Here is a 285576-nt window from a genome sequence, read left to right as displayed (position 1 = left end):
AAAAGGATAATTCACACAACAAAGAAAATTCTGACATTTACTCACCCTTGTGTCATTTTAAACCTGTATGACTGACTTTCTTCTGGAGACAACATAAGAAAATATATAAAATATTAATCATATTTGGATAAATATGATAAATAATATTTTGATAAAGTTTTCAATTGTTGCAGTCCATGCAATGAAAGTCAATGGGGACATTCACTGTATTGACCACATTTTTTTAAAATATTTTATTTTGTGTTTAACAAAAGAAAAAAGTCCTACAGATTGGGTGAGTAAACGATTTCTTTTTTGTGTGAACAGTCCCTTTACTGTAAGCCACTCTATCTCAGTCCCTGAAAATGTGGTGAATCCTAAAGCATGTTAGTGCACATGCAAAACTAAATTTACCATATTTACAGCGCCAGCGTTTCCTGAATGGGGTTCTGCTGGAGAGAGACGGCACTTCCCACTTCACTATGAATCCCGCACACAGCTTTTGTCTCTCAGACTGATGCATTTAGCATTCAGATCCATCATTATTCCCTGCCCGGCAGACAGTAGTAATGTAATCTCTGTTGATTTACGGGCAGAAGTGTACATCCCAACTCCCAACAGCTGGATCTGCTCTGTTCCAGCGCTGTCTGATCATGCCTATTGGATTTGCCCCTTATAATTATCATAATAATGACATCAAATGTATTTGATGCCAGGACCTCTGATTGCACTTGACAAGAGTTTCTCCAGGCTGGTGAGTTGCACATCAAAGACACATTCTTAGGGTGGAGGGTGGTGCGGTTCGAGGATTTGGCCCGACATTTATTGAGAGGCTCTTAACATATTTCAGGCCGTCTCTCCCTCACTTTCATGTCATGTCGAGGTCTCCTAAGTTCCAAGAGAGGAAAAGAGTAATAAGAATGAGAGCAAGAGCGGGAGATTTCAAATAAATGGCTGGAAATAATGATCTCTGTTCTGAGTTAGTGGTTACATCAACAGCAGTGATTCAGGGAGGAAAAATGTGTTTTATGTCTCGTTAAGTCTCTAGGCTGTCTGCAAAATGCATTAGTCCTGTGGAGCAGACACAGGCCAGGGCAGAGGGAGGAGCCCAGGGCTGTGGAGGGGGGAGTGCTAGAGGATAGAACAGCCGCAGTCTGGGCCTCCAGCCTCCTGGCTAGACTGCTGAAAGTTATTATTGAGTTCCTGAGCAGAGCCTCTCCTCCCTGCCATACTGGTGTCTGTTCACGCTGTACTCTCCTTCTCTCAGGCTCGCTGTGTGGGTATACGTGTGTGCGCGCATGCGTTTACTGGCTGCCAATTCACCATGGCCTTATACAGTAACGCAGCACACACACTAGCATTTTTAAAAGGAATCTTCCAGTCTTTTTAAGAATTAATGGTAACACTTTGCTATAAAATTCAATTGGCTGACATTTGTTATTGCATTTGGTATAATGAACTAACAATTAACTATTTTTATGGCATATCTTAATTTATAAATATAAATTGTTTAACAGATTTAACCTTATTATAAAGTATTTCTCTCAGCTTATTTGAAGGTGATCTTTATAAAAGTTACTACAATTACATGTTGATATAATACAATTACAATTACTTATCAGGGCTCAATTTAAAAAGCTGTCAATAATCAATAAAGATAAAATTTAATAATACTGATTTATTGTTATTTCTAAATGATTTAAAAAATGAAAGCTTACATTTTGTGAGTCAAATTGTGACATTACAAAAAGCTTACTTCAAATGAATTGCTTAAAATACAGAAAACTCAAACCAGTGAGTTTTTTTTAATTTTGTAATTTAATTTCTATAAAATATTTTTATATCAGTGCATATGCATCGTAAATGTTGTAGCATATGGTCTTATAAGGTATAGAACGCAGTACAAACATATGAACAGACACAGACTGACAAATGTCCCTCAGCTGTTAGTGGACAGGCCACATGGCCAGTGTGGATTGGTGCTGGGAAAGCTGGGAGATTACATGCAAACCCTAGGCCCTCTTTTGAGGCAGGGCTCAGAACAGGAGCACCGGGCCCTAATCCTTCTGACCAGATCAGACTAAACAAATTAACGCATAGAGCAGTGTGTCCTCAAAACTCCGGAACATACACACAGCAGACTCAGGAGACATTTATATAACATACTGGCCTGTATCTTCATTCTCTCTCATGTGTCAGACCTGAGCTGGTGCTGACTCACTGGGAAGATACTCTAACCATCAGCCGTTTTGGCACATGTTAAGAAACACCAGATTATCCACATTTTGGTTCAAATTAAGGTACTTCACAGGCTTTATGGGAGCGGAATGCTAGCAAAAGAACATGTTTAATGGATGTCAGCTGTGGGGGTCCTTTTAAAACGTGTCCAGAAGACTGCCTGGCTAATGTTAGCCGCAGAAGCAGGGCTAGGAGAGGGTCTGATCTTTGAACGCCCTAGAGTGGAGTCAGAGCCGATCTCAAGATGTTTTGCAGTTGCTATGGAGAAAAACATTGGCCCTTTCAGATTCAGAGGAGTGCTTTAAAATGAAAATGGTCCAGGAAAAATAAATTTACAGGATTTTTACAATTTAAATGGTCACCAAAATGGTTTGGTTACCAAAATATCTTATTTTGTGTTCTTCAGAAGAAAGTAAGTCATGTGAGTGAATGATGACAGAATTTTAATTTTTTTCCATGCATTCAAACCTTTTAGTTTCATGGAAGATTTCATGCATCAAATCTGTATCTTTTGACAAGACATTCAAAACAAAAACTGACTGAAACCAGACACCATCCAAGCTTTTATTTGTAGGATGCATTGTTTTTTCCCACCATTAAGTTTCCTGTCCTGAAAGAGTAAGCGTCCTCCTTTACTGCTTTATTGGAGGAATGAGCCCTTCTGTTTCCCTTTTAATGTCTTTATGTAATCATCTGCTTTATTAAACTGTGCTGAATGTGTTCCATGTTGATGTAGATACAACTTCATGGAAAAATGGAAAAGGGATTTTTCCAAAATGCAAGGTTTCCATGTACAGATGTGACGCCGCTTTACACAATGCTGTAATAACACCGAATTTCAACCTTGTGTGTCTTGTACTTTGGAAAATCGCTCAATTACGGAGTTCTGGGCAGTTTTACTCAGCGGTTAGCTCTTTTTCGCCCCCCAATTTTTTTATTTTTCCTTCTACCATACAAACCTCTGTTTTTCTTCTCTTGTCTCTAATACTTCCTGTCATTCTACGACATCCATTAGCACTTCCACCTCCATTCTGCCGCACTTATATTTGTTTGGACAAATGCTGGGGGAACATTGGGCTTTCAAAGTAACTGTAAAAAGCAGAACAAACTAAAATAATCCATTCCCAGCCTTGGCTGTATATCAAACCTTAATTATAGGGCCCCCTCCCCATTTCTGCTTTGCTCGCAAATGCACGGGCCCTGAGAGCGTTTCACAGAAAACTGGCATGTTTTTCATTACTGTAGGTCCACTTGCAGTGATTAGCCATAGCCTTAAATGGACACACTCCGGAAGGTCAAGTTATAGTCTCCGTCCTAAATGGTTGCACGCTATTGTGCTAGCGCTTGGAGTTGCACGGAGGATGTCTGCACCGTCTTTACAGCATCCCTGTGTTGTCGATCATCAGTGTTGAGACTGCGTCAGGGGTTAAGAATGCCGAAGGGTGGTTGGAAGCAGTAAATTTCAGATAGATTTATAGCCTCTCTTGAGCCAATTACCAGTACACTACCCCTCCCCTATCCCAGGGCAGACACAGTGAAGGTGCTGTGGTATCGTTGAGATCCTAAGCACTGACCCTAACTTCACCCTGCCGCTTCCCAGCGGGAGCTTTTACAACTTCAGCAGCCTCTCTGTACCCTGACACCTCCTGACCTCCCCTTGGCATTCACTCCCTTATCACCCTTCCAAATAAACCCAGCACTGCACCTTATTTTTTGTTATTTGCAAATTGTTACCATTAATTATTGCCATAAGTCCTCCGTACACAGTGAAGTATGAGCTTTGGAGTGTTCTTCCAGGAGCATTCTGAAGTGCCTGGGTGTGTGAGGGTTAGGTGTTGCTGGAGGGAGGGAGTGATTGAGTATTCAGTGTCTGACAGACCGAAGCAGCTCCCTGACAAAATACATAACCTGTGTGTCCTGCCCTGTTTAACTGTTATGATAACTGATAACATTTAACTGATTGATCGCCGGCTGGAGCATTACGTACAAGTGCAAAAATAATGCATTGGTAGCATTCCATGTATGTGGCGAATATTTCTTTAGTGTGTGTCCTTTTAAACATTTATCAGATTTCTTTTTTTTTGGGGGGGGGGGGGGGGGATTGCTCTCGCTATTAACATTTTTGCTTTAGTTTCTGTGATTTCATTGCATCAGGCAAGAGATTTAGCTAGCTGTTAGCAGAGACAGGAGGGGCTCTTCAGTGAGACGCACAGCTGCTAACAGACGTCCACACTCTCACTGGAGGAACTCAAGCCCCATCTGCTCAGTCAATCACTCAGGCACGAGAGCCAAAGCCGGCCAGCTATTCCACCCTCTGCACATTGAGACAGCTAGAAACGGCTGATAGAAAGGGCGGGAATATCACTCTTCCACTTAGTGTTGGTTCAGGGGCTTGTGGCTGCCTTGAAGCTCTTCTACCTGACATGTGATATTATGACCCTCTTTATTTTGAGCCCTCGTGTTGGTATGGTGAAGTGGCGATTCAGTGAGACTTTAATCGTCTTTCTGCACTTAACCGCTTGTGCATTAGCATTAGAACTAAAGCACACATATTAAAATTGAGGCACGACCAGCACGGCGAATGTTGTGGGAAATTTGTCTCAAGATGTCTTAAAACCATAATACGCAGTTGGGACCAAAAGTCTGAAACCACTAGTGAAAATTATTTTTCTGATTTAATGCAAGCATTTCATTACAAATTATATTATCAGTACAATTTGTAAAGTTGGATTTAATTAAAATCAAATTGGTTCATATTTGATCTATTTTTGATTTTTGTTCTCTCATAAGATTTAAAGAATGATCCAAAAAGCATTTTGTCCATCAGTAGAAGCACAACATCTGACCAACTGTAAAAAGATATTACGTGATCAATGTCACAATTTGCAGCATAGAACTAGTGCCCTTTTTTACGTTATGTACCATTTTTTTGTTTAATTTCTGTTTATTTCCCTACTTCAATGTAAAAAATCCCAGATTGTAAGTGTGGTCTTATACATCTGAACCCCACTGTAAACCTATACAGCTTTTCTTCCCTCAAAACAATCTATCCCATTCCCACAAAAAAACTGAAAACATTCTAACAGACACAGATTAGCTGCACTGAGAGTAATAATCTTTAGTTGTGAGTGTTCAAAGTTTCTACAGACGTTGACAGTAATGGATTTTCTTTTTCCCATCTTCCCCTCAGGCTTCCTGGTTTGCATGTTCCTGCATTATTACTGTTCTAAATGTGAAGAGAAGCAGAAAGGCATTGTGTGAATATATGTGTGCCTTGTGGGGTGTCTTTTCTCCGCCTCAGTTGTAAGCATTACTCTTCACAAGATGTTTGATCAATTTAAACACATGAATGCAATCCATTTGAGTATTTGAGTAAAATTTGAGTATAGCTGTTGTATGTATGAGTTTGGGGATACTTTTTATTTACAGTCTGAAGGTGGACTACTTAGTAGAGGACTTAAGCGTCCGATGAGACCATACCCTTATGTGCCTGCTGGAATATGGCATATTGAAGCAGATGGATTCCTCCATCACTCTCAGAGCAGGATAATGCATTACGCTCCGCCTTTACCTCAAAAGTCTGTTCCATCTTCAGCTCAGACAGCAGCAAAACTCCAGTCCAAAGGCTATTTAACACAATCCAATCAAGATTGGTTTTCCCTAAGGCTCCCTATCTGAGTTCTGGAAAGGCTTCTGGAAGAGGATGGACTAGAAGGAAAACATGAGGCCTTTTTTTTTCTTTCTCTGCACTGAAAGTGGAAAAACTGGGGACATTTTCAAATAGCGACGATCTGCCAGCTGACACCTGGTGACAGCCAAGCTTAATATGAATTGTGAGACCCTCCATAGCACTTGCACTAGCTTGAGGACAGCTGGCATTACCTTATCCTTTCTCTCTCACACATACTCTTTTATATAGACACTTTCATCCTGTATGGTCTTCCAGAAGCCTCCTCAAATCAGAGCGCCGGTCTCCAGCAAGTCTCAAAACTTTTACCCAAGTGTGCTTCACCAGTTTTGTCCTTGACTTTGGCAGAGTGCGCCAAAGCACACACAGATCTGGGGATTACATGCAGGATTTCCATGGGGGGAAAGAAAAGCTGTAATAGGAAACTTGTTGTGCCTGGTTGCTGTGCACCATCACCACTACAGTTCTTTCAGGCGGCGTAGCGCATTATTGTGAAGATGTTAGTTGCTCGAGTAAGTTCAATTGAGCAGACAATTTTTGTTTCACGGCAGATGCAATTCCACTTGTTTGGCTTCCAAGTATTATCAACAATTTGGAGCATTGCACCATCTCCCATGAACACACCGGATGGTGTATCGCAACGAATGCAAGTGGAAGTCGATATTTGCTTCATTAGTCATTCTGAAATCAGAAGCAAAGTGGTCAGATGTTATCCAATCCAGTTTATGACATCATGCACCCATGGCTCTTGGATGGAGCAATGCATTCCAAAGTGTTAAACAATATTTGTTTGGGACATCTGCATATATTGGACAAATCAGTACCAGCCCAGTCAGTACCAGCAAAGTAGTGATGCATGATATATTGGTAGACTCTTAAAAATAAAGGTTCTTAAAGGAACATTTTTATTTATTTATTTTTAGTGTGAAGAACATTTAAAAAATCTTTTTTTCCACTATAAAGAACCTCTTGTGGATTAATAACATATTATCAAGTTGTAATATCTAAATAGCATTATAAATTATTAGTTGTGTTCTTATTTGTAATTTGAAACTAAATGGTATATAATTTTAATAAATGCCATTTACTATTTATCCGTTATTCATTGGTCATTGGTTATGTCTGCGCAAACATGCACGTTTCATCTGTGTAAGTTCAGCCTCATGTTTGCCGTAAAGCACTCCTTTATAACCTGCCTTCAAAGAAATCTTGCACAATAGGCAGTTGAAAGGGCATAGGATTGAATGGCCACTTTAAGAGTAAGCCGTACTTGGCCTTCAAGTATACATTCCTGCAGCTTTGTGTTTCCTCTGTGGTCCTGCTCCTCGAACCCACCCACTCACATTCAGGAACCAGACGCTCCAGGTTCCCACAGGGCCATCAGCCAAAGCAAGCTACAGAAAGGAAATGTGGCCCTCACTCACTCACTCTTTCAGTCACTCACGCACTCCGTCATTAATGGAGCCCTTGTTAGTTCTTTTTTCATTTTCTCACATTTATATTTATGCATTTAGCAGACGCTTTTATCCAAAGTGACTTACAGTGCATTCAGACTATACATTTTTTACCTAACATGTGTTCCCTGGGAATCGAACCCACAACCTTTTGTTGTGGGTTCGCAATGCTTCTTTTATGTTTTATAAAAACTTCAAGTCTGCTAACGCAATGCTTCTTTTAAGTTTTATAAAAACTTATTTTAAGTTTTATAAAAACTTTGTTTGTGTGGTTTTGCCCAGCTGTTTGATAGTCTGCCCTGCATGTGTGTCACAAGACCACACGTTTGATGTGGTTGTGAGCGAGTGCCGTGTCACAGCTGCCCTGATTTCAGATCAGCGGACATTATATCAGCGGCTCTCTTGTGGTGTCTGGGAGGGTGCACAGTCAAAGACTATTATGTCTGGGATGCCCTGGTCTTCCTGGAACTTCAGACCTCAGGAAAGGAACAAACACAGACAGACGTTTTATGTTGGATATGCGGTGGTTGTTCAACACTTGAGTCATGTTTTGACTTTTCCCATCTGCATTTTTTGAAGGGGGAAAAAACAGTGCTTCCCTTTGCGCAAGGCAGGCAGGCCCCCAGACTTTTTTTAAATAAAAATAAATAAATAAATACTGGAGAGCCACTGGTTCTTGATTAATGCGAACAATCACAGTACAATCATGCTCTGAATCATTTTCAGAGGTTTGTCATATTGAAAGAGAAGACAAAAACCTGTCAATTATTGTGTTTCCCAATTGCTTTTACCCTATTTTCTAAAATAACCAATAATACTTTAGTAAAATATTTGAATAGTTTTTTTAGAATACCATTTATTACAGAAGAACTGATATGATTATGTGTGTTCACTTGTAAATACCATTTTATTTAGACAACAGCAGACGACATTCGCGGTTCAGTGAAGGAGTCAGTCAGTTGCAACGGTCTCACTACTCTGTGATATGCTTTAAGAAGTGGCTCTCTAGCTTTAAAAAAACTTATAGATATATTTCTTTCTATTATTTCTAATTTCTACTATTTTCTACATTAGAAGTTTACACATCCTCTGTCATTCTGTGCCTATTTATTCATTCAGAAAGTGTATTGAATCGGTAAGAGGCTCCTCTCACAGCACTACACTCAGGCTGAAGAGTTCTTGATCATGAATTGGTCTGCGCTACTCCATTCTGTACTCTCAGAAAATAAGTGTGTGCTTTGTGTGTTCCTTGCGTGTGTGTTTCTCGGCTCCAAGGCCCACGTTACCCACTGGACATAAACTAGACATGGAGGCATGTATGTATTTGCGTCTGAGGCAGATCCGCATTGAAGGAATGAGCTCCAAACAGCCCCAATCACATAACATGCACCCACGCTTTGTGATAACAGTTAGGCTTTATTATTAGAATTCTTATTATTAGTATTATAGTATTATAGATTGGCACATAGAGCGAATGCTAAATAATGTGTACTACAAGATTGCTGTTACTGTAGCAGGTATGAGACAAAATCCAGCCCGACATCTCCCCCTTGTGTCGCATTATATTCAAAGACTGTTTCTGTTAAAGCCGCAGTCCCTGAGCTTATTTATCCAGTCATAATTCTCACCCATGTGGTGTTTTTCACCTAAAAACACCACGTTTCTCATTCATTGTGAACCATTTTTGTATCAGCACCTCTACCTGACTTTATCCTCACCTAACTTTCACACTAACTCCAGCTGTCAGGATGCTCTGGTAACGGGGGTGTTTTAAATTCCTGAACTTGAGTCAGAAAGGCACAGGTTTGGGCAGGTCATTGGTACGGCAAAGGTAAACACATCCTGGACCCGACAAGCTGAAACCTGAGGGCAAAGGGGAGGATTTACTCGCTGTCATCCTTTTTTTTAGGAACACTTTTTAGTTGCATGAATACCTGTAGTGTTTGGTTTTTGTTTGTACTGATGCTAAATTTACCTCTGATTTCTCTCAGATATTTGCAGAGAGCTGTAAGTCGGTTTGACACCTACATGGTCAAAGCTGTACCTCAGTGCTGGTGTCTTGCCTTCACAGGGTGTTATTTCATCTCACAGACTGTTTTCTTTTGCCTTCTTTTTATTTTACAGGCATACAGTCCCATTCCCTCCAAAAAGTCCAAACATGACCGCTCTAGATCCCCATCAGTGGATAAAGCAAAGCAAGCTGATTGGCTACAGTCTCTGGCTGCATCTGCAAATAAGGTTGGTTTTATTGACTTACTGTTTTCTTTATGAATTACATTATCCTCATAGTGATAGAGATGTTCCTCTTTCATATTTTGTGTTTTTTTTTTAAGATTTTTTTTTAAAGACTTTTAATTTTAAGCATTATATATATATATATATATATATATATATATATATATATATATATATTATGACTTATATTTTATATATTTTTTTATTCTATTATTTTTAATTATTTAGTTATATATATTTAGAGCTATTTTAGCCCTCTGGATTGTGAATTTATTAGTGTTATTAGTGTTGATTATTATGGTTATTTTATCATGTAGTCATAGATATTGAAGTTAGGGGTGCACTAATATTAAAAATCTACACTAAATCTTTTTTTTTTTTTTTAACACTAAAAATATAATCAGTAATTTTAAAAGCACCAAGTGAATTTAGGCATCACAACATTATAATACAGTATGAAATACAATATGAAAAGTTTCTATTTATTCTGGGATTTGAGATAAAGATTAAATTATTATTATTATTAAAGATTAACTTTATATATTGCATCCCTAATGTAATCCTCTTAATTTTTTCTATTTAGGATCTTAAGTTCAAGCAAAGACCTTCAGCCTTCAGGCCCTGGTCTCCCAGAGTTCTTTTTGCTGAGCAAGAGACACCTAGCCACACATATGAGAGGTATTTCACAAGAACTACCATTTGACCGTTAATGTGATTATAGCATTAATACATTAATGATTCACCATAAGAAATTTAAGCATCATCTCCACTGTGCAATACATTTCAATTAACATCTCATTTTTCCCTGACATCCAGATCGCTTGCTAAAGGACAAGACAGCCTGGTAGTCCCAAATGTGTCTCTTGCCACATTTAAAAATAATGAGCAGCCACCACAATGTTTCTCTCAGCCCACTGAGAGCTACAACACAGGCAAGACAGAGAGCTCAAGGCCAAGAAAGAGGTGGGCCTCTGTAGAAAGACAATCACAGCCGGTGGCTGAGGCCTCCCTGCCCACTGCAGCAGGCAGACAGCATCCTCTGGAGAATGAGGACTCGGATGCAGAAATTGAGGTTGACAACTGTAGCAAAGGTAGGATGTAAAAATAAAACATAATGGCTAATGGAAAAACATTTGCAATATCTGGCAACTTTTTTTTACTGGTGTATTATTTTCTGATTCTAGTTCGTGCCCCCCGTTCCTTGATGTCCCCTCCCTTTACCTATGGCATTGGGGAGATGAACCTCAATGCTTACAGCACTGCAGAGGTGCATGATGAGAGGGTGAGACTAGGGGCGGTCCCTTGCTCTGAGCTGGAAGTCCTCAAGCAGACACTCTGCAGTGACCTTAGCTCTAAGGAGGCTAGAGAGAAATTCCTAAAGGAGATCATCCGCATGAGTGTGAAGCAAGAGGAGAAACTAGCCGCTGCACTGGAAGCCAAACGAAGCCTTCAGCAGGTACTTACTGCGAGGTCCAAAAGTCTGAAAATTCTAAATATAATTTGAAGAATTTTGTTTTTAATTTCAAACGAAACAATGACTTAAAATAAAGGACAAAATATTAGATTTAAATACTCAAATTATTCAAAATTTTATTTTTAGAATAGTTCTAAATATTTTAAATTTAGAATGTTCTGCACCAGTGTTATTGTTAAAGGGATACTCCACCCCAAAATTAAAATTTTGTCATGTAATTGAAATAAAGCTAAAATAAAATAAATTATGATTGTTCAATACAAAAAATTGATACTGAAACTGAAAATTAATAAACTAAAGCCAAATACATGTTAAAAATAAATACAATAAAAACATGTAACAACATTATGAAATCAATTTAAAATAAAAATTTACATTTAAAACACACAAAAATACAAGCTAATTCAAAATATGAATAAAATACCACAATAGAACATAAATAATACTAAAATAACACTGTTCTGCATGATCAAATAAGCACATTTGTAACAATGTCTGAGCAAATTGCTTTGTACACAAGGTGTCAGATTAATGTGTTACCATTGAATAATACTGACTGTCTTTAACAGGAGCTGGAGTTTGTCAGGGTGACTAAGAAGGGCAGGCTGAGGGAGGCCATTGAAGCAAAGCGGAACCTGAGGAAGGAGATTGAGCGCCTCCGTGTGGAGAGTGAGAAGAAGGTGCGAGACGCCAACGAGTCCTGCGGCAGGCTGAAGAGGGAGCTGGATAGAGAGAGGCAGCTCCATGTGTGCGATAAGGGCTGTGAGGCAGGACGTCTGAGGGCCAAGTATTCCTCACAGGTGAGATTTGGCACATCCTGTTGGTGTGTTTTAGCACAGCCAAGTACAGAAGGTAAAGTTACACTGTGTCCTGGCCGATTAGTGTTTTAATGGCTGTTTTCACTAGTGGTTTCACATTTTGGACCCCATTGTATATAATAAATTATAACGACAGCAAATGAGATGTGCATAAAATTTGCTCCACTTCATCATCTCTTTTTTACTCTATCAGATTGAAGATCTGCAGACAAAGCTCCAGCAAGCAGAAGTGGACCGCGAGCAGTTAAGAGAGGACCTGCTGAAGGAGCGGGACGCCCGGAACAACCTGGAGAAGGTCGTCAAAGAGCTCCAGGAACAGCTGGGCCACAAAGCAGAGACGGAGGGACACGCCATCACAAACACACAACCAACTGAGGGAGAGAAGAAAGAAATGAGAGAGGAAGATGTATCTTAAACATTTAGAGTTACGTGTTCAGTGTATGGCTGTAGTTGAAGACTTTGATTTGAGGACGAGTAGAGGATGCCTCTAAAGCCAACACATTTGTGGACAAAGTACTGGAGCACAGGAGAATGGTAATGAAAAACAAGCGTTTTACAGTGTATGTTTACCAAAATGGAAACAGTAACCATAAATCATGAACTCAAGTAACTGGAAAGAAGTTTGGTCGCTCCTCGAGAGGAGGACGCTCAGAGACGGTGGCCTCGCATGTAACTGACTCTCCTTCAGTTAGCTACTTCAAGCTAAGCTAAGGATTTTTTGTTATAAGCTATTTAAATTTTTTGCAAAGATACTTGAATAATATTTGGGAAACGAACATGTTTTCTATTCACAATACATTGACAGTAGCAGGTGAACAACCTGCTAGTGCCGCTGATACTCTGTAAACTAGAAAGTGTTACAAGCCAGAGTTCTACATAGTACACAAGTATTGTCATTACAATATTCTGCTCGCTTTTATTTGACCTTTTTTCACTGTTGTATTGAAATAATTTGCATGAGCGACAGTGCTTTGGTGCAGCAAAGCTTTATTATAAACCTACATTCAAATGAGCTTTTTATCTTAGTATTTTTAATTACCATGTACTTAAAACCCTATAGTATTGGCAACGATCAATATGGGCTGAATCCAACCCTCTTTCCTGAACTTCAATATCAAGTATTATACTTCAATAATTACCAGTTTTCGCAGTCCAAATTAACACTACAGCACAGGACATGATATAGATCACTCCATGCTTTTTTTTTTGATGGTGAAATTATTATTATTATAATTTTTTTCTTCCTCAGAATCATAATTATGCTCTAGTGACAAACATCCATTTTTAGTCACTGGTTTTAGGGCTCAGTTAAGGTTAAAAATGCTGTTAATCAAAATAACATTTCTACTTATATAGAAAATAAGGATATATATTTTTTTACTTTCTACCAAAAAAAAAAAAAGAATTGCACTTTTAAGAAAAGAGAGTTGTATTGTGTATTTGAAGCCCTCTGTTTTTTTCAGATCTCGGACACCAAGTATTGAATAAAGAAGTTTTCATACATATATGTTTTTTTAATATGTAGGTATGATAGATTGCTTTATACTTCACTCTAAATGTTTTTGCTCCAAACCAATAGACTGTATGTATGAAATAATGTAACACAAAAATGAATTTCTCCTATCATATTTTCAACTAGAGGGCATTTACTGTATAAAATCCTTATATAATATTAACAAAAAAAATCTTAGATCATTATATTTCTGAATAAATTCAGCCCCTTTGGAAATCACTTTATATAATTACCAAAGCAAAGTTTCACATTCTGAATTTGTGGTGGATAAATCAGAAATGTGACTGATAAACTGTAAAGAGTATTTGCTGAATTTCTAATGATCTTTTATCTCCATTACCCCTGTCTCGAATAAACCTGCAGTAATACATATGCTAAGTTCTCCATCGCTCTATTTATTCTGGGTACATTTTTACTTCCCCCTCTATATAACGAGATCTGTATGCTTGCCTATGTCAGTTTTAACCTTTTCATGTTTTCATGCATCACACTAGAGATGGGCATTGTGTTCAGGGTCTGGTTATAGTCTTGATTTTGATGTGGGTCATTTTCGTCACTTGTTTTAATGTTCCCCCATGTATAATAACATCATTAAACAGAACCAACCATTCTTCTTGTGTTTTCTGATATTTTTTGTGCCATACAATAATTAGGATTATATAAATCTAAGGCAAATGAAGAGCCTAGATTTGACAGCAGCATTTTATTATTTTTAATTTAATTTCTACTTAGTTTTTGCAAGACAAATATAAGAACATGTAACCCTAGTTATATATATATATATATATATATATATATATATATATATATATATATATATATATATATATATATATATATATATATATATATATATATATATATATACATATTAAGAATAATTAAACCTTCATAAGACAAGATTTTAAAAAAAGTATAAATAATTTTTTATAAGAACAATTAACACTGGTTCATAAAACAAGATTTAAAAAAATTAAAATAAGCACAAAATATATTTGTATTTTACTTATATTTTGCAATTAGAAATAATTTTTATAAGAACAGTTAACCCTTGATTATAAGACATTTAAAAAAAAAATTATATTCATAAAAAATGTAAACATAAATAATTTTACCATAGTTCATAAGATCAAAAAACATGTTTCATAATTTTTTTCAACTGGTGTCTTTATTATAATAGTTAACACTGGTTCATAAGAAAAAATATAATTATATAATGTAAATAATTTTTTACAAGAATTGTACCCCAAACCCTAACTCAGTAACCCTAGTTCACAAGATAATATAAAACATATATATCATTTTTAATTTTATATGATGCTGGCCCTGGTTCATAAGGACATGAGAAGACATGATAAAACTTTAGAATTCATATTTTCTATAATTAAAAAAAAGATAAAGAGTTTGATAGACGTACAATGATAAAATCTTTTATGTTTCCATGTTAATTGGCATTGTTTTTACTTTACTAGCATTAGAGGAAAATATTGATATATCATCCCCTATCCTTTTCCTCAAGTTGACCAATGAGACACGAAAATCCCCAGTACGAGTAATGCCTTCATCTCATCCTGGATTAGAGATTTACTGACCGCTGACACGTGTGGCTCCTCTAATTTACAGCCACAGCACGCCTGTCCACAACAGCAGTCCAATTTAACACTCACCCTGGAATATCTGAAGAAAACACACCATCAATGGACCAGAGGGAGGGTCAATCACTAAGAAGATCTATCAAAAAGAGGTGCCAATTGGAATTAAATCATCTGTCCACATGCACATTGCTACCCTTGAGAAGTGTTGGCTCATCATTTCAGTAACACCGGTCTCGCTGGATGCCGCCGGTGGAAGAGAGCTGACCTTATGAGTTACAGGACTGATACGGTGGGCGAGGGACATGACCAGAGGTCTAGGTTATGACTACACAACAGTCCTGCAGTAATGAATACATCTCCGGGAATGGCACCATCATCTCCAGTTTTGTTTTCTCTCACTGGGCGGCCCCCCAGTCCTGGAAGGAGGCCACCCTCACCTTTCAGATCGCCCTCTCCTTCTATAATGACTTCACCTAAACTATGGCAGAAAGCTGCGATATCACGTCTGGCTGAGGAGTTCTTCTGGATTGGGGGAAGTATTGTTGCATCGCCGAAATGGAGAATGGGCCACATAGGTAAAAATTTAGCCACCTAGAAGCACTGATCCCATATTTTTACACTTTTTTCACTAGAATGGTTAAATGATCTAATGGTGCTTGGTTTAATTTCAGCCACTTTCCAACTGTTCTAAAATGTTATTGTTTTATACTGTATTCAAATTTATGTTTAGAGTCATTTTACATGTTATTAACTTATAACTAAGTGTCTTGAGTACACTTAATATAATAAGACTTTGTCTTAAAGTATTGGCCATTGTGAGAAACACACCTCACGGCATATGGACACAAACAATCCGCAGAGATTAGACTGACTAGCTGCGTCACATGACCTCTCTGCCCTTGATCCGCTCCTCCAAAACAACTTCTTGAAAACACACCCTAAATTGACTGTTAAAGTAACCTTTAGTGACTCCTGGTCCATCACCATGTTATTCTGGCATATACGCAGAAGATATATAAAATAATACATCGGTGGCATAATTCAAACGCCACCAGTATTGTATTATATCTCCTTTGAAAAAAGACATGTTTTTTTCTTTCTTTTCCATAACAATACAACCAAATTATTTTGATGAGAACATCTGTAAGATGCCATCCCCATAAGAGTTTGTCATCATTATAGTACTGTACGTTACTGTTTCCATGATGCATGCCAGCAGACAGAACCTGTGCGTGCATGACGCAGCTATGTAATCTGATTGAGAAGATACTTCATACATCTGCTTAAACAATTCAACTCTGACATTCAAAAGATTTTCTTAAAGTTGCATTCAATAAAGAATTACATATTAGTAATACACATTATAAAATATGTAGGGTGAGTAGGGGGACCTTAAATCCGTTTTCCTCCCATAGAAAACCATTAACACTTTATATGGCTTAATGTATTAAGACAGTGGTATTAATATAATAGGTATTAATATAATAGCATTATACTTCATCGACCAATCATGGCGTAGGAGAAGGTGGGATCTACAGAGAACGGTCAAAGCAGTACAAATACGCGTACATACAATGTGTGAGAACTGCAGAGCATGTCAGTTATAAAACAATGCCAAACTCTGAATTTTTATGCCATTCAGAAATCCCAGCCAGGACATGTCCGGTTAAAAATAGGCAGTCACAAGTTATAACAGTAGGCTGTTTATCACATTAGCAGCCAAATACTACTAATAAAAATCCTCCTTTGCTTTTGCAGTGGAGAGATGCATTTGCAGCATGCAGGCCGGATCTCAAATGATTAAACTAAAAGGAAAGTCCAAGGCTCTGGTGCGCCTCTTCTACCTAGATGAGCACAAGTCCTGCATCCGCTGGAGGCCTTCCAGAAAACATGAAAGAGCTAAAAGTGAGTCTGATAGATAGCTGCTTGTGCTGCGGAGATACATCAGCATGCGCTTGTCATTTTAAACATGCTATTAAATTGCGTGACAAGCACAGTTTCTGTTCATGTACAATATTTCCTTTTAAAGAGGAGAAGAATCAGCCCTTAGTGGCTCCTGTGTTAGGAAGGGAAATCTTAGAATCTTACAATCATACGATGAAACAATGAGTCAAGAAACAGATGTTAAAAGTCACGGCTGTTATTACGTCTGGTTCATTTGTCATACTGTATATAAAAGGTCAAGTCGAGCACATTGCATTATGGGTCACAGTACTCCAGCTCTATTTATCTGGGTGTTCTATGAATACAGAAAATTCATATAAAGTGCACAGAATATATGCTATACATTGAAGCAGTAAGGTAGTATGCTATCTGAGACCTTGATTGGCTACTTGCAAGCAGGGAATTTCTGATTACAATGAGCAAATGAAGTATTTTTGCTTCATCTTCCTGGAAGAGAAAGATTGTACATTTTAACATTTGTACATTTTGTTTGCTAAAAGTTAGTTTTGTCAACATTCAGGAGTACATTAGCATGTAGATTCAAGCTAAACACACATGATTGATTTCATGGGGTCTTAATGAATAACTAGTGTAAACATCTGGATTGGATAGTTTTTACAGCTATATTGTCTCTGAAGACTATTCTGTTAAATAAAACTGCTTTGTTCAAGTCTGAATCACTGAAAAAAATGATCAAACACTCAGAGCACTGCACTGGTTATTCCTGTTCTTGTTTTATTCAAGTCACCATAGACTCCATCCATGAGGTCTGTGAGGGAATGAGAACTGAGGTCTTCAGGCGATTTGCCAACAATAACTTTGATCCAAACTGCTGCTTCAGTATTTACCATGGAGACCACGTGGAGTCTCTTGACTTGGTTTCCACGAATGGAGAAGAGGCACGGACCTGGATTACTGGCCTTAAATACCTTCTGGCAGGCATCAGTGATGAGGACAGTCTGGCAAAAAGGCAACGGACACGAGATCAATATCCTTTTAATTGAGTCCACTGAGAGGGAAGGGTGATGGTCTGAATCCACCCATAGTGGCCTGTTTCAGTTTGTGCAAATTGTGTGTGCATGTTTCCTTACATCTTGTTGCAAATGGTTGAGACAGACCTTTTCAGAAGCAGACAAAAATGGAGATGGGAATCTGAGCATTGGAGAGGTTTTACAGCTGCTTCACAAGCTCAACGTGAACCTTCCAAAGCAGAAAGTCAGAGAAATGTTTCAGGTACATTATATACATCTTGTCAACATGTATTGTCCTTCAGCGTGTAGAAATATAGTCCAAATTTAAAGCAGGAGATGGTTTAAAAAAAATTGCGTAGCTTCACCCCTGTTTTTCCAAATAGAGTGAATAAAATGTTTAAAAAAAAAAAAAAAAGTAAAAACGTTTTTGTCACAGTATACACTACCAGTCAATAGTTTGGAATGGGACATTTTTTCTTTTTTCTTTCAGTGTTTCTATCTCTTAGGCTCACCAAGGCTGCATTTGTTTAATCAAAAATACAGTAAAAACTGCAATATTATGAAATATTATAATTTAAAATAATTTAGAAAATTTAGAAAATTACAATTTTATATTTGAATATGTTTTAAATGATAATTTATTCCTGTGATGCAAAGCTGAATTTTCAGCAGTATTACTCCAGTCTTCAGTGTCACATGATCCTTCAGAAATCAGTCTAATATGCTCATCTGGTGCTCAAGAAACATTTCTTATTATACTTCTTATTATCAATGTTCAAAACAGTTAATATTTTATAAATACCTAATATTTTTGTGAAAACTATGATAAATTTTTTAGGAATCTTTCATTAATAGAAAGTTCAAAAGAAAGCATTTATTTGAAATAGAAATCTTTTGTAACATTATAAATGTCTTTAATGTCACTTTTGATCAATTTAATGCATCTTTGCTAAATAAAGTTTTTTTTTAAAAAACTTATTGACCCCAAACTTATGAACAGTAGTGTATATATGTCAGTTCAGTTCCTCTAAAAGTCTTATTCTACTTTGTGTTATTTCTGTATAGTTGATGTAAAAGTTTTCCTTAAATATCATCATTGCCACATTATATTGGTTTAAAACACTTTCAGAGTGCTGTTACGCTCAGTGAGTATGTAACATATGGTTCACTCTGAACAGATGGCGTTGTCTGAAACTGGTTGAGGTCTTAACTCTAGAGCCTGTAATCCCTAACGGAGACATATTTCTACTGCAGCCAATGCCATAACACTACTTCCACTTAAAAGTACAAACAAAAAACTAGATATGCACATTTCCTGAAGAAAATATGAGTGGTGCTTGCAGTGGCAAAACTCGGCACTGCTAGGGTGTTTCTACGCAGGTACTAAGGCGTTGCTTGGCATTTGCTAGGGTGTTGCTAAGTGGTTGCTAGGGAATCCTGGGTGGTAGGTCGGGTGTTGCTAGGTGGTCGCTAGGGTGTTCTGGGCAGTTACTATCGTATTGCTAGGCGGTTGGTAGTTGTCACAGATTGTTATTATGGAATATTATAGCGTACTTAGCATGTTTTTAGCCTGATTTTGCACTTAGCTATTCACTGCTAGCATGTTTAGCATGCATGATGGTAGTCATGTTTGCTAGCATGAGTCAATAGAGAAAAAAAACATGTTTCTATGACACTTCTATCTAAAGTTATCCCTTTTGATCTGTTTAAATGGAAGTCTATGGGGTGGTTGCTAGGGTGTGGCTATGAAGGAATAGGTCACTACTTAATGGTTACTTGAAAATATAATTCAAATGAGTGTGACAGAGTGTTAGAGAGAGAGAGAAAGGGTTCCTAAAGCCCTGTGTGTGTGTGTGTGTGTGAGAGAGAGAGAGAGAGAGAGAGAGAGAGAGAGAGAGAGAGAGAGAGAGAGAGAGAACAGTAGAGATTAAACTTCATGAACATTCCTTCACTGAAAGTCTATGGGATTTTTTTGCTAGCTTTTTCATCCGCTGTGCAAACATCGTAGGTCCAATCACTCCAATCGCTCTCCTCAATAAGCCGGTTGATTTGACACCTCATTCTTGGGTCTACGACAAATGGTGCATGACGAGTTATACGCAGGATCTTTGTCCAGAAGAAGAATAATAAGTATGCAAGAGAACAATAGTGATGCTTTGCCTTATAGACAAGCACCACTAATAAAATGAAGTGGTGCTGTCTAAAATATCTCTGTACCCTACTGGAAAATCCAGCTAATACCAGCTTAAGATGGTAACTGGTTTAAGATGGTTTAAGCTGGTTATTACCTGGTCAAAGCGGTTGTAGCTGGTGGACCAGCTTGGCCGAGCTGGTGGGTAATATTTCTAATTTAAGTGTATATCTGTTAATACACAAACTAAAATATATGAAATTAATTAATTTGTGTAATGTGTAATTATCCACATTTTCCACCAAAACCAATGACAATTAATGTTCATATTTTAACCATTGCACAAAAATGCACATTTTATTTCATTAAATATGTGTAAGATTATATTTTAAAGCTTTGTGCATTCACAGGAGGCTGACACTGATGAAAACCAGGGGTCATTGACATTTGATGAATTCTGTACTTTTTACAAGATGATCTCGACACGCCGAGATCTTTACTTACTAATGATCACCTACAACAACCACAAAGAGCACATGGATCTGAACGACCTCCAACGCTTCTTGGAAAATGAGCAAAAGGCTGGTGTGATTCATTTTGCATATCTTCACATAGTTATTTGTTCATTATATATATATATATATATATATATATATATATATATATATATATATATATATATATATATATATATATATATATATATATATATTATGGACTTGAAACATCATATTTGTAATTGGTATATGTTATTTTTCCTAGATGGTAAATGTGACCAAAGACTACTGCAAAATGATCATCAACCAGTTTGAACCATGTTCTGAAAACCAAACACATATGGTGCTGGGCATTGATGGTGAGAGACTCTTTCTTTGCTTCATCTTTTTATGGCTATTGTATCATCAGATGTTTATCACTTTTATCTTGCTTTCAGGTTTCACCAACTACATGCGTAGTCCTGCAGGGGACATCTTCAACCCAGAACACTATCAAGTAAATCAGGACATGACACAGCCGTTGACAAACTACTACATAGCATCGTCTCACAACACCTACCTGACTGGAGATCAGCTGCTATCTCAGTCTCGGGTTGATATGTACGCGTATGTGCTTCAGGCAGGCTGTCGCTGTGTGGAAGGTAGATACACTTCTCTCAGCTTAAAAACTTGTTGTCGGCATACTATGAATCAAAGTGAATGTCTTTTTGGATAAAGTGTTGATCAAAATAAAATACATTTTATTGAGGTTTTTACAATCATTAAAAAAAAAAAAATGTTATCCTTCAAATGACACAGTTTTTCTCTGCCTCTCTAGTTGACTGCTGGGATGGTCCTGATGGGGAACCGATTGTGCATCATGGTTACACACTCACCTCAAAAATCCTCTTTAAAGATGTTATTGAGACAATCAACAAATATGCATTTGCCAAAACTCAGTAAGTGATATTTTAAATAGTTTTCTTGGATTTTATAAATTAATAATAAATAAAAATTAATGATACTAATAATAATATTAAAAAATAAATAAATACTATTTGTTTAACATTCATTTTATTTTTTGTAAATAAAAAAAATAAAAAAATATTTTTACACATTAATATAATATAATATAATAACTAATTCTTCCACTATCAGATATCCAGTGATCCTTTCTATAGAGAACCACTGCACTGTGCCTCAGCAGAAGAAAATGGCTCAATACCTCATGGAAGTGCTACAGGACAAGCTGGACCTGTCAAATATAAATGTGAATGAGTCCAGGCGTTTGCCATCTCCAGAGGTTTTAAAGGGGAAAGTGCTTGTCAAGGTGAGGTAATATATTACCCTTGTCATGGAAAACATCGAGTAAAGTTGGAAGTAGAATTTTCTCAATTCTAAATCATGGAAAAAAACTGACAATGCGGTGCTTTCCAGGGAAAGAAGCTCCCAGCAAACATTGATGCTGATGCAGAGGAAGGAGATGTGTCTGATGAAGACAGCGGTGAAGAGGACGAGGAGGAAGAGCAGCAAATTAATGGAGATGTGAGATGCTTTTTCCTTTTTTCTACTTTAGAATAATTGGACTATTACCCCTCTTGAGTGTTTAACTAAAAGCTGCTGTGTTTTGGATTACAGACCACAGGAGCACCAGAGATGGGCGAAGAATCAAAGAAACGCTCACAGAGGTTGTTCATGGACAGCTTCAGGCGCAAGGTCTGCAAGGACTTTCCACTAGACTTATTATATTTCCAGTAATTTAGGAAAAAGAAATACTACAAAAGCAGCATTATGCCAGTGTTACAGTGTTCCATAATCTGTGTTTCAGAAGAAAAAACGGGTCAAGTTAAAAAAGAAGCCAGGCCTTAATGACTCTGATAATGAGCAGGAAATTCCAAGCAGTAATGATAAACAGGTCATCAACTATGGCAAGTGAGTACTTCAGGAGATACAGTTTGTTGTTGAATTTACTGTGAACTGTAAAAAAAAAAAAGCAGTTATATTTACAGTAAAGAAAAACTGGCATCTGAGGTTGCCAGAAAGTCACAGTAAAATAAGAAAATAAAAATACTGACAAGATGGTATTTTGGTGCCTATATATTCATGACTATATATTTTAATAGTTCAATAAATGTTAATTAAATAACTTACAATTACAATAACATAACATAACTCCCCTATGTGCATAACTGATAAATAAAATAAGAGACTAACTAAAATAAAATCAAATCAAATCACATCACATAGAGACTTCTGGAAACTTAAATGCTGTATTTTTTTATTAGAAAATAAAATAGATATATTTAACAATAACAAATAATTGTACAGTATTGTACAGCTTTTAACTTGAAATAAAATTAATTTTAACTGAGATAAAATATATAAAAAATATAAACATGTTGCCTTTATGGTAAGGCTCCATTTATAACATTAGTTAATGTAAGCTAATAATGAATAATACTTGTCAAACATTTATAATTCGTAGTTTATAATAAATGCAACATTTACAAATACATTATTAAAATACAGTTTCATATGTTAATATTAATTAATAGACCTGAGCTAACTGAGAACAGTTGCATTTTTATTAATTAACGTTAACAAAGATGAATAAATACTGTAAAAATGTATTGCTTGTTGTTAGTTAATATTAGTTAATGAACGAACTAATATTAAATAATAAACCTTTTTGTAAAGTTACCGTTTGTCTTGATGTATTAAAATAATTCAAACTAATAAAAATGACAAAAACGAACACGAAAACTTTAGCTAAAATTAAAATGAAAACAGAAAATATAAGAATAATTAAAAAAAAACTATAATAGTATCTCAATACTAAAATTAATGATGTACGTTAACATTAATTGTCCTATTAAACATAATATAATTTTTCACTTCAGTTTTATTGTAGCATTCTTACAAATGCAATTTTTAGAGTTTGTATCTAAATCTGTCCATTTTTACAGTGTGTATCTAAATCTGTCCAGTCTAATGATAGTCTGTGTTTTATGCAAATTTTCTTCAGACGGAGGAAAACAATGAGACTTTCTCGTGCCCTCTCTGATCTGGTCAAATACACAAAGTCAGTGCGAGTTCATGATATAGAAACTCAAGGTAAGACACATCTGAATGCAGTCACAACCTCAATAATATCCACATAAGTGATAAAGCACAAACTGTAAAAGTGTTCTTGATGTTTATATCTAAATATATTGCATGTTTGTTGCAGCATACGTGTGCAGCTGGCAAGTGTCCTCCTTAAACGAAAGCCTAACTAACCAGATTCTGCAGCTAAAGCCTGCTCAGTTAGTTCGCTTTAATCAACGACAGCTCTTACGAGTCTACCCTTCCAACTACCGTGTTGATTCTAGCAACTTCAATCCTCAGCCTTTTTGGAATGCAGGATGTCATTTAGGTATGAATTTGCTTTTTCTTTGATTTACTATGAATAATTTCCATTCTAATTTTCATTAAATCCTGTTGTTTTGCATTAATGATGAAACAGCGATGACTTTGGTTTGAACAGCAATGGATCCTTGCTGGCTAATGGCTTTCTCTTTTTTTCTATATATCACAGTTGTGCAGTGCATTTGTTTGAAATGTTGTTTCATCTTTCCAGTTGCTCTCAACTATCAAACAGAAGGCCGTATGTTACAGCTGAACAGGGCAAAATTTGCAGTGAATGGAAACTGTGGTTATGTACTCAAGCCAAAATGCATGTGTAAAGGTAAGTTGGTGCCTCTAGAGTACAGTCAAAAAAAAAAAAAAGACACATTTCTTTGATGCATTCTATTTATTATTTCTTTGAAAGGCAATTTTCACCATACATAATGATTGTCCTCAGGTGCCTTTAATCCTATGCTGGAAGACCCTTTGCCAGGACACAGGAAATCTCAGCTAGTGCTCAAGATAATTAGTGGCCAGCAGCTACCGAAGCCAAAAGACTCCATGTTAGGGGACAGAGGAGAGGTGAGTTCACTCATACTGAAAGGGAAAGTAAATAACCATATGTAACAAACTGTCTGAGATGGAATGTTTTGTTGTCCAGATCATAGATCCCTTTGTGGAAGTGGAGATTATTGGATTGCCTGTTGATTGCAATAAACAGCAGACAAGAGTAGTGGATGACAACGGTAAGTACAAATCTGGATTGTGCAAACAGAACTTGGTATTACTTTCACTGAAATTTACAAGGGTTAGTTAATGTGTTTTAGACACTGATGGCAATAAATCACACAGAACATGTTTTTGAGTTCTGCTGCACTGGTTTGTAATTGTTTTTCCAACGTAAACGAACAGTCTTAGACTGTTGCACCATGTCTCGCACATTTTCTTTTCACACATCTTCTTTTCCATTGCATTTAAGTCGTATTTCCTGTATATAAAATATAAAAACAGCTCGAACCATGATGTCAGTTTCTCAAACAAAAGACTCTTATGGACCAGTTCTTTTTAATGAGCAAGAAGATTCATGAGTAATGGTTCATTTCACAAATGAGATGATATCCTGTGATTTGACTGAACCACAAATCATTTTTCCATTATGTCCGATTTGAAATGAACCATCGCTTTCATATTAACATATTTCATATTACACACATATATATGTGTGTGTGTGTGTGTGTGTGTGTGTAAGCCTTTTATATATACATTATAATAGATATGTAAGCCTATATATATATAACACATTGCCCATGTTTTAATGGCACATTAACAGGTTTTAACCCCATGTGGGAGGAGACACTAGTGTATACACTGCACATGCCTCAGATTGCCTTAGTACGCTTTATGGTTTGGGACCATGATCCAATTGGACGAGACTTCATTGGACAGAGAACCATAGCATTTAAAAGCATGATGCCAGGTAAATTACATACCTTTCGGTGACATGCATTACTGGACAGAGAATAATGTATATATTTACATATTTTTTCAATCATTTATTCAGTCAGCCTTATATTATTTCCTTGTTCCACAGGCTATCGTCATGTCTATTTAGAAGGTATGGAAGAAGCATCTATCTTTGTCCATGTTGCCATTAATGACATCACAGGAAAGGTAACTTTTATTCGATTTTTTTCTCTTTTGCGTAGCCATTTATCTTTGTCATTGTTTCTAAATCTTGACTGTTAATCACCATTTTAATATAATAAAATTGTTCTGCTGATAAATTTATTACCAGGTCAAATCAAGCAATGCAGTAAAGCAGCTAATCCAGAAAAACCTTATGCAGAGCTCTGAAGATGGCACAAGGACAGCTTTTGGTCCGATCTTCCTGCGAAAAGGTGGAAAGAACCAAGCAAAAGTGGTGAAGGGCTCAGCCGACTGCTACACCAAAGAAGACTTTCTAAACAGACGTTACAGTGATGACGTGAGCTCGAAAGGCAGCAGGAGCACCTCACAGTCCACATCTTTGCTCAGAGGAGCTCAAAGTGAACCCCTGAGAAGGGCACATAAGGTCTGTTTTCAGGAGCCAGAAGGATCTCATGAGGCACGGCGCCACCTGTCCTCCATCACATGCTCTGGTGGAGCAGGAGTGGCTATGGACTACAACAACTTAGCATCTGATTCAAAAGACAGTTCAGACTTGGACATTCAGACTTCTGTGGTTCAATCACACCTTGAGGATACCAAAGAGTTGACAGTTCCAAAACGGAAAAAAACGGAGTGTGAGCCTGAAGATGTAGCAATATCAAAGATGAAGGTTCCCGCTTCTACACTGAATAATCAGTTCTTGTCGAAGCAGATCTCAGGTGTTAAATCTGTCATTGAGGCTTCAGAGCACGAACCTGAGATGTATGAACCTCAAAAGAGTCTGAAAATTCAGTCAGAAATGACACATGAGTGTGAACCCTTAAATTTCCATCCAATACCTGATGGTGTACTAGATCCTTCCAGTGGAACGTTAAACACCAGAAACATGGCGCTCAGGAATAAATTTGGACGTTCTTTAGATGGTAGACCTAACCCTCAGTGGCAGCCATTGTCAATCCCAGCAACCCCTGTGTTGAGCAGACGCATGAATGACCCAGACACACCATCTTCCAAAGATTCACCATTTAAAGGACGCAGATCACAAAGCGTCCCAAGACGCCATCCGCCCTTGCCACCAAACACACCCCATCACATTAGGAAAGACTTCCTCAACCAGTACCCTCTCCCTCAGTGCAGTTACTCTACAACAAATAACTCTGTTCCTAATAATCACAACCTCACTGAGAGTGAATCAAGCAGCCTAAGTAGTTTAGACAGCCTTGACCTGAGTACTCTGCCATCCCGTTTCCCTGACAACCAGCAGCAGACAATGGGCACACTGCAGAGGGAAATGAATGCTCTGTTTGAGCAGAAAATGCTTGAGATTCGCTGCCATTCACCACTGTTTTTCGGAGATGAGTCGTAAGGCACAGAACAATGTATTTTCTAAATTATAAATTATGTTAAATTAATGCTCTTTTCATGCTGGTTGAAATGTCTAGAGCTTGAGTAAAACAAAAATCGCTTTTAATTTGACCTTCCAAGAGATCTCAGTGATGTTAATTTATGGTGGCTTTTGAATCTTTTTTAGATTCATCAACACTGTAAAAATAAAAATGCATGTGAAACCTAAGAAGAAACTGAAATAAAATTCCACACTGCAATTATGGATGTAGACAGATGCTACAGGAAGAAAAGCAATTACAAAAATACACATTTATATTTGGTACATGTATTATCTTGTTTAAATATTACTCGTAATCTCAAAATCTTCATATTTTTTCCAAAAGGAGCTTGGAATGTTGCATTTGCTTTTTGTTTTTTTAGAAGCTCCAATTCACCATTTAAAAGTAAACATGTTTCTACTCATGTTTGTTAAAAAATGCAATCACACTTTGCTGTTAAATCGGGTTTATTAATTCATTAATATGCATGGTGCCAGAATGCATACCTCTTTTGTGATAGTAAGATATGTTTTTAACATAATTTTATGTATTTTTACTTGTACTTTTTATAGGCATTTCCCTTGCATTTCTGAATTTGTTATAAACTCTGGTGTACAGAATTTAACAAACATAAAATCAAATTTACTCTTTTTCACTTGTCCTCAATCCTTGTCATTCATTAACAAAATAGATTTTATATTTAACATTTTTGATTCATAATTCTGGTCTAAAAAAGTTTCTATATTGTTTCAATATGGAATGCATGAGAATAATCTAACACAAACTGCTTGATATATTGCTACAAGATTAAAAAAAGGTGTCTCATTGCAAAAGCTTTACTGAACAGACAGGTAGCTTGATTTAAATGTAAAATGTTTATTATTATTATTATTATTAAATTATGTATAAAAATAGGGGAGAGCAGGGTGATTTGAGCCTGTGGGGAAGTTGAGCCACCCCTTGTTTCTAGGCAACCTTAAACAAAATTTGGTGATGTGACTACAAATTTTACTCACCTTGTGATGGAGAGAGGCCCATGAAATAATTGCTAACTACATTTAAGTTCAAAAAAGTTTTTTTGCTGTTAAAAGTGGATTTTTTTATGTTCAGGGACTCATGCTTCTTGTGTCTGAACAATTACAGACAAATCTGATAAATATATATATATATATATATATATATATATAATGTGTTTGCACTTTAATAAGTTATAATATGAGGCAGTACTGTTAGCATGATGTTAGCTCTAAACTGCTGGACGATACAAGTTTGTTAAAATGGTTGGAGTGGGGTAATTTGAGCCAAAAGTCCTGGGGTGTGTTGTAATTTGATCAAATATTCGTGTGATTTTTGAGTATTATTTTACTGTAATTCTATGTTATAAATCATTAATTTTTGACTTAACATTTTTGATATTGGTCTTTGTTTTGAACTTGATTTTATTTTGAAATTTTTAAATAGACCTTGTTTATGAAAATTGGCCATTTAAGTTTTTATCAAACTGTATTTCCCTGCAACATAAGTGGGATGTTGAGTACTATTAGTCCAGTTCTGTAAGGTCAATTGCAATTTATTTATTCAATTTAAACTTTATTTTGTTATTTAAAAATGTAAATAATTCAGAAAATGCCTTCAAAGTTGTGAAATGTATCTTTAAATAAAACTTTTAAGAAGTCATCCATCCATCCATTCCATTATCCACAAACCTCTTTGTCCTTATTAGGGTCACGGGGAGCTGGAGCCTAACTCAGCGTCTTGAGCCACAGGTGGGGAAACTGGCCAATCTGTCACAAGGCTCACACATAGATTTTCCGAAGTTGTTTTCATTGAATTTCTCTTCCTTTGATTTAGCATGAGGTGAAAATGTTCTGTTTTATTTTAGTTTAATCAGTGGCACAGTTTAACTCCTTGTGGCTCAACTTACCCTCTCCCTGGGCTCAATTAACCCCTCACTGGGGGCAAGTTGAGCCAAGAGACCACCTTTTATTTATTTATTTATTTTTGGAAAGCCATATTTTGAAAGCAGTTTATTTTAGATCCAAAGTGATTATTCCAAAGGATGCACCACATCCTAAAATTTCTGTACATATTTAAGTTGGATCCATTACTGTCATGTGCTCGCGTTAAACACACCTGGCTCAACTAACCCCACTCTCCCCTATCTGAAATTTAGTACATCTTATCAAAATCTGTTAAAATATAAAATGTTAAAAATAGATATATTTATCTAACTTGGGAAATAGTAATAATACCTAGCACCAGATAATGTTCAAACCTATGAACAGTAAAGTCATTCTGCTATGTAAGACTTGCATATTACATCAATGTTGTTGAGAATTTTAGGTTTCCTGGTCTCCCTTTGTCTTGGTCATTCTCAAACGCTGGCTCAACTCCTGAGTCAAAACTGCACAGCAGGATTTCTGAATGGAGGAGAACAGATCTCTGCTTAAGTTTAACAACAATGAAAAACTGTAAATGTTCTTCAGGTTTGGTAGTTCATTCAGATGTTTGTTTGTGTGTGTGTGTGTGTGTGTGTGTTTATACTGGCATTACTTGCCTTCTGCTCCCCTGCAGTGCTGCGAGACTTTGAGGTGAGTTCAAACAAGGAGAGCAGCACTCCAATCCCAAGGCCTATAGCCAGAACCAGGAACATGCCCTTTATGCTATGGACTCTCAGAGACGAGCCTTTGGCACTATCCGGTATACAGCTGCTGGCCCACCATTTAGTGCGCAGGTACGCCAGCTCCCCAGCCTCACTCAGCTGCAGGATGGCCACACTTAGGTTCTTCAGCATGGGAGATCCTGTTCCAAAACATACTGTGGCATTAAAACCATTCACTGCAAACTGAACGAGGCAATGGTAAGTAATAAAAGTAATGGGCATGGCAAAAGGTGACGTGACTCAGAGGTAACGCTTAAGTAGCGCCTAAATAAACCTGATGGTGGTCAGGTGGTACAGGTGTAACATGGTCCAAGTCGTAGCTCTCAGAACATTCAGAGCTTACAAATTGTAATTACGTGTTCTGAAGAGTGTGTTGGCAGGGCTGCCATAGAAACACATAAATCAGCTCTGTGTAGAATGTCTCGTGTTGTCATCTCAGAATTACGGGAATTATGACATGGCGTGAAGGCAGCGTAACACCTTACATTAACCAATCAGAAAGACCTTTATCCATGCCCCTACCTTTCGGCACGCCCTAATCTTTCACCACGCCCACTGCTCCAGCCTGCAGTTATCCCTACTTGGATTGAACTGCAGCAACAGCTGAAACATCAAGATGTCTTGTGCCTCTCTTTAAACAAATAATTTATCCCAAAAAAAGTTATTTGTTAGGTAAAAGTTATAGGAATGGTTAATGGTAAAATGAAAATACACTCAGGCCATCCAAGATGTAGATGGCTTTGTTCCTTTATTAGAACAAATTTGGAGAAATTTAACATTCCATCACTTGCTCACCAATGGGTCCTCTGCAGTGAATGGGTGCCGTCAGAATGAGAGTCCAAAAAGCTGATAAAAATATCAAAATAATCCACAAGTGACCCACACGACTCCAGTCCATCAGTCAACATCTTATGATGCAAAAAGCTGTGTTTGTAAGAAACAAATCCATCAAGGTGTTCTTAACTTCAAACAGTTGCTTCCAGCTATAATATGAGTTCATAATCCATAATATTGCTTTCTCCAGTGAAAAAGTCATCTTGTCTGAATCAGGAGAGAAATACGTGTAGATCAAGCAAAAACAGCTCAAAATTGTTCTAAACAGATATGTGGATTTTGTTGTGAGGGGACAACTTTTATAACTGGAGAAAGTGTTGTTATGGATTATGGACTAGTATTTTGGCTAGCAGCGATGGTTAAGTTAAAATGCCTTAATGGTTTTGTTTTTACAAACACGCAGCTTTTCACTTCACAATGCATTAATTGTTGGACTGGAGTTGTGTGGATTACCTGTGGATTATTGTGATTATAAAAAAAAAATTATCGGCTGTTTGGACTCTCGTTTTGACGGCACCCATTCACTGCAGAGGATCCATTGGTGAGCAAGTGACTAGCGCTAAATTTCTCCAAATCTCGTCTGAAGAAATAAACTCATTTACATCTTGGATGGTCTGAGAATGAGTAAACTTTTACCTAATTTGCATTTTTTTAATTAACTATAGCTTTAATGTATACATTTTTAAACTCCTTTGGGGGAAAAAAAATCTAATTTCACTCAAATTGTAGTAAATTTCACAAATAATAACAAAGAAACAGCAAGTAACACACTGAACTTAACATGAAATTTTGTGAAAGAGTAAAGTCTAAAACAGTATTTTCTTGTAAAACATACTCTAATAATCTTTATTTACAACTTTGATAAATAATTTCTACAGGGTATATCCATTTAAAAAAACTGTTTAAACATGTTTGTCTCACCAAGAGGAGTTACAATGCTGTAACCTCTCATCCCGATGACCTCATGTGCCCGGACCAGTTCACAATGCCGTGCCACAGCTAAGTCCAAGGACACTGATTCTCCAATAAAAGCATAGTTTCCTTCCTTTGCTTTCTGGACACCCTCATCCATGGAGGACACAAAACTCTTTCTCCGCTCCATGTGCTCATAGATGCGACGGTACGATGGGTTATTCGAGTTCTGTGCAAAAAGAAAACATGTTAGGAAATCTTTTCTGTAACATCTGGCGGGAATAAATTTGAGTAATCAGAAGAATGTGCATATAATTCATGTGATTAGACCTTAAAGAAGGCGAGAGTGGAGGAGCCGGCAAGTGTTCCATATTCTATTACATCCTGATTAGCCAAGTCCTCAAAACCTTTAATCATGAGCGGAGCAGAGTCAGACCCCTGAGAGGAACTGAGGCTGGAAAAATAACAGGCCAGGAGCACGACGGCAAACAACCACCAGGTACAACTGATAACCCTTCCTGACACAGCTTTAGGGTGAGGGCCTGCACCTGCAGAGAGCAAAACAAATGAGAGGAAAAGATGTTAACCTTTCATTATCAACGGCTGAAAAGTAGTTTGCAGGAAAATAGCTGCAGGCAGCAATAAAGGGCCAAGCACACCAGTGAAATATACCTGACTATACAGTATCTGGAAAATACATTGTAGGGCTGCATATCCTGTTTTTAAAGACAGTCGGTTTAAAGGATATATGTATATTATTGTTTATATCTTTTGATATGTAGGAGGTGCAGGTGTGAAATTTTGCAGACTCTATAAGGATATGGCAGCAATTCTCCAAGTTTGTTTTCTTACACTAAAACATCTCTAAGACAGAGCTTCACTTCCTGTTTGCGTCTTTGCCAGCAAATTTGTTAATGCACTTAGTGCACTACTTTGGCCTCTTTACTGCCATCTGTGGTTGAAAAAATTTAAATGCTGCTAGCTACTTTGTTTTTGAATTTTTTTGTATTTTTTGGAATTTTTGGTGACGTCTGTTGTTGTATTTTTTTTTTTGGGACAGCAGTGTTATTATCATTGAAATTATTAGATGAAAAACACACTAAATGAAAATTAGAAATCGTGCCTTGGCAACTAACTAAAATAAGTTTAATTTGAAGCACTAAAATGAATAAGATAACTGAAAATGAATAAAAAATAAAAATAAACCGAAATAGTTATTAAAAAAAAATACATTAAAAGAAAAGGTCTGAAAAACTAAAATAAAGCTCAAATAATAACTGAAACTAAAACTGAAATAAAAATAAATTATTAATAAATAATAATTTATTATTAATATAATATCATATTAATATTAATAAAACAAAATAAAAAATGACAAAAGCAAATAAAATTTAAATGAAAACTGAAAAAATAAAAACAAATGCTAATTCATAATATTAATAGAAACTATATAATAGTATAAATACTACTAAATTAACATTGATGGACCTGATGTAAACATGAAAATCAACTTAAATATAAACCCTACTTTGTGCACCAATATGCAAAAGTTATGCAAAACAATTTTTAACACACACAAAAAGTAAGTTAACCAGATCGAAATGGCCATAAAATATATGGTGCACGGACACTGGAGAGATGATCAAATATTTTCTGCATTCAAAGGATCAGGACTTTGGGGTTTTCAGGGCATGAACCTTAAAAACTGCTATTACATTCATTTAGATGATTACCTTGCAGACTTAGGGCTCCCGCAGCATACCACAAACTGTGGAGAAGAGTGAAGCGATTTGGCTCTGTCTCAGGCTGACTCCATTCACATGGACTCAATTGATACAAAAGACAAATGCAGAATTGAGTTTCAGAACTCTGTTCAGAAACCATCCTGGAAAACAGTACAGCAGTACAGTACAGCATGAGTAAGGGCTCTTGTTCTATGTGTTCTCCTCCTTTCTCTGACCTTCCTACAATGCAGATGCAGACTGCAGTCACAAAATATGCAATCAGGATGCCGAACCAGGTCTCCCCAGAGAAGGGGGAGAGGAAGTCAAAAAACCCGGCCTCTTCAGAAACGATATCTTTGCGGAGGAGGATACTGATTCCGGTCTGCATGTAAGGTTTTGTCATTCCCACAGCCTTCTCACGGGCAGCAGTGAGAGTGAGGGGAGCCATGGCGAGATCAGCTTCCTGTGAACAAAACACATGAAAAGTTTGACTACTTAGGAAGAATTAATCGTCAAGCTGCTTTTTGATTTATATGCATCCATACAATACCAGTACTATTGTGTATTCTGTAAAGCACATCACATACCCCTCTAACAACCTCCCCAATCATTCCGTTCCAGTTTCCACCTTCATCCTGTCGGCCATACGCTCCATCCTTTACCAGGTGAACTTTGTATCTGAAACCCAGTTTCTTAGCCAGCTCAGCAAGGAGATCCATACAGTAGCCTTCCAACTGCGAGCCCTTGCTCATTGTGTAGGGGTCTTGCTGAAATTAAAAAATGTAAGTTGTTAAAATAATCTAAATAAATTATTCACATGATGAAATTATTGCTAATATAAATTAACTTATTTTAAGCCTCACCTTTATGGTAGTAACTATTAGCTCTTGCCTTGCTGAAATGGAAAAATTATAATAAAATATTATTAATATAATTATTATAAATACAAGTACATTTATATCTTTCAAAAGGTTGACGTCATAAGATTTTTTAAAAAGAAGTCTCTTATGTGCTCACAAAGCTGCATTTATTTGATAAAAATGATATGAAATGGTAATAATTAAATAACTGGTTTGTATTTGAATATATTTTATAATGTAATTTATTCATGTTGGTGAAGTTGAATTTTCAGCAGCCATTACTCCAGTCTTTCAGTGTCACATGATCCTTCAGAAATATGAAATAATATTCCAATTAGCTGATTTACTGCTCAATAAACATCTTTCAAAATATTAATATTGACAATAGTTGTGTTCCTTAATTTGTGCAAACAGTTATACATGGTGAATAGAACCCAATTAATTTCAATTCTCTTTCCTTGCTGAATACAAGTCATTTATGTTTTTAAAATTCAAACTTTTGAATGGAATATGAAGATCTCATCATAGGACCCTGTTCATAACGTCAATAAGCATTTCAGTTAAAACAAAAGTTTGAATGAAATTTGAAGGGATTGAAGTCAATAAACAAAACAGTGTCCAACTGAGTAAACACATTTGAAAACCTCAGATCTGTTCAAGAGTGCATTTGTTCAAAAGTGACCTCAAGTTGACACAGAGACATGGCCAAGATTTCAGTGGCTCCTCTATTGATCTGCCAAATCAGTTCTCTGGCTGGGAGTCTCATTTCCTGCTGAATTTGAGTCACAAATAGCTCCATCTTAAAGTAGCCAGAGTCATCAGAGAACCTTTTGTTCGGCAGCAATCTTTAGCGAAAAAGCCCCATCCTCGATCAGTCTGTGAATCTCAGGGAGATGATGAATGAATGGCACGGCTGCGTCCGGGTTTCCGGAACCCGCAACGTTTGGCTGTTTTATTATTCTTTCTCAGAAGTGAGAGACAACAATCTCATTGCAGGGCTGAACTGTGACTAATTGGAGTTACAGTTTTGTTTCCACTTGATCACGAAGGCCTGGTAAGGGCAGTCAAAGAGTATCTGAAGCTAAAGTTCGGCGAAACCCTCAGGGCTCCATCAACACCATAAAGTGATGTTGACACTCATCAGCTTCTCCTATTGAATTTATGACAGACACAGAGGGTCCTTGACATGCTGTCATTGCTTGGCATGTCTTAAACACTGTTCTGCTTGTTCAAGGCTTTGAATTGATTTATAACCATTTTTGAGTAGGTTTCAGCTGGCTGACGTCCTCTCTGTCAGAATGGGGTATGAAGTGTGCCAAGCAGGATGTGGTCACTATCTTTGATGATGTGCCCAGCTGACTGTTCAGCCATTTATCATATGACAGGCCTGTGAAATTAAATAACTTCATGCAGCGAGGACAAGACGAGTTGGCACAGATTTCATCATAGCTGCTGTTTATGAAATTACACGAGATGCTGTAAAAGTAACTAATGCCTCTACTGTATTCCTTGCAGAAACAGAACTGATTCTAGGATGGAATATAAGAAATAAAATTATGTGCTGCGTGATGCCATTACATCATAGCAATTTCCCATGAGACAAAAACACAGTTACTGCAGAACACAAGAATATTCATCTTTTACATTTTATGAACTTTAGAAATACCTGCTATGCAGATCTCTGACCCCAGCAGCAATACCATGCATAAAGAGACAATTCTCAACATATTGCTGGTTCTGACCTGCAAGCCAAACAGACAATCTGACTGTTTATATTTGAACACATTTTAAAACATTTCTATATTACAATATTTAGATATACTTACATAAAAAAAACACGTGATGAAGTCTTATTACACTTACAATATTAAATGTATACGTTATGTAGAGTCTATTTTATTAGTTAATAATACTATAGTCCTCTTTCTGCATACACATAGACTACTTAGTATAAATAAATGTAATAAGTGGTCAGAATGTATATATATATGTGTGTGTGTGTGTGTGTGTGTGCGCGCGTTATAAAATGTTAAATAATATAATAAGCATATATAAAATGTAAATAACATGTACAACCACATTTGATATGACTTCCTTATATTTTGTTGAGGTTACTGACAGTACTAATACTATTATATGACCACCAATGCATTTTCAGAGCTTCCAACATACTTCAAATCAGAAGGACATAATTGACTTCATAAGGATCTATCACTCAAACAGCATCCTCCCAGTCTCACACTTACCATTATGTCTGCTGTGAAATTCCACTGTGCTGGGGCTGAACTGACACTGATGCCGATCAAGACAGTGCTGTGCTTTGCAATAATGAATTAAAGGGTTCTCACTAAAGGCTTGGGAAAAGCCAATGGGTTTCAGGGGGTGGAGAAAGTCATCCAAACCCTTATAATGAAACGTGGGTTGATAGAATGTTCTGGAGCTGGATGAATTATAGATCTGATATAGGCCTACTTCCAGAATATGTTAGATACAGACGATATAGAAAATATCCATGATTTTTTTATTTTAACATTTGTGTCAAATTTCAGTGTCTTAGGTCAGTATGGCCTAATATTGAATACATTCACTAGTGTGACCTCTAACAGTGTATCTGGGGAAAAATGATAAAGCATAGCATAAAGTAAACAAAAATCACATACACAGTACATTAAAAGATGGTCTTCAAATTCAAATGAAAAAAGAAAAGATGAATTAATCTCATATTGTTTGAAATTATTTCATTACAAAATAAAACATCGCTATTAATAATGGGGACAAAGAAAATCACAAATCACATACAGTGCCATTAAAAAAATAGTCTTTATATTGAATAGAAAATAGAAAGCGAAATTATGTTTAAAACATTATGATGGAGAATCGATGCTGATGATAGTAGCAATAACAACAACAACAATAGTAATATTATTATTAATAATAATGATAATAATAATAATCGTATTGTTATTATTAGCTACTATGTCGAGATATCGTCAAGAAATCATGTTTTTTCCCCCACAATAAACCATACAATACACGGGGGTTTGATGTAGCTTTTGAACATGGAGTCTATGCGCGCAAACAGATCAGGGAAGTCTGTGGTGTTGTTTTTCTCCTCGCTCGCGGTCTCTACTGGCTTCAGTAAGACACGATGAGCATTTCGACCAATGACAGGCCAGTGCGCATGGTGCGCGCGCCAAGTGCAAACCCAACGCCGAGAATTCGCCTTTTTTTTCTAAAGGGGCGTATTTTTCTTGCCAATTTAATTACAAACCAACGTTGAATGCACACGATACACTCTGCAAAAATGTCAGGCGCCTATTTGAAACATTTGAGCACCATGTCAAGGTGTTAGTGTTGTGTAAACAGCCGGGATGCGTGTTTAGAAACGTTTTTGTGGGAAGTCTCATCAATGGAGGGTTGAGGAAGCCCGCCTTGCTACAGAAGAGGACGCTGTCGCTCCTGGATATGACCGGCATTCTCTTTCGTTTCGAGAGATCGATAAAACAGTAAGTTTGTTGATTTATTTTGCACTGGTTTCTATGAAGAGTAGCGTCGCGGGGGCAGGCGGCGCTGCGGTTGCTTGCTTGCACTCTCTAAATATGGCTCCAAAACTGAAAGGCGCTCATTCACTAGCTGCTTTGCTGACTGCACACGGCGCTTTATTGCACACAAGTGCTTTTCTCTGCAGATACACACACGGCATTTGCATGCAAACGACTTTCAGATAGCTATAGCGTCATGTGCAATTTTCTGTCGTTTGGTTGATAAAGTGTAAATAGGACATATTAAACCGTCAGAGTTTGTTATCAGGAAAAACGATCAAGGTTGAAACTGTCCGTCAGTCCTGCTAAAAATGGCTGACTCGTCTGTCTCGCTTCAGGATTGGTATTTAGCGCTCTGCAACCGAACTACGTCAACTGGGTCGAGAAAACATTGAAGGTCTGCCCGGTGATTGGCTCGAATAATTCACGTGATATGTGCAAAGCACCCTATTGGTTCGCCTGATTCATATTTATTTCCAATGTTTCAAATGGAGTGACATGCGTGCTGTTAATGTGTATCTGCTCGTTATAGTGGTAATAAGATGTTTATTGTTTACAATACTTTTTATGTTACAGCAAACACACTATGAATGAGCAGAGTAGCTGCTACATTTTACAGTTAATGTTCTATTATGTGCTGATGTTAATACTTATAATGGATAAAACAACCTGAGAAGCTTTGCAGGACTAAGGTTTGTATGTTTTAAGGCAAGACACTACAGGTGAATAGGGTAAACATTTTAACTAATGATATCACCAAATCTTTTGCCTTGATAAATCACAGTGCATTGAGACAGTTTTGTATTATACTTGTTATGCTTAAATATGCATGTGATGCATTGTCTAATGATATATGGAATAATTTGCATGCATTTCTTTAATAAAAATTAATTAAGCCAGAATTGTTTTTACTAGACTTCAAGGTTTTTACAGAGGGGATTTTGGATATTTTTTTAATCGCTCCATAAATCAGATACTGTCATCAGCCTATATATATATATATATTTATATATATATATATATATATATATATATATATATATATATATATATTTATATATAAATTTTTTTTTATAAAAACTATGCAAATTATATATGAACAATCTCTTATGTAAAAAACTTTAGAATATAGACAGGAATAAAATTGGAAAGGTAGGTGTATGTACATGCTACTAAAGTAAAGATTTCTGTCTCAGCGCATCAGAAAAAAAAACTAAATTTGAGAAATGCCATTAAAATTATGTAATCTAATTCAAATCTACTGATGCAAATAGATAAAGTGTAATAAAAAAATAAACACTTAAATGTGTGTTTTGGATGTTTTCTTCCCACTAATCTGAAAGAAGACATGTTATAGAAGCAAAATATAGCAATAGTCCAAAACTGACCAGTGCATGAAATGGTTTTGCCTGTAATCTCTTGCCTTAAGTTTTTTTCAGCAATATCTGCTCAATATTTGTAAGAAGTATTTAATAAACATTTATTTACATTAAGAGGACAACTCCAATGAGGAAGTTAAGAAAACGAGTTGGCCAGTCCAGGGCTGGAGGCTTTGGGAGAGGAATGGTCAGAGGAGACAATCTGGGTCAAGTTGGTCCATCCAGCCATGCCGACATGGACACTTTACTCTGTCCACCTTCTCCATGCAGACTGAGCTTCTCTACAACCAGAGACACACTTACATATGCACAGGCTCAGAAAATGGTGGAGATAGAGCTGGAAGGAAGGCTCCACCGGATCAACATCTGCAACCAGCTCTCTGTCGTAACCGAGGACGAGATGCTGGCTCAGGATCTGACAGAGTGTAACAGTAACAAAGAGAACAGTGAGCAGAGACGGGGAAACAAACAAGCCGCATCTAAAAGCAAGCGGAAAGATGGCAAACACGCAGCCAAAAAGAGATCGAGCTCTCAGTATGGCTTGCAAAACCTGGTCGCTCATATCCAAACCCCCTTGCCTAAGCCTACGTTTCGTAAGGTGGACACTTTCACGGTTTCAGAGGCTCCTCCTCTTCCTGTGGCTTATTACCGCTACATGGAGAAGTCGGGTGAGGAGCTGGACAACGAGGCAGAGTATGACATGGACGAGGAGGATATGGCTTGGCTAGAGATGGTCAATCAGAAGCGTGTGTCCGATGGACACGCCTCGGTCCCCCCTGATACATTTGAGTTACTGATTGACCGACTTGAGCGAGAGTCCATTTTGGAGTCCCGAAGCCAGATGCTGTCCCAGAGCACTATTGACGAGGATGCCTACTGTTGCGTTTGCCTCGACGACGAGTGTCTCAACAGCAACGTCATCCTGTTCTGCGACATCTGTAACCTCGCTGTGCACCAGGAATGTTATGGGGTGCCTTACATCCCTGAGGGCCAGTGGCTGTGCAGGCGCTGTCTGCAGTCCCCATCGCGCCCCGTCGATTGTGTCCTCTGCCCGAATCGGGGAGGTGCATTCAAGCAAACCAGCGACGGAAGTTGGGCCCACGTCATCTGTGCTATATGGATCCCTGAAGTGTGCTTCGCCAACACTGTGTTCCTGGAGCCCGTGGAGGGAGTGAAGAACATTCCTCCTGCACGATGGAAGCTCACTTGTTACCTGTGCAAACAGAAAGGCAGGGGGGCATCTATTCAGTGTCACAAAGCGAACTGCTACAGGGCGTTTCACGTCACTTGTGCCCAGAGAGCCGGTCTCTACATGAAAATAGACCCTGTGCGGGAGACTGGTGCCAATGGCACTACTTTTACTGTGAAGAAGACTGCTTATTGCGAGAACCACTTGCCTCCCGGCACAGGCTCTGAGGGGGATGAAGACAATGGGTTGGTTGGGGGCAGGGGTAACAGAGGTCAGAGGTCATACACATTAGGCCCTCCGCTGCAGCAAAACCAGAATGGGCGGAAAAAAGGTTCAGCCGCACAGCAGAAGAAAACACAGAAGAATCCGGCAGGGACCTCACGGAAGACAGGAGTGCCGCTCCTGCTGGTGCCGCAGATACCTTCCTTTAGGTAAATGTTTTCGTCTGGTCTTTTGTCTGTTCTGTCTGGTCTTTTGATCTTACTTCACTGTAAGCATGTAGCAGAACCTTATCTTCACCTTATCTTCGGTCAGTGTGGAAGTGACTTAATTCTAGTGAATGTTAAATGGATCAAAAGTGACAGTAAAGAATTTTACATTGTAACAATTTCTATTTCAAATAAATGCTTTTTTCTTTTCTTTTTTTCATCTTCTATACATCAAAGAATGCTGAAAAGTATTACAGTTTCCAGAAAAACCTTAAAACAGCACAACTGTTTTCTACATTGGTAATAATAAGAAATGTTTCCTGAGCTCCAAATCAGGACACTGAAAACTAGGGTAATGGCTGCTGAAAATTCAGCTTTGTCATTGACAGTTATTTTATATTTTAATAATATTTTACAGTATTACTATTTTTACTTTATTTTTGATCAAGCAAAAGAAACGTATTTCAAAAACATAAAAAAAACGAAACTTGCTAACACTAAGCTTTTGATTGGTCATAGTGTAATAGATGTTACGGTAATAGTGGCAAACAAATATATGCTTTAAGCATTACTATTGGAATACATTGAGATGCTTTTGAGGGTGAACTTGACCTTCATCCTTCTCATCCTGTTAAAAAAGTCTTTTAGGTCCACATTTAGGTCTAGCTCTATTCTAATATTGAACACTCAGTTTTTACAATCCTTATGGACAAAAATCAGCACAATTGAATATCCTTTGTTACTTTAGAAATGTAACATAACAGAAGAAATATAGGTTGTGAATGTTTCATTTAGAATTTATCAGATGGCCTTTGTCGTATTTTTTAAATAGGCTCAACAAGATTTGCACAGGGGTTTCTGTTGAAAGGAAGAATCAGTTTATGCAGAGGCTCCACAATTACTGGCTGCTAAAGCGTCACTCTCGTAATGGAGTGCCGCTCATCCGCCGGCTCCATTCTCACCTACAGGCTCAGAAGTCTGAGCAGGTTAGTGTGCTGTAACACATTACTAGGGTTGTAACAATATACCAATGCCACGGTTCGGTTCATATCACGGTTTTGGAGACAAGGCTTGATTCGTTTTGGCTCTGTTTGCTGTGGAGGTAGGGTTCATGGCATGGCACCACTAGATTCACTTTTAACTTATATTATTACCTCCTCACGGCCTCCAAAGGTCATAAGATAACCAAGAACGTTCCAGTTAGGTACTGTATTCGTAACACTTTAGTAATTTCATGACTTATTGGCAACGTAACTGCAACGTCATAGCATAGCTCCTTACTTTAACTGCCATCAAATTACACATTTTTTTAATGTGTTCTGATGACCAGAATTTGCTATTGCAATTGAACATTTAAAAATTCCCTTGAGATAGAATGTTTCTTTTCAACAAAAAAATATTGGTCGTCAGATTACGTTGCAGTTACGTAACAGTCGCGTATTTTACAGCAATTAAAATCTAAAAATTCAGATTGAATCGAGTAAAATTAAAACATTCTTTTGTACATCAGACTGTCCTAGAATTGAATAAGATACACGAAAAATAAAAAACACCAGGAATATATATATATATAATATATATATATATATTATTCTATCATATTTGGTGTGTCTATGTCTACTGTGAAATGTTGTATTTTGTTTGTAAAGATGTAGCGTGAACGAAACATACTGTTACGCAAGAACATTTTCAGATATTGTCTGGGTACGTGGGTAGTGTGTCACTGTTTTTCGGTTACACCCCTACACATTGCGCTTTTATTGACAGTAAAGAGTATAAATAAGGTGTACTTCAACTACAAATAACCAAGCCCACACAGAATCTGTGCCAGCAGAAAGCACTGCCGATTTCTACAAATTTGCAGCACTCGTAATTCACATTTTACCTGTTTGATTGTTTGTTTATTAAATATTATTGCTAGTTTGATCATGTTTTCAGCTTTAAGTAACACATTTTCCTTGTTAAAATCAAGGAATTTTCTGCATAATTCTGCACATTTTCAAACTCAGAGCAGAAAAAGTCTGCATAGGACAAAAGTATCACTTATCGAGTGTGTTATTAGACCCAAGATTGCTTGTATATGCATTGTCTCCACAGATTTTTTTCTTTATTCCTTTTTAGAGAGAGCCAGATGCAAAGTTGCAGGCTGTTAGAGAAGAGCTAAAGTATTGGCAGAAGCTTCGTCAGGACCTGGAAAAAGCTCGACTTCTTATTGAGCTCATACGAAAGAGAGAGAGACTTAAAAAGGAACAGGTGACACAGATCCTTTCATGTCTGTGAGGTTCTTTTGTTACATTCTCAAGGCCCTGTTCTCTGCTAACCATCACTTATTGCCAGAACAGGCCTGGGGTAATTACTAATTCACAGCATCGATTTAATTTGGCTCTCTTCTCTGGTAAGATGAAACTTCAGCAGGCTACACTGGAGCTGCAGCTCACCCCTGCGCTGGTGTTTCTGCACTCTACACTGGAACAGCTGCAGGAGAAAGATACTGATCACATTTTTACCACACCTGTCGATTTGAAAGAGGTGAGGAAACAACAGACAAATTTTAATTTAAATACTTTTTTTTGTTGTTGTAGTTGTTGTTTTAAATCACTTTAAATTTAGGATATTTAAGATGTCAGGTATAATTAAAAAAAATAATAACAATAAAATATTGTATAAATAATTGAAAATGTTGCAATTTTATAAATATTGATGAAAATGAAATTGAAGTCATTATTACAAGGGCTAACTGGACCATGCTAACCACCCAAACTTTGAGGTAGTTCAAACTGTCATTCATCAGGCTGGGCTAACGTGCTCATTTTTTTTTTTTTTTTTTAAGTCGTTGATATATATAAATAATGTTCCTGTTGTACACATTAGCGTGTGTCTACACTGACTGGCCTTTTTATTTTAAGAGAGTAAGGAAAATCCTTTTTGCCATTTGTCTTTTAATGTTTTCCTAGGTTCCAGACTATCTAGAGTTTGTTTCTGAGCCGATGGACTTCTCTACGATGCGTGACAAGCTGGAGGCTCATAAATACTCATCAGTGGCTGACTTGGAAAGTGATTTCAATCTCATGATATCCAACTGTCTGAGGTACAACTCCAATGACACAGTGTTCCACAAAGCTGCCATGCAACTTCGAGAGGTGGGCGGAGCTATTCTGAGACATGCCCAACTTCAGGCTCTCAGCATAGGCCTTGATCCCATCACAGGCATGCATCTGCCAGAAAAGCCCAGCACACACAATGCCACAGTCTCCTGCTGTGATGAAGGTGAGCTTCTTATCAATGCCAGAAGTCCCCCAAACAGTGCGCTGTCTTGAAATGATGTGATTAAACATTATGAAGTTTGAAAAATTAGCATTCTGTCATTATCTAATCACCAGCCCATGGTGCCCTGAATATTAATTATCAAAAATTTTCTTTCTGTCAAATGATTTACAGTTGACTTGCTGTTGGACCCGGAAAATCGTGTGCACATGTCTCCTGAGGACCAGCTGAAAACCCTGCTGGACAAACTGGATCTGGTGTCGTCTATGCGCACCAGTGGAGGTCGCACAAAACGCATGCGACTGCTGCGCAGAGAAATTAACAGCCTCCGTCACAAAATCAGCCACCAAGACCGAAACTCACGACTGCTGAATGGGAGAATTAAAGAGGAAAGGAGCGATGAGAAGATGGATTACATAACCTCCAATACAGGTAATGCAAAGTAAATCATGTCCAGAGGTTGTGTAAATAAATGTCTAAAAAAATTCTGCTATTTACAGAGTTTCATGCTATGCAATTTAAACACTTTATATATTTCAGGGAAGTAAAAATAAATATTATACAGTGAGTAAAGAAAAGAATCTCCCCCCCTTTAAAATAATCACATTTTGATGCTTTGCCGCCTGAAATGAAGACAGACACAGTTTTTGATTTATCCAGCTGTATTTACTCAGTGCAACTTTTATAACATCCAAGAGAAAGAAATAACAAACATTACTTAGTGCAATTTATAAAATTTTTGTTTTAGTTATGTCATTTAGTCTGTTGTCACATGCACTCAATGATCACTCTTTGTCATAAATTCTTGCAACTGCTTCAGACTTGCTGTAGGCCTCTTGGTCGCCTCGCTGACCAGTTTCCTCCTGGCTCTTTCATCCAGTTTGGAGCGACGTCCTGATCCAGGGAGGGTCTGTGTTGTACCAAATGCCTTCCACTTCTTAATAATAGACTTCACTGAGCTTCTAGGCATTCAGTTGCACTACAAGGACTGGAATGCTCCAGGAAAGCTCTTTTCAGGCTGAGCAAATCAAAGCCTTTTGTTCCATTGAGAAGGTGATTAGCTACACCTGATTGAGTTTACAAGTTTACAAGTGTGATCCTTTTTCCAACTCAGTGATTCAGGTTTTTTTTTTTCTGACATGTTGGTGTTACATCTTTCACTTGTTGATGTTATAAGTTTAAATGAGGAAATACAGCTGGATGAAACAAAAACTGTGTCCGTCTTCATTAGGGCCCGAGCACTGCAGTGCGAGGACCCTCTTGGAATTGCTCCGTTTATTTCATTTTGTGTTTTTAAAATATTTCTATTTAGCTTTATATTAAACTATATTAGTTTTAGTTTGAGTAATTGGAGCATTTCAGCTTCCTCTTAATTTATTTCAGTTAGTTGCCAGTTTGGTTTTTCAGTTTAAGTTTTTCATTTAATATTTTTATTTTATCTGATTTCAGCATTATTTTATTATAAAAAGTTTTTCATAGTTTTAGTTAATAACTACAATGGTTACTATTTGTTATTTTAAACGGTCTTAAATGACCTTTTTTTAAATTGAGGCATAAATGGGCTTCCATAATGGACCATGGCAGAAAACCATACGTCAAGTGATGGAAAATTGTTTTTAATTAAAATCTTATGAGTTAATCATTCATTTCTTTCCATACCTGAAGATCCCAAGAAATCAACATTGCAGAAAGTGCAAGAACCCACTTGTCCGGCCTCTTCACCTTTACCTGGAGATGCTCCACCAAACCCACCTATGTTCTGCCTTGAGACAGGGCGGACCACCACAGCACAGTCAAATAAACCTGGCAGCAGAAAACAGAGGGCAAAAGGAAAAGAAAGGGGCCTGAAAGATCAGACTTTGGAAGAAGACAAGAAGTCCCACACAAAAGAGCAGGACCCCAGCACTCAGGAGGATGCTGTGATCAGGGTTTCCTCCACAGAGAGCCCATCTGATTCACCCAAGATGGGTGTGGGTCGTCGGACATCTATCCTCTTCAAGAAAGCTAAAAATGGAACTAGACTGGCAAAGGACAAGCCTGTTTTATTGCAAAATGGAGTCAGCAAAGCTGAAAATGATGCATCGTTGGAGCAGATCAAACCAGCCAAATTATTGTCAGCTTCACCAGCCCCAAAACTGCCCTCTCCATCCCCTCACCAGCTGAGATCCAGAGGACTAAGTACATGCTCCGACAGCGAAGGAGAAAAGGCCCACTCTCCACCTGAAGAGAACGGTACTGGAATATCTTTACCAAGCCGATTACTCAAGTTTATTGACCAGTGATTTAAGAGCTGTTCACCACGATGTTCTTAATATGCTAAAGTGCTCTAATGCTCTTTATTAGGCTTCACAAATGGACTCAAGAGACACGGCGGCAACTCATCAGATTCAGAAAGCTGCACCCCCACCTTCCCAGCACACAGGTAATGGATGCTGTCAGCACTCTGAACTGAGGGATTTAAATTAGAGGTGCTCCAAATGATTGGCTACCGATCGCTATTTTTGTGCACATTTTGTATTGGAATCTTTTCTTTTTTATCCCAGTATCCCAAAATGCACATAAAAGTACTTGGAAACCCGTTATATGAAGGGGTATTTACACTGCCCTCTTGAGACTGGATCACCTGACATACTGTATATGTTAACAGCAGGTGTTCAAAGTGCCAATTACAAAGAAGAGCCTTGTATTTTAAAAACGTATGTCTTTACTGTTTGCTGCAGCTCCTCACCTCCGAAACGCAGTCGTGGTAAACCAGCTCTCAGCAAAGTTCCTGTTGGTGAGGAGATGAACGGCATTTCAAATGGAAGTGGGTACAACAATATATATTCTTTTTTACATACAATTTGTTTTGGTCAACTATCATTTTCTTGACTTTTTTTAGGCAAAGAAACTTCTCAGAATGATGAGATGGAACCTCTTACCTTGGTTTGGGCAAAATGCCGGGGATACCCCTCATACCCTGCAATGGTAAGGATCACATGGTGTTGAATATACACATGAGGCACTTGAATTTATGATTTGGTATATTCAACCTATCTTAGCCTAAAGTAATGATGCTTTTCAACAGATTGTCAATCCTAATATGCCCCGGGAAGGGATTCTTCAAAACGGCATTCCCATCCCTGTGCCTCCTACAGACGTTTTGGATCTTGGTAAACGCAGAGAGGAGGAGACCGAGGAGAAGCTCTTTCTTGTGCTGTTTTTTGATACAAAAAGAACCTGGTAAAGTGAAACATACATTTCATGAAACACATTTCAAACCTGCAAGTCTGTTTTAAGCCTATCAAAGTCATTGTTTTATTATTAATTGACAATCAGGCAGTGGCTGCCGTTGGACAAGCTCCATCACATGGGCATTGACGACACTGTAGACAGACTACGTCTGATGGAGGGCAAGAAACCGAATGTGCGCAAGTCAGTGCACATGGCGTATGACCGGGCGATGACACACCTGAGCCAAGTGAAGGAAAACTCAACCTTTAACCCCTCGAATTTTATATAGAGGACTTCTATCAAATGTATTGCTAAACAGACTGTAAGGTACCAGTGAAGATACGTTCAGAACATTCAGATGTTTATTGGTATTTATACAAGTGAAAGGCAGATTGATAAGCTCATTTTTATTTATTTAATATTTCTTCTGTCTTGTTTTCCTACGATCCATAACTCAAGGCACATCAAAAATCGAACCTGGTTTTATTAACTTTTAACCTTCTCATTCAACTAAGATTTCTAAGAATGTTTTAAATTCACTTTTTGTAATTGCACTTACTTCTATAGGTTGAAAATGTTTTGCCAGTCATTTTTATTGAACGTGAGGTGATTGTATCACTTATGTTGCCAATGCGCCAGGGTGTTCGGGCAGCACGGTTCAGGAACTTTGTGCTAGATGCCTTTTGTAACACTTTACTTGGATACATTTCTGGACTGAAGATGTGCAAAAAAAAAAAAAAGTCCTATTGCCCTTAGAGCTTTGGTTAATCATTCTAGCGTGATCATATATGCTTTTCATCTTTATCAGATTCCAACTTCTGAGCATCTGGTGTTTAACTACCTACTGTGAGATGCCATTGAATGAAAATATTAATTTCTTTGGCAGTGCTTACACCCAGCACCTGTTTTGTGTCCTTTTTAAGTTAATATGTGCTGTTTATTTTAAAGAAAGGATGTTTGTTGACAAGCTTGTAACTGTGGGTGGAGATCACTGTGTAAATATAAATGCATGTAGAAAATATGCAGAGATGTGTTTTTAAAATCTGAAATGTAAATTAATGACAACCTTTGTACATGTCGTTTTAATTTATTTGAAGTGGTTATGGAAAAGTTATTTAATAGTAATTGAGAAGGTTTGATTTAACAGCTCTGTTGAGCTTTATATTAATCAGAAAGCATTACAACTTTAATGCAATTGTTCCTTAGCGGTCTACAGTGAGAGAACATTATAGAATAAAATAATATGTAGTCTCTTAGATCATGTATGCAGAGTAAAAAAAGAAATGTTTTTTAAAGCCTGTGAAAAAAGCTAATAGTACCAAACAAAACAAAAATGTCTGAAACAGTATTTTCTCAAACGAGAAATAAAAACACTGTCGAGTTAAAGTGTTTCCCTATATGTCATCTGTGTTTACAAGTTGAACTTGAGTAATACATCTTGATCTCGCACTTACACTAAATTTAGCCTTCATGCAAGTAAATAAGATTTCAAAATACAACATGTACTTTGAGCTACCTCAGATTTATTACAGCAACAATATATTACTCCTCTTGAATACAAATGTTTTTCCAGAAAAAAAAAATCCATGTAGTTCTCTAAATATCATACAACAAGGATTTTCCTGTTATGCCCAGTGGTTTAAATCCAACATATTTTGGTGGTTTTGATATTATTAGATATGACGTCATAGTACACATGGCAGAGAAATGTCACAATTCATGATTGGCATGTCAAACAGCAAACAAACAAATATATATAACACTAAGCCACACGTTTTGTGCAGTAACCTAACCAAAACAGAAATAAAAGAACATTAATCATAGTAAAAACATAATTTTATGATCTTCTGTTTCAGATCATGTTATTTTCTTTAATTAAAATGGAGCAAGGTTTGGTCTGTTTGGTTTCAAGTCGCAAACCATATAAGACAAAAAGTCAAAGGAAACCTTTAAAAGAATATATCACAAGTACAATGAACAAATGTGCAGTGTGACAATGCACAGCTCCAGTCCAGCCAGCCATGCTAAATTAGAGACTTTGTCAGAAAGAACAGCTCATCTTCTTCATTAACCAAATTTGATCTTTTCATTTTGTACCATAAACCTTCTAATTTATGCAATTAAATGTCCATAAGCATTTTTCTATAAAGTAAAACAATCCAGTTATAGCCTCAGTAATTGTTCACTGCCACCAGTTGAGAAGGAGAAAAATCCACATTTCATTGGGCCTTTTGCTACGTAAAGCTCAAAATGTTCTGTTCTGGAATAAAAGAGTTTATAAAGTTCACAAAATGTGATTCTTCCATATAAAATTAGATCCAGTCCACGATGTGTCTGTCAAATAGTCAAAAAACAAAAACAGCAGCTTTACGTAATTTATTACCCCATGGCAGATTAGAATCATTTGGTTGAATCATCTCCATTACATTACTAAACTGAGTTAAGTTCGAATGCAGAGATGCACGTCCTGCCATTTTAAGTCGGTCTGGTCAGTGTGCATCTGAAAGCAAATCAATGCAGGTGGTCAGGTGATGGAGGGAATCTTGTAAATGACCAAGAAATCATAATCTGATTCAAGTGGACTCTTACCTGCTTTAGAGCTCTTACTGGGGTTGGGGGTGGTGGAGTATTTTGGAGGGTATCGGATAAACAGACGGTCTTCCTCCTTCTTGATCCAGCGCAGTAGTTTAGTGATGGCATTGATGGCACAGTTTTTTGTGACAAGGGGGCTGAAGCATGTATACAACTCAAATTTACTCGTGACCTGGAATGAGAAATTAAAGGAATAGTTCACCCCAAATTTGCAGAAAATTTACTCACACTCAGGCAATCGAAGATGTCGATGAGTTTGTTTCTTCGCCTAAACAGATTTAGAGAAAATTAGCATTACATCACTTGCTCAACAATGGATCCTCTGCAGTGAATGGGTGCCGTCATAATGAGAGCGCACACAGCTGATAAAAACATCACAATAATCCACAAGTAACCCACACCACTCCAGTCTATCAATTAAAATCTTGTGAAGTATAAGAATCAAATTCATTTAGTTGTTATCATTTGTAATTGGTGCTTGAGCTACATATTTCTTGTAAACAGAATTTGTTTGTAAATGGTGCTTGATCATTAAGCAACAGTTTTAAGTTAAAAACCACTTGATAGACTTGTTTCCGAGAAACAAGCAGCTTTTCACTTCACAAGAAGCTAACTGATGGACTGGCGTCGTGTGGTTGACTTGTGATGTTTTTATCAGCTGTTTTGGACTCTCATTCTGATGGCACCCATTCACTGCAGAGAGAGCCATTGGTGAACAATGCTAAATTTCTCCAAATTTGTTCTAATGAAGAAACAAACTCATCTATATTTTGGATGGTCTGAGGGTGAGTACACTTTCAGCAAATTTTCATTTTTGAGTGAAATTGCTTTGGGCAACACGTAATTAACCTGAGAAAATTATAAAGAATGCCACCTAATAATCAATCACAAAGCGACTCCATTTGGTGCAAGGTCAAGAGGATCCTCATTTGCAAATTTTGACTGCTGCTCAGAGGACTTGAAGGTAACTTGATCTTTTAAGGTCTGCGCGGAGAGCTTGTGAAAGCGCCAGGCGAGATAAAAAGCACAGCATCAACATGTTTTGCGAACTGAGAACAGATGCATGTGACAGCAGTTACTATTCACATACCCAGGCCAGCAGAGTCTCACGTTCGGCCACGTGGTAGATGAGCTTGAGGGGGCGTGAGGTACTGTGGATTCGGCCGTGCATGTCTCTGTACAGGTCCAGGAGTCTCATCTGCTCCTCCTCACTGCTGTAAGGGGCTTCCATCTCTGGGCTGCGGGAAACCCATGAGACAGAGAGGAAAACAAAGGTGGTTATGTGCGTTAGATCTCATTTCTGTATGTCATTCATCAATGTTTTCAGAAATTATATTAGTGGCCCTACACTGTACCACACATCTTATGACAAACAGAGCACTTTCAATAAAACCAATGCAGTCTGTGGGCATCAATCAATAGGATGAATTAAGAAAACATGCTTTCAATTACTGTCCTCTGTGACATTCATTTGGAAAATATGTGTGAGCATGAGCTCAGGTTTACAGTGAAAATATTAATCTTACAGATACTGTTCAAACGTTGGTAATGAAGATGCTGAGGAAAAATCTAACATCACGAAGTCAGCCATAGTGAAAGACTTTATCTCCTATTCAGCAAAAATAAAACTTTAAATACATTTTAAAAGTTGCAAATTGAAAACACAACTAAAACATCAGCAGTTGTTATTGTATTGTTTACATATAGTATTTATTAATAATTTGACTTCGCTTTTATTTTCCATTTTTTCTTGTTTATCAGTTTTACATTCTTTTCAATTAACCTTAATTTACTTTTAAAAGTTATTTTAGTACTTCAATTCTTTTCAGTTAGTTGCCAAGGCAACAATTCTAATTTTCTTTTAAGAATCTCATCTTTCATCTCTATTTCAAATAATGTAAACTGCTATTAATCATTTAAGTTTTAGTTAATTATCAAAATACTGCATCACAGTGCATACAATACATTTATTTAATAACAAAAGTGTTCACAAGCAGAGGGTTAAATATGTGCGTTAATCTCATAATCAAGGAAAAAAATAAATTATCTCTTGCATTAAAAAAGTTAATACTTTTTACATTGTAACACTATTTTATGACACCTAAGCACATATTCCCCCTAAACATACTTTCAGTGTTTTATTTTTTAATTATTTATTTGGACAAAATAGTATAGTCACTTTAATATCTGCATTTATCTGTTATCAGCCATAACATAAAAGCTTATTAGAACATCCCTTGTATTTTTAATATAATAATAACTTCAGAATTTTTGAACCTTCTATTCATAATTCTGTTGCTTTTAATACTTTTTGCAAGAATTCTGTTGCTTTTAATACTTTTAATTCATCAAAGAATCCTGAAAATATGTTATATGATTTCTTACTTTTTTCTTTTGGGATGAAATGAGAGCTGGACAGGTTTGTGAGACTCTCAAAGACTCACCTGGTGAACTGTGTTAGCTGGCGATGGTTGTCAGGCACATCAAAAGGCTTGTACATGAAATGTCTGAGGTCAGATACTCCCACCTGACTAACGCTGTACGAGTGAGCTTTCGCTATGGAGTTGAGCGCATTCTGCATTTGCATAGCCTCCTCGATCTTCCTCTTACACTCGGCCACCGAATAAAACGCCTCTTTATCGGTAGAGAGAAGAACCAGACAAACAGTGCATTCAGGAGGGTCCAGATACGAGATGTACGCATAAAAGTAACAGTCAGGGTTAAAACTGGGCAGGCAGATGGGCGTCCAGATCTCCCCAGCCTGGAAGGCGGACGAGGCCCCGATGAGGTTCAGCAGGAGGTGGAGGTCAGCAGGCTCCAGTCGCGCCTCGTCAATGACCATCTTTTCTTGCACTATGGTGAGCAGCTGGTTCTTGGCTATGAGGATGGAGAAGACCAGGTTAGGCGTGATGGCCTTCTGGAGAATCTGACTGAGGGAGTCCCTGAGAGACGAGGCCAAGGGGAGACAGTGCACGGCGGAGAGTAGGAAGCTGGGGTCTGAATCCACGAGGTTAAGGAGGCCGTCGAGAATCTTCTCCGAGCCGGCCAGCAGACGACGCAGGTCATAGTTCTTCTTGTGCTCGAAGATGCGGGTGATGCTGGCCTGTGTGAGCATGCTGATGATCTGGTTGTAGACGTAGAGCAGTTCGTTACGGAGCTGCTGCTCTGATTGACGGCTGCTGGAGACGGACACCAGCACCAGAGGACCCAGCTGCATGAACACAACTGTGTGCTCATCTATCAGGGGAGAAAAACAGAAGCAAAGAATCCTGTTTAAAGTCATTTAAGCATGATTACTACATGAATGTGTGCTAATGTGTGATGGTATATAAGGGGAGGAAAAGAGTAGTGTTTAATGTCATTTTGGGTATGTAACGAATGTGTTGTTTTTAAAGTGTATGTAATTGTACAAATGTAAACAATATACTCAACCATTCAATGATTTGGAGGCAGTAAAGACATTTAAAATGTTAAGTTTTCTATTTAAAATAAATGCTTTTTTTTCTATTCATCGAAGAATCCTAAAAAAAAAAAAATTTATCATTGTTTCCACAAAAATATTTAGCAGCACAACTGTTTTCAACATTTTGTTTCTTGAGCTGTTTTAATAATATTGTTTTGATTTTTGAATTTTCATGTGACACTGAAGACTGGAATAATGATGCTGAAAATTCAGCTTTGCCATCTCAAGAATAATTTGCAATTTAAAATAATTAAAATAGAAAAAGCTTTTTTAAACTGTTATAATATTTTACAATATTACTATTTTACTTTTGATCAAATAAATGCAGCCTTGTTGAGTGTAAGAGATTTTTCATAAACATTTAAAATCTGACAAATCAAACATTTGAACATAAAAGTTTTCCCTGTTACATAAAATATTTTATAGAATAGAAGACGGCTTATAAAAAAAAAAAAACTGGTAAATTGGGTTTTTCTGCAAAGTATTAATGAAATAATAATTAATTGTTCATCCAAATTCATTAAAAAGGAAAAAAAATTTTGAATTTAATTTAACACTTCAGATACTTGAGTTGCTATGTCACAGGATATAAGAGGGTCGGAGCTTTCACGTTTTAGAGAGAATTTGATTTCAAACACCCTTGAGTGCAAGTCTGGTCATCAATATTTTTTAGATGTTTTCCAAAAGGAGAAAAACTGAACATTTTAGATGCACATTTATGAGTAAATGAGTTATTAAAGGAAGCATTTTTTTTATTTTTATGGAGTCTTTGAGCCAATAATTCAGAAGTCACTTACCGGAGTAGACCGAACGAATGATGTTGTCTCCACTTTGAACGAAGGACACCAGGGCCATCATCACTCCCATGGTGGAGGACAGGGCCTCCTCACTTCCATATCGGGAGTAGATGGGCTTCCCAGCCTCGCTCAGCACAAACACATGCTTCCTGTGCTGTCTCCAACTATCCGCCGTCACATCCTCGTTCCTGTGCGAGGGAGGTCCCAGAGGTGTGCCGTTCTCGGATAAAGGGGACGAGACTTCTTTAATACCCAATCCCTGCTCTTCGATCTTACCCCGGGCTAACATGGTTACGACAAACTCACCCGAGTCATCCTGGCCACTGTCTGCTAATGCAGAGTCCTCCGATGCTTTCCCAGAATCGGTCTCTGAACCACCGGCACACAGAGACCGGTCTTCATCGATGTGGAGCTGTTGCATATCTGTTGAAGGCCCTTGTGGCAGGCTGCTCTCTTTTGATGTAGGGTCTGCTGACTCCAAGAGCCCCTCTGGGTCTGAAGGCATCCTGTGATCTTCATTCACACAATGGTTTTCTGATGGGACATCACTATCTGAGTACGCAACATCTGGAAAGCAGAGTAGAATCAGCATGTCAGCCACTATAACACACGTTTAACTAGTGAACTAGCGCGAAACATTACCTGTCTGATCCAGATATTGTGGAAGGATTGATGGATCACATATCTGCACCTCCTCCATATTTCCACTCTCTTGACTCCTCTGATCCATGTCAACATGCAAACAGCTGAATTTATAACGAAAAAGTGACTTAATAACACCAAATCAAATTACAAATATATCAGCAAAGCAATTTAATTAATGAAGATTCGTACTTCGTGTACAAATGTGAAGTCTTAAACCGTTTAATCTGATTATTGATGTTATCCCATATCTATAAGAGCTCATGGAGTTCGAACACTGTCACGCACCTCTTCTGCCGCAGAAACTTTAATAACGACGAATGACTATTAATCGAAATTATTTAAACAATAAGGATTGGTTCAAATTACAGCGCAATCAAGCAGATTACAGGACAGTAACTTCAGCTAGACTAGCGTTACGTTATTTATGGGAAAAGCTCATGATCTCCCGCGATGAATGATTCCTCTCGTGACCTGATTTACTAATCGTCATAATCACATTCATGTCTGATTGATTAAATTAATAACGATAAATAAAAACCAAGATCATCCTTAGCTTTCGCTCAGCGAAACTGACTCAGCCGCCGGCTGCTCCAGGAAGCCTGACGTTAAAAAAAACACTTAGTAACAAATAGTTACGGTTGATTTGTTTTGAAATGTTTGAAAATAGAAGAATATATCAAGATTTATACCACACTATAATTTTCTATATATACACACTACATTTATAAGAATGTGTGTGTGTCCACACTTTTGTTTTTTTTTTTTTGAGTGTTTGTTTTTAGTAATGTTTGTTTATGTTTTTTTTTTTTTAAGTATTTTAAACTTTAAAAAAAAAAAAAAAATCTGTATTTTTGATCAAATAAATGCAGTCTTGATTGACAGTTGGCAGTTATATATATATATATATGTATGTATATATATATATATATATATATATATATATATATATATATATAAATACACACACATACGTGTGTGTATCAATCAACCTATCTATCTATTTATATATGTTATTCTATATATTTCCATATTAACACACATACATATCTATCTTTATACACAATATATAAATGTATACAATTACATATATGTATAATATACACAATATATAAACCATATAACGAACACAATTTGTACTTAGCAATTGATATATGTGTGTGTGTGTGTTTCATATGTTATATGATTACATGTTCAGAAACTAGAGAAACAGAAACCTCAAGTTTCACTAAATACTTCTGTACAGTGTGCAAACATCAAAGCATGAATTCAAATTGTTTATTGTTCATCTTTAAATAACCAAAAACCTGCAGCTTGCTGTGCTGCATTTGTCAATATTGGAAAAATCAGAAGAAGAAAAAAAATCTAAACATTTTCAACATTCTTATACTAATAATTAGTATAATTTATTCTGCTGAAATAATGAAAACACCTGATAATAATAAACAGCTTGTTGATATTTTTAATATTAATTTTACTATGTTTATTTATTTAAACATGCACCTAACTAGGTCCATGAAGCTTAATGAAATTAAGGAAAATGGGTTAGCCAAAAAAATGAAAAAGAAAAAAGATCAGAATACAGTGGTATTTATAAAGAGTGGAGAGGAAGAAACATTGCAAGGCGATGAAATATAGAAATGCAGCTGTTCTGTGGTTTGTGCTGCAAGTTGTGCTGTCCATTTTATCAACTGCAGTCTGGAGAAGATTCTCTGTGCATTGTATTTTTCTTCAAGCTGTCGAGGTATTCTTGTTGTGAAGCAGCCAGAACTGAGGCCAGAACGTCATCATCTTCCCAATCTGTTAAACCTAAAAAGAAATCAACCACCTAATTAAGTAAGCTTGTTTAAAGACATGTAGTGCAGATCAACAAACATTTATACAGAAGCATATGACACCATACCAAAGGCAGTAGGTGACATATCCTGCATTAGAGTCCTGTAGCCCAGGGCTGGGTAGAGAGACACAAGGGAAGAGTTGGCAGAAGACTGATGACTTGGACCGAAAAGAAGGCCAGGAAGAACAAGTTAGTAAGCAAGAAATGCATATTAGTGTAAGCAAAGAAAACATACATATACATACATACCTGGGGCACATGGTGACGGGGGTTTAGGAAGAACTAGAGAAGCTCCAGCTGGGGAGGGGGGTTTGACAGAGGGTTCAGGGTGAGCAGGGCCTGGGTGCTCTGGAGAGGGGGCAGAGCTGCGCTGACGGGGAGACCGGCATCCCCAGTCCTCAAAGCCGCTGGATGTAGCAGCTGTGGCAGAACTGCAGGTGGCACTGGCTTTACGAGGCTGAATGGAAAAGCAGAGAGGGAAATGTTTTAAAGTTGTTTAAACTTAGTTGGATTAGGACGGGTGGGATGGTTTCATACCTGTCTTGCTTGCTTCTCTTGGTCCTGAAGCCACTGCAAGTAGGACTCACGAGCCACCTGCTCCTCGATGGCCTCATTGGTGGCCTCCCAATCTGTTGCTCTCTTCTTGTCCTCCAGCATTTGCTGCTCAATCCAAGACTCCTCAGACGTCTTAATGGCGTTTTTCATGAGACACTGGTCAGCGTACTAAACACAAACAAAATAAGAAATATTAAAGGAACAGTTCATCCAAAAAATAAAAATTTACTCACCCTCAGGCCATAAAAGATGTAGATAAGTTTGTTTCTTTATTGGAAATGATCTGGTGACTGGTGATTAGGCTCACCAATGGATCCTCTGCAGTGAATGGGTGCCGTCAGAATGAGAGTTCAAACAGCTGATAAAAACATCACAATAATCCACACGACTGCAGTCCATCAATTAATGCCTTGTGAGTTGTTTATTAGCTGTTGAACTCTCACTCTGACGGCACCCATTCACAGCAGAGGATCCATTGGTAAGCAAGTGATGTAATGCTAAACTTATGAAGAAAACCTGAGGGCGAGTACATTTTCAGCAAATTTTCATTATTGAGTGAAAAAAATATTATAAGGGTAAACACTTTTGCATCTTATTTACAACACCTACCCCCGGTTTGAAGGAGGGGAGGCCCAGCCCTACCCCAATACTGGCCTTGTAGGGATTCACCACAGAGTTATAATGGATGTTTTTATGGTAACTGACACGTATCGGCTCGTCGTTATTCTCTTGGATGCCGTGGAACGTATTTATTGGCTCTGGAAATTGGGAATTTTCAAATAAAATTAAAACTTATTTCCTCTTCTTTCCTAAAATTTACCACAGACAGCCTATAAGATGCCAGAAATTTAACAGATATTAACTAACCTACGCCATACTGGTAAACCTCCACCGGCCGGTTGTACATTTCTGCCATGGCCTGCATCTCAATGTGGTTCCCATGACAGTTGTTCTTCCTCTTTCTGTTAATGTATGTGGTGAAGTCCTCTGTGACATAACTGGAGAAGTAATCCGCATTTTTCGTCTGCAGTGCAAGTATAAACAAAAAATCAAAACAGCACCTCGGTCAATAATTAAAAAGGGTAAAATTCACATTTCAAAGTTAACTGTTTTTTTTTTTAAATGCAAATCATTTATATTTCAATATGAACTGACTCACCAAATAATCCATACACTGCTTCCGTACCTCATCATGCATATCTTGGTCCCCATATACTTGATCAGCTTTAAAAAAAAAAAAAAAAAAAAGATAAAACGATAAAAGCGCAAATTAAAATGTAAACTTAAAATATAAAAATAAAAGCTAATTCAAAACATTAATAAAAGCTGTATTAATATATAAATAATACTAAAATAACACTATTACATGTTTAATCCATAATTGTGTCAATTGTCAATGACTTTACCAGTCATTCATAATTACTTTACAAAATAATTTTATAGATATTGCAACTAGACATTTTTTAGATTTTTGTCAAAGGTTTTAATAATTTCCATGACTACTTTAGCACTGAAAATTTGATAGTTCTAGGGTTTCTCTAATTGTGGAAACCCTGCCACAATATGTTCCCTATGCGCTGAAAAAGCCACATGATTACATCTGCATTGCTAAACTGTAATTTCAGCGCATTCAAAGCACAGCATATTTCCTAAAGGCAAACTAACTCAGCTTTCAAGTAAATAACTCTTAAATAGACACAGAAGAGAAATATTACCGACTGCTCTGAAAAGACATGCTCCATCTTCGTTCATTTTTTTGATTTCAAAGCCTTTCTTTTCCCTTAAGGCTTTCTCAAACCATTCTTCTTGCTGTAGGCCAAAAAGTAACCAGGAAAGTATATTATAGGACAACGAGCAGTCGAGTACATATAACACCAAAATAGACAGTGTCTCCAAAAAGTATTTTGGGCATAAAGTTTAATAGTTGATTCAAAAAAACTTTCTGACTAACATCCAATTTCCACAGAATAATAAATGCCAAGCTCAGTCAGCATCCACTTTAATTTTGTTTTCATTATGCAGGGTTACTTTTATGAGCTTATGTCCATAATTTCAACTTTTTATCTCAAGGTTTTATGTCATAATTGTGAGATAAAATGATTACCTTCATATGTAAATAATTCTGTTTTACCAAAGCATGAATTTGTCTAATCAGTCAATAATTAAAAGACCAAAACTCAAAACACCCAAAAGTTATACAGATTTGGAACGAAATGAGGGGGGTATATGACGACAGAATTTTCATTCAGTCTAGTAACGTTACAGTATATCTTAGGAGAACCTCTATTTCTTTTATTTCAAGAATGAATGACATTAAAACGTTTACAATAATATTTACGGTAACAGTGAACATGTAGAGAGAATTAAAAACCTTTCCGTTATGCTTTAGAAGAGCAGCTACGCATTTAATGCTTTTTAGAGGATGACACAACTGGCAACCTGTTCTTGTGTTGCCAAGTATTCTGACAAATGCAATTATCCAATACCTGCTCGACTGTGGCGGGGTCCACAACCTGAAGTCTGGCCGCATTCTCATATTCATCCTCACTGTTGTTGCCTCCAGCTCCCTCCTCGGGTTCCGAGACTGGACTACCGCCCCCTCCTCCGCCTCCAGCTCTACCTCCTCCACCTGTCAAACCGCTGGAGCAGACCGCCTGCCGTCTCCGCTTGCTGAGTCCAGGTCCTGAGCAGCAGCTTCCGACACCACCTGTGCCGCAGGGCAGCTCGACACGACCTGCAACCACAACCGAGTTCGCGTTCCCTTCGCACTGCGCGACCGGTGCTCCAGCGGCACCGGGCTGCGGGGAGGCCTGCTGCGGGCGAGCGCTCGCCTCGATCCGCCGCTCCTCTCTGGACGTGTGCGGTGTGGCCTGGTATGTCCACGGCGGCGGAGAGGCCCTGGGTCTGGACACCGATCGTCCCGCGAGGGGATGAGGGTGCGACTCAGAGCTGCCTCTTCTGTCCGGTTCGTCCGTATGATCACCGCCACCGGCTGTAGAGGCTGGTTTCTTCTTCGGGAGGATTGTCATCGCTGACCCAGCGTGCGCTGATTTGTGTTGTTATGAGTTACACACAGAGCATAAACGGTCGTTTTCGCTTCTCTATGAACAGTTTGTTCGCTGTATGTATAGTTACACCCGTCCTAACATAATACGGGGTGTCGGTGAATTAACACAGTCGTCACAGATGGACTTTATTCCTTCGTTTTCGAGGTTTTTCTTCCGTCACACCGACAGACCGAGCGTTTGACACAAACATCAACAAACCACAATGCGATTTTTACGTCACTTCCGACGCTTTGCTTTGTGCGGACAAAGGGGCTCATATTGCTTTGTACTGCCCCCTACCGCATTAACCCTTCTATTGACTATGGTTCTTGACCCTTTCCAGTGAATACCACATAAGAACCAGTTTTTGTGACCGTGTAGATTTGCTTAATATATTTTAAACAAATTTTAAATGTATTAATTTCTTTGTCTGCTGAACACAAAATAATGTTTTTGAAAATTGTTGTTGATAACTAAACTAATTGAAGTAGCCATTGACTTTTTAACATACATTATATATATATATATATATATATATATATATATATATATATATATATATATATATATATATATTTTTTTTTTTTTTTTTTTTTTTTTTTTTTCTCATATACTATGGAAGTCAATGGCCATCAACTATTTGCCAACTCGCATTCTTCAAAATATCTTCTTTTGTGCTAAACAGAAAAAAAACTCATACAGGTTTGGAACGAGGGTGAGTAAATGATGACAGAATTTTCATTTTTGGGGTGAACTATCCCTTTAAAAAGTCAATAAGTGTGTCTCATGTTTGTCATCGCTGAATCTTGATTCTAATTGGTTCATAATCATTCTATAATTGCATGGCTATGAACTAGTTCCAGGTGTGTTGAGCACATTATTGCTTTGCCACATAATTTTAGTTATTTTGAACAACAATATAGCATACTAAAGCAAAAGAACAGAAACAATGATTCATCAGTCAATCAATTTGTGTAAAATGACCATTTGTGTCATTTAAGAGATTACATTTAATGTCTATAGAAAGTTTGAATCTAAACACATTTTCAAACACTTCACCCCTCACACATACTAAAGTCAATGAGAAACTAACATGATTTTATATGATAGGGAACAATGGGTGAAAATCCCCAGAGTAAATGGATCATTGGATGTAACTCTGTTCTAAAACACTATAAGAACAAAAACACGCACAATCCCAAACATATGATTTCTTACATATCAATTTATTTTTCAGGATTTTTTTTTTTTTATCATTTTTTTACAACATGCATTCAATCAATATGTTTTTATTCCAGTGTTCTTTTACATCTCTTAAACGAAAACAAGACACCCACAAAATTCATCAAGGTTAAGTAAGCTTAAGTAAGAACCTGAGTTTACAGTAACTGCATGGTCATCATTTCAAAATACAAGTAATTGAACAATAATGCAAGGTCTTCTTTCCCCCTTTCCTTTACTAAGATACAAGTCACTGATCTGAAAGTCAGTTGCATGTGACAATAAAAGGATCTCAAAGTCAGTCTCTTAAATGTTACTATTTTAATTTAAATTAGTCAATAAATACTGATCAATAGAGTATATCTTTGTTTAAAATCAGTATTTCTTCGGAAGCTCAAGGAAACATGATACAACTAAAAATCTCTGATCAAAACTTTGCTGTTTCATTATAGATTGTCATTGCTTTTTCTTGGTAATCTATAATTCTTAATAAATATAATTAAGAGTACACAATATCGCACACAAGACACTTAAAACATTTATTCTGAAAAAAAATTATGGCACAGTTTTAAAACCAAAGAGTTCAAAGAGAGTGCACTGCACTGGTTGAATTGTTGAAGCACATTTGATCCCAACATTGTCTCTGTAGCTCTAACAGTCTCATTCAGTCTTTTATGATATTTATTTAGGATAAGGATGGAGATGACACTGAAGCTGAATATGACTCACTGATGTGTGCCCAAGTTTAATGTCTGATTCCATTTAGACACATCAGAGACAAACATTTAGTCCTTCAAGAGATGCTGGTGCAAGACATTTCCTGTTGTATTTTTCTTCTTTTCTCTAAAGAGAATCTGTTTGGAGAGTCTTTTTCATCATGAATTCATGAATCTATCATTTCAACTCAACTGGTGATGCTGTGGTCACAAGGGAAATATTAAATGGGGACAAATACTTTCAGTCTCGAAGCGAAAGTTCCACACCACAAAGAATCCACGGATCCTCTAATTCCTGTACATATCGTACTATTCATTTATATTAGTGTCCTTCTCACCCGGACTCTTGTATTGTTGCAGATAGTAGAAAAAAAACAAATTTTGATTGTATATATATATATATACAATCAATTAATAATAATAATAAAAAAAAACATACAAAATTATTATTATTATTATTTTACCTCCTGGTCTTTATTGGGATCTATCTTGTTCAACTTTGGTCTCTCCGTTCTGCTTGTTGCTGGATTTCTGTGAGAGATGAGTGGAAATGGTGGCTGCCTGGACCACGGCTTTGAAGCTGCGCTTGCGTTTCTGAACGTTCTGCTCTGGGTGGAAGATGATGACGTAGACTTTGGGGATGTACAACATGCCTAGGGAAACCATGGCGCTCAGGCTCATGGACACGGTCAATGTGGTGGTCTGAATGAACATCTGGCTCAGGGCAGAAAAAAGATTAAAAGTAATATTTCAGCCTGGCCTCAGCCATGATCTATCACATGATGCAGATCAGCATTCAGGGCTTTAGCACTGAGATATCACTGCACATTACACACACACACACACACACACACACACACTAAATTATATATATATATATAAACTCTCTGTTGATTGTCACAGTGCAATTCCTGGAAATCAATGTAATGACTATTAATAGTGTAAGACAAAGGGCTGAATTAGCCACAAGCAAACATTTCAATTTATACAGTACAAACCTATAGAGTAAGAGCTACATATAATTTGCATACATTTTGTATTCAAGCAAGGTTGATTTGAGGTCGGGTATGTGACTACATATTTTTTTCATTGTTTAATGTGAGCCAAAAAAGAAAAAAAAAACTTATATCATGTATGTATATGACATATATATAAATATATATATATATATAATATATATATATATATATATATATATATATATATATATATATATATATACACCTATATATACTGCAGCCTGCTGTATGGTCTGGTATTTTAATCTTCCATGCTCTTCTTTTCATTTACAAGAAACGAAAAGACACGAAGGCCACCTGAGGGCCAAAAGCTTTGCGGTTGACCGGCCACTAAAAGACCTCTCTATTAGTCAGAGTATACTTTCCATTTTTAAATCCCTGTGCTTTGTAAGCAAAACCATCCCCCACAGGATGAATAGATGTGAAAAATTGAATGACTAAATGCATGAAGTGTGGCTAGCATCAGAACAGCTTTTAGGTCAACACAAAACAGCACCACAATTAAATAGCAATTACCTGAACCTGACATTAGCTACAGTTTTTTTAGGTGTCTTATTTATCTGATTATGGCTGAAGCATCCACAAGTAAATGTTAAAGCATCATTAACTGAAACAGAACCATCTAATCTAGTGAAATGTACGTCTAGACACTCTCAGGGTGAAGATCATATTTCTCTATGTCATGTTAATTTCAGGCACCAGACAACCGTCTACACTAATAGCATGAAAGTAAGGGATTTATAGTCAAACAATAGTGAAATTATTGCAGTGTAAGTGATGCATGTATCTCTGGTAATATTAAATAAAAATGAAATTAAATACTTTTGTAAGAAAATCGATAATATGATATCTCTTTTGTTCTCTTTAAATGTATCCTTAGATCCAGTGTATTTCACTGATGTTTTATTTAATAATTGTATTTTATAATACTGTTATTTATTTATTTTTTTTGCTAATTTTGTTTTTGTTTCTTAGTAATTTTAATGTGCTTTTTTTACATACAAAAATATACAGCAATGGAAAAATCCAAATAAATAAAATGTTGCAACAAAAAGTATATCTATTTTTATTGCCTAATAAAATGTAAAAACCTCTGTTCAAAAGCATAGTCTATAATCATAATCTATATTTCATTTACAATTTACCTTTTCTGTGGATTGTGACGTGCCGAAAAATATGGGCACAAAGGCCAGCCAGATGATACAGGTAGTGTACATGGTGAAGCCGATGGGTTTAGCCTCATTGAAGGTCTCAGGAACCCCTCTGCTCTTAATGGCATAGACTGTACACGTGACCATCAGCACCATACTGTAGCTCAGACAGCCAATCAGAGACAGATCTGACATATCACATTTCAGGATCCCACGCGCATACTCTGGGTTGGGGGGATGCAGCTCATCAAAGTCGACAATTGTGTGAGGTGGAACCACTCCAAACCAAATGAAAATACCCAGGAGCTGTGAGCAGAAAGAGGCATGAATGAATGTTTATACAAAACCAATGTCTGTATTGGTCCATGATATCTAACCTACCATCAAACAAAATGATATCAATTCACTAAGAATCCAATTCCAATAATTTTCTGAACATCTTTGAGGAGACCATGTCTCTTAACGTTTCCTCAAATAATATGCATTAACAACCATTAATGGAACACCAAAAAGAGAAGAGCTTTCAGTGAAATGACTGCATGTCCATGCTACTCTCAAAATATTGCTGTTTTAATTATTCAATGAACAAAATGTTCTCAGACAAAAATGTATTTTGGGGACATAAAGCACAGTAAGAACACTGTAAACAACTTGGAAAAGCAGTTACTCTGTACAAGAGTAAATTTAGCACAGATTATTGTGCAGATCATTTAAATTAACATTGACAATGTTGTGCTATTATAAACAAAATTTGTATATATTTTATATACATAAAAACTGATATATTTTAATTGTTTTTTATATATAACTAAAATGATTTCATATATATACATATATATATATATATATATATATATATATATATATATATATATATAACTTTTTTCATATATATATATATATATATAAAATCTCTCTCTCTCTCTCTCTCTCTCTCTCTCAAACATTACTATTTTTAATGTTTTTGAAAGAAGTCTCTTCTGCTCATCAAGCCTGCATTTATTTGATCAAAAAATACAGAAAAAAAACAGTAATATTGTGAAATATTATTACAACTTAAAATAATAGTTTTCTATTTGAATATACTTTAAAAAAAATAATTTATTCCTGTGATGCAAAGCTGAATTTTCAGCATCATTACTCCAGCCTTCAGTGTCACATGTAACATCCAGTCTATCACATGATCATTTAGAAATCATTCTAATATTCTGATTTATTATGAGTGTTGGAAACAGTTCTGCTGTCTAATATATTTGATGAATAAAAGGTTTAAAAGAACTGCATTTATTCAAAAAAAAAAAAATTATTCCTAATAATATATAAAACAATAATATATTTTCTTTACTATCACTTTTTATCAATTTAACACATCCTTGCTGAATAAAAGTATTGATTTTTATTTAAAAAAAAGAAAGAAAAGAAAAATTACTGACCCCCAAATTACTGACCAGTAGTGTATATTGTTATTACAAAATATTTATATTTTAAAAACATAGCTTCTTTTTTTTATTTGTTATTTTTTATTCATCAAAGTATCCTAAAAAAGTATCACATGTTCTGAAAAAAATATTAAGCAGCAGAACTGTTTCCAACTTTGATAATGAATCATCATATTAGAATGATTTCTAAAGGATCATGTGATAATGATCCTAAAAATTCAGCTTTGCATCACAGAAATGATAATTTAAAGTATAATACATTTTAAAACAATTATTTTAAATTGTAATAATATATCACAATATTACATTTTTTTTCAGTATTTTTGATCAAATAAATGCAGGCTTGATGAGCAGAAGAAACTTCTTTCAAAAACATTAAAAATAGTAATGTTTCCAAACTTTTGACCTGTACTGTGTATATATATATATATATATATATATATATATATATATATATATATATATATATATACAATTTGTATGATTATTATTATTAATTTTCATTTTCAACAAACAAAATTGCACAAAAAGGCAAAAAATTCTGCCAATCTGTTGAACACTTATTTTTTTGAATTTTTCAAAACATACATTAATTCACAGTATATGGGAATATGATAATAATACATGTTATAAGTTGTGTGTAAAACTTTTTTTTTAAATGAGGAAAAACATTAGTTCACCTTCAAAATGTATGTTGGTCTCAAGGTCTGGTAGCTCGCTTTGAATAAAAGCATCTGCTAAATGATGTACATTTATCACAGACATACACGCACCTGTACTGAGATCAGAATAAATGTGATGATCAACTGGGACGTGGGGCTTATAAATTTTGGTGGTGTGACTGATTTCTTTCCCTGCTCAAAGATCCTGTAGATCCGATTTGTTTTGGTGAGCATGGCAGAGTAACTGATGGACATGCCCAGCCCCAAAAACAACCTACGAAACGCGCACACCACGGTGCTCGGCTCAGCGATCATGAGGAAGGTGATGAGATAGATGAGGAAGATGCCCGTCAGGAGAACATAGCTGAGCTCTCGGCCCGAAGCGCGGACTATGGGGGTGTCATTGAAGCGGATGAAGGTGATGATGACTCCTGATGTAGCAAGAATGCCCAGCACTGCCAGAAATACTGGGATAATGGCCCACGGAGAGCTCCACTCCAGCTTGATGATGGGAGTAGGACGGCAGCCAGTGCGGTTAGAGGTGGGCCTCATGTCAAAGGGGCACGTGTCGCAGTTAAACTCATCCAGGAGGTACTGATAGCCATCACATAGTTCACAGTGCCAGCAGCACGGCACACCCTTCACCATCCTCTTCCTCTCCCCAGACTCACAGGGAAAACTACAAACCGAGTCTGGAACCAGTTTATCCCCTCCAGACCACTGCATGTCCTCCGCCTTACAGAAAGAGAGAGGAAAATTTCAAGAACACAAATCCAAAAATGTTCCAAACTACCAAGGGGCTTAACACGCTTACATTGAGTCGTAAGTGGTTGGTCCACTGGCCAATGATTTTATATCCCGGGTTGGTGGTATTGGAAAGCTGGTACTGGAAGATATCATATCGTCCTGGGGCATCACCGTTTTCATTAAACATCACACCTGTCCCAGCACTGCCTTCAGAGTAAACAAAGGGTTTTGATATTCAACATCACTAGTTATTACTTCAAATGCAATCATCTGAAACAACAGAATAGAAACGGCCCACTTCAAGGGCATAAAATTGTATTAATGCGTAGAAACACATGCTTCGGCATGCCATTGTTCTTTTTCACCCTTTGATTATATAGTAAAATTGTCAAACAGAACTTTAAAGGTGACTTTTCCATATCAAAGGTTGTTTACAAGTAAATATGGTGTTGTAATCGACAAAAAACACACGTCTCAGATGTAATTCTGTGAAGATAGATGTGTTACAACAAAGCAAACTCAATCTCAGGTTTCTTTCAGAGTTTACAAATCACGAGGGACAAGGTCTCCACGCGGCGTGATTTGTTCCCCTTAGGCTCTCAAAGCTGAATAGATTTCCATACAAGAGTGTGAGGACGTCCACTGTGCAGAAACTGAATAGCTGTGCTTTTCATAGAAATCTCTTAGAAGTGAGTGATGAGAAGAAAAGGGATTTTCACTTAGAGATAGCACTGAAAAAAGGAAATGCGCCTTGTGTTTGGAGAGAGGCTGCCCTAGGGAAAATCAAAGACAAGGAAAGAGACGAGGGGAGGGGGTTAAAACAAGTATGTGCGCTGCTGGATTGTGCATTAGTGGATCTCTTCAGGCTGGGATTGAGTGCTGACCTCTCTTGCCGCACTCTGACTAACCCATGGGACTTGCATCCCTCCTCCTTGGAAACAGCAGCTTCGTTTCTGGCCTTTCCCCTCTTGTAGAAACTACTCTTCACCTATTTTCACCTGTCAGTCTCACAGTAAAGGCAATATCTTCGATTTGAGAGTGTTTGGCAAAAGCTGATTTATTATGTGTAATCTTCCTGGCAGATTCAAACAAAGCATTCCTCAGAAATAAAAGCTTCTTGAGATGTTCTTTAGTCTTGCACTCTATGAATACAGACCCATTGCTAAAATTCTGACTGTTTCAAGGTCTCTTTCGCAATGTTTGAAATGGCTCACATGCTTCAGCTGTGTCCTTGAGAAGGCTTACCATTAAAACTGACAGCACGGATGTAACTCAGCAGCATTCTTCCATCCACCGGGTCCATTTTGTCACAAACGCCCATCGATCCTGGACAGAGGTCCATGTGCATGCTATGGAGAGCATGGGCCATGGCGTAAACGGCGTCGATCACAAACTGCACCTTCCCTTCCTGTTCGTATATCGAATCCTGGCTGATTCGTTCCTCTCCTGAATGACCGAAAAAAACATGACAGGAATCAAAAAGCAATGCCGAGGAAATAATCCACTTAGATGTGCTTTACACGTCTTAAAAGCATAAGAACGTATGATAATCCAAGTACTACTGCATTTATGGGAGTAATTTGTTGGAAATGATGTCCTCGCCTGTGCATTTCCTCAGCCCGCTGTCGCCTCGGATTCCAGGCCGTGTCAGTTTGCATTTGAAGTCATCCTCCCAGAACTCAGCGAACCAGATGTTCCTCCTGTTGTTTTCCAGTGATCTTGTAGTGAAGTATTGGTCAAACCCTAAGAAACAGATTAAAGGGATATGAAAAAAATTAAACATTGTGCTGTTATTTTTTCTATGGGACACATAAGTAGAATTTTTGTGTTTTCTTTGTCATTTTCAACTGTAGTTGTATAGCAAAAGCTGCATAACATTTCTTTCAAACAAACAGGACACAGGTTTGGAATGGCATGGAAGACTATGGAATTTTTGGTTGAACTATCCTTTTAAGTATGAAAATGTTACCTAATACTACATGAGCACATGGACAGAAATGTTCTGAATAACTGACCTATCGGTAAGCCCCACCCCCCTCAGTTACTGTTGCTCACTTGGACAAACAGACGGAGTTGCTCACTGTCTTACAATGACAGCTGTCAGTGAAAACCTTCTTCCGAGGTGTTTCTGATAAATTTGGGACACAGATGGGACACTCAAGTGGGACTTAAATATGCCATGGAGGGATATATAAAATACATTAAAATAAATATGTAAAAATACAGATCACAATGTAAACTGGAGAATTATGTTACGGTCATCACGATCGCAATGACAACATCCCAGATCAACACTGCAGAGTAAGATTAAATTCATTTACATTTAACCAGATTAAATATAGACCTTCATATATGTGTTTTTGACTTTCATTGCACAGTACATGATGTGAGAACAGTTCACTATTTAGGTTTGTACGTTAGCATGGACTCACTAACTTTAACACTAACGTTAGCTAGTTTTAGCCAGAGATACTTTGGTGTATTCATTAACTTTAACACTGTTGTTTTTTTGCTAACGTTGGCTAGTTTTAGCCAGAGATACAGCTGGTGGAAAATGGACGTTTTTGTCTTCATTGTGATGCTTAGGGACATTTTGCTCTGTTTTGGTTGGATTTAGGAAATGGAATAAAATAAATTACATTGCCTGTTCTCTCAGGATACCTGGAATTAGTGTTACAAGTACCCTAGGCACATCGTTTTTCCAATTTTGTAGCATAAACACCATTAAACCGATGCGAGCTTCGGATCTTCCAATGTTTCTCTTTGCGCTGAAACTTAAAGATGTCAGAGTTCCGTTCCCCATGCATTCGATGGGAGGGGCTTACCAATAGGTCAGTTGAGGCTTTCAGATGGATTTTTTTAAAATGATCAAGCCTTCATTGATTTTGTAATTGCCTGTGTTGTCATTTTATACCCTCAATGGATGCCCGCTTGGGGAGGATAGTAACTGCACCCTCAGCCACGTCTTCCAGGTTTAGAATGGGTGAGTTTTTTGCTCCCCAGCTATCAGATCCCACAAACAAAAAGTGACCTGTAAGATTGGCTCTTTTTGCTGCTTCCAGGACACGCCTACAATACAAAGAATACAAAAATATCAGACACCTCACAAAAGGCAGGTTTCATTAAAGATAAGGACAATGAGATCCATTATAGTTAGGAATCTGTTGATTGCTGCTGATTTCAAAGCTAATTAACTAACTAAATAAATAATTTTAATGCATTTGATGCATCCTTGCTGAATAAAATATTAACATTTCCACAAAAAAATTAAGAAGCAAAAACGCACTAAATGAGCACTAAATCAGCATATTAGAATGATTTCTGAAGGATCATGTGACAGCTTTGCCATCACAGAAATAAATTACATTACATTACATTATATATATTTATTATTATTATTACTATTATTATTATTATTATTATTATTATTATTATTTATTAGCAGCATTTTATATTATGTAAATTAAAATTATATTATGCAAATGCAAAATAGACTAGACAAAAAATTCACACTGTGGTACATTCATTTGCCATAATTTCTTCCAAGACTCCTGGTATTCCCATTTTAAGGTGATTGATCTGTTCTCTTATCATTTATAAACCCTTTCCAAGGCCATAGCTCCTGCCTCAGAGAGATTCAGAATTACTACTAAAAAGTTACTCACTTGATGTCATCTTCATTAGCGAATATAATAACCCCTCTGGCATTGGATGTCTCCATTAGCCGTTTGATGACCTTGTCAAACTCTCCTTCTCTTGGCTCCCTAGGAATTTTTATGGACTGTGCGATACAAAGACCTCATGAAAAAAAAGGACAGACAGTTTTGAAGGACTCTGAGGACAGGAAGTTCTTTCAATTGAATATAACATGCAGGTCAATCTGTAGCATGTCTGTCAGTATATCTAGGTGACTAATAACATGTTTACACAGAGGAAATCACACAAAACCTTTATCCACTGATCACTATTCTCTTTCTCATCAAATGCAACACCAGATGTGTTAAATCCTTGGATGTACTGTAATAAATTCTACTTCAGTTATGGAAAATCAGCGTATGGCAAATCAGGTTAAATTAAGCTACACCCAAACATGCACATGTATTCGTTTACATATATATATATTTATATATGCATTCATTAATTAAATTCTTTAGCAATTCAGTTTTCTGTACCTGCCTCCCTTGATATCTGAATGAAAGCATCTACACCACTCTCTCCATAATTCCCCTCTGAAGCCAGAGTAGAAACATAGTTCCACCCCATGGCTTTTACGATGTCCACCATTGCCTGGGCCTGGAAGGAATCGGGCGGCACGACTCGGGAGAAAAAGTCATAGCGATTGTTGTCACTAAGTTCAGGTGCTGTTGAAGCATAACTGATCTGAGGTATCTGCAAAATGAAAGATACATAAAACATCAGCGAGCAGCAGGACTCACTTTGCATCCTTTTTACAGCCAAGCTGCTGCTGCAAAAAAAATGTAAATATGAATTTCTCTGATTTGTATATGTCTGAATTCACAGTATTCATAAAACAGTAGACGAAAAGTACCCGGATGACCCAGATTACTTCCCGAAGAATTCTGAAGTGCACATCAAATGAACACTTTACTATCCCATGAGACCATGGGAGAGGATTTGTGAGTGTAAAGTGTCACAATAGATGCTGGCCATATAATGTTGGTCACATAACAATAACAACATGGATGTATTACGTCCAAATTACAGTGGGTCTTGAAAAGAATCACCCTCTTTAAAATAATCACATTTTGTTGCTTTGCGGCTTGAAATGAAGACGGACACAGTTTTTGTTTTATCCAGCTGCACTCAATGAAACGTTTAACATCCAAGTGAAAAATATAACACCAACAAGCAGAAAAAATAATAAATAAATAAAAAAAAAAAGAATCACTGAGTTGGAAAATGGATCACCACTCTCCTAAAAATGTCTTCATTCCACTCAATCAGGTGTAGCTAATCACCTTCTCAATGGCACAAAAGGCCATTTGACTTTCAACTGTGTTCAGCTGTGGTCATTTTGATCAGCTCAGCATGAAAAGAGCTTTCCTGGAGCATTTCAGTCCTTGTAGTGCAACTGAAGCAAACAATTAACAATGGATGGCAAGCAGAGTTGGGTATAACACGTTACACAAAAACGCGTTACTGTAATCTAATTACTTTTCCTGGTAACGCAGTAAAGTAATGCGTTACATTTTAAATGTATGTAATTTGATTACAGTTACTTGTGTCAACAAAATTAGGTTACTTTTAAGTTAAAAAATGCAGTGTTAAAAATTATGAACTAAAAAGTCATGTTTTGCGGGTCAGTATGCACTTTAATAAATCACCGGACAATGTTAGCTAAAATGCAGACGAGTCCTACAACATTTAGATGCAATGAAAGGTCGTATTTCAATTCGTATGAATCATATTTCAAAATGTTGCACTCAACATATTTTAGTCTGGCATTATAGTTTGGGAAAAGTTCAACAAGTGAATGTGTACAAGTTTATGTCACAGTAACACTAATAAGTAAAAATAAATGACTCATCAGAATGAGATCATCTGCTGCATTAAGCAGCGTCGGCATCACAATTGCTTATTCCTTAAGAAGCACGTCTTCTTCCAAAAACAAAAAGTAGCCGAGATGAACCTGAATCATTCTTTGTATAGTACGGAGGTGATGTGGACATTTACATGTTTGCGCATCTCAAGCCTGGTTTTGCGTGGATGATGATCTTATAGCTCGCGATGTGTGTGGGTGTGATATAGGTGAGCTCAGGTGGGAGAGACTGTACCTCGCGTTGGTTTGGATTATTTTATCAGAGAATATTTGACTATATTGATAAATGACTTACTTCATTTAATAATAGACACTTAAAGCTTTCTCTAGATATAGCCTACTGTATTTCTCATGTCATTTTCGTTCATTTTAGTGACTGGTATCCGGTAGATATTCGCGGACACTGAGAATGCAGAAAGCACACCCAATTTGTTTTCTTTATTTTCCAAAAAAAAAAAAAAAAAAACCCTGTTGTTGATATTGGGAGTGTAGGCTATAAAATAATACTCGTTTTTTTCTGTCAATATTAAATTAATGAAAGAACTAGAAGGTGATAACTTGAAAAATAAAGTAAACTTGAAAGTAAAGTAATTAGTAATCTGATTACTTTTTAATTGCAGTAATCAGTAATGTAATCAAATTACAATTTTAAAGAAATAATTAGTAATTTGTAGTGGATTACTTTTTTTAAGTAACTTACCCAACACTGGTGGCAAGGCACTGTCAAAAGATCTCTGGGATAAAGATGTGGACAGGCTCAAGTCAGAAGATGGATACAAAAATATTTAAAATGCTTTATCAATGCATAGAATCACAGTGAAGTCTATTATTAAGAAATGGAAGGTATTTGGTACAACACAGACCCTCCATGGACTGGGACGTTGCTCCAAACTGGATGAAAGAGCCAGGAGGAAACTGATCAGAGAGGCAACTAAGAGCTACAGCAACTCTGAAGCAGTTGCAAGAATTTATGACAAAGAGTGGTCATTGTGTGCATGTGACAACAATATAACAAATTCTCCATAAATGTGGCTTGTATGGAAGAAAAAGTACAACAATATCTTAAAGTATCAAGAGTAAAAACTGAGCTTTGCCAAAACACACCTTGAAGATTTTGAGGCAGATGAGACTAAATTGATTATTTGGCCTCAACACCAAATGGTATGTCTGGCAGAAATCAGATACAGCTCACCATCCAAATAACAGCATTCCTACTGTACAGTAAAGCATGGAGGTGGTAATGTCCTGTTATGGAGGTGTTTCTCTGCAGCAGAGACTGGAGCACTTGTCAGGATAGGAGGAAAAATGGATGGGGCAAAATACTGTCAAATTCTTCAGGAAAATCTGCTGCCCTCTGCCAGAAAGTTGTCAATGGGAAAGAAGAATGTCAAACATGACAATGGTTGAAGGAGAAAAAGGTGAACGTCCTTGCCTTGCCTAATCAGAGCCCAGACTTAAACCCCATTGAAAATCTGTGGAATGACTTGAAGACTGCAGTCCACAAACAGTCACCATCAAATTTAACTAAACTTGAGCAGTTCTGCAAAAAGTGGGCAAATATTGCAAAGTATAGATGTGCAAAGTTAGTAGAGACCTTTCCCAACAGACTAAAGGCTGTAATTATAACAAAAGGTGGTTCAACAAAAGACTGATGCAAGGGGGTGATATTTTTTCAGATTATGTGATTAGGTTTTTTTTTTTTTTTTTGTGCCGTTTGGTGTTTTATTTTTTACTTGTGTATGTTTTTATAAGTTATTTTTAGTGGGTGGATTTGGTTATTTTTAAAACTGTCTGTCTTCATTTCAGGATACAAAGCAACAAAATGTGATTATTTTAAAGGGGGTGATTCTTTTCTTGACCCACTGTACATTCATACTAAACACATTTATACCATTTAGAACATATTTTTTTAATGGTTGCAAAGTAAGTACTTATTCAAAACAATTGCCTAAATCGAGTATGCGATTTAGGACAAAGCTATGAATCATTCTTTCAAACGTTTCATTCAAAACGCTGATTCATCATCAAAATATGTCATTGAATCATTCATTCCACCAATTTGTTCAAAAACACTGATTCATACAGAAGCATTGCTTGGAGACTCTTTAGATTCATCAATTATTAAATCAGCTGTGTCTTTGGTTTAAACTATTTTTGATGGCAAACAATAGACAAAGTATATGACAAAGTATCTTACTGGGTCTAAGATATACACACTTTTTCACTCACAAATTGCTAGTAAATTTCACAAACAATTACAAAGAAATGGCAAGTAATACATTAAATAAAACATGAAATTTTGAAAACAGTATTTTCTTGTAAAACACACTCCAATAGTCTTTGTTTTATTCACAACTTTGATTTGAAAAATAACTTTTTACAGGCTTCTCTTGTTTATTGAACTGTTATATAAAAGAATAACTCCAAGTATACTCCTTTGTGATATAATCATGTCTGAAGATCATCATGTTCAGTGCAACAGCACATTTGTTCTTGTAATATTGTCCTAGCAAGTCTTTTGCAGCAAAACAACCCTAGTGGTAGTGTTTTCTGCAGCACATAAAAATCCTGGGGAAATACAGATGGCACGAGCTACCACTGTAAAAGCATTTGTTTGTATAAAAAAGGATGAGAAGATTAATTTACTGTTGTGCTAGTTTCTTGATGATGCACTTGATGTCATTGGACTAGGCTTTGCGCAGACTAATATCTGCTGACTGAGCCCATGTGGCTTAATGAAAGGTTCTTTAAAGAAGCCGGCCAGCGGACAGTGAGAAAAGGTGGATAAAGACCGGAGAAGGAGAGAAGAGGGAGAGGACCATTTGACAGATTATCTGGAAGGATTAGAGGGGTTTTAGTCAAATTATGTTAAGCTCAGAGGGAGAGAGACAGATCAAGAGACAAGGTTGCCATTTCTCAGCCATAAGCCATACAATATATTTAATTCTACTAGCTTAGATGCTACAACATATTTAACCACTCCTCCCCCATTATGCAACATATACATTACAGTGTGTGGCACTACTATTGATCTACCCATGACCATCCAGACACTTGTTACATCTTGCATGAGAAAGAACAATTTTTTAAGTTTGCCAATGCAAACTATCCATCCAACCATCCAAATGCAATTCTAATACATTAGTTTAATGTAAATATACAAGCAAAAAACATGGTTATAGGAGTCATGTCAACATTAACCGCAGTCACATGCGCACATTTCCTAGAAGTGTTTCAACTTGTTCTCTAAGCATCTGTTTTTTGTAAAAATATGAACATCTGCATTATTTTGTCATGATCTGACCATTAAAAGTGACTTTGACTGTTAGCCAAATACAACCTGAAAATATTCACCCAGATTAAATAATATTTCTGATTTAAAAAAGTTAATTTAAAATATATTTTAGGTTACCCGACAAATATTATTATTATTTTTTTTAAATGTAGGATACTCTATGATTTATTAAAGATTTACAATATGATTTTGATTTTACAATTTTATTTATTTTTTATAATGACTTTTTATTTAAGGAATTTCCAAATTATTTTTTAAGAGTGATGACGTTGCAAGATAAAATCAATTTAAGGAGAAAAAAAAAAACTTTTGTATGCCACTTAATCCAATTATACAAAAATCTGCTTTAGGCTGAATGGATCAGATATAGAATGGTTAATGTAAATTTATATATAGAAATACAACTTGTGTTTTCTTTAAAACAACCTTTTCTGGATTTGGGAATATCATTATTTAGAGAATGTGAGACTAAGAGACTAAGCGCCACCCATAAATGCTGGCTATCTGTCCATGTCGATCTACTCGCTAAAGGCCCACACTCATTGAGCTAAAGCCCCAGAACAGAGGCTGCCTGTAACTGATAACAGGGCAGCTGCATTTCTCTGGGCTCATGCTTGATTTCCCATCAGGAGTCTGAGCTGGTGAGAGGGCTTTAATGGAGAGCGGATCCTGCGTAATGCTGTAGTTAATATCTGCCATCCTTAGTTCCCACTTACCAGAACTCAGTAAGGAACAAAGACATAAACTAGTGGGAAGATCGACATTTATAGAAAAAGTTTCAAGATGACACTTTGATGGTTTTTACATTTTTATTCTCTGTGTGACTAAATCACTGTGGTAAGTCCATACACACAGTCCCTTTCAATTAATCGATTTAAACTCTTCATTTGCTCCCTTTCAATAACTATTTAAAATTATTCATGGAAGTATCTTTGTTTTTATTGTATTAGAATATTTGACAAAAACACTAAAAATGTTGATGTTTATTATTATGTACTGTTGTACATAAACAAAAAAATCCTTTTGTGGAAAACAGTGTTGAAAACTACCTTGATCGTTAATAAATAATTCATTTTATTTTAATTGTATTTTATATCATGCACTAAACGTTTTGAATTGAATAAGCTGTTTGGTTGAAATTATACTTTTAATAATGAAGAAAACAAACACCCTGGCAAGATATCAGGGTAAAATAGGGTAAAAGATTTTAAATTATACAGTTGATTAACCAAAGTACATAAGATTGTTTTGCATTACAAGTTTTCTGAAATGTAATGTTAAAATATGAAAATAAGGATATTGGATAAAATCATGTTCCAAATTCTTGTTTAATTTTGTTGACATATTAAAATTTATTTGTTAGAGAGAATTTTGCATATCACTCCATATATCGAAAAATACTGTTAACAGCCAGAAAATTGTTTTAAGGAATTAAATATCATATAAACCAGGCAAATAATATATGAACAAACCCCTCTGAAAACCTTCAGAATATAGAAAATAACTTTTTATTTTCACGTTTGGTGAATGTAAGTGCTGCTGGATTGGAGATTTCTGGCCCAGTATATGAGGGGGAAAAAGCTTTGAAGATATGTATTGTAATTGAAATCTACAGAAGCAAATAGATAAAGTGTATAAAGTGTAATAAAATAATGTGTATTTTTATATACATGTGTATTTTTTTTAATGTACGCAAAAAAAAAAAAAAAAAAACAATCTCATTAAAATCTCATTACTGACCAGTACATGAAAAAACAATGGTTTTGCCATAGTGTCTTCAACATATATGGAAGTCCGGGTGACCAGCAAATATTTCTCAAGGTTCATTTGTTCATTTATTTAACTAGCCCCAGTATCCCCTTTATCCAATATTATAAAAAGGCTAGAAATTTAGATATGATTGTTTTAGCTATATCAGCCAGTCCTGTTCCAGAGTGTATCACAAAAAGTAATGAATAACCACAGCAAAATATGATTAGGATGCACAAATTCCAGGTATAATGTCCTGAGAGAAACCTAATGGAGCTCTGACTAAGTCACTTTTATTTTGTGAATTGTTTATCTTCCCTGAAACTATGATGACTGAAAATGATTGCAGATAACTCCTGGGTGAGGTTATCAGCTCATGTACTAAAGCACACGCAGCTTGATGTGGTGACCACAAAGAACACTATTTATTAAAACAAATAAATAAAAAAATCAGAAAAAGTGGCAGAGGGTGGAATGAAATTGAATGTAGCTCAGGTGTAGGATTTGCTGAATGACGATCTGAAAATGAGAAAGGATTTGAAATTAAATGATATGCACACAGCACATTTCAGCTTTGTGGTTGTCAATGTTTTTTAAGGACACGGCACAATTCAAACACATTTCTCACCTCAAGGAAAATCTGATACACTCTCTCTCAGAACAAAATAAAGGAAGAATCTATATTGTTTAAGAAGCTCTTGCTGAGAGGCCAGTGAGTTGAAACACAATCCAAACCTTTTAACAGAATTAGTTATACTTCCTGTAGCACTGGCCTTATCTGCAGCGCTGCAGATTCCAGTCTTGCAGCAAAATTATGCAAGAGCTCCTCACAAAACGGAAGGGAATCCAATGACTGCCACACACATATGCAACATAAACAGAGCCTTACAAAGCACACAAAAAACATCACCAAATTACAAATCTGTCTTATAGAAAGACACTACAGGCAAAACCATTGTTTTTAAATGTACAGGTAAATTGTGAGATTCTGGGCTTTTTGACAGAATTTCTTAAATTCAAGGCATAACATGTGGAAAGAAAACATCCCAAGAGTATATTTATTTATTTAAATTTTTTACATTTTAGCCATTTGCACCTGTAGATTTCAAATACAATACACACTTTTAAAGGCTGTTTTCTTTAAATTCGTTTTTTTCTCACGCACTGTATCTGAAATCTTTCCTGCAGTAGCACTACTTTGCAAACTTTGCAGTTTTGTTTCTTTCTATATTTTATATTCTTCCAATTTTTACAGAAGGGTTTGCTCATTATAACATCCACTTGATTTATTTTATATTTTATTCTAATATGGTGAATTTTCTGGCGGTTGAAAGTATTTTCTGATTTATGGAGAGATGTTCAAAGTCCTCCCTCAAGATTTTGAAACTGGCTTTATCCAAAGTTCAGTCTTCTGTTCTGGAATGTATGCAAATGATTGCATATTTAATTAGATAGTGCCTCATTTGCATATTAAGACATTACATTTAGAAAACTTGTAATCCAAAACAATTGTCTTAGTGTCCTCTGAATAATAAACTAGCTAAATGGTTAATTTTTTTTCACTGTTCACCTGTAGGGTCATGCCTTGAAGATGAAGATGAAGATTTTTTCCTGAAACTGAGGGAATCAAGATTAAAATACAATTAATTAAAATTAAGTTAATTCAAAAGATCTCTTACCGCAAACAGACGAAGGACGTTGGCCACCATTATAGACACTGAGCTGGCCGAAGCCCCGATAACCCCTATCACACGCTCTGGTTTTGGGATGATGGGAGGTTCTCCATTGGAACAGCGAACATCTGAGTTGTCCTTCTGGATGAGGGCCTGGACAAAGGTGAGGGACTGTTCCAGTGCATACGTATCCCTGGAGCACGTGTCCAGTATCCTGGCACCGAGGGTGATGTTAGGCAGCAGGTCTGGGTCACTGTTGATCTGGTCCAGTGCATACAACATGGCCTCCATACGATGGATCCCCTTCTCCTTCTTAATTTCCCCACAAGGAACACCAGCGGGGCCCCTTGAATGCACAGGAAAAAGGCCTCCCAGAGTGACGTCACCCTCGATCTTTATGGAATGAGGCTGAGTTTCTGTGGTGGCCCAGGTTTCTGGAGTAAATCCCATCATCACTATCCACATGACATGAATCAGGGAGCCCACATGTTGTCCGGGCGCCCCGCTGATCCTGCGGTGATGACATAGTGATGTTGTGTGGTGCTGTGATGTCATAGTTGTCATAGTGGCTGGTTCTTCTACTACAGCACAATGCTTTCTTCTCTACCTGTGTCTGCTATGGAGAAATGAGACAGAAGCTGTACATGAAAATATGTATAAAGCATACCTAACGACAGCATTGCTTTGCAGATAGAATGTGAAAAATGCAGCTGAATGTTTGACCTCTTGACCCACACTCACTGCTTTTATCAAGATTAAATTTAAAAACTGCTGAGTAAAACTTTTAAATTAAATATAATTAAATACAAATACATTTAATTCAATATAATAATTATAGTATATTAATATACACTCACCGACCACTTTATTAGGCAAACCTGTTAAATTTCTTGGTAACACAAATTGCTCATCAGCCAATCACATGGCAGCAACTCGATGCATTTAGGCATCTAGATGTGGTGAAGAAGACTTGCTGAAGTTCAAACCGAGCATCAGAATGGGGAAGAAAGGGGATTTAAGTGACGTTGAACAAGGAAAGGTTGTTGGTGCCGATCTACTGGGATTTTCACGCACAACCATCTCTAGGGTTTACAGAGAATGGCCTGAAAAAGAGAAAATATCCAGTGAGCAGTTGTGTGGACAAAAATGCCTTGTCGATGTCAGAGGTCAGAGGAGAGAATGGGCAGACTGGTTAGAGATGATAGAAAGGCAACAGTACCTCAAATAACCACTCGTTACAACCAAGGTATGCAGAATACCATCTCTGAATGCACAACACGTCGAACCTTGAAGCAGATGGGCTACAGCAGCAGAAGATCACACCGGGTGCCGCTCCTGTCAGCTAGTAACAGGAAATGGAGGCTACAATTCACACAGGCTCACCAAAATTGGACAATAGAAGATTGGAAAAAAGCTGCCTGGTCTGATGAGCCTCGATTTCTGCTGCGGTCAGAAATATGCATAAAAAACATGAAAGCATGGATACATCCTTCATGTCTCAACGGTTCAGGCTGGTGGTGGTGGTGTAATGGTGTTGGGGATATTTTCTTGGCACACTTTGGGCCCCTTAGTACCAATTAAGCATTGTTTAAACGCCACAGCCAATACAGAGTATTGTTCCTGACCATGTCCCTTTATGACTACAGTGTGCCCATCTTCTGATGGCTACTTCCAGCAGGATAATGCACCATGTCACAAAGCTCATCATCTCAGACTGGTTTCTTGAACATGACAATGAGTTCACTTTACTCCACAGTCACCAGATCTCAATCCAATAGAGCAACTTTGGGATGTGGTGGAACGGTTGATTTGCATCTTGGCTGAATTGCTGAATTTATGCCATGAAGAATTAAGGCAGTTCTGAAGGCAAAAGGGAGTACAACCCGGTACTAGCAAGGTGTACCTAATAAAGTGGCCAGTGAGTGTATACTTTATAATATTGTAAAATAATTAGTAGTGAGATTTTAAAAAGTATATAAATGTTAATTAATACAGAATAGGAATGAGTTAAGTTTTGGTTAAAGATGTGATAAATTATAATGCCTATTTAAATAATATTTATATTAATACAATTTTTACAAATACACATTTTTTTCACAACGTGCCATTGTTTATTTATTTATTTAGATTTTTTTAACCCAAGGATTTAGGCTGTGATTTCCATTTTTCCTATTTCATTTATTCCACCAGAAATATTCAACAAAGAATAAAGAAAGTACCAAACAATTTGGTTACATATTCATATACTATGGCACAATGATATTGTAAGGTACTTTCAAAAAATACCATATGCATATTATTTTACATCCTTTTTTACTTACATATAAAAGCCTTATTCAAGGAAGAACAATATAGCTATAGTGTTTATATACCGAAATACAGTGCATATAATGTTATTGTATTATTCATTAGGCCTACACATTTGAAAGATCAGCTACTTTATTTTTTATAATGATTTCAACCCAAAGTCTCTGTCCTCTAGAAAATGAACTCACTTGCAAGTCTTCGCAGTTCGCACTCAACAGACCGCTGAGAATAAAGGGCACGTATAGGCATGCTTATTAAAATTTTATGTAAATTAGCTCATACATATTCGCCAACAGGTGAGCGGAAAAAGTGCTATATTTGGATTAAAAACTGAAGTTCCTGCGGGAAGACACACACACACACACACACACGTGCACCCGTTTGATTAAGTGTTGAGAGGAACAGCAGCACTAATCCCTCTTCACCATTTATCACGTTACCTGAATTGACATCTTTACAACGTCGTAACATTTTACGCACATTGACATTCAATATACTGACATAGGGATTATTAATTTATTCGCTTCTTAAAAATGTCTCACCGACTGCTGCTGATGCCATTGTGCGCCCATCTGGAACTGAAGTTTGATGGTTTTGAAGCACGACGGTAAACGTCACCAACATCCGAGTCTTCAGCTCTCATCTTAAAATGTCCACAGCTTTCACACACACAACGACAATCTAAAGATTATTTTGATTAAGATGAGATCTTAACGTAGAAAGTATTTAGAGCCTTAGTAAAATCTAAAACGCGGGAAAAGGTGGAAATGCCCAAACATTCCACAACTATGATTACAAATCACTGTCAAATCCTTTAAAAGCCCCCTCACTCTGTCTCTTTCCCTCACTCTCTAGTCTCTCCCTTTCTGTCTGTCTCTCTCTCTCTCAGTTTGTCACTCACTCACTCACCCACTCAGTCTCTCTCAGTGTGCACTAATGGGCACAGATTGGGATTAGCCTACCACATGCATGCATTTGAGAAGTCTCAGAGAGATGGACCGTATATATTTTTAATGTGAAATGCTGGATATAGTTCTCTGCATTCAGACCGTCTGCTTATAAGCAACAATCTGGTGCGAGACCCTCCTGGTCTAGTCATAAGGATTTATATGCTTTGTTTAGCAGCTACATTTTAGAATGACTTTTATGTCTTTTTATAAAGACAGATAATCTAGTTGACCTCACGGTCACGTGTTTTTAAATGGTAGTGTATAGCCTTACTCTAGTACATAATAGCACCATCACTGAAATACATACGGGCTAATGGCTTTTTACATCCCCAACATACTGACTGATTGTTCACTTTTCACTTTTTGTTCACTGTTCATCTTTTGCTTTGTGTTATGAATGAACTATTCAAATAAATGTGTCATATTTGTTACATTTTAAAGCAAACCAGCAATTAAGTGACAACATATTCCTTGACCTCAGATCATTTAAGGCGCTTATAATAGTACGCGGCAATACTATCTGTATGTTTTTATGAGATGTTTTATCTATTATAAATCACAAGTCTTGGTTTTTGAGACAATTTATATACAGGGCAGGCCCTCAAGGTTGTGTTAAAGAAAGAAAGAAAGAAAGAAAGAAAGAAAGAAAGAAAGAAAGAAAGAAAGAAAGAAAGAAAAAGAAAGGGTGAGGTAAAGAAAATGTGTTTTTATGACTTAGTTAACGAACAAAAAGAGGAAAAAAAATTACAGCAAAATAGTAACAACTAATTAATTTATTACCTTAAAAAATTAAACAAATAAACAATATATAAATGCTAGAGACAATTAGTAATTAGTAAAAAGCATACAAGAATATGCACCAAATGTTTTGAAAACAAATAAACAAATACAACTGCAATCCATGCTATTACCAGCACTGCAAAAATACATCAAATTAGCACACTCCAAATGCCTCTGTCATTATCATCATCGCTGAATTGTATATCTTCATGAACACAAAGTGGCATTGTTTCAAATATTACAGAATAACCATAAAATAACCTACAAAAGTCCCATTTTCTGTACAAACACAAATATGTGATATCAAGTCATTGTTATAAAATGGTTTGATTTATTATTATTTATTTATTTTTTCAGATAAAAAGTTCTGGTTAAATTGTAAGAGGGGTCTGGTCTTGACACAGCCACACATTTCATTTAGCCATTTTAAACGTGATCCTACCCTCTAGTGGTACAGAGTGGTAAAACATCTCGTTTGATCAAGTGAAATGCAGAACTGTGTGTCCTGATTTACACACTTCTAAGTACAATACATCTTAGGGACTTATGATAATAAATGATTTAAAATATACCTCATGCTGGGTCTCAGAAACTCTGAGCATAAACTCTTGGCAAAAGTCCACTTTTTAAGCATATGAACCATCCCTGTATATCTCTAGCCCAAAAACACAGACTTCTCCAACCCGTCCTCTGCCTTGGTGTACTCTAAATGGGATTTAAAATAGCAGCTTTTATAAGAAAGGCTATTGCGCACATATGCAAGATAGTCTGGGACTCCTGGACAGATCACATTATCAGCAAGCAGAACGGTGCCTTTCCTTAGCAGACCACAATCCTACAAACAAAGAAGATAGAAAAAGAGAAGAATAGAAAATGTTGGATATAAACTTAGTGAGCAAAACCGAGAAGAGAATACTGGCATAGCAGTAAATTCAGAACATTTTTGCATTTGGCAGACACTTTATACAAAGCAACTTGCATTCAAGGTACACATTTACATTTATATGACTTTTTGCTTTCTCTGGGAATCGAACCCATGACCTTTTCATTGCTAGTGCCATACTCTACTGTTTGGGCTACAGTTAGAGACATTGTAATCTCTAACTGAGATTGAATGAGATTACAGTGGTCAGAATCAAACACACCTCCATTAATTTTGTGTCAGGGAGGTAACGGTCCTTCCAGTGGTCCAGAAAAACAAAATCAAATGTTTCAATTCCAAAGTGCTCCTTCATGCGTGGGATCCAATCTTCAGATGCACCTTCTACAAGCTGGACCTGATGAAGTAAAACATTAGCTCAAGGCATGATAAACAAGAAATGACTCTTATCCTTTAAATATATAGGCTATGACCATAATGTTCAGATAAATAAGGATTATTGTATGTAAACAATGTAAAATATGTTTGTGGAGGAACAGGGCCCTTACTTTGTCTTCAAGACCCGCCCAGATGATTACTTGTCGAGCAATTGCAGCATAATCTGCATTGAACTCCAGTGTTATCAGTCGAGCTCCAGGAGGAAGCAGACGAGCGATGCGCACTGTGGAGTATCCACAATATGTGCCCAACTCTAGGACCTTCTCTGGGTTCAACTCACTCACCACTGAGTCCAGGATAGAGCCTGAGAGTATACACACACACACACACACAAATACATAAAAGACAGTTACTGGTTAAATCTAAAATTATAGTTGGCTTTGTAAAAATTACTTAAATTTTTGTTTTTATTTTTGATTTTTGGTTTAATTGATGATTTAAATGGAAATACATTTGTTTTTCTTCATCTTTAAACATATTTAGGACATGAAACAGTAGAGTAATGTTGACATTTGTCAGATGCTTTTATTCAGAGCAACTTAAAGAATATACCGTTCAAAGGTTAGGGGTCAGTACAATTCTTTCTGTTTTAAGGATGTCCCTTATGCTCACCAAGACTTTTATTTGATATAAAATACAGCATTTATTTGTTTAAAAATACAGTTCAACAGTTTTTTTTAAAGAAGAGTTTTCTGCTCACCAAGGCTGCATTTATATAATCAAAAATACAGTAAAATTGTGAAGAATTAAAAGAATTTAACAGTTTTCTATTTGAATATATTTAAAAATTTTAATTGAATCTATTAAAATGTAATTTATTTGTGTGGTGGCAAAGCTGAATTTTCAGCAGCAATGAATCCAGTCAGTGTCACATGATCCTTCAGATATCATTTAAATATGCTGATTTGGTGCTCAAGAAACATTTATTATTTTCAACAAAGCTGAAAACCGTTGTGCTGCTAATATTTATTTGGAAACCATGACACATTTTAGGATTTTCTGATGAATTGAAATTTTAAAAGAACAGGACTTATTTGAAATAGAAATCTTTAGTAAAAATGTACTAAATGGTCTTTTCTTTTCTATTCTATTCTATTCTTGAAAAAAAACCATAGCTACGTGTTCTGTGCTAGACTAACTGAGACTTGTCATGGCACTTGTATACTGTTGTTTTTCTCTGGTTGGTCTGATTGCTTCTATTGTTCTCATTTGTAAGTCGCTTTGAATAAAAGTGTCTGCTAAATGATTAAATGTAAATGTAATGTAAATGTAAAAGTCTTTACTGACACTTTAGGTCAATTTAATGTGCCAGTGCCAAAAAAAAAAATAAAAGTATTCATTTCTTTCAACAACAAAAAAAAAACTTACTGACCTTTAGTTAAATTACAAAAATTACATAATCTATGAAACTTGTTTTCTTATTTTGGAGCAACCATATTTTATTTTAGTTATTATTATTATTTATTTTTTTTTTTTGCAGAAAAAGATCTAAAACAAAATACATTTTGTTTTGTGTCAACACAGTTTTCTTTCAGATTTTGTCCAGAAATTCTTGAAAAAAATCATTTGATAGAGTCTGGAAATAAAGTATAAAAACAGTGTTCTGACCTTTCTCATCTCCAATGTTCATAGCCCATTCACGGTGTCTGCAGAAATGATCAATGGCCGAAATCACACTCTGAGGGTCCCCACGGGTCGCGTGCTTCTGTACTGCTTTCAGCAGACGCTGGTCACAACCAAGAATAAAGAGGTCTGGTGATGACTTTGTTTACTTTAAGTCTAACATCATTAAACTCTCTCAGTCTTAAGATCCCATTATGCATCCTAGTTGCAGATAAAGAACAGGTACACGCTGTAATTTTAGTGATAGAAAGCCGTGTTTAACCAGGACTGACTGAGTCACCTGTGGTCGAGTTGATCTGGTCAGAGTATCAAGAGCACGCTCAACGATGACATCGTGCCAGAGTAACGCCAGACTGCCATTGAACTGCACAGCAGTGGGGATGAGCCAGGAGTATAACACATATAAAAGCACTGTGGCCCCGACACCCCAGCCCAGCAACACCAGCAACATACTAGAGTCAGACACAGATTCATAAACATTAGTAAACTCATTATACATTTCAAATTTGACTTATGTTTTAAGACATTTTAAAATGTAATTTATTCCTCCTATGTCAAAACTGAATTTTTAGCAGTCATTACTCCAGTCTTTAGTGTCACATGATCCTTCAGAAATCATTCTGATATTTTAATTTAATTTTATTATCAATTGAAAACAGTTGTGCTGCTTAATACTTTTGTGGAAGCAATGAAACTTTTTTTTAAGATTCTTTGATGAATAGAAAGTTCAAAAGAACCACATTTATTTTACTGTCTTTACTGTCACTTTTGATCAATTTAATGCATCCTTGCTGAATAAAAGCATTTATTTCTTTTAAGAAAAAAAATCTTACTGACCCCAAACTTTAGTGTACATGCAATATATAATACATCAAGCAATATTAAGAATAATGCCAGCATAAGCAGTTTTTTTTTTTTTTTAGTCTGAGTCCGTCCCTGCAGGTTTTTGATGTGAGCCATGCTTCACTGAGGTCCTATAATGGACCAATCAGTAACCACCTGTAAAAAATGTAACTAAGTCAGATATTAGTGTGCATCCCTCTGAACTGTCTGCGTATATTAAGTGTTAAAATAATACAATTCTATCCCCTTCCAAGACAGCAGACACATACACTAGTGTATCCAATATGATTATGCTGTCTAATTACTCTGGTTCAGCCTAGGTCTGTCCTCCTGCAGGTCATGAGATGAATGTATATGGAAATTAATGTGCTCATTCAGTGCTGTGCTTTCATCTCTCCAGTCATTCCTCTTTTGTCATGGTCTAATGAGATGGGTGGTTACTATGCAGCAAATAAACCCTGCACTGAAAATCTCTCTCATGTGATCATTTGGTTGCATTTGCATGTTGCTGGAGCTCACTGTCCACAAAGCAGTTTGGGGTCTGTACTTGCTGTAGTTTTCACCAAATGCAGCCTTTGTGAGCATAAGATATTTCTTTCAAAGATATGAAATAATCCTACCAAACCCAAACTTTTGAATCACACCAGCATTCACTTCAATGAAAGAATGAACTGAGAATACATGATGGTTTCCAACTCCACTCATACTCGTAAATCACATGTATTAAATGTAGGAGCCTTTTCACCCCAAAAACATTCTAGACATTTTTGTTCCTATGCAGTTTGCTATTTTAAAAACTGTCATAAAAATCGGTGTGCTAACACAATTTATTCCTGATACTCTGAATGTTTAGTTATCTGCTTTTCGGTTATGAGACATCTTCCTCCATATATAAATATAGATATTTGCTGAAAAGAATATGTACTTTATTACAAATTAAGTTCTGTTAATAATTGATCTGTTAATTAAGAAGAGCAAACTAGTCATGGAGAGTAACAAATGCAACTCTAAAGTGTGATTTTAGAGTTGCATGGCAACAAGCTCAAGGTTAAGAGCTATTAAACAAAGAATGTGGCACTCTTGAGAGAGGACCATGACAAGTGCTTCTCAGTTTTTTTTTTTTTTTTTTTAATATATACACAAATGTAGCTGGGGTCTGGAGTGGAATGCAGAGCTCAGCCACTTTGCAGGACGGCCATTGTTCATGAGAAAATCCTCTCAAATGGGTGTTGGAAAGGAATGAGTGAAGCACAGAGACTGGCTTTCACAAATGCACTGTTGTAAAAATATAGCAGTGAATATATGCAATGCATGGGAAAAGTTCAGTATATATTCTGCTATTTCACACAGCAACAGCAATTATTACACCATTCATGCTAAATAAGCTGGTTAATTTTAATTACAGCTACATAATAATTTACAGTGAACAAGAAATGCAATACACTGAAACAGACTGAGAACAAATGAATATGGTGATACTCTATCAAAAGTATGTGCTGTCCTCAGCAATGATAATTGGTATCAGCTGACCAGATAACACACTGTGAACCATTTACTAAACTAGATTTACCCTAAATTGAGTTATAATTTTAGACACAAGCCCAAAAAAATATATACAAAAATAAGCAAAACACATTGACACATAATAATAAAAATGTAGTTATTATTTAAATAGCAATAGAGTCTAGAAAATGGGTTATACACAATGAAATATTATTATAAATATAACATATATTCATTTAAATATGCAATAAGAGACTATACAATGAAAGGACACCTCCCTAAACGAATACAATGAAACTAAATGATCTAAATGATGGAGAGTAACAGTTTTGTGTAACTAATTAAAAATTCACAATTAACCAAAAGGCATCAAGTAACATAAATGAGAGTAAATGACCATTTAAGAATAAAACACTTACTTTTGATGAGGGCCTCTCTCTTTACCCCTTACAAGATGGAGCTTCTGTTAAACCAAACCTACAAGGATGCAAATGCACATTCTACTGATCAGCTGTTCTCTCTCTCTCTCTCTCTCTCTCTCTCTCTCTCTCTCCTCCTCTCTCTCTCTGTCTCTCTCTCTCTCTCTCTCTCTCTCTCTCTCTCTCTCTCTCTCTCTCTCTCTCTCAGCTGACTGTGTAATAGGCTCTATGGGTAGATTTGAGCCATAAGGAATGTCTAGCCGTAGGACCTTTAGAAGGATATGAACACCCAGACAGTAAACAGAAAACCAAACTAGGTCAGGGATCAAAAACTGACTTTGTTATGCAGCTGCATGTGGCTGGCAATAGACAAGTTAGTTCACCTCAAATTGAATATTGTCATACTGGCCCTCATGTCGGCTTTCTTCTTACATCTGTGTAGCAAAGAAATTAAATATATTAAATAATCTTAAAGCATAATTTTCATAAAATTGCAATTGGGTCTTCAGAAGAATTTAAGTTGTTTTTCAGTGAAAATTACTCTGCAGCTAGTTGTTTACTTAAGCTGCGACTGGAACTTTCAGTCAGTGAATCAACTTATTCAAATCAACCGACTCATGATTCGATTCATTCAAAACGATTTGAGTAAATAAGGTATAAATTTAATTTTCAAGCGAACTGTTCCTTTAAGACAAACGGTCTCAAGACAGACACTCAAATATATTGTATATACAAAATACAAATGTAGTCAAACCACAAAGTTTAGCTATTTTTTATTAGGGGGGAAGATAATTAGTAACTAAATTGAGTTGAGATAAGCATATGTCGTGTCTTTGATTTGATGGTTTAGTTCAAAAAATGATTATTTCTTTTACTCTCCCCCAAGATGTTCCGAATCTGTATGATCTTCTTTCTTCTGTTGAATCTGTTTTTTTATTGTGTTTGTTTTGTTTTTATAAAGAAGATTTTATGTGTTGTGTTGGTAAGAAAGATGTTGTGGAGTTTGTGTTCCGAAGTATATATTTATATATAAAAACACAATAAAGTTACTAAAACTTTAACAAAAATTAACATGAAATTTAATTTTAAAATAACACTACTGCAGAGTCTCCTTTAATTAAAAAACATACTACCACCAGGAGGTCACTGTCTATTTAACTCTAAATGATTAAACTGTACTTAATGTATAAAAATACTGATTGTAACTATTATAAAAAGCATCCCCTTGAATTTACCTTACAAAAAAAAAAAAAGTATAATTTTGTCTATTTGAATAAACCACAGACACTGATGTGTTGCACACTCCTGCACTAAAAACAACTGAAGGTCACTGGCCCCAGCCAAACTTTTCAAACACTTCCGAACCAATATTGAATGCCTCTCCAATTTGTTTTGGACAGTTCCTTCCTGAGACAATTTATGTGGACAGGAAAGCACTTTGCATATAATTTTCCATTCCCAACAAAGTCATTTCTTATACCAGAATTAGAATTGATGCTAAAATCGAAAGTAGCAATGGACATTATTCACAAAAATAATCAAGCCAGTATTAGGCTGAATTCTTATGTGTGTGCAGTCATTTTTAAAGCAAGTTCAATTTATTTAAGATTTTTACAGTAAAGGTAATTTTCCTTATCCCATTGGTAAATAGTTTAGTAAGATAACCTTACTAAAATTAGTATGCTTAAAATTAGTATATGCCTATTAGTCATTCAGAAATCATAATGAACTGTAAATGGATTTGCATAATAGATGAAGCATTTTTCAAAGAGAGCTGCCTGTGCAATGATTTGAATCACATGAAGCGGCTGGAAAAGAGTCCAACACATTCCAAGTGTTCAGTGGATGTGGAAATGATGTGACCAAAGATTAAAGCAAGAAATGTGAACTGAACAGTCTACATGTTAGACTTAACTACATGTGTTTACAAAATGCATTGTAACTAAAATATTAAATCAGGTATGAATTTTTACACTTGAAAAAGAAGCCACACAATGTGGATTTTTTTTTTAAACTTTGTATCATGGCCTTTATTATGAATGTTTTTGCCCCAACCGACTATGGCTGATATGAAAAATGTATATAAAAACAAAACAATGAAAAAAGTTTATTTAAAAAAAATCAAGCGATGCATTTATGATCCTAAAAGCTGCAATGATAGCACAATTTAAAGCCAAAACAAGGTGTCATTCGTAAAGATGCCAACAAGAGTCCATGTACTAATGCAAATAAATATGTATACAAAATCTGATCAGTTCATAAATATACAATATATATTGTTTATTCAAGTTGCTACATATAGGTATTTTTCATATTTATTACAGTACAGACATTTATGTCACCAAAATACACTAAAAGAGACTAGCAATGCACAGCTGTTTGGTCATGACTTTCAGATACCAGCTGGAGGCATCTCACAAACCTGCAAGATGAGGAGTAGCAACTACACATGAATTCTTCAAGTCTAATTAACCAAATTGCCTGTTAAATAAACCATCATTATTTGAAACTTAAACCATTAAAGGTCCTATGTTCTGAAGTTTTAGCAATAAAAACCTATAGTCTTGTATTTAATACAGTGGACAGCAAACTGTACTGATTTCGAGGATAATCATCACATTCTGGTACATGGTAATAATAAAATATGGTTTTGCCAGAATTAATTATGCTGTTTTTCAGGAAGAAAAGAGTTCAAAGAAAAATAAAAAACTGTAAGGAACTGTAACAAAAGTTACCAAACTAACTGGTAAACAGAAGGATAACATACTGATTTGTTAAGACATTTATAAGGTATTTTGCTCCCAAAGAGTGGTAACATAAGTCCAGCTTATGCCACTGCTCAACATGTAAACTACAGTAGATGCTCAATTAAGATTTGTCAAATATTCAAGAATATCTATTAAAGGGGTTACCAAGACGGATGCGACCAAACATGAAAGTATAAAATATTTGCAAACAATTTTCGCACCAAAAATATTCACAGAGTCTAATGCCAATTTTCTCAAACCTGTTCAACTCTTAAACTATTTGGCATCTGAAAATTAAACAGAAAAGCAACTAAATAATAAAAAAGTGATAATCACATCAATATATTTCTGACTCTGTATGAAGTATTTAATTTTGAATGCACCTTTCTTCTCGCGCGCCTTTTTTGACTTGGTGTGAGGAGGCCTCAAGACTATTTTAGAGTTCAAGATCTCAATATTTTAGGTCAACAGTCCTTTTTAAGTCCTTTGAAATTGTGGATTTAATGACTGTGGGCTAAATTGTATAAATAGCTGTATCAGAGATTTACAGTTCATTTCGGAGTTCAGGCCTAAGCTTGTTTGTGTGTATGAGGTGTGAGAGAATATGAGCTCTATGTGTGAGATCTTATTTTCTTTTAGGGGGTCTCTATGATGTGATTTTTTTTAGTATTCTTCATAGCTACATAGACATATTTAGATATATAGATATAAACAAACAGGTATGCAACACATTCACTGCTGTTATAGTACATTAAAACGCATGAGTTCATTAAACTCTGTATATAATTAAATGACTGTTAACCTGAAACATATTAGTTAAAAATAGTAATTTAGAATACATACATCTTATAATCTATTTTATTCTCTGAAAATATATATATCTATATATCTCAGGGTGAAGTGGAGATGATTTGATTACCTTTATATTTTGTTTTGAAAATGTAAATACATTACAATAACATCCCAATAATACATACACAGAGTGTGAAGAAAAAAAAAAGCTCCTTGTAAAAACCAGTTTACAGTCAAGCGTGGCACTAAATCTATGACAGCCAACACACTGATCACTCAGTTTCAGTTCTGAGCTGTGACAGATGCCTCATTATTTGCTGAACAATATAGGGATGCACCAATATCATTTTTAAATGCAGTATAATAATTGTACTTTTAAATAATGCTATAATTATATTTATATATATATCTCCAATCAAATACTATTTTGCCCTGCTGTCATTGTTTGTGTGGCAGCATTTATGCTACAAAGGATGCATTATTTCAGTGTTTTTTGTTTTTTTCCCCGCTAATTTCGAACACAGTATTGGACCGGTGCATGCCTAGAACAAGGTGTAATTTTGCATCAGATATTGCAACATGTTGCACTGGAGGCTGTGGGGTGTGTTGGCTGCCACTCAGACAAGTGTTCCAGGTGAAGGAGGCTCAGAGCCCGACTCTTTCTGAGTGCCCCCCTCTGTGGGAAAAGGCTCTGGGTAGAGAGAGAGCTCCACGGACCTGCCATGATGAAAAACAGTCATCATCAGAAAACATGTAACTAATTCGAATGAACTAATTAAAAAAACTATTAAATCCAAACCATTGTGTTAAATATATATTTAAAGCTGCAGTCCATAAGTTTTGCCTCTTTGTCGCCATCTCTGTTTGAAAACCTGCAATTGCAGTTATTTGCGGAATTATCTTCTTTGCGTGGGTTGTGCCCCGCCACGGCTCCAGTGTGGATTAATCTAATGTGTGGATACTGCACTTTGTATTCACAGATTCTATCTTGAAAGTATGACCCAAATAAGAGTTTTCACTGGAGGATGTCATCTGAACAAGTATGTAACAATTGCCACTTTTGTTCTGATCAAATGAGGAAAAAAGAATAACAATAAATTGCGCTATCAGTGGTAATTAAATAATTTGATTCGGTTAGCTCATATCACATCAAACTGTGCCAATTATTATTATTGTTATACTTTGCTTTCAAATTGTTGATATTAATAACATCAACATTGCGTGAGTGCGTGCATGTATTTAGGGTGTATTATTCTGGATTACAATCTGCCATTTATTCCAGCTGCTGTGAGAAATGGCTATAAGCGATCCGTCTCCTGCACATCCTCACGTGCAATATAGCATACTAGCATACTAACTTCTTTATGTTTACAGACATGACGTAATGACGCAGCGCCATGTTCGAATTGCTCATGAAAACCTACCCGTGCCACTCAAATTAGAAAACTTTATTACAAGCTTACCATTGTGAATCGAGCTAAAGTAAGGCAATAGTTTTGAACACTGGCTGGTTATGTACTTGCTCAAAAATAGATTTTGGATCATTTTTAAACAAAGAAGTTATGGACTGCAGCTTTAAGGTTCTGAGTCAGTAAGATTTTTTTAGGATGCATTAAAAAAAATGTATTAAATGATTTAAAAATTGACAGTAAAAACATTTACATTGTTACAAAAAAAATCTATTTCAAATAAATGATGTTCTTTTGAACTTATTAAAGAACAAACGTATCACTATTTCCACAAAAATAGTAAGCATCACAACTATTTAACATTGATAATAATAAGAAATGTTTCCTGAGCAGCAAATCAGCTTATGAAAATCTGATGAAAATCCAGCTTTGCCATCACAGAAATAAATTACATTTTAAACTACATTAAAATAGAAAAGAATTCTTGTATATTGTAATAACATTTCACTCTATTACTGCTTTTGCTGTATTTTTGATCAAATAAATGCTGCCCTTGTGAGCACAAGATCACTCTAACACAAAAACTAACATCCAAACTTCTTGAGAACTGACAAGCAGCCGAGCAAGAAGTAATATTATAATTTGTAGGTTTATTATTATTAATATTATTATTATTAGTAGTAGTAGTACTACTACTATTTCTACTACTACTAATATAAGATCATAAATAGCAATTTCCATTACTTTTCCAGTCTCCTTTAATATTTTCAAGATTTACATAATCATGGAAAAGTTAAATAAAAATGTGAAAAAAACTCACCTGGCATGCAAGGGATGCCCATGAAATGAAGCTGACTGAGGTATTTGACGGTGCACAGAGTACAGTGGGTCAGCTGTAACGGACTGAGGCTGGTGCACCAGGTGGTGAGTATGTGAATGGCGCATGGTGAGTCCATCGTGACCTTTGGCCATTGTGGAATAACCTAAGGCGTTCCTCAGATACCAGTCCCGGAGCCCTTCCAGAGCCAGTGCCTTGTGCAGACTGCGGGTGGAGTCCTCAGGAGTGGGCAGAGAGAACTGAGGTGGTCTGCGGCCGAAAGCTGCAGCAGTGGACAGCTCTGTGTGGTGAGGGAGCAGGTTAGGAATAGAAGAAGTTGTGGATCCAGCAGAGGGATGTGATGGATCATACGCAGAGAACAACACGGCATCCTGTGAGTGCTGCTGTAAAGGGATGAAGGGTCCACAGGACTTTGTGCGTGTCACTTTGACCCGACGGGGTTCGGCCTCTTGACCCTGCAGCAGCATGGGGCTGTAAAAAGGTGGGGCGGCAGCCAGATGTAACTGCGAATGAGAAAAACCATTGTAGTGTGGAGGGGTGCCTGATGGAGGAGTGGAGAAGTCCGGCCAGATTCGTCCTGCTGACTGGTTCTGTTGAGCCTGGACGGGCCCCTTTTGCTGTTTGCCCCAAATGTAGTCCATCAAAATCTCATTGTAACCCATGCCACTGCTTTGGCCGCCCAGAGAGGAACGCATTCGACCCTGGTCTTTAAATCCCATCATCTGTCTGTCTGGGCTGCCTTGATAGATCTGACGGAGCTTCCCATCTGTGAGGGACTCTGAGCTCTTGTATGGTCCAGCTCGGGGTGGCATGCCGTTGCGGGAAGGACCGGGTTCAGGGAGACTCGAGCGGTCGAGTAGCGCCTCAGAGCTGTTGCTACGACGGGCGCGGGAGCTGTACGGGCAGCTGCGGCGCTCAGAAGAGGAGCCCTCCAAAGATGCCAACGGGACAAACTGAGGAACATCTGGACTACCACACCACTGCTTTAGTGCAATACCAAAAGACATCTCCGGCCTAGCAGGAGGAGAAGACACTAACAAGTTATTATGCTTTAAATTGATCAAAAGTGACAGTAAAGACTTATAATATTACTTTTGAATAATTTTCAATGAAGTTCTTTAAAGAATCCTATAAAAGAGTTTCATGGTTACCACAAAAATTAAGCAGCACAACTGTTTTCATCATTGATAAGAAATGTTTCTTGAGCACCAAATCAGCATATTAGAATGATTTCTGAAAGATCACAAGACACTGAAGACTGGAGTAATTACTTTTCATTGCCATCACAGGATTAATAATATGCAATATTTCACAATATTACTGTTTTTGTTGTATTTTTGATAAAATAAATGTAGCCTTGTTGAGCATAATATTTGAGATTAACGTTTCTAAAAAAATTTATAATGTTGAGCATAATATACCCCAAACTTGTGAATGTAGTGTACTATGTCTATGAATAATATAGAGTATTTATTTTTTAGCATAGCAACAAGTTAATATCAAACTATATTAGAGTATTTTGTGCAGATTGTGCTATTTTGTGCTGCTGCCCATGTAAGTGTGCAAGTAAATTTAAATGTAAGTTTGGATGCTGCCTTAAAAGGCAGATGCCTATGTAGGCAGTAGGAAGCTCCCTAGCCATAGTGTACATATAGCAGAAGAAATGGTCTATAAATAAAAGAGCCATTACCTCACATGGACGCTCATTGGTGCAGTACGGGACAACAGCGGTGTGGCTGGAACACTTCTGCCCTCCACATTGGATGCACTTCTTGGGAGTGAGTGACTCGGGCTGGATCAACATCCACAAATTCATAAGTTATCATTATAGCGTAAACCTCACGCATATCAGCTTGCGGAAACATCTTGTCCTCCCCCTCTGCTCACCTCACAGAGCTTGATGCTGAGTTGCGGCGAGTCCTCATCTCGTAGTAGATCTCCACAGGTGACAGCTTCCTACAGAGCCTACTGTCAGGACTGCCTGGGGCCAGCCGGGGGTGAGACAAGGAGCGATGCTCAGGTGCCACACTGGGAGACGAATCCTCTGTGAACCACAGATGACAGGGTTGTATATCAAAGTTACAGCCTGTCATAAACAGGCCAGTGTGGTAAAACAAATTACTGAGTAATTATTGAGAAAAAACTAGTATTGAGATGTACTTTCTTTGTTTCATAATGTTAAGACTCCTCACCATTGTCATGTGATGTTGAGTCTGACATTGAACTGCTCTCTGACTTCAGAGTTTCCTCTAAAAATTAAAAAAATGAGAATAAAAAATAAAAAGAAATTCCAGTTTTTCTATGGTCTATAATAAATATATTATTATTACCTAAAAAGATATATATATAAAAAATGTGTGTGTGTGTGTGTGTATATATATATATATATATATATATATATATATATATATATATATATATTATATATATATATATATATATATATATATATTATATATATATATATATATATATAAATATATAAATAATCAGATGAAACACTTTCTTGACAATTGTTTACACTACTGTATAAAAGTCTGGGGTCGTAAAAATTTTTTCAGTGTTTTTGAAAGAAGTCTCTTATGCTCACAAAGGTTGCATTTATTTAATAAAAAAAATACAGTAAAAGCAGTTATACTGTAAAATATTATTACAATTTGAAATAAATGTTTTCTATTTTATTGAAACACTCCAGCCTTCAGTGTCACACGATCCTTCAGAAATCAGTGTTTTCAACAATTTTTTCTCATTTATTACTCAATACATTTTTTCAAAATAAATTTATTAAAAGAGTCATGATTTGAGAAATCAACTTTTACTACAGCTTTTGAAATATAAGAGGCCATCTTACTAAATGAATATCCTGTAAGTTTCAGAACTGAAAATGTCCTTGTTTCTGAAATAAAAGCTTTTATTGACGCCCCAGTGAACGCCAGATCCTGGAATGTGCCTACCTATGACGTAATAGATAGGTGAAACACCGCCTCCACAGAAGAATATCAACGCCTAATTCTATAGCCCCGCCCACTGATTCACGCATGACATAGTAGGGAAATAACATAAGTGGATAAACTGGATCAAGCAACCAAGCAATAAACATACCGTTGAAGATTGCAAAATATTGGAAGAACACAATCGCTGCATAACCTTCCTTTAGATTCAAATATTAGGAATGCCTGGTTGAACTTTATTTTTAATGAAGTTTCAGCTCACGTGAGTAAAACACTGAGCATTTGTTCGCTTCACTTCACCGCAGATTCCTTTGATAACAAGACACAAGTGGACACTGGATTTGCAGAGAGATTAAAAAGCAATGCAGTGCTGTCTATATTGGATAAGAGAGGTGTTGTGCATCTGTATTATGTGAGTAAAAAATATTTGTACTGTGTGTCACTATTGCTTTGTTAGAGATCGCTTGATATGTCCTGATTATGTGTACGTGTCTAACCAAAGTCACAGAATGCTCAAACTATGAAGGACGCAGCTTGATAAACAGACATACAGAAAGTTAGTTTTCTGTGCAAAACTATTATCCAGTCATAGCAGTGGGCGTTTACTTCCAAGTCTTCAATGCGGTACGCCCTTGAAAACAGAGTATTTCTCAAGCCGGCCTCAAAACCAGGCTATTATTAATTCTTAATTTTGATTATTTTGAATGTAAAAATCACGCGAACATCATAAGTGGACCTCAGACACCAGTATAAAATAATAAAAAAGCCTGTTCAAGACCCCTTTAATGCTGTAGATGTCTTTTCTCTCACTTTAATCTAATGCATCCATGCTGAATAAAAGTATTGATTTCTTTTTCTTTTTTTTTAAGTTACCGACCCCAAACTTTCAAGCAGTAGTGTAAAAGGCCAGCAGTTTATTTTTTTTTTTATCTAAATTCTCTGTGCAAGCTTTTTGTTTAAAACACATAATCAAGTTATGTTTATGTCAAATTGTGTAGTTTTTAAGCATGTGTAAATTTTTTTTTTAATGAGGTGGAATGGGTCTTTTAATATGAGGTTAATTTAGTGAGTTACTATGCACTTCCTGTTGTTACATAATTACCAATGCTTACCAGAAATAGTTTTGCACTTTTGTGTGTGTATGTTACCTGTGTGGCATCCCCGATGAACAGTCCTCTTACTGTGCAATGCATTTTTATCAGAATCGATGCTCCGGCGCAGGGCACCACTGAAGAGAGCCTTCATCTGCCGTCGCTGACCTGGGTCATCCTATATGGAAGACAGATATGGCTGTTATTGTATAAAACTGTTAGGATAATCCTTCAATTAGCTTTCAGAAAATGACTCACCTCTCCTTTTGAGGTAACACCAGCTCGGCGCTGAACAAAGGGAGGTCTTTCCCCTTCTTCTAAAGGAAAATCCTGTGGAAGCTTTCCAGTGAGCTCCTGTACAGACATTTAAATCTTTTACTTTTGAATCACTGCACTGGGAAGTGTCATGCTGGTTGTAATTCGTTAGAACAGATGGTTCTAATAAGTATGCCTGTTACTTTCTTTTGAAAAACACAACTTAATAACAAACAGTTCTTCACATTAATGCAAATCCTAAAATCAACACTCACACATCGAATAAGAGCATTCACTTTCAGAGCAAAGAGAAAGAAAAAAACAATAAATCATGTAGACTTTGGGAAACAGCTGGGTGCACATTTCCTTCACTGCTGAAGTCAGCATGTGTTTTTGTTTTTTTTTGGAGAGAGAACATTATTTTATAGTGACTGCCCAAAAGTAAAATACTGCTTTAAAGATTAATTAAATTTCTCACCGCCTCCAGAAGACACACTTGTCGCAGTTCTCCGAGTCGACTGTTCAAAAGGCTCTGCAGACTCTGCTTTCGCTCCTGCAGTTCTGAGATTCGCTCCGCTTGCAGCTTGCTGTCCTGACAGCCCTGGACATCTGTGCATGCGCATGATGTGCATGAGACAGAAAGCCAAAGTTTAAATTAGATTTACACTTTCGTTTTTCCACACACTTGTTATTTTTGATCAAATAAATGCCACTTTGGTGAGCATAAGAGGCAAAAACGGTGCAAATGGTATGACTGAGCACGCGAAATTCAACATCCTTTATTGACCAACACAAAAATCAATAGTATATATTGTGCTTCCATACTCCATTATCAATATGGAAATAATCAGGCTCACCTGGAGCCCCTAAGCCCATGGCAGTGATGAGGCGACCTTTGACCTCCATTGAATGGATTTGAGGAAGTCTTGTTAAGTCTTTAGCTCCCAATTACCCTCAGCTTCTGCAGACAAAGAAGAATTTAGATCTAATTAATAAGGTATAATTTGAGCTACAAGTGAACTGAGACTGATTTAAGAGCCTCCTATCACCTTGTAGTTTGAGTCACGTGAGGCATGTCATTCAGTGTTGGGGTCCACAATACTGTAGTATCCTAATGGCCTGCAGGGGGAGCCACTGTGCGACTTCTCAATTTACTGCTGAGCCCTTAGTAGTAAGGAAAAAAAAACATATATGCTTGTTATACACACGCTGAAAACTTCCATTTGTTCCTGCTGGCAGTAACACAGTCCTTCAAAAAAAAAAAAAGGATGGAAAAAAAAAAAAAAAAAAATCGCTTCAATACTTAATTTGCTGTTGTGTCTCTAAATAATTTATTAAACAATTACCTCTCTTCTTTCTGGAAATTACGTCATGTCAGGGTAACATGACTGAAGGTGTGAAAGTGAGAGCCCATATCAGGTCATTGTGGCTACCCAGGTTACCCACAAAGTGATTCAAATCTGGGTTTGCAGACTACTGACTATAATAAAAATACGGTGTATTTTATGCCTTTTAATGTCAACAATTTCACCTATATTGTGTTGGCTAGGGTAAAATTACATTTCTAAAATGCATAAAGGGATAGTTAACCCAAAAATGAAAATTCTGTCATTAATTACTCATCTTCATGTCATTCCAAACCCATCAGACCTTTGTTCATCTTTGGGACATAAATTAAGATATTTTGGATGAAAGCAAAGATAGACAGCGATGCATCCTGCGTCAGCAGCACCACACACATGCGCTGAGGTACTCTCATTAACGGGCATCGAAGACTGATACGGAAGAGAAGAAATTGTTGAATAAAGTCGTTATTTTTGTTTCCTTTGTACACAAAAAGTAGCTTCATAAAATTATGATTTAACCACTGATGTCACATGGATTATTTTAATGATGTCTTTACTATCTTTCAGGGCCTTGAACTTGGTAGTTGTGTTGCTGTCTATGCAGGGTTAGAAAGCTCTCGGATTTAATTTGTGTTCTGAAGATGAACGAAGGTCTTATGGTTTTGGAACGACATGAGGATGAGTAATTAATTACAGAATTATCATTTTTGGGTGAACTATCCCTTTAAGATCACTAATGAAAATTATTTACTGGCATAAATTATTAACCATTAATAATATTATTAATATTAATTATTTATATTTTTTATTGAAATAATTTAACAACCATGCATACTGATATCCATTTAAAATCACCCTGGATGCATTTTACTTATGCAAAAAAATAAATAAAAAAATAATAAAATAAATACAATACATAAAATAATAATAATAAAACGGTAACTGTTGCAAAACTGTTTAATGACTCATACTTGTAGTATAAAGCCTGCTGGCAAAACTTGGAGAGAACAAGCAGGTGGTGTTTTTGTTTGTGAGGAAGTGGCATTGATCGTGTGGTATGATGGGTGGCTGGGAATGCATCCCAAAAACCAAACAAACAAAAAAAAAGACTTAAAACCACCATGTGCCCGGTAAACAGACAACATTGAACAGTAAGTGTAAGTAGGAGTGTAAATAAATGAGGCAAAATATTCAAAACAAGAAGCTCTCAGTATTCATATAGGAGCAATTGAACAGATAAGATTCTTATAAACACTACAAGCACATCTGGTGGACACATGCTAACAGATATCACACACCACAACTCTTGTAGAGACCTGGCAAAGAGCATGATGGGAGGAGAGATGGGAGGATAGATGCTCAAGATCAAAACCCAACTCGGAGGGAAGGATGAGAGAGATATAAACAAGGGATTTATGGGAATTTGGATATAAACAAGGGATTTATGGCAAAAAAGTGTGAGAGAGGGAAAAGCACGCCACAACACATACAAAACTCAATGAAAAAATCCTTACATGCGATTATCGAGCATAGTTAAATATATCTCTGAAAAATAACATTTTAATAATAATAATTCCACATTTTTCCCAGTGTTTATTCCATGTGGTGATAAATCACATTTATGCTGTTGTTTATGCATTTACAAAACTGTCAGTTTTCATATTCTTGGGCCTGTGTACGGTAATAATAATAAAGTTCAGTGTGTAATTTTAAGGACATTTTTGTTACTTTTGTACAGTGTATGGTCGCAAGTTCTTTCAAATGTAAAACCTGGCTCCTGAAGCAAAGCCAGTTGAGAAATACTGCCTCAAAGGGTTAAATCTGACAAAAATGTAAAACTTTCACAACAGGAGTTGTTAAGCTGAATGAGAGTCTCAGACACAATTCACTTTCAGACACCATTCACTTTACATTCAGGGGAAAAATGCCATCAAAATGAATGGTGAATGTGGCTGTAAACTTGTGCCCAACATTTTATTTGGTGAAGAAACAGTTATACAAAGAACTAGTTATACATTGATCAAACAACTTATGAAAACAATTTAGAATTTAAAAATCAATTTCATGTCTATAAAGTGGGCAGTTTCACCATTTGTCTTTGATAGATGACTAGGTCTGCTTAAAACGACTGATTTGAATCTGACTGTTTCTGTTTACAATCATCATACAACAAAACATGCAGTGTGTGAAATGACGTGTTAATGACAGCTGTAGCAGGTGTGACTGCATACACAGCTGTGACTCCAATCCTTTCAGGAACATCCATATCCGTCAAAATCAGCATAAAAACACAAAATCAACTTTTATTTGTTTCTGAAAAAACGATGCGATTATAAATGATCCGCTAAATGGCTGTGATCTTCATTTTACAGATGTTATTGCCATCAACTAAATAGAATACACGAGTCAAAAGAGGGCACAATTCTTTTATAATCTCTATAAAATTTTGAAAGCAATTAGGCTTAAGTTTATAACGAATTACACTCTTGAGCGGCTGGAAAAACATTTTGCTTTAGTAAGTAAGTTAGCTTCAAGGACTTACCTTGACAAAATTCACTGAGAAGATATCCACAAAAGGACAGAAAAAGCAGGCTTATTTCATTGCATGCCCGATTTCATTAACGTGTTCCGCTTGACGTGGTCTCTTATGCACGAACCCAAAAGTTCTTTGCGTTTCTTCTGTTGCGGACGTTGCAACTCAAGCAAGTAATTTCTACGAGCCCTTAAGGGAACAAGGGCGAAACCATCTACACGAGCTGACGGGGGTTAGCTATTGATAAAATGCATACAAAACATTAAACATTAACAGTTTTAAAGGAATTATAAGATCTTTCCAGACAATTCGGCTTTATATAAACCACATAAAATCGCATTCATGTCCAAATTGGCGATATAAGTCCAGGTTATCCCGCAACTTATTTCAATAGTTTCGTCTGAAGAGCGGACAGGTGAGGCTGTGGCGTCCGTAACAACCATATGGTTTCTAACTTAAAAATCGCAGCCAGGAATGATTTACTCTGATTGCAGTACTTGGACATTTATGGTCAACAACTTTTTTTTTTTTTCTTTTTTTTTTTAAAGTATACGAGGTTTATCTAACACACGCGTTAAGTTAGTTGCAAAGGTAGTTGTAGGGAGTCTCTTTAAACATTGTATATTTAAAGGGACAGTACACCCAATTTATTTTTTGTAAAAAATAATTGATAATCCTATCATTATTAACTTAAAATCGCGTGGTTCCAAACATGTATGATTTTCTTTTTTCTGCAGAACACAAAACAATTAGCTGGAAAAAAAATGCAAGGAAAAAGAAACGTGAATAATGACTGAAGATGCCAAAATCACCATGAAGGTTTAATTAAAATAGTCCATTAAATGTACTGATTGGGTTTAGAATAATTCTAAAACAGTGATGCACATAATTTTATTTATACTTTTTAGTAATTTTGCATTCTTTTAAAAGCTGAACCTTTTTGGTCCATTCATTCTCATTAAATAAAAAAAGTGATCAGTACAATTCATGATTTCTCATTTTGTCTTCCACTGCTGAAAGTATGTCATGGGTTTTGAACAACATGAGGGCGAGTAAATGACGACTGAATTTTTGAACTATTCCTTTAAGTCAATAGTCATGTGGTCAAACAAATGTAAACTGTGAGCAGTGCTTAATCAGCAAGTTACTGACCTCTGCATGCAGCATTCCTCTCAACTTTCTTCTGTGCTTAGGAAAAACAGCTGTGACAACAGTGCAGGTAATTATTTTGTTTTAAAACGGATTTATAGTATTTAAGCTTTAAAACGATCAAGCATTATGTGATTCAGTGCCAAGTTAGTGAGTTTTTAGGTGAAAAGAGTCAACCAAAGAAAATCTGGAACATAAAATGTGTTTACATTGAAATTAATGTGAAATTGCCACCTCATAAAATACCAGTAGTTATGTTTTAACATGAGATTGGGTTGGAGTTTCTGAGGGATGCTACAACACTATCATACTCAATAGCATGAGCAGGATGACACCGACAGACTATGAACAGGCAGCTTAGAAATTTATGACACACTTTTCCTGCACATGACAGCATGGTGAATTGGCATAGCAGAGGGATCTGACGCTATTTGCAACCTTGAGACCTTATTGTAGAAATTGGAGGGGCTGAGATTAGCGCTTGGGGGAGAAGTGCTTTCTCAAAGCAGACAAAGGCAATTCCAAGGACCTGTCATGACCTGTCTCTCATTTGCACTGGCCTGTTTTAGCACACCAATAGGACTCTGGCACACAAAGAAACGGAGGATTACTGCTTGGAGATTATGCTGCTTCTCGCTTTCTGTCTTGCTCTGGCCATTGCGTCACGTCTGAGTTCAAAATACCACAGAGATGCAATGAAGAGTGTTTCTGGGTCACCAACAAAATTATTTGAGCATCATCTAATGAGCCATGCTGCGAGTGTAATCATGCATTTTGTAAGTAAACAAAAAGACATAATTGAGGACACATTTGAATTGAGATGAAGTGTTGATAGTCTCCAAAGCAATTTGACTGTAATTATTAACAACTGTAGGTCAGGAAATATAAAATAAGTGTACAAGTAAGTGTATTGCACTTAATGAGCATAAACACTGCAGGTGGGGTCTTTTTATTAATTTATGACTGATCAGTGTAACCCTATAGCAGTGATCTGTGAACAAAGTTGTCAAAAGTAATCTCAAAGACCATTAGTAAAGGGCAAAACTGATAAAGAGGACCGTGCTCCATATAATAATATATAGCTCATTCTTCTGAGGCACGAACCAAGAGTGACCAGCAGTGACCCTCCCTCCTTATATCTGATTCTCAAGAACAACCAGCTGCTGTCCTGCCAAACGCTTTGATCTCTGCAGATCAGGTTATAGGGGTCAAACTGCAACCACTTTTAATTTGTTCATGAAGTGACCAGTAATGCACTAAAGAACATCAGAGCCTTACAAAACACAACAAAAAGCTAAATCTCTCCTAGAATAGTTGAATGGCGGCTTAAAGGTATGCTGTTTCTGCCTGAGTAATTGCTCAACTCCTCTGTATTGTCCACCCAAAGACGAAATTCTTTCCTCCATGTTTTCTTTACTACTGGATAAACAAAGACAAAACAGACAGTCAGCAACAAAGCTGACCACAGCTTGGCAACACTGTGGTAAATCCCTCTGTGAAAACATGTACATTTCACAGCCTAGCCAGGGTGGAGACCCTGTCCTGGGGTCAGACAGCATGGCAACTGGACAGATCACAGAAAGACACTTGTCTGGACACTAACACTCACACCCTGCACAACAGTTTGTGGTCATGACTCAAGTCTGTTAAGAGATGGTTGGTTCACCCAAAAATGAAAATTCTGTCATCATTCTCATGTCATTCCAAACCTGTATGTCTTTCTTTCTTCTGTGGAACATAACAAATAAGATATTTTGAAAAATGTCTCAGTGTTGTCTTTGTCAATACAATGAAAGTCAACGGGTTTTATCATCCCTTTAAGCAATTAGCTGTGGTCTCTATATATTATCACTTCCTATAATCATCTAAAATACTGCAAACTCAGAGACAGGGGTGAAAATATAACAAGCTAAACAGATGTTCCCTGAAATTCCCAGCACGAGTCTTTAGTGCCTGCTTGTGTGCATATGGTTACAACATCAAGCCACAATTGACTGAGTTTGAACTCTTTATTGCCAGTGCGTCCTGGATAGGAAGGAGCTAAAAATTAAGGCAAAATTTGACTGAGTTTGAACTCTTTATTGCCAGTGCAGAAATCGGATAGGAAGGAGCTTGAGTGACTCAGAGTCTAGACACTTCAAACCACACTCACCATCCTCAGCTAGCAGTGAACACAGTGGGACGTTATTGAGGGAGCTTCCATTATAGAAGTGCAGTTCGTTATGTGCCAAAATGTAAATGTCTTGTTTAAATGAATGGGCAAATTTGTTGCTTGTCATAGAAATTAAGCATTATGATATAGGCTGGATGAAAAAAAAAATCACATGATACGAATGCCACTCAAATGTTCCTTTGTCAAATGAGCGCTTTATGGCTGGATGCAGGTCAGTATTGTTCGTATTGCTCGTTTCTCACGCTGACTGTCATAGGAAGCGCGCGCATAAAGGCGCTTCCAACTGCGCTCGATCCCGATAAACACACACACAGAGAGAATTACAGTATTTAAGTATTCACGAAAACATAATCTGTTATGTCTTAAGTGAACGTTCGGGGAACTGTTGGAAAACATCTGATGTGTGACATTATATTAGATCCGTGCATTACAGTGGGTCTTAATATAATGTTAATCTAACGATAAAAGAAAAGAGTGAATCGCTTGCTGCTCTTGATTGAACTGCTTTTGTAATTTTACAAAACTAACATAAAAAGCTATATTGTGACTATAATATAGAAATTATTATTAAGAAAAGAAGTGATTTTGCTTTGGAACCTCCAGAAAACTTTAACTCGATTTTTCTCAGAACTGACTTTTAAAAATTTGTACTAAAAACCAAAATAAATGTAAATGAAACCTAAATATAAATCTTTAAAAGAAAAAAACTCTCAGTCAGGAATAAAAAAATAAATAAATAAAACATGGAAAAAATACTGAAACTTTTAAATATAAAATACAAATAAATAAATAAAATGCAATTCAAATGATGCAAAGGTGTTACTAAAAACAGATTTATTTATTTTTTATAGCTTGACAAAAATCATGACTAGCAGTTGACAACTGGAGATCAAGTTAGAGTTGATTGTTTGTGGGGAAAATAGGATGTTCAAGCACTCTTTCTTTCGTCTTTTAGTAGATTTATGGACAAAACAATTATTTAAGAATAATAAGACGATGGTGAACGACTTGGTGTTTGTTAAGTGAAGATTCAATGACTCACTTAAGACACACAAAATGAGTTCGTAATAGCATACTGCATACTAGAACAATTCATATCGTTATGAAATAAGAAAGTAACGAGAAATAGCAAGACTTTGCTATTTGGAATTTTGTTGTTGTTTTTTGTTGTTTTTGACTTGTGGCCTACTGGCGATGTAGCCTGCGTCACTGAACGAATCTTTTCAGTAACTGATTCAAATGATTCGAATCACTGAAATGAATCAAACTGAGACACGCCACGATACGTAGTAGGTTATCGCATTATTGATCAAGAGTGGCTTTTCCAAAAGAACACATGCATTTACACACGACACATTACTGTTAATCAATCCAAGCTGACAAATAACAGGTGTGACTGTTTTGCATCATTAATCCATCGCATAGCAACATGCCACGGAAAATCCCACTGAAAGACACACGCGACGCTTTCATCAGCAAGAACTACACGCTGGATGAATGAGACGCGAATAAGAGAATGTGAACGCTGGTTTTCAGTGACAGGATATTTTCATATAAACATTCAGCACAACACCAAAAAAGGTGTTTTAACAGGACAGCAGGCATATTACTCCTCATGCGTCCCTGTATTTTAGGAAGCATATTCGCTGTCTGCCATATGCAGCCCATATATAAATCTAGCGATATTCATATTTCATATATTACTCTCTTTACAGCTTGTCTGTGTGAGAAAACGCGACGTTTAAGAGACGATAACGTGAGAAAAGACCATGCACACGGACCTGCGATGCCAATTAATATTCATCTGCGGCTCTCCTCAGTCACATCTTGCAGATCACATCCTCCCCTTCACGCAAAACACATACAGGGTCCCTGCATCGCTCCGGAACGATTTATAACAACATCTCTCACAATTCAGCATTCACCCCAGGTATCCACTGTAAAGCGCTGTCACACCTCTGGAACAAGACTGGCACACAGAAGAGCAACACGCATCCACTTCCCCGATTAACTCTTTCAGTCTCGCCCATTTATATTGACCCAACTGACAAACTACACACACTGTGTCTGAACTGAGGTTTGCGTTGCTTTTCTAGTCTGTTTGCAACGAAATCAACTGGAAAAAATACAGGTCCACATTCCAGTGAACGAGTTTTCACGAGCAATTAATGAACTGTTTAGGTAATTAAATAGAGTTTTATGTTTCAAAATGTTTAAATATATTTTATTGTGTCTTAATAATGACATACTGAAAAACATTTTAATTTTAAATTCAACTTTGCACGAACTGAATGCAGAAGTGCAGTTATACTGTGTTATGGCGCCCCCTTTGGCGCATGTGTGTTTTGCATATTTAATCCATGATACCGCAGGAGAAAATTTACATGTGGATGCTGCAGCAACTGTGTGGTAAAGCGACTTCTCGCTAATCCAGCATCAGTGAGTCTTTTTTAATCTATCATTTAAATTATGCTATTGAATAAGGCAAAAAAAAAAATAGTGGAAAGAAAACATCCAAAATATATATTTATCTGTTTATTTTGTTGTACTTTATCTATTTATGCACGTTCATTACGATTATAATACCCAACAACTGTCCTCAAAAGGCAGTTTTCTCAAAATGTTTTTTTTTTCTCCTCATGCACACCTCTTCAGGATTACTTATGCCAAACATTACTCCCCATATCAACAAAATTAAAAGAATAATTTTCAACCTGGACTTATCCATTGTTTAAAATTCAGTTTGAAATGAATGTAAATTACATAATAAGATAATGCCTCATTTTGGATATTTAAGCATTTGAGAAAACTTGTTGTACAAAATGAAATGTACTTTGATAATTAACTGGCAAAGTATGGCAACATATATTGCCTTGAGCACAATGGCAGTCATCCAACAGATAATATGATTTATTAAATAAACAGAATTCAGATTATTTATATGAAAAGCTCATACAAAAATTCATAGTGTTTTGTAATGAAGGAAACAGAAATTACGAAAAGCAAAGGACGTTCATTTATATATACATATATAAAAAAAAACAACAACACACACACACACACACACACACACACAAAAAAAAAAAACCATTCTTACTATATTTTTATCTGATTTCTCTGCCACCACTTGCACTATGTACAAAATTGTCTATCCAAAATGAGAGCAGCCTCATCCCATATCATACAGCAAATATTAAATCTTTTAACAAACATGGATCTTCCATCTGATTAATGCATTCTGAAAAATCCCCCCTGAGAAGTACATAAGCATTAACACATATAAAGATATCATTGGTGTGAGGAATTAATCCACAATGGATGTGAAGCACTATTACAACTTTAGTGCAAGGCAAGATGTACAGTTAAACTGCTGAATGTTTCATTGTGTAAAACGTGCCCATTCATGATCTCCATTTATATGACCAGGATTCAATGTGCATCCTTAGTCACAGTAGGTACCAAATTGTGTCACATACTCTAGGGTCAAAAAACATCTTCATGTTCAGTGGTCACTCATTCAAGGGATAGTTCACACAAAAATGAAAACTGAGTCATTATTTACAGCCTGGTGCTGTTCATTTGTTGTCCAAAAAAAGAAAGAAGGGCATACGGCATTATAACAACACCAGTGCTGAACTAACCTGTTAATGTGGGAAGTGTTGTTAGTCCTTATTTGTGGTTTAAAGTAACCAAAAATTGACTCAGTCGTCAATGTAATGGTAGCATACTTCTACAAAATAATAATAATAATAATAATAATAATAGGTACTCTAATATTTTAATATTAGAGTATAAAGATATTCTAGAATAGTTCAAAATCAGAAATAGGAGATGTATTACTTTAAGACCAACTCCCTTGTGCTGAATAGTCTCTTTATACCTTGTAGAGCTTTGCATTTTTCACAGCATTCAGTTTCTGAAAAAACGAGGAAGTCACAGGTAGCCGCCCGCTCAGGAAACACAGGCTCTGACCCTTTTGTTGAATTTTTGTGCCCTGAGCCCTGGCAGACCGAGTACCTTTCTAGGTCCTCGAGGAGGGCAACAATCTCTTTAGTTGTGGTGAGACGAGACGGGTGGCTGTCGTAGAGTCTGTGAGTGGGAAGCAGAGGCTGTCCCTGGATGCTGATGTGGTAGTGGAAGCTGGGCTCAATATGAATAGTGGTGTCTGCCATAGTGGAGCGCTTGGAGCACTGCATCAGCTGTAACCGAGGGCCTTCCACCACAATGCAGAACCAGAGGACAGGAAGTACCATGCTACGAAGAGATCTCAGGAGAGGCATCAGTTCATGATTGATGTCGATGCCTTGGATCGTGGGGTCAGTGTCTGCCATGCTGAATATCTGAGTGATCTGCAAAAGGCAGAAATACATAGTCATTGATTTTCCAGTCTTTAAACTTCCATATCATACACCATATTCCTAAAACGGCTTCTTACCGACGGACAAGATACGTCCTCGTGTTGCTCTTCTTGACCTGCCGAATCTTGTGATCGATTCCCTTCTCTCAAACTCGCCCCAGCACAGTTTAATGGAACTGCCATAGGAAGAACCTCTGATCTCTATAAATAAATGGGTAGGGGAAATAAAGCAGGTTAATTAGACCAAGCAAACAAAGAAAAACAATTAATAGACTGATAATGTGTACCAGAACCAATGTTTAACAAAATGTATTTTTATTGGGCAGACCCAGAAACATACAGTATGTGATATTTATGAAGAAATGTATAAATATGCATGCACACTGTTTAAAACAAAAACTGATTGGTAGGTACAATCCGGAATTTATTTCTAATTCTTTCACCACCCAACCTAAGGGAAGACAGCCCCTCATATGAACTTACTGACTAACGTTTTATTTCACACTTACTAATCTTTGTTTGTTTTTATTTGTTTAAGCTTAAGACAGACAAGCATAAGGAGCTTACAGCAGACAGAAGGGCTCTGCTGCTGATACCACTGCCTTGAAGCCCATTTTCTTTGATCATGTCCACCTGTCCTATGTGCAGCTGAGGGCTCATTTCTCAAGAGACAGGGATGACAAACGAGATATGAACATATTTAGATAGGTCTGTTCAAATAACAAGAAACGGCAACAAACATTCTGGCAACCAAATAAGCTTGTGTATGACTAGGGACAATTGCTCTAGGATTCATTTTTGGAATCATCATGACTTGATTAATAATATATGGCTATTATATTAATTTTTATGGTGAGAACATACCCCAACTTTTCGTGGATTGTAGAGTGGGATGTTGTTCATCAAATAACTGTTAGCAACATCAGTATAACCATAAGCCTAAATCCACAAAAAAAAAAAAAAAAACCAGGAAAAAAAAAAATTACTGAACGCTAACAAGAAAAGGTAAAACATCCTTTAAGGACTTAAGGGCTGGAATACCTTTCCATTGTAACTGGGATGAAGGAGCCTGTCCCGATTCACCACCTGGGCAACACCGGGGGAAGCCTTTGGCACATACGCTTCAGCCTCATTATTGGAAACCTCGAAATTCCACAACTTTTTGGACCTGGGTCTACCACGTCCATATGTGTAACGGGGCCTTCTACGTGTAACCCAGCCCTGAGAAAAAAACATCTCCGCCTCATCCATGGGCAGCAAATGCTTCTGTTAAACACAAACATTGAGACAAGATTATAATTTTTTTTTGCACATCTAAATCATAAAGGATTTAACTGATGGTTTTTTTTTGCTTATGTTAATCATAAAGGTTTTGACTGTATTATTTTTTTTTTTTTAAAAGTGGAAAAATAAAAGTAACAGTACACATTTTCTTTTGTTAGATTAATTAGAAAAAACCAGCTTAGAAAAAGTCATTGACATTTTATTATTTGAAAATAATTTTAGTGAAAATTTTAATGGGTATTGTTGACAACTAAAGGTTTCAAAATAACGCACCTTACAACAACATTGCAATTCAAAAAAAAAAAACAACTAAAGATACGGTTGAAATTATATTTTGGAAGCCCACCATAGCCTCTCTTTGGCACTGTCGTAAACGGCATTTCTGTCTTTTTTTATTGCTGCCTCCAAACTTGGGTTTGTCCATGCAAAAATCACAGGTTCCACAGTCTGTACGGCGAACGCAGCCTTTACACGTCCCACATGAACGACGACGTACCTTTGGTACTCCCATCTGCAAATCAATAGAACAACAAAAAAAAATAACTATTTGAAGAGTAATTAAAGAAACTAAGTCTCTGATTAAATCTGCCTGTATTAAATATTTGCAGCTTAAGCCTGTAGAATGACAATTTCTTTAAAATGCAATATATCCCAACTAAGAAGAGAACAAATACTTTGTGGATCTCTTCAAACAATGTGAATATCTGTGATCAAGGCACTTGGATTAATGCTACTGCTGTGTAACGATGCAGTGTATTAAACTGGCTAGCTAGAACTCTACCTCATCCAGGCCACTGTCACCATCATTACCCCCAAAGAACACAGACAGATCCTCTGAGTCACTGCACTGCAGATAGGAGCTCTGCTTACAGGAGAACAACATTTAGATATAGTTGTTCTATAGCAATCCCTCGGATTACTTTGAGAGATCATTTATTAGACTGTTACCTGTGATTCCTCAAAATCGTCTGAGACTGAGGGCTGAAAAATAAAAGAAGAGGGAGACTAAATTATTAAAATGGTTTATGAGCATAATGAAGCACTGTGTGGCAAGTTTTCACCTGTGAAATATTTGAAGCAGTGCTTAGCGATCCAGCCATGTTGTAAAACTGCCACTCTGATGTCTGTGGATAAGATAAAGATGAGTAAAGATTAAAACTTTTATGATCATTAGACATTAAGAGTAACACAAAGTTACTGTTCAAAAGTTTGAGGTCAGTAAGATTTCTCTTTTTTTTTTTTTTTTTTTTTTTTTAAGTATTTTTTTATTTCAGCAAGGATCCATTAAATAAGACATTTCAATTGTATCAAAAGATTCCCATGTCAAATAAATGCTGTTCTTTTAAACTTTCTATTTACCAAAGAAAAAGTGTCATGGTTTTCACAAAAATGTTTTTAACATGATGATAATAAAAAAAATTCAAAGGAATAAATTACATTTAAAAATATATTGAAGTAGGAAGCTTATTTTAAATTACAATAATATTTCACAATATTGCTGTTTTTACTGTATTTTAGAGCATAAAAGTCTGGTTTTGATGAGCATTTAAAGACTTTAAAAACATTTTAAAAATCTTACCTACCCCAAACTTTTAAACATTTAATTACAATACTGTATATAAAGTATAAAGTATAAAGACATCAGTGGGTTGCAGTACAAAACTGTGGTTCTAACAAAACAATCAAATAGATCATAAAAACAACCTAAAAGTGCTTCGTTTGATATTTTATCATCCACTTCAGTGGCATTTATACTTTGCCAAAGGGTTCAAACACTTTCTGAGGCCACTGTATATTTGGAACATTGTAACAGTTTAGATTATATTCTATATTCTTTATATTCATATTTCCTTACATAACATAGAATATCATCTACTGGCTGAAAACATAAAAAATTACCTTTACAACCCTGTCCCTACGCTTAGGGTGCAAACACTTCCGTTTGCGACATTTAACGACTTTACGAGAGTGGATATTGAGTCGGAGGCGTAGCCGACCATTTCTGCAACTAACACATTTTCCACAGTCCACTGTATTTTGGCAAGCCCGGCATCGGCCACATGGAATCCGCTAAGAACAAAAAATACAAATAAATATGTTTTTATTTGTAAGGCAACACATAACATGCAGAAAAAAAAGGAAAACAAAATAATCGACAGCAATAACATGAAAACATACCTTTTTGTAGGGTTTTCTGCGTCTTAATATTGCTAAACCAACAGAAAAAAGTTAAAGAAATAAATAAATAAATAATCACCATGTTATCTGAAATACATTATTTAAAAGGAACAGCAATAGCCAAAAATACATTTCTGTTATTACAATTAAGCTGCTTAATTGCGGACACTGACAAAATGGAAAATAAATGACTGCTTTTTGACTTACTTGTGTTACCCTCTGGCCTGCAATTCTGGCACATAGTTTGTCCCTCTTCAAAAGTATAGGTATTATGACATTTTTCGCAGACACTGATGACAAACAAAAGGAACAGACTGAATGAAGAAATTCATTCACAAATGACTTTTTGGGATTTAGGCTATAGAGTAAAAAAAAAAAAAAAAAGGGCACTGCTTACCCAAACATTTTTTGTGGATCTCCACTGGCGCCATTGACGGGCCTATCTGGGGCCACAGACACTGAACTGCCCAAAGGAGGAGGATTTGAATTTGCAGAATCTTCAATCAAATCAACAATAGGGTGAGTAGCGGTACTTCGTAAAGCGGTATTTGTCTCAGGAGCAGTATAGGTACTGCATTTTGGCGTGATCACTGTATTGGCACCCTTTTGGATCGAATATGAGCTCAACTTCGGAGCTTTACTACAGCTGAGACTAGTTGAAGATCCTGGACTGCCGACCGCAGCACCTGCATCTGTTAATTCATTTGGAAAACTGGGTACAGAAGAGTGTGCCTGGGGAGAATCCAGTTTCCTTCTCTATGGATACCAGAATGTAGGCATTAGTGGGAAATATGTGAAGAAAGTGAACAAAAAATTGAAAAGAACATGCTGAACATTTCCTCACCTTTCTCCACGGAAGCCCTTCACCAAGAAACTGGCCCGTTTTAAAATTAAAATTTGTGAGGTCCACAGATTGGCTTACATGTTTCACAAGCTCAACCCTACTCCTTACTTTATGACCTCTTGGACTGAAAGGAAAAAAATGCAATTAATGAGAGATGCAAAATGAAAGTCCCACATAGTAATGCTTTAGCATTACATCATTTGCTCACCAATGGATCTTCTGCAGTGAATGGGTGCCGTCAGAATGAAAGTCATTAAAAACATCACAATAATCCACACGACTTCATCAGTTTATGTCTTGTGAAGTGAAAAGCTGCGTGTTCGTAATAAACAAATCCATCAACACATTTTTAACTTCAAACCGTTGCCTCTGGCTAAAATACGAGTCCTCTATTCATAATATTGCTTTTTTCCAGTGAACAAAGCCAGGAGAAAAGTCTTAATCAGGAGAGGAGGATGCACAGACCAAGCGCCGTTTACATGCAAAAACAAGTGTAAACAAATAGCTCGGTAGATTTTGATGTGAGAGGACAAAAGCAGATTGACTTTTTCACTGGAGATAGTGTTATTAAAGACTCATATTTTGGCCACAAGTGACAGTTTAAAGCTAAAATGCCTTACAAACACGCAGCTTTTAACTTGAACTTGATTACCGAGATGTTTTATCAGCTATTTGAACACTCATTCTGACGGCACCCATTCAACTGTAGAGGATCTATTAGTTAGCAAGTGCTGTAATGCTAAATTTGTCTAAATCTGTTCAGATGAAAAAAACAAACAAACTCAAGATACCTCATATAGTATGTATCACTGCGTCCTTCACTGGTGCCTGATCGACGAAAAACCTGTTTGCGTTTCCATCCTTCCCCTAACGATGGACAATCTTCCCAGCCTTCATCTGCCTCAAACTGTGTTCTCCTTCTAGGTCTCCTAGACAAAAAAAAAAACGTATCTGTTTTAGCTTAAACAATAAAGTAGTGAAGTGCGTAAAAGTTAAATGTATTCATTTTCTGTAACTCGTATATAAAAGTTTGCTGTGAGATGTCTAGTTAGTAGAATCCAGGTCATGTACATACCCAACACCTCTGCCACCTCTTTCTCCAGCGTTTTTCCTAACACTAATCACACTCAATTCACTCCCCAAAAGGCTCTCTATTTCTCCATCAGCGCTCTGGGAATCAACATCATCACAATCTTCTTCGAGCGGCTCCAACCAGTCACAAGGAGGTTTGTCGACATCTTTGGGAGGCTCACCTTCCGTCTCGGTCACAGCTCCTTCTTTGTTTTCTTCTGTGACACGGTCCTGAATGTCTGTGCTTGCTGTGGAGTCTTTGCTTTCCTGTGTGTTTGCATCTTTGACCTCGGTTGCTGGTTCTGCAGGTACCTCAGTTGCTACTTCCTCTGTTTCCATGTTAGTAAACCTCCCTGTTCTTCTTATTTCAGCTGCAAAAAGGAAATATGCAATAGTGGAGCTACACTCAGATACAATGTTTCAAGCAGCAAACAATCCTTGTTTAGCTCTTCTGTCTTTCAGCAATGAGAATAATCTACTTTTTTGTCTATCTGAAGCTCTTTCATCTTGATAAAGCTGAATTATTGGAATACTCTCTTTTCAATGTTATGTGTTCAGCTCAGACACCTGCAACTGAGTACAACAGTAAGCTTTCTGCCTATTGTTGCTTTCCCTGTAAGGACCAAACACTTTGTCTATTAAACCACGACTTTTGACGCGGAAAATGCTGTCTAGGTAGTCAGCACACAAGGTTTTGAGACGCAGCCTAACACATATTAGCGACAATACTTAGCGTAGGAGCTAAAGTGTTAGCAAGCGTGAAATGATAGTAAATAACACAATTATTGAGGTTTACCGAGACAGTTTGCGGTTTTTAACGGCCCTGTTAAAATAAAGTCATAAACACGGCCTCGCCATTTTTAACAACCTACCTGTAAACCCCTTAACAAGCCACACATTGATATATTTTAAATACTGAAACAGGAGAGGGACCGGAAGTGTTGTTGTAACCCGGAAACACGTGACTCAAGCTTTCTGAATAAATTAAAGCCCCCTGCTCACGTCACACAAAACTGGGTTACAATCTGATTTCAAATTACTTTATTAGCGTAAACATGCGAGTAAAAAGTTGAAAAATAACATGATTCTCTGAATTTCGTTTAGTAGATTTTGCTTTTCATAAATAGTATAGAATATTACAACTTATTCATTTTTCATACTTCCCACTTTATGTCTGATATATATAGGTCCCACTGTATGCATATCTTGAAAAACCGCTATAAATACCTACAGTCTATGATAAATACCTAGACGTGATAATAAAAAGGCCCTTAATAAACATTTGACAATTTAACTATAGATTTGTCCAGTATACTTCTATCCTCAAACTGTGGATCAGTCGTCATCAAAAAATAAATAAACATTTCTATTGTCTATTTTTTTTTTTCTGTCTGTGTACTGGAAGCTTCTTATACCAAGACAAAGTTCTTGTAAGCATACTATTTTGTATATTAATGCAGTTAAAATAAAAATAACTAAAATAAAGCAAGACATTCTGAGGATCACAATTGTGTTTCAATTCCATAATTAAATAATCTGAACAGTAATATGTAAAGTAAAATGAATATATGCAGATTGAAGGAGACACATGAAGAGTGCGTTTTAATAAGAATGACTTCATCCAAACAGTGACAAATATACAATATGAAAAGTATACAAATATAAACAGATCCTTTTTCAAGTGAGCACTGATTTTTGACAGGGCTATCTGTCTTTGCTGCTGCGGAGGTCAGTGGTCAGTGGGTCATGCTGTATGGTCTGGTGGAGCATGAGGGCCAGGAGTCCGGCTCTGTTGGTCATGGCCGTCCTCACATTGCGTTCTTGTTCAAACAACTCGTCCAGCTTGTACCACTGTTGGGAGGGGGAAGTATGAGCTACATTAATATAAATTAAGACTACTATGACAGTAAGTTTTGAAGAACTTGACGGACCACTCTGACGCGCTCCAGGTCCACCTCCGCCCGTCTCAACTTCTCCCAGCAGTAATGCTTATTGCACTTGCGTTTCGAGACCCTGCAATACTCTCCAGTCGGCTCGATCACATTACGTACTAGTGGACATCCACACACCTCGTCTGCTGGGATCTGAGAAAAGGAAAACAGAAAAGAGATTTACTGAACATAAATCCTGTCATGATGAGATGTCTGAAGACACGGTTAGCTTTCAAACTTATCCCGGAGGCTCACCAGCACTGCACATTTTGTATAGGCACATCCAATTCAGGTCTTGCAGCCTCCGCTAATGAGTTGATAAGGTGTGTTAGATAAGAAAGCCATACAGGTTTGGAAAAACCCTGGTTTAGGGGGTGTTTACACAACACCATTTTCAACTAAGAACAAAACTTTTTTAATGAATTTTGGCCATTCATTTACATGACAACAGTGTTTTGGGGGCCTGAAAACGTTGATTTTTCCCCCAAAACTTGCAAAAAAAAAAAAGTTTAAAAGTGCAAGCTTTTTTTGTTTTTTCCCCAAAATTTGAGTGAAAGATTTTGTTAAAAGCTTTTGTGTTCAGTCAAAAGGAATGCATGTGTGTGCAGGCGAATAGCATTTCTCCACTAACTACTGGCCTGACATTCATAATACAGCCTTTTTATTCCTTTTTGTGGATCTATGTGAACATGAATCATTTTGACAACATTGTCAGCTGTACACAAAACTTTTAAAAACTGCAAAGGTCATGTAAATGTAGCCTTGGTTTGTGCAGAAATACTGTGAGACTATCACTAAACCCTCACCTTTGGATCTCTGGAATGTTCTGGACATAAAACTTGAAGTCTTTTGCAGTATGTTTTACTCTGAGGGTTGTAAACGTCACAGAAGAGTCTTGTCGCCCTGTTAGAAGACAGACATAATTAAATATATTATTTATGGATTTGTCTTATGTCCTTGTTTGATGTATTATTTATTTAGTTTTTTTATTTGTATTGTTTTTGAGTGAGATGAATCTAATGAGATTTGTTAAGTTTTTTTTTGAATTTATTTTTAATTTGATGTATATAAGTTGTTTTTAAAATAGAATAATAAAAAAAATAAGAATAATAAAAATGAAAGAATAAAAAAAAAAAAAAAAAAAAAAACTTGAAATTCAAAAAAAAAAATTAAAAAAATGAAAGAAGAAGAAAAAAAACTTTCTTGAACCCCCCCCCCAAAAAAAAAATTGTATTATATACACCATGTAAAATTTTGGTCAAACTAAGGATATTCAGGGTAATTCTGCTGTACTGTATAATAATGCTTAAAATATAGCCCTCTTACCCTTCTATTCTGGTTGGGAAAATGGAACCAAAAGAGGTCTGACTTTCATACTGTTAAAACAACAAATCAAGCATTAGTATAATACAAATACATTTTGTTTAATAGGATGCCATATATGACACACAAAAAACATTATTTACTAAATCAGTGATTAAGTCGCTTTGTATAGAAGAGTATGCTTTATGCTTGGATTTAATTTTATTTTTATTCTTATGTGTAAGCTTGGGGTTGATGGGGTTAATGTTGGAATAACATATCTCCATATGCCTCAGTTCCTCATTGTGGGTTTCATTGACCTGCAAGACAGGACATTAGCTAGCTTACTCTAATAAGCATGACAAAATCCCCGAAACACATAAATTCCATCCAGTTATTCTATAAAATTCAATTACATCAGCATGAGAAAGTATTGCTGGAAACTCACATCCTCATCCTGCTGGACCACCTGCTGCTTGGCTTTGGCAATGATGCCCTCGAGCTCGTGGAAACGGCGCTCCATCTCGGCGAGGCGCATCCGTGCGGCCTGCTGCTCCTTGCGGATGCGCTCCAGCTGTTTTTTGCCCTGTTCCTCAGCGATGCAGGGGCTCTGCTGCCACTGCTGGATACGCTGCGGGAGGATCTCATAGATCCGACTGCAGAGATCGGCAGATCAATAAATCAATACGATCTTCTTAAAACACATTAAACTGGTATAACATTGCGTGACTCTTCCATCCTGGTTGGCTGCACTTAATGAAATAACCTACTTGGCAGCCAGCTTCATGCCACAGTCCTCAGAGCAGTATTTTGAGTTTGGACGTGCTGACTCGATACAGTTCGGCCCCAGACACTGTTGCATGTCTCCTCCGTGTCTGCCATCTCCCCTCTCGCTGTGTCTCGAACGATCACGGTGCTTCTGTTTCTGCTTGTGGCGACGGGACTCTTTCTGTGAAAGGTGAGCACAATTAAATGAAAACAACTTTTAAGAATGTTGGTAACAAAACAGTTGCTGGTCCCCAATGCCTTCCAAATAATTATTTCGTCGTACTGGTTTGGAACAACATGAGGGTGAGTAAATGATTTTTGGGGGAACTATTTAACCTTCATGTTGTGTTTTGGACATTTTCACCAGTAGAGAATTTTCTTTCTCCTGCAAATTCTACTTAATGTTATTGCAGTGGACTTACTGACTTTGCTCACAAAGGGTATAACAGATAGATAATGTTTGTACTTTTTTGGAATGTTTTTCCAACCTTGTTACACTTGTGATGTTCCAAGTCAAAAACAATCAGCCTATAAAATTGCTTATAAATGTCTCTTTACACTATATTAATTTTTTTATTTTTTTTTGGGTCAACTTTTGATCATTGAGTTTATGCACCTCAGTTTTAGAGTGAACAAAATTACCCACAGGTAATGTATGCTAGTTTCTTTTGTTGCAAGTTTAATGACGCAGGTAGTGGCGATTCTCTCCGGCCAATCAGTGATCAGCTGGGTTTACACATCACATTTTGGTAATGGTGCGGCTCACTTGGAACCTCAGCTGAGGTGGTACTGAAAAAAGTACCAGGTACTGTACCCAGTGGAAAACCCCCCCAAAAGTGAGCCGTACCGTGCCATGCAGTGGAAAAGCACCATAAGTCTGTGCAACACAGCTTTCTCTAACACCCCCTGAAAAAACTAGTCCCGTCCAAACAGGGCTCAAGATTTGGTTTGATAATATAGCATAACAAGAAGTTTACAAGACAACGTTTAAATGGTCAGTGATTTTTGACTAGAAACACCAAATTAGGTAAAGGACTGTCAGCATGGCACAAGCGTTAAGCAACTCTATGTTTCTCATTGTACCTTTTTGTCAAATTTCTTGCTTCTCCTCTTGACGTGCTTGACTTTTATAGCTTTCTTCCGTGGGACAGGACTGTAAAGTGGGCCGTCTTCATCATCACTGCCCCATGACTTAAAAAACAAACAAAAAAAATGGTCACGAGAGAAGGGTGAGGTTTGTTTATGAGTGCTAGCCTTAAAGCATATCTCACAAAATGACTCACGTCAAAGTATGTCTTATAACCTGACAAGAGCTCAAATAAATGAATGTATATACTAAGCGGTTGTGGTTAAGCTAGAGCAATTAGCCATTACCACATTTCTGTCCTTGTAATGCCCATATGGCTCCATATCGTTCTCATCATAATCATCTGAGTATCGTCTATCCCTGTGCATTATATTGTCCTTTCTCTCACGCAGAGAAAACTCCTCGTCTCGAACACGCAGCATTTTCTGCAAAAGCATTGTGAGAGAAAATTAACAACAAAACAAAAACTAAATAATAAACCACCCAAATAAACACTTACCCGTGCACGGACAACACACTGCCTTAGACGACATTTCTGACGAATCTTGTTTGGGCCGCCAAATTTCTTCATGTCTTTACAGAAGTCGCAATGCCCACAGTCCTCCGTCCTAGTGCAGGGTTCACATTCACCACACATACGGGCAGAGCGCTTCACCTGGAATGCAGTTAGTGGACAGTAATATTATTTACCTTCGTTTCTTAATATATGTAATTATATATTCCTATATTAAACCTGCAGGTATAATGACTTGATAGTTATAAGATATATTTAGTATATGACTAAGTGATTTGAACTTATTCTAGAACTAAAATTATATATATATATATATATATATATATATATATATATATATATATATATATATATATATATATATAGCTTTGAATCTTCATAATAATATATAATAATTTATAATAATTTTCAAATGTGTTTTTTTTATTACAGTAAAATTATAATTGTAATATTTATTACATTTTGGTCAGACTGCCCACCCATAATGCAATAGAGAAAATGTCGCAATAATAAGCAAACTTAGATGGTAAACTGGAGAAACACTAACTTTAGACCCTCGTCGCTTATCAGTCTTGTACTCTGGAGTGCTGGATCGTCTTTCAACTCTCTCTGGCTCAACATCTCTATCACGGTTCTTTTTCCGATACCGTATCAAAAGAGATGGATCCATTTCTAAGAGATGAAGAATATTTTAGAGTGCATTAACAGATATTCTAACACAACATATAATTTGTTCAAGTGCATGTTTAAATATCTTCAGGTGAAAGTCATTAGTCACTGACCCTGACACTGTTTGCAGTACCACTCCCTGATCGCTTTGGCCATCTTCTCTGTCACATTTATACAGTGACCATGGAACCACTCATTGCAGTTGTCACAACCACTACAGGAAACGGATTTGATACGAATTAAGCTCTCAATTTGGAAACATGCACCGTTTTGTCATATTTTTTTGTGAGAACAAGATCTGACTTACATCATGAAGCAGTTTATGTCTGGTTTTCGACAAATGCAGTAGAGAGGAGCGTTCTCTCCATCTACTACAGTGTTGTCCAAAGCTGGAGTCTGGTCTAAATCAGACATCTCGCTGTCCTGTGAAGACAGAGACAGTACCATGAAAATACACAGCGAACTACAACAAGCTACACTTAACGGAAATTTATCAACCTCAGAAGATTGTCGAGATTCAAAGACAATGTTTGTATGGCATCCCACACCCGACATTAGAAACAATAAATAATCACAAAAATTATACTAATAGTAATAATAAACAAAGATTAGACATTATGTTTACATGTTTTGGCCGCAGTTCAACACAAGTGAGTCGCAATACATATTAGCATTATACCACATTTGTAAACAAGAAAATTATTAAGATATTAACTTAATCTATGGAAATTTACTCCTGTTTACAACACAATTAGTGAAATAATTCGTTGTTTCATTGGCAACGATTGTTTTTAGAGAATCTATTTTGTTTTATTTAAACCGCTCAAGACGCAGCTAATATGCTATCAAATCATAATAGCAGACTTACCATCGCTAACGTTACTCCCCGCCTTCTAGAAGAGCCGATCAAACAGAGCAAATGAGGATTAATTGAGATAATATCTCACTGCATGAACACGACAGTGTCTTGAATGCTTCGACCATGACAAGAGTAAAATTTCTCACAAAAAACTACGAACTGGACCGATATTATAAAACTAATAATTGTTACCTCAATCAGCAGCTAACAGCGTCGTTTCGGTTCTGTTTGGCCAGAGGCTTGCGTATCATAATAAAAGTCCTCATCGGGAAAAGCTCGTTTAAAATCGAAGCTTATTCTATGGTACAGTATAAAGGCCTAACAATCAGTTTCTGTTACTGTTTAATAATAAACACATCAATAATAACAATAAAACAACAAAAACAATAATAATATTAATATAAATGCACATTTATTATTATTATTATTATTATTATTATTATTATTATTATTATTTTAAATAATTGTTGTTGTTTTGTAATATATGTTATTGCGTTTATTTATTGGTAGGGGGTGTGGTGCATGTGCGTCCTATCAACACTATGACATGCTAAACGAATGGATAATGATAAGCAACGTCCCCTACAGCACAAGTAAGAGAAAATCAATCTGGCATCTGACGGACGATGGGATGAATGTGGCGCTGAAGGTTAGTGGATTTTAATAAACTTGAACGATCAAAGATATCAATACCTAAGATTTTATATGGTATAACTTGGAAAATTTAGGAGGCAACATAGTTGTGTGTGTGTTTAAATTTTTTTTTTTTTTTTAAATAAATAAATTGTTTTAGGTTGACAAAGAATCTATTATAAATGTCGCACTACTCCTGCTGATATATGTTTGTGTATAAATCTGTCGACACAATACTGCAGTTAATTTTGTTTACGTGATGACGAGGTGGTCAGGTGTGTTTTGTGTGTTTTTATGATAATGATTTGATATTAGGGTTTTAGGAGTTTGATTAGATTGTTTGTTATGTTGGTTTTGTTTGTTTTTTTGTGATGAGAATATTCAACATCAATCAATCAATCAATTCTGTTTATTTCGGTCCTTACAGTCAACTTTTCACAATAAATAAATAAATGAAAATAATTTCCGATAAAGCTGTAGATAGAAGCAGGGCCGCTGCTGGCCAAATGGGTGCCCTAAGCAGGATTGTATTGTTGTGCCCCCTTTCCTCAAATATCATGAAGAAAAAAAGAAGAAGAAAAAAAACTACTATAGGGGTCAAAATAGAACTTTAATAAAAAATAATTAAAAAGTAAATAAATAAATTGTATTATTTACAAATTACAATTGTAGCTCTCGACATTTACCTATGACTTTATTATGACTGATTTATTTTTTAGTCTCAAGCATTCAGAAATCATGCAAAAGAAAATTAACTGGTTTTACTATGATAAAACCGTGTTTTTTTTATGTTTTTTTATGATGTCCACATGTTTTTTTGTTAAAGAAATTATAGAGGCTGTGTCATCTATAGCAAAAAAGGTTGCCAAAAATGAAAGATTAAGTGAATATTGGAATTAAATGTTTGGCCAACAGCCTAAACAAGGATTTGATCCTCCTGTAAGTGTAACAGCAGCAATTACCCTTTGGCTCCCTTTGCAGACATTATTTTGTATTAACCTACATTATGTATTTTAACAGTGTTATTAACCAATTATTATTGCCTCATTGTTTTTTATATAATGCATGTTAAGTCATTTTAAAGGCTATTGATGGCTTAGGTCTGTTTTTATAACCAAATAATAATAATTATTATTATTATTATAGGCTATTGATACTTCTTTGTAAATTATTACTTGAAGTAACAGAACCATGTTTAATTTGCGGTTACCATGGCTACAAGAACCATGATTTTTGGAGTTATTCTTGTTAAAACCATGGATAATTATTGTAAGGGAACCTGGAAAGTCAGAGAGAATATTAGATGCGTAGGTGGTGATGAAATTATTTCCGACATTAAAATTTGTTATTAATGTCAACAGCCAAAAAAGTTTCACAGGAATGGGGCTGAAAGTGATACACAGGCCTCGTTTTTACCTAAATGATTTACAATTTATTTTAATACATATTAAAAATGTATAAGGTGTGCATTGTAGTTGACACCTAAATGAACACATTACAGTTGTTTTTATGACTGTAAGTCTTTCTCCTCAAATGCTATTCAGCTTTAAATTTGCGTTTGAGCCCATTCGGTTGTGAAAAAGTAGCATAATTTACATATAATTTACATTTTATTTTAATAAATATCAAAAATGTAAAAGGTGTGCATTATAAATGACACCTAGATGAACAGTTTATAGTTGTTTTATGACTGTAAGTCATTCTCCTCAAATGCTATTGACGTTAGAAAAGTGTATCCCAATATCGCCTGTAACTGGGTGCGGCGGTACATATAGGGAGCGGCGGTACTGGGCAGAAGCCTTGTTTAAGCCTACACTTTATACATATTTAACTGATGTACGTCAATGTTAGGATTTGATAATACTACATTAACAAAAGTTACAAAATACATTTCCCAAAATATACATTGGCCTACTTAATTACAAACATACATAATTACAGAAATACACATTCCAACTATTACTTAAATGTTAAATAATAGCTACTTACACAATTTATTGATAATGAGTCATATAATTATTTAACACCATGTTTTTATACATTTTCTTAAATTAACAAAGTGAATTACATAATTATCACAATTATTCCATAGATTTACCCCTTTGACAGATATACACCTATTTTAGCATTAGTTCTTCTTGCCCTTATTTTTTAAAACATATATACATTAATCTTAGTTTATACTGACTTTCTCTAATTTTGAACAGCCTCTGAATACAATTTGGAAGTAAATTATTATAAACTTTGTACATTACCTGTGCTGTATATAAATCAACTAAAATAGCAAATTTTAAAGCATGTCATTGAATAAACAATTTGTTTGTTGGTTCGTAATAATCAACCTGTTTAACAATTCTTATAGCTTTTTTTGTAACATATATGGTGAATTTGTATTAGTTTTAATGACCCCACACCCCACACAATAAGTAATGTATGGAACTATGAGCGCACAATACAATATATATAATGTGTTTTCATTCAAAGTATGTTTTGTTTCATTTAATATTACAATGAATTTGGACATTTTTGTTTTTACATAATTTATATGTGGTTTCCAACATAATTTATGATCAATTATAACAACCAAAAATGTATTTTCATACACTCTTTCTATTTCCTCATTGTTCATCCTTATTTTAACTTTATTTTTACTTCGTCAATTACTTAATATTATAAACTTTGTTTTACTTAAATTCAATGAAAGTCTATTGTCATCAAACTATTTTTGAAACCCATCAATTCGATTTCAACTGTATTCAGAAGCTGTTCCAAATTTTTCCCCAAACAATATAAATTTGTATCATCAGCAAACAAAACCATTTTTAATATTTTGGACACTTAACAAATATCAAACAATACAAACAATTTGGGGCCTAATACCTAACCTTGTGGAACACCACAAGTAACTTTCCTTAAATCTGATTTAACACTATTTATTTGTACAACATAGAACATTTTTTAAAATATCTATTGCATATTAATCAATTTGAGGTATATCTCAATTAAAATCCTGCCAACTTGAACTGTTATTTATTTTTTCAAAACAAAGTTTTGAGATCTTCTTGAAAAGAAGCTTTCCTGGCATCTCTCAGACTCAAGGTAAGCAAACATTGGACTAATAGGTTGCTGAAATTTATTGCCCTCTTTACATCTAAGATGCCTCTTATCCCTGTCACGCAATATGTTTGCCAAATGGATTGAGATTAATAATAGATTAATGACTCTGGCACTTTTTTGCTCCATCAGTACTTTTTGTGCTAGGCTTTGTATTTTTTGCATTTATATAATATTATTATATGCTTTGTGCATATCAAATGTATAACTCTAAAATGAATATATCTATCCATAAAAGTAGTCATATTTGTCACAAAACAAGAAAAGTAAATAATATATCATAATATATCAACAACAAGTGATCAATTAGCTTTCTCCCTCCACAGTATTTTACCATTAGTATTTAAAATATCCCACAGACTATTTCACATCTCTTTTCTTTGCTTCCTGTATTTTAATATTTAATGACATAGTTAAGAGTTCAAATGCTCCGGCATTTTTTCACTCTACATCTTTACACTTATTCTTATTGTAAAAAGATGGAATGTGACCATCAGGATGAACATGGTGGCCGGCTACCGGCTGGATCAAAATCCAACTTTCATGACGATGAGCTGCAAAACAATTCAGTTCTTAGTACATCAGCTTTTCAACACACTGGTAAGACTTTTCTGTTCTCTTTTAATACTTTGGTATAGAGGAAAAAAGCAACTAATAGTGTGGTTTATTTATTTAACAGAATCATCTGATGTAAAAGACCTGGAATCTTCTGGAACATGTCTTAAGGATAGTGAACTATCACCGACTGATGAACTTTCTGGGAAGGAAAACTCGTGTCTTATTTCTCCTCTGAGTAAATCAAAACCGCTAGCATTTGGTGAATATCCAACACACTACTGTTCATTTTTTAAGCTAAGATCCATATAATTTTATTATTGTTTCCTTTTTTTATAGATGTGCATATCAAAGAAGTACAAGCAGATGTGAAAAAGTCATTTCAAAATATCAAAAACCCTCCTGGCAGTGACATTAACAATGCTTATCCTGTCCGCATTCAACTACCCACAAACCATCTTAAAACATCACATATCACTAATTATAAAGCAACACATCGTCATCGGAAAATCAGCCAGTCCTCTACCTCCACCTCCACACTGAGTCATTTGAGCCTGAAAGCTCCTGTTGAAGGTAAGCAACACTTCAAATTACATTTGACTCAATGAAATGAGGGATTCAGTTTTTATGACAGCTTATGCATTATAGATGCTGAAATCCTCACTAGCACGACTGACAACAGCTTTCTCTCTTCCTGTCATCTTTTATCATATTGATGAGGATGCACAACAAACATTTTTGGTGTGGTGCTGATTAGTAGTATAAAGGCTATTAAATTTATACAAAACTGGATAGCAGTTTTATGATGGACTACACTGTCAGCAAAGCTGTTTTATTTGTGGTTACCACATCAATATTTTGTCAGTGATTCAGCCATAAATGGAATATGCTGGGTTCAATACAAGTGAAGCTCAGTCGACAGCTGTTGTTGATTACCACAAAACAAGTTAATTTTAACTCACCCTTCCTTTTCTTTAAAAAAAAGAGATTATGCCACAAATGTCAATTGGTCTCATCTTATCTAATGCTGAATATGCATTTAATCTTACATAAATTCTGTGCTTTTTTCTTGCACTTCTAGACCTGTGTGCATCCTTTCTGTTGGCGTGTTTGTTCTGCAAGTTTTGGGATTGTGTGCTGGCCGTTGGTGATGGATGTCAGTACAGCGTGGCCTCTATCTGTTCATCCTTCTGCTCTAACGCATGCTGTTGTGACCCTTCCTCTCTGGAGGAATATATAGATTTTTGCTCATGTTGCAGCTGCACTGAATACATGGAGGCTTGCGGCTGTACTTGTGGAGAAAACACCTTTGACTGCTCCATTTGTGATCTCTGTCTACAGACAACTGAGTGTCTGGAACTAGGCATGGAGCTTTCTCAGCTTCTGTTTCACTAGCTGCTCATGACATCTCACACTCATTTATAAACTGGTCATAACAATCACATAAAGCTGGAATGGAATGTAGCAAATGTAATGCGCTGATTTCATAAGCATGTAAATCTGCTGGTTGATCGTGGCTGTGATACTGCAAGGCTGCTTTTGATACTGCATTAGAGGGAGAAAAAATACATATGCCATTTACATGTCACATGAGCCAGAATATATTGAAATATTAAGTTTTTGTTTAGCTCATTGCAGTTCGAGAGGCAATATTTGGTAAAAATTAAGTTATCAAAGGTAGAACTTTTATTTACTTTGAAAATCAACATACATTTTTTACATTCGTTAGTTTTTTTTTTTTCATTGTTATGAAGATAAATTGCTTTTATTGGCTGATTTTGTGTGATGCAATGATTCATGATATGATTTGGCAAGATAATGTTAGATTGCATTATACTAGATGTATCTTATATTCTGTTCTTGAATTAAAAATATAAAACAGATTTTGATTGCATTTAAAGCTCCTTTGTGTGAAATGGATGAGAGTCAATGTATACGTATATTTATGTGAATGTATACATTCAGTACTATATTCGTTTACCTAGATGTATCTTATATTCTGTTCTTGAATTAAAAATATAAAACAGATCACTTGCACATCACATCTAGCACTTTTGAATTTTGAAATGATACTGGAGGTTGATATTCATGTGGTATAATGAGATTTATTCTCATCAGTTTATTTTAGCCAATTAAAGACCACCAACACACAGGAATTCTAATTAAAATACATTTTCTCTCAATTATAAATTAAGTGCTTTGGAAAACCTTGTTTACAAAAAAAGAACAACAACTTCCCTTTAATTGAATACAGATGTAATGAAAGTAAAGGCAATGACACACACCAGCAGCAGAACAATAACTGGCAATTTAGGTTTAATAAGTGGAAATATGTCCTAAGACACACTAATGCTTATTTCTAAGGACAGTACTGTCAGCACTCGAAACAATAAAAAAATATTATTGCTGTGTGACTTAAATCACTTCAAACGTCCATGCCTGATATAGAAAAAAGGGATATTGCATAATCACATTCACATTCAAGTTTTTAAATACATTTTACAAGTATGCATTTAGCTTTAAATCATAGTTTTATATATTATACATTCATTTGAATTGCTGCAGAATTAATAGAGAACTTTTAAACCTTTGATTTGTATAAATTTTTCTATATTTACAAACCAAACAAATAATTTTTGTTCCTTTATGCTAAAGAGATTAAACTTCATTTGGCTTTCACAGGCAGTAGTCTAAATGTCATTTTTCTGAGCACAATACAGACGTGCAAGTTTACTGTCAGAACATTTATCTTCGTTGGTAAGCGTGTATTTAGCTGCATCTAACAAAATGCTGATTTAGATCATCTGGTTAAAAAAGCAATTTAAGCAGAGGTAGCTTGTAAAATTTTATACCTGAAAAGCTATTTGTGCATGACATTTATGTGGCTTGTTTCCTTCTACACAACATAAAAATCTGTAACACTTTATGCAAAATTCATTAACAAGGTATCATGAACTAACAATGAACAACAATTTCAACAACATATATGTTAATCTATAAATATACTACTGTACATTGTTACCATGCATTATCCATAATTACTTTTTATTTATAATTTTTAAGAATGCATTACAATATATTATTTTAAAATGTATTAGTATATGTAGAAATTAACTTCTAGTAAAACTAGAACTAATTTGATGTTTTTTCATGATACCTGATGCATTCAGTAATGCTAATGAATTTATACAAATTTTACCTTGTAGTAAATTGTTACTAAAAATCATGTATGAGCACCTGAACCATCACATATTTGTTTAGCAATGTAACATTGAAGAAGGTCAAATTATCTAAACATAAAAGGAAGTGTTAACAAATAAAATGCAGAAATTTCCAACCAGTTAGTAGTAAATACACAAGTACTTGGCTGAAAGTAAAACAAGCAAAGAATGTTAAAAAATAGAATTTTCTGATATAAGCAGTAAATACTGCTTGAACATTTTCAACATAATATGAAAAATTAGTTCATGCTATTAATCAACTCCAAAACATCCCTTTAGTGCAACTACTCACACCACATTTCAAAATCATATCTATATATATATATATATGTATATATATGTGCACGTGCATGCTCTGAATGTCTAAAACACATCTAAAACATTAATAAACGTCACATGATCTACCCTTACAGCAACACAGCTATGCATAGATAGGATAAAATGTCTTAAATTCTAGCTACAAAAAGGCCTTATGTTTTGGGTGTGTTTCAAATTTGGGATAAACCTTTGAGTTCACTGACTGCCTACAAAACTGTTAATTAAATGGTAGTTAATTTTTTCAATTAACTATTTTATGGAGATATGACAGCACAACACATGGAGTGTTTCTAAAAGGGATAGTCCACCAAAAAAAAAAAAAAAGGACATTTCTGCAGAACACAAAAAAAATATATATTTTGAAGACAATTGGTAACCAATCAGTTCTGGTAACCACTGATTTCAAAACTGAGACATTTCTCAAAATATCTTCTTTCAAGTTCCAAAGAAGAAAGTAAGTCATACAGGCTTGACATGAGCAGGAGTAAATTACAGAATTTTCATTTTTGGGTGATCCATCTCTCTTTAAAAACATCCCATGGCATCCCACACAAATAAAATACATATAGTAGTCAGTTCGGTCACAAGTCATCCTCCATAGTCACACTACTCCTGCGGCTGCTGGTCTTGGAGGCTCCAGGGGATATCGGGGAGAAGAGCGGATCTGAAGACCTGAAGGTGGGCATCGTGCAGCCGTCATCCATCAGAATGTCACTAAAACCCACCTCAGGGTAAAGATCTGAGGCCGTAGGGTCATCCAGATCCGCAAAACTAAATGTATCCAGATCGAGAGGGCCGCTTACTGCTGCAGCAGCCGGAGAGCTGGAGGAAGGTATTGCGAGGAAGGGAGAAGAGGACGTCTGTGTCATGACTCCATCTATTCTAAGGTGGCTCTGAGGTTGGCCTTCCCCAGAGCCAGGCTGCATGGACTGGTTTCCTTGTAAGAGCTGTTGCTGAAGGAAGGAAGCGTCTGCACTCAGGCCTGGAGACATAGTGGTGGAGAAGCCTTGATGATGAGCTCGCATCTCTAATTCCTGTGTGCAACAAACAGCAGGGGGTGTTGGAGTCCATCTTTTTTCAGGATATCACAGTGTTCAGTTTTCTAGACAACTGTTTTTATGTTCACATTTAAGTTGATGGCATGTCCATGCCATCCTGCAGGCATAAATATTGTATAATGGAAAATTAAGTACAAATAAACATTGATAATTTAATGGAGGAAGTGATGTGTTAAATGGGACTGATAAAGGATCATGTGTTTTTGGGTACGGACAGAGAAGTAAACATCCTTGTTTGGACTTTGTGTTGTAATACAGAATGACAGTCGATCACATACCTGTATGCGGAGCAGCAGAGCCTGGTTGGATTGCTCCAGTTTCTTCTGCCTCATCTCAATCTCTTTGGCCCTCTGTTGCTCTTTCTGAAGTTTTCTAATATAATCAACAGAAGCCTTCAAAATGGTTCCCTTGTTCCAACGCATCTCCCTGTAAATATTATGCAAAAACAGTAATATTGTGAAATATTACAATTTAAAATGATGAAATATTATTATATTATTTTGTGGAAACCATGATTAATTTTTTTCAGGATTCTTGGATGAATAGAATTTTTAAAAGAATACCATTTATTTGTATTTCATAAATCTTTTGTAACATTAAAAATGTCTTTACTCTTACTTTTGACTAATTTAATGCATCCTTGCGGAATAATGAATGTTTTCATTTTTTTTTCAGTAAAAAATGACTGACCCGGTTTTGAACTTTTGTAAATTTTAAAACAAAATAGCAGTGGTTCAAGTGCTGCTGACATGCCATTCAATTAAAAAAAAGAGAGAGAGAATTAAATCAATAAGAGTCTGACCACAGACTTCAAAACTTATTTCAAGCATAAGGCATAAAATCAGCCAAGAGTGTCCAAAATAAAAGTATTGTATATTTTTGTGACATTAGGTGTGGAAGAAAACTTACGGATCACTGGATTTGGGAATCATAGCCCCTAATTCCTTTATTCGGTCGTTGATGTTGAATCTCCTCCGCCTTTCAACTGCAAAAAGCAAAGCATTTATTGAGGCTAAGCCGTGTAATGACAAAATACACAAGCAATATACAAATGGAGCCTGTGTCTTTTGAACTCACTGAGATTGTGATTATCTTTCTTTTGCCTCTCCTTCATGAAGGCTCTGGTATCTACGTCTGAAAATAAACAGCTACTGTAACTACCACACAATACTGTAGATACATAAACACAACAAACAACTGAAACAAATGAAATACAGAAGATGGGTTGAGTAAATCATTACCAGTTAATTCCCTTTTAATATTAGTCAGATCTGCTGGACAAGAATTGCTGACGGTGATGGTGGGGGTCACCATGCCAGAACTGTTGTAGACATCCAGAAGGTTGCCTGGTAGCTAAGACAATAACATAGAAACTGAATCAAAAATCTTCAAAACATCAAACTGCACCAGGAAAGATCATAGTAATACAGAGATCACATCAGCCTAAAATATATTGTTTAAAATCAAATATCACTTTACCATCAAGTATACTATTGTTCAAGCACCTGGCTATAAAAGAACTTCACGAACACTGACATGTGCTATAATCAACTGATCTTGTCATTTTAGTACACAGACTACATGTGTTAGAATTTAATATGTGACTATTACATGCAATTAAATTACTGAATTGTTCATAACATTCATTCAGAGAAAAAAAAAAAACTTGCAGACAAGTTATTCTAATAACATTATTATTAATTAATATAACTATGTAATTTCATTCTAATATAAATATTCCTTATTTGTGACCCTGGACCACAAAACCAGTCTCAAGTGTCAATTTTTCAAAATTGAGATTTATACATCATCTGAAAGCTGAATAAATAAACTTTCCATTGATGTATGATTTGTTAGGATAATATTTGGTCGAGATCAAAATCAAAATACTGAGAAAATCGCCTTTAAAGTTGTCCAAATGAAGTTCTAGCAATGCATATCACAAATCAAAAATTAAGTTTTGATATATTTACAATAGGAAATTTACAAAATATCTACATGGAACATGATCTTAATACTTAATATCCTAATAATTTTTGGCATAAAAAAAAAAATCTATAATTTTGACCCATACAATGTATTTTTGGCTATTGCTACAAATATACCCCAGTGACTTAAGACTGGTTTTGTGGTCCAAGGTCACATTTACACAATTCTGTTCACTTTATGTGCCCTCCCTGATGATTCCTGCCTGGCAGGTGTTAGTAAAGTGTTAGAAGTGAATATTTATGTTGATTGCTGAGGTGCATCCCCATTTATCGCCTCCCTCGTAAGTGCAGTGGTTAGGAATTTACATTCAGGAAATGATCTCTCTGTAGCTTTCAAAATGGTTTGTGGTGGTTTACCACAAATATAGCTGGGATTCAAAGAGGCTTTTATTTGGAACACTGCTGTAATGTTATGGATGTATTCATCAATAATGAAGATGATCGCTCAGCTTACCGTGTTTGGGAGTTGCAGGCCAGAATCTATCAGGGACATGATGTCATCATTGAAGCTGGATTCAAGGCTGATGATGTCGTCGATTACATCATCCATCTGATCATTAAATGTTGAGTGTTAAGATCATTAAATATTGAGTGTTGCATATCTAATCACATAATTAAACAAATTGGGTTATAAACATGTATTTAGGGAACCAATGAACTGGATTGTTTTATGGGCGATCTAAAGCAGAAGTGCTGTATGCTGGGAAAGAGGGCTCCAAATATAATTAAGCAATCAGTGTGGTATTTTGCAATACAATGTGACACAAAGCTAGTGAGAGGGCAAGCTGAACAGGGAAAGGTAAGAGTGTTCACCTACTAAAATAAGCTTCCATTTTTAACATTAGTTGACAATGAAAAATACTTATGAACCATTTAGTAATCTTAGTTAATGTTAATTTACTAACACATTATTAAAATCAAAAGTTGTACCTGTTGAAATTTAATGGACCTGAGCTAACTTGGACTAACAATGAACAGTTGTATTTTAATTAACTAAAGTTGATAAAGATTAATAAATACTGCAACAAATATATTGCTCATTTATAGTTAATTTATTAACAAACGTTAAATAATGAGACTTTATTGTAAAGTGTTACTGCTGTTAGGAAGAATATAAATGTATATTTGTGCAGAAATAATTAGAAAAAGAGGGAAAAGTAGAAAGACTGCTTTAGTATTAATCAGTAACCATAAAACATAAATTAGTGTTTCTCAGCTGGTGGGCAGATGTTTTTATAGGTTTGCAGACAGTGGTAAAAATGCAAACTGAACAATAAAATGTAACTATATACCATATAATAGCGCATTTTAAGATAGTAAAATAGGCAACTTTTAATTCATTTTAAAGTAATTTTGTTTATTGTTGTATGATAAATCAATTCTGTCAGTTGATATTCAATATAAAAATGTAAAAAAAAAATGCTACTTTCAATTTATGTTTACACAAACAGGCATGTTTACACAAACGATGCTAACTATAACAATAACTAAAAAGTTTTAATAATTATTGGAATTCAAAGTCCACAAAACAACTATAAAAATAACACCACAGAGGAATATAGTTTTTAGAACAGTTTTTTCCAGTTGGTGAACAATTAAACCATTGACAATCAGCCAATCAAAATCCATTTCCCGTTAAAGAGCTGATGCATTAAAATTGGCAGATGACATAACTGCAGTGGAATGTTATTGGACGCCAATACAGTTATCTTGATAGTCATCATTCTTGGTGTGAACTGGCCTTTAAGAAGCTCCTACATTTGAATGAGATGCTCAGCACACTATTTTATTTTAAGATGTGTATTACCTCTTCTTTGTTGGAGCCCAGGTTAAGATGTGCCATCGGGCTGTTGGGAGCACTGCTTGCAGAGAGGCCCCTCTCCGGAGCAGAGTTTGACTGCAGAACGGGGGATACACCGAGAGTTTGAGTGGCAACTCTATTTCCTAGTGTGGTGGACAAGTACTGCTTCACTTGCTGCCTCTGAGCCTGCTGGATGTGGTATTTAGTTGGGTTTTCAAGATGAGTTTGCACCTACAGCAAAGTGAAAACAATGGATCAATGGCCATGCAAAAACAGTGACATTTCATGCTCTACGCATTACATTTTTGTCCACGTAGTAGTGGACAAGTGAAATTCTGTCACTTTCAGTTAAAAAGGGAACTCACACTTGTTAAGTCTACATTGGATGAATGTGAGGAAACTAAAATTAAACTTTTGTGAAGCTGTCATCTACAACGAAGGCTCACACTGCAACTCTCTGACTCTGTAGTGTTTAAAAATATTTGTATTATTATTTAGTATTTAAATTATATATATATATATATATATATACTCTGTAGTGTTTAAAAATATATATATATATATATATTTTAAAAATATTTGTATTATTATTTAGTATTTAAATTATATATATATATATATATATATACACACACACATAGATAATGTATTTTTTATTTTCAACAACAGGCTGGCATATCTTTATTACATAATAAAATGGTATGTTACAAAAATGTAAGTTTAATGAATTTTTAGGTCATTAAGATATATCATAAAACTATTAAGCATTTTTCTAAAATAGCATCTGCAAAAGTCCAAATTTTTTATATTAATGACTTTCTTCTGCAATTTATTATTTCCTTATAACTCTATTTAGCAATTATATTTTATTTCAGTTTTGGTTTTAGTTATTTTAATACTTCAGCTTAAAATTATTTTACTTCCCTTAGTTGCCAAGGCAACATTTCTAATTTTATAATTATACAGTTTCCAATATTTCAATATTTACATTTTATTTCAGCTTTATAGGTTAATAGGTTTAGTTTACAATAACAAAACTGGTATTTAAATATTTATATCTAAATAATTCCAATGAATTTATTTTTCAATGTTTATTTTCATTTTTTGTTTTACAATCTTTTGGGTCTAGTTTTAAACTTTCAGCTGATTGTATCATGGCTACTAGACATGTAGAGAGAGAGTGTCAAGCAAGGCTCATAAGAAGGTCCAAACCCACCTTCAGAACCTCCACCGGTACTTGAGCTGGAGAAGGCCGGGCAGCCATTGGTGGCACCGTGACGGAGATGGCGGGAGTGGATTCTACAGGGCGGAGCTGAGGGACAGATGCCTGCTGCTGCGCCTCCCTCCTCTCCTGCTCCTGAGCCTGCTCCCGCATCAGCTGTTGCCGTAGCAACACTCGGGATGACATGGCTATGCTGGTTCCAGAGGTCAAGTATGAGAAGAATTAACAAGCTGCGGTGCTGAAAGCATCAAGAAAGTTGTCAATAGTACTAGAGGCAGCATAAAAGGAACTTATGGAAATGGTCACTTCTCCCTTTGTACAATGAAGAGTTAAGAAACAGGGAAATTTAACTGAGCTGAATCATCACATTTAGAATACTCTACCAAAGCTCGATCAGCAAACAGATTCAGCTCTCAAACTATACATTAATATAAATTATATAAAAAAAACTTTTATATATAATTGAATGAACACACAAATCACAAGTAGCATACTTAACCTGCAACTTACCAACAAGCGAGATACACTCAAAAATACAATAAAACGTGTATGATCAAAAGATCTGAATCCGCATCATGTCATATGATTGAAAAAGAGCTCTATCATGGGGAAGTACAGAAATTACCAGACGACAGCTAAACAAATTTCCCCGTCAAGTGCCAGCAAATCACCAGGAACACTAATCTGAATGTATTTCTAGAGCTATAAACAAACGAAAACACTTAAATCACGATTGTGCAGTTAGATATGCTACTGTAGCTGAGGAGTTGTGTAATAGTTCGCTACACTGCCGGGATTAACCGAACTATTTAAAGTTGCGCAAGTTCGTTCATTTAAACCAAATTAACTTGTGTACTCGTTATTTACAACATTAAGCAAACGTAAGTGCATATGGCGCACTTTGTATGGCGCACTTAACAAACCCTGAATGGCAGTTTTTGACAGCATCCAGCTGTTAACGCTAAGCTAACAAGCTAACAGTTAGCTAGTTGACATGTCAAGCAACGTCAAATCGACACGTTGCCTGTATTTAACTTAATTTTCTTTCACGAAGAACTATTCTGGGATTAACACGGTTTACACATAAGTGTCGGCTCAACAAGAGGTCGAAATGAAGTAGTTTAAGTTACCTGGTTGGTGTTAGCAGAAGTAAAGCGAGTTTGCTAGAAGAATCGCCATTACTCGCATGACGATTTCCTTGTTTTGGATGTTTGACAGACTGAGCCCATCTCTCATCACACTCACTCCTTTCCTCTGTTCCTCTTTCACATGTAACGTTTTCTCTCATTGTTTGGTAAAAAACAAAAAAAAACTATTATACACCTGAAATAAAGTCAAAATATTATTTTAAAAAAATTATTATTTAAAATTAGATATGAACTGTTGCATTTATACCTGAATAATGATAATAAAACTAAAATTACATAAAGACAAATTGAAAAGCACATCAAAATTACTAAAACTTACAACGAAAATTAAAACAAACACTGAAAATATAAAAATAAAAGCTATTTATAAATACTATAATAGGAAAGAGAGAGAGAGAGAGAGAGAGAGAGAGAGAGAGAGAGAGAGAGAGAGAGAGAGAGAGAGAGAGAGAGAGAGAGAGATTAAAAGTAACACTGGCGGCATCTACATGTTTTCAAAGTTTACAAACATAAAAAGCACCAGTCAAAAGGTTGGTCACACCTACTTAACTATTATTCTTAAACATGAAAAATTGTCAAAATTCCGAAATGACTAAACGAAAGTATGGGGGAAATATTTTTGCATTAAAAAAAAAAAAAAAAAAAAAAAGGTCAAATCAAAACTATTTTATGTGACTAAATTACAGACTACTCTTTCTTGATAATCTGGTTCCTATGAAAGTAAATAAATATTTTTTTTCTTCTTAAAATTCATTAGAAATAACAGATTTCGATGTAAATGTTTTTACACTGATGATGAGGATGGCAAACTGTCAACAAAACATTTCAAACCATCACAGCTGAATAGCTCAAGTCATAAGTTTTAAACAGATATGGTTGACCAGAGATGAGTTTCTCTGGTGCAAGGAGCTATACAGTAAAAGAAAGGAGGTCAATAAATAGCCGCAGAAATCTAGTGGTGTTCAGAAATCTTTCAGTCAGAGAAAATATTCTTTATTTGCATATTTGAAATTATAGATCATTTGAATATACAAGTATGCATTTCCAACCACATGTGAAAAGTTGAATGAACTACCCTGAGTGTCTTAATGCTCACCACATCAGGTGTCAGACAAGGAGAAGGGCAGACAAGGCATCTATCTTTTCTTATCAGATGTGTGAAGTTGAATGAGTTTCTTTGTGTGTCTTATACAAAATAAAACTTAATGAGACACTATTACATTGCCACTGAACATCAGTCCAGCAGAATTGTACATTAGAATGAGGCAATTTCTTTTCACTTAATGCTCACCACATCAGGTGTCAGACAAGGAGAAGGGCAGACAAGGCATCTAGCACACATCCTTCTGAATAGCCAGTGGACAAATAATAGTGTGACTAATGCTTACCATAAAAACTGAAACATCGTTCCTGTGGATCTTAAGTCACAGGGCCTTTGAGAAAGTAATGTTAACACACACAACAAGACAAAACAACATCTCTCCAAGGGAAATATCTGGAAGCAGAATCGTCAAGATAAGGTGAGGCTAAACAAGGAATATAAAAAGTCCCATTTTCATCTTTTTTCCCCATGTCTGACTCAAGACGTTTGCTCTGAGATCTGGTGTGCAATTTATGCAGGAGCCACAGAGGACACTTCTGTCTTGGATGTGGACACCTCAGAGCCATCATCCACCTTCTTTCCAAAGAGCTGCATTATACACACACGGAACTGCAAAGAAAGAGATATCAGGATTATTTAGTGAAGTTTTCTCAATGTGCTCAAGGTCTGAGCTCCGTTAAACAGCACTGACTTACTTGTCGGTTCATGAAGACATAAATGATGTTGTTGTAGATGGTGGCAAAGTAGGCAGGCATGGCTGCTGCCAGTGGGTGGAAGGCATAGCCTGGGTTTGCAGCTGGTAGGTGGGCGAAGAACGTGTCAGGATCATGACAACCACCATTCTGGACACTTCCTTCTCTGCTTTCTGTGTGGACTCAGAATCCTTCTGCTGCTGGGCGACCTGTTAAAAAGAAATGACAGATGCTTAATGGCTTATTACAAACTGGAATAAAATTTTGCAACCAGTCTAAGAGACAACTTACAGCATGAATGGCCAACCACACAGCAATATAGCAGAGAATGATAATGGCCAAAGGGATGATACAGCAGGTGATCATCAGGACAATCGTGTAGGACTCGCTTCCACTGAAGACATCAGGGTCTTTAAACCGTGAGGCCAGAATCTGTGAGAAAATAATGGATTTGAAGAGTCACATATTCTTGTGTGGAACTTATATGCTTGTATTATAAGACAAAGAATTCAAGCATTTTATGTTGAATTACTAAGATATACATCTGCATAGCTGTCAGATGTCTTCATTTTGATCATTTAATACTGGATTTTACCTGCTCCAGCCAAAGATGGGAGGGGAACACCAGAAAGCAGCCCAAACCCAGGAGAAGATGATACCAGCAGATGCCCATTTAGCATCAAACTTGACATTTCCAAATGGTTTGCAGACAACCACCCATCTTTCCCAAGAGATGACAGTCAAAGACCTCAGACCAGTGATACCTATTGATTGTGTTATACGTATTAAACTTTTTTCTAATGCATTTATCTGTAGTTGTTATTTCATTGTGAATAATGGTGTCTTTGGTCAGTAACTTACCACATACAGACACAGTGTATCCCTCAAAAAATACACATGGGATGTCTGAGGATAAAGTAGCCAATAATCTGGTTGATGACACTGATGGTGCTGGCCAAAAGAGTCTCTCCTAGATCAGCTAGAGCAAGGTCGACCAGGATCCAGTTAAGAGGGTGACGGAGCTTCTTAAATTTGGTTGTGGCCACCAGCACCAGGCCATTGTTGAAGGTCGAGGCAATGACCACAAAGAACATCCATACTGTTGCTACGTTGTACACCCATCGACGGGCAGGTTCTTTGTCCTGTATGGTCCTTCTGGCAGGTCAAAAAAGACTTTCACATGGCTTTGTCATGTTAACAGAATAGCTATGTTTTTTCAAATTACTATTAGGTTTTTGAAAATAATACAGAAATAAATTACTAAAGACTTACCCTTGGTGTTATTGCTTTTGGTATACACAAACATCGTTTCCCTCGTTGTTTCATCTCCCTTTCGCCTAGCTGCGAAGATTGCATCTCCCCACTGCTCTGCCATTTTTGGAGGTTGTTGTATAGCCCAAACCTGTAGTTATTTAGCTGTTGTAAAGGTCTGGGCCTTTGTGCTTCTATTATCTGCTGACTCTGGCCGACTCACACTGACAGACATTAGACTCTTGTCAAAGTTCATTTATAAGCCAAAAAAGGGGATGCCCTGGCTTACAGGGTGAAGAATTTTTGAGGTCAAAACAGGACTCAGGAGCAGAACAAAGACTCATTCATTAGGCTTATAGGATGCCTAAGCTACTGTTCCTTCCTAGGATTGTTGAAGCCATCATAGGTAAACCAAAACAGTGTGCAGTGACATATGGCATGACCGAGCCAGGAGTGATTATATGGTGACAGCGCCCTTTCACGCTTTCTAAGTTTGAAGTTTAGGTCACAGATCACTTTTGCCCTTGACTGAAGCTTCTTGGACAGTGTGTCAAAAATGACTTTTATTAAATGTGCATAAAATAATATTGCATATAATTGAAACAGATGTCACTTTCTGAAACAAAATAGCATTAGAGTACTGTGGCAAAAAATAACAGAATCCTTTCTGGTGCTAAGTAGAGTTCTGCATTTTAGGTTTAAAAAATTGGAGCTGTATAGAAAGGTTGCATTTTGCGTTTTACAATAAAAAAATTAGTTAAAGTTTAACAAATAAAGCAAATAAAATACAATTCTAGAGTTATCTTTTGTTGTTGTTTTTAGCATAGCCGCTGGTGCCTATTGCAGGAGTAAAGAACTTTTTACATTATTGTAAGATGTAGATTGCATTATACATTGCACAAATACTACACACTGCACATTCATTAATTATATATCGCATAGTTACATAAAATATATAACACAGCTTCAATTCTATAATATTCTACACACGCAACATTGCAGCATATACTGTAAAGTTTCTTTAGGTGTGTCGTTCTGAGGATTTTAATATCATTAAAGAAGCTTTAATTTCAAAGCTTTTAATTTAAAAATTTCAGGCCATTTCAAAACTGAAGGTTCACCTAATTTCAAATAGTCGTAAATAATGTTAAAACGATTGCACAACTTTACTAAAGACTTTACAGAGTATATTTAAGTCTTTAAGAAGGACAGGAACATTTTCTCAATGATATCAATGCCATTGTAAACACTGTGCCATACAGTTCATGCTTAACAACAATTACATTTTACTCTCACATGCCAATTTAAAACAAATTCAATTTCAATTGTAATCATCATGTTTTGTGAAGGGTAACTGTAAGTCAGATATCTAGGTTACAGTCCAAGTTCCAAATCAGCTTATTGGGACAACTGGGGTACCCAGGTACCCTCCACAAGGAATCTTAATTAGTACTGACAAGGATGCAGCCCAAACCTTCCTAATCCCAATGGATTGATGGTTCAGTTTAGGGAAAGCAGGGTTTATCTGAAATTCTTGATGAGGTCAGTTTTAATCTCTCCCTGTTTCTGACGATAGGCGTTTTCTTTCTTTCTTTTTTTTTCAGTCATCAGCTTCTCCTTCTATTGTGGTAAAGTGGAGCAGGAGGAAGTGAATGCTAGGACGTGAACAGACCAAACCAGGATGAGGATGGAGCCAACACGAAGACAAGAGCAGTCTGTAAACTTTTTTTCGTTGTTTGTTTCCTTGTTTTTGGCAAATGAGAAATTGCTAAGAATTGTCAGGTATTTGTTCAGTAGGATCTTTTACACTTTCTTTTCAAGTGGACTTAATGGAATTAATATCTATGCTTTGGTGAGATTGAGAATCATGCGTCACTATTGTGATGTTTTGTTGTTATCACAGTGTAAATCAGAGATATTCAGTGATGTAGTTGAAAAGGATGTTTTTCAGAAACACATGGATCAGAAAGTATCATGGGCAGGACTCAGTCAGTCGTATGCCTGGAATTCCGCTAGTTCTGAACTATTCGTGATTGGCAAAAGTTCACTACTAGCAGAACTCGGATATACAACTGAATTCTCAACGAAAGCTCAAGATTAGCACAGTTTGGTCTCACATGGCCTGCCATTGGACAGCTGCTATATTCACGGTATATAGTGCTGAATGTGTATTTAAAAAAATACATTTGAATGAAATTAATCCATATAATAGATGTTAATCTAACATGGGCAAAACTTTGCTTTCACTGCTCATTGTTTCTCTAACATCATTTGTGGTTTAATTTCTAGACGAAATACCAAGTAGATCTTGTTCTTGATTTGATTGTGTTAGGCTGGATTGAAAAAGACAAAAGCTCACTCCATATTCTTTCTTTGCACTTTTCTCATGATTTGGAAGTGATCTACTTATCGGATGAAGTACAAGAAGTTAAGGTGAGTAAGCATGCAAACACAAATCTGAGCAATGACATTTTTTCTTCAAATCTAAAGAGACATTGAAATCCACTGTACATAAATTCTCATTATTGTTTATTAGTGCAATAATTAATAATAGTGCAGCAATTCAGTGCAAAGCAGTTTTGCATACTGGATAATACTCTGCCTAACTTTATTTTTCAGACCATCCTTGGATGTGTTACTCCATTAATCATAACTGAAAGGCTATGGACTTAATTACAACCAGACATGAGATACTCTGTTTTAATGTTTTAGTTGTGGTAAAATGGTGTGGCCACTACATCAGTCTGTTTGAAACAGGAAGAAACAAGAGCAATGTACTGTATGTCACTACTCTTCAGCTGCTACATTTAACAACACAATTCTTTCTTTCTTTACATTTATTGTACATTTTTAACGATAATAATGAATTTCTACTAATTCTACCGGTTCAGAAAGCCAAGACCAAGTTACAAAAAAAATGCTGACATTAAAATCAAAAATTCATATTGTGTCTATGTTTATTATTTACAATCATTGTAAAATTGCTTTTCACTGCCAAAGTGGTTCTGACTGCAGGAGTAGGTTACATTTAGAGTGGGTTTATTTCTCTGGTGCAACAGAGGAGACCTGGGTGACCTGAGATGAAGTAGAGGCCTCATCTTCCTCAATATTTTTGCCACAGACCATCTTCATCATACAGGAACGGAACTGGGTTTCAAAAGAAAAGAGCAGAACATGTTACTTGAAGTGAGTAGTTATGCCATGTGAACATGGCACTCGGTACTGTATCACTGTAGGGACAAACTTCAACAATACTGCAAATGTCCACTAAGCACATAAAAGTATACCTGTTTGTTCATTAAGACGTAGATGACAGGATTGTATACTGTAGAGGATTTAGAAAGGCAGGATGGTATGGTAGCCATTCTCAGATCAAAAGTTTCGCCACGGTGGAAAACTATCCAGAGAGAAAAGCTAGCATATGGCGCCCAGCATAACAAGAAGCCGAACACCATCACCACCACCATCTTTGTCACCTCCCTCTCTGCCTTCTGGGTCGAAGCTGAATCTGCTTGAGCTTTGGCTGCCTAGTAGGACAAACAAGGGATTTTAGAGCACCTGGCAACGTGAGCAATACTGCAATAATATACATATACAGTCTCCATCTGGTGGACACTAGCAATGTGTATCCCAAAGCATTAAAGAGTGTGGCAGAGGAATGAAAGTCATGTATCATTTATACACTTAAAAAAAAACATAATAAATGGTATTTAATCAGTATTTACTTTGTTAGTGTGAATCTTATCTTTATTAAAACAATAAAGTGTACATTTAATTTTATGATCTGAATGTTCATATAGCTATCTAAGTTTTTCCGATTAAAATAAAGAACAGAAAATAATATGGTTTTGTGGTCTTAATATTTATTTTTGTATTTTTATACAACACTGTGTTGTTCTATGAAATTCCTCATCCTCACCCAAACTTTCACCTTTTTCTCAAAACATTGACATTTTACTCAAATTATTAATTCTGGGGCAGCTTTCAATAGGAAATGCAAATTGTACTTACTAATTTGAGTGTAATGAGTAGTTGACCATAACAGAACACGATGGTGCCAAAAGGAACTGCAAAGCAGAAGCCGAACAAAAACATGACGTAGGATTCGTTGTTGTATTTGTTGTTAGTAGTATACCAGTCAGGTCCACAGGAGCACTGCAAACCTTCAGGTATGTACCTGTACAAGAGATCTCAGTGAGACTGATGGGATAGACATCATTCATTTATAATTCATTACACACACTTGATTTCACACACAGATTTCACTTCTGGACTTCAGCTAGCTGTTTAGGAGTGGAGCAAAAAGGTGCTAGGTGTTGGTTTCCTTCCTTATTAATGTATTATGAGCACTGGGACTTACCGGCTCCAGCCAAACAGTGGAGGGAGTGAAGCTGCCAATGCACTTATCCAAGTAATTATGCAGCCAGCTATGGCATGAGGGGTTTTGAAGGTAAAGTTCCCAAGGGGTTTGCAAATGACCAGCCACCTTTCAAATGCCACTACAGCAAGAGACCACAAACTCACCATTCCTGCAACAACAAAGAAAAAACAGAGAAACAATTTATTGAATCAATGAACTACGATAAGCTAACACATAAACTTTAAAATAATGTGGATGCATGTTGCATTTTACCTCCAAGTGTTGCAAGGAACCCCTCAATTTTACATGCTGTTGCCCCTAAGATAAAGTACCTATTAATGAAGGAGTAGAACGATAACGGGGAAGCAAAAATGGCCACAAACAGGTTGGCAATGGCAAGGTTCACAAGAATATAGTTAAGGTGAGATCTGAGTTTCTTGAATTGAATTGTGCAAGCAATGGTAAGGATGTTGATTGAAGTCCCTCCGGTGAAAATAAAAAACATAAAGACTGCCATGGCCATGAATACGCCTTGGTTTCCCAGGTGGTCCTGGGGGACCAAAAAAGGGCTGTAAGCTGAGAGGTTGTTGATATCTAAAGGGATGGGGATGTAGAAGTCTTCGTGAAACTCTGGTATTTGCTTCATCTTGTTTGAAACTGGCAACCACTCCACCGAGAACGCTGTAACACCTTGAAGCTTAAATAAATAGTGTTATTTCCTTTGCAAATTACTGTAGCATCGCAAAAAAAATACCCGTATCGCTGTAAATTCTCTCTTCGTTGATCACCAGATGAAGCCTCCCTCAAATTATTGCCATGTGATCCTTCTTTTATAAGGATTCAAAAGATACCAATTCGCTCCTCCCAAATGGCCTTAATGGAAGGATTTGTGTTTTGTTGTTATCTACCAAACACACAGGCTCGTGTGCACGCACACACAAAACTATATCTGTGTATTGCGAAACAGACAAATCACGTAATCTCATTTCCAACACCAAAACCTGGCTAATTCGGATCATCCCTTTCACCATGCAGTGTGGTTCTGTGTTAGCGATGGCAGTTAATCTGCTGCACAGTGCAGATAATGCAGCTAATCACTTGCAGTTAACTCCTCTTTAATCTGCTTCCCATCGTATTATCTCCAGCTCTGAGCCTGGAATCACAGCCTTTGTGAAGAGCCTTAAATACCTGACAGCTGAAATGCCCTTGATGCTCGTCTGTAGAGGGTTCTTGTGTCAGAGCCGAGATAGGGACTACAGCTTAGAACATCATATGTACAAAACAGATAATAATCACAAATATTAGTTTATCAAATTATATTTTACTCACATAAGCAAAACGTAAGCAAAAAACAGGTAATGCTAAATGCAGTGAGAAACAAGCTTGTCAGCACACTGGATCACACATACACACACAGAAGTAATTATAAATTCACAGACACGGAATTTGATTGTACTTATGATTGTATTGATGTTCTGTTCATTATTTTAGGTTATTTCAAGTTCTGTACTTTGATTATACAACCTGATCTATTGAGTGATCCATTTCTGATGATCTATAAAGCTATCTAAAGGGGATTCTAATTAATTATATTAATAAAGTCAATAAATGAAGACAGAGAATGTGCTAATGACACTGGCACACATTTTTCGTCAGTAAATACATTTAATGAGGTTAATAATAACACTAAAAGTGGATGTTACACAAATATAGTATTACATGATATAATATAATATATATTATAATATATGTATAGAAAGTAAAATTTATTTTTAGTAAGTTATATTATTTGATGGTATATTAAAAACCTATACAATAAGCTATTTAAGTTGAAATGACCCAACTTTTTTTGTTACATTAATGCTATTTAAGTTGAAATGATTTTGAATTTGAGTTGATTAAAGTTTGAGTTGATTAAAGTTGATTATACTTAAAAATGTATGGCATTGGCAGCAACTGAACAGTCATAGAATAAAGCTGAAGTTTATATGTACTTTATTGGTTTTGTTGCTACAAAAGGTAATGGAAACATAAATTAACATTCAATTTTTTAGAGTAGTCACTTAGCTTACAAAATATTTTAAGATAGACTGGTAATTTAAAATTTATTTTGAACTTAACACAATTTAAAATTAAAGTTCATAATTGCTTATTGACAACATCACAAGTGCATTATTTGATAAAAGTGAATGTGTATATATATATATAAAATATTTGTTAATTAATTATTTTAATTTATTTGTGGTATTGTTTTGATTTTTGATACTGTTATATTTTGATACTGGTGTAATTTGATAACTCTTTGCTGTGTCGGTTAATAGTGCAAATAAATAAATAAATAAATAATTAAACTTTCATATATTTTATGAAAATGTAATTGCAATGAAAGGTGTCACACTTTAAGTAATAAATAAATGGTTTTCATACAACTACAGCGTGAGCACTTGGCATTAAAAACTGCAATAAATTGTACACAATCAGTCAGAAAGAGGGAATCAGTCAAGCAGGCACATGTTGTGTTATCCTGTGAAATGTCACTGCATGAGCAAAGAATGGGATTTGAATTAAAGTCTTCCGGCTCAAAATACTTCTCTGAGCTACAGTAATCACTCCCAGAAAAGTAAACAGTGGATTTCCCATACAAACATGTAGCAAAGATAAAAAGGCCCAAATATTCAACACTAGTATATGTACTTAATGTGGTATTATATGTTAAACTTACTTTACTCATTATGTTTCAATATTTCTAGGGTCTTATAAGTTTTCATGAACATTATCTGGGAAGTATTTAGGACCTTCGAAACATTGCTCAACAAGAGTAACAGTAGCTAAGAAATAAAGAAATAAAGAAAGAAAGAAAGAAAGAAAGGGATATATGTATGTTTGGGGTGGGTATAAGGAGAATTAGCACACAAAATGTCATTATCAAAATTATCATCATTTTAAAATCTTTTTCATTTCCACCATCAAAATCTCTGCAGATGAGCTTTTTTTTCTCCCCGTTTCATCACCTTCTGTGGTCAAAGCTCTGTCCCCTCCCTCTTCTTCTGTTTTAATCTCTGGTCTTCCTCACTTGTTTGACCCATATGATGATCTGTTTAGTGGCTTAGGACTAATTATTGGACTTGTGCTAAGGCTCTTGGATACCACAGTCAGTGTGGAACAGTTAAGAGGGGTGCCTGAGGTAAAGACACCTGTAAGTGCGTCACATAGTTATCTCCAGACTGTTAACCTGCTTCAGAGCAGAGACTGTGTCAGTGTGCCTGCAGCCAGTTTATACAGTCCTATATTCACCAGTCTTAGTGATTAACAAACAAATGAATGTATAATAACAAATACAGAAGCAAAAACACACAAAGATTTGAAGATTTGCTGTTGTAATACTGTTCTGAATATTGGCTTATAGTGTAAGTTTCAGAGTATTTGATGTAATAAAAATCTGTTAATTATAATATAATCGAGGTAAATGTGTTATTAAGGAAAATTATTAGTGATCAACATTAAAAAGTGAAAGTACTAAGTAAATAACTGCAAGTTTTGAAAGAAGCTGAAACCTTTTTTTTTTTATATAATGTAGTTTGATTTTTAACTTACAGTAAAACTTTTTTTTTTACATTTTGTTGGTAGATGTAAATATTATGCTATTGTGCATTAAATTAAGAAGTATTTTGGTGAGAAGTCTGATTATTTTAAAAGTATCATTAGTTCTCCAATGTGTTTAATCTGATTCCATAAGAAGTACATTATAGATTCATACAGGGATACATACCTGTACTTACAGTTTGAACTAACTGCTGACCTTCTGATGGATCAGGGCAAAAAAGTTTGTATTTAGAGCTTCTGAATACAACTGTTCCCTGCAGAAAAGAAAAAACTAAATGAGACACAAATTAGATGTCTTTAATATGCCTATCTAAATTATGTAATATCTAAATTATGCATAAGAGGATGTTCCTCCTATACATCTATGAGATTAAGAGCATTCTAAATTATGTAATATCTAAATTATGCATAAGAGGATGTTCCTCCTATACATCTATGAGATTAAGAGCATTGCGCCGCGTTGTTGAAATAGCAAATGCAGTTGCACCCATTTGTGCGCCCATGGGCATGCTGGTCTTAAAAAGAGGTGTGTTCAAGCGCATTGTTGGTGTGTTGGTGTTTTGATGTTTTGAGGATAGACTTGGGAATAGACTGAGTCATAGACCAAGTTATAAAGTGTGTTGAGTTTGGTGTTTTTTTTTGGTTTTTAAAGAACGTGTTAGTAATATGCGCCTATATGCGGGTGCACAATGTGCAAACACTTTGCTTATTACACACACAGGGATGTGCAGCAACACACAAACAGCGCAACTAGCTTTTAAAGGGGATGGGAGATGAGACTCGGATTGGTTTATTGCACGTTATGCCCAAAAAACACCCATTACTCATTAAGAGAATAGGAACAACACGTTTAGACCATGCGCCCGGGTGCGCTGACTGCTTTTCCCATCGTTAAACTAGCAAAAGTGGATTTGGACATGCCCTGAGTGCACCTGCGCTGTGCGCTTTAGACAATGAGCTAATATCGTTAAAATATAGGCCCTAAATGTAGAGAAAAAGAAGAAAAATTCCTGGTAATGTCATGTCATCATGTTTCAGTAAATATTTCGTCAATGTCACAAACTCTGCACCCATTTGCCAATATTCCAATGTCTATGCATTTTTTTTTATTATTGATTTTTATTAATTATATCATTATCTGTTACTGCCTGTAAAGCTGCGTCAACTACAAAGTATTTATTTTTCAGTATTGCTCAATACTATGTTAATAATCAAGGTGTTCACACTGCAAACACAATGTGTCTTGAAAGTTAAGGTACTCCTGTTCTGACAAAATAATTACAAGGTACACAGCAGGAAAATTAAGAGATGCTACACTGCCACCTAGCTTGAAAAACTGAAAGAACTAAGAACCAGACAGTATACGGGGTTGTAATGAAGTTTCTTACTACTATAGTTGAATAGTCAAAATAGTTTGCCAATGTTTAATGAAAATTAAAAATTTACAAATTAAATAGAATTATGTAGGTTATTCTTGCATGTGACATGTTAGATCAAAAGCTAAAGGGTTAGTTTGCCTTCAGTTGCTGGTCCCCAGCATTTTTTCCCATACTATGGAAGTCAATGTGGACCAGCAACTGAAGGTGAACTATCCCTTTAAGCCAGTGATTCTCAATCCTCTCCATAAAGTACACCCAGCACTGCACATGTGTATATATCCCTATATCTGACACACCCACTTCAGGTCTTGCAGTCTCTACTAATGAGCTGATGAGTTGAATCAGGTGTGATAGATGAGGGAGACATACAAAATGTGCAGGGCTGGGGGTACTCCAGGACAGGTTTGAGAACCACTGCTTTAAGCCAAGTGTATCAGATTATATTACTGAATACAATTTTTGTCATGCAAACTCACTATTTATAAAACGAATAGTTCCGGTCCTTGATTCTGATTGGTTGAGCTGCGTTCGAAGCTGTTGTAAATTACACTACAAATATACACCTTTGTTTACTTCTGTGTGTTGCTCGCTAACCACTTTGTTGGAACCACAACTGTTTCTGAGGAACTACATTTTTTGGTGGAAGAATACTGTTTTTATTTATATCATTACACTTTATTTGCTCTGTTTTATTCTGTGAAACCTTACTACGTATATGGAATAACCGTTTTATAAAAGCAATGAGCCCCGTGAAGCCGTGGTTTACAGTGAATTTATAACAGCTAAGGGGGTTTTAGGCACACCGCTTCACATCATGCATAAACAACCAGACTACGGTGGCCAAGAAGTGCAAAACAGATTACAATTCTGAAAACAAAATAACAAATCACAAATGCAAATCTAAAAAACAAAATAATTCAGAAAACACAACATTTCAGAAAACATGATAACAAGTCAGAAAATACAATGACAAATTACAATTCATGATAACAAGTCAGAAAATACAATGACAAATCAGACAAACCGGAAGAGGTAGGTATAGTGGTTGGGATTGCTCACCGCTGACAGGACGAGACATCTGTCAATCAACATATACAGAAAGAACCAGCAGAAGAACAGCAGAGTCATGGTAGAAAGCTTGGTTTAAATGTATTGTATGAATTGCGCTTACTATGGAATAAAACATACGGGTGTCTATTTACATTTTGTGCAAATAACTTGCCTTATTTGTAGTAACTCCGCTCTCCAATGTGTGTCAACACTTTAATAGCAGCAGTATTTAATCAGTTCCAGTGGTGCAGTTGGTAAAGCGTGTCTCCTTGGCTTTTTGACGTGATCGACCTGGGTTTGATCCCACCTTCTGTCAAACTTTTTTTCTCCCTTTTCAAATCTCGTATCACGTCGTAAAGGCATTTTTTTTCAATAAAAATTAAGGAAATAATCAAAAAGGTGAAAATAAAGTATAAGGTAGGGTTAGGGGAGGGCTTTATTGTACCAATAAGGTGGTATCCATTTAATAATTTGAATTAAAATTATAATTTACACTCAGTAAGTTATTATTGAATACTGTTTTATAATGTACTACAATTCTGAAGTGCAGATAATGGCCACTATTTGCAACAAGTAGTATACATAGCTGAAAATCCTGCTATTTTAACAGTGTAAATAGGTATTTGCATTTAGTGTAAATTTGCATTTTGCTAAAAAATACTTCTATTTTCACTTAGTTTAAATATAATCAATTGCTAATACGAGATTTGAAAAGGGAGAAAAAAAAGTTGGGCAAAAGGTGGGATCGAACCCGGGTCAATGACAATAAGGCCAAGATGACACACTTAACCACCTGGAGAATATGATTCACAACCGCTATTAGAGTGTTGACTTGCTCGATCACACATTACAGAGCAGAATTACTACAAATAAGGCAAGTTATTTGCACAAAGTGTAAATAAACACTCTGTATGTTTTATTCCATAGTAAGCGCAATTCATACAATACATTTAAACCGAGCGACTTTAAGACCATCTCCAAAATTTCTACCACGACTCTGCTGTTCTTCTGCTGGTTCTTTCTGTATACGTTGATTGACAGATATCTCGTCCTGTCAGCGGTGAGTAATCCCAAACCAATGGCGCTGTCTCAAACTATACCTACCTCTTCCGGTTTGTCTGATTTGTCGTTGTGTTTTCTGATTTGTTATTTTGTTTTCGAATTTGTCATTGTGTTTTCTGACTTGTTATCATGTTTTCTGAATTGTTATTTTTTTTTTAGATTTGCGTTTGTTTTCAGAATTGTAATCTGCTTTGCACTTCATCGGCCACCATAATAGACTGTATAAACATGTACATAGTGTCCGTGACATCACCCGTAGGTTTCTGAAGAGCGTTTTTGAAGCCTAAAGTGGGCGGAGCCAGCAGTTGCCTTCTTGGCATCGTGTCACTCCTGGATAATCGAAAATGGGCAAAGAGGCGGGAGCTGGTTGCTGAAACCACTCCCACCTGGCACGACGGTAGTGTCAGCAGCGGCAATCCACCTGTCACTCAAGTGACCACACCCTTAATTATGCAGAACTTTAAGGCTTAATGTAATTTAAATGAGTTATAAAAAAATTCACCCCCTCACAGTTGTCATGAAGGGCAAAATTAGCTATATAGACCAAAACCACTTTTTGTACCAGGCTGCATACGAACATATTTTTTTTCTGTTGTAAAGTTAGGCAGTTTAACATGAGGAGTCTACGGGACTGACTTCATTTTGGAGCCAGCCTCTAGCGGCCAGTCGATGAATTGCAGTTGAGTCACTTGCGTGTTGGTTTCACAGAGACACTGGAAGGTTACCGCTTGCTAACAATGCCCCTTAGCTGTTATAAATTCACCGTAAACCACAACTTCTTGGGGCTTATTGCTTTAAAACAGAACGAACGAAGAAACAAACAACAATTTCTTAGATATATAAACTATTTAATTTATATTTAGTCCAATAATTATCTAAACTGTCTTTCTTAATTTGTAGCGACAAGTAGTGTCCTTCAACTGCAACAGTTGAAGTAATTTTATTCTATAGAGTGAAAACAGTTTGCGCGCTGTTCAAAATTACATTTTTTGTTTTAAAATACATATTCAATTGAGTTTGAAACAAAACTGTATTTCAAATGATGTAACTGCAACACAATAATTTTAACACAAGTAAAATGCTTATGTTGTAAATAAACGTTTTAACATGCACAAATTCAAGACAAATTTTGCCTCGCGTTTGCCACTCCATTTTAAGAATGACCCTATGATGCATTTATGCATTTGGCAGCTTTTATCCAAATCAAATCTCCTTAATATTGTTCAAAAGCGTTTTTGCACGGGTTTACAAAAATTTTTTTTTTTTTTTCTAACAAAGTGTCTATTCTAGGAGATAACATTGGCTTCATATAGGCAATCAAGTATTTTGGGGGCGTTACTTCAAGAAAATAGAAGCCCTGTTTTCATTCATTCGTGGCTAACTTACAAATTCCCTTTTTTTTCGAAAGTAATAATTTTATCACGCATGTTTGTGAATACATTGCACAAATACATACATTGCAGAAAAAGAATATCTAACAATAAACTTCGACTTCCGTCGCCATCTTTAGTGTGGGACAATAAGCTCTTAATATATAAAGTGTAAAAATCTGTGGAAATTGTCTGAATAGTTTTAGCAGATCCCAGAATCATACATATAGGGTATAATAATTAGAAAATAACGGCTTAAGAAATTCAGGATTGTATATCTGAACAGTGAGAGCGCGTTTTACAAAGGGCTCTAGAGAGGGACGTGGTGATTCGGCCATATTTGTTAGGGGTGGCTGCAGGAGCGGCTGTACATTGTCAGGAACATGGCGGCTTCCAGGCAGGCATGAGAGTGGATACTTCTTAACGGATCTGGATTAACCTGGGCTATCGTTTCAGACACAGACCATCAAAACAGTTCCTCGGATACTCCAACACGAATCTCGTACGTATGACTCTAGGCGAAGAGAATGCATCGAGCAGAGATGTGTATTTTTTGACGGCGAACATAAACTTAGCCGCCATTTTTCTTGTGGGAGCTGCTAGTGGGCTGATTTGACGACAAGATGGCTGCTCACACCGGGGCGGCATGAACTGAATAAAAACCAACCAGTCTATAGTGTACGCTTGGAGGATTTGCGCGGACGTATCTTTCCATAGTATGTAACTGGATGCATTTGCGCTCAAGTATATACGTGCGGATCTTTTGGTGAAATGAGGCTAGATGTCTGTTTTAGTTTTAGCTGTTGGTTGCTGGTTTCCGCTGTTTGGATTCATGAATTCGCTTAAAAGTCTCGCTTAAACGCTTGGAAACTGCAGTACTCGGGCAGTGTTTTTATTTTACACTGCACTGGAATTAAACAGCACCCTTAAAATGTAGTATTGTTGCTATTTTGAGTGGTTGACAAGATGGCGACTCCCAGAGAGGCATGAAAATAGCCTTCTGCAGCAAATGGAGACTGCGTTTCGAGTGTTATTCTCCGATTTTGTGTCTTAGTTTACCTTTGCGGTGTTTTGCAGATGGGGTTTTGAATAATTCTCACTTAACAGTCAGTAGATGGTTTGTTGACGTACACTGGCTGTTTAGTTGACCGAAATTGTTTTTATTTGCCGCTCCGCCATTTTTCAGACTGGCGGAGGCTTGTTTCAAGATGGCGACTTCCATGGGTTGATACTCTTTCTGAATCATGGACATTAAACTGCATAATGTAATTCTGAGATGTGACTTTTTAAATCTAGGATATGATGTGTGGTTTTTGGTGTATAAAATTACCGATGCTTAACTTGCTGCTCGCGGTATTTTAGACCAGCTGGCCGGCTTTTAGCCCGTCTGTAAGCGCCAAAATGGCGGCATTCCTGAATTAATCAAACTTCTGAATAACCCAGTGTTTGGGATTTCGATGGCACCTCTGTACGTTAATGTTACAACACTGCATATCTATATTCAGAACGTGTTATTTAATAGATACATACCAATCTATTTTGTGTTGTATTGCTCACAGAACAGAAACGTTAACTTAGTTGTCAAGGGTCGCTGAAGTGCATTGCCTTTTTGTCTCTCAGTAGAAGGACATGACGTCCCCCGGCTCCACTGTGCCGGGCCCCACCGGAGCTCCGCTGCAGCCGCGATGGAAGCGGGTCCTGGGATGGTCCGGGCCGGTTCCCCGACCGAGACACGGGCACAGAGCCGTAGCCATCAAGGAGCTGATGGTCGTTTTCGGCGGAGGAAACGAAGGAATCGTTGACGAGTTGCACGTTTATAATACAGGTGAGTCAGACGTTTTATGAGGAACGTTTATGTGCGTTGTTTACCTTGTCACTACACGTTTTCATTATTATATTTCTTGCGCGCAATGATGAAGGGCCGACTTATCTCGAAGTCACAGTCGTAAATGTGTCAACGTCTCGGAGAAAACGTTTTCTTATATTAGATACATACATCTGTAAAACATTCATTTCAACGTTTGACGGCGCACCGCGTGTCGCTCGCAGCTCGACTGTTGTGGGGGAAAAAAGGCGCCAGAAAACAAAAATGGACGTTGACCGCCGTCGCGTTACGCGCACGCCCCCCTCCTGCACGTGCACAAGTGCGCAGTATTGTTATCTTTCAGCGAGTAACTTACTGTGACTGCTGAGCCCACGATGACAGTAACGTTAGTAGTGTCGTGGAAATTAGGCAGCACTAGACCAGTAGGTATTTAGAGAAATGTTTTATGAAATTGAGAAGTAGTAAGAAGTTTGGTGTGTGTAATTATTTTATATATACGTATATGTGTATATATATGTATGTATGTGTGTGTGATATAGATAAAATGTATGTACGTATATATATATATATATATATATATATATATATATATATATATATATATATATATATATATATATATATATAATATATATATATATAAAATAATATTCATTTTGTGGGTTATGGTGAAAGAGTTGATTTCCAAGAAAAGTCTAATTTATCTCCCAATGAAGCCAAACAATCAAATTCCTGTGTTGTGCGACTTTTCAGTTCTTTGAATTGCAAATTCAGTAAATTTCTCTTCCTGTAATTAAATGGACCATTTTCACAAGACTATGACGTGTTTCAACAGTCTTCAGCATCAAATTCATCGAATTTTTTTGTATTTTTGTTAAAAAAATGTATGAATGTGCATTTACACTGTACTTTATTATATTACTTTGCATCAAATTACAAAAATTAGTTAATGCTAATGCGAGGGTGTTTCTAAAACAACGTCATTTGAGGTTTTGTCCTCAAAGTTTAATCAAAGTGTCTCCTTTAAAACCAAGTCCCCACCCTACATTCTTTCATTAATCCGTTACACTTGGATGTAGATCGCTATATGGACGAAAAGATCTGTCGCCACTTCAGTTTCACCGTGGTTTAGTTTTTCTTTTATTTCTCCTAAGATGTCATGGCGTGATGTATTATTCTTCTGTTGGTCACGTCTTCCCTTGTCCTTGACTTTTGTCCTACTGTCCATTTTGTTATTTTGACAATTAGAAAGTGCTTTGCTTTAATAAAAATCACATTGGCTTTAAAGTTGTCTACACCTTTTCACCGAGATATTTACAGAATAATGAAATGGTCTATATCTTTCTTTTTCAGCAACAAACCAGTGGTTCATACCAGCTGTGCGTGGAGACATTCCTCCCGGCTGTGCAGCTTATGGTTTTGTATGTGATGGCACACGTCTATTAGCTTTTGGTGGAATGGTGGAATATGGAAAGTACAGCAATGACCTTTATGAGTTACAGGTAGGAAAAAGTTCTTTAAAATCACTCTGTTATGTGACTAAAGGCTTGAATACACTACACGATTTTTGCCAAGATTTGCAGGCTGATTTATCCAACGTTAGTTGCCAAAAGATATACCTGGCCTGCTGATTTTGGCCAGTCAGAGTTGTCAGATTACATAGAAAATTACATAATGTATGATGGGCACAGACTCTGAATTTTTAGCTTCAGACTTTTATTCCAACCAGTCGGATGATCAAACATGTTTGATATTTTGAGCCATCTTTTAAAGCACACATTGCTCTTATTTGTAATGTGTGTCCGAACAGCGAGGTGCATGTTTCTGTGTGGCCCTCAGTCATTTAGTGTATAATACGCAGTTTTTCCTCTGTATCCGTTTACATAGTCGGCAAGTGTGTGATGCATAGTATTTTATAATCTCTTCCTGTGGTTACTATTATCAGGCAAGCAGATGGGAATGGAAAAAATTGAAACCAAAAGCCCCTAAAAATGGAGCACCACCATGCCCTCGCCTTGGCCTTGGTTTTTGTCTTTTGTGTGTGGGCAACAAGTGCTATCTTTTTGGTGGGCTTGCCAATGACAGTGAAGACCCCAAGAACAACATTCCCAGGTATTCCTATGATATAATAATGTGGTCAGTAAATAAATGTATACATGCTATTTGGTTTCTAGACTCACTTATGTGTGCTTCCAGATATTTGAATGACCTTTATACCCTTGAGCTGCGTCCGGGCTCCAACATTGTGGGCTGGGATATACCGGTCACATATGGTGTACTGCCTCCTCCAAGAGAGAGCCACACTGCTGTAGTTTATACTGAAAAAACTACTAAGAAGTCCCGTCTTGTTATATACGGAGGAATGAGTGGTTGCCGTTTGGGAGATCTTTGGACGTTAGATATTGGTATGAAGGTTATCTCTGTTTTTAATGTGGTGCTTGTCAGACATTAATTCAACCAATCATATAGGTTAAGCAATAATTAGGCCATTCTTTGCTTTTCAGATACACTGACCTGGAACAAGCCTGCAATAAGCGGCGTAGCTCCCCTCCCCCGTAGCCTCCACTCAGCCACCACTATTACAAACAAGTGAGTTTCAGTGTAATCTAGAATTGCATCACCACAGGCATTCCCTAAATGCACACAATGCATTACTGACCTTTAATCCCTTTATCTGTTTTGTCTGTAGGATGTATGTTTTTGGTGGCTGGGTTCCTTTGGTGATGGATGATGTGAAGGTGGCCACACATGAGAAGGAGTGGAAGTGTACAAACACACTCGCCTGCCTAAACTTGGGTATGTTTTTGCTAAAGTATATGTAACAGGGCTCCAAACTGCGCATTTGCGACCATAAATATTAATTTGCGAGTGACGTTTTTGCTGAGGTCGCCATTGGCGACTACCCGCCGAAAGCTCCTCAGGATTCAACCGCTAAAAAAGTTTTCTCAGGCGGATGATTTGCTTCATTCTAGCAGCGCCCCGTCTTTGATAAAACGAACTCGGGCCAAAGGTTAATACACACAACTACACACCGAGTGTGGACCTGCCGCGTGTACAACAGCTTTCAGCCGAGATCCATAGAGAAAAAGCCGTCTGTCAGCCAGAAGTGTTTTGTAGAGTCGGCGCGGCTCTGGCCCATTATCTTCTCACCGATGCCGAGACTGAACCGACAGAGACGCATTTCAGCCAGAATCAGCCCGAGTGTTATTGCTATCTGGGTATATATTTACATGTTATAACTTAAAAATTTAAACCTAATTGTTTTGCAATCAAATCTTTTATGTTCACATATTAAACTAAGACGATGCGCATCAAAGTTTTAGTGGAAAAAGAGAGTTTCAGACAGTCCTCATCTCTGCCGCACATCAGTGCTGACGCACACAGTCTGATAAACGCAGCTCCGCTGTGCAGAGAGAGAGAAATGACGGAGACGTAAGAAGAGAAAGTACAGAAAATACAGCGTCTATTTTTCGTGCACAACTTGAACAAACTAGAACAGGTAAAGCTGTCAGCTGTGTGAATATTGGCAATATCGTTAACAATTTCTCGTTTATAATAATTACTAATATGGCTTCTTCTAAACAAGATCTTGCTCTGTGTTCTTTTAATGCGTGAACTTCATTATTTGAAGTGCAACTGCCGTCCAGTAATCGCAAAAAGCTCTGTGATTTGTCACTTTTTTTAATAAAAAGTACCAGCTTTAAAAATTATTTCCGAATTCATAAAGAAATTCAAACAATACAGTTTTGGCGCTCCTTAATGCAGCAGGCGGCGGGGTCGCTTTAGCGCCTCAGTTCAAGGGCAAGTAACCTATTTGATCTTTCTCTTTACTAATGTAGTAGTGAACATGAATTAACATCAAAAGGTAGGCTATTTTATAAGAGATCCTACAGTACAACTTACTGAAATGTCTCATGAAGGAGGAGCCCAAGCTACACTCAGTGGTCAAGTGATGCTTATGCTCCATGATACTGGTACAGATTCTGTGTAATGAACAATTCTTTGTGACTGTAGATTTCAAGCTAAGACATTTAGTTCCCACTTTAAGTGAACCGTAGATCCCAGGTCATCTACAATATGGATTAAAATGCTGATAAAGTCAAGAAAAGATGAGACATAAACATGACAGTATGATTGAAATGTTAAAATCTAAATAAATAAATAATAATAATAATCGTAAAATAAATAAAACACGTTTATTCTGTGGAACCTAAAAAAATTATTTGGCTCCTAAGTTTTTTTCTTATAGGAGCCATTGGCTCCTTACTCGATTTTTTTGTTTGGAGCCCTGTGTAGTATTTAAAAAATATCTTTCTTTTAAACTAAGTCTCTTATGCTCATCAAGGCTGCATTTAATTTAATTGATCAAAAATGTAGTGGAAACAGTCATGTAGTAAAATATAATTTAAAACGGTTTTCTAGTTTAATGTATTTTAAGTAATGATGGCAAAGTTGAATTTTTTTTAGCAATTGAATCTTCAGTGTCACATGATCTTTCAGAAATCATTACTATAATTTCTGATCAATGTGTCTAGTCAACCCTCTACATTGTGAGTAAATCACTCGCATATGCGACTAAATCTTCACTCTGGGTGACTAAATGATGTCTAATATTAGCCACTGGCTAATAAATTCTCAGATTTTACTTGCCAGTGTGTGAGTAGGAGGCTAAGTATAAGTTTAGCAGAGATATATTTTCACTCGCTGGGCACTCTTTATAAACGCTTCAGAGTTTCTGTCTCCAACAGGTGATCTGTGCTATTTTATATAGATAGATAGATAGATAGATGTTTGGTTAGATAGATATATAGATAGATAGATAGATATAGGCCTAGTATATCAGTCTAGTTAGTAAACAAATAAATTTACCAGCCAATGGAGATTCAATTGCCAAGGTGTGCGTAGAGGGTTGCTAGTCTGTGAGATAAGCGTAAATGCAGCCTGATTCTATTTTAATTAATGTTGTTAATGTAAATGAAACCACAATCAAACCAATCTTTTTATTGTTTTCTTATTACTAACTGTTTATGTAATTATTTGTAAAAAACAATTTTGAAATTGGTATTAAGGACCATGAAATTTCACTTAAAGTGTTATCTACAGGCAGTTATGGTATTGTGACAATCCTATCTGTGAAATGTTAGTATTGAGCCCAAACAGCATGTTTTGATTGCAGTTTGTCATGTTATACCATTTCCTTGAAATGTAAAATAAGAGCTTCCTTTTCCTTTTAGACACCTTGTCATGGGAGACTGTTTTGATGGACACTTTGGAGGACAACATACCACGTGCACGAGCAGGACATTGCGCTGTTGCTATTAACAACAGACTTTATGTTTGGAGTGGACGTGATGGGTACCGCAAAGCTTGGAACAATCAGGTGTGCTGCAAAGATCTCTGGTACCTGGAGACAGGTGAGTGCAACAGATATCCAGTATAGAGCATTTCTGACACAGTTAAACTGCTTCATACAATATCCAAATGCATAAAATGTTTCACATTGAGTAGTATTATTTTTTTATTTTATTTTGCATCAATTGATTTGATTGAATTTGACTTTTGGCATTGCACATTTTCTTGCAGAGCGACCTAATCCTCCTTCACGGGTACAGCTTGTCCGGGCCAACACAAATTCTTTAGAGGTTAGCTGGGGAGCGGTGTCTACAGCAGACATGTACCTGCTTCAGCTTCAGAAATATGATATCCCATCAGCCACTGCTGCCACATCACCAACCCTCAACGCAGTTCCCTCCCTCCCTGGAAACTCGCCTAAGAGTCCAGCGCCTGCCGCAGCTGCACCGTCTGCTCAGAGTCTGCCGCAAAGTGGCTTCACCCTCGTGCCCCAGGCTGCTTCTCACACAGCCTCAGTCCTGCCCAGCACACCTGCAAGTCCTGTGGCAGCCTCAACAGCACGTGGCCCAGGTTCCAATTTGTTAAATTGTTAATAGCACAATAATCTTTTGTTTACTCAATACTTAAATGCAATTAAAAAAAACAATTTCTCTGTATTTTTATTATTATTATTATTATTATTATTATTTTTTTTTTTTTTTTTTTTTTTTTATTTTTTTTTTTGGAGTTTAACGGTTGAGTTTATTATGTTTTTTTTTGTATTTAAGTTATTCACCGGGACGTCGTTTGTCACTGTGCGGCAGGCCAGCCAGGCTGGAAAATCCCCAGTGACTATGACATCACTTCCTGCAGGTGTTCGCATGGTAGTGCCAGCACAGACCACTCAAGGAACGGTATGAAGCGAAAAAGTAAAGCTCGAATGTAAAAAAGCACAGATTCATAAATTGTTTTTATTAAAAATGGGTTTTTTTTTTTTTTTTTTTTTTTTTTTAGCCCATGGGCAGCAGCCCTCAGATGAGTGGAATGGCAGCTTTGGCCGCAGCTGCTGCAGCCACACAGAAAATCCCTCCTTCCCCTGGAACTACTGTTCTCAATATGCCGGCTGGGGCCACAATTGTTAAAACGGTGGCTGTGACACCTGGGTCCACCACTCTCCCCAACACAGTTAAAGTGGGATCACCTGTCATGGTAATTCTTACGATTGTCACTGTGTGTAGCTCTTCATATAACCTCTTGCCTCTTGGGCTTTATTTTTCATGTTGGGCCTATTTTGGTAACGCTTGAATTAAAAAAAAAAAACAAAAGACTCCAAAACAGCAAAACTTAGATGGTTCCAGCTCTAAACTGTGATTGGAGCTAGATTACATATTTATGTGGCAAGCTATTTTGCAGTCTTGGCCAGCACTGGTTTAATGACTCACAATTATTTTGTCGTAGGTAAGCAACCCTGCCACTCGCATGCTGAAGACTGCGGCTGCACAGGTGTCCACTCCGACAGTGTCCAGTCCCACCACAGCTGCTCGGCCCATCATCACTGTGCACAAGTCTGGCACAGTTACCGTAGCCCAGCAGGCTCAGGTTGTGACCACGATGGTGGGCGGAGTCACCAAGACCATCACTCTTGTTAAGAGCCCACTTTCCATGGGAGGAAACCTGGTACGGTATTGTAAATTCTGGCATAGGAGAAATTAGAAAGGCATAGAATTGGCATAGTTTTATTTATCTTTATTTATTTATTTTAAGATTTCCAACTTGGGCAAGGTGATGTCAGTGGTTCAGACCAAACCAGTGCAGACATCTGCTGTGACTGGACAGGCCTCCTCCAACCCAGTGACTCAAATTATACAGGTACATTAAACCTATAGTATATAGTTAAATCTCTCAGAAGCTCACATAAATTACAATTTGAAAGAATCTGAACTTCAGTGTCATTCTTATTCCGTAGACAAAGGGTCCCCTCCCACCCGGCACCATTCTGAAACTGGTAACGTCTGCGGATGGAAAGCCTACCACCATAATTACCACCAGTCAAGCAGGTGGCACCGGAAACAAACCCACTATCTTGGGTATCAGTGGCATGTCCCCTAGCACCACCAAACCAGGCACCACCACTATTTTCAAAACAATCCCCATGTCTGCTCTACAGCAGGGAGCTGCAGGTAAAGAAATAAGCAGTTTTGTCAAGAAGAGTCTTATTGTTGTTCATATTTATTGTTGTTATTATTAACAAATATAATAATTATAATATTAATGTGTGTATTTGTGTATCATTAAATAATACATATTTATTTATATTATAATTTATATTTAAGTTATAGTTATATTTATTATTATTAACAACTCTAAAAATAATAATGTTTGTGTAAAATAATATTATTTCAGATGGCTTTGTTTGGGCATAATGAGTGTCTGTTTTCTGCTGTAGGCCTGACTAGTAGTACAGGGGTGAAGAGCCCAATTACCATCATCACCTCAAAGGTGATGACATCTGGAACAGGAACTCCTGGCAAAATCATTACAGCAGTGCCTAAGATTGGTACAGCAGCTGGCCAGCAAGGCCTAACACAGGTATTTGGGTTCAGAATATCTGGTGCGAAATGAAAAACATGATGCTGTTGAGGCACTTCAAAGCCTGTTTTCCTACATGGGTTGTTTTTTTTCCTATCTGAAGTCGTTCTGAAGGGAGCTCCTGGTCAGCCTGGAACCATCCTTCGCACTTTGCCGATGGGAGGAGTGCGTCTTGTGTCTCCAGTATCTGGGGTCAAGCCAACTGTAACCACACTGGTTGTCAAGGGAACAACTGGTGAGGATATGAACCTAGTAAAGTCAATAGTAATTGTTCATTGTTAAAAGACTGCATGCGTCTCTATGCCAACTGTAATTCAGCAACCTCTATTATGAATGATTGAAGTATTTCACCTCTCTCGCCGTGTCTGTTCTCTTTCAGGTGTAACAACACTTGGCACAGTCACAGGAACTGTTTCTTCCAGCTTAGCTGGAGGAAGTTTAGCCAGTGCCAATGCCACCCTGGCAACTCCCATCACAACTCTGGGCACGATTGCCACCCTCTCCAACCAGGTCATTAATGCTACAGCTGCCCAAAGCAACCTGAACACTGTCACCTCCACTGTGCAGGTTAGAACCAGATAATCAGATGTTTTTTGTATATAATTATTTCTTAAGTATTGCAGTCATTTTATCTTGAAGTTATTTTTTTATTATGCAAGTATATTTTAAAGTTATTTATTTTATTAATTATTATTTTACAAAATAATCACACAATTCACTGAAATTATTTTTGTAATTAATTTTCTTTCCCTACAAACCACCATTTTTTTTTTTTTTTGTCTTTTGTAGTAGTATTTATAAAAAGTATTATTTATAAAAATAAAAAAATCATTATAATTATGTATGCTGTTGTTCGGTGCTTGAAAGGTTTAATGGTTTTAACAGAAGTCTTATACTCAACAAGGCTGCATTTATTTGATCAGAAAATACAGTAAAAATTATATTATGTAATATTACAATTTAAGAGTTTATATTTTTATATATTAAAATTTAACTTATTTCTGTGATGGCAAAGCTGAATTTTCAGCAGCCATTACTTCAGTCTTCAGTGTCACATGATCCTTCAGAGATCATTCTATTATGATGAGTTGGTGCTCAAAAAACATTTCTTGCTATCAGTGTTGAAAGCAGGTAATATTTTTGTGGGAACTTATTGTGAATTTTTTTTTTTCTTTTATTTGAATAGAAAGTTCAAAAGCACAGCATTTATTGGAAATAAAAATATTTTATAAGATTATAAAATGTCTTTACTGTCACTTTCTATCAATTTAATGTGTCCTCATTGAATAAAATTATGAATTTCTTTAAATAAATCATACTGACTGCAAACTTTTGAACTGAAGTGTAATTTAATGTGTAATAAAACAAATAATTGGAACTTTATGCTAATGATATAAAAATATAAATTGCCACAAAATTGTATTTAAAATGAAAAGTTTTCACAATATTCATTTAATTTACTGAAAATATGACTTAATCTGTAGTCACTAATTTTGTCATTCTTTCTTGCCCACCCAGGTGACACTCATAACTACACCCAGTGGTGTGGAGGCTCAGCCTGTCCAAGATCTGCCTGTTTCCATTCTGGCCTCTCCCACCTCTGAGCAGCCCACCTCTACTGAGTCTGGTGCAGGCGATGCTTCTGGCAATGTTACTTTAGTGTGCTCCAACCCACCCTGTGAGACTCATGAGACGGGCACCACCAACACGGCCACCACAGCAACATCAAATATGGGCACTGGACCAGCTGGCACAGTACAGAGAGTGTGCTCCAACCCGCCCTGCGAAACGCATGAAACGGGTACAACAAACACCGCCACCACAGCATCTGCCAACATGGGCGCTGTACAGAGGGTCTGCTCAAACCCACCATGTGAGACCCATGAAACGGGCACCACCAACACCGCAACCACAGCATCCTCAAATATGGGCACTACCCCTGCTGGCACTGTCCAGAAGGTCTGCTCCAACCCACCCTGTGAGACCCACGAGACAGGCACCACCAACACAGCTACCACAGCGTCATCTAACATGGGCGGAAATCAAACAGGAGCCGTGCAGAGGGTCTGCTCGAACCCACCTTGTGAGACCCATGAGACGGGCACCACCAACACAGCTACCACAGCGTCATCTAACATGGGCGGAAATCAAACAGGAGCCGTGCAGAGGGTCTGCTCGAACCCACCTTGTGAGACCCACGAGACAGGCACCACCAACACAGCTACCACAGCGTCATCTAACATGGGCGGAAATCAAACAGGAACGGTGCAGAAGGTCTGCTCCAACCCACCCTGTGAGACCCACGAGACGGGCACCACCAACACAGCTACCACAGCGTCATCTAACATGGGGGAAAATCAAACGGGAGCAGTGCAGAGGGTCTGCTCGAACCCACCTTGTGAAACCCACGAGACCGGCACCACCAACACGGCAACCACTGCAACCTGCAGTATGGAAACAGATGAGGGAACAGGTACTTTAGAATTCCAGAAGATATTATAAATCTGCACATTTATATTTACAAACTCATTGGGTCTCTTTCGTTACTAATTGTGTGGATTATTTGTATTTATACGCACAAGAATGAAAAAAATCCACCTAATTCACAAGAAGTGCATACGCACATTAATTTGTTCTTAACCTTGTTTTAATATTAATGACTGTGTGCCTGAGGATAGTCATTTGCATAAAACTTCAATCTCCAAACCAGGGCTCTGAACCAGTTCAAGGAATGAAAACGAAAACTAGAAACGAACGGTATATTGGTTTTAATAGTACATTCTGTTTCTGTTTCAATTCCGAACAGAATCGAAAATTTGAAAATAACGTTATTTTATCGTTCCATTTAATATTTGAAATTTGCTGTCAACCAATCACGAATTCCAGTAGTACCATCTATGCAAATGTGACACTGAAGCCAACGAGTGAAATGCCCGCTCAGTTGTGAACCTCATCATAGGTAAGTCGCAATGGCAATGCACCGCCCTTAGAGTTTATCTGAGGATAGTGTAAGATGAATTCAACAGATCACACGCACCTGCAGCACTTCTGTGAATGGAGAAAACAGAAAAACTATAGGCTTACACTAAATATATTTCACTTAAATCATATTGACAGATTAACAACGAAAGAAAAAATGTGCTAAATTACAGTTCATTGTTAAGGTTCATGTGCTAAATTACGGTTCAGTTTTCATAAAAAAAAAAAAAAAAAAAACAGCAGAGAGTAGTTTCTTTATTTTGCAAAAGCTTTACGTTTTAATTTTGCAAAAGCTTGACAGCTTTAAATAATGTCTTGCTTCTGTATAACCAACCAGCGTTGGTATGACCATCACGCCGACGCCTTACGCGCCACCACAACATAATTTAGTTATATTGAAGCCTGTTCATTATCAAAATAAAATCCAGTTAAACAAACAAAAAGTTACACTGCTCCGTTGTACAAAATTTGTTGCGTTCAGCGTGACCGCGCCTCACTGTGCTGATATAGCCGATGTGAAGGATGATGTTTTATGTCAATGAAAGTACAAATATAATAAATAATATTTTAGGATCCAGATACGTCGGGAATGTGGAAACATTTGGATTCGTGCCGAATGAGAGAGGTAGGCATCAGCTTCACCTTAAAATAATTTGTTTTTGGATTGATGTTTTTTATAGCCTAAACTTTAGAGGATTTGTTTCGGAGAGAAACTAATAACTGTTTTTATAATGTTTGTTTGTATTTTGCTTTAGCCTACAGGCTATTTAGCCTTCATTATTTCAGAAAGTAATAGGGCTAATAAAATGCGACGTGAGCCGCAACTTATGTTTTTTTTTTTTACCCTCAAAACGCAATCTTATACAAGTGTTTTTAAAAAACTTTTTTTTTTTTTTTTTGTTTAGTAGCCTACATTTGGCCAAAATCTAGAAAAGATGATGCTGTATTGGCTGTGACTAAGAGCAGCGGGTTATTGGCTAACATTACCAGATCTCTCTTTTTTCCTTTTCTTTTTGAGTAAAGAAAATGCTGTACTTTATTATTATTATTATTGTTATTATTATTATTATTATTATTTTTTGAGTAAAGGGCAAAAGAAATTGTTTTAAAAAATAACGTTATTAACCAGTATTTCTTCCACCCAAACTGGTTTTGGAACGGTAATAATATCAGAGGAACGCAGGAACATAAACGTTTAAAATATCGAATCTGGTCGGAGTGAACCGATTGATAATAATTTTTTTTTTTATTTATTTATTTATTTATTTAATTTTCAAGCCCTGCTCCAATCATATCCATATTAGGGGTTTCCCAAGATGAAATATCTATGTATAAAATTTATTCTAAACATAATTTCAAGGTCACTCTAGAGTGTGAATTTTGTGTACATGTTGTATGTGGGGTCTCAGTTGTTCCTACTTTATTTTTTTTTTATTTTTGGAATTTTAGAATAAATTGTAAATTTATCAATCATGATATGTGGAAACATTTGTATACAGATTTCATGCACAAAATTATACATGTGCACAGTTAGTTTTCTTATTTCCTGCAATGTGTCCTTTTTATGTCTTTTAAAAGTTGATGGTAACAATTTCCTTTGCACATTCAGCCCAACAGAGTGATGAAGTTTCAGAATCTACCACTAGTACAGAAGGCCTGCCATCCACTTCAGCTCCCCAGAGCAGAGCCATTACCATGGTCACACAGGCCACACCTCTACCAGGACCAGCTGTTCCGGTGAGTGGCCTGCATTTTGAGATCTAAACTTTGTGTAGGGTGAGACTTTGTATCCATTGGAAACTGATGCATTCAATTACGGAGGCTAAATGCGAGTGGGGGACTTCATATTGAAGGTGGTTGGGGAGATTTGAAAAGAAAGAGGGATTCATAACATCAGCAGTTTTTCTTTCGCTGTCTTTCTCCTTTAGTCTATCTCTTCAATCACGGAGTCATCCTCAGAGGCTGGAGCTGAGCCGGTTGTTATGGAGAGTTCGGAAGCAGAGTCTTTGCAGACAGAAGGCCAGGCTGAAGCGGAGGCAGTCGCCATGCAGGCAGAGTTCCAGACAGAGGTGGGGGAAGTGGCTATGCCCAGTGACTTCCAGGCAGATGCAGCGGCCTTGCCGAGTGACTTCCAGGGAGAAGCCATAGCTGTAGCCATGCAGGCAGAGAGCCAGGCAGAGGAAGGGGCGGTGCCTATGGAGCATGACGCTTCTAGCATGGCAGAGGGAGGAACAGCTCAGGAGCAGCTACCTACAGCAGAGGTACAGTCAGTTGCATTCTAACTATACAATTATTAGTCAATTTTGCAAATTAATACCAATATTAAAACTTTTGTTTTTAATTTTTGTTTTAATTTATTCATTTAGTGCTTAACTTTGAAAAAAATGAAAAATATTAATTTATTCTAGAGATAAATGTTATTATATAGAGATTTTATTTCAAGTAAAATGTTCAGCAAAATTTCCAGCTATTATTGCAAATGAAATTGAATTAAAAATTGATTCATTTAACTTCATCTACTTTTTTTTTTTTTTTTTTTTTTTTTTTACAGTAGAATGTTTCATCTATTATTGCAAATAAATTGGTGAATTCAAACTACTTTGCAAAAAGTATTGTTTAACTTTTTATTTAAAAAAATTGATAATGGAAATAAAAACATTTTATCATTTAAATGTTGCTAAAATAGTACCAAATATATTATTATTGTTTTATATTTATAGGGATTATAAAAACAAGTATTTTTTTTTTAAGGTGTCAATTATCCATATTTACTGAAAGTTCAGACTCCTGGTTCAGATGTTCTGTATTTTATTTATTTATTTATTTATTTATTTATTTATTTATTTATTTATTTATTTGTGGGGTAGATGGAGGGTGTAGAAGCGGCATCAGCATCACAGGCCGAGGCACTGGCCTTGCCACCAGAGCTGATGTCAGATGGGCAACCCACAACGCTGATGGTGACGGGTCTGACCCCAGAGGAGCTGGCCGTAACGGCAGCCGCAGAGGCGGCAGCCCAGGCTGCAGCGACAGAGGAGGCCCAGGCCCTCGCCATTCAGGCTGTACTGCAAGCAGCACAACAGGCTGTTATGAGTGAGTCACCATCATTTATCCAGAAAAACCCAACCTATGATCTGCATATGTTCATATTAAATCCAAAGCTTGCAGTAGTTAATTTTGTGTCTTATTCCCCACTCAGGCTCAGGTGATGCTGGAGGAGACGACCAGCAGACCCACACCATACCCATCGTTCTGACCCAGCAGGAACTAGCGGCTTTGGTTCAGCAGCAACAGCAGCTCCAGGCAGCCCAGCAGCAAGCTGCTGCTCAGGCCGCACTGCCCACAGAGGGCTTGGCTCCGGCTGACAGCCTAAATGATCCCTCCTCAGAAAGCAATGGACACAACGAGATCGCCGCCGCTGCCACAAGTACAGTAGTCAGACTGCTGCCTAGCACCTCAGCAGAGAGTATGTGTGAAGTTTCATGTTACTTTTCAATAGTATCGACTAAATTAGTTGTTTTGAACCATTATTATAGTTGTATTATGAGTAACTTAAGTTCAGTCACATATGCAATCGAAAGTGACTTATGTGTGAGCTGTGCTTCTTACATCAATACACTGTTGACAATAGACAATGGGCTGTTTGCCAATAAAAAACCTGCTTACAGATAAAAACTTCACATTTATTTAAACTTTGTGTCATTCTTTCTTAAGCCCACCCTGGTTAAACTTTATGCAAACTTCACAACTTAACATCAAGATTCTGTTTATTTCCTGTGTAGCCTTGGCTCCATCCAGCACATTAGCACCTGCAGTAGTTGCCAGTCCAGCTAAAATGCAGGCAGCTGCAGCTCTGACTGAAGTGGCCAATGGTATTGTGGCTGTGGTAAGTTTCATAAGTAAAGAGTCACGTTAATATGCACTGAATGCGAAATAATATTTTAAAATCCTGTTTTCTGTTTTTCCTCACAGAAACAAAACCCTCCCACTGTTACGGTCAAACCTCAAGTGAAGAAAGAAAACCAGTGGTTTGATGTTGGCATTGTCAAAGTGACCAATATGGTTGTAACACATTTCTACATGCCTGCGGATGACTCTGCTTATGTTGAGGTGAGCCACAATGAGATTCTTCTTAAAACAATATTTTAAGACTCTACACCATTGCTTGTTTGTGTACTGACAGAACTTGTGTGTTATGTTGTAGGATGATTCTGGCACAATCCCTGACTACAGCCAGATGAAGAGGGTGGACCTTCAGCCCGGGACGGCCTACAAATTCCGTGTGGCGGGTATAAACACGTGTGGCCGCGGAGCCTTTTCTGAAATATCTGCTTTCAAGACTTGTTTGCCAGGCTTCCCAGGGGCACCGTGTGCCATAAAGATCAGCAAGGTACACCTCAAATCTTAATTGGTACTTGATTACCTGTTGTTACATATGGTGTTATGATAAATAGAATGTTCTAAAAATACTTGATTACCTGTTGTTAGATTTTTTTAAAAAAAAAAAAAATTATATTAATTTTAATGTTAGTATATTATAGTTTTAAAAAAATATATATATTTTTTTTTATTTTTTTTTGATCTATTTTGTTGTTTATTTTTTGGTTTTGTTTTTTTTTTTTGGGTTTGGTTGGGCAGGATCTGTAATTGATGCAACAAGAAAATTAATCATCACACTCATAAAAATGCATCCTGTCTTTACTTATTTCTCTCAGAGTCCAGACGGCGCCCATCTTACATGGGAGCCTCCATCCGTGACATCAGGAAAGATCACAGAGTATTCTGTGTATTTGGCCATCCAGAGCAGCCAGGCCACCGAGGCAAAACCCTCGGCCCCGGCCCAGCTTGCCTTCATGCGTGTTTACTGTGGGCCAAATCCCTCATGCCTGGTCCAGTCCTCCATCTTGTCCAACGCCCATATAGACTATACCACCAAACCCGCCATCATTTTCCGCATCGCGGCACGCAACGAGAAAGGTTACGGCCCGGCTACACAAGTGCGATGGCTGCAAGGTAAAGGTTTTCTGGCTTTCTTTGGTGGAGAATGTTTTCTGTTTCAGACAGTGACAAGGTAGATTTTACAGTTGCTTTGTATTGCTTCTCACTTTGTAGAGTCTAACAAAGATGGCCTTTCTGCAAAGCCTGCCCCAAAAAGAGCAGTTTCTTCACCAGATACGTGAGTGTCCCATGTCTTCAGTATTACAGAAGTGCATTTGCTCAAAAATACAGTAATAATGTTAAATGTTATTCCAATTTCAGATAACAGTTTTCAATTTATTGCTTAATGTAATGTATTCTTGGGATTACTTCAGTCTTCAGTGTCACATGATCCTTCAGAAATCTATTATGCTGATTTATTGCTCAAGAAATATTTCTAATTATCAGTGTTGAAAACAGTTGTGCTGCTAAATATTTTTATGGAAACCGTGATATTTTTTTCAGGATTCTTTGATGAAAAGAAAGTTCAGGATTTTTTTTGGAAATAGAAATCTTTTATAACAGTAGAAATGTCATTATACAAATATAAATATTTAATCAATTTAATGCAACCTTGCTAAATAAGTGTTAAAAAATGTCTGCCCCCGAAATTTTAAACAGTAGTAGAATTATGGTTGAGTATTAAAATGCTTGTACATTTTATTACAGGAAAGGGATTGGTCAGAAGAAAGCAAGAATGGACCAGTGAGCCCCTCTCTCCGTTTGTCCTCCAAGACCAGAAAGACTTACACTATTCCTAATGCTCCATCCGGATTCAACACACCTTTGTTTAAGAATACAGTTACTAGGGAAATCTTTTTTTCTTGTTAGTAGTGTGAATGGAGAAAAGCACATTGCATATTTTTGAGTATTTTTCAAAATACTTGGAGTGGGAGAAAAAAAAAAAGCTTTTTCCATTGTAGAGTCTTCCTTTCCTGCTCTCCCCTATTTCTTTCAATACATGTATCTTGCTTGAGTAAATTCAAACGCCAGTTTTAAGACATTTGTATTGTTTGATCTGTCAGCTGGGCTCAAATGAAGAAGCTCTCTTTTCTGCGATGGACTTGAGTGTGAAGTTTTAGTTCACGGTAAATGTGTGGACACAACTCTGATTGGAGATGAGTGATGTCATTTTCATGTTAGGGGAAAAAACGGAAATGGGGTGGAAAACAAACCAAGCACTTGTCCTCAGACAAGAGGGGATATTTTTCACTTGAATGGCTCAGTGAAATAAGATCTGCGTAAGGAATTGTTCTGGACTCCAGCCTCCTGGTGAAGTCTGTGCACTTTTGCATTAAGCAGAAATCGAGGCAGGACTGCAGATAAAGACGTGGCCATAGAAGTACATTACCGGCAGGACAGAGACTTTGCTAGAACTGAGATTTGCCATACAAACAAAAAAGAAAACAAAAAATAAAAAAAAGGAAAAAATGCTAAACTTCACAAAAAATTAGCAAGCGATGATGGAGAAGATCTTTTGTGTAGTTTATTTTTGTATTTTTAAAGCTTTTCTCCTGTGTGTATGTGTATGTCTGTGTGCTTTTTTTTTTTTTTTTTTTTTTTCTCCCTACTTTTATTTTTTGTTTTTGTTTTAAAAATTCTTGGCCCTCCCCATTGGTTGAGGGATTTGTGGGAAGAAGTGCTTTTGGATGGGCCGTTTTCTTGTCAAGTACTTCTACAAAAGAAAAGACATTGTATTTGTGCTCAAGTTGAGTGGTGATGTGCTACAACTGAAAAAGATGTAAACAAATGTAAACATCTGAAGGGCTTTTCCTTTGTTTACTGCATATTTCAACACTTGTTTCCACTCTGTGTTTGTGTATGCCAAACCTTGAGATGTAAAAATCATAAAACTTTTTTTTTTTTTTTAATTCCTCACCTTACCAAGCCGCCTTTTATTAGTAAACACTCAGCTTTTTCCCTTCCTCTGGCTTTTCCTCAACTTTTTCACAACATATCTTTGTCGAATTTTCTCTGCCCTAGATTGTGAAGGAAGTTGTCCATGTGAAGATGAATTTCTACTTTTTCCCCCTCCTTTGATTATCTGAGAGGTATGCAAACTAAATGTTCAGTGTATACCTGTGTGTCTCCATGTGGGTGAGGATGGCTGTACTCACTCTTGGTGAAAGCCAAGTTCGGATTCAACTGTAATATAGTTCATTCATAACGCAAGTGAAGATGATATCCTGGCCTTTTATATATTTACCTGTACAACGTTTTTACATGTTGGTCGTCATCTGATTGCCTTTTTTTTTGTCTTGACTTATAAAAGAAACAGAAATATATAAACTGTCTCCCTGAATAATTTGGACCAATTTCTTTTAGTTTCATGTAGCACATCTTGAGAGTTCGTTCCAGCCCTAGTGTCTTTCAGAATTGTAGTAAATTTGAGTAGATATATTTGATTATACTCTTTTCAGAAAGCTAAATGGAAAAGGCGGTTAACTCTTTTGCATTTAATATGGAGATATTTCTGCTGAAATAAAGGAATAATGTCCCAGCATAGTATTCATACGACGTAGTTTGTGAGGTTTTATTTTCATATGAAAGTCTTTTACACACATCAAGGAAAATAGCGTTATTTTTGTTTTTTGTTTTAGTTTTAAATGAAAATATTCTTTAAATCATGTCATTAATTTTACACAGACTAAAATGCCTAATCTTAGTAGATGAAAAGTGTAGTAATTGAATAGAAATTTTATCACTTGAAACATTTTATATATTTAAACATTTAACAAAATCATTTTTTTTATTTAGACTTTTATGAATAATGTTAGAATATTCACAGTGTGATTTTGTTATTTTTTATTTTTATTTTTTGGTCATTTAACATTTTATATATTTAAACATTTGTTTAATTTTTGTAATTATTTGCATTTTGTTTTACAAACATACTTTCAAAAAAAAACATTTTTAAAAAACTTTATCAGCAAAAAAAAATCATCAGTGAAATTACTGATTCCATGATTAAAGGCCCATTCATACCAAGAATAATAACTAAACTATATTAGCCTCAACACTAATGGAAAAAACATTGTTTATTATAATCATGCATTGTAGTTGTCATCTGCCACTTTAAATAAATCAAGCTATTTAAGATGGGTTCTGATTGGCTCAATATTGTTATCATTCATGAGCTGGAAAAAATATATTTTTAAAAGTGATTCAAACGATAATGTTCTTCTGTGTAGTTATTGTTTTAGCTTTTGTGGACTTCACTATATCAGAACTAGAACGTTTCTAGTTACAACAATTGTCATCCTTGGTGTGAATGGGCCTTAAAATTGAACAGTAGCTCAGTTTGTTCTTGCTTCAGCAATAGCATTTTTTATTTGGCGGCTTCTCCTATTGTTTCTGTATAATCTGGATATCTTCTCCAGCTGTAGAGAGTGTGACACAAACAAATATAACCTAATACTGCAGCTTAATACTTAATGCTGCCTGCTGCAGGAACTCTTTCTTCCAGACTTCTAGTGCATCAAAGGAGATGGACGAGATAACATCAAACACTAGGAGGCAGCAGTGAGCTCCACAATATAGTGTGGTACCCAGGGAGTGAAACCTCTCTGTTCCTGCAGTGTCCCAGATCTGGTGCAAGAACAGCTGAATATTGCATGACACAGTTTCACAGTTTGTAGAGCCCTGTTCGGTCAGTTGAGATGTAATCCTTGTTATTGTGATGAAAACTATCTGTGGATCCTGTGTATGACATGAAGTGAAAGATTTTCTAAGATTGCTTTTATTTTTAAAAACTGTTGGTTTAACATTAATGAATGTAAATGTATCTCACCTGAAGAATCACTGATCTTTTATTACTAGTGATTTCTTTAGTAAGGAAATCTACCCCAATTGTGGCATGATAAAGCGATGGTCGACAAACCGGATCATAAATGAAGAGTTTCCCACTCTGTTCAAACAAAAAGAAACCGGGACAACTAAATGACCAGAGAATTAACTGGTAAATTATACTATTAACCACAGCAGCGGGAACACAATTTATCTGGGGGTGCTGGGGGTAGGGCCATGGTGTTTATTTATTTATTTATTTAATCCTAATATTAAGCAGCCCAAACTCTTTTAGATTAACATAAAAATGAAGATGTATATGTGAATTTTTTTCTGTACTTGTTTTTGTTTCACAGTATATTGTTCTTTATTTTCGGTTCACACACACACTGGTATTCAAAAGTTTGCAATCACTTTTGAAACGTTTTTAAAACAAAATTATTATGTACATCAGTGTAGTATCTAATTGTTTAAAAATACAATGAAAAAAAAAAATAGGTTAAATCAAAATAAGTATTTATTTATTGTTATTATTTTTGAAACATTAACATTATGATGGCCAAGCTCTATTTTTCAGCAGCAATTACTCCATACATATACTTTATTCTGTAAACCTTTAAAAAATAATTTAAACCTATTTACAGTAATTTTATATCAATATTATGCAACCTTGGGGAATAAAAGTATAACACTTTTTCAGAAACATCAAATTTAAAGTGATAGTAATACCATAGTCATAGTCATACCAAATGCTTGAATGGTAACATTAAAGGGTTAGTTCACCCAAAAATGAAAATTAGCCCATAAATTACTCACCCTCAAGGCATCCTAGGTGTATGTGGCTTTCTTCTTTCAGACAAATCCAGTCAGAGTTATATAAAAAATTGTCTTTGATCTTTCAAGCTGTTGCATGCATCAGTCCAAAAGAAGTGAAATAAAAAGCACCCATCCATTAATAAAAAGTGTCTCACACAGCTCCGGGGGTTAGACGAAGGCCTCCTGTAGCGAATCAATGTATTTTTGTAAGGAAAATATCCATATTCAAAATGTTATAATCACTTTAATGTAGCTTGCGCCAACAGTTATACATAGAAGCAGCTCCGGGAGGAAGACGTATGGAGGTCAGCACTGCGCATTCGCAGGTGAGTCTTGTAAAAATCAATGTTTGTTAACAGGATCAAAGGAAGCAATGTTTCCTTTTGTTGACGTGTTGAGGTCAGCACTGCGCATTCGCAGGTGAGTCTTGTAAAAAATTCTTCTTTACAGATCCTCGTTTTGTACTTCTAATTAGTGACCATTCTTTGTTTTGATCTCTCCGCTGTGCTTCTGCATTCGTCATTTCTGAGCGGCGCATGCACAAAGCTGAATGTTTGTTAACAGGATCAAAGGAAGCAATGTTTTGTTTGTTTGAGGGATAGATGGATTAAATTTTTTATTAAGTTTTAAATTTAATTTAATTTAATTTTTTTATTTTTATTTATTATAATTCATCGATTCACTACAGGAGGCCTTGGTTCACCCCCCGGAGCTGTGTGAGACACTTTTTATTAAGGATAGTATTTTTTTTTTTCGCTTTTTTTTTAATTTACTTTTTGAATGAACCGCTGAGTGCCATTAAACAGCTTAAAAGATCAAAGACAATTTTTAATATAACTCCGACTGGATTTGTCTGAAAGAGGAAAGTCATATACACCTAGGAAGACTTGAGGGTGAGGATAATTTATGGGCTAATTTTAATTTTTGGGTGAACTAACCCTATAATGTGTTTGTTGTTATTGCAAAAGTAGCTATTCTGGACTATAATAGGATACTTGAAAAGTTGTACATAATGCCTTTTATGTGAATTGCACATGGGTCTACATGTACATCCTTCACTGTTAATACTATCAATAAAGCTCATTCTGATTCTGATTCTGAATATTTTCTAAGACAGACGCTCACCCAGAGTTTCCGATAAGAATGACTTTCAAGTGTGGTGTGTGTGTGCTCCACTGTGTCATGATAAAAATAACCAAAGCTGTCTTCAATGAAAAGAGGTCATGAAGAAACTCATCTCAGTCATCACTTCTTCGTTCTGTATTTCAGACTGTAATGTCCTGTTTGTATCACGGATTCATAAGAAAACATGGCAAAATAGGTAATGGTTAACCTTAGCAGTGTTAAACAAAGCAGTGTTACTGTAAACTTAGCAGTGTTTAAACAAACACCTTGCCAAACTAAATATGTTGTGTAGGCTAACAAAAAAGTTACCCTATTGCAACTGTATAATTATTAATACCAGCTGACATAGCCTTGCTCTCTATTGTTTTGTAGGGGTAGCTTTTCATCATTCATTTGGCTTTCAAAGTACAAAATATAGAGGCAAACACTTGGCAGAACCCGCTACATGTGAGGTCTTCACATGGGAGGTGTCTTGTTCAGTGTCAGTTAAGGGTGTGGAGGCCAAAACTGTAACAGTGTAACAGTGAAGATTGAGACCAGTTCTCCTTAACTGAAACGTGGTTTCGACTAATTTACCTCACAAAAACACAGACAAACTTAGCTGGTACCTTTGAGTCACACCATTACTTATGGGAGCTGTGGCTTTGAGGTCAGGTACACATCCTCTTCTTTGAAAGTTTAGAATTTCACCTCTGTCTTGCATGCTATTCGTCCCTCTCTCTATGAATTATATTCAAGTGTTACATGTAGCCTATCTCCGAAGGAACCCATCCATGGATTTCTAATGGGTTTTTAAACTAGTGGTTATGGATTTATGAGTAAAATAAAATCTGTCAAAACATTACTTTAAGATGCTTTCACATTTTGTTGTACAACATAAATTACACACAATCACTCAAATGTGAAGACAGTTGTCAAATGTTTGAGACAATTGTGGTTTAAAAGTGTATACTACCTTTCAAATGTTTGGGGTCAGTAAGCTTTGTTTTATAAAAAAAAAAAAATGCAGACTTTTATTTAGCAAAGATGCATTAAATTGACAAAAGTGACAGTAAAGACATTGATAAGGTTACAAAAGATTTTTATTTTAAATAAAATGCTGTTCTTTAGAACTTTCTATTCATCAAATCCTGAAAAACAAAAACATCTGAAAATCATTATATTAGAATGATTTCTGAAGGATCATGTGTCACTGAAGACTGAAGTAATGATGCTGAAAATTTAGCTTTGCCATCACAGAAATAAATGACATTTTATAATGTATTAAAACAGAAAACAAATATTTAAAATTGTAATAATATTTAACAATATACTGTTTTTACTGTATTTTGATTAAATAAATGCAGCCTTGGTGAGCATAAGAGACTGCTTTCAAAAAACATTTAAAAAATGGCCTCAAACTTTCAAACATTGTTAGCGATTTACTGCAACTACCACAAGGATGTGAGATTACATACTTGAAGATCTGACAACCACTGTAGTTTCTTTCTTGTTATTCATGAAAACCAATATTCTAAAAACAAATGAGAATTTCCCCTTGGGAACAGATGGTGAATATGCAAACAAATTAACATGAATTAACAGCTTTATTCTTATATATGTTGTGAATGAAGTGGTATAGAGGAGGGACAGACTGGAAATTATTTTAGTGTGATATATCCTCTTACAGTCTGCAACCCATAGACAAGAAACATTCTGTGTCCTCTCACTCAGACTTATCTTTGGGATAAGACTTTTGACTAGAAATGATTTTATAGAGTCTTGAGGATGAGATGTGTAATTATTTGGGAATGAAGCTACTTGTTGGCGATAACACTTACAAATGTGGATGACCTAAAGCAAATTCAATCTAACTTTGGATATAAATAAAAATAAGAAGTCAAGGCAGAGAGAGAGAGGCGGTCCTTCGAGCTGTACACTCATGACACGGAGCCGCTCAGCTGGCTGTGTGAGGCAGAGATAAGGGCCTGCTTTCATGGAAGTTTCTTTCCTTGGAACTGGAACACTGCCCCAAGTACCCACAATTGCCCCCAACCTTTTGGCCTTTCTGCTCTGGCCCCCACACCACCCTGACCAGTAACAGCTCCCACAGAGTCTTGTGTCACTCACCAACTGAAACATCTTTATGGATGCACACGGGCATTGTGTATTTTGCACCTGGATCTAAGGACTTCCTGGTTTCAGGAATGGATATCACTGTACTAACAGAAGTGCACTGTCACTGTTGTCAGTCGCATTGCCCCTTAAACAAAACCCTGGATTGCAAGCACACAACACAAGACTGCATGCACATAGTTGTACTGAGTTATTTTATTTGAGTTACGGAGAGACCAATGCAATGCAATATTTTTAAACCTATATTATGGGGTCAGTTTTTATAAAGCAAGGTCACATTAAATTGATCAAAAGTGACACTAAAGACATTCATAATCTCATTAAAGATTTTTATTTCAAATAAATGTTCTTTTCAATTTTCAAAGAATCCTGAAAAACATATCACAGTTTCCACAAAAATATTAAGTAGCAGAAATGTTTTCAACATTGAAAATTATAAGAAATGTTTCTTGAGCAGCAAATCAGAATGATTTCTGAAGGATCATGTGACACTGGAGACATGAGTAATGGCTGCTGAAAATTTAGATTCACATCACAGGAATAAATTACTTTTATTATATATATATACTTTTATACTTTTATATATATATATATATATTCAATTAGAAAACAGTTATTTTAAATTGTATACATTTTTCATAACATTACTGTTTTTACTGCATTTTTTGAGCACATAAATGCAGCCTTGGCGAGCATAACACTTTTTTTTGTAGAACTTTTAATAGTGTGTAGTGTAGATATATACATACAGTCAGAAACTGTTTGGAGTCTTTCATATACAAAATGAGGTTAAAAACATTATCCCAAACTTTTGAACAGTATATAATTTATGTTATTTATACTTTTTTTTTTTTTTTTTAAATGTATGCGTGTGTGTGTAAAAATGAGAAACATTTATTGATTTGGGCTTGGTTAGTCTACGTGTCATATTAATTAGCTTCATATACTAGACATCTAAAGTGTGTCCTTATTTAAATAACCAAGTAAACGTATATGTTGTATGTGAGTGTTAAAAGAGTTGTCTTGACCACCATTGTAGGGTGTCACTGTTCCTGTGAGTTTGTTCATGTAGTGTCATGGCTTACGATTCCCCAGCCTCCCACTCCAATCTTGATAACCTCTTATCACAGTTCAGCAGCCAGCACACACACAGCCACCAGCCACATCCCTCAACACTGCCTCTCTCTCTCTCTTCAGAGAGTTCTTTCTATTTTTTCTTTTTTTTAAGGTCCAAGCTTTTACAAGCATTTTAAATTCTACACATTTTCACTTCAATACAAAAATGGATGATTTAATTTTTTGTAGAACACTGGATAACACTGGATAATAAGGACAGAAAGACATTTATTCGTATGTTTTTGAAATGCCAGTTAACTTAGAAATCATTTACCATCATATCTTTTTTAAACAGAATGTCTACTCTACTCTCCTCCATAGAACATTCGATGAATGATGATTAGAATTTGAGCCTGTTTCTTTTTGTGATGCTTTATGTTGTTATGTGCTTTATGCAGCTTGACAACCCTATAGTCACCATCCACTTTTATTACATGGAAAACAAGTCCCTTTGTGTTCCACCGAGGGAAAAAAAAGCCAGTTGTTTGGAATATACAGTTTAGAATGAGGGTGAGTAAATAATGTTTTTTTTTTTTTTTTTTTTTGATGTAACAATGTATTGGCCTACATGCTGAAGTTCTAAAATTGAGCCTTATGTAAATCAATAACCTGTCCCTTGTTGAAGCATTTGTTTCTCTGGATCTCTTCCCAGTTTCCCTGAAAATTATAAATGCACAATGGTGGAGGGAAGTTGAAAGTGTTTTGACTGTCAAATGACAGTGACAGTCTAAGTCCTGTGCTCAGGCAGGCCGTTCTGCGTCCGTATCTCTCACCATGATTGCAGCATTTGAGTTGATTTGCATTACTGTTCTTTGCTGAGCTGCACCAGGGAAAAGTGCTTTTGTATTTTCATTTGCTTTGTTCATATAGTCACCGTTTCCATTCAGAATAGTCTATATGCCAAATAGTCTATGTGCCAAAGAAAACTTACATGCTCTATGATTTTTTTTTTCATCACAAAAGTGCACCTTTATCATTGTGCTTGAATCATATGAACGATAAGTTTATGGTTGTTGTAAACTAGGGTTTCTCATATTCTTTGTGGGATTTTCTCAGACAATGGACTGTTAAATTTGCCTCTTTATCTATGTATTTATACACCAGGTCATTTTATATAACCTCTACAGTATAAGGATTTCTTATAACTGGTCAAATTTACTACTGGACACATTTTAAATATTAATCATATCTCAATTGTATTTGTGTAAATCTTTTAACAGCCATTTTGCTAAAATCTTACAGACGTTTTTGTGAACCAGAAAGCTCAATAACTGATTGAAAGTTGATTGTGAAATCTGAATAGGATATAGTTTTGTGTTCAAAATCATGTTTTCGCCAGTCACGCACAATCGTAATGGTCAAGAATATTTATACAAACCACCATTGTTAAGCTCATCTATACGTAGTTGCTGTGTCAGCCAGAGATCTGCCATGTAATATTCAAAACTCTAAGCATGGCCGTATGGTAGGAGTGTCCAAAAAAGTACCCCAACCCCACCCATTGGTGCCCTACAATTTCAAATGAAGTTACTAGTTCCCAAAGACTGAGGGAGATAAGCAAGCGAGCAGAGGACCAGACTACGCTCTCATACCTCAGACGTCCTGCATGATCTGTGCACTGGTGTGAATCTATTCACCTGATAAACAAGATCCTCGATACATCACTTGTAGGTAAGTTCTTCCATACAGTGCCAGAAAAAGTGTCTCACAACACAATACCTGGCTTTGTACTCACAAAATTCTTTTCTGTGTTTAGATAAAGAAGATAATATTTCTTTAAATTAATTGGATACATCTTTAATATTTGCCAAATATTTGATATACTTCTGATGTGAAGAAAGTTTTGTTATAGTCTAGATCTTAGTGTCCAGACAGCCTAAAAGGAAAACAATTTAATCAATCAATTAACATATAAACCAATAAATAAATGTGTGTACTGTTTGCAATATTTTATGAACTTGTATACATATAAATGTGCAATTATTATTTGCTATTATAAGAAGCACATTTTAAAATAGTGTTGAAGATCATTCAATAGGCAAGTTACTGCTTATTATATTTAAGAGACTTGACTGGAACAATAATTTAATTAAAAGAAAATGAAAAATGCCAGAATCAGATGTTACTTATTAGTTAAATGTCAAGTAAAAATATTCCAATTATGTTTTTCTCCATTTCATTAATTTATAAATGTATTGTAAATGTTTAAAAAACAAATTCATTCTGAATGTTCATAACGGATTCTTATTAAAATAAAAATAATGATAGTAACATAATACTGCTATTATTAAATACAAACATTTCAATGGTGTTAATATTAAATTCATATAACTACTTGAAAAACAAACGCATATTTCTACAACGTGCACGTAACTGCCAGTGCCTTCACAGTTGAAACGAGTCATTCACACTTTGATTCAAATTACGTTCAACATTTTTCCATTGATTGCACAGCATTATGCTAATAAGCACAAAATGGATTGCATTTTGTCTGACACTTTCAGTGTTTGCAATCATTATATAGACTTATAATGATAAGCTACAGTTATCAGGAGAATAGGATGTTATTCATAATCACTCAACTATATTACTCAACACTATTTATGGTAATTACGTCCATTACATCCTTTTGTCAAATATGATTATGTGAATATTTTGTGAATATATTTTATGTTATAGTTTTTTTGTGTTAGTTGCGTCGTTTGTTTAATTTTGTTAAATTTGATTTTGTGAATATTGCGAATAAATAATAAAATAAATGAGTCCATAAATAAATAAAAACACATAATGACTTGAATGCATAAAGTGCCATAAAGTGCCAGTGAATGTTAAAGTAGAAAGGCTTTCTTTATCAATGCAATAAAGACTAAAGCTCTAAGATGATTTTTTTATTATTATTATTATTTCTGGTTCTGATAATGATTTAATTCTTTCTTTCACTACTTTCTGGGCTTACATTTTGTTTGACATTCTGATTTTAACTTCCTTTAAAGCCTTAAAAAAATTATAGATTTATTTATTTATCTATCTATAATTAATTATTTATCAATAATATAAAAAAATTATATATCTATTTACATTTTTTTAAATGTAATAAAATTTGATGCTTCTAGAGCAAAAATAAATTGACATGACTTTTTTTCAAGACAAATATATAATCAATACTGATCTCTTTCAACAGTTATTCTGTTTTTCAAAGGCAATGCTATGGTCTTTCTGTTAATCTTTTAATAGTCAATTCCCCTAAGGGAGTTAAAGTTGTTGTGAGCTAATGCTAACTGTTATGAATGCCTGTACATGCTGATGTATTTTTAGTGCTGACTTTTTGCTACAGTCAAATGAGGACCTTTTAAAGGGAAGTGTGACAGGCCGTACTGTCTAGATACCTTAATAAAGTATTGTGTGGACCAAGGAGGACTATAATACCTGTCAAGCTATCTGTTAGCATTCCCATCCATCTTGATGGCAGTTTCTCAGCTAACAAGGATTGAGAAAAATGTTTGCATAGAATTTAGAATGTATTAATTTATAATATTACCTGTTGACATTAATAATGCAATCATCATTTTTAAAATTAGCTAAATCAACTTCATATAAATGAATAATTCTTCCTATACTGTAAATTGATGGTATGTAAGTCTGAACATTATTTTTCCTACATGAAAGATGGAGAACTCATCCGAGCAGTCTCGTTGGGTGTCCCCCAGCCTGATTAGTCCAGACCCACTGGCAAACTACACCACAGAGCCTGGTTTACTGCCACCCAGCGAAGATGACGAGCCTTTCTACTCCAGCTGTGAGACTGACTTACTGCCATCATATTATTCCACGAGCGGACAGAGCCGAGCCTCATCATCTTACAGACACAGTCCAGGTGATTTCCTCACTGCTGCAGTTAAAAGACTGTAAAAGTGAAATGTGCAGTTGCTGCATCAAATCAAATGGCATTGCAAATATAATAAAAGATCAGTAGTAGTTATATGAAGACATGCAAACTTTGTGTTCCACATCACCACTCACTCTTAAAAAATAAAGGTTCCAAAAAGGGTTTTTTCACAGTGATGCAATAGAAGAACCATTTTAGGTTCCCCAAAGAACCTTGCAATGAACAGTTGAACAATTTTAAGAATCTGAAGAACCTTTGTGCAATAAAAAGGCTCTTTAGATATCAAAGGTTCTTCACTGAACCATAGATACCAATTAAGAACCTTTATTAATAAGAATGTAAAGGGGTAGTTCACCCAAAAATTAAAAGTATGTCATCATTAACTCATCATTTAATTTAATGTAAAGCTTTTTTTTTTTGTTTTTTTTGTTGTTTTTTTACCCATACAATGAAAGTCAGTGGGGTCCAATGTTTTTCCATTATTACTGCAAAGACAAAAAGTTAAAAAAATCGTTCACTATCACTATTCAACATAAGCATGGCTACTGTGCTATACTAGTGTCAAAATGTGTTCATTTTTTAATTCCTTTGAAATAGTTCGCCAAGTCTACTCCTCTCCATCAATTCTGGGAAACATCCAGTGGCTGGACAACTCTGCTGGTCACTCTCTAAACTCTTCCTACAACCCCACATCCACTGTCTGGGCAAGCAGCCCATTCACAAAGACGCCACTACACTCTCACACCTCCACATCCATCTACCCGAACAGCGCTACCCCATCTTTCACTTCCTCCAAAGATGGCTTCCCTTCCCCGAGCCATGATGGGAAGGAAAGTCCCAGGCTCCAGGAAGTCCTGAAAGCGGAGCGCCTGAGTCCCATGGGTGGAAATGGAAGCAGCTTTCTCAATCTGAGTTCAGCGGCTGGAGGTGTGTATGGTCCTTCTTCGCACATGCTGGGTCCATACGGGTCTTACATGACCACGTCACAGGACTATAGTTCAGCGGCACTCTATTCTGCCGTGGGACCCTGGATGAGCCCTTCATCATACTCACCCAAACTTTGCAACAAGATGAGACTCTCGCCACCAGGTATGTAAATCTCCTCTAGAATCTATTGAGTATTTTAAAAGCACGATTTGGCTTAATATTTACTTCTGAATTTGACAGAGGCACGTGAATGTGTAAATTGTGGGGCCACTGCCACCCCTCTGTGGCGTCGAGATGGGACAGGCCACTACCTCTGTAATGCTTGTGGACTGTACCATAAGATGAATGGCCAGAACAGACCCCTCATCAGACCAAAAAAGAGGCTGGTATGTAAAACAATGCAAAAAAAAAAAAAAAAAAAAAAAAAAAAAAAAAATATATATATATATATATATATATATATGTATATATATTTAAATAACATTTGCACAGTAAACATTGTTTCAGAAAATCATGTTAATGTTTATTATATTTTAATATCTTCATGCCTTATAGTTGCATTTAGTAGCCTATTAGAGGTGGGTGATAATATACTTACATTTTGCCACAATATAAGCAACCAAGCATTGCTTTACAGGAATATACTGTAAGTTTAAGATAAAGTTGAACATACTTATATATCCAACTTTATATATATTGCTTTATGTGCACATACTGTATGTATGCATGTAGTAAAGTAGGATATACCATATATCCAACTCTTTATATATTTTGCTGAGCAATAATATAGTTTACATTTTCTAACGATTTACCAATTACATAGCCCAGATTTGTTATATAGTATTTACTGCATTACGGTATAAGCGTACTGTATGTATCCGAGTAAAGTTGGATATACTTAAAATAGTTTTGTAATTTTATTTATTAATTATGAATGTCTTAATTAAATTGAGTTATTAATTCATTATCTGGTGATTATATACAGTTTAGTGATAATAAACTTTGCTTCTGTGTCAGATTGTCAGCAAACGTACTGGAACGCAGTGCGCCAACTGCCACACGAGCACTACAACACTATGGAGACGCAATGCCAGCGGCGAGCCTGTATGCAATGCCTGCGGCCTCTATTTTAAACTGCACAACGTGAGTGAACTCATTCATACTACATTCATCAGAAGGAAAAATGAGTAACTGCCAAACCTGAAATGTCCGCTATGTCTTTCTGCAGGTCAACAGGCCATTAACTATGAAGAAGGATGGAATACAGACACGGAATCGCAAGGTGTCTAACAGAAACAAGAAAGGCAAAAAGAGTGCAGCTTCAGAGGTTTACCCTGACATGTCTCACATGGCAGCTCCTGATGAGCATGTAGGACACTACTCTCTGAATCCAGGACCCCTCCTGTCCTACAGTCACACCCCTCACCTGCTGACCCCTTCCACCTTGCACTCTTCTCCAACTTTGCCCTACACCCACCACCCAAACTCTGGCATGGTGCCCACACTAATGTGAAGAAAATGTCTATTGAAGGTAATGTCCATAACGAGGCATGTACAGTACATTGTATTGTACATTACATAAAAGCATTTCATCATATTTTTTAAGTAAAAAGAAAATGCGTTAAAGCTGCTCCATAACAGTCACATTCTAACAGCTTGTCACTGATTTTGAACCGGTCATGTTTGAATAGTGGAACAGTAAAACTGAAACTGTCAGCTATATTATAATAACAAATGTAAATATTTATGATTTTGTGGCTTTTTGTATGTGCTAGAATCATACTACGACTTCTTCTAAGATGATCAATAAATGTCTTATAATTAAATGTTTTGAGGTTGAAATGACATAATGACATATTGCAAGTTCAATACTATAATACACTGATAAATGCTTCAGAAGTGTTTGGTGTTTTTGTCTTATGTGCCTCAGTTACCCCTCACTGACACCAAAGTTGACCTTTATATATATATATATATATATATATATATATATATATATATATATATATATATATATATATATATATATATATATATATATATATATATATATATATACATACATATACCTTTAACTATCAAAGGTGACCATTTTCAATGTGGTGATGGTATTTAAATATTGCAAACTGTTTTAGACCTTGTGGTTTGGAGCTCACAATTTGGACTTCATGTCATTCCAGTCATGCAATAATAGTGTCATTGTCCATTCATCCACTCTGCAGAGGCTTTGACAATTGATCTGCTTTTGGAGCATGAACATGCAAATGAAACACTTTCCATAAAGCTGGCGGAGGGTGACAAAACATTTAACCAAGGTTCCACTCGTGCCAGGTCCTAAATTTAGCTCACACGGAAAAACTGTTATATCTGTATACATAACGCAACTGCGGGCCAGGTGCTGGCAAAATAAATGCACCTGCACAGAAATTCTCACAGAGAATATAAGAACCAAGGTATACTGAAAAACAACCGGACTGTGTCCATATACACATACTGTCATAGTAGGCTATGTACTAGATTTGACCGTTAATGAAGTAGGCCTATTTTCAGTAGTGTTTAGTAGGGTTGAGTTAAAAAAATATTGATATCTCAATATTAATCGATTCTCTTTTTTACGGAACGATATCGATTCTTAAATCCCGAGAATCGGTTAGTGTATCCTGTTTTCAGTTAATGGACAGAACGTTGAAGGGCACTTCCCATCCAATAAATCGCAATAAGCAGTGTGCATTGGTGCTTAAATATGAAACAAAGTCTCAGATTTCAATTTATGTGCATTGTATTTCAGTATTCAAACAATAAATACCATTTTGGCGCTGTTTAATGTGGAGTGACAGATAGCTGTAGTGCCTCAGTTCAACAGATGCAGCAGCATGAGGCGCACGTGAACTAATCATCTGCTCCATATTAATATCAGTTTAATCGCAAAATAATCATGACTAAACATCCGAAGGTAAGTTAAAACAAAGAGTACAACTTTTTACTGTTCTTATGTTTAATTTATGTTTGAATAAATCCATCATTTTTTATGACAGCCACCATTTAAATGTTTATATTAAAAAAAAACAGAAATATTATGTAATTGTAATTTTATTAAAGTAGCATTTTAACAGTTGTATACTATAGCTTACAAATCAGTTAATTTTAACCTTCAGTGTTATAGTAAAGTAGTACCAAATGACTCTCATGTATATTTTACAGCATTAGTTGAGATTTTTTTTTTCCTTGAGAAAATTGTACTGTACCTGATATATATCCAAAATGATCGGTATCGAATCGAATCAGTAATCGAATCGAATCGAAAGCTCGTGAATGAAAATCGAATTGTGAAATTTGTGTCAAAACCCAGCCCTAATGTTTGAATTCAATCCCAGATATACTACAGTGACCTTTGACCTGTGTGTTCTGTGACCTACACATACAAAAAAAAAAGACAAGTAATTTACTCAGTTGTTACCTTTTAGCATTTACACTCCATAACGACCGTTTGTGGGTTCTTTATTTATTTTTGCAGTTTTGTCCTTACTGTATGTTTATTTGCTGGGACACGGCCAGCCATGTATTGGGTATTTAAATGGTCTCACAAATCTGCACGGCCAGCCATGTATTGGGGAAATGGTCACAAATCCACAGATTAGACATGGGCCCAGCCAAAGCAAATTCAAAACGACATCCGTTACAGTTCATGTGCCTCAGTCTCTCCTTGCTCACTACAATACTTGCTAATACAACCCCCCTATGTTAAATGTCCACTACCAAATGTTTTATCAAAATTCTACTGAATCTGTGCACGTTCCACATTTTCAGAGCACAAATGGCACCAGATGGACATCCATTCATTTAAAGATCTTGATCAACCATGCCCTCCATGAATGCAATAGCACCATGTAAATTCTGCATAGTACAGGTGCATCTCAATAAATTAGAATGTCATGGAAAAGTTCATTTATTTCAGTAATTCAAATCAAATTGTGTATTAAACTCAGTGCAGTTTAAGTCTCTGGTTCTTTTAATAGAGATGATTTTGGCTCACATTTAACAAAAACCCATCAATTCACTATCTCAACAAATTAGAATACTTCGTAAGACCAATAAAAAAATTTTTTTAGTGAATTGTTTGGCCTTCTGGAAAGTATGTTCATTTTATGTACATGTACTCAATACTTGGTAGGGGCTCCTTTTGCTTTAATTACTGCCTCAATTCGGCGTGGCATGGAGGTGATCAGTTTGTGGCACTGCTGAGGTGGTATGGAAGCCCAGGTTTCTTTGACAGTGGCCTTCAGCTCATCTGAATTTTTTTTTTTTGTTTTTTGTTTTTTTTTTTTTTTTATTGTAAATAATAGATTGTCTCTGAGGTTCAGTTCTGGTGAGTTTGCTGGCCAGTCAAGAACATCAACACCATGGTCATTTAACCAACTTTTGGTGCTTTTGGCAGTGTGGGCAGGTGCCAAATCCTGCTGGAAAATGAAATCAGCATCTTCAAAAAGCTGGTCAGCAGAAGGAAGCATGAAGTGCTCCAAAATTTCTTGCTAAACGGGTGCAGTGACTTTGGTTTTCAAAAAACACAATGGACCAACACCAGCAGTTGACATTGCACCCCAAAATCATCACAGACTGTTGAAACTTAACACTGGACTTCAAGCAACTTGGGCTATGAGCTTCTCCACCCTCCCTCCAGACTCTAGGACCTTGGTTTCCAAATGAAATATAAAATTTGCTCTTATCTGAAAAGAGGACTTTGGACCACTGGGCACCAGTCCAATTCTTCTTCTCCTTAGCCCAGGTAAGACGCCTCTGATGCTGCCTGTGGTTCAGGAGTGGCTAACAAGAGGGATACAGCAACTGTAGCCAAATTCCTTGACATGTCTGTGTGTGGTGGCTCTTGATGCCCTTGAATCCAGCCTCAGTCCATTTCTTGTGAAGTTCACTCAAATTCTTGAATCGATTTTGCTTTACAATCCTCATAAGGCTGCAGTTCTCTCTCAGTTGGTTGTGCATCTTTTTCTTCGACACTTTTTCCTTCCACTCAACTTTCTGTTAACATGCTTGGATACAGCACTCTGTGAAAAGCCAGCTTCTTCTCCAATGAATGTTTGTGGCTTACCCTCCTTGTGAAGGGTGTCAATGATTGTCTTCTGGACAACTGTCAGATCAGCAGTCTTCCCCCATGATAGCCTAGTGAACCAAACTGAGAGACCATTTTGAAAGCTCAGGAAACCTTTGCAGGTGTTTTGATTTGATTAGCTGATTGGCATGTGACCATATTCTAATTTGTTGAGATAGTGAATTGGTGGGTTTTTGTTAAATGTGAGACAAAATCATCACAATTAAAAGAACCAAAGACTTAAGCTGCTTCAGTCTGTGTGCACTGAATTTACGGTATTTAATACACGAGTTTCACAATTTGAGTTGAATTACTGAAATAAATTAATAAATAAATTAAACTTTTCCACGACATTCTAATTTATTGAGATGCACCTGTACTTCTCAAAATTATATTATAGCATCCTAATCATATAACTAAGTGTCTGTTGGAAGACTACATTTTTTATTTAACTAGAAAGCATTAATCAAGCTAACATGACCATCAACAGGTTTTAGGATTGTTGTAGATAAAAGTTTTTAGTTCACTTGGCAAGATGCAGCAGCCATAAACATGCTGTGTACATTATAATGTGTATTTATGAATGATATTCATTTTTTAGACAGTGACCTCTAAGGGCAGTGTGGTGTCAGTACAATAGTCAAGATAGAGGTCAAGTTACAACTGAGAAGTTCTAAAATAAAGCAACAAAAAAATGAATATAAATGGTATAAAAGATGATGTTTATTTGCGGAGATGCTAATACTAATTGAACACAACCAATTGCTCTGAAGCTCAAGTTAATATTCCAGCACCTGCTTCACACTGCACTAAAATAGCGGTCTGTGTGTTATAATTTTATTTATAATATAAAAGAATAATAATTGAATTCAGCATTCTTTACAAAAAAAAAAAAAAAAAAAAAAAAAAAAAACAACAACATCCAAGCACTTGATTGTAAATTACACTTTTTTTATTTAATCAGGGGAAGAAAAAAAACAATAGACCTATCAATTTTGTTACAAATCCAACAAGTGTATGATTAAATACAGAGAACAGTATACAAAAAAAAAGAAGACAAAAAAAATAAAAACTCATCAAGGACTATGGATCGGCTGAAAAAAAAACAGTATACAGTATATTTGTTTTTCTGCTTTTTTGACAGCAGAATTGTTTGAGAGTAAACAGTACGTTCAGTAAAACTGTATAACTCCTCCAACTTTACATGTTTTACTCAGTTCATATCATAACGTTCAATGTCAGCCAAATGTGAGGTAAAAGCTCTGACCTACAAATCTGGGCATGGATAGATAGAAGAGAAAGGGGACTGTCACCTTAAGTCATCATCTACCAAGCAACCCAACTTTCTTCCCCTTTACTTCGAATCGTCCTGCTGGTCTGCAGTGGCTCTCTTCAGAAGGCATGCTGCCTGACCAGGTCGCCTCGTCAGGACTGGAACTAGAAACAGAGCCATCTAGATTTTTTGGCCCAACTCTGGGAGAACTTCTGCTCCCCCTGACATCTCTTTCGCAACGGAAGCTCTCTCGCAGCAATGCCCCTTTTTTGTGGGACTGAACTACTGAAGGCTTTAACGCCGCAGTTTGTTGATTAAGATTTTCATTAGGCATCACTTCTGGCTCTGAATCACTGTCAGAGTCAATGGCAATAGGTTCTGAGGATGATCCAGGGCATGGCTTGAAGGCACAGTTGCTTTGACTACTTTGTCCAGTGTTTAATGGCTGCTTTTTCCCCTTGAAGTCTGTAGAGAAACCAACAGGAGACTTCAGCCTAAATCTTGAGGTCCTTGAGAATCCGCTTTTTTCATCATTGTTGACTTCAAACAGCCAGCTGGCATCAAAGCTCATGTCATGCTTGAGCTGGCTTACTGCCCGCATGTTAAAGCCTAGTAACACAACGGGTTTGCGGGAGACAAAGTCTCGGTCACATGAGCGCCGATGGTTGGCAAAATGGCTCGAGACAATGACTGACTTCCACAACCAGAGGCTTGCAGCAAGTTTCTCGATCTCCCGTTGGGAAGGGTAGGGATGCCGATTGAAATATGCTGTAAGGAAAGCTTTCCGTGCTTCATAGGACTCGTCACCATGACCTTTCGGATCCAATGCCAACACGACCGGCTCCTCTGGCTTCTCAACAAAGACTGTAGGGTAATACCTAGACTGGTCTACCATCTTCCTTCTCTTGGGGTCAGATGCATCTGGTGTGACTAACTCACGTTTGAGAGACCCAGCTCCAGGTGAGCGCAGTCCAGGCGTGATGGGCTTGGTGCCTTTAGGGGTCTGGCAAACACCTCGGCAGTGCACCAAATGAAGCGTGATAGTGGAAGCAGTCATGTTGCTAGTGTACACTCCCAGGCAGTGGATGCACTTGTAGGTTAGTTTTTTCTCTACAGGGTGCAACGTTTGGAGTACTTGATGACGATCCCGTAAATGATGGGCTAGGGCGTCCGAGATGGGACCTTTGAGAATAGTGAAGCATAGTGGGCAGAGAGTCTTCCCAACTTCTTTCTTTTGCGACACCGAAGACTGGGACATGTTTCGGACCACAGAATCACTTTGAGTATCTGGCTGCTTTGCAGCCATCTTTACAGGCTTAGCCATGGCGCTGTTTTGTGGCGGTTGATTGGCAGCTGAAGAGGCTTCAGGGGTCTCCTTCATGTTGTAGGTGGTTATAATTAGCTGAACATTTTTTGGGCTTCCTTGTTGAAGTGTGAGATCGAACGTTAGAGGAGAACCAGTTGGCGGATCCCCTGGCTCATTGGGGTGCGCCAGCCGCTTGTGGGCTACAATTTTCTCAACTTCATGAAACGTGGAATGACATTGCGGGCATGATAGCCCATGCACTAGCATATGGTTCAACAAAGAGTCGCTGGGTAGGTAACGGTTACAGTACAGACACTTGCTAGTAAAGTTGTGAATCTTCATGATGTATTTAGCCATCGCCCTCACCTTCTCCGCTTGATGTTCCTTTTCAAAGTGAGCACTATATGTGCTTTCAGGGAAAAGTTCATTGCAGATGGTGCAAATCTTCCACTTTTGTGTTTGTGAGGTGTTCAGAGCATTGGCTGAAGCTTTCTTGGCCTGCAGTGACGTCAACGTGGCAGCAGCAGCATGCACGGATGAAGAGAGAGGTAGACTCTTCAACGAGGGGGAGAAAGAAGCCGACTGGGCATTCATATGTGTAGCACCATGTACTCCAAAGCTGCCCAGGTGTTTTCCTGTGTGTGACTGTGAGACCGCACTGGATACGAAAGCTTTATCAGGTAGTGTAACGCGTACTGGGTGACCAAGCATGGAGTTGCCTGCAAGGGTTTGCTTGAAATGGTTGCCGACAGGTAACCCCACCATTTTGGGCACACTGAAGCGACTCATTTGAGGTGTTTGAGGACGCACACCAGGAGCGATTGCAACGCCCCTTTGGAATAAGTTCGCCTGGGGCCTCGGCACTATGACATTGGTGTGCCCAATCATAGCGGTGACTTGATGGCCAATGCGCTCATGGAACTCAATGACGTGCTGCACCAGTGCTTCATAAGAACGAGGAGTAAAGTGGCAGCTCTTGCAGTGAATCCCTTGACTGTTGCCAGGGGCCTCTACACTGTTTTCTTGCTTCTCTGAGTTTTTTCCCAGGTAAGGTGTAGTCACATGCTGGAAGTGTTCCCTGTAGATATGCCTGCGCACCACGTTGTACAGTCTATCTCGATAGGTGCACTTCTTGCAGTAGTACACCGGGAGCTCCTTTCGATCACCCAACAAGGGCTTGTCTACCCGCATACCGTCCCTAACCCCAATTGGTGCTCCGTGAGGGCCGGCGAAACCCTGACGCACCATATTGTGAGGCATATGGAAGAGCCTGACATGGGTTTCCAGAGTCCTCTTGTTCCCACTGTATGTGCAATAGGAGCAATTAAGAAGGATCCTGGTCTCAAAGTCTTCTCTGTGAACATTGCGGAAGTGGTTTTTGTAGGCAGAGAAATACTTGGAGGCAAACGGGCAATCTGAGCAGCAAAACTGCTTTGTTCTGTAGTCCTGCAACATTTGAAAACAAAGCAAATTACAAAATGTTTATGCAATGCAAAATATTTTGCTTTGAGGACTTTTGTTGCAGTGGCTATGGATGACATACCTGTGACTTTGTCCAAGATGGATCCCACGTACAAATGTCAAGGTAAAATTGTTTCATGTAAGAATCACTGGGGCTAAGATCTTTGTAGTCCTACAGGAAAATAGACAGAAAATAACATTAATGAAGCAAAGGTTTAAGTTTTATGCATTAACACACAAGTTGTGTGTTATGATGTTGCATTTGATGTTCAATATGACTGCGAAACACAATGGCAATTCAAGACTAATTACCTCCACATGTTCTTTGCAGTAGTCAAGGCCAATGTCAGTCAGCAGTCTCTTGACTTTTTTCCTGGCCTTCCTTAGCCGAGTGAGGTTATTCACTGGAAGCTGAAACATCTCTTCTAAAAAATAATAATAATAATAAATAAATAAATAAATAAAAAAAGAAGGATTTTAGTTAAGCTTTCAGTTGTTAAGAGTTTCAATAAACAATTATTATGCTGTGCAGACCAATTTAGACTTGAAATGCACTTATATGTAATATAAATGTAGCATCATGCAAAAGCAGTAGTTATCAGTTATTAATGCCATTGTAGAAATGCTCTAGTTGCAGTCAGCCATGATTAACTTATTCCACAAGTGTAGGTGTTCAAAACAGAGGGGTTACAAGGATTAAAATGAGCATTAATCTGCTGTTCATGTGATTTCAATATATTGGGCCCCAGTTTTCATTAGCCCCATGAGAGTGTACATCACATTTAACAATTTTAAAGTGATAGTTCAGCAAAAAAAGAAGTTATAATTACCCACCTTCATGTCGCTCCAAACTCCAAAAGATTTTCATTCATCTTTGAATCATGAATAAAGGTATTTTTGATGAAATCTGAGAATTCTGTCTCTTTATTGAAAGTACATTATACCAAAACTTTGATGCTTTAAAAAGGTCATTAAGACTTTGTAAAAGTAATCCAAATCAATCAAACTGTTCTTCTGAACAGGCGCTTTATATGATGAACAGAATTAATTTAGGCTTATGATCGATGCACACACATTGAGCACATTAAATATGGTAAATGGAACTTGATTCAAACATGAAAACCAATGAGGTTTGTTCTTGACACATTAGCTTAAGGATTCACAAGAACTAGTGAGGTTTGTTCTCATGTGTCCATCGAATACGGTTGAGCTTCTGTTTACCATATTTAATGTGCTCTATGTATGTGCCTTTTTAAAAGTTTCAGGTAAACTGACTTTCAGTGGAGGAACAGAAATCTTAGTTCCATTAAGAATTTTTTTTTTTTTTTTTTTTTTTTAAGTATTATTGTTTTGGGTTTGGATGAATGTGAGTGTGTGTTGATGGTGACAGACATGATTTTCATTTTGAGGTGAACTAACCATTATACCATTAAACAATTCAACCAGGTTAAACTTTTTAATTAATAATAATAATAAATTAATTAATTAATTAAGATATATGTTAATAAAAACAACTGAAACAGACAAAACAATCAATATATAATTGTGCATGCATTACCCAAATGAAAAATACAGTTCTGCTGAGACATCACATCAGATGCAGTTGAAGACAAATGTCTTCCACAAGCACTTAACAACCGTTTAAAAAAGTTCACTTTTCTTTTCTGCATTTCACTTCTGTTCTAGCTTGGGTACAAACCCATCTTAAACTTGTCATTGTTCACTCCAAATATTGTATCTTAAACAACAAATACATTTAAATGTAAATGTACAGTTATTATAAAAGTAGTGCTGTCAACTTGTCAGAGGATTTAACACCCTCATCCTTGGACATACAGTAAGACAATGACAATCAGTTATGGTAAATAAAGCACACTACACATGCAACACTCTAGGGTCAATGGAGAGATAGATTTTGCAAAATGTAAACAAACCTCTCTTATAAAACTCTGACTCCTGAAACAAAATGCAACTGGGACAGCTGCTCATATGAATGCCACTCCACTAAACAATACAGGCCACAGCAGGCCTTTTAGATGGTCTCAGCAAAATACTCCCTTTATTTTAACAGGTTACGCTGGCGTTGCGCTGACGAGCACGTAAGTTACCGACTTTCCAAAGGGAGGGAAGTGCTTCAAATGTATAATTTCATTTTAAAACAAACTTAGTTTAGCGACAACAAGACAATTGTTACTCCATGCACATATATGCAGTTAGCGCGTTAGCTTAGCCGCACGGATGTTTGATGTGCACTCAACTCCACACAAAAGCACCGATGCCAGAGAAAGAAAAACAGACGTTTTTAAACACACATTACCTGCTTTTCTTCACGGTCTCGCATGGATGGAATTCCCTTCAAGCGATCTGCTTTCAGGCCAAATGAATAGTTAGGATGGGAGGACAGAGACAGCTTGTGGTTTATTCGGCCCGGGCAGATGCTGCAGTCCTGCGCGCCGCTGCCGCCGCCGGTGGATTTCGGCAACTCATCCTGAGAATCCGCACCATGTGTCTTCAGCTGGATTTATACGGGCTACAGGGCAGCTTCTGTCCACTCCATGAGCTTGTTCTTTAATACACGATTTGGATAGGCTGTTATGTCAACTCATTACAAGCACGGGGCAGAGAACAGACTTTTTTTTCTCTCAGCCTGTTCAGCTCCACATACCAGCCCAGCCTGTTCAAAATGGCGGACGGTTGCAAACGGAAATGACATTTGTGTAAAGTTCAAAAGGGGCAACACTGATGTCTGGAGTAGAGGTCTGCACGCCCGTCGGGTGTCTACGGTGTCCGACACGCTGAGTCCATTCGGGCCGGGCTCGGGCCAAATTCTTTTTTTTTTCTTTACAGATCGGGCTCATTTAGCTTCTCTCCTAAAAAGCTAAAAAGCTGCATTTTGAAAGAGTTTTGATTTGGTTACCACGACAAACAACGAGCCATCTGGTCATGTGCAGTGCTCGCCATCTCCTCATTAGACGCGCCTTTAAGAAATGCATCTAGGGTGAATTTTGATTTCTGCGATTTATTTCGATATCTATCTAACACATAAGATCAACACGTTACACTTTTCTGATATCCCTAAAATGTTTTCTAACCACACCAGAAGAAAGAATGTTGAAATTATACCCAGAGGAGACATGTCACACCTATTAGTGTTTTCTGCCTGAATTTGATAATCTGGGACAGGTAACTTTACTCTGGGACATATGTATTGGACCTAAAAAAGCATATGTTCACCATACTTTCTGCATGCCAAGCACAATATCACCAATTTTTAAAAAGCATTCTGAAAAAAAAAATGACAAGTACATAAATCGCAATAAGAAAATGTATATTTCAATATCAGGAAAAATAATTTTTCTTTCTGTACACATGAACAATCTACTGTGTTAATTCATTTAAATTCATTTCAAACTATTAAAATTGTTTAACATTTAGCAACAGCAAGCAACAATTTGATTAATGGATTATTCAGTCAGTTATTGAAGTTCACCATTCTATTAAAATTGGGGCTACTCGGAACAAACACTCCTTGCAGGTGAGAGACCCATCATCATCTATCACACCATTATCTTCTGCACGTTTCGTGATACCAGTGTGTGTGTGTGTGTGTGTGCGTGTGTCTGTGTGTGTCTGTGTACAGAACATTGTCAACAGGCCTGGGCACAGATCCCCCTCCTGCTCAGTGATTTGATCCGTTGTATATCCTGTACTAAACTAACTGGGAATCTGGGAAATTAAATAATTTACTTCATCGTGATACCTTTGCTTGCTACTGGAATAAGTTTCCCAGGTTCCATCTCTGTAGCGTCTCTCTAGTTAGCTGGTTTAGTAGCTAGCTGTGAACTTCTGCTACTGTGAGCTAATGTTATAACCTCCAGTAGTCCACATTAACACCCATTTCTCATTATAGCATGTCATTAGACTTATGAAGTCCCAAATACATATTTCCTCCATTTAAAGACTGTCCCAGATTACCCAAAAGCATGATGTCCCACATTCTCAATCATATTTGATAATGTGGGACAACAAAAAAATGTTTGAAAGAAAAAAAACTAAAACACATTTTCCACACTTTAATACATATTTTGTTGCTTGAATAGATCACAAACATAATTTGACAACAATTAGGAACATTGTATTATTTATGACAGATTTATGTCCTTAACATTCATCTAGTCAGAATCCTGTCACTGACCTTGTCATGCAATTCCCAGGGGAGCTTCTTGATTGACAAGTGCCCCGCCCCTTTGTGTGGAATCACCCCACACAAGTCATGTGATTTCAGTCACATGACGTCTATGCTAAAATTACAGTAAAAGTCCTGTTGACTAAATTTGGTAAGAACAGGAAATAAACACACTGGATCTTAGGTGTCCCAGATTACCCAAATTCACCCTGTACGGATTATGATTATAATGAAAGAGTATCTGTTTTTGATTTGTTTTATTCCGTTAAGTAGGCTACTAATTTAAAGCTTTCTATAGATATATTTATCGTGTCTGTAAGGCATGTATTCACTGAGTATCAGTTCACTTTTGTGAAGCGCTCCTGTTCAACACAAGACGGCAGAAAGCACATCATGTTTGTTTTCTTTATTTTATAAAAGCACAAGGTTTTGTTGATATTGTGAGTGAACAAAAATAAAAGTAGACCCTTTACAGTTACGAATGAATAACTCTTACCTTATGAGCAAAAATGATATCCACTGAAAACATGTAAGTGATTGCGCTGGTACCTCATGTCCTGCAAAGCATGCTTTAGCTTCCACTCTCCGTACAAACTATTGGATATAGCACACATTTATCTGGGTTTAACGTTTAAACATTGTTATATGCTTGAACTGTTTAAGTATATCTATAGATTTTATTTTAGGCAAGTCGTGATGATTTGAGAAGGCTAAATTGATCAAACATATATGATCATAGTGCTTACACCCCTTCTCTGGAGAACCAAAACTATAAGCAGATATGAAACTAAATCAGTATGCACATTTTAATGCTATTTTATAAAAATGTTTTTATTATATTATGTTAACATAATGGAAGATTTATGTGATATATGGAAGAAAAAATATTGCACATCCTTCACCTAAATATATAAATAAAAAAAAAAAAAAATATATAAATATATATATATATATATATATATATATATATATATGATTATACTGAATTAATCCACTGGTTCCATCACTTCCAAAGTAACAACACGGGGTCCAGTCATCACCACCTTTGAAAGAGTACAATAGTCCAGGTGAAGCACACTGCGTCCATTCACTCAGCACACAAACTGGCGTACCTAAGCAAGTTTGGAGACCAGCTGATATTGGATTCTAAATTTTCATTGTGTAAGCAACTGTGTTTGTATTTACGTGTTATGATCACCTTAATTCCAGCTGCCACAGCAGGGCTTCCAGGATCCACAGCCTGAACATAACAAGGTGATTTTCCTCGTACTACAAAGCCCCAGCCTAGGGCATCACCGAGGATCTTTAATTATAAAACTCACATAAACAATCTGTAGTTCAAGGTTCTTTTAATGGTCAGCTCAGTATGATGTATGCAAGACTTACCGTAAGAACTCTGATGTACGATTGCATCGAATTGCATCGTGAACTATGCTGCTGGTGGGTCTAACGAATTGCATCGTGAAATATGTTTATGGTTTTTGTAAATTTTTATATGTGGGTTTGTGGTAACTTTTGAATGTTTGGTTTTTTGATTTGGAATTATGAATTTGTTTTATGAAATATACAATAAAACAGAAATATTTCTATTTGATTATATTTTGAAATGTAATTTATTTCCACCAGCCATTACTCCGGTTTTTGGTGTCACATGATCCTTCAGAAATCATTCTAATTTGCTAATTGGGTGCTCAAGTAATATTTCTTATAATTATCAATGTCGGAAACAATTGTGCTGCTTAATGTTTTTTCTTTCTTTCTTTCGTTTTTTTTAGAACAATTTATTTTCTGTCACTTTTCCTGTATTTTTGTTTAATAAAATTATATTAAAAAAAATCATATTGACCCCATTATTACAAATATATATCAGTAATTTGCTCAGATGGTTATGTTGGCCTAATGGTAGTTGTGTATTAAATTTTGTCATGTCAGGGGATCCATGAATGGTTTGGGGTTATGAAATGAGGCCTTTGGTGTAACATTAAATAATGAGAAACCCTAGGTTAAGGAGCTGGGTTGCTGACACGAAGGTTGCAGGTTACATGTATGGATATCCATGAAAATGGAGAGTTACTGAGCTCATTATGCTGTGCCCTTGAGCAAGGCACTTAACCTCATCTTGCTTTATTACTCCAGAGGGGTTGACCAGGCAATTAGTGTGATCCCTCTGGCTAAATTGGGCCATCTGCCTAAGCACCATCTCCCAAGCTCTAACACTCCATATCATAGCACTGAAATATAGTTGTAGTATTTGTAATGATTTTACTATCAGATAAGAAGTAGCTATTGCCCTCACATGGAGGAGTTTTATACAGTGTGAAGGGGCTGTCAGCCTGGTCTTCTTGGCTTTGGTGTGTTATACATTCAACCTCTTCATTCTCTGTCTCATGCAGCAGTTCAGAAAGACAGCGCCACCGGCGAAAGTTAATGCAGAATTGATACAGCAGCCCGCTGTCGAAGAAATGGTGCTTCAGAGAGACTGCAGAGTGAAACGAAGAGTGAAGTGTTTCAGCAAGGCAAAGCATGAGAAGAAAATTCACAGCAGATATAACGTTACTTGAACGTTACTTGAAGCCATCGCTTTATACACAGGTATGTTGCATTAGATTAACTTAATAGGCAGTGCATTTAGACCTGGTTAATGGTGAAATACAACACACACTATCGTACTAGGTCAGTTATTGTTCTTACCATGCTGAATGATGCCATGCTCTATAGGGCCTTGCAGAGATCTAGTCCTTCCCGTCGACTCTCTATTTCACCATTCTGTAACAGCCAATCAATTAACATGTAACCAGGGAAAGAAGGTTCATAAGCCACTCCCTTTTCCTGTCTCAGCTGTAAGAGTCTTTGCTTGTAATCAGACTGTAAAAAGCAACCAATACATTTTTGATGCATGAATTCTGAAAAACATGTTTGAAAGAGACTAATAATAAACTAATAATGAAAATACTTCTACAGCATTTATTATTGTAGGTTAATGTTCATTTCTACATTTACAAACACACTATCGTTCAAAAGTTTGGGTAAGTAAAATTGTGTAAAAATGTTTTTGAAAGAAGTCTCTTATGCTCACCAAGGCTCAATTCATTTGATTAAAATACAGTAAAAACATTAATATTGTGAAATTATTATTACAATTATTACTATTTCTGCTTAAAATAGTAACTGTTTTCTTGTAGTGTTTGTAATTTATTCCTGTGATGACCAAGTTGAATTTTCAGAAGTAATTTTAATATGCTGATTTGGTACTCCAGAAATATTTCTATAGTCAATGTTGAAAACAGTTCTCTGCTTAATAGTTTGTGAAAAGCATTATACATTTTTCAGGATTCTTTGATGAATATAAAGTTCAAAACAACAGCATTTATTTGAAATATAATTTTTTGTTACATTAGAAATGTCTTTACTGTGACTTTACTGGCAATGGCATCCTTTCTGAATAAAAGTATTCATTCCTCAACTGACTGACCTCAAACTTTTGAATGGTATTTATTTTATTTTATTTAATTCAAGTTATATAAATTAATAGTTAAGTTCTCAAGATAACACCAGAACAGGCTGAAGGTCTATACTGAATTTGTGGGATGTAGCTGAAAACATTTGGACAACATAATGGACTTGGTGACAGATATATTATATACAGTGGACAAATATTATGTCAATATTAAATATTACCAGGGAGGACTGCAGTTACAACCTACTCCAGAAATAAGCACCAAACTAACATTTTAAACCTTTTTTTTTACTTTCTGAGAAAATGTCTTACTGTTCATACATCCTCTGTCCATGCATGAAGACGTTAACCTCTATGTTGAAAGGAAATGTGCTGTCATCCTTTCTGAATCTGTACAATTTGGCATCTTTGAACACGGGCCACTTATCACACACTATAAAGATGAAACCATGGTAGCATACATTGATAAATACCTTGATATTATACACATGTGCCTCTGTGGGAAGTCGTGGCCTAGTGGTTAGAGAGTTTGACTCCTAACCCTAAGGTTGTGGGTTTGAGTCTCGGGCTGGCAATACCACGACTGAGGTGCCCTTGAACAAGGCACCGAATCCCCAACTGCTCCCCGGGTGCCGCAGCATAAATGGCTGCCCACTGGATTATTGAAAAGGCACATTCATTTTCTGCCAGTAGGAGGTGCTTTTGGAACGTCAGAAATATAGTGGTTTCCCTTGTAATGGCTGTAAACAAAGCAGCTCAGCTCATAAATGATACTTTATCAGGTAAAATGAAAATGCGATCAAAACTTTTCTGAAGAGTTTCTGAATCAGTTCCCTTCAGAGGTTCATTCATATGAAAACTTGACTTAGTGAAAATGAGAAAAGTGTGAAAAATATAGCCTATATTGACGAGGAAAGTCCACTGATGAGTTACTAGCTAAGCCTACATTTTATTTTAGTAATTTTAACTTAGGGCTGTCAATCAATTAAAATATATAATCGCGATTAATCGCATGATTCTCATGAGTTAACTCGTGAATAATCGCAACTTAATCACACATTTTTATCTGTTCTAAATGTACCTTAAATTAATACTTTTCCCCATGGTTTCAAAGACAAGGCTTAAGATAGTCCCAGACTAAAATGCATCTTTGAGCTGTCTCGACTGAAAATATCTTGCTCTAACATATCTTAAAAATCATTGTTCTGTGTCAAGATGCACACCTGTAACAATTTATTAAAGTAATTTATGTAAAAGTTTAAGTATCTTAATTTAACTAAGGCTTAGTCCTGGCTTAAGCTAAGCCCCATTTGTGAAAACGGGCCTTCAAGTTTTTAATCAACATGGGCATGGACAATAAATAAATAAATAAATAAATATGGATGCTTTATGTAATATATGTTTATTATTAGTGAAACCATAGTTAACAGAGCATGAAGAGTAGACATGTTTTATAGGTCATAGATGTTTTTCAAAGAACTTGTTCATGTCTATTAGACACATGAAAAAAACACATAGAAATACTAGGTTCCTATTACTTCTCTTTCTTTGCACTGAGCAATTTGCTTACACAAACCTGTTTGCATTTTCGCATGACGGCAGCTCACTTCTTCTGAACATGCAAAATGTACATTTATTAATTATTATTACATTTGTTTTCCTCTCTGTGCCAAATCTTTTATTTTTGTTTTGCTAAATTCTCAAAAAATGTTTTCATTTAAATATTTGACTGTTTCTGTTGTCAGACAACGGGATGAATATGAAATAATGACTGAAACGCAACCCATTAACCAGCTCTCCCTTCCAAGATGTTAATCTGCACAGAAAATCCTGATTTATAATTCTGCTGTCGTCTGATAAAATCAAATAAGATACAAATAAGATAAATACAATATGTTGTTCTGTGATTTCGGCTATACTTGCATGTAAAATTAGAGAAGCAACATAGGCCTATCTGTGTTTTAACTGAAAGCGCAGCTCCTTTCAGCCGCTCGCTGAACAGAGCACACGCAGAGAGAGAAGTGTGCGCGCGCGCGAGCTGGGAAAGAGAGACCTCGCGCTCGTGCGGCAGTCAGCTTCAGATGCACAATATTTTCCTTTGCTACAAGCAAGATACACAAGAAGCACTTTCAACTCGTACACGGTTGTCGTGGTAATAAACACCGTAAACAGCAACCGTTCGCGTGTCCGCGCTTAATGCGCATCTCGTATATGAAAAGCATTTTAGGGGGCCCTTGGCTTTTGGGGGCCCAAGGCAGTCGCCTTCCTTCGCCTAATGGGTAAGTCCGCCCCTGAGCCACAGAACAATTCGGGTACTTTCGCAAATGGTGTCTGCAGTCCTTTATCAACTTGCTATCATCTAGTCGCAATTTTCAAAACCAAGATAGTTGTATTAGCAACCATTATTATACAAAAATTAAGATTAGGCTAGCCTATTACCTACTGTATAACAGAATAATGTTTCGATATCCAACAAATAATTAAATGTATAATAATGTTTTGAAAAGTGGTGAGAGTCGTGTAAATGTCTTTCTGGGACTAGCTCTTTTTTTTTTTTTTTTTTTTTTTTTTTTAATAAATAAATATAGCGTTTACCTGCTGCTTTCCGGCAATCATTTCGTGACCTCAGCCTTTTGGAGTCTGGTCATCATTGCATTTCGAATGTTTAGCTCCATGAATGTTCTGTCAAGTATCTGATTCTGTGCACTTGTTTCCTTCGCTTTATTGGTGCTTTTGTGTTTACTAAACATCCAGTGAACCGAGGCACCCGTTTTTCAATACTGTGAAATGTTGCATATACAAATATTTTTTGTATATTTATTCTTGTTTTAAGTTTTTTATTGTTTGTTGAAAGTTTATTGTGTTTTTACAGCCAAGATTTTTCAGACAAAACATTTAAAGGCAGCTGCACTGACGCTGTCTTAACTTAATTTTTAAATGTAAAAAATTACCTGCCGTATCGGATATTGGGAAATATTTCAGCAGTTTCACACAATGACCACATGATGTCAGTAAAATAGTTAACAGAGAAACATACACAGTCATACCCTCTATGGTCATACCCCGAGCTTTCTGAGGATCTCCTAGACTGAGATAATCACTTAGATTTGGACTCGGGTCCAAATACCATGCTGACTTTAAATTGCTTGCAGTTAGCTTGCTATTTTTAAAACTTTATTTTCAGTACCAATGTCTTACACTCTCAGCAAAAAAGGTACAAAAATTGTCACTGAGGCAGACTAACGGTAAAGCTAATGAAACACTGTAAAAATGCAATGCAGTGCATTGTAGTTCTTTTTTATTTTTAGATGTTGTGTTATTTAGTTAATGCTTATTAGCCTTAATTTTAGTATCAAGTGCTACCATGATGGTCTTGTGTTGATGACACTGTGTTATTATTGGTCACAGTTGCTGGAGATGCTATCTGTGAGTATCAGTATCTTAATAGCTCAAATTTATTAACATTTTATAATTTCATGACGATTAGGGAAAGTAACATACAGTCACAAAACTGCGTCCCGTAATGTTTGTCACTGTGAGTTGACACTCCGATATGACAGTGATCGTCATACTGTAAAGTGTGTATGTGTAGGCATGACAGTAGCTTGTTCGTCTTTAATTTATAGACAAAAAAAATAAGATTAGGCCTGCACAATACTGAGAATCAACCCTGCATGAAAATAAAAGGTGTGGTAATTTGTCATTTTGTTTTATAAAACCTTATTAATATTTTTTTTTTTCGTTGTACAAAATTCTACTTTTTCTTTTGATTTGGAGTAAAAGTAACTTGGACTTGTTTTGGTGAGAGTGACAGTTGTTATAGGACAGAGGGCGTGGCCTCACTGCGCGGCTGCTTTTAAAGCAGCGTGATTTACTTTCTTTTCAACATTCATCCTGTTCTTGTCACCGAGAGACCATCTGAAACTAAAAAGCGACAACTTGCTAAATTTTCCTTTGGGGGTGGCTGAAAGAGCTAACTTCACTTCCAGCATTTGGTGGGATCGTGTTTTCAGAACATTGATGCAACCTGAACCGCAGTAATAAGTTGTTCACTTCATCGAAACATCAGCAGAAATCATGACGGCGGAGCAGCATCAGCTAAATATGGACTACGGCGACTTTGACATGAGGTTTGATGTGAAGAAGGAGTCTGCAGCTTTGGGACCGGACCGCTCTTTTATCCAGCAGTGCGGTGTACACGTACCAGGCTCCGTGTCCAGCACACCCATGAGCACCCCGTGCAGCTCCGTGCCTTCATCACCGAGCTTCAGCCCGAGTGGACAGAGGAGCAGTGCTGAAGATCTCTACTGGACCCTGAGCACGGGGGCTTATCCACAGCACGCAGATCCGCACTGTCTTGAACTGACACCTGAGGATGTCCGGGAAGCCTTAGGCGCCAATCTCATGCATGCACACCCTCCTCAGCTCCACCAGGCAGAGATGGAGGGATACAGGAGCATCGGGCAGTTCCACGCACCAAACATGCATCAGTATCATCAGCAGCAGTACACCGAACTCGGCCACAATCCCGACTTCGCGCACGGCAAAAGCGTGGATCAGTTAATGGAGCATCTCGACTGTTCATCTCAAGGCGCGACGCACCTGAAGTCTAATAATTTCCATCAGCAGACGCACCACAGGCGCAGCGAGCGCGCAGAGAGCCGCTTCTCCGACCAGCAGTTAGTGTCCATGTCTGTGCGCGAGCTCAACCGACACCTCCGCGGCATGAGCAAGGACGATATCATCCGTCTCAAGCAGAAACGCCGTACCTTGAAAAACCGCGGGTACGCTCAGTCGTGTCGGCACAAACGCGTTCAGCAAAAACACACGCTGGAGAACGAGAAGACGAGCCTGGCGACGCAAGTGGAGCAGCTGAAGCACGAGCTCAACAGGCTGGTGCGCGAGAGGGACGCGTATAAACTCAAATGCGAGAGGCTCGTTGTCGGAATGAACTGTCAGAGTAAAGGACCCTCTTGTGAAAATCCATCGTCTCCGGAATTTTTGCGATAGTTCAGCACATATTTAAGATTTCTGAAGTTTCTTCTTCTTCTAAAAAAAAGAAAAGAAAAAAAAAGCATGGTCTGACCACAGAAACATGCCCAAAAACAAGCTGGAAGGCCAGCAAACCGTCTTAGACTGATTTTAGGTGTTTCTGTCAACAGAGGAGAAAGTTTTATTTCTGTTATTCAGTATTTTATATTTTCACTAGACTTTATCTCTGACATGTCAAGCTGGTTTTGATAATGTATCGTTTATCTTCTAGTTTTCACAACAGTCTCCATCAGTCATCCCAGCTATGCAAATGACATTTGACCTTTTTTTGGCAATAGATGCATTGCATTGGTATTTGTGTTTGTTTGTTTGTTTCATTAATCAGTTGTACCATGTGTTCCAATTGTTCCTTGAAACTCTTGAAGAGTAAACGATTGTGATTTCATTGTTACCTCCAGAATAAATTTTTGAAGAAAAAAAAATCATTCGGTTTTGCTTGTTTTTCTTACACTTCCCCAGGACACAGTTCATACTGTATTTTTTTGTGCGAAAAATACGTAGCACAGATGTTTTATATGTAACCCATCAACAGAAACACACACAAATGTATTAACTTATACACACACACAAAATATCATGAGAGCATAAAAACCCCAGTACACAGGTATGTCTACTTGCAGCAACCTTTGACCTTGCTTAACGGCTGTTTCCTGAGACAACTGTGTTTCTAATGACTCGAGAGACTCGGCGAAGAGCTGCACGGTTCTGATTGTACCAAGGTGGAAATAAGTTGAGCCCTCTGCCCTCTCCTTAAAAGGAAAGCAAAGGTCATCCATCTGAACTGTTGTTTGATTTCTCTTGAAAGTAATTCTTGTACTAAGAACTCCAGTAACACTGACTGTTTTGCTGGAAAGGCCAGCCCATTATGACAAACTTTACTTGCAAAATGAGTAATCTAAACCACAATGCGCTTTGGAACATTTGCACTTGTAATGAATTAAAAAGATGCAAACTTAAAATGTGCAGATACTTTGGTAATGAAAGTAAATTTTAAAAAACAGTAGTGCTGATACACTTTCACAACACTGACATATAGATCTTCAAGCACTGGTTGTTATTTTTGCATTACACAACTCTCCTTTTCTCGGGATCCAAACAACATGTGTGGCAAAACAGCCTTTAACCTTCGACCTTGTTGTCAACTGCTCCTTTAGTGCAAGTTAGTGCCAGACCGACCTCTTTGTAATGACCTGCCACCTGTGCAATACAGGGTCACAGGTGTAAAAGCAGTTTTTCACTAAGCAACAGCTTTATGATCTCTTTCTCATCCCGTTTAGAATGGAAAGTAGCTTGACATTCATAAATGAGAATGATTTTTGACTAATGTGACTCTAGGGTGCTGCTTTCACACTTGGTTGGATTGCCTGGTCTGAACCCGAGTTCGATTGTTCCCCCTCCCCCTGCGGCCCTGCCCCTGCTGGACTGGGTTCATATTATTTTATTTGGGTCCGAATCACCGTTTGTTTGCGTAATCAAGCCAGCAGCTGTTTACTCCATTGCTTAGTAACGACGGCGCAGGATAATTAAAAATGCGTAGCATTGCTATTTTCACTTTTATATTACTGTTTTGTTTCCAAAGCTTCAGTACAAAATGTCTTACTGTACTGCTGCTCTAAAGAAGCCTGAAGGCGAACAGAAATGAGATATAGGCCTTCAGCTCTCTGCTTGCAGCGCGTCAGTCACGCTCCTCAGGAAACTGAGTGAAACACACATTTTTATCAAATAATACGTTATTAATATCAGCCCACTTCCACTACTTTTGTCTGCTGTTATTGTAGTGAGAAGGACTCGATGTACAATGTTTTATCACAGCATATACAGTGCTGTTGTAAAAGTCACTAATAACCTCTCTCTGTGTGAGATATTGTGGCTAATGTGAACCCTCCCGTCCCCTCCTTCCCCCACTCTGCCTTTGCCCGGGGGGGGGGGCTGCATTGAGTCAGCATTCTGCTCAAGGTGTCCGAAAATGGTAGTTACGACGATAGGATGAGCTGGGTTTAAAGTATTTCTTGTACATAAATGCACACCTATGACTGTCAATGTTTAGTATTCATTTGTTAACTTGCCACATTGTTTGGGATTGTCAACTGTATATGTTATTTTTTGTACTTTAATTGATACCTATGTTTATTTTTTTGGATTGTATAACTTGACAAATAAATCTAAAAAATAAATCTAAAGTATGAAAATATTTTTAAATGTTTATATTATTATTTATAGTTAATATTACATTTATAATTTTAATATGTATTGTATTTATACATTTGATATGATATACATTTATAATTTTATATGATTAATAATAGTAAAAAATAATAACATAATTATATTAAATATAATGAATAATGTTGACTAATTATATTCAAATGATCATTGTTTGTTATGTAGAACATTTAAAATGTTATCACTTGTATTATTTAATTTTATTTATGTATATGTATATTCATGTATAAATATATTTTTATGTGTAGTTTAATATAGTTTAATATAAAATACATTATATTTATTACATTTATAAATTTAATGTAATATACATTTATATAAAGTATATTACATTAAATAAAAACAAAAATATAAAATTTAATAATATTGATAATAATATAAAAATATAATATTGAATATATTATATTTAATAACACTGATTAATTACATTAAAATGATAATTATTTTGTGTCAGTTAAAATCTTTATATTTTAACAAAATTTGGTATTTTATATCATTTATATTTATAATTGTGTAAATATGTCTGTTTCATTTAGAATTTGAGTATAATGTACATTGTATTACATTTATACATTTTATATTAAAATTATACATGTAATACAGTTTATAAATTATATTGTGTAAAGTTTGTCTTATTTTTTTAGATTTTTATTTAGAATTTTATATTTTTTGCCACGAGCTTTTTTAATTAGGACATACAACAGCTGTCTGTAGTTTTGGTACAAAAACCCGAGCAAGTTCAGTTTAGTTAGATCACTAAGTATTCTCTGGCCGAACATTGAGTCAAAAGTGCCTGATCTCTCAAGCAGAACTTGGCTGGTCAGAACTGGTCTGTTCCTGCTTTCAGGGTGTTTTGTAGTGTGGATAGCACCAATGTCCTCTATCTCTCTCTGCCTTCACGTGAACAGCAGCAGCCGTGTGGCAGTGAGGATGGATGGGGATATAAGGAGCTTCCTCTTTCACTTCCTAAATAGGGGTCTGGTCAAGTGACTTTTTTCGAGAGTGAGGGGAGATGAAGTGAAGGAATGCAATGCGGCGGCGGAGTTAGTGGTTTCCGCTCAGGATGTCCACTTGTTTCTGCGTTTGGAGCCATGACAGTGGAAGGAGGGGGAGGAGAGATTCATTGTGATTTACTGTTTCACAAGCACTTCAAATCAGTGAATCTGATCTGCATACAGAAGTCAAACCAAACTGAAGGGAAAATTCAATCATACTTAGCCTTAAGTCATTCCAAACCTGTTTGCCTTTCTCTTTCTTCTGTGAAATATAAAGTTTTTTTTTTTTTTTGTTCTTCCATAGAATGAAATCTAATATTATTTTAGGTCTCTAATTTTCAAGTTAATGACAAAACCGTTCTTATTTAGTGTCCCACACAAGAAAGTCAGTCATGCATTTTTGGAATGGCATGAGGATGAGTAAATGATGATCACAATATTCTGAGTTTTTTACTGCAGACTTATGAAAAGGTTTTCCAAAGTGGAAGTTTAGGTGCTTAGGAACTTTGCAAACTCGTGCATTTTATAGAAGAAAACCTCAGATAAGCAGATGCTCACTGGTCTTTGTGCGTCAGAACTGATGACAGCACTTCATGAGCACACAACATACACATGACCCACTGAGGAGAATTCAGGCTTCCTCCCACACTGTCACTTCCTTCTCCCTCCCAGACCGCTGCCACTGATACACTTGCCTTTTAGCCTGGCTAAAGTACAGGATTAAACCAGCCGTAAAACACTGTGGGTCATGCTTTTGTTAAAGCCTCGTGCACTTTTATTTTAAGACCACAAACCTGAAGGCTGAACATTTCATGAGCACTGAGTTGACAAAAAGTGCACAACTGTAAGTTTGGAGCCGCAAAGGCTACATCTTGAATATTTCACTCAGCAACAACAGGATGCAAGGATACACTCATAAAAATAAATATTCTTAATTGGCATTGATGGTTCTATTAATAACTTTTAACAATGGTGGAACCTTTCCATTCCACAAAAAGTTCCTTATAGTGCCCTAGTAAAATGGGTGGGCAACTAAATAAAAAAAATATATATATATATACTTAAAATAAAACTATGCCATGATTTATTTCAATTAAAATACATTTATTTCATACTAAGATTTACTAATATAAAATTATAATTTAACTTTATTTGGAGTATTTCTTTATTGCAGAATGCACATTTCTTAATATAATGTCTAAAATGTGCATTAATATCACTTAATAAGGATTGTATGATTCTGTAAAATCTTCTTTAAATGAAAAATATTTAAAGTGTACCTGAAGTATACTTGCATCACAATCAAATATACTTATAAGTGCATCTTTAGTTGGACCTCAGCACTACTTCTGCACAATTAGAGTGCATTAAGTACAAAATTAGTTGTTCCAGTTTAGCAGACTTTAAGTATACCAGTTTAGTGAACTAAAAGTTCAATTGCAGAGTACTTATATTATGCACGTAAATATGTAAATGTATTTTTAGTATACTTAGTACAAAATAAATGTATTTTAAATATATTTTAGTATAAATTTATTTTCACTGGGGTGGAAAAAGATTTAAAAAAGATTTACAGTGCTTTGCTGACAGTTGTACATCTGCCAAACATATTACGCAATCAGTTTAAAAAAAAAAAAGTGTCATGTTCAATGGAATTAAAGATGAATGTTTTTCATAGAATACAGACTTTCACCATGCTTTCGTCTTAAAGATGGGGTCAAAAGTAGCAGATAACATAGAATAATTCATAGTGTCATGACATGTATGACAGTGGTTCCTCCTTATTGTTAAATGACAGTGTTAATGGTAAATGACAGAGTTATTGTATAAAATTGCCACATCCCATGAAGTCCAGAATCATAAATGTTTCTAAAAGAGTTTTATGTTCTCCCAACAAAATGTGAAATAGGACAGGGATGAAGGAAGTCCTGCTGCTGAAGTTGCTGTGACGTGGTCATTGCTAATTAACCAGCGTTAGTATCATTGATGCTATTGATACTATTGTTATTTTAGTTTTATTTAATATTTTGAATTAGATTTTTTATATGTTCATTTTAATTTTAGTTAATTCTGTTTTCATCATCATCATCATCATCATCATCATCATTATTATTATTATTATTATTATGTCTGTATAGTTTTTTATCATTTTAGTTTTAGTTATTTTAGTACCTCAACATAAACCAAACAGAAATGAAAAATTTTCAATTTCAATTAATGTTTATTTTATTTCAAGTAATGACTTTTTTTATGCTTTTAGTTTTAGTTAACAACAGTAATATCATGCAATTATTGAATCATCTCAACGTTTGGCTTTTTGCCTCCATGATATCAAGGATGACATAATATGACATCATAAAATGAGTAAAGAATTAATCAGACAAAGTGTTTGTTTTGAAGAGCACAGAACATTTCACTCCTCCAGATAGCTGGTGTTTTGTCACTTATTTTTATCTCTGCTGATCTAGAAACCGGCGTGTATAGTGTAACAGGACCATGATGGCGAAAGAACATGGGGACAGAGAAGAAGAGCTTTCCCACAGGTGGCAAATAGAGATCAGGCTTCAAAGGGTGTTATCAGGCCTCGCCATCTCATGTCGAGCTCGCTTGTCAGCACTTTCTCCACCAAGGGCATTTGACACTCATACTCGTCTGTGCATCAACAGAATGAGGAAGTAGAGTGTTATTTTGAGGTAACATTTCACAGCAACAACTGGGAACCACAAACATTTAACTGCATTATTGTTTCTCGTAATAAGACTGCATTATGTATACAATACATTTGTAATAGATACCACAAGACACATAATCAAATAATCAAACAAAGCTGATTTTGTAGATTTCTTCAGCTGCAGGGTGATTTCTTTTCTTTTCTGTTGTATGAAGGTTATATTAAAACTCCATTGGAAAGGTTTTGGCTTAATTAATTTTGCTACTTTCTAAATACCTGTTATGTATAGATTTTATTTTAAATCACAATCATCTAAAAATTTAAATTAATAAACCATTTCAGTGATTTGCATAAATTTAGACACAAATTCTGATTCCTGATGTTTTTTCCCCCATTTAGTGTAATTGGTCAGTAATAAGCATGCTTGAGATGAAATATAAGATCTGGGGAAAAAAAGGAAAAATCAAGGCAAATCTAAAAAGCATATTTGTATTAATTATTTTATTGTCACCTATTTTTTATTTTTTATTTTATTGTATTATATATATATATATATTGTAATTTCCAGTCATGATTATTCCAGTCAATTTTGCAGAAGGTCTGAAAATATTATTTCATTTTATGTATATAGGATACATACAGTGGGTCGTTTTACTCTAAAAATGTTTGAAATATTATTTCCACTATCAAGCACAATGCATTTACACTACTGTTCCAAAGTTTGTGGGCTGTAAGATGTGGGTTTTTTTACCGTAAAACAAATATTGTTAAATTGCAATTTAAAGTTTTCTATTTTAATATATTATAAAATGTAATTCATGGCAAAGCTGAATTTTCAGTCTTCAGTGTCCTTCTGAAATTATTATAATATTATTATCAGTGTTCAAAACAGTTGCTGCTTAATATTTTTGTGAACACTAAGGAATTTTTCAGGATTTTTGATGAGTTCAAAAGAACAGCATTTATTTGAAACAGAGATTGTAAGCATTGACTGTAAGTTTTGATAATTTTGCTTCATTCTTGCTTTATAAAAAAAAATATTTTTTATAAACATACACTACCGGTCAAAAGTTTGAGATCAGAATGATTTTTAAAGTTTTTTAACAGGAGTTTCTTATGCTCATCAATGCTGCATTTATTTGGTCAAAAATACAGGGGGAAAAAAATAATGTTTTTCTATTTTAATATACATTAAAGTTTAATTTATTCCAGTGATGCAAAGCTGAATTTTCAGCATCACTACTCCAGTCTTCAGTGTCACATGATCCTTCAGAAATCATTCTAATGTGCTGCTTAATTTTTATTTTTTTTGGAACCTGTGATACTTTTTTTCAGGATTCTTTGATGAATAAAAAGTTAAAAAGATGAGTGTTTATTTAAAATAGAAATATTTTCTAACAATATACACTACAATTTAAAAGTTTGGGGTCAGTAAAGTTTTATTTATTCTTTCTTTTTTTTTCTTTTTTTGAAAGAAATTAAAACTTTTATTCAGCAAAGATGTGTTAGCAAAGTGATAGCAAATATATATTTTGTTGGAAAAGATTTATATTTTGAATAAATGCTGTTCTTTTTAACATGTATTCATTAAAGAATCCTGAAAAAAAAGTATAACAGTTTCCAAATAAATATTTGGCAGCACATATTTTGCACACAACATTGATAATTCTAATAATAAATCAGCATTTTAGAATGATTTCTTAAGGATCATGTGACACTTTAGACTGGAGTAATGGCTGATGGAAATTCAGAATTGCATCACAGAAATAAATTATATTTTAAAGGATATTAAAAGTCCACTAAAAGCCAAAAGTGGTGTTGTTAAAGAAACACTGAGAAACTGGCAAATGCTCCATCGCCAGTCATACAGAGTCAGTGTTTCTCCTCTCAAATTCTTCCTTGCTCTCTTTTAATAGCTGGTGGAAAGGTGAAGAAACCCACCTTCCCACAGGAGCCAAGTGAGAGTGCCTCTGGCATCCCTTCACAGTGACAAACCATTTTATCTGTTTATCCATCAGCAGCTCATCTGTCTCTCCTAACCAAAAGACTGGTTATACAACACAATAAGACAGCTTTTGAAATAGGCATAGAACTTCTTAAAGATGACATGCACTCATAGCATGTCGTATTTATGGCCAGTCAGTGAAAACCTCTGTAAAAAGAGACTGAAGTCTGTGCATAAGCGTGAAGACAGACAGCTTGATGAAAAACAGACCCTTTTAGTTGTAACTGGTGGTAGTTTTCACAACCAGATTCATGCAAATATCCATCTCAGTGCATGTGCAGTGTAAACAAGCATTTAGTGCTTAGAGACAGAGAAGGAAACACACAAGTACTGGAAAAGATCCACTCTGTCACCTCCACAACAAACTGTGATACTGAGAACAGTAGCGTGCCACTCCCTGCTGTCAAGCCACCATAAAGAAGAAGTGTATAAATACAGCCGATAAACAAAGCACTGAGTCTGCAGAAAGACTTTTTTTGTGGTGTGAGAAAACTGCATGCTAGTCAGTCACAGGATTAGAACAGTCTGTGATGTTTTATACAAAATAATTCATCCTGATGATCTGGCAGAAATCAAATGAGCTTCAAACCACAGATAGACAGTATTGCTAACAATTTTATCTAAGCGTTCATAATGAGTCATTAATCATTACAAAAGTTGTGACGTTGACCAACAGGCTGTTCCATGGAAGTCATCTCTTAATGTGTAATTCAGTGCAAGGACTTTCAAGGTTTATGTATTAGTAATATTAAGTAAACAGCAATACACTTTTGGTTGTTCGCTATATTATATAATATACCAAAATAAAAGACTATATAAGAATATTTTTGTAAATACTTTTAAATTAAAATTATTTTTTTTATTACTTTATACGTTTTAATGTAGTGAGACATGATTGTTTTTCAGTTTTCAATATATATTTTAAAATAAATGTTAATTTTAAATGCATTTAATATTGAAACAATATGTTGAAACAATTTGCCATTTGTGATAAGAATTAAATGTGGTCTCTATTAGCAAATTAATTATTGCTAACCTATTTAATATTATATTTTGATCATAACTTTTTCCAAATATATATAATATATTTGTTATTTAAGGATATAATATTGATATCCTTTTATTTTCTTTGTGTAAATAAATGTAATTAAATTAACACTGAAACAATTGTAAATATTTTTTAATTGATGATAAGAATGAATTTTTGTCACTATTAGCATATTAATTATTGTTCACTAATTTACTACATTTGTGTACCTAAATAATTATTATATTATATTATATCACATTAAGGAGTGCATAATGTTTATATAGACATAGAAACTGAGCTTTGTGTAATATTACTGTTAAGATGTCCTCTGCAGTCGACTCAATCAATGAAATCAAAGTTGTGCTGATCTAGCAGGACAAGCTAAGTTTCCCTTCCCCCTCCGTTCCAACACTAGTGGTCCTCCTGACATATGCATCTAAACACATTACTGCTGGTGAATGCAGCATGATAAACGTCAGCATGTGTAGAAGACGTCACCCTGATTTGTTTTGTTCTTCTGGCCAGCCAGTTTGGAGAGCAGGGAATACCCTTGAGTTTAATTCAAGTTCATAGCACCTCACAGGAGAGATGCAGATTGCACCATCTGCATAATTCAGACAGTGTTCACATTGACATAGACAAGTGCTTTTGACTAATTCTTTCATGATAGCATTAGGTTCTCAATCTCTCAAACATGTAATGTAACCCCCTGGGCTCCTGAAGGGTGTGTAAATGTTTATCAATGCACAGTTGCATTCTGTAATCAACCACTGTGATTTGAAACTGATTACCACAATAAAAACATTAAGCTTAAAGAATAAATATTAGAAAAGTTAATTTAGCAAAAGGTCAGACAGACTAAAAAGTTATTCTGACTATCTATTTTCGCTATGATGATATTTCATCATTAAAACAACAAATTCATCAAAAATTCATAGGAAAAAATGTTTTTTTTGTTTTTTTTTTAACACAAGACAAGATTATTTTGTTGGATTTATATGCTTAAAATTAAAGAAAAAATGCAAATGTGGTAAGAAAAAGACTTGCATTCTCTGAAAACTGTTTTAATATTATGCAATAGAAATTAATATAATTTTGAGTCAACAAGAGACCTTCTCTGTTTCCTTTCTGAGTAATTTCATTCATTTTTCTCTGTCGACTTGCTTTGTTTCATTTCCAGTCTCTTTGCAGTTTATCATGGTCATTATTATTGACCTCATTTGGCCTAATTTGGCTGATCATTTAAAAGCCTTTAGCAGACACATGAGCAGCTAATAGATTACATCACAAATTCCATGTGAAATCAATTTGCATGAATCAATAAGTGGATGCAGAGTCTGTGAAACAGACACCAAGAAGGTGCTGATCAATAGCCAAGAGCCCACGTTATTTAACTAGCTAAGCACCAGCAACTGCTTTCCAAACCATTCATTGTAATAAGTTGAAATGTGACGAACCTATAATGATTTTAATTTAAAAGTGAACATTTGTCAACTGTTTATAGTTGGTCACATCTAATGCTGGATGGCTTAGAAAGGCTTCAACAGCTCCTAGGATCAGCTATAACTTCACACTCTGTCATAAACTGATGAGGCAGATGGAAAGCGAGCAGGTAGAGCAGGCGCACCTCCTCGACTGTGGCTGGTTAAACCGTGAGAGCGAGAGGGTTTGCAGTGTATCCAAGCTTGGAGATGGGTTGAGATAAAGACTCTATGAGGCAGCAAACGTTAGATGAGGGTGAGTGAGTGAAGCAGAAAGGGGCCTTATCTGTTTTGAACAGCGCCGTCCTCTCAGGCATCTCTTTAACCACATGCAATCAGATTTTTAAATCTCATTAAGATAAAAAGAATAACTACCTTAATCTTTTTTTGAAATTTAAACTGAAACTTGTGGTTTTGAACCATTATAACTGTCTAAGAGGCAATTAGTGTTTCAATAATGCGGTTTGTAAATCAATATTTAACTTTTCATTAATGCTTTTTTGTGGTATTTTATTAGGGATGCTCGGATACGAAACTTTTGGCTGAAACAATAAACCGAGAATTATTTTTCATATTACTGCAAATAAACAATGAAAGGCTCAAATTAAAATTCTAATTTGTCTAAATAAAAGAAAAATAAAATCAATCATTTTATATGATGCAAGGGAATTATAGTGTCACAACATTATAATGTACAGTTATATAATTTAAATATTAATTCTGAGATTTGATACATTTAACAGTATTAATATGTGATTAGTGTTTTATAGATTAAATGAGCAATAGATGATGAGAAAGGTAATCTAAATGTTAACAGGGGAAATGAGCATGAACAGTTGAACAAATCTTGAGTGATATTGATATATACAAAAAAATTAATACTGGCCAATAACTAATATGGTATCATTTTATTGGGTATCCCTAGTTTTCTTGCTTTTTTTTAATGAATGCAATATTGTATGATGCTATACTGTTTTGTATGAATGCATGAGATTTATTGGTAGTACATAAATGTCAGTGAATTAATAAAATGGTAATTTAAATGTAAAAATGAACATGCACAATTATTATATTGTGTATCCCTAGTTTTTATTCTTTTTTATATGAATGCATCATATAATGTCAGTGTTAAATGAAAGAAACAGCTAATCTAAATGTAAAATTAATTTAACAGTCATTATCATTTGATATAGATAAAAAAAAACTGATATGGTGCCATTATATTGTTTTTGTATGAATAAATCAAATGTATTGGTATTATTTAAATGTGAGTGTTAGACAAAAGAAAAGGGTAATCTAATGGTAAAAACAGCATAAATGAGCATGCAAATAAAAGGTACATTGTCCATACTATATCCCCTTCTAAAATACTTAAGAACTTTTCCTCTTATTTATAGCCAAGAAACTCTGCATTGTTTCTGCATTACAAAGACAAAAGTGCAAAACAGATGAGCTGGCCTGGACACAGAGCTGCACCTGTCACCTTCCCCAAGCCACATGCTCAGCCAAAGACCACAGGATACAAAGACTGCTTTCACCTGAGACACACTGTGGCTTCTATTAATAGCACAGTTCGGCAGTGATGCTGACACACACATCTAGAACTAGCGGTGGTGGTTACCTTCACTCACAGCAGTTACTATAATGTGGCTTGTATTACTCATGTGCTGAGAGAGTTTGAACCAAGGTCATGAAGCTAAAACACTGACAAATAGCTCTCATATTATTTATTTCCGCTCTTTTTGGCCAAAGGAACAGTCTGGAATCAACCCGCTAGCTCTGAAAAAGTACTAGGGGAAGATACGAAGCAAAGGGCAAGAACATGTCACACCAGGGAACGAGCAGAAAAGTTTACACACGCCATCAACTTGAACGTGCTGCAGGATCCACAGGGATTGAAAACAACTGTGTGTCATCATCATTTGAAGGCTGAAAATAGGAGCGGGGGCGTTAAAACCGAAATCTCTCCCGTAAACTACAAAAGACACGGCCAGGCCGTTTTGGCATGCGTCATCACATTGTTTTCCCCTGACTTGTATTTTCATTTCATTGTTTTGTATCCTCAGGCCAAACACCCTCCTCCAGATGGTGACTGTTCTAGTCTCATATTATTAATTATTTATATATTAATTTATATTTAATTTTATAATTTTAATATTATTATAATAAATATAATAATTATAATAATTATATTATTTTATAATTAATATATTTTTTTATATTTATTATTTTAATGTTTAATATATTAAAATAATTATGACTGTTCTAGTCTTCAGATGTTTACCAGAGAGCAGTGAGGGGGCAGAAGAGCTGACGAGGGCAGTCAGGTAACAAAAGGTCTCCACCTGCGAGTCTAGTTTAATTGGGATGACACATACCTGTATTAGAGATGGATATACACCCATGTGTTGCCAAATTTGTCCTATATCCCTTTAGAATGGTAAAAGAACTTGCCAATGGCATACAACACTTTCAGCAATTATCTTGAATAAAGTTCTTCCACCATACAAAAATCTTGCCATGAGCTGCTTGCATCATTTTCTGTAGGCATTTTTTATTCATGCTCAGCACACGATTGTTGAGATCTTAAAGGGGTAGTTCATCCAAAAACTATTTACTCACTCAAAAATAATTTTCCAGTTGAATTAAATGTATTTCTTACCCCACTGGCAGATATAGATAGAATACTTTAAAATACTTAATATCTTAAGTCACTTTTGCTTCTCAGGTGCCTTGATTTGCCTTGACTCAAGAATGTTTAGATAGCTGTACTTGAAAACAAGACAAAAATACTAAGTAAGAAATTAATTTTGGAATGACATGAGAGTGAGTAAATTCATTTTTGGGTACTTAGGAACTTGGGTACTTTTAGGAAACTATTCTTTTAAAAACAACCCATGCTGTCAGTAGAGACACTTTATTTTGGTAACACTTTATTTTAAGGACCAATTGTCACTACTAACTAGTCGCTTATTAGCATGCATATTAGCATATTGGCTTTTTATTATAAAGCACATATTAATGCCTTATTCTGCATGACCATATTTTAGAGCCCTTAATACCAAACACCTAAACTTAACAAGTACCTTACTAACTAATAAGCAGCAAGTTAGAAGTTTATTGAGGGAAAACTAATAGTTAATAGTGAATATGTGTTTTTAATGTAAAGTGTTACCAGAAATTACATAGGACCGTTGAATGCCATTTTACTGCCCAGAAGATCATAATTGCATGTGTAATTTATAGATTCCCCTCATTTTGACCAGTTATTGAATTATGGGCCTACATGGTTGGGTTTGGGTAGAGAAAGAGACTTCGTAATATACTGATTAAACATGAACTGTATCTTTAGTAGCAACGACTGTTTTTTAAAAACCAGAAGCAGGTTTCATTTCTCAAGAGACGTGATTAAGGTTGCAATCATTTGACAGTCATTGAGCTGTACCTGAGGGGATGGCTGTGGCTCAAAACACTCATGAAAACAAGATAAATAATTAACCGCTAACAATCACTTGTTGTTCTGTTTAATCAAGCTATGAATAGTTAAGCTCAGGGGTGGCTTTTGAAAGTATAAAAATTCAAGGTAGTGAACAGCATCTGAATGTTAATTTGTTTTGAGAATGCAGTTTTATGTTGGATATATAATTATGTAGTGTTTATTCATTTTTTAAAATGCTCTTTTACATGTTAAAATTTAATTACAATTCACATAAACAACCCATTATATAAAATCACTGTGGATTTTACAGCAAACAACACACAACTAAGAGAGTCATTCATATTTGGACACTTTGGCCATGAGGTAGCATGCATAAATCTTCAAAATGATCCAGAAATCAATGAGAGACTGATCCTGTAAAAAAAATAATAATAAATGTGTGTGAGGGAAATAAATAAATAGTAAGTTTCTTTAGATGGGTTAGGTAAGTTTTTTTTTTTTTTTTTGGATGGTATTTTTTATAGTATGTATATGGATTAATTTGTTTAAAATAAAGTCAGAAAACAGTAATATTGTGATAGGAAACAAGTATTTAAAATTGTAAATAAAAGCTGTTTAAATATATTTTACATTTTAGTTTTTTCTGTAATAGTGAAACATTTTCACCAACCATTATTCCAATCCTTTATCCTTAAGAAATTGTAATACGGTGATTTGGTACTCAAATTACTAGTAATTTGATTAATTAATAATTATTTTTATTGTTTGTTGAAAATGGTTGTGTTGCTTTATAAAGTGTGGAAAGTCTTTGAATAATTATTAATTATTTTTGTTGTTTGTTGTTGTTTGTTGTGTTGCTTTATAAAGTTCTTAAATGAATAGAAAATTTAAAAGAACAGCATTTTTTTTTTTGAAATTTATATATATATTGAAAATGGTTGTGTTGCTTTATAAAGTGTGGAAAGTCACACTTTATATCCAAGGCATCAGTCTCATGAAGTGAGTTTCAAGGTGCAAGATAATAGTGCCCTCTTCGGTTCACACAGGACTATTGCTGGTGTGATATGAGAACAGACATCCCAGAATTCCTCGTTCTGTAAACACTGTTAACAGAGATTTGTTGACCTAAAATATGGGCAACTGTTTTGTATTATTTTTTTGGTTTAAGTAACTCTTGCAATGAGTCAGAATGAAGATCTTTTATAAAAGATCCATTAAATTATAGTTAACTACATTGTGGTCCTAAAGTATAGTGAAAATGCATTTAATTCAAAAGTTTCATAACAAAATGCCAGCAAAATGATTTAAATGCTAAAGTTGACTTTTAAAATGTACATATATTTTCTTGAGTGATTCTGTGGAAACAAGAACATCTGATGTTTTTTTTTTTTTTTTTTTACTAAGGACTTCATATGATCGGTGTCACTAATTTGCTTATTTGAATAGTGACCTAGATATGGCGCAGAATCTTAACATTACTTATTCATTTTATGTATTAACTTTAATGTCCTTTTTTTTTTTTTTTTTTTTTAAATCCTTAAGTTTTGGAAAGTGGGTCAGTTTTTTACTGAGATGAATGGCGTGATCTACCAGAACTCACCCTCATGGTTAATAAAACAAGTACAATTTGCAACACAGTCCTTAATACTGAGATGTCCAGATGACGTTTAGTGCAGCCCTTGAGCAGATCAAGCGTTTTCTGATGAAACATTTACACATAATCAAAACATAACCCACACCTCGCCAGTCAGTTAACATAAGCAAGTCAGTTACAACTTAATGTACATTTATTAATAAGATTATATTTATATAATGTTTCAAAGATATACTCCACTGTTCAAAAGTGTGTAAAAAGTTTGTAGGTAAGATTATTTTTTATTGTTTTTGAAAGGTCTTGTGCTTATCATTTGCTGTATCAATCATTTGATACAGTAAAATTACAATATTGTGAAATATTATAAAGGTTTCTAATGTAATTTTACTGTCATGTTTTTGATGGAGAGAAAAAAAGTAATTATTTCTTTCTTTAAAAAAAAAAAAATCTTACTGACCCAAAATTTTTGAATGGTATTATATATTTAGAAAAACATTACATTCCTATATTTTAGCTAAATTTAATACTTAGTGAGTCTTTATAAATGAGTGTTACGTTCCACAACCCCACAAAAATCTCCAACAAATTGTTTGTCATAAGAACAGTCTTATTAAAATTAGGCATTTTTTTTTATTTTATTTCAGCATCTTTGGTGAAATAAATATTTGAATGCCTAAAGCATAGTCAAAGTACCAAAAGTTTCCTTTCATTAACATCATCCAAGGCACATCAAACACATAATCATGAGTGACTGTTGTTGATGTTTTTTTAAATATATGAATATAAAAGTAATAGTGTTACAAAGGAGGTCATTTTCATAACTTCACAACATTAAACAACACAGAAAGAAACAGACACAACCAAATACAGGCAAACTCACTTTCAAAGTCACCGAAAATAAAAATACTTTGGTTTATTTAACTACAGTATGTAAAGACTGCTAATAATCCCCCCATCTAATACAATAAGTGCTGTACTAAAACAAAGCAGACCACCACCACCGCAGTTCTCCTGTGTTCATGTTACTGCAGACATCTCGACCTGGGCCAAGTCCCAATAATTACATTATCAAATGTCCCGTGAACCTGCCTGACCTCCTGCTGACCCTTGCGTCCTCTGTGCAGGCCGGGCCTCAGCGTCAGGTTAGTGAGGTCCACTAGTTCTCTCTTGTGAGAAAGCAGTGTCGCCATGTGGTCGAGCTTGGAGCGAATGGAGCTGTAGTGGTGCTGTCGCTCTTTGGTGATCTTGAGGAAGCACTCCTTCAGGTTGACGTCTTTTGGGGCAAGACAGACAGGTGGGTGACTGTCCAACTCTTGTAGGTTGCAAGCGGATGAAGTGTTGGGGTTGATCTGGTTGCTGCTGGACGATGTTTTCGATTTAAGCTTGTCAGCACATGTTTGCACGCTCACGTCTGCTGTTTGGCAGGTGGTTTGTGTTGAGATGTCGCAGGAAGGTATGAGGGGAGAGATTATCACATCAACAGTCTGAGTCTGAGTGGTAACATTCGTTGCCAGTAAACGAGGAGGGTCATCCAAGGTGAGCGCTTCCTCTCTGAGTTCTTGCTCGAGCCAGTCTTCACCCAGAGTGGATGTATTAGAAACTGGGTTACTCTTTCTGTCTCGATCTTCAATGTCTTTATTCATCTGTTGGATCTCCGGGGTATGAAGTCTGGCTGGGGTGCTCGTCAGACATTCTGGTTGAGGCTTTGTTGTTCGTTCCAAGTAGGAGGGAGGCGTTCCAGGTGGTTTGAGGATAAGATGGTCATATAAACTGCTGCTTCTGGCACTAGAGGGAGCTCTTGTATTCGCTGGCAGTGGCAGGGACTGGGCATAGAGGATGCGGAACTCTTCATCGAATTTCTCGGTTATCTGGCCAGATAACTCGATAAGGTTGCTGCTGTTTAGTTTGCCATCTGTCCAGTTAAACCTGTAGATAAAAATGTGCCAAAATAAACAGTGAACATATAAAAGAACTGGAGTCAAACCTGTTATGTACCGACTGTCTGACATTTAAAGTTAAAATCAATTAATTTAATGTAACAAATTACATAATTTCTCTGTAATTACTGTACATTGTCTGAAAGGATATACTACACCCACACAAAACAGAAGACAAAAAAAAAAGAAAAATATTTTGAAAAAATGTTTTTGTACATTAAAAGGAAAGCCAGTGGGGTCAAAACAATACTGGACCCCACTGACTTTCATTGTCTCGACAAAAGACATTTTTCAGAATATCTTCTTTTGTGTGGCACAGAAGAAATTAAGTCAAACCGTTTTGGAACAACAATTTTTATTTTTAGCTAAACTATTCGTTTAAGATCTCGTGGGAAAGGAGTTTTTGTTACCTGTATGAACCTGTGGCCACTCTGTTTCCATCAATCAGCATGAAACGCTCATGAACATTTCCAGTGATCCGAGCACCTGATCTCATGTAGTAGGTAGAACCTGTTATGGTTCGTATTTTCATTTGTTCAAAAATAAATAAAAATAAAACAAATTATGCAAAAAAGCAATTAAAAAATTCTTAATGCATTAAATATAAAACAAAAACAATAATAATAGCATGAAGAGCTCATACCAGCAGCTCATCCAGCTGTACATGAAGGTTTTTACACATCTGTAAGAATGAGGGAAGAGAAGACTGGTCTAAAAGAATATACACAGGAACTCTGCGGCGTGTGCAAGCTTCCTTCAGGTCTTGGAAGATATCCAGGTCTGTCAAGGAGTCAGTCACAATGGCAATCACCTAAGGATAAAAATCACTTCTGATAAATGAGAAATTAACAGCAGTAAACGATTCTTTATGCAACTGAGAATTTATGGCCTCAAGTTCGGATAAACATGGTTTGGAAATGAATTAACAGCTTACAGCTTCAGCATCACTGAACTTCACATTCTAGCTCATTTGAATTATTGTCATGACTGCACAGCCGCTGGCTACACACCTTGATGATTTCTTATTACATTTGGCCTTTAAGTACATGCAAGCTGGAACAGATCCAGGCTGCCTCCAGGTATAACCTAAATACATTCAGCTCAAAAACCCCTTCAGTTCAAGGACTGAAGAGCCTGTTGTGGCACCTCCAGGTTCAGATCCTTAGAGGTAACAGTTCAGTGTGAAAGACGCTTCTGCGCATTCTTACCATTCCACATTTATGATCTAGAGCAACACTTTGCATAAGTCACACACGTACCCTTCAATCATCTAAAAACCCAAAGGCTGATTTTTTTATTTATTAATAAAACTGAAATAAGACATTTTTAAAATCACAATAATCTTGAATTCATTGTTATTCTTTTCATTGCTGTTGCTTGGTTTTTGATATTATTTTAATCCTCTTAAAAGTTTCAACTGGGAAATATGAAAACAAATAAATTTCCCAACTTAATAACAGTAAATTAAAAAAAGGAAGGTGTTATGACATTTAAATATTACATCTAAAGGATTAGTATCTATTGCTACTTAATTATTTTTAATTATTAATTAATTCAACAGATACAGACATCTGTTTCCATTTCATAAGTAGCTATTTATTAGGTACTCTTTTTAGAAGCTACACTACTGTTTAATAAATACCAGTAGTAAATAAAAAAAACTAGTAAAACTGTAATATATATAAATAGTACTACTAGTAAAAATAAGTACCAGCAACAACTGGAATACATACTTGTTGGAAATTAATAGTTGATATGAACCACATCTACCAAATCTACACAGAATTAAATCTGGAAAATTAAAATTACAATAAATTATGTTACAAGTTACAATGGAGTAGTTACTAGCCACTCTTGGGATAATAACAAGTAGTAATGTCACTAAGTGAAGTGATAATCTCTTTTGGAATAAGTACTACTATCTATTTGTATAGTAAAATTCATAAATATAGTAGTCACGATTGGATTACACACTAGTAATTTAAGAATGAATACCAGTAACAGAAAAATATACTTCATAAATGTGTTCATAGTAATGATTAAATGTTAAAGCTGGTCATAGATGTATTCAGTATCAGTGTTAAATATTGCCTTGACATTGCACTATTCTTGTAAAGTTGCTTTAGAACAGTATGCATTAAGTTTCAGCACAGGGAAAAGCAGATGAATTGGCTATTTAATACATAATAGCATAATTATAATTAATACTAATAATTATTACATAATAACAATAATAATAATACATAATTAAAAATAAAGTATTATGTCCACTTGTCCATATATATATATATATATATATATATATATATATATATATATATATATATATATATATATATATATATATAGGAAACAGCATGGCCTGAGAAATACCTCTTTTGCATTTTTTATCATCCTCCTGGCTGCCTCTTTGCAACTATAAATGCACTCTCCATAACTCGGCTGGAAGTAGGCGACGGCACGTGTTACTCCACGGAAAGACCCTGCAGTAAACGCTGGCCAGCCCATCTCTAAAACTGGAGGCTCAATATCAGAGACTTCTGGGAAATAAGTGACAGATGAGCAGTCCAGTGTGCCAGACTGGTCCAAATGAGAATCGTCTCCAGTCAGAGAGAGTGATTTAGGCACTACAGCAGCGCGGGAGATGCGCCTGATCTCGTCGTCGGAGAGAAAGTTCGGGATTCTCTCTTTCTGCAGGAATCCCATGAAGGACTGGACTCCGCCAGCGACCAGCTCCTCCAGAGCGAGTCTGTGCCTCTCATTGTAAAGCTCTTTAAGGTTTAGCTCCTGGCCTGTCCTCGGTGTCCGCCAGCCCGGCGAATCCTCAACACACTGGGAAAGAGCCATAACTGAGAGCTTATTAATCACACTAACGTTTCCTAAGATGATTATTACACTCTGACAGCTGTATCCTGAACTTGCAGAGATCTCATCCCTTTGATCTCGTTCCACCGCCAGGCGGCCATTGGTCGATACAATGTTGCCAATCTGGTTGTTGCGTCACGTGCCCGCCAAATAAGAACGCCATTGGACAATGTGCCCTGCGCCTATTGGCCAAGAGTTTGAATTTGGAGGCAAACAAAGGCGGCGTGTGTGATTCTCCTCTACTCTGCGCTGTTGAATGTGAAATATTCACGGTGGTGTTCTGAAACTAAAAATGGCCTCATGAAATACAGGAAATAATAAACCATATAAACAATAATATAAAATCAGTTGAGATTATGACAGCATGTCTAAGCAGCACTCCTCCAAAACTACCATTCTTACTGAATTAACTGAGATATTCCGCAGTGTCATTGCTGCATATATATTTGTAACAATAGTAATGCTATTAAAACAAATGTACTACTCTTAAAGGATAATTTGTAATAGTATAAAGCTACAATGTAAAAACACTAGCTCTATTCTTCTCTGTTGTAATCCATCATATAGTGTAGGCTATATGTATCTTTATGTACAGACAAATACTTTTACCATCACCATTAACATTTCTACTATTATTGCGTGAAAAAAATAAAAATAAAAAAACAGTTTGTTGAACACACTAGGGTCATGTTGTCACACTATTTCGGGTAAGCTGTCAGCCAGCTAAATTTAAACAGCAAAACAATTCTGAAACAAAATAATTCATATAAAAGCAATAATGTAAAAGTTAACAAAAACATAAAAACATTAGCAAATAGGTTATATAGTAGCGTGATTATTCAGTCGATACAGCAAAAAAATATGATAATGGCATTATAGTGGACAAAATTCATAAAAAAATATTCTACTTGAAGACAGTTTTGATCTTGGAGTTTCAAAACAACAAATAAAATCACTGCAAGAGAAAACACACATATACACTTTTGACTCAAAACCTTACCACTGAAATATAAACACTGTGACAACTAACCTCACTTTCCTCTATATAATATTAATAAAGCTAAGCTATATTCATCATGCATTTACACCATTTTTTTTTTTTCTTTAAATATTCGTGCAAAGGCCTTAATGAAGGAAAAGCCCAAACCGCATGGCAACCGTCTCGTAATGGACAGTAGGTGTTTTCGGGTTTTATCCAATCAGATTCATCTGTGCCTGTACTGTCAAAAAAAGCTGCACATCTGAAGGTGTAATTGCCACTGTGGCGTGAGGGGGAGCCCCTGGATAGCAGGTCTTCCACCACGTCGAAAAGAAAAGTAAAGACTTTGAAACATTATACATATTTTATGTGTGTGCACATTCAAGGGCTGAGTGTCACACAACCTGTTGATAATAGACCGGTGTTTGTTGCACTCTGGTTGACTGGTTGTTATCAGTTCAGAGAGCACAACAGTAGGCTGTGGGAACTCTCAGACTTACTTTCACCCTATATAACCCTCTCAAAAAGAAGTAGTAATCACTGTTTCTGAAACTGTTAATATTTAAAATGCAGAACCATTTGCACACAGCTGTGCATATTAAGCATCATTAGTAATAAACTGTATAAATATTTCTGGTGATTATTCCCCAAAGATAACAACAGCAATAATAACTGGTAATTGTGGTAAAATAGTCTCTCTACCCTATTCTCTAATAATAATAATTATAATAATAATAATAGGTTAACATTGATAAAATATCTGTTTAATTGTATGTTGCACAACATCACCATCATCCATTCAGTTCTATTCCACTGATAATTCCAATAATAATTGCATTCTGTTGCATGTTGCATATCAATTTCCCCCTGGCCATGGTTGTGTAGCAATGGAGATCATATTCTGTTTTATTATTCCAGCATTAATATGTACAGCATGCTGCACAACAATTTTCAATTTGCCATAGAGATGGTATTCTGTTCTATTCTAATAATGTTTATTCTGTTGCATGTTGCACATTAATTTTCCCCACACAAGCCTGTGTAGCAATGGAGGTGCTATTCTGTTTTCTTTTCTATTCTAATAATAATGTGAATTGCATGTTGCGCAACCATTTCCAGTTTGGTCGTGTGGCTATAGTGATTCTGTTTTATTTTATTATATTTTATTTTATTTTATTTTATTAGATTGTAATATTGCGCGAAGTATTTCATACTCCCATTCGTGCGGATGTTCCAAACGTGTTTGTAGTATATGTAGTAGGCACATGCTCAAGATCGGTATAGTAGCGTGTTTTCCCCCCTCGTCCTTATACGACCTACTGACCGAAAGCGCTGCTCCATATTTCTGGCTATATTAGACATTTGCGCATGAGTCACTCCCTTCAGTGTGTCTGCTCAACCCGTCCTAGAACAGAGAGGGGTAGGATCAGGATTTTGGGTTTGGGTGACGCGTTTTAATCACGTGCCCTTATTTGAGAGCGCCTGGCGTACATTTCTTTCCCTTCTCGCCACTCCAGCAGCGCCCGTGTCAGCCGGGCACATAACCAGTGTGCCATAAAGCAGTAGATGATCCTTATCGCGGTGACCCGACGGGTTCACGTTAGTTCACAGGGTTCATCTGAGGAGAGGTCTCGGCCCCTCCTGTTCCCCAGAGACCCGGAGCGGAGCGAAACCTAAATGTTATTCATTTCTGTATTAATAACGGATTTCCTTTCGCAGTCACCAGAGCCGACGAAAAGGTAGGGAACTTTGACTTTTCAAAGAAGCGAAAGCGATTTATTTAGTTGACGCGAACAGTCTTCAAAAGTAGTTCTAGTAGAGAGAAGCGTGCCTTGTTATTCCACTCATATGCGGCGCGTGAAGTCGCCTCTATGTATAAAATGGCGACAGTAGATGGGAGTGCTTAGTTAAAAATTTTGGTAATAGCCAAAATATTGCGCCGCGCTACACACTCAAACTCCCGAGAAACGTCTTGCCGGATTGAGGTTACTAGTGCCTCGATACGAAGCGAAAGGGTTAACTTGCCAGTTTGTTACAGTTTGTTACTCAATGTTCTCGTCTGCTTCCAATTTGATTATTCGCACGCTACAGCGTGCCTATGTGATGTTACTATAGTCTGTCCATTTCGGAGCGTCACGCGTCAGATTTCTACTTCAAACGAGGGTCAAAATGGGACCCGTGTCTCGGATTGATCGCCGGCGAGGAGCACGGAAATACTGGCGCATAATAGATTTCCAAAAGTGATCTTTACGATGACGAACCTTTCGGGGGTGCCTGTAGTTTAAAGCTGGTGCAGATCTAGACAAGCACGCGCTATCAAATGTTAATGGGTACAGAATGTACTCCAACTCGAATTTAAATCCAGATCATAACCTTGGCTCTGATACCACACATTATAAATCATTATTTAGAATCGTGGGCTCTCGGGGGATTTCATCTCAACTCTCTGCCTCAAGCCTCTCTACAATAAACATCACTTTCTGCTAAAGAACGCTACTTTTTGAAAGTTAGCAGGCAGAATAGCATTGTAAAATGCATTAGAAGTATATAATGTATGCTTTCTGTAGGTTCTTCAGCATGCAATGTGTTTTGAGTGAGCGTCTGTTCTCCAGAGGGAATAGTGTTCTGGTCTGCAGTGTTGTAATAAGGCAAGGCAATATTGCCTTTCATCCTGAATTTGAGCAATTAGAACAGTAAAGCATTTAGAATGTGACCTTCCCAAAGTATTTGTGCCTACAGACTAAAGAAAATGCAATTTGTACATACATGCACAGTTTGCCCTTTATTGTTGTGTCAAAATAGAACAGCGTGACGGCGCAAAATGAAGGACTAAATGCACTTTATTGTATGTTGATTTCCAGTAAAAGTTGCCGGTTTATGTAATATTCCTTGAATTAAGAGAAGAGAATTGTCTGCCTAATGCCAACTGGATTTCCAAGCAGAATTATAATTATGGAGGCTCTGTGTCCTCTATCCGTGCTATAAAGCAGTCAAAATGATTAAATTATTAAAAATGAAAAGCTCACTGTGCATGTAATAACAAAAATGCTCTTATGTGATATCTCGCATTACCTTATTAAATTTGTAAATCTAAAGATTGGATGAATGTCATGAAGTAACAGACAGAAATGAGCTCCATAATAGGAGTATATCCCCACAACTTCCCTGAAAAGCCCGTATTAACCTCAGTAGTTTTTGATGCAAACTTTTGGCTTAACGGCGGAGTGTCGGCCATACAAGTGTTTCAGCTGTTCCAGCGTGGTTTTTTATGAAGGAGCCTGGTTTTCGCCGAGACCTGGCACTTGAGTCAGTACAATTCATGGTGCTCCGCCATCTTTCTTTTTTTGTAACTAATGAGTGTGTCGCACCGGTGATCAAACTCAGCACATCGCATAAATGATTATTTCTCTCTTATTTGCAGGCTTACAAAATACTTTCTTTCATGTGCGAATTTCTAAATCTTTTCCATGCTTTTGATGGGAGATTTTTTTGTCACAAGACTGGCGAAGTAATTCTGAAAATGCAAAAAGCGCCTTTTGTAAAATTCTGGGGTGCTCTGTTCATGAAGAAAAAAAAAGAAAAAGAAAAAAATTCTGCCATGATTACAGAGCGGAAAAGGGGACAGATCCTCATTTGTTTCCAATTTGTATTTTGGCATAAACAAATAGCACAGTCAAATAAAATATTTGGAGTTTTGTCTCTCTTGGGTTGGAGGGCTACAAAAATGTCCCCAAAGTGTGTGTGTGTGTGTGTGTGTGTTTTTTTTTTTTTTGGTGAAGAATAGAGGATTTAGTCCCCTCTGTGTGTTGTGGGCAAGGAAAGGGAAAAGAGAGGGGTTGCTATGGCAATGTTAACACATGAGTGGCAGCGCAGACTGGCCTCCCAAGAGTCTGTGCAGCAGTCATTGAGGTAAGGGGGGCAAAGCGGGCACTTCTGATGGCACCCAGCTTTCTGTAGTACTCACATAAGGTTCATTGACTGGGTTTAAACATCAACACAGGCAGCCCAGAAATAGCTGATGGTACAAACGCCTGTGCTGGTGGCATTTTGTTAATGAGTCACATCCTATAATGAAGGTGAACTGTAGGATGCCTCAGTGGCGCTTCGGTCTCTACATAATTAATGTGGACGTGTTTGACGCTGTCACTGATATAGCTCGCAAACAGCATCGTACAATGATGGCATGTAGTCACATGCCCATCTTGCATACTGGCACACACATTCAGGAAATATTTCAATGGCATACAAGCATTGAGGGCATTGCATATGGCTTCCGGCTTAGTGTCATATTTCCACTGTGTAAAATGAAGAAAAATGGTCACGACAACTTCTTATGCTGACCTCCTTTTTTCTTGTACTTCTAGAAATATAATTATTACATCATGTGTGCGCTGACCTTTGTTATGGATTTGCGTTAAACAAAAGTCTCATTCACGCAGCACTTACGAAAGATGGTCATGTTAAAATCGACCGATATCCTTACAGGCTTATTCAGCTCAGCCTCATGTAATAAAGCAGATCCAGTCTGAGAAATAACAGAGAACGTCATGATCGTGTCTGGGAGCTCTGTGTATTTTAAGTCATCATTTCAGTTTTTTTTTTTTTTTTCCTGAATGGTTTCCTCCTTTATTTAAAAGACAGCTGGAACCAGTGGAAAAAATATATATACACATGGACACCACATTGTTTTTATCCAAAATGTATTTATAGTCTAATGAAAGGGAAGCTCACAAAAATTAAGAGAAGTCTTGAGAGATTTAATCAGTACACGTTACCTGCTCAAATCTTTATTTGTTCCAATTTTTTCATTGACTTTGAAGAGGGATGTAAGGATATATACACAGCAAGGACTTGACTACATATGCTTGACACTCAGATTTTACAGTCAATACAAGATATTTAAATAATTGTTAAAGCGGAACAGGAGAAAAAATGTGAACCGCAGATGAACTTTATCCTAAAATGCTCCCGCACTGCCTGAAGTGTAGCGTGTGGAGGAGTGCACCAAAAAAGAAGAGGATTTAGGGGGGTGTGGGAGTGTGTGTGTATGTGTGAGCAATATGATCAAATAAAAGAGAAGTGGGTGCAATATGGCATGTAGGACTACAAACATACTCGCAGCTTCAAAAATGTGACTGTTTATAACATTCTGTTTATTTTAGACCCCTTATCATGAATTGTTTTTCCTGAGCGCATTTTGTTGCTGAGATTTTATTTCAGTGGCCTTATGAAAGATTCTCATGCTGAGAATCTATTGATATCTTTGCAGGCTTATTCAGTGTGGTCCCATGTAATAAAGGACGTCCAGTCTGGGATACTTCGGCCTTTAATCAATAATGAGAGAGGTTCTTTTTATTATGTAAGGACCGTATTGCCAGCCCTTTGGCCTCTCACTGCATTTAAAACTGTGCATCACTGTCTGAAATGTTCAAGTAGAGACAACCATATTAAATGTGTAACACGTAACATGATGTAATATTTTAGTTTCGAACTGCTCAAATGTAGGTCAGTGTTGTTGTGCTAATTTTCAACCAAATCTACCGCATGCCTTGACTCCACAGGTTGCTGGGATAAAAAGGCCTCCGGTTTCTCCACTAAAGCTACAAAAGTACTGAGATGCACAGTAGCAGGATAGACTGTTTTGTGTGAGACTGGTTCACCCCAGTGCTGAAACACGAGGCCTCTCTTCTAAGTTCCCTTTTCAATAGCTCACTGTCTGGAAACCTCTTGTCCTGTGTCTAATCACACATCTCGGTTGCCAGATAAAGCATCCCATTCTTTGACGACAAGTGACCTGTTTTTTTTATATAACATTTTTGAACCATCTCCTGCTTGTCCGGTGCTAATCAAGTGGTTCAAAGCTTGGATGGTGGAGTCATCTAGATATTAGTGTGTCTGTTGTGAAGGTTAACAAACATTTTATGGTTTATATTAGAAGAATCTGGGAAGCAGATTTTTGTTACCATCTGAGACAATGGTAGGTGCCCTCATTCGTTCAGACGGACTCTACAAGATTTTAACTCCACTCAAACTCTATATCTATAACAAAAATAAAACTCATGTATGTAAAAGATATGCTGCACACATTTTAATAACAAAGATAACTTTTTTCTATTCTGGCCAAAGTTTTTATACACATGTTTATGAGCAATGGTAATATTATTAAGCAACTTTTTGTAAAGTTTCTCTTCAGAGACATCTGGTGCATTTTCAGTAATCCTGATTCATGTCAGGGGTTAACATCCATTGATGAAATCTGAGTATCATGGACTCATAAGCAGGCTGAACATACAGTAAATGCCCACGTCTGGATGCAGGGAACCAGGATTAGAGCATAAGATGCTGGTGACCTAGTTTTATTTTTATTTATTTATTTTTCTGGCAGGAAGGCAGCCGTCATGAGAAATAAAAGAGTCAGTTGCAAAAGAGTACGTCATGGCCATGTCTGAGAGCACTGTGTATTTTAGGCAGTGTTTTTACTTTAGAATGGTTTTATCCCTTTTTTTTCTTTTTTTTTTTAAGACAGCTGGCAATATTGAAAAAAAAAAATATATATACACATGGACACCACTTTTTTTTTTTTTAATCCAAAATGTATTTGTAGTCTGATGAAAGAGAAGGTCAAGGAAATTCAGATCTTAACACCAAACAGAAGTCTTGGGTGGTTTAATTAAAATCTTTTGCAGATGCATAATGCATGGAAAGAAAAAAGTATTATATCACTAGATTTATTCACCAGCTAGTATTTAGCTTAAGTATTGAAACTGCTCAGACAAGATGAACTAATTTCTGTGCTATGCTGTCAGCTTTTAAGAAGGAGACAACACATTCTTTTACAAATCTTTTGCTAGCGCCATTATTTTTGTATAGGTTTACGTGCATTAATTAGTCTATTCGTATATGTTTCAGATGTATAAAGTAACACATCTACATATGGTAGATGTAAAAATCATAAAAAAGGTATTTACATATCTTTACAAACAGAACAGGCGGGAAAAAATGTGAACCACTTATGAAGTTTATCTTGAAATCCTCCCTTACTGCCTGAAGTGTAGCATGTGGAGAAGTACAAATAAAAAAATATATTTTGAAGGTGTGTGTGTGTGTGTGTGTGTGTGTGTGAGAGAGAGAGAGAGAGAGAGAGAGAGAGAGAGAGAGAGAGAGAGAGAGAGAGAGAGAGAGAGAGAACATATGTAGAAATCACAGAGAACTGGGTTTGATGTGCTATGTAGGAATACAAACAATCACATTTTTGGAAACAAACATTTTTGGAGTATATTTATAACAAGAAACAGAAAGCATCTTGCTATCTGTTTATTTTAGGTCCCTTATAATGAAAACATCTTACAAGCACATTTTGTTCGTTTTAGCTGCTCATAAAAAATAGAGATTTTATTTCAGTGTATCAGTACAACCAATGTTTCTGCTCATAATAGTGAACTGTATTTAGCTCTACTAGGAAAAGGTAAATAGAGTTTTAACTTCATATTAGTTATTTGAATATAATAAACATTTAACAGTGGTTGGTCAGAGCTTTTCAATAAGCTGTCTCTCTTTCAGGACATTTTTATGCATATCCCATGCTGACATTAATTTCTATTTTGTATCAGTGTTTTATATCAAAATGTCATGTTCTCTCTCCTTAGGTTCACAGGGAGTCGTTATTTCACTCCCTTTTACAATGGGAAGTCCTGATAGCTGAAAATTTCACCAATTTCTGGTTCATCACGGCTGTCTGATGACACCTCAACTCCATACAATTCCAGTATTCGTTTCTAACTCTACATTCATCTCTACAATCCTACACTATGGCCAGCAAGAGGAAATCCACCGTTCCTTGTATGATTCCATCAAAAAGCAAGCACATGCGGGAGGACATCATACTAGGATGCTTACCTGAGCTCCTGCCCACAATACCCGAAGACAGCATCCTCAGTATCTCTTCAAAAGATGAGGAAACAAAACGATTCCATGATTTTTCGAAAGCCGAACCGAAGACTTCATGCTGGGAAAGGGGAACATACAGCTGCCCTCTGTGCTGCTTTGAGTCCAGAGACTTGAACCTGTTTCTTCACCATATGGACAACTGTCACATGGACTTTCATGCTCAACCAAAATTCTACTGCCTGTCTTGCAAGGTCTCAGCTGTGAAGTTTGAAGGTCTCGCTTTACATAACGCAAAATCACATCCTGAACTCCATTCAGGGCACAAGAGAGTATGCTTGCAAGTTACCAAACAAGATGGGGCTATCATAGTGGAGCAAACCCTGTTTACAGAAGAGGATTTAAGTGAATCCGGAATATCCATTACCAAGACACCCATAATGAAAATGACCAAAGGGGGGCACAAAAAAATTGTTGTCTCCCATACTGTTGAGGTACAACGGGCTGAGCCTAGCAGCGACAAGCCTGCAACTGTAACCAATGGCACTTCAGTAAGGACCTTACCCCTAACAACATCATCACATATCATTGGTGGCATAAGTACCGCTCCGGTCCATAAAATCCCCAACGCACTTGGTATACCAGGGATGCATAACCGTGGTCCTCTGTGGAACTCTAATCTGTCATCGGCTGATTCAAATTCTGATCTCCCAAAGGTCATGATCCCTCTAAGTAGCATCCCCACCTATGATCCAGCCATGGATTTAAGCAGTTTTCTTAAGACATCTTTTGGTAAGTTCCCTTACCCTACCAAAGCAGAGCTCTGTTACTTGACGGTGGTCTCTGGCTTCCCAGAGGAGCAGATCAAGCTCTGGTTCACGGCCCAAAGGCTGAAGCAAGGGATCAGCTGGTCTCCTGAGGAGATTGAGGACACACGTAGAAAGATGTTCAACACTGTATTCCAAGCCACACCAAAAACATCACGGAATCAGTCGCATCACCCCATTTCCCAACACTGTGTTTCTGTCCAGTCCGCCTCTTTGATTTCTAATTCTACACAACAGATACCAAAGGGAAGTGTAATGGGTTGGAAAGGAGGGGTCATAGTAAGCCAGCCTAGTGTGACCCAGGCCACATCCCTTAAGCAGCAGCAGCAGGCAGTGGTCCAGATGCCACAGGTAAATATCCATCATGCTGTCCTCACTAAGGAAACTGGAAAAGAATTATCTTGTCAGACAACTGAGAACTGCAACATTGCAGCCAGAGGAGGTAGCGTAAGCAATCATGGCCACACTGGAAAAGGCTGCAGCTCGTCCATCAAGACTAGCGTCAGCTGCTTGCCTGGTGTTCCCAAGAGTCAAAACAGCAGTTACATTGAGGGCAGCATTATGACTCTGACGAACATAGTCAGGAAAATTGACTGTCATGTCAATGACAGGAACGCAAATTGCACCAGCAAATCTTACATCAGTCCAACTTCCATTTATGGGCAACAGAAAGCATCCAGTAATGCAAAAGAAAACAACAACAGCAGCTTTGCCACCACCAGCAAGTATAACAACGGAAGCACTTATAAAATCACCAGCCACAGTACTATTTGCACTAAACAGGAGGGAAACATCTTAGACCACACCAGCAAAAGCAACACTGACACTAGTGTCATTTGTAGCAGCAGCAACATACAAACTGAAGAGTTTATACCACCCCTTACCCATAGCCTGGTCCCACAGCCTGGAAGTCTCATGGATCCATCCCTTGGAAAGGGCAAGGTATTACCTGAGCAACCAGTGACTTTGAAGCAAAGCTTTATCCGTAACTCATTCCCAGAACAAAAGCCGTTTCTTGCACCCCAAGGTCAATCATACCACATACGTACTTTGATAGACTCCCAGTCTGCTGTGGGGGCATCGTTTAGTAACTTGCCCCAGAGCTCCCTTCAATCTAACCCTGCAGCAATTTCATGTCTTCAGGAGGAAACGAGTCAACACTCCTCTTCATCCCTTTCTGCTTCTCAAGAGCAAAATTCTCCAAAAATCCTGCTGGGAGCACCTCAGGTCCAGTCCCTAGACTCTACTGCCGTCCACTACAAGGAACATGACCCCAAGCACTTACTTGCCTTAGACAAAGACTCTAAGCAATCAAATTTTGATAAAGAAAGGTTGCACAGAAACATAATGCAAAAAGAAAACAAAGGAAGCATTTCTGAACACAACAGCGGAATTACAAATACATTTTACAAGGCTGACAGGAACGAGCATAGCAACCTAATTAACACACTAGATACTTTCACAAACAATAACACTAACAAGGCTAAACAAGGCATGCAACTTTTACAACAATATATACAGAAAGTGGACCAATGGGAAAGCAACAGTGACTATCATGAAGAGTCGAACGTGAGCCCTATGAAAATAAACGTAATAGCATTGCACAAAGAAGAGAGTTTGTCCAAGACCAACAGCAAGCAGCAAATCAGCAAGTCATTGGAGAACTTGATCAATGATGGTGGTCCTAGCCATAAAAACGAATCTTCAGAATGGCACGAAAGCTACCGAAATGAACCGGTGGAGGCTGAGGAGCGTATATCTGATATAGGTAACACTGAATCACATCAACCAGATATCCTTGTGGGGCTTGAAAGAGAAGAAATAAAACGTGACCTACACCCGGAGCGGAAAAGTGTTTTTCAGAGTCTAGACTCTGAAACTCCTATGCTGCCGATAAAGAAAAAATCAAAAGAGGCTACCATGGATTTAGACAAATCAACTACAGGAGAACAAGACTACTGGGAGATAAAAGATGAGGAGCATCAGCAACCAATGGGCAACCAGAGTTTGAGGGGGCATCAAGCGCAAGACAGTCAATCAAGGTAATGGCTGCAGACCATTGATGGGCCATTGATCAGTTAATTTGAGAAAAATAAAAAAGCTAATTTTGAGTGTCTTCCCAAGAGACACATTGTAGTTTTTCTAGCAACTGACTTGTTGAGACTGACTGAGTCTTCAACTGCTGTCTACTACTCTTGGACTGTCACATCACATAACAGTGTTTAAGGTAATCAAAGTAGTGCAAATTTTAAAATTAGTTTAATTGGGAAACGTAAATTTAATTATGTGCATATTAACAACATTTGGCTTTTGATCAACTTATTTTTAATACAGTATTTTGAATTAGTCACTGGCACACGCACATGATTATGTGCTTTATTTAAAAGGCTATTTTTGGAATAAGTGAAGGCAGAGCTAATGAATTATAGATTTACTCAAAGTGTGTCTTAACGTGAATAAATGATGAAAATTGTGTGTAGCAAAGTGCTAGACTCTCGGATCTCTTGTGGAGTTCATGGTGTGATGCTGTTCGTTGTGTTTGGTCTGGTCTAACATCTTTTTCTACACTACAGGGACTGTCTGAGAGGAGAGCTTCTGAAAGTTTAAGGACTTCACTCTGCAAGACGAAGAGGCAGAAGATCCAATATTCATTCTGAACATTACATTTCTTGTTTTCTTTAAATATGACAGCTGATGAGATTGTAACATTTGTGATGGTCAGTGGACTTGAGTTTTCAGAAAACGGCCCAATCCAGAGAGTAGCCGCTACAAATGTAGGTCTGATTTGATTTAGGTAAATTCTGTGTAGGAAACTATGATGTATATGCTTGAAACTGCACTATCGAGGGTGTACTGGACATTAGGAATGTCAGTTAGATATTGTGATACTTTGTAATATGTCAGATAATCAGCACTTCTGCAATGCCTTGGGTTTTACATTATTTGTTGGGATATTCCAACCGGTTTTCCTTTCTTCATGTCCAGATCAAATAAGTTCTCCATGGCTTATTTTTTCACACATCATTGAGCAGTTAGCGACAAATCATGCACTATAACTCGCTTTAGTGGTGTCTGTCTGCACACACAACAAATTGGCCAGACATTGCCTTAAACATCACCTTTCTATTTCTATGACTGGCTGCACAAACAAGCAACTGTGTTGATGTGTGTATAAATTGGGGATTTGAAATCCCAACAGAACTGCTGCTATATCTTCGGAGGTGTTTTTTTATAAGCATTAACAAGACTATTATATGTGAAAAGCTAAAAAAAAAAACTTAATTTATGGTGGAGAAAGTTTAAAACGGTGTGTTTGCAGTCTGAGGGGAATTAAAGTTCTCACAGACAGTCAGATCAAGTGCTCTGCTAACTGGATATTCCCTGTGTTTGACGATATACGATATATAAATATATAGTATATACTATATATACATACACACACACACACACACATTATGCATCGTTTATATGCTGCTAAGTTCAGACCATCCAAAGTGAAAACAGGTGCTTTTCATCCCTTATTATTTGCATTTGTATCCAATGTGGTTTCTCTTTTAAAAGTTAACACGTAAAGATACCATCTGGACTTACAGTATTACCTTCCCATCAGTTCCCATTGTGCAGGTCTGTCTAAAAGAACACAGTGCACTGGAGTGTTATCCTTTCTACACATTACGAATCTTTTGGTAATAAATGGAGAATGTCAAATTTAAATACTAGCGTCTTGAATGCATTTCATGCCGTTGAAAGATATTCACAATGACTTGGCAAAGATCAATTCTAAAGAAACATCCAACATCGTGAAACAGATGCATATTTGCTTGGATTTATTTTAATTGCAGCTTTTTTTGTGCTAAAATGAAGCACGTGCAAATGGTCAAAACACTGTCGATTAAAGAGGGAAAAGAAGAAGAAAACCATCTCGAGGGAATAAATGATTAGAATACTTTCCTGTGCGCAAGAGTCACAGAGAGGTCCCGGGTGCACTTTTCAAAAGGAATGAAATCTTGCCCAAGACTCTAGCTTGGCTAATACATCATACAGGCCGTTCTTCCAAGACAAACAGGCAGGGTCTTTTTATGCTCCCCCTCCGAGTTCTTCTTCCTGAGGCCTGTTCTCAAAGTAAGACTTGGTGCTCATTTCACACAGTTCTGGGAAAACAGGAAGTTCTTTTACCCATTATTCCAAGTAGAATACATCTTAAAGCATCATGTTTTTGCAAAAGCTCACCCATATGGCACATGGAAGATCAAACACGATATTTGGCTCTTGACGTGAGATTTTAAAAACTCAAACTAAATGAGAGCTTAATTAAAAACAAAGTGCACAGGATACGTTGTAGGGTTTTATTTTTAAATAACCTACAATTGAGCAAAAAACAAAAACAACAACAAAAAAATAAAAACCAACAACATGATCAGAAGTTATGGCATGAGCTTGATAAGTTGGAAAAGGTTACATGGCTGCCACTAACAAAAAATTTCCAGACTGGAGTGAAAAAAAAAATGAAGTATGTTAAAATTCACGTTAAAACAAGCTTATCCTTAAATCTAGATACAAAAAAAAAAAAAACTTGGAAAGCATAACACAGACTTTGTTTTTGGCAATGTTGATTTCCCTCACATACCCTTCAGAAATAAAAACCCTTTCGCCATACACTGAAATAATACATCCTAATAATGATATTTTCAAGTAACAGATACAGGAGTTTCTTTTTTTTTTTATTTTATCGAAACTGGTAAAGTCATTACACATCATGTTAAATCCAGATGGAGACTCAAAGCCATAAAGACACAATCTGTAGGATACTGGAGATGGGGGAATAATTGGTTCACATTTACATTGGAAACAAAACCCTGATGTATATGCTGAAACAAAAAAAGAAATTCACATTCTGCATGTTTAAGCAAATATAGTTGAAGCTGTAGTCCCCTGCAGCTCATCCAAGCATCCTACTTTGTGGTCTGGATATAGTTTACACAAGAACTCCAGTTTAGAAGTGAACAGTTCATGTAACACTCACTCAAACACACAGCTTTTCATGGTCACATTTCCCATAAAATATCACACCTGGTGTACACATTTCTTAAAAAGGCGTATGGGTGTACTTAAGCATTTCTTTGATTTTTTTTTTTTTAATCTTCTATTAAAATATAGAATTCATTATTAATACAGGAGGGCTAAAAATACAGCAAAACTAAAAATGAAACGACCCACAAAGCAAGTTGTAGTTGAATACAGTAGCTATAGGACCATGTAAGTTCATAGTTTTCAGACATCCTTGGGCCCCCTTTTTCCAGAGATGGTAGGGGAGTGAGACAGTAAAAGTGTTCAAAGGGTCAAGCCACTGATTCTCCAGTTCCTGGCTTAAAGACCATGCAACCTTGCGCAGGGGCCGTCCATACTTCATTCTTAAATGATCGACCCAATAAAACCTACAAGATTACAGGTCAGCCTAAAAAATAAAAATCAGTCACCCAAATCATGACATTCAGGCCTCCTTGACACTATGCTTGCTTCATGTCTTTTCCAGGTTCACAACCTGCTGGAAATCACTTAGACTAAAAGGATCTATAAAAAAAAAAAAAAAAAATGGGGTGGAGGGAGAAGTAAAATTGCAAAGATGATTTAAAATTGGAAGTCTTTCTCAGCCATGTCAATAGCCCAGGCAAATTTCTCACGCTGAGTTTTGTTGTAGATCTTCTCTATTGGGATGCCAAACTTCTTGCACCTGGAGGAGGAGAGAACAAAAAGGAATAAGATACCAAAGCAGACAAGGGGCATCTTATTGCGACCCACAAATGAAAACATCATCTCACCAGGCTACTGAGATACGTGGGTCCAGGTAGTTGAGCTTGGAGGTACCCAGGGCGATCTGCTTGTTCTCCTCTCTGTCGGTGGCCTGTACCTCCAGCTTCATCAGCTGCTCCTCGATCCTCTGCACAGCTTTCTTCTTGGACTCCACGGCCCTGGGTTGCCAAAACAATCAACATTAAAGCAGCATACAATCACATACGAATGCACAATGAGCATCTAAGGAGCCAAATCCAGTTGGACTCCCCTTCAAGCAAATATTTTGACACTCACTTCTTGGATTTCTCATCTCTGCGTACTTTGGCGTCAGCCTTGGCACTTTTCAGTTCTCTTTTAGCATCAGCAAGCTGTTCCTTCTTTGCGTCAATCTGGTTTTAATGAACAAGTGAATGCAGGACAGGCAAACATTTAGATGGTCCAACAGATCCTGCACTAACAAAAATGACCAGCATTAAGACAACGAGGACAAGGTCACAAACGTCTCATACCTTTGTCTGAAGATTTTGCATGGACTTCTCAAACGTCTTGGGTGGTGCCCTCTGGTGGTTACACAAGATGGCTACTGCTCGGTTAGCACGATTGTAGGAAAGGATCTTCGCAGGAACGTTGTCTTCAGCTGAACAAATACACTTAAGGTCACATATTGTACATAACATGGCCACGTCTGGTGACTCAGATGCATACAGTGAACAGTACTTACAGTTTGTGATTTCATTCAGCTGCTGCTGTAGTGTGATGGAGGCATTGTAAGTACGGAACACTTTAGCCGTAAGGCCATCCATCAGCTCCTGAAGATGCTTATTCAAAATGGAGGTCTGCGAGAGAGGGGAGTCGTTTTACATTTGTGTTATATACATCTGTCTTTATTTGAGAATACGTTTTTTTTTCTTAGTAGACTGGTGAAAGCGCCAGCTTACATTGAGACGGTCAAAGAGGTCATCCTCCGGCTCCTTGTCCTCCATGAACAGCTGCAGATTTTTGAAAACCTGTAACATTTTAAATAGGATTTTACACAAAAGGCAGAACAACACCAGACTGTGCTAATCAATAGCACTTAGATGAGGAGTTTTCATTTGCACAAGGCACAGTCATTTGAACACCACATTTCATTAATACAGTGCCTTTCACAAACCCAAGGACACTGGCAATGTACAACAAAAGACCATAACCAAAAAAAAAAAAAAGGGAATAAAAACAAAAGCTACAAGCAAATGAGTTAGAGTTTTGAAAATATGGGGACACAAAACTTCACATAGCATCTACTACCCATGTAGGACAATCGAAACCGTTAATAACTTGGCAAGGGTCCTGAGGCAGCATGCAATACCATAACAATGGATCCCTTCAATTGCATATTGTGGTACTAGACCGTGACAACCTTTAAAAACTGTAAATAGGATTTTATTGCATGCAATTAGTAACCTGTGAAGTTGCTGAAGAATACGACAAGTGGACTTTTTAGTGTAAGGACATGGGCTGCAGAGTTTCGGATATATTAGCTCTACTCCAAAATCTAATGAGATGCCTCAGGGTGCATCCTAACTGAAAAGGAATCTCAGAAGTGGCTGATTTTTAACAATCTGCACGCCAAACAAGATTGCCGTGGACCTCTGTGTAATCTTTTCGATATTTAATTAAGCATTTATAAATCAACACTTATTTTTCCTTGTCCACCATCTTGGGGAGACTGAACTTCTTGTAATAACTTATAAGATTTACCCCATCTGAAGGATACATGTGATACTGCCTTATAATTCAACTAAAATTAGTCTTCAGAGGTGTGCTTATGATGCCTTAAAACATTGCCTCTTGTATGCAGCTCACTAGATTTTGAAACTGAACAAATGTAATGGGGGGATGGGGGAAACAAAAAACACTTACCCTCTTCTCTACGGGGACTTTGTTGTAGTATCTAATGGAGTCTTTACCAAGGAAGTCAAACTCCACCACATACTCCTGGCCATCCATCTCTTGATGAAGAGTTAGATGTTCCACTCTAAGTGAGCAGCAACCCACTGTGTCAGCCGTCTCTCCTTCCTCTTTTTCATTACCTGCTCTCAGTGCCAGCTACACCAGAGAAATATGGAGATGCATAACACTGTTCTGCTTTTCATTTTATGTTTTGGTTTAGATAGATAATATAATACTAACATTAAATTTAATGTAATTGAATTGAGAAAAAACAAAAAAATAAAATGACTGAACCAAATGCTTTAAGTGCTTTTAAAGAGTAATTCTGAATTAACCTACTCATCACATGCTTTCAGGGTCATGGGCTTGACGTGAAGGATGTTACATTGATCTAAGCAATGCAAACCTTGTCAATGAAGTAAAGAGCAACAGCACGCTGTCTGATCCTCATCTCTTTTGATTTCCAGTCGTCTCGGTATTGTGCACGGATCCGATCCACACACTTTTTCAATTGACGGGCTGTTTCATATTTCTGCCAATCCTTCTCTCCCTGCAAGAAACACCACACATGATACTCCAATATTAAAATTATGGCCAAAAACACTAAATTGTGCAGGGATACATTATTTTAATGTTATTTTTTTTATTTTTATTATTTTATTACTAATATATACTATTTTGTCTATGAAGATTTACGATAAAATGTACTTCAAGGCGAAAATGGTACCAAAGTACACTACAGTTCAAAAGTTTGGGGTGAGTAAGAAAACTAATACTTTCAGCAAGGATGCCTTAAATTGATCAAAAGTGACAGTAAAGACAACTTTATAAAATATTTTTCAAAAGAATGCCATCTTTTTGAACTTTCTATTCAACAACAAAGAATCCTGAAAAATTTAAGCAGCATAACAGTTTAGCACTGATAAGAATTGAAGACTGGAGTAATGACTGCTGAAAATGTGTATTTCTGACATTACAGAAATATAACATTTTAAAATAACCTTACTTAATACAATCCTTGGCTAAATCGGTGCTTAGAAAACCCAAATTCTATTTAAATACGTCATGTTTACAGCCATGTGCTAATTTACCTTGATTCTTGAACTGGGATTCAGCATGATGTATTTGATAGAGCCTTGGATATTCTCAGTCCAGGACACCAGCCACGTCACCTTGTTGTCATGACGAACCTCCTTCCACTTTGTTCCAGGTGGTGGTTTAGGATGCTTTGAGTCCCTACAATGAGAAGCACAGGATTGTAAACATGTTTTCCACCAAACGGGCTGATGTCAGAGTGTGATTAGCACTCCTTACTTGCTGCAGTTAATGATAATGTCCTCAGGTCGGATACGACGCTTCAACATGCCCATTTTGGGATGGTCACCTCTGCCACGGAACAAGCCTGGAGGCTCAATACGGAAGTTAGCGATGCGCTCTTTGTGATTGTCCATGAGACAGAAGCCATACTCCTGCAGAATGCGCTCATTCTCCTCTTTAATTTTTTGATGGGGGAAAAAAAAAAGTTGTACTCTGTTAAAAACAAAACAGCAATATTTCACCAAGCGTCATTTTGCTATTCAGAGGTTAAATCTTGCCTGTTTCTCTTCTTTAGTCATGGCCTTCCTGGCTTCAGATTGAGCTTTGAAATATTCGCTCATTTCAGAGAAGTCACACTTTTTCAGATCTGTGATTTTGGATTTCTCTTCAGACGTCATTTCCTAAAATGACAAGATCATGATCATGAGATTGATAAAAGGCACAAACAATTAAAATGCAAGGGGGAAAGACGACACCTTAGCAAAATTACCTTCCTCCAATCTTTAAAGAAGTTTTTCTGGAAAACCTCCTTAGTGGTGTACTCATGGTCCAACATTTTTGCGAAGAAGGTGGCCACCTCCTCTGCAGCAGGGCTCAGTTTCATGTGTTTTCCTGGTGAAAGACCATAAAACACCATAAAAGCAGGTTCAGAACAGCAGCAAAAGAGCTGAATCCATGTTTTAACTCAGGACTTTTCAAAGGTACTGAAGCCTTAACATCTGAATGTTTTTAATACAGAGCCAATTACAGAAGATAAAGCCCAAGAACTTGCCAAAAGTTTGGTTGGAAAAACCTACATAGTTTCTGACAGACTACTGGAACAAAACACAGACAGGGCATGTGTGTTCAACAGAGCAGAGGTGTTTAAAACATTTGAAGTTTACACAATCCAACACCTGCTTCTACGACAGTTTTGATGCCCGTCCAATCAGAACAACCCCTGAATAAGATGATCTACCAACCTTGTGCACTGCCATAGAGACATAAAATGACGTACCGTCATAATAGAACTTGACATTGCTGGGAAGAGGATCATATGGTGGAGCAAATACAGGCCCTTTGTGTTCCAAAAACTTCCATTTCACGCCATCTGTGTACCTCTCCTCCTCCCACCTAAATGGTATGAAAAAACACAGAGATGGAAGGATGTAAACCAACATCCCAACACAAGCAACCAAAATAGCTCTGCAAAGTGCCGGAACAAGGACATTTTTGATCTGCACCATATCCCCGAATAAATCAAAAGACGAGGAGTCAGCCTACAATTACTTGACCATCAGAGGATGTGAGACTAACCATTTCCACTTCTCTTCTGGCTCCTTTTTTGCTTTTTTCTTGCCATCTGTGGCAACTTCCCCTTTCTTGCCCTTTGTCTTCTTTTTGGGCTTTATGTCCTATGGCAAATCAAAAGATTAACATTATTAATCTTAAAAAAAAAAACAATTCTTGGAATGTGTAACCTGGAGAGATAAGCCAGTGACTTCATCCACGTACCTCTTCTTCCTGTTTACGTTTTTTTGCCTTCTTTTCGCTTCTGTCATCCTCGGTTTTAATTTTTTTGGGCTTGAACTCTGCACTGAAGGAAGCAAAAACATTTTGAAAATGTCCGGTATCCACACAGCATTAACTACAGTCCTATTTGCTCTAATGCTTAACATTTAAAACAAAGATTAGCGAAACAATGCACTTTTGTGACTACAGAAGATTGGAAGGTTCTCTTAACGTCACATGTGAGTTCAAGATGGCCTGTGAATCCAATGTCACTTACTCATCATCATCGTGCACTCTCTTCAGAGACTTCTCGTGTTTAAGAGAGTGGTAGAAGTCGTCATTCTCAGGTTCAGACTTGATGAAAGGGCTGTGTGAAGGATGAGACAAACATTATTCTTTTTCTTTGCTCATTTGATCAAATTTGAGAACCCTTTATGGTTCCAATTATATGAATACAACCATGCCATTGATCATAAAGGGATCATATCATAAGGAAATTCAATTTGCCTTGATCTTCAGAGATAATTCGCTGTAGAACACACTTTTAGAACTCAAATCCCCTCAGTACAAAACAACCATCTATTGAAAGCAGTTGGTGCTGCTGACATCTGCATGAACATCTGAGTCCAATCTACATAATCACACCTATTTGGTGTTTTGAGGAAGCAGTATAGATACCATCATACGAAACTAAAGATCAAGAGTAAAAAGGTGTAGAAAGTTTGCTATCAGTGGGGGGTATTTAGCGCGGAAAATACTTCCTAATATTAACAAATGAAGTGCATTTATAATAAGATTCCTGATCATTTCAGTCTGACTTTATTTTGAGTGGCTTATTTTAGAAAAATAGAAAGCTATACCATGACCCCTTCATTCATATCTTACAGCTGCATGCATTACAGTCACATTTAGAGTTGCCACTCACCTTTCAAATCCATTCTCTTTCTCTTTTTTGGGCTTGCCATCGAAAGATTTTGATGAAGGAAATAATATAAAAAAAAAAGTAAAAAATAAAAGAATCACACATACACAAAATAGAAAGAGGTCAATAACAGCACTCAATATTTTGTGAATCACAAAAGACTATTTACAACTCCTCCAGAGCCAGAGGACTTTTGCGAAAACTGTTGCGATGTGAAAGAAACAGAGGATTCCGCCCACCCTTTCTTCCTTTTTCTTCTCTTTGTGTTTGTCCTTCTGCTTGTCTAAGGATCCATCTTTGAGCTTCAGCCTCTCTTTATCTTTATCTCTGTGCTTTTTATCCGAGGAGTCCCTGTGTTCGCTGCCAAAATGCAATAAAACATGCCGTGATCTAATTGCCACAATGCTCTGGTCCATCAACAAAATCGTCTCCAAATAGATGATAGTGTTTACAAAGGAAGTTGCAGTAAAGCCAACATTCCTTCCTGTGGTCTGAACATTAAAGGCCACGCCCTGCTTATCAAACACACACCATAAAGAGCAAACTGGGCCATAAACCGCCTAAATATCTACTGTACAAGAGAATAACAGTGACGTCATACCTGTTGCTGTACTTTGATTTCTCACGTTCTTTGTCTTTCTTGTGGTCCTTGTGTTTGTGTTCTTTGTCCTTGTATTTATCTTTGTGTTTGTGAGAATCTGCCAACAAAGAAATTAAAGATTAAGTGGCACATTCAAAAGCCAACGAACACCTGGCAACAAAAGTATGTCCCTGGAACAGGAAAGACAGATTCTAAAGCACAGTTAACTGAGGGTTAGAAAGAGTACAAAAGAATTATAACAAAAAACCTCCACGTTGAAATTGTTTAATTGCTATAGGTGTTCACAAATACTAGGTAAAGGATAGTACAGTAGTTCATCTGGAAACATTATGGCGGCTCATTTTGCTCACACCTGGATGAGAAATCCATTTCAGAGTGACCTGCACAAGCCTGCCAAATGCTGAAGACCATTTACAGACAACTGGTTTGAAATAAGTACAGCATGACACATTTTGGGTTGTCCTTGCCCGGCCTACTGCAGACACATTAGTCACACCTTGTAGATTTTGGCACTTTACCTCTTGACGTGAAGCGTCCAGTTTTCACTCTCAGCTATGTATGGTGTTTATAGAGGCCCCATTCTTTGCAGACTATTTACTCTGAGAGGACTATTGCTTTAGGAAATGTGTAGGTTGCTAGGCCGGATTGGGTTACAAGAGAGCCAGGCATTTTCTACTGACACCGTAGCGGACAGTGAGAAAGCTGGAGGTGTTTTGTAACAGGCCTCCCAAAAGGGGAAAGCAAAACTCTCTTTCTGTCACAAAGAAGACCAAAGAATGAACAGGAATTATACGAGGCTTCAGAACCCAAACTAACTCAAACGTCATTCTTTAAAGCAGAGAGAAACAATGAACCCTCATGTTACAGCAGGATGCATTCAAGCATTAAGAGGGACAGTAGTGCTCAGTTAGGATGTGAAATCGAATCCTTTATCTTCCCCAGTACACATGAGCGCATTACCAAGGGTGCATACCTCTAGATATGCACCCTTACTTGAACTCCTGCTCATGCAAATATTCATCAATAAGTGTGGAGTTACCTTATAGGCATTCATAAAATAAAAATAAAACATCACTAAGGGCCAACCATACACCATGTTCATTTTCTGGGACTGTGGGAGAATTTATTTGTGAACTGTACCCTCTGGTGGACAAGTTCATTGTCAGCAGAACTGTTACATGCTGGAGCTTCATAACAAAAAGCAAATCCACAATAATGACATCTGTATGACTGAAATAAGCCTTTTGACTAAAAAGAATTTACTGAGGTAATTAAAGAAAATAAACAAAAGCTTCATATACTAAAAACAAAAAACAAAACCACTCCCAAACACACAATTAGACATGCTAACCTAACACACACACACACAAAAAAAACGGTCTCAGCATAATTTTGAAGACTGCTTGGCCAACACTCATTACCTGATATGTAATTTAAAAAAACAGTTCATGGTACGCATTAGACATGCAAATGTAGTAAAGTATGGGAAGACCATGCATAATGTGCAAAATAAAGCAATTTTCTAGACAAATCATGTCACCGTCTAATTTTATTGTGCAAGGTCTGAGCATGGGTTTATGTTTGTTTATGTCCCAAACTCTGTTAAGCACTTCGACGTGATGTAAACATGAAGCTCATGCATCCTAACCGCTCTCAAGAAGGGAAGCAAAAATGTCTACCAGAAGCATTATGCCCATTCAAAGTAAGGAAGTGTGGATTATAAATATGCAAATTTATGAGATGAGCTACATAATTACTGTAGTTTTATAATCATTTTATCATCATTTACCCTACCTTGCTGATTAATACCCCTGAAACTCGTTTGAACAAAATAAATTACAGCAAAACAAAAATGCACGATCACTGCCTGTCAAGTTCAGCTTGGTTTTAAGAAAATTAACTTGAATTATATTATATTCGAACAATACATTTTCACAAATATTATACCATTATACTACCAACATCTCTTTATTAGGAAGTGTCAGAAATGGTAATGGCGCCCCATAAAATGAAGCGCAGAACATCCCTGTCGGATTATCACCTAACTGTTTGAGCATCAGAAAGGTGAATAAAATAAAAATTGAGTTTTTATTTACGTTCATGTGCAATGAACTAACAACTGGCACCTAAATAATGCACTGCATGCAACAAACAAAAAATAAATAAACAAGTGTCTGTAGAATTGCTTGTCATGGCATCCTAAAGTTTTGCCAAAACTGTATAGAAATGGGGAATAATCTCACTGTGATCTTTTGGATTATTATTATTATTATTAATAAATAAAAAAAATACAGCCATAATAAAAGCAATGACTTTACCAATACCATTGGCTGACCATGTTTCAAACCTACTGGACCAAACCTGTGTGAAATCAGGTTTAGGTCACATGAAATCTCCACAGTACAGGGCTCACTTAAGTTTATTAAGTCTTGTTGAAATTGTTTATCTGACGCAGATCACATTACAGCAGATCTTAATAGAAAAGAGAAGTTTAATAGATACCAGATTCCTACATAAATGCAGTTACTGCTTTGATCAGTAAACGTGCATTTCTCATCGAATAAAGGTGTATTTGAGTTTGAGGGTTTGTTTTCGTGCGTGGAATCGGAGCAGGTCACACACGTTTCTCAAAGCTTCGCCTGCGTGATCTCGTCGGTGTGCACTAAACGTTCACTACTCAGACCGCTAGACAGAGAAAAAGAAAATGGCGCAGAGACTAAGTCCTCAACCCCCAAACCCTCACTTTCACGAGCCTCGCTAGACCATCTGTCGAACTCCACAAACGATCAAGCTGCGCTAACCGGCAAATATTCTCTTTCTCTTTCAAAATCGCCGTTTTTCGTTGATCTAAAAGCAACATAAATGTGCTTTTTAAGGGCTCAATGTGAACAATAGGCGCTTGTCAGTGAAAGAGAGGGGACTTAGTCTCTGGGACGCCATTTCTGTCCTCAAAACTAACTGGTCGTCAAGCAAGCTCCTGGGCGATCACGTTAGGTGTATAAAGCGTAAATTTGAATTTTATATTAATGTGGTGATCAGACAAGTCCCACTCACCATTATATCTGGATCCCGAGTCGATCTGCGGAGAAACAGTGGTGTATAAGTTAATGTAAAATCGTGCCGTGTCAATAGACTGCTAACTTTCAACTTGATGCTAGTCGGGGGGTTAGCGCTCAAGCTAAAAAGCCTGTTCATTAAACAGCGTTTAAATACCACCGCTGCGGAGCACAGGGGACTGTATAAAGTTTTTATTCCCAAAATGAAGCATTTGTTAGGAAACGCAAATGTAAGAAAAGCGCCAATGGATAGCAAGGGCTGAAAATATAAAATTATTACATTCAAAGCAGACTTCTAGTGCCTGCTAGCTTAGCATGCTGGGGGAAACTGCCGCTGCGGATGGAATTTAAACAGCCGAGCTAGCGACTACAAACCATCGAGAAAGAAAAAAAAATACTGCCAACCTTAAATCACAAACACTTTACCTGGGAATCGTTGTGGGAATGGTCCCCACTCATTTCTATGGGTCTTATTTTTAAAATAATACAGTTAAAAGCCTGTTAAAGTAAAATGCCGGCGAGGAGCTGTAGGCAGAATGAAGAAAGACACAGTTGTGTAACAGACCAAGCCCGAAATTTAGCGCACTGCGCATGACAGCCGTGTTTAAAAGGATAAAAAAGGCGTTATTCCTGCCCGGGCTCCTCCCACACAGCGTGCCGCTCTGTGACGTCACTCCTAATTTACTATGGGGGGGTTAAAGCCACGTGGTACCAGAGAAACGAGGCTTGCTGAAAGTGTTATAAAGATAAACATATCCATCATCATCATCATCATCATCATAATCAATAATAATAATAATAATAACAATAATAATATTTATGATAATAATACATTTTTAGCATTTGACTCCTCAGCCTCCTCTGTCACATAACTAGTTATTATTTACCTTTTATACAGTAGTATAATACAAAAAGGCATTAGGAAGACTTTTAAACATCGATGATTGGTTTAAAAATTTCAACCATCAGCCTCAAGATTACTTGGAGATCTTAAAGTTCCAGAGACAAACATTTTCATACACTGAGATGAGTTAGCCTATTTAGAAGTTGTGCTGCCATGTGTTTCTTGTCATTTTAACAAATCAGTTCTATTGGAAGTCTTTGTTTCAATCCCTTGCTGAATCATTTTGTGCGTGTGCTCACTAACAAGTATGCCTTGCTTCTCAATGGCCACATTTATCTTAAACCTGCAGTAGGCCTATCTCTGTCCAGACAACGGATGTACAAAGGCGGAAACTGTTTTGCAACCACATGTTATATATGATCTTTGTGTCTTGAACAACTGCCATGATAAATGTATAACCTAAACATGATTCACAGTTTACAATTTAAAGGTCAGTGAACAGGAACTGTCATAGGATTTTGCTTAATAACTGGGCCTAAGAATAATCTACTGCGGTTTGTACATTGATCTTTATTTATTTATTTGTTTACCAAAATTTATTTAAACGTAAACGTATTGCTATGTGCATATCTACACTCATTTATGACCTATCAGAGAAATAATATTTCCTGGTTTATGTTTAGAAACACTATATTAATTTTACTATAATACTATAATATAATATAATTATAAATAATTTATAATAAAATATAAAAAAAGTTTGTTTCACTTGTTTGGCAAATCGTGTACCAATTCACTGAAAGAACCGATTCAAAAGAACCATTCGTTTGAGAATCAGACCTCACAGTAGAACAGTGTAATCAAGTAAACTTCGTTATTGAAGAGTCAGTGCTGGGATGTTTCCATTAGAGGGCAGCAGGGCATCAACGCCATGCTTCTCTTCAATTAGGCCTCACAAAACTTTTAAACATTTAATTTTTTTGTACCTCATAATTTCATTCATAATATTTTCTACTTCATCCGTAACACCTTTTTTGATATAATTTGTTTCTGTGGTACTTATAGTTTATAGTCTGTACTTATAAAAATTGATGTATAACAGATACAAATATGACCAAAAGAGTGACAGAGCAGTAAGAAATCAAACTCTTAAATCAACTACGAATTTAAATTAAAACAGACAAATGAAATTGGTATAGCATAATTATTTAATACAAATATAAATGTTGTACAACTTTAATGATTTTCAAAACAGAGTATACTGAGTACAAATAAACTTAAACAAAAATCATACTGAACGTACTACAAAAGAAATAATACTGAACATGCTAAACTATCAAAATAAATTAAACTGTCGCTTGTGTATAAATGTATATCTCCACCTGATAAAATGGCTTACCTTTTACATATAAATACACTTTTATTAGAAATCACAAAAGAACAATTTGATAAAGAACGGAGTGTCTAAGTAAAACATCAGTGTAACTCATGTGTCAACTCTGATGATGTAATGACCCAAGAGATAAGGTCTGAACATGTCACAAATGCCTCTGTTCACTCTGTTCTCTGATATAGACACATGTATGAATCACACAGCAGTCTGCGCACCAGCTCACTGCACTCTCTCACATCCGCTTTGGACATTTCCTCTTCAGATTGTGAAAAGAAGTCTCCAATCTCAGGACAGGACCTGATCACAGGAACGTTGTAGCCATTCTTATCATCACCTAAGGATACAACATTAGATATTGAGGGATTAACTAAATCTGAACACCCATTTCAGTGATAAACAACATTTTATCTGGTTATAGACTCAATAACGGAGGAATTAAAAAAAGGGTTTGTGAAACCTCATTGGAGTGATGTAAATATATAGATTACACTTAAATATGTTGGAGATTTAATATATTTGGCATACCGCATCGGTCAGCCATGCTGTTGAAAAAGATCCAGGACCGTGGGTTAGGCCCATATTTGACAAAAGATACATAATGGCTGGTGTCTATACAGAGGACTGCAAACAGCTGCATCTGGTGCCTCTCTACAGGTGCATCTTCTGGAAGATGATCTGGATCTGTAAGTTTGTGAGGAGTATGTTCCTTTCGGGAGGGATGAATGTGAACCTGTAGAAAAGAGTAAAAATATTTGGGTTTGACTGTGGGTGATGGCAAATGGATGAAAAAAAAACATGTAAAATGCATTGCATCACTGTAAAACTGTAGAAATTCGAAGATTTTAGTATTAGGTGCACTACCTGTGTGTTGCAGGTGGAGCAATACTGCTTAATTTTGCCTGGTTGGAGCTTATGGTCCATCAGGCACTGGAAACACTCATATTCAGCAAGATGACCACACAGAAAACATTCCTTGGGAGCTGCCAGAGAAAACAAGAGAAGCATCAGAGATATTGCATCTGAAACTGACCAATATCTGCTTTCACAAAACAAATGTTATCAGGAGCAGATTTCATTTAGAAATATACTTGTTAAACTCACAACAATGCAAGATGTCTGTGATGTCCAGCTCTGTTGAGGGAATGATTTTAGGGAACATCTTGAACTTCTTTCCAAACCGTGGCATCTGAACTATAAGGCAAGATGGAATCTAACATAAAAAATGGTTTGATTAATAATGCATACTTCTGTTTGCAATGTATCTACGAATGGAGGAAACTGAAATAAAATGAAATAATTTACACTATAAGAAATTATCAAACCTCTTCAAACTTTAGATTGCTTGACACGAAAGACATTTCAAGCAGCTGTTGAACTGAAGGCACAGCTCGCACCTGATTCTTCTCTACAATGATCTGATGCGTATAGGCATCCTGTGCCAACTCTCCATGTGACCTAAAAAAAAACACATACAGGTGTTAAGATATTCAGTTTAAGCTTGTTTACACAGAATCTACACCAAGTTTTGGTTTCAAAAGTTTCGGGTCAGTAACATTATTTAGATTTTTTTAAAGAAGTTTCTTATATTCACCAAGGCTGCATTTGTTTGATCAAAAATAGAGTAAAAACAGTAATATTGTGAAATATATTACTATTTAAAACACCCATTTTATACGTATTTTAATATATTTTAAAATGTAATTTAAATCTGTTACAGAAAAGCTCAAAAGCAGCCATTACTCCATGCTTCAGTGCCACTTGATCCTTCAGAAATCATTCTAATATGCTGATTTGGTGTATAATATAACATAACATAATAAATATAAGCAGTGCAACTGAAACAAACCTAATTTTGAGCAATGGCTCTATGTGTAAAACATGCTTTAGTAGTAGGGTGATGAACTCCTCTGGATCTAAGGAAACAGCAGTAAAAAAATGTTTTAGAGATCAGAGTAACATTAGCTCTAAGGCATAGATGAAAATCTTGCAGCTCTACATCAAACAAGTAAATGGCTGCTATGGGAAGTTAATACCTTTCTCCTCTGTAGCAAAAGATTTGCAGCCCAGCTGTTTACGAAACTTCATCACACTCTCTGCTGGAACAAAGCCTGATCTGTAGAGAGAGGCAGAGGTCGTATGAACACACTCATATGCTCAATTTACTCAAGCTCCACAAACACGGCTGTGCATTAGCTTTGTTACGTGACATTCTTATGTATTAAGAGCCTTTACCTGCGTAAACGGTTCACAATGTCCCATCTTAAAATGTGTGAAATGCCTTCGTCGCTATCTGCTGATCTGTTAAACATTCTGTTGAAAGCTGTGGATGATGTGAAGAGACTGTAAAAGCAGAAAGAAAGAAAAAAATGCATTAACACACATGAAACAGAATGAAACATTAAATAACATTAGTTTCTTGAGATGTTTACCTAAAGAGAGTGGCATCTAGATAGAGAATGAAACATTAAATAACATTAGTTTCTTGAGATGTTTACCTAAAGAGAGTGGCATCTTGCTCAGCAACAGGGGGAACATCTTCATTTAAATCTTCCAGGAGTGTGGCTAAGATGGAAAAAAAAAGTATTCAGGCCTTTAACATTCAGAATGTTTCTGTAAGTGGAGGAAGAATAAAGGGTCTCACCTGAGGGAGGTTCAAATGGTTTTTGGGATCTCATTCGGGATGAACAGAAATCTGCTGTCTGGTTTGCAGTTGGTCAGAGGCACATACAAGGCTTTGTTTCCTTCACAGGTGAAATACCGCTTTGTACCAAATGTCCCATCTGAACAAGTTGTCGCCTCATTGTCCTGAAAGGATTTGATTATTATTTGTATTATTTACAACATTAGTTTCTTGAGATGTTTACCTAAAGAGAGTGGCATCTAGATAGATTTTTGCTGCTCACCAGCTCAAGTCCTGCCCAGCAATTTTTCTTTCCCTCTGGAACTCCAATCCATCTGATCACCCCATACACGGTCAGTCCATTCAAAGATATGACCTCTGCCATGGACCCCACCTCCAAAGAATATTGGGACAAGGCCTGAATGGAGCTGGACACATCCGTGTTACTTATACTTTGCTTTTTTGCATTGTGTGAGTTGAGAGCTGGCATGGAATTAATGCGAGACACCTCTTTCCTTTTAAAATCTAAAAAGGGAAAACATGTAAATCATATTATTGCATGTATCATCACCTGACTTCATTACTTAAGTCATATAAATGATTCCATGGTATAAAGTAAGCTGGATGCTATGAATTGTTTTGAGACTGACGATAGTTTTTCCAGTTTAAGATAACAATCTTTTCCGCAGTCTAGTAATACAAGCTCTCTTTTAATCTACAATAACATCCTGATCCAATATCCAGGAGAGTTCAAATATGTTTTAAGGGCTAAAAAGATGACTAACTGACCCAAATCACCACTGTCTCTCAGCGGTTGCCTGGTGTTTAAATGCGATGGAGCCACCTGGACAATGTCAGCTGCGCTGAAGAAGGGGAGAGGAGCAGTCTTCGACAAAATATCATGCTCAGTGTCCTATGAAAAAAAATTCAACGGCATGTAAAGAGATCAAGTGTACTCTTTACATCATTAACATGATTATTTCCTTTGCATTTTGAGTATTTTGTCTATGTGATCAAAAGGTCGAAACTTATGTCACAGTTCAAAAGTGCATGTTTACATTACATAGCAGTTTAGGATTTTCCATTAAAGTAAACCTACACACAAACATTTCATCATATGAAAAACTATTAATAAAAATTGTATGTAATATATATCTGAACTAATATATTTTAGTTTACAATTACATTAGCATTCATTGTATTTTAGTATCATTTATTTTTAAAATAATAATTTATATATAATAATTAAATATTTAAAGGGATAGTTCAACCAAAAATTTTAATTCTGTCACCAGAAACTGTTTAGTTAGCCAGATTATTCAAGATATTTTGTGTGTGTTTGTGTGTGTTTAGCAGAAGAACTAAATAAACACAGGTTTGGAACTTGAGTGTGCGCAAATGATAATAAATAGAAAGATGTTTTCTTTTTATTTTCAAATAACATGTATCTAAAACAAGTAATAAAATACTTTTATTACATTTGTCTGCATGATTTAATGGGACAAACTGGCAGCTGAAGATGCATTTCCTCACCACTAAGTCCAGCTCAAATCCCAGCATCTGCAAGACTCCTGGTTTGTCTTTCTTGCCTAATTGAATCAGATTTTTGACGAGGCATGGCTGAAAGTCCTTCTTGTGTTTGACCACTACAAGATCCTCCTGAGCAAGAGCACAGATTTTAGTGAAGAGCTGGACGTTGCGCAGGAGCTCCAGCCGCCTGCTGGCGGGAGAAACGAACAGAAGTAGCTGAGCTTGATGGCGTGTGAGTGGGCATGTGTCCTGCTTCTTCACCGTGCCACTGCTCCTGGCACTGCCACCTCCTCCATAAACCATTCCTATGAGATCTCCTGTTGCTGTCTCCGCATCCGCGCGCCCAATAGACCCGCGAGATAAGCCCTTCTTACTTCTCCTCGCTACAATAAAGTAGCGCTCCTGTCCTTCCTCGTTCCGTTCCATGTTGAAGAGTGTTTGCTCCACGCAGCGCGCGTTAACTGACAGCAGTCGCCTTATGAACACAGAAGGAGTCAGTTATGTAGACTACTACTAGTAAGTTGTGATGTCATTCCGACATTCCATTGTTGACATGCAACAAAATCCTGACACTTAAGATGCCCATCTGTGTTAGCCAGAAAATCGGTAACACAAAAAGCAATATCAATTAATTTTCATTGTTTATTATATATTAATTGTATTTATTTGAATACATTTGCATTATAAGACTGAAAGATTATTTAATCAATACAGTTTATATTTTACATTACAAAAAACCCAGTCAACAAATATTCAATTAAGTTAAAGGCATGTTTTGAGCACCTTCATGTTGTAGACAGTCGCCGTTTAACATATTCAAAAGTCTGCACTGTTAGTTCATTATGTGCTTGCTTTTGTGTGCACACTTTGTTTTTCATGTACTTTGGTTGAAAGCACCTGACCTCGAATATCTGAGTGTCTGACTTCTTTAACTTGATGGACTTGTTTTGTAACTTGTTCTTTGCATTGGCAAATACTTTGTTAAAATATTAGTCATTATAAAGGGAAAGTTCAGTGCACCTCAGTATGCAAGGAGATATGAGATAGAGGTGAATGCCACCATCCACACTTCCATATGCACTTAACTGAACTAAAAATGTAGGCAAAATATTATCTTAATTTGACTGAAAATATAAGAACACATCATAGCCACAGATGTGTAGAAAATTAGAGAAAAAAAATCAAGAAAAAAATTATATATATATATATATATTTAGGTCTATTCATTTTAATTTCTGATTTACCTCTTTTCCTCAGTTTCTAGGAGCATGGCTTATCTTACCCCATTTTGGCCTGAATATCAGTATGACATAAATATTATCTGTCTGTGGTTATGTAAAACATTGCAAGTTACAGTTCTACAGACTACGCTTTTCCACCAACAAATGCATTAATTTCGTAGATCTGCAGCATGTGTCAGCAGGAATCTGCCTTTTTAAATGTAGAAGTGGGTTAACTATGAGTTAACACAGTAAAACTGAAATCATACATTTCATCTTCACCTGCTTCATGTGTTCAGATTGCTTTCTGTCAGCGTCAGATAAAACTGCAGGCAATTTTCACAGAAAAAAAAAAACCTCCCAAATAGTTATGTATGCCACATGACATATAGTTGAAATTTATCTTGCTGCTCATCAGATCAGGTGATGTCTAAGTATGAAGATGTGTTAAAGGTGTTTACTACTTGCGTGATAGCATTTCCTATGAGATCTTTTGACAGATTTTTAATGTAACTGGTGAAGTTGACCTTTACATCACTAATTAGAACAAGAATTAGTACAGGACCAACATTACGGAACATTTAGTAACATGTGATTCTGTTGAAATGACATAGCAAAACTGGTTTTACTCAGAAGGCAACAAATGTCCAGCTTCATGTGGGTAGTGTATACTGTTGCAACACCATCTTGGTCTGCCTTACATTTATGTGACCTGTTCACATGACAGGACCTGCATTCTGTGAATCTGTGATGTTTATTCTGCAGGACAATATGATGTCCTCACTGAGAAAGAAAGAAAGAAAGAAAGAAAACAGAATAACCGGTGAACTGCAAACATTCTCTCTGCTCTAATTGAAAAATTGGAAATCAATGGCTACCAGCAACTTTGGTTACCAAAATTCTTCAAAATATCTTCATTTGTGTTCAAACTCATACAAGTTTGGAACAACTTAAGCGTAAGTAAATGATGACAAAATGTTGGGGGGAACCATCCATTTTAAAAAAGTGAAAAAAATTAAAGTGACGAAAAATGTGGCCAAGTATTGTGTCCCATACTCGGAATTTGTGCTCTGCATTTAACCCATCCAAGTGCACACAAACAGCAGAGTAGTGTACACACACACACACACACACACGAAGCAGTGGGTAGCCATTTTTGCTGCGCCGCACAGTTGGGGTTCGTTGCCTTGGTTAAAGGGCCTCACTTCAGTCAGGTCTCGCCTCTGTCATTCACCACCACCCCAAAAAGATCAACAAATAGTCAAAGCACTTTTTCTTTAGCAGAAACTTTTGCAATTTAGAGCAGAAATCAAAACAAATAGTTACAAATATGCGACATTTTCTAAGCCACGGATTAATTAAAATAATAATCATAATAAAAAACAATAATAAATGTCAAAATTAAACTATAATATTTTATATATACTATCCATCTTATTTTTAACATAAGAGCGGCCATGATAACTTGAATGGCTTCCGGTGTCATTCGCGTCCAGTTATTTTCCTTGTACAAAATCAATCCATTGTGTTGTTAGATATTGCAAACTGGTATTTATTATCATATTATTTTAATTAATTATCGTAATCATAGACACACTGGTTTGTAGGGAAAATAGTTTTACCGTTTACTGCACTTTATTATTCTTCTAGTTATGGAATGTAGTTTTTGTTTTTATTGCAATTTATTATTATTTTATAAACAATAACACTGTGATACCACTGGAAGACAGTCATGCCTCATAGATATGACATTCTTCCAAACTAGGGACAGACTGACCACAGAAAAGACAAGGGCTACTTTCATGACTATACCACGCTAGGCGAACCCATACACCCCCTCGTGGTATTAATGGTGCACTGCATGACAAAAAACATGTCTTGTGCACAAATTTAACATATGTGCCGATATTGAGTTAAACAGCCCAGTTTATTATGAATTAACCACAGTTGGGTTAGCAAGTTTCTGTCTTAACAATTTGCTTTAATGTTTTCAACACAATAAATTGATTTCCCTTTATAATATATCAAACTAAAACTTTAATTCAGCACAGTTTCTAAATTAGCTTAATGCACAATGAAAGAAAACGGGAAAATCCAGAAGTCCTTCACTTCATTTTATTGCTGCATGACAGTCTAGTACACTAGTACTTTCTAATGGCCAACATTCTTTTTGGAGCCATAATTTTAGCTGCCACTGGATTCATTATACACTACATTGTGAATAAAAAAGGTTCAAGCATGTTCATATCAAGCTTTTATTTTGAACCAAGGTACTTGCATGTTTGTTGTTCGCTTGCATGCTTGTTGACTCTTTCTGCATCTTAGTGACTAAAGTTGCGACGACTAGGCTGGTGGAGGATCACGCGATGTATGCGAGAGTGGTGTTGAGGAAGACGCTGGCGAATGTGGTTCTGGCGCTGAATGCAATTGCGGCTGAGATTGTGGCGGCTGGACCGAGCCTGAGCCCGCTGTATCCGGCCCACCTGTGTCACTTTGACCAGAGCCCCAGCTTGAGAAACCAGCCGTTGAGATACTCGAACACTGCCTCGAGCAACAGGGACTTCTGGTTCATTGATGCTTTAGAAACAGAACAAAACACTTCTTTAAGTCAATCCAATACTGACTGTCAGAGTCAATATTGTTGCAACCTCTCAGTAGGAATAAAGTGATACTGACTGCGATCTCTGAGCAGATGTATTGGTTTTACCTTGCATCACTGACCAAGCTGGCAGCACATTTCTCAGTGCTTGACAGGTTTCCTATTAACTTGAACTGCACCTCACTTGGTTCAGAGGATGTCTCTCCATCTACAGAAAAGAATATTACAGTATACCATGGAATCCCTCTGTTATGGGACAACTGATATTTGTGCCAAATAAGTTAATAAAAAATATTTTGAAGAATGTTTTGCCCACACAATGTAAATCAGTGTCCAAAACAACACTGTATTACACAGACTTTTACTGTATGGACCAAAAACACTGAATAATTCACCAAAAATGAACATTTAAGTGAATCTGCACTGTATTTTAACTCAATAAAGCATGCTGTATACTTTATAACCTACATATAAATATCAGCAGCTGCAAAAACTGCATATTTTGCCCAGTTTGGGCCTCTGAGTAAAACTGAGGCGTTTTTTTCCTCAAGTAAGCACCACATTCTCTTACAGTATGTTATTTAAAAAATGATCCATCCAATATGATGCTCTTCTGACTTTTCTGACAATTATTTAATATGTCAGTCTTTACAGGGTTTTCATATCAATTAAAAACATTTGTGACACTGTACTCACCAGCTGCACTGACGAGGAGCCAGCCCTCCTCATCTGCTTCTGGAGACCCTGGTTTTGGGACAGTTGGTTCCTGAGTCGTTTCACTCACGTTTCCAAAGAGCAGATTTGTGAGCCGTTGAAACATTGTTATAAATTAAGCGTGACTGTACTGAATAATTGATGGTGAACCCGAATGCCTGGTACACAAGTCTCACACTTCGTCACTCTGGCAGATGTTACGAGCAGATCTCCGCAGTATGACTTCAGCCAGACCTTGGGTATAGGAGAAATGTAAGTATAAATGTGAACACTATGATGCAGTCCCTGTTTTGAATTATACCCACTAATCAAGACTTGAATAAAAACCAGGCTAAAAGCTATTTTAGGCTCATTTCTCATATTGAGGTCAGTCTTCCATAAAGCACTCCTCTGACAGGCTTCATTTTGAAATTTATTTTTTTAGGCCCGGCAACTGTGTGGTGGTGGTTGTGTATAAAAAAGGGGAGAGAAGATTTTAAATATAAAGGGTTTTTTCTCTTATATGTGCAGTTTTAGATTTTAAAAATTTTCAGTGTATTGTGTTTTTAGCAGAAATATATGCTTCTTTAGTTAAAGATATGTTCAAAACCTGACTGCCATATAAAACCTATATCTGGTGAAATTTGCTCATATGGCCACAAAGATGGATGAACTGAATTTTGGGAGTGCATTGTTGGACCCCAGCTCCATTGTTGCCGTCCATCTGTCGTCCTCCAGCTGGGGGGTGTGCCATTAAAACAATACATTCATTTTCTCTGAAAATACGGCATCTTCATCATGTGGAAATGTTTTAATTTCGATGGTTTTTATGCAGGGTTTATTCAGAAGTAGCATTTATCAAAGAACCGTTTGTTAAGGATTTTTTTGGGGTAGTTAGTTCTGCTCCCTCTCTTTGAACACTAATCATTTAGAAAGACATGTCGAGGAAAGCACAAGGGCCACTGATTTATCCGTTTGTGCAATAGGCTACCAATACACATTAAAACAAAATGTCCTGTAGAGGAAATGTAAATGAAAAATACTGTAAACATTATTTAATTAATTAATAAAGCCCATTCTGATTCTGATGAAGTAGCGTTATAAGCTTCGATTGTTATTAAGAAATTTAATGTGAGTATGTATGCATTTATACAAATTTCTATACATATTTACAAATAAAACAAATTTGGGAATATACAGATTTTTTCGCACAGTTTAAATAGAGGTTTAAGAAAAACATACTACCTGCTTCTTTACAGAGCAAACGATTTTCCGACGTCTAAATCGTTTTAAAAAATCTTTAGTTGTTTATTCCGAGGTAGAGGTGCAGAATATGTGCTCTTTTGTGTAGTTTCTTTTAGCTTTTGGAAATTGTTCCAAGTAAATTATAGCACCGCAGTACAGATCCCAACGAACAGCTGATAATAAAAACAAAAAAGCCCAGTGATGTAGCCCCGCCCATATCTGCGCGCTTGTCCAATAAGATTCGTACACAAACTGATGGGTGGAGTTAGAATTTAAACTGGGCGTATTATCCGTTTTTTCTTCTATAACAGACCTGGGAACAGTTTTTAACACTATACTATAAAACTCATTGGTCGACCGTTAGTCAAACTGATTCCAGTTCAGTCGTGGAGGAATGTAGTTTGACATGTCGAGGGGCGTAGTAACAAAATTTGAAAACCGCAGAATCTGCCGCAGCAACTGGATATGAAGGAGAGTTTTTAAAGTGATAGTTCACTCAGAAATTAAAATTTGCCTTTAGTTCCAAACCAGTATGGCTTTCTATCTTTTGTGGAACACTGTGGAAAATGACGTGAAAAGATTTCGTTACTATGTATGAAATGTACACTGTATGAAAAAGATGCAATGATAGTCAATAGTGACTGAGGCTAAATGTCTCTAACATTCAGCATTACATCAGAATGGTGCAACATCTTACAAAATCCGCATTATTTAGCAAATGAGTCTTTATTCACTCTAAATGGCACCTCCTCCACTAATTTTGATAAGTACCTATAACTTTCCTACAGCTGACTTAAAACGAACGCATCTGGGGGTCACACTTGTGTTGTTCGGGTCAATATTTTCAATAATTTTTTTTTATTTTATTTTGTATTTTGAGATAATTTCATGGTACTAATTCATATATATGCAATAATTATATTTTTTCCCCATTGAATATAATACTTTTTTTCTAATATTTTAGATTACTTTTCAATTATTGGAGTTTTTCATGTTAAAATAAAGACAATGCTTTAAAATCCCAATTTTTGAAAGCAGATTAGTGCCATCTGGTGGGAGTAAAAAAAGAAAAACATCTGCAATTCCATGGTTTAGCCACTAGATTCCTATGTAGCTTTATATAAAAGGCTTTTAAAATGATCTAGTTGTTTTTAGACATAAATACTGACTTCTATTAAGTAGTGGATTTGGATATATATTTAGACATTATAAAAGACATCTTTTTGTAAAGTTTTTTTTAATGTCAGTTTCTGCATTAATTTTACTACAGTCAAACCTGAACACAGAGAAAGACATTTTGTTACACATAACATCAAAATTCAACAAAAATGTAACAAAAATTAACAGGAATGCATAATCGGAGGTCAATCAATCTGATTTTAACCTCTTATTTGAGTCTTCCAGCTCACTTTTGCCATTTTGTTACAGCCACACCACATCACTTGTGTGTGTACAGTGTGTTGTGTGTCTGTGAGTGTGTTTAAGTGAGTGTGTGTGTCTGTTGTGTATTTTTTATGGTTTAAAGTGTAACCCCTTCCTCGGTGTCTGTGTTTTTTACTTGCATATTTCACATTAATTTTCAATGGCAGTCATTTTTTGACCGCTAACGAGACAAATAGGCTATGACTTTACTTGACTTTACTGCCATAAAAGTAATCAAGTTTTGTACAATTCCCATGACGCAGCGATTTTTTTCAATCCTGGAAAAGTTTTGCTTATAATAAGTTAAAAGTTATGTTACGTTAAGTGGAATTTGATAAGCCTCCTAAACACCTAATAGCAGATTTCTGAGTTTAGTGCACTTTATCAAACATTGTGGACACAGATTTATTTAACAGACCGTTCATAACAGTGACAGACAGCGACTGCCCAACCAAACAGAAAAAAACAGTGACAAGGTGGCGCCATAATCAAACTTGTACTTCACTCACCAAACTCATTCCAAATTCGTCTTCACATCATTTGAAAAGTGCACTTGTCAGCTATATCAAAATTAGGCAGTAAAACATATCCAGAGCCCATGCATTTTGTTGTATGATATTTAATTGCGTTGACGTTAAAACACAACTTGATGACAGTGAACATTTAATTCTTAAACGCTGCATCTGTACAAACGAAATCCAGCATGTGTTTTGATAGGAAGTAACGTTGAGTTTATTATCCTTCATTGTGCAGACTTTGGAAATGGCAAACATTTCTTTCACAAAAGCTTTAATTCAATCTGGCTGATCTGGCTTTTTACACACATTGGCTTGGAACCGTGAAGTAAACAACGCATTTAGAATGGCTGATTTACATGATCTTGATAGGCACGAATGAAACTATTCACTTATGTGTATTACCTGCGCTTAAGTGCGCTTTAAAACATTCACACCTAGGCAGCAGTCAAGTGCTGGGTAATTAAATGAAACACTGACGACAGCGACGGCTGTAGGCAGTTCTTTTGGGCGGGTCCAGATGGATGTATACCCACTTACTCTGTCAGACTATCTTAAATAAGTACAGACTCACTAATTGTAGTCCAGTTCAGATCAGTGTTCACGTTACGAGAACTGCGGATTGGGCGAGGTCGCTACATTTAACGGACTATCTGAAGTGGAGCGATTTCAGCGAGATTTAACCCTGAAATTTAACTGGACTGGGTTTGTTAAAACTTCAGAGTTCAGCATGCCTCGGTCTTTCCTGGTAAAAAAGTATTTCACCAGCAAGAGGCCAAACTACAGCGAGTTGGAATGTCAGAACGGTGAGATTTTTGGTCTGTTTTATAAAAATCGAATCGATCTAAACGTAGACTTGTTTTTCGAGAGTAAAACTTAAAAATAGATTGGTTCGAGTTTTCATCAAGCTTAGATAAATCGGACACACTGACACACACACACACACACACATAAATATATATATATATATATATATATATATGTGTGTGTGTGTGTGTGTGTGTGTGTGTGTGTGTGTGTGTGTGTGTGTGTGTGTGTGTGTGTGTTTTATATATATATATAATTTCGGTTTAGACACTGCTCCTTTTCTTCATTGGATCTGGTTGCATGTGAGATGCACATGTGTTTTTTGGAACTCCCTTGTGTCGTGTGTTTTTCATTGGCAATCATATACTGTAAACCATCAAGTCTTTAAAGTCTATAGCAACATGTCTATTATGGCTGTAAATACTATTAGGAACTTATTTTCTCTTTCTTTCTCACCCATCAGATACTTTGCCAGACAGATACCCACTAGCAGAACTTCCAGCGATCACCAGTGACTTCCCAGTAACTTGCTTGACCACTGGACTGGTTTGGGACGTCAGCTTGCTACCTTCCCTACACGATCCCACATCCCCATCCACCCTTTCCACTAGCCAGGGCCCGCTGGACCTCAGCTCCCCGTCCAGCGTCAGCTGCAGCAGCAGTGGGGAAGAAGATGAAGGACGCACGTCTGACCCACCGAGCCCAGATTCCTCAGACACCTACCACCCTCAACAGACCAGCAGGCCGAGACGCAGCAACAAGAACAGGGCAGGACAGAGAGAGGACAAGAGCGAGGCCATTGTACCAGCCACTCGATCGGCCTTCTTCTGCAAGCACTGTCCCAAAAAATACAACAGTCTCGGTGGCCCTGAAGATGCACATCCGCTCACACACACTACCATGCGTCTGTCCCACCTGCACCTAATAGCAGATTTCTGAGTTTAGTACACTTTATCTCAACATTGTTGGAAACAGAAGATTTATTTAACAGACCGTTCATAACAGTGACAGACAGCGACTGCCCAACCAAACAGAAAAAAATACCACAAGGTGGCGCCATAATCAAACTTGTACTTCACTCACCAAACTCATTCCAAATTCGTCTTCACATCATTTGAAAAGTGCACTTGTCAGCTATATCAAAATTAGGCAGTAAAACATATCCAGAGCCCATGCATTTTGTTGGATGATATATTAATTGCGTTTGACGTTAAAAACACAACTTGATGACAGTGAACATTTAATTCTTAAACGCTGCATCTGTACAAACGAAAATCCAGCATGTGTTTTGATAGGAAGTAACGTTGAGTTTATTATCCTTCATTGTGCAGACTTTGGAAATGGCAAACTTTCCTTCACAAAAGCTTTTAATTCAATCTGGCTGATCTGGCTTTTTTACACACATTGGCTTGGAACCGTGAAGTAAACAACGCATTTAGAATGGCTGACTTTACATGATCTTTGATAGGCACGAATGAAACTATTCACCTTATGTGTATTACCTGCGCTTAAGTGCGCTTTAAAACATTCACACCTAGGCAGCAGTCAAGTGCTGGGTAATTAAATGAAACACTGACGACAGCGACGGCTGTAGGCAGTTCTTTTGGGCGGGTCCAGATGGATTGTATACCCACTTACTCTGTCAGACTATCTTAAATAAGTACAGACTCACTAATTGTAGTCCAGTTCAGATCAGTGTTCACGTTACGAGAACTGCGGATTGGCGAGGTCGCTACATTTAACGGACTATCTGAAGTGGAGCGATTTCAGCGAGATTTAACCCTGAAATTAACTGGACTGGGTTTGTTAAAACTTCAGAGTTCAGCATGCCTCGGTCTTTCCTGGTAAAAAAGTATTTCACCAGCAAGAGGCCAAACTACAGCGAGTTGGAATGTCAGAACGGTGAGTTTTGGTCTGTTTTATAAAAATCGAATCGATCTAAACGTAGATTGTTTTTCGAGAGTAAAACTTAAAAATAGATTGGTTCGAGTTTTCATCAAGCTTAGATAAATCGGACACACTGACACACACACACACACACACACACATACATATTTATATATATATATATATATTTGGTTGTGTGTGTGTGTGTGTGTGTGTGTGTGTGTGTGTGTGTGTGTGTGTGTGTGTGTGTGTGTGTATATGTCTATAGTTTAATTTCGGTTTAGACACTGCTCCTTTTCTTCATTGGATCTGGTTGCATGTGAGATGCACATGTGTTTTTTGAGTTTTGGAAGTGTCGTGTGTTTTTCATTGGCAATCATATACTGTAAACCATCAAGTCTTTAAAGTCTATAGCAACATGTCTATTATGGCTGTAAATACTATTAGGAACTATTTTTTCTCTTTCTTTCTCACCCATCAGATACTTTGCCAGACAGATACCCACTAGCAGAACTTCCAGCGATCACCAGTGACTTCCCAGTAACTTGCTTGACCACTGGACTGGTTTGGGACGTCAGCTTGCTACCTTCCCTACACGATCCCACATCCCCATCCACCCTTTCCACTAGCCAGGGCCCGCTGGACCTCAGCTCCCCGTCCAGCGTCAGCTGCAGCAGCAGTGGGGAAGAAGATGAAGGACGCACGTCTGACCCACCGAGCCCAGATTCCTCAGACACCTACCACCCTCAACAGACCAGCAGGCCGAGACGCAGCAACAAGAACAGGGCAGGACAGAGAGAGGACAAGAGCGAGGCCATTGTACCAGCCACTCGATCGGCCTTCTTCTGCAAGCACTGTCCCAAAGAATACAACAGTCTCGGTGCCCTGAAGATGCACATCCGCTCACACACACTACCATGCGTCTGTCCCACCTGTGGAAAGGCCTTCTCGCGACCCTGGCTGTTAAGAGGACACATTCGCACGCATACAGGTAATTCAAACTTACTAAATGTTTTCTCACTTTAAGGCTTATTTCATCAGTTAGTAACACCAAATTTGGTTCATGCTGATTTGCATGAAAAGTTTGGAAGTTTCATTTTTTTTAGGCTTATTTCATCAGTTAGCAGAGTAAATATCTACCATTTTGCTTTGAAAATTGCAGTTTTTTTTAATTTATTTATTTTTAAATATTTAGCAGAGTAAAACTTTCATTTTGCTATTATATTTATTTTAAGATTTTTTTTTTTTTACTTTCGCTTTTTTTATTTAAAGATGTAGCTAATATCTTCCAGTTTCCTTTAGAATTTTCCTCTTTTCTTCTTTTTTAATTATTTAATTTTAAAAAATGTATCAGAGTTCTATTTTTGTGTCCTTTATAATTTTCTTTTTTTTTTTTTTTTTTTTTCGTCTTTTCTTATTTTTGCTCTTGGTTATTTTTTTTATTTTTTTTTTTTAAGATGGCACAAAGTAAATAACTTATTTTTTTAGTTTGATGTCTTTAGCTTAGTGAGCTTGCCCTCAGTAGAATTGCTTTTCATTGATCACTCATTGTGTTGACCTCAACAATGACACAATAGGACAATCTTATCAATCACTAGTGTGAGAGCAGAGATAAGCACAGATAAGTTGATCAAGAATGCAAGGGATCACTTGTTATCATCCTTGCTGAGTAGCCACTTATTTTGTGTACTTGTAATTGATTCAATCAGTTTGCCATGTGACTGTTTGCTATTGCACTAGTAATGTTTTTTAACAAGGATATTTACGTTTAGAAAGGACATTTATCACTACAAAGTGCATACATTTAACTGTAGTCTCTCTCTCTTTTTCCCACAGGTGAGCGTCCGTTCTCCTGCCCACACTGTAACCGTGCCTTCGCGGACCGCTCTAACCTCCGCGCGCACCTGCAGACCCACGCAGATGTGAAGAAATACCAGTGCAGCACCTGTTCTCGCACCTTCAGCCGCATGTCCTTGCTGCAGAAACACAGTGCAGCCGGCTGCTGCCCCTCCACGGCCTGAGAACGCCGGGTCTGAGGGAGCCATTTTATTTTAATTCAGACACGGTGCCTTGTGAGATAATAATGACCGTGCGCTTCTCCTCTCAACACCCTCACCTAGACGCAGTATGCAACAGGAGAAGGATAACGTGACATTCAGCAGACTTCTTAAACATAACACGGTCAATACATTTCCAAATGCCACAGACATTTTGCCAAACCAAATTACTTCAAATGAAGGAATTATGAATGTTTAAAGTATAATAGCTGTTCAGCAAGGAGTCCTGAACCAGGGACAACTGCTGTCAGGTTGGGGGTGGGCTCACATGTAGGGTATGTCTCTCAGCATGACACACACACACACACACACGCAAACATAAGCACACAGACAGACAGCTGTTCTGTGGTGCGGAGGCAGTGTGCTAACAGGTGCCCTGGCCCTGAACGTCACATCTCTGATAACAGGTGGCATCTACCGAGTTCTCTAGAAACACACGGAGAGAGTTGTGACAGACCACAGTTGACCGTGTTGTTTTTTTTAAAGTTGGTTTTAGTGGGTTTTAACCTGCATGCGCAAGGTCCATCACTTGTTTTTACTGATGTTTGTTTCACCACGTTATTTTTGTTACTCTCCTTTATCACTTTTCCTTTTGTTGAACAGGGACTGAGTTTTAAAATGCACTCCAATTTACCAAAGAGTATTGAAGTCCTGTCGTTTTGTATTATTAAAACGAATGATTGGACCATTGAAACCAAAGCCATTCTACTTTTTGTAATTTAAAGAGGTTTTTTTTTTTTGTACATTTGTTTTTTCAAGTGATGAGATGCAACGCTTCTGTATTTTTATCTGATGTGAAGAAAAGGACTTTCTCAGTAAACAGACAACAATGTTTTTCATATGCTGTCCACTATTCTTGTGGACATATTGACTATAATATGTAACAATTTATTGATGCCACAATTCGTGCATGAAATGTTTTCTTAAAATTGAATGAGTTCAGTGCAATTTTTTTTTAGCATACCTTTTTTTTTCATATTTCATGTCTCTTTTTATTTGTCCAAATCAATTTCCAATAAAATAATTTAAGTTTATACAAACAAGGTTTTGATTCATGCTCACTCATTTTGGATTAGGTACAATTATGAAAAAATGGGGGAGGGGGGGGGGGGGGGGGGGGGGGGGGTAAAGACTCACAAATGGATTCTCTGCAGTGAATGGGTGCCGTCAGAATGAGAGCACAAACAGCTGATAAAAGCGTCACAATACTAATGTCAATCAATTAATGTCTCATGAATTGATGAATTAATGTCTTCTATTAATCTATTGTTAATTGAGGAATTGGAGTCGTGTGGATTATTGTGATGTTTTTATCAGCTGTTTGCACTCTCATTCTGACTAGTGATCCATTGATGAACAAGTGATGCAATGCTAAATTTCTCCAAATTTGTTTTGATGAAGAAACAAACTGAGGGTGGGTAAAAGTTCAGCAATTTGTTACATTTTTTTTGTGAATTTGTTTCACAAAAGTTTGGAATGTTGGACACTTCATGCACTCAACAGTCATAGTTTTCCTTTTGTAGCAGAGGAGGGGGGCTATCAGACTCCTATGTTGGATGATAAAATAACTATATAAAATTATACACTAGTTGGTAGAGTACATAGTGCATAGTATATAGTACGTCATTTGGGACACAACTTTGGTGTAATTTGTTGGCTCATACTATTTGAAGCTGTTGAAATGCATTATTAGGAAGAGCGGTGCTTCATTTCCCATGAAAAGGAGTGACTCACTGGTTTGTAACTGTGATGTTTGCTGGGTGGCAGGTGAATGCACTATGACAGCACAGGGACAACTGCATGCACCTGCCCCACACACCTGTCATACTGCACGCACACACACACACGCTCACTCTCTGCAAACAAAACGGTTTATCCAGAACGGTCTCCTGGCCTGCTTATGCATACGGATGTGTGTTGATCTTTATGTGTATGCTCAGATCTGTTTTTATATACAAGACATAAAGATGTCATTGTGGCCTGATGGTGTTTTAGTCATCTGAGCGTTCTGTGTTCATTCAAACTGTAACTTTGCCTCTGGAGGAATTGCTGCTAGGCAAACTGATGGAATGTCTTACATAAATATTTTCATGTTGGAAGCTTTGCTTCTGAGCGTTGGAAGAGTTGCGTGTGTATGCTGCATTGATGTAAAGTGGGTCTATCTGCTGACCTCTAAACCTGGCCTGTGTAACTGTAATGCCTCAATAATCATACCGAACTAGGATCTGATCTCTGCTATGGAATCCGGTTTCCACCTTTGAATAATAATAATAATAATAATAATAATAATAAAAAGCGACTTTATATCTCACGATGGGACTTCGTATCTAACAATTGTTACTGTATTACGATTGTGAGCTTTTATCTCACAATGGGGCTTAATTTCTCAAAATGCAGATTTATGTTTCCCAGTTGCAACTTTTAATCTCACACGACTTATCACACAATGTTTTTATTTATCTCACAATAAGATTTACTTTATACAATTGCAACTTTATACCTCGCATTGTGACTTTACATCTCAAAACTGCAACTTTTTATCTCACAATGTAGCTTTATATCTCACTTGACTTCATGTCTCACAATTGCGTTTAGTTTTCTTTTCTTCACTTTAATTTTTTTATCTTGTGTGACCATATCTTACAATTGCGACATTGATTCTTGCAAATGTAGCTGAATCTTACAATGTGATTTTTGATCTCATGTGACTTCATATATCACAATTATGAATTTATTTATCATAATTCTGACTTTAAATCTCACCTTGTGATTTTGTATCTCACAATCGCAACTTCATATCTCGTAATTATGACCGTTTATTGTAATCATGACTTTAAATCTCCATGTAATTTTTATCATCACAATTGCAACTTTATATCTCAGTGTTTTTTTGGATTTCATAATTACAACTTTGATCTCATGATTTGTTTTTGTGTCTTGCAGTTGCAACTTTATTTTTTGCATAGTTACTTTATTTCATAGTTTTCTTTTTCATTTTTTACTCTTGAGGTAAATTCAGGCTTCCACTCTGTTGTCCACACCATAAAAATTAGGATGCAAAAGGCTAAAATGGATCCTCAAACAGCACTTGTACTGTAAGCCCCTCAAATATTAGTAGTGGAAACGCAGGTCTGCATTAATCAGATTGAACGGTTGAATCCAGACAGTGAGTCAGCTGCTGTCAGGAGCAAGAGTGAGTTCTCATAGTAAGTGTAGGTGCATATGTGGAGCATGAGGTAAGTCCTTCCATATGCTGTCCCAAATCCGAACGTCTGAAAGAGTTAGTGTTTAGTCACCCAACCACTCACAGACAAACACAATCTCTGGAATGCATGTGTCAGGTGCTGACATGTAGTTTACGACAGTGAGGTGTAATCCTTTTTTTTGGGGGGGGGGGCTGGTTTGTAAAGAATCATTTACGAAAGTTTTACGTTTTGGTGATGCAATTGGGGTCAATTTGTCTTGAGGTGCAGTGCAACAGTGGAAGGAAGCTATCCTCTAAATGCTCTGGAAAACTGACAGAAAAACATTGTATAAAATGGAAGCAGAACAGTTAAATGTGGTCGATTTGTAACAAGCCCAGAGGGGAGGGAGAGGCGGCCTAATGAGATGACGTTATCAGAACGAGAAACTTTGAGGAAGAAATTCCCGATAAAGCTCAAATCTGCTCTGACAGCAGGTAAAAAGTCCACATGATAGAATATCTCATTCATCAAACCTTATTCACGTAAAAAAGCACATTTCCAAACCTGGAAAGTTTATGGTGAGCCAACATGCCAGAAAGCAATGCACTGCCAGAGAGTTTGCTGTAATGCAACCCGCAGCAATATTTAGTGCAAATTCTGTGCTAAGAAATGAAAACTAAATATGCACTCTCATATAGTCGTTCCCGAGGGATAATGAGACGTCTGGCTCTGAAATCGGAGAACTCCTTCCCCACTGTGCATTCCCAAGTGCCAGAATGTTCACTGTAATTTACCAAAAGTGGCTGCTGCTGCTGCCATAAAGCATGTGTTTAACATTCCAGCCCTTTTCTCAGGGACCATGTGTGTCTCTTATACTCCCTTTCTTTCGCTCTTTCTCAACTATGGATGGCTAAATTTGAGCACAAGTATGATGTGTCTTTGCCTTACTTCACATGAGGATCATCTCTCTCCCTCAGAGACACCCAAAGTCCCAGGCAGGAAATGGGAGTTTACATTGGCCTGACTTTGCAGGGAGAGAACAAGTGGGCTCAAGTGTTCAGTGACTGCAGTACGGCTGCAGCAGGGCCCCATCCCCCAACTCAAGATTCCCTCCCACGCCTGCTCTCCCACTCAGTCAGGGGGAGTGCGCTGCTAGGGCCTTGGCCAGGACTTGGGGCTCAGGGCCTGGGATACAGGAAGAAGCTGTCAGCCTCTTATAAACACAAGCGGTTCTGCACCCACGACAAACTAGCGCCTGAGGGAATGCTCCAACGCCGCCATACTGTCTGTGTCAAACTGGCTGAATGCAAAAAGTCACACGTTTCTCACCACAGGTATTCTAAATTTCATTACAAGCATCTCTGCTGTTAGTACACCAGACCACTGTTATGTCTCCTGTGTCTGAAACCGAACGCGCTCGTTGCCCTGTCAGGCAATGAATTAAGACAGAATTTAAGTATGATGGAAACCGGTTACGGACTGCCTTCCAAGGCATCATAACATTACATCTGATGACCTAGAGCAGTGATTCTGAAATGGTGATACCACAAGTGGTATGAGGGCCGTGACGTGGTACATAGTGCGACTCCAATCTTCAGACAAATTCCAAACCAGACAATAACTGCAAAATTAAAACTTATTATAATTTACTTATTATATTATAAACTCATTATAATTTTCTGAAAAATAACTACTAAATTGTTTATTTTATATATACTACAGAAATAAGTCTATTTTTTCACAAAAGCGGTGTATATTTTACATGAAAAAATACTACAAAAGTTTGTTTTATTATAAATAACATCTATAACATCACTTCAATAAGTGCATATTTTATTTTGAATTTTTCAATATTTATAAATTCATGAATTAACAAACTTTTTAAATGCTCCACCAGACACCTGTTTTATTCTTTCAACCAACTGCCGAGCTTCAAGATTGGAAGGACACATCTGTGCTACTTTAAGAAATTACCAGACGGATGCATTTCAATGAACAATGGATTCAGATGTGCCTGGATGACTTCCTACTTCCATACACTGCATTTTTGAGGTTCTGGACACAATCTGTGCAATCAAGTGTAAATGTTTTAGATGTAGCTCCTTTATTTCAGGTTGACAGGTAGATGTTCAGAACATGCTTCTGGATCAATGGCATGGGAAAGTCCTCTGGGGAGGACTTGACACATGAGAGAATCACACATCTTTATCTCGAAATTCACCTCACATAACCCGCATCTCTCAATGTCTGTCCATCAGATGTGCCCCAGTACAAACAGTACGAGCCTAATTACAGACAGAGACACTTCTGCATCAACTTCTCCAAGGTCTCCCATGAACAATAGCATCTAAACAAAACCACTAAACAAAATGCAAACAAAGGCCCTCATCTCTCTCTCCAAGAGCTTCGGAGTTTGCCAGAGGGCCGCTGGAGAAGCAGAGAGACCTTATTACAGAATAATGAATCACACACTCACTAAGTCACAGGGTTGCTGAAGATGAATGTGCTCTCTGTTGGTTTTCTTGGAGCTGCGTGTTTACTAACCAATGACGCAGGCTGCACTTGATCAGAGACATGTGTTTCTGATGTCTCAGTTCCAGTGAGAAGAGAGGGGAAGGAGAGCTGAGCGTGAATGTGTGGCGCCTGGGCTCCCTTGGCCCCGACTCTGCCACACACACACAGGGGTTGGGGTAACTGTGGGGGTCATGCTGAGAAAAATAAACCATGTAAACCTCAGGACAGGAAGCATACTGCAGTGAGGAGATCCACATTAAGTGAGCGCATGAAGTCTCTAATTTCAGTCCATGCACTGGTTTTGAACCTCACAGCAAGTCCCAAAATCTTCCCATACACTCAAAGAGGAAACAGAAGCATTTAAGAAGCATCTTACAGTGACCTTAGTAAAAATATCTATTGAACCTAAAAGTCTGCCCACTAGTGGCACCAAATATAATTGCAATCATGACTGTTTTCAAACAGGTTTCACTCCTGCAGAAACATCTAAATACCCTTAAAACAAGACAAATATATTTCAAATACTTAAATATATTGGAAAATTGGGCATTGTAAATATATCCTAAGTTTAATGCCAATTTAGCTGCCAAATATTTTATTTCTTGTTTTAAGCATAAATCTAGCAAAATTTTGTTAAAACAAGAAAAGCAATGTATTGATTGTGAAGAAAAAAATTATAAAAAATAATGAATCAAAAGATATAAATAAATATATAAAATAACGGATATTACTAAAATTTTATTATTAAACAATTTTTTTTTAATTATTACTACTAAAATTACATAAAACTAAGAAAATATAATCAAAATAATATCACAATGACAACGAAACGATTTGCACATCATTTATTATTTTAGGTTTCTGTTAATTTATAAATTTAATGTAAATGTAAATATAAAATATAATCATTTATATGTAGACACACATACACACACAGTTGTAAAAGTAACATTGTGAAATGTTAAAATATATTTGTATGTAAAATTTTACTTTAATCACAAATAATAAATGCTGGAAAAGTATTATCCATTGTTCATTCATTGTACCTAATGCATTAACAAGCTTTAACTAATAACCTTATTATAAAGCATTACTGAATCCACATTACGTCCGACCCCTTCAAACAAACAGATTGCAATTCCATTTGCTGCCACTAGTAGTGTATAAATTATACACTTCACCTTCAAGGTCTAACAGAATAAAACTTCTCTCATGGTTCTCTTGAATTATTAGTAAGAGTTATTGACATGACACATTGTACCAATTATCATTTAAGACCATGACACACCACTTATTTGAAATATCCTCATCAGTGCACATTGCTTAAAGTCATGTAGAAATGCCTAATGACTCATGACTGTAATTCGTGCCAAAACAAGAGAAACATCCTTGACTGTAAATGTGAATGTAGGCGTTGGCTGAAAAACTAAGCTAGTGGGAAGTCAGGCACATGGAGGATGCAAGTCCAATTTTAGGTCTCTGCCTAGGTCATACTTAACTTATTCCTGAGCATAGTGACTTGTATCCTGTGCTCAGCTCCCGCTGCCCAGGCTTTTCCTCACATATGCAGAGAGAAAAGAGTGTCGTTATTCACATGGACAAGTGTCAAAACTTTACTGTTAGATCAATGGAACCTCGCAGCATTTTGAGAATTTAACTCTTGGATTTCCTGTTGTTGTCGACCTGTAAAAAAGGGGTGTGAGATGGAGAACTACTGGCTGGGTGTGTTCTGAACAACTGTCCTTCAAACATAGAAAAAAAAAAAAACACAAAAATGAATACTTGATTGATGAAAAGCTGTTTATACACCAGAATCACGTGGGGTGGCTCTCAGTTTACTGCACTAACTAAACAATTTAAACTAACACTCAACCATACTCAGTATATCTACAGCTGTCATATAACATCATGCAACCCACCAGCACCTTCCCCCAACACAAATACATACATCCAGGGGTGGTCTTTTGTTGCAGAGAGACCAAACAGCAGCCTTGTAATGACGAGAATCATTTTGCAACCTCATGCTCACCCTGATCAACAGGCAGTCTCTAATCCTCTATGAGGCATCGTTCTGATCTTCTCATCCTGTTGTTTGGAGGAGTTTGACAACCCACAATCTTTAAACTAACATATTATGAGGGGGAGGAGGGGGGAATTTACTCATTAATGTCAGAGATCTTGAGCAGGAAATGAGATGAAACTCCTCCAAAAGTCACAACCACACATGCACTCATATTCTCATATATGCTAGCATGGGTGCATCAATCTCTTTTGAGGTGGGTATGTGAGATTTGACTCCGGACATCCCTCTTTTGGGGGGTTTAAAAGACTCATTATAGGGAATATAATGTTTATGTATTTTTTCGGGGCCCCCAAGAGAAAATGGCTCCATATGTGTTGCATTTCAGACATACACCACATTTGAGCCTGTACATGCTGACATTTACTAACTTTAATGAATAAATGTTAAACAAAGCAGATATTCTTGCCTTCTTGTTCTCCTCTGTCAGTTTAACAACTCTCACATGCTGAAGTGATTAAATGTATTGCTTGTTGTTTTCCCTTCCCAAAAGTAAAAAAAAGGCTTCATGCAAAGAATGTTGAAAGATTTGCCACCCAACTTAGCTTTGGGTTCTAGGAATGTTGGCTGGAATTATAAAAATTCTAATGAGCCATGAGCCTACAGACTAAAATCTAAAAATGTAGATTTAAAAGGTAACATCAGCCATGTTATTAAATATTGTCATGGTAGATCAAAGTATTTTCCTACATTTAGCTCCTTTACTCTCTCTGACATCAATTTGTGATGCAGAGACTCTGTGGTGACCATGAAATCTAGAAATAGGAGGAGATCTAAAACAGATCATCTATGTAGAAGTATGGGAACCTTAAGGACATTTAATTTCACTGCAAGAAAAAAAAGAAGAAGAAGAAGAAGAAGAAAAGAATATCTATACATCCTCAAAACAAAATAAATGTACTTAAAAGAATATCTATACATCCTCAAAACAAAATAAATGCAAATTATATATATATATATATAAAGATCTAGATTTGTAGAAAAGAATATCTATACATCCTCAAAACAAAATAAATGTAGAATATATAAAAGAAATATCAAACAAATAAAATAAATATAAATCATTTAATATAAAGATAACTGATTATTAAAAATACTTAAAAAGCATATTTTTGCAGTGTTCTGGAAGATACCTTTCATTATTAATCATCAGTACTGGGTAACATTACTATAAGAATAGCTCTTCTTCTTTTGCTCCCATGTTCACTTACACAAAGGTAGTTGTGCATTTAGGCAGTGGCACGTGGACCAGCAGGCCTTCCACAGCACTGTTTTAATGCAGAGCTCCATCAAAAGAACCTGTCTCTCACTGGAACGCTAAATGAGTGACAATCGCCCACAATGCCGGACATTCACACCTTAGATCAAAGAACTGTAGGACAACAGCTTTTGCTCACATACCAGTAGGCTTCGGCTAGCCCTCCTCCACCACCAACCCTCACTTTTAACACCCCAGTGATAATTCTGAAGTGGGCAAATGGCACAAACACCTGTCTGCAGTTCAAACACTGACATCGTCCTTGTGCAATCACCTGTCGGCCATCAGTTGTGAAAGGGCTTCTCACTTTTACGAAGCAGGAAGGGGCTTTTCATTGTCTCTGCGACATGGTTGGTTTGTTAAGTGGTCTCTGTCCCTGGAGCAGAGAGCATGAATCACCCTCTAAATGGCCCCTTACAAACCAAACACTCGTGTTTGCTTAGAAAAATGCATTAAATGCATGCATTAAAGACTTAGTTGACACCTATGGTGAACTTTCCAAATAGTCCAAAATTTGTTTTAATTCAGTTAAGTAGAGTTTGTATATATTTAAAAACTTTTTAACATTTTATGTGCACAATGAGAACTAGTGTTGTAAATCTCAACAGGAAATGTAGAAAAGAGGGATGAGGAGAACGAGAGAACATCAGAGCGCTGACGGAGGAAATCCCACAGCAACCTGACCTCCATTTGAGGCAACATTACACGAGTTCACCTACTCTCTCTTTCCCTTTCTCTCTCTCTCTGGGTGTGGTAGGAACATCAAAAGCTCCATGTCTCTATAGACTACTACCATTTAGGACATTTTGGCAAAAACAAGCAAGGTGGCACTGGCCACAAAAACACAGCCAATTTTTTGAAACAAACATCTAAAAGCACACAGTTATATGTCTCCCATATAAACACATAAAAAACTCAACAAGTGCATTACCACAGCCTCGCGAAGCACATATTATAGAAGGCTCTTAAAGCAATGCATTCCTCTGCACTCATCCACAGTAGAGGAAACAGAGCCCTCTCTATCATCTGCTCATTCAGAGAGCTCATGGTCTGCATGTGATTTCAATATGGACATGGCAAGTCAACGGAGGGTCTGTTCGCATTCATGCTAATGCGAGAACGGCTGTTGAAATGTTTCAACATTTATATGTTTTCGTGAAGGTCTTATATTTGTAACAAAGAGATCAACAAGCAAACAAATTAAATGTGTTATTTTGGCAGAGAAAGCCTTATGGAATACGAGGAAAACACATGCAACGATTTGGCCTGGATGAATAAAAACATTAAAAAAAAAACAGTGGAGTAAGAAAACTAATAATAAAATAAATAAACAATAAACAAAATAAATATGAATAAAAATAATAGAAATTATAATATACATAATATAATACAAAAATAAACATTTGTATTGTTTTGATGGTGATTTTCACTGGAAGACAAGACAAAGTTATAAAATGTATATATTTAAATGTGTTATATTGGTAGCGACAGCCTTAAGGAATAAGAAAAACATGCACCGATATGTACATTTTATGCTTTAAACAAGAAAAAAAATTAAAAGTGAGGTAATGTAATTAATAGAAAATAATAAATGATAAATAAAAATGCTATTTCAAAAATAATATAATATACATTTATTTCTCTTGAATATATTTAACATTTGTATATATACAACATTTATTTATCGTAAGGATTATAAGACTTTTTACTGGAAGACCAGACAAAAATATAAATTATGAAAATGATTTTGGTACGTTCATTTAAATTTTTGGTCAAAACTAAACTTTTAAGTCAGCTTGAACAGATATCTTTTACTCACTAAATAATTGTTGCAAGGTTCCTCTTATACCTGGTTCTCAAAAGAACATAAAAAGTGCTCGGTCTTTTCCACAGAGGCAGCATATTAGTGTTAGTGAGGGATATGGCAAGTGCAGTGACGGGTGGGGGTGGCCGAGGCACCTTGCAACAGCTGGACTGAATTAGCCGGGGGGATCGGGGGTGCGGGGGGGCTCTGAGACTGCTGGCGCCAGGAGCAGGCCAGCAGGTCAGGGTGGATGAAGATTACCAAAACACAAGCGGGCAGCCATGCCCTGCGGAGGGACGGGGAGTGGGGGGGTCGGGGTTCCTGGCTCACAGGCCTTCAGTCACAGGATGGGGCGGCAGGAGGACTTCCACTTCCTGTCAGATAACCCTTTCCTGTCCATATGACATCCAGAGAAAGAATGCCTGAAATGAAAAACAATAAATGCATAGATTCACTTGATAATGAAAAATCGAACAAGGCATCATTCTTGTCAGAGCTAATGTTGTTAGCAGGTTTTGCTGAGACATACTCTCCCGTCATAGTTCATATCGCTGAGCGAACACGACATGAGATCAAGATATTTAGAATTAGTGGGAGAAGGGAATGAAAACAGAGAGAACATTGCTAGAAAGCTCTAAATATAGACGTTTTATTAGATTTGGAAGCCAAATGGTGTGTAAACACACTCAGCCACCTTGAAGAGGGGAATGTTCAAGAACAACTTCCATATGAGGTAGAGAAACACATTTCCAGACATTACAGGCATGTAGACCTTAAAATTTCATCTCTAACACACAAACAAACACTTAAACAGCAAGGAGTTCCTTCAAACTACTTTTGTTTTGCCCTAGTGTTATCAATTAATCACAGCCTCACAGAACAAAGTAGTTTATAATGCTAAAACAGGATCTGTAGAATAAAGTTATTCAAAATTGATTATATGTAAGCCTTGTTAACTAAATGGTAATTTTCTGTCTATAAACAATAATTTACTCTCAAGAGTTAAAGTGGCACATGAGGCCATCTAGTGGCCAATAAAAATACAGCGCCGCTAAATATATATGCAGTGAGATGTATATATGATAAACATCTCACTGCATATTTTGGTTGCCATTTAGTAAAGATATACACATTCAAGTAAATATAATTAACACTACAGTAATTACATAAGCAGACCTGGATAATCCTGGGAAAGTAGTGGGAGATTCCATTAGTTATTTGACACACTTAAGACACCGGCGGCATGTTGGGGGGATTCGTTTAGTTATTTTTAGAGATTAGGACTCCGGATCGAAGGGTTGTGAGTTCGAGTCTCGGGCCGGCAGGAATTGTGGGTGGGGGGAGTGAATGTACAGCGCTCTCTCCACCCTCAATACCACGACTTAGGTGCCCTTGAGCAAGGCACTGAACCCCAACTGCTCCCCGGGCGCCGCAGCATAAATGGCTGCCCACTGCTCCGGGTGTGTGTTCACAGTGTGTGTGTGTTCACTGCTCTCTTCAGATGTGCACTTCGGATGGGTTAAATGCAGAGCACAAATTCTGAGTATGGGTCACCATACTTGGCTGAATGTCACGTCACTGTCACTTTCACTTTCACTTTGTATCATTGTTTGTCTGGACAGAACGCACTTCAGAGGATGTAACTGATCACTGTAGTCTCACGTCTAATGTGAAAAGTGTAAGCTGTCCAAACACTTTCTATTGGACACCAAACGTCCGCTAACTACTCCTGCCCTTCCAATGCCAGTGACTAAACAATATCTCTAGGGGGCGCCATACACTCTTCACTCAGTACAAACCAGACTACAGCAGGGGTGTCCCATCGATCCTGCTCCTGGGGGGCCACCTTCCAGCAGTTTAGCTCCAGCAATAATTAAGCACACCAGAACTAGCTAATCTAGGTCTTCGGTATCACAAGAAACTCCCAGGCAGGTGTGTTGGAGCTAATTTCTGCATGAAGGTGGCCCTCCAGGAGCAGAATTATAAGTTTATATACTGAGACATTATTTTGGAGTAATCTGAATAATATATTTGGAGGAACATGGTCTATTTCTCACAAATTTCTTTTCCTTTTATTATTTAAAAAGAATTATGAATCATGACAAATAGTGTATGAATTGAGAGACAACAGGGTTGTTCCAAATTAACCCCAAAATTTTTTTATTAATTGCTCCTACAAAAAACTGAACAAATAAATGACACAAATATTAAAAATAAGAAGCCATATTTTCCCCCCAATGTTGCTTGCTATTATTAAGACATACTCAAAGTAGTGTTAACTATTTGGAATCCCTTTTTTAAATTTTGATGATGGAGATGACATATAATGACTGTGACACAGAAAATATAAGTGACTGTAATGTACTAGCAACATTCTAGTGATTGTGTTTGATTAAAGGGATACTCCACCCCAAAATGAAAATTTTGTCATTAATCACTTACCCCCATGTCGATCCAAACCCGTGAAAGCTCCGTTCGTCTTCGGAACACAACTTAAGATATTTTGGATGAAAACAGGGAGGTCTGTGACTGTCCCATAGACTGCCAAGTAAATAACAGTCTCAAGGTCCATAAAAGGTATGAAAGTCATCGTCAGAATACTCCATCTGCCACCAGACGTGCAATCTAGGTTATATGAAGCGACGGGAACACTTTTTGTAAGCAAAGAAAACAAAAATAACAACTTCATTCAATAATTCCTTTGTCAGCAGTCTCCTCTGTGTCTCTCCATATCACCATATGCTGTGTATGCTCTTCTGTATCATCCATGCCACAAGGATGCGCTGTTTCTGCTTGTATTTAGCTTTGATTTGAAAGAAAACAGCGCATCCTTGTGGCGCAGATGACACAGAAGAGCATACACAGCGTACGGAGATATGGAGAGAGACAGAGGAGACCGTTGACAAAGGAATTATTGAATAAAGTCAATATTTTTGTTTTCTTAGCTTTCAAAAAGTGTTCCCGTCGCTTCATATAACCCAGATTGCACGTCTGATGGCAGATTGAGTATTCTGACGATGACTTTCATACCTTTTATGGACCTTGACACTGCTATTTATTTGGCAGTCTATGGGAAAGTCTCAAGCCTCCAGGTTTTCATCCAAATTATCTTCAATTTGGGTCCGAATACGAACGAAGCTTTTACGGGTTTGGAACGACTTGGGGTTAAATTTAAAATATTTGTTGTAGAGTGATGGGAACTAATTTTGGTTTTTGTACATTTTTTCTGTGACGAAGACGAGACGTTGACGAGCTAAAAATAATATCTGATGACTTAATTATGACGAAATTTATGCCTCGTTTTCGTTAACTAGACGAGACTGGACTATAATGTTATTTGAGGACTACCAGACATTCAAAATGCATCCTATAGGCTTTTGTCTTTCAAAATGTGCGTCCCTGTCATTGGATTGCGATCGGATAAGGGGCGTTTGCATATCTAGTCAGTATAGCAGCCGCAGTGGATGGATAGAATACAAAAACGCGAACTAGCGTTCTGAAACAATGGCCTCAGCACCCGAAGGGGTATGGATAAGGTAACCAGACGTACCGTTTTTCCCGGGAGTCACAATTCGTTGTCGATTAACTTAAAGTTAGTGAAGGCGGGATAGTCGAAATCACGCTG

General features: G+C 36.7%; 23 protein-coding genes and 3 pseudogenes across 40 annotated transcripts in view; 10 read left to right on the top strand and 16 right to left on the bottom strand.

Moving 5' to 3' along the window:
• LOC109074762 (ski oncogene-like) overlaps positions 1 to 13391 on the top strand; it is a 29780-nt gene extending 16389 nt beyond the window's left edge. The window contains exons 2-7 of the mRNA XM_042766431.1: positions 9484 to 9597; positions 10178 to 10272; positions 10411 to 10685; positions 10779 to 11050; positions 11638 to 11868; positions 12080 to 13391. Of these exons, the coding sequence (XP_042622365.1) occupies positions 9484 to 9597; positions 10178 to 10272; positions 10411 to 10685; positions 10779 to 11050; positions 11638 to 11868; positions 12080 to 12301 (1209 nt within the window). The 3' untranslated portion in view covers positions 12302 to 13391. The remainder of the gene's footprint in view (positions 1 to 9483; positions 9598 to 10177; positions 10273 to 10410; positions 10686 to 10778; positions 11051 to 11637; positions 11869 to 12079) is intronic.
• Positions 13392 to 14732: 1341 nt separating this feature from the next.
• Positions 14733 to 27662, top strand: LOC109074761 (1-phosphatidylinositol 4,5-bisphosphate phosphodiesterase eta-2-like). The gene is made up of 20 exons (XM_042766424.1): positions 14733 to 15569; positions 16753 to 16899; positions 17683 to 17926; positions 18042 to 18171; positions 20451 to 20621; positions 20803 to 20896; positions 20975 to 21178; positions 21355 to 21475; positions 21675 to 21846; positions 21954 to 22061; positions 22155 to 22232; positions 22345 to 22448; positions 23542 to 23630; positions 23746 to 23931; positions 24136 to 24243; positions 24361 to 24485; positions 24565 to 24649; positions 25234 to 25380; positions 25495 to 25574; positions 25699 to 27662. Exons 1-20 carry the CDS (start codon positions 15341 to 15343, stop codon positions 26914 to 26916), a joined length of 3840 nt encoding a protein of 1279 aa, XP_042622358.1. The 5' UTR covers positions 14733 to 15340; the 3' UTR covers positions 26917 to 27662.
• LOC109074772 (probable glutamate receptor) lies at positions 27385 to 36307 on the bottom strand. Its single transcript, XM_042766430.1, has 10 exons — positions 36174 to 36307; positions 35594 to 35669; positions 33931 to 33962; positions 33655 to 33834; positions 33303 to 33530; positions 33077 to 33173; positions 31674 to 31891; positions 31353 to 31572; positions 29493 to 29737; positions 27385 to 29355 (listed from the first exon to the last, which is right to left on the bottom strand). The coding sequence occupies exons 1-10, from the start codon at positions 36174 to 36176 to the stop codon at positions 29275 to 29277; spliced, it is 1380 nt and encodes a 459-aa protein (XP_042622364.1). The 5' UTR covers positions 36177 to 36307; the 3' UTR covers positions 27385 to 29274.
• Positions 36308 to 37135: 828 nt separating this feature from the next.
• On the top strand, positions 37136 to 48324 carry LOC109074767 (bromodomain and PHD finger-containing protein 3-like). 4 transcript variants are annotated; one of them, XM_042766429.1, is made up of 13 exons: positions 37136 to 37433; positions 38964 to 40468; positions 41298 to 41451; positions 42587 to 42718; positions 42866 to 42994; positions 43420 to 43732; positions 43904 to 44161; positions 45389 to 45961; positions 46073 to 46151; positions 46450 to 46505; positions 46611 to 46696; positions 46797 to 46951; positions 47048 to 48324. In XM_042766429.1, exons 2-13 carry the CDS (start codon positions 38976 to 38978, stop codon positions 47229 to 47231), a joined length of 3612 nt encoding a protein of 1203 aa, XP_042622363.1. In that variant the 5' UTR covers positions 37136 to 37433; positions 38964 to 38975; the 3' UTR covers positions 47232 to 48324. The 4 variants fall into 4 exon arrangements, with proteins under 4 accessions (XP_042622363.1, XP_042622359.1, XP_042622362.1 ...); XM_042766425.1 differs by having other exon boundaries at positions 37137 to 37433; positions 46450 to 46535; XM_042766428.1 differs by having other exon boundaries at positions 37138 to 37433; positions 45395 to 45961; positions 46450 to 46535.
• A 121-nt stretch (positions 48325 to 48445) lies between these two features.
• On the bottom strand, positions 48446 to 55050 carry LOC109074768 (vacuolar fusion protein MON1 homolog B-like). Of its 2 annotated transcripts, none has more exons than XM_019090780.2 (7): positions 54629 to 55050; positions 54437 to 54540; positions 53795 to 54361; positions 51979 to 52771; positions 50625 to 50772; positions 49532 to 49706; positions 48446 to 49442 (listed from the first exon to the last, which is right to left on the bottom strand). In XM_019090780.2, the coding sequence occupies exons 2-7, from the start codon at positions 54522 to 54524 to the stop codon at positions 49432 to 49434; spliced, it is 1782 nt and encodes a 593-aa protein (XP_018946325.1). In that variant the 5' UTR covers positions 54525 to 54540; positions 54629 to 55050; the 3' UTR covers positions 48446 to 49431. The 2 variants fall into 2 exon arrangements, with proteins under 2 accessions (XP_018946325.1, XP_018946327.1); XM_019090782.2 differs by having other exon boundaries at positions 54725 to 55047.
• Positions 55051 to 55700: 650 nt separating this feature from the next.
• On the bottom strand, positions 55701 to 60114 carry LOC109074770 (OTU domain-containing protein 5-A-like). The gene is made up of 9 exons (XM_042766423.1): positions 59315 to 60114; positions 58544 to 58637; positions 57988 to 58052; positions 57696 to 57852; positions 57438 to 57586; positions 56811 to 56996; positions 56524 to 56730; positions 56340 to 56439; positions 55701 to 56245 (listed from the first exon to the last, which is right to left on the bottom strand). The coding sequence occupies exons 1-9, from the start codon at positions 59855 to 59857 to the stop codon at positions 56124 to 56126; spliced, it is 1623 nt and encodes a 540-aa protein (XP_042622357.1). The 5' UTR covers positions 59858 to 60114; the 3' UTR covers positions 55701 to 56123.
• Positions 60115 to 61101: 987 nt separating this feature from the next.
• Positions 61102 to 82986, bottom strand: LOC109074760 (metabotropic glutamate receptor 6-like). The gene is made up of 11 exons (XM_042766422.1): positions 81957 to 82986; positions 79114 to 79723; positions 71003 to 71219; positions 70496 to 70628; positions 69745 to 69899; positions 68433 to 68573; positions 68076 to 68276; positions 66898 to 67037; positions 66195 to 66818; positions 63977 to 64288; positions 61102 to 62526 (listed from the first exon to the last, which is right to left on the bottom strand). The coding sequence occupies exons 2-11, from the start codon at positions 79669 to 79671 to the stop codon at positions 62287 to 62289; spliced, it is 2721 nt and encodes a 906-aa protein (XP_042622356.1). The 5' UTR covers positions 79672 to 79723; positions 81957 to 82986; the 3' UTR covers positions 61102 to 62286.
• A 136-nt stretch (positions 82987 to 83122) lies between these two features.
• LOC109098298 (catechol O-methyltransferase B-like) lies at positions 83123 to 88998 on the bottom strand. Its single transcript, XM_042766421.1, has 6 exons — positions 88851 to 88998; positions 86366 to 86537; positions 86071 to 86188; positions 84573 to 84766; positions 84290 to 84421; positions 83123 to 83979 (listed from the first exon to the last, which is right to left on the bottom strand). The coding sequence occupies exons 2-6, from the start codon at positions 86534 to 86536 to the stop codon at positions 83800 to 83802; spliced, it is 795 nt and encodes a 264-aa protein (XP_042622355.1). The 5' UTR covers position 86537; positions 88851 to 88998; the 3' UTR covers positions 83123 to 83799.
• Positions 88999 to 92263: 3265 nt separating this feature from the next.
• On the bottom strand, positions 92264 to 105984 carry LOC109098513 (coiled-coil domain-containing protein 120-like). Of its 2 annotated transcripts, XM_042766416.1 has the most exons (11): positions 102822 to 103457; positions 99983 to 100097; positions 99791 to 99894; positions 99412 to 99542; positions 98937 to 99032; positions 98736 to 98856; positions 96829 to 96885; positions 96524 to 96680; positions 96327 to 96428; positions 94619 to 95650; positions 92264 to 93106 (listed from the first exon to the last, which is right to left on the bottom strand). In XM_042766416.1, the coding sequence occupies exons 3-11, from the start codon at positions 99837 to 99839 to the stop codon at positions 93007 to 93009; spliced, it is 1845 nt and encodes a 614-aa protein (XP_042622350.1). In that variant the 5' UTR covers positions 99840 to 99894; positions 99983 to 100097; positions 102822 to 103457; the 3' UTR covers positions 92264 to 93006. The 2 variants fall into 2 exon arrangements, with proteins under 2 accessions (XP_042622350.1, XP_018967651.1); XM_019112106.2 differs by lacking the exon at positions 96829 to 96885 and having other exon boundaries at positions 102822 to 105984.
• Positions 105985 to 108656: 2672 nt separating this feature from the next.
• On the bottom strand, positions 108657 to 116891 carry LOC109098514. Of its 6 annotated transcripts, none has more exons than XM_042766409.1 (17): positions 116741 to 116891; positions 115873 to 116239; positions 115589 to 115726; positions 114798 to 114921; positions 114351 to 114709; positions 114161 to 114243; positions 113954 to 113991; positions 113675 to 113845; positions 112837 to 112899; positions 112724 to 112756; positions 112557 to 112637; positions 112122 to 112286; positions 111533 to 111757; positions 111356 to 111430; positions 111059 to 111151; positions 110570 to 110692; positions 108657 to 110483 (listed from the first exon to the last, which is right to left on the bottom strand). In XM_042766409.1, exons 2-17 carry the CDS (start codon positions 116205 to 116207, stop codon positions 109971 to 109973), a joined length of 2619 nt encoding a protein of 872 aa, XP_042622343.1. In that variant the 5' UTR covers positions 116208 to 116239; positions 116741 to 116891; the 3' UTR covers positions 108657 to 109970. The 6 variants fall into 6 exon arrangements, with proteins under 6 accessions (XP_042622343.1, XP_042622347.1, XP_042622345.1 ...); XM_042766413.1 differs by having other exon boundaries at positions 113954 to 113985; XM_042766411.1 differs by having other exon boundaries at positions 116665 to 116762.
• A 552-nt stretch (positions 116892 to 117443) lies between these two features.
• On the bottom strand, positions 117444 to 123238 carry LOC109098515 (annotated as a pseudogene).
• Positions 123239 to 123316: 78 nt separating this feature from the next.
• LOC109074766 lies at positions 123317 to 129172 on the top strand. 3 transcript variants are annotated; one of them, XM_042766420.1, is made up of 6 exons: positions 123317 to 123647; positions 126681 to 126730; positions 127225 to 127345; positions 127425 to 127562; positions 127640 to 127873; positions 128382 to 129172. In XM_042766420.1, the coding sequence occupies exons 3-6, from the start codon at positions 127225 to 127227 to the stop codon at positions 128693 to 128695; spliced, it is 807 nt and encodes a 268-aa protein (XP_042622354.1). In that variant the 5' UTR covers positions 123317 to 123647; positions 126681 to 126730; the 3' UTR covers positions 128696 to 129172. The 3 variants fall into 3 exon arrangements, with proteins under 3 accessions (XP_042622354.1, XP_042622352.1, XP_042622351.1); XM_042766418.1 differs by lacking the exons at positions 123317 to 123647; positions 126681 to 126730 and having other exon boundaries at positions 126741 to 127345; positions 127425 to 127538; XM_042766417.1 differs by lacking the exons at positions 123317 to 123647; positions 126681 to 126730 and having other exon boundaries at positions 126744 to 127345.
• A 224-nt stretch (positions 129173 to 129396) lies between these two features.
• LOC109098516 (transcription factor E3-like) lies at positions 129397 to 138211 on the bottom strand. 2 transcript variants are annotated; one of them, XM_019112110.2, is made up of 9 exons: positions 138039 to 138211; positions 136903 to 137101; positions 135693 to 135917; positions 134340 to 134435; positions 133139 to 133250; positions 132975 to 133031; positions 132807 to 132882; positions 132176 to 132323; positions 129397 to 131873 (listed from the first exon to the last, which is right to left on the bottom strand). In XM_019112110.2, the coding sequence occupies exons 1-9, from the start codon at positions 138194 to 138196 to the stop codon at positions 131421 to 131423; spliced, it is 1524 nt and encodes a 507-aa protein (XP_018967655.1). In that variant the 5' UTR covers positions 138197 to 138211; the 3' UTR covers positions 129397 to 131420. The 2 variants fall into 2 exon arrangements, with proteins under 2 accessions (XP_018967655.1, XP_018967656.1); XM_019112111.2 differs by having other exon boundaries at positions 136903 to 137146; positions 138039 to 138175.
• Positions 138212 to 139398: 1187 nt separating this feature from the next.
• LOC109098521 lies at positions 139399 to 141356 on the bottom strand (annotated as a pseudogene).
• Positions 141357 to 143613: 2257 nt separating this feature from the next.
• Positions 143614 to 146794, bottom strand: LOC109098520 (blue-sensitive opsin-like). The gene is made up of 5 exons (XM_042766407.1): positions 145735 to 146794; positions 145462 to 145630; positions 145113 to 145278; positions 144389 to 144628; positions 143614 to 144248 (listed from the first exon to the last, which is right to left on the bottom strand). Exons 1-5 carry the CDS (start codon positions 146105 to 146107, stop codon positions 144141 to 144143), a joined length of 1056 nt encoding a protein of 351 aa, XP_042622341.1. The 5' UTR covers positions 146108 to 146794; the 3' UTR covers positions 143614 to 144140.
• A 7352-nt stretch (positions 146795 to 154146) lies between these two features.
• On the top strand, positions 154147 to 173911 carry LOC109098304 (host cell factor 1-like). Its single transcript, XM_042766408.1, has 28 exons — positions 154147 to 154427; positions 155546 to 155750; positions 157104 to 157252; positions 157696 to 157862; positions 157947 to 158155; positions 158255 to 158339; positions 158440 to 158546; positions 160985 to 161164; positions 161334 to 161682; positions 161830 to 161995; positions 162096 to 162290; positions 162540 to 162758; positions 162846 to 162950; positions 163048 to 163261; positions 163528 to 163670; positions 163773 to 163905; positions 164050 to 164237; positions 165180 to 166143; positions 168259 to 168386; positions 168578 to 168910; positions 169517 to 169742; positions 169849 to 170115; positions 170432 to 170535; positions 170622 to 170759; positions 170854 to 171039; positions 171365 to 171662; positions 171762 to 171825; positions 172296 to 173911. Exons 2-28 carry the CDS (start codon positions 155555 to 155557, stop codon positions 172333 to 172335), a joined length of 5553 nt encoding a protein of 1850 aa, XP_042622342.1. The 5' UTR covers positions 154147 to 154427; positions 155546 to 155554; the 3' UTR covers positions 172336 to 173911.
• Positions 173912 to 174591: 680 nt separating this feature from the next.
• Positions 174592 to 175514, bottom strand: LOC109098672 (annotated as a pseudogene).
• A 5173-nt stretch (positions 175515 to 180687) lies between these two features.
• On the top strand, positions 180688 to 187299 carry LOC109098530 (GATA-binding factor 1-B-like). Of its 3 annotated transcripts, XM_042766405.1 has the most exons (7): positions 180692 to 181094; positions 181237 to 182255; positions 184251 to 184458; positions 185068 to 185559; positions 185638 to 185783; positions 186415 to 186540; positions 186626 to 187299. In XM_042766405.1, the coding sequence occupies exons 3-7, from the start codon at positions 184251 to 184253 to the stop codon at positions 186908 to 186910; spliced, it is 1257 nt and encodes a 418-aa protein (XP_042622339.1). In that variant the 5' UTR covers positions 180692 to 181094; positions 181237 to 182255; the 3' UTR covers positions 186911 to 187299. The 3 variants fall into 3 exon arrangements, with proteins under 3 accessions (XP_042622340.1, XP_042622339.1, XP_042622338.1); XM_042766406.1 differs by having other exon boundaries at positions 180688 to 182251; XM_042766404.1 differs by having other exon boundaries at positions 180692 to 182255.
• Positions 187300 to 191722: 4423 nt separating this feature from the next.
• On the bottom strand, positions 191723 to 197253 carry LOC109098531 (activity-dependent neuroprotector homeobox protein-like). The gene is made up of 4 exons (XM_042766403.1): positions 196859 to 197253; positions 194854 to 194966; positions 194624 to 194713; positions 191723 to 194526 (listed from the first exon to the last, which is right to left on the bottom strand). The coding sequence occupies exons 2-4, from the start codon at positions 194959 to 194961 to the stop codon at positions 191824 to 191826; spliced, it is 2901 nt and encodes a 966-aa protein (XP_042622337.1). The 5' UTR covers positions 194962 to 194966; positions 196859 to 197253; the 3' UTR covers positions 191723 to 191823.
• Positions 197254 to 206057: 8804 nt separating this feature from the next.
• On the top strand, positions 206058 to 207661 carry LOC109098532 (transcription factor MafB-like). Its single transcript, XM_019112122.2, has one exon. It carries the CDS (start codon positions 206262 to 206264, stop codon positions 207192 to 207194), a length of 933 nt encoding a protein of 310 aa, XP_018967667.1. The 5' UTR covers positions 206058 to 206261; the 3' UTR covers positions 207195 to 207661.
• Positions 207662 to 223258: 15597 nt separating this feature from the next.
• LOC109098533 (protein FAM83D-like) lies at positions 223259 to 227612 on the bottom strand. The gene is made up of 4 exons (XM_019112123.2): positions 226985 to 227612; positions 225255 to 225422; positions 225022 to 225146; positions 223259 to 224600 (listed from the first exon to the last, which is right to left on the bottom strand). The coding sequence occupies exons 1-4, from the start codon at positions 227456 to 227458 to the stop codon at positions 223697 to 223699; spliced, it is 1671 nt and encodes a 556-aa protein (XP_018967668.1). The 5' UTR covers positions 227459 to 227612; the 3' UTR covers positions 223259 to 223696.
• A 2264-nt stretch (positions 227613 to 229876) lies between these two features.
• LOC109098534 (zinc fingers and homeoboxes protein 1-like) lies at positions 229877 to 240880 on the top strand. Of its 3 annotated transcripts, XR_002019312.2 has the most exons (4): positions 229877 to 230194; positions 236102 to 239208; positions 239291 to 239393; positions 239740 to 240880. XR_002019312.2 is itself a non-coding variant. In XM_019112125.2 (3 exons), exons 2-3 carry the CDS (start codon positions 236264 to 236266, stop codon positions 239771 to 239773), a joined length of 2979 nt encoding a protein of 992 aa, XP_018967670.2. In that variant the 5' UTR covers positions 229877 to 230194; positions 236102 to 236263; the 3' UTR covers positions 239774 to 240880. The 3 variants fall into 3 exon arrangements, 2 of the variants coding, with proteins under 2 accessions (XP_018967670.2, XP_042622336.1); XM_019112125.2 differs by lacking the exon at positions 239291 to 239393; XM_042766402.1 differs by having other exon boundaries at positions 239291 to 240880.
• A 618-nt stretch (positions 240881 to 241498) lies between these two features.
• On the bottom strand, positions 241499 to 252865 carry LOC109098535 (DNA topoisomerase 1-like). Its single transcript, XM_019112126.2, has 21 exons — positions 252705 to 252865; positions 252277 to 252301; positions 249223 to 249319; positions 248861 to 248981; positions 248625 to 248671; positions 247977 to 248066; positions 247703 to 247784; positions 247505 to 247602; positions 247206 to 247321; positions 246699 to 246820; positions 246487 to 246609; positions 246206 to 246393; positions 245983 to 246127; positions 245298 to 245441; positions 244862 to 245047; positions 243898 to 243966; positions 243681 to 243795; positions 243469 to 243596; positions 243254 to 243348; positions 242986 to 243135; positions 241499 to 242897 (listed from the first exon to the last, which is right to left on the bottom strand). The coding sequence occupies exons 1-21, from the start codon at positions 252735 to 252737 to the stop codon at positions 242795 to 242797; spliced, it is 2277 nt and encodes a 758-aa protein (XP_018967671.1). The 5' UTR covers positions 252738 to 252865; the 3' UTR covers positions 241499 to 242794.
• Positions 252866 to 254312: 1447 nt separating this feature from the next.
• On the bottom strand, positions 254313 to 259802 carry LOC109098307 (ubiquitin carboxyl-terminal hydrolase CYLD-like). The gene is made up of 13 exons (XM_042765784.1): positions 258669 to 259802; positions 257925 to 258048; positions 257419 to 257660; positions 257171 to 257320; positions 256945 to 256973; positions 256748 to 256855; positions 256549 to 256628; positions 256362 to 256428; positions 255838 to 255970; positions 255617 to 255725; positions 255377 to 255495; positions 255041 to 255245; positions 254313 to 254849 (listed from the first exon to the last, which is right to left on the bottom strand). Exons 1-13 carry the CDS (start codon positions 259089 to 259091, stop codon positions 254677 to 254679), a joined length of 1962 nt encoding a protein of 653 aa, XP_042621718.1. The 5' UTR covers positions 259092 to 259802; the 3' UTR covers positions 254313 to 254676.
• Positions 259803 to 267032: 7230 nt separating this feature from the next.
• LOC122146556 (protein snail homolog Sna-like) lies at positions 267033 to 268105 on the top strand. Its single transcript, XM_042765783.1, has 2 exons — positions 267033 to 267165; positions 267630 to 268105. The coding sequence occupies exons 1-2, from the start codon at positions 267090 to 267092 to the stop codon at positions 268103 to 268105; spliced, it is 552 nt and encodes a 183-aa protein (XP_042621717.1). The 5' UTR covers positions 267033 to 267089.
• Positions 268106 to 268775: 670 nt separating this feature from the next.
• LOC109098536 (protein snail homolog Sna-like) lies at positions 268776 to 272137 on the top strand. Its single transcript, XM_042766401.1, has 3 exons — positions 268776 to 269068; positions 269535 to 270044; positions 270890 to 272137. Exons 1-3 carry the CDS (start codon positions 268993 to 268995, stop codon positions 271072 to 271074), a joined length of 771 nt encoding a protein of 256 aa, XP_042622335.1. The 5' UTR covers positions 268776 to 268992; the 3' UTR covers positions 271075 to 272137.
• The last annotated feature ends 13439 nt before the right edge of the window (positions 272138 to 285576 follow it).

The sequence above is a fragment of the Cyprinus carpio genome, chromosome A11, assembly GCF_018340385.1.
Source record: "Cyprinus carpio isolate SPL01 chromosome A11, ASM1834038v1, whole genome shotgun sequence".
NCBI classification, from domain to species: Eukaryota; Metazoa; Chordata; class Actinopteri; order Cypriniformes; family Cyprinidae; genus Cyprinus; species Cyprinus carpio.
This window is presented reverse-complemented; position numbering and strand designations above follow the sequence as displayed.

Bases quoted from the DNA above. Each gene is read 5' to 3' on its own strand.
- LOC109074761 (XM_042766424.1), top strand. From the start codon at position 15,341: ATGAATACATCTCCGGGAATGGCACCATCATCTCCAGTTTTGTTTTCT. The intron at 21,847-21,953 runs GTGAGGTAATAT...GGTGCTTTCCAG, and splicing joins AGGGGAAAGTGCTTGTCAAG to GGAAAGAAGCTCCCAGCAAA. The intron at 23,631-23,745 runs GTAAGACACATC...TGTTTGTTGCAG, and splicing joins TCATGATATAGAAACTCAAG to CATACGTGTGCAGCTGGCAA.
- LOC109074772 (XM_042766430.1), bottom strand. The intron at 33,835-33,930 runs GTGAGGCTTAAA...TTTTAATTTCAG, and splicing joins TAATAGTTACTACCATAAAG to CAAGACCCCTACACAATGAG. The intron at 33,174-33,302 runs TCAGAGAAAGGA...CTTTTGTATCAA, and splicing joins GCATCTGCATTGTAGGAAGG to TTGAGTCCATGTGAATGGAG.
- LOC109074767 (XM_042766425.1), top strand. From the start codon at position 38,976: ATGAGGAAGTTAAGAAAACGAGTTGGCCAGTCCAGGGCTGGAGGCTTT. The intron at 40,469-41,297 runs GTAAATGTTTTC...TTTTTTAAATAG, and splicing joins CCGCAGATACCTTCCTTTAG to GCTCAACAAGATTTGCACAG. The intron at 43,733-43,903 runs GTGAGCTTCTTA...AATGATTTACAG, and splicing joins AGTCTCCTGCTGTGATGAAG to TTGACTTGCTGTTGGACCCG.
- LOC109074768 (XM_019090780.2), bottom strand. From the start codon at position 54,524: ATGGATCAGAGGAGTCAAGAGAGTGGAAATATGGAGGAGGTGCAGATA. The intron at 52,772-53,794 runs GTAAGTGACTTC...CTCCCCTGATAG, and splicing joins CATTCGTTCGGTCTACTCCG to ATGAGCACACAGTTGTGTTC. The intron at 49,707-50,624 runs GTATGTGAATAG...TTCTCATTCCAG, and splicing joins GTGAGACTCTGCTGGCCTGG to GTCACGAGTAAATTTGAGTT.
- LOC109074770 (XM_042766423.1), bottom strand. From the start codon at position 59,857: ATGACAATCCTCCCGAAGAAGAAACCAGCCTCTACAGCCGGTGGCGGT. The intron at 57,587-57,695 runs GTTAGTTAATAT...CCCAATTTCCAG, and splicing joins GGTTTACCAGTATGGCGTAG to AGCCAATAAATACGTTCCAC. The intron at 56,246-56,339 runs GTATGGTGTCAT...ATTTCTTTTTAG, and splicing joins TATGTCACCTACTGCCTTTG to GTTTAACAGATTGGGAAGAT.
- LOC109074760 (XM_042766422.1), bottom strand. From the start codon at position 79,671: ATGACAACTATGACATCACAGCACCACACAACATCACTATGTCATCAC. The intron at 71,220-79,113 runs GTAAGAGATCTT...TTCATTTTGCAG, and splicing joins ACGTCCTTCGTCTGTTTGCG to ATACCTCAGATCAGTTATGC. The intron at 68,277-68,432 runs GCGAGGACATCA...TCGGTCATTCAG, and splicing joins CGGGCTGAGGAAATGCACAG to GAGAGGAACGAATCAGCCAG.
- LOC109098298 (XM_042766421.1), bottom strand. From the start codon at position 86,536: ATGTTGCTGGTGTTGCTGGGCTGGGGTGTCGGGGCCACAGTGCTTTTA. The intron at 86,189-86,365 runs GTGACTCAGTCA...GGTTGTGACCAG, and splicing joins CCAGATCAACTCGACCACAG to CGTCTGCTGAAAGCAGTACA. The intron at 84,767-86,070 runs GTCAGAACACTG...GTATACTCTCAG, and splicing joins GAACATTGGAGATGAGAAAG to GCTCTATCCTGGACTCAGTG.
- LOC109098513 (XM_042766416.1), bottom strand. From the start codon at position 99,839: ATGGAGGTCAAAGGTCGCCTCATCACTGCCATGGGCTTAGGGGCTCCA. The intron at 96,429-96,523 runs GTGAGCAGAGGG...ATGTTGATCCAG, and splicing joins TCAGCATCAAGCTCTGTGAG to CCCGAGTCACTCACTCCCAA. The intron at 95,651-96,326 runs GTAATGGCTCTT...TCCTCCTGCTAG, and splicing joins CCAATGAGCGTCCATGTGAG to GCCGGAGATGTCTTTTGGTA.
- LOC109098514 (XM_042766409.1), bottom strand. From the start codon at position 116,207: ATGGAAACAGAGGAAGTAGCAACTGAGGTACCTGCAGAACCAGCAACC. The intron at 114,710-114,797 runs GTGAGGAAATGT...TGGTATCCATAG, and splicing joins AAGGGCTTCCGTGGAGAAAG to AGAAGGAAACTGGATTCTCC. The intron at 111,431-111,532 runs GTATTCCAGCCC...TTGTGGATTTAG, and splicing joins ATCCCAGTTACAATGGAAAG to GCTTATGGTTATACTGATGT.
- LOC109074766 (XM_042766417.1), top strand. From the start codon at position 127,171: ATGCTCCGGCATTTTTTCACTCTACATCTTTACACTTATTCTTATTGT. The intron at 127,346-127,424 runs GTAAGACTTTTC...TTTATTTAACAG, and splicing joins ATCAGCTTTTCAACACACTG to AATCATCTGATGTAAAAGAC. The intron at 127,874-128,381 runs GTAAGCAACACT...TTGCACTTCTAG, and splicing joins CCTGAAAGCTCCTGTTGAAG to ACCTGTGTGCATCCTTTCTG.
- LOC109098516 (XM_019112110.2), bottom strand. From the start codon at position 138,196: ATGAGAGAAAACGTTACATGTGAAAGAGGAACAGAGGAAAGGAGTGAG. The intron at 132,883-132,974 runs GTGAGTTCAAAA...TGCTTTTTGCAG, and splicing joins GAAAGATAATCACAATCTCA to TTGAAAGGCGGAGGAGATTC. The intron at 131,874-132,175 runs GTATGTGATCGA...TGTTGCACACAG, and splicing joins CTCTGCTGCTCCGCATACAG to GAATTAGAGATGCGAGCTCA.
- LOC109098520 (XM_042766407.1), bottom strand. From the start codon at position 146,107: ATGAAGCAAATACCAGAGTTTCACGAAGACTTCTACATCCCCATCCCT. The intron at 145,631-145,734 runs GTAAAATGCAAC...TTGTTGTTGCAG, and splicing joins GTTCCTTGCAACACTTGGAG to GAATGGTGAGTTTGTGGTCT. The intron at 144,629-145,112 runs GTAAGTACAATT...TTGTCCTACTAG, and splicing joins TACTCATTACACTCAAATTA to GCAGCCAAAGCTCAAGCAGA.
- LOC109098304 (XM_042766408.1), top strand. From the start codon at position 155,555: ATGACGTCCCCCGGCTCCACTGTGCCGGGCCCCACCGGAGCTCCGCTG. The intron at 157,253-157,695 runs GTAGGAAAAAGT...TACTATTATCAG, and splicing joins ATGACCTTTATGAGTTACAG to GCAAGCAGATGGGAATGGAA. The intron at 169,743-169,848 runs GTGAGTCACCAT...TTCCCCACTCAG, and splicing joins AGCACAACAGGCTGTTATGA to GCTCAGGTGATGCTGGAGGA.
- LOC109098530 (XM_042766406.1), top strand. From the start codon at position 184,251: ATGGAGAACTCATCCGAGCAGTCTCGTTGGGTGTCCCCCAGCCTGATT. The intron at 184,459-185,067 runs GTGATTTCCTCA...CCTTTGAAATAG, and splicing joins ATCTTACAGACACAGTCCAG to TTCGCCAAGTCTACTCCTCT. The intron at 185,560-185,637 runs GTATGTAAATCT...TGAATTTGACAG, and splicing joins GATGAGACTCTCGCCACCAG to AGGCACGTGAATGTGTAAAT.
- LOC109098531 (XM_042766403.1), bottom strand. From the start codon at position 194,961: ATGTTTCAGCTTCCAGTGAATAACCTCACTCGGCTAAGGAAGGCCAGG. The intron at 194,714-194,853 runs GTAATTAGTCTT...ATTTTCCTGTAG, and splicing joins ACTGCAAAGAACATGTGGAG to GACTACAAAGATCTTAGCCC. The intron at 194,527-194,623 runs GTATGTCATCCA...CAAATGTTGCAG, and splicing joins CATCTTGGACAAAGTCACAG to GACTACAGAACAAAGCAGTT.
- LOC109098532 (XM_019112122.2), top strand. From the start codon at position 206,262: ATGACGGCGGAGCAGCATCAGCTAAATATGGACTACGGCGACTTTGAC.
- LOC109098533 (XM_019112123.2), bottom strand. From the start codon at position 227,458: ATGGCTCTTTCCCAGTGTGTTGAGGATTCGCCGGGCTGGCGGACACCG. The intron at 225,423-226,984 runs GTATTTCTCAGG...TTTTATCCTTAG, and splicing joins TGATAAAAAATGCAAAAGAG to GTGATTGCCATTGTGACTGA. The intron at 224,601-225,021 runs GTAACAAAAACT...TTTTATCTACAG, and splicing joins GTGGCCACAGGTTCATACAG to GTTTAACTGGACAGATGGCA.
- LOC109098534 (XM_019112125.2), top strand. From the start codon at position 236,264: ATGGCCAGCAAGAGGAAATCCACCGTTCCTTGTATGATTCCATCAAAA. The intron at 239,209-239,739 runs GTAATGGCTGCA...TCTACACTACAG, and splicing joins GCGCAAGACAGTCAATCAAG to GGACTGTCTGAGAGGAGAGC.
- LOC109098535 (XM_019112126.2), bottom strand. From the start codon at position 252,737: ATGAGTGGGGACCATTCCCACAACGATTCCCAG. The intron at 248,672-248,860 runs GTGGGCGGAATC...CCTTCATCAAAA, and splicing joins AGAAGAAAAAGGAAGAAAGG to TCTTTCGATGGCAAGCCCAA. The intron at 246,394-246,486 runs GCAAGATTTAAC...TTCCCCCATCAA, and splicing joins TGACTAAAGAAGAGAAACAG to AAAATTAAAGAGGAGAATGA.
- LOC109098307 (XM_042765784.1), bottom strand. From the start codon at position 259,091: ATGGAACGGAACGAGGAAGGACAGGAGCGCTACTTTATTGTAGCGAGG. The intron at 258,049-258,668 runs GTGAGGAAATGC...TTTTTTTCATAG, and splicing joins GATTTGAGCTGGACTTAGTG to GACACTGAGCATGATATTTT. The intron at 255,971-256,361 runs GTTTGTTTCAGT...GTTTTTTTTTAG, and splicing joins GAGCCATTGCTCAAAATTAG to GTCACATGGAGAGTTGGCAC.
- LOC122146556 (XM_042765783.1), top strand. From the start codon at position 267,090: ATGCCTCGGTCTTTCCTGGTAAAAAAGTATTTCACCAGCAAGAGGCCA. The intron at 267,166-267,629 runs GTGAGATTTTTG...CTCACCCATCAG, and splicing joins CGAGTTGGAATGTCAGAACG to ATACTTTGCCAGACAGATAC.
- LOC109098536 (XM_042766401.1), top strand. From the start codon at position 268,993: ATGCCTCGGTCTTTCCTGGTAAAAAAGTATTTCACCAGCAAGAGGCCA. The intron at 269,069-269,534 runs GTGAGTTTTGGT...CTCACCCATCAG, and splicing joins CGAGTTGGAATGTCAGAACG to ATACTTTGCCAGACAGATAC. The intron at 270,045-270,889 runs GTAATTCAAACT...TTTTTCCCACAG, and splicing joins ACACATTCGCACGCATACAG to GTGAGCGTCCGTTCTCCTGC.